The 288,358-nt window shown below is 40.3% G+C and overlaps 2 protein-coding genes across 2 annotated transcripts; one reads left to right on the top strand and one right to left on the bottom strand.

The window, feature by feature from the left end:
• Positions 1-11,733: 11,733 nt before the first annotated feature.
• Positions 11,734-12,093, bottom strand: LOC132607835 (uncharacterized mitochondrial protein AtMg00860-like). The gene has a single exon (XM_060321911.1). It carries the CDS (start codon positions 12,091-12,093, stop codon positions 11,734-11,736), a length of 360 nt encoding a protein of 119 aa, XP_060177894.1.
• Positions 12,094-194,465: 182,372 nt separating this feature from the next.
• LOC132607834 (uncharacterized) lies at positions 194,466-195,116 on the top strand. Its single transcript, XM_060321909.1, has one exon. The coding sequence runs from the start codon at positions 194,466-194,468 to the stop codon at positions 195,114-195,116; it is 651 nt and encodes a 216-aa protein (XP_060177892.1).
• Positions 195,117-288,358: the final 93,242 nt, after the last annotated feature.

Below are 288,358 nucleotides of genomic sequence, written 5' to 3'. Positions count from 1 at the left end.
CATGAACAGAATTACCCGACCCATGATTTAGAATTAGACGCAGTGGTCCATGCATTAAAGATATGGCGACATTATTTATATGGTGTCCATGTGGATGTTTATACAGATCATAAGAGCCTTCAGTATATCTTCAAGCAGCAAGAGTTGAATTTGCGGCAACGACGATGGTTGGAGTTGCTAAAGGATTACGATGTTGATATCTTGTATCACCCCGGAAAGACTAACGTTGTGGCTGACGCTCTTAGCCGCAGATCGATGGGAAGTCTAAGTGATGTACGACCAGAAAAGAAAGAGATGGCCCATGAGCTTCAACAGTTAGCGAGCCTAGGAGTCCGAGTAGTGGACTCAGGTAGCAGCGGAGCTACTATTCAGAATTCAGCAGTTTCATCGCTAGTAGCGGAAGTAAAAGAGTGACAATATGAGGATCCCATGCTAATGCAGTACAGAGATACACTCCCTCAGAAGGAGGAGTCATCATTTGATATTTCGGGAGACGGAGTTCTCCGATGTCGAGGCAGGTTATGTGTTCCCGATGTGGTAGGCCTACGTCACCAAATATTGAGGGAAGCTCATTGTTCCTGTTACTACGTACACCCCGGAGCGACGAAAATGTATCATGATCATAAATATATATACTGGTGGAATGGAATGAAGAAAGATATAGCGGAATTCGTAGCTCAGTGAAATAATTTCCAACAAGTGAAGATTGAACACCAAAAGCCGGGTGGATTATTGCAAGCTATAGAAATCCCAACTTGGAAGTGGGAAGTGATTAATATGGATTTCATTACAAGGTTACCCCGTTCTCGACGTAAGTATGATTCCATATGGGTGATTGTGGATAAACTCACAAAGTCAGCTCATTTCTTACAGGTCAGGACGACCTATGTGGCAGAAGATTATGCGAAGCTTTATCTTAAAGAGATAGTTAAACTCCATGGCGTTCCAGTATCTATTATCTCCGATAAAGGGACCCAGTTTACAGCTAAGTTTTGGAGATCGTTCCAAGAGGGTCTAGGGACCCAAGTGCGCCTAAGCACGGCATTTCACCCACAGAACGATGGGCAAGCTGAACCCATTATTCAGACTCTCGAGGATATGTTACGAGCATGTATGATAGACCTTGGAGGAAATTGCGACGACCATTTGCCACTCATTGAGTTTGCTTACAATAACAATTATCATTCTAGCATTCAAATGGCACCGTATGAGGCTTTATATGGGCGAAAGTGTAGATCCCAGATTGTGTGGTTTGAAACTGGAGAGGCCAAGTTGATAGGGCCAGATTTGGTCCAGCAAGCTATAGAGAAAGTCAAGCTCATACAAGATCGGTTGTTAGCGGCTCAAAGTCGCCAGAAGTCATATGCGGATAATCGTCAAAGGGACTTAGAGTTCCAAGTTAAGGATTGGGTATTCTTGAAAGTGTCGCCAATGAAAGGGGTTATGAGATTTGGCAAAAAGGGGAAGCTCAGTCCCCGGTATATTGGACCATATGAGATTGTGCACAAAATAGGCAAAGTGGCCTATGAGTTAGATCTACCTCCGGAATTGGAGCCAGTCCATCCAGTATGTCATGTCTCGATGCTTCAAAAATGTGTTGGAGATCCCACCAGAATCGTCCCAGTCAATGATGTGCAAGTGACAGAGAAATTGACTTATGAAGAGGTACCCATTGCCATATTAGATAGGCAAGTACGAAGGCTTAGGAACAAGGAAGTGGCCTCAATTAAAGTTCTGTGGAGGAATAGCAATCGAGAGGAGATGACATGGGAAGCAGAAGAAAGTATGCGATCTAAATACCCACATTTATTTCAGCCCGTGGAAGAAGCCCAAGATGAGACGTCAAGATCATAAGGTATGTATATTTCCTTTTATGCTTTTGGGTCATGTGTGGCCAAGAATTTTTATGTTGTTACGTTGTGGCCCTGTGTGGCATCAATTTTATGGGTCGTTGTGGCAGGATGGTAGCGCCATATTATAAGGGGAACTCCGGCGAAATTTTTGTAGAATTCCCCGAGACTTTAACATTCGAGGACGAATGTTCCTAAGGGGGGAAGAATGTTGCACCACGGGAAATTTCTCATTGGTACGCAAGTAAACGAACTAGTGATGTGTGCGAGTTGTGCGAGTGTATAATGTTTCATGAGCAATGTGCGTATATGGACGAGAATGATTAGAATGAAAAGTCGAGAAATGTGAAAAGTTGAAAGTTGGCAAAACTGCCCAGTGGTCGTAAAGTGCAAAATACGGACCGTAAAATGAAATACGGTCCGTAAACTGGCAGTCGTAAATTGCCATGCAAGGTTTCAACTTCCTGCCCAGTTGAGAGGTGGTAAAATACGACCTGGTGGGCGGACCGTAAAGTGATTTACGGCCCGTAAACCATGGTCGTAAATCACCATGCATGCAGCCAAAGTTTCTGGTTCTACTTAAGGTTAAACACGACCACGAGGGACGGTCCGTAAACTGGAATACGGACCGTAAACCTCCATGGACGACCACTTTACACCTTTGCACAGAATTTCAATTCATTAAATATGAGGACCAAGACTTGTTTTATTTCATTTCTACATTAGACCACTTCTCTCTAGAATCTTCTCTCTACATTTATTTCATAAGTTTTCAAAGATTATAAGTCACCAACAACATAAACAAGTGAAGCAAGTGTAAGCAAGCCATTAAATACCATTCAAGTCAAGAAATGCAAATGGAGAAAAACTAGGGTTTTGCTCAAAGTGGAGTATTATTAACCAAAGCTTGTTCCTACAACTTCTAAGGTAAGATTCACGATTTTTACATGATGTTTAAGATGCTACGAATGTCCTACAACCTCGATACGTGCTACGAATGTACTACGCACCCCATTTGACGAGTAAGAATAAGACAGAGATGTTGCGAAAACGATGATGTTAGTGATGATGATGATGATAATAATGATGCTAAAGGTGCCTACGGGCTATTATATTCACATGTTCCTATGAAGGGCTATAATTACACCCCGAGCTTATAATGCCGGGTAGAATATATGTATATGGATGTATATATATATATGTATGTATATGATTACGTAACGCGCGCACACATCTGCAGATGGTACAGATAACCCTGAAGCCTTGGTAGGGCCTGGTAGAAATAACATTGAGCCGTGGTTGGCCAAGTATGTATGAAACAACGAACCTTATGGTCGGGTACGCTATGTATGTATATAAGTGTATGGCTATGTATATAATATGAATATGAATGTGAAAAGACTATGAATATAAATGCGAATAGGGGCATGTATACGAATACGAGCACTATTATGAAATACGCATGAGAAATGGAAAGTTCCTGTGAAAGGCAGGTAAGTGTCATGATGATAATATTATTGTCTTCCCTCCTATGCCACTTCATATATTGTCTATGATGCTTCTATATTGATGTTGATTATGTTTTACATACTCAGTACATTCTTCGTACTGACGTCCTTTTATTTGTGGACGCTGCATCATGCCCGGAGGTGCACAGGGAGACAGACTTGCTCCATAGCAGCTTATTCAGAGATTACATAGCGGAGCTCCACTTTCTTCGGAGCCATAGCTTTGGGTACTTATTCTTTTGTGTATATAATTATGGGCATAGCGGGGTCCTATCCCGCTCATGTGATGTGTTATACTCTTCCTAGAAGCTCGTAGTCATGTCTATATGGTTAGACATGTCCGGCCTTGTCGGCCTATGTTTTGTGTATCATTTTGTCGGCCACGTTGGCCCAGGTATATTGATGTGACATAGATGCCTATGGTGATATAAATGTACTGTTGTCCAATTGGGACTCGTTGACGACTGAATGGAAATGTATGTATAATTATGTGGCTCACCTAGATGTAAGTATAAGAGTAAGCTGAGAGGGTGCTCGTCGAGGCCCCGAGTCGGGTTGTGACAGGGTGATTCGGGTCAGGCGAGGCCACCCGTGCCACGATGTTCCCAGTGTGGGAAATCGCATTGGGGTCAATGCCGATCAGGTTCATATGTTTGCTATTCATGTGGCCGACCAGGCCATATCGTGCGTGCTTGCCCCTCAGTACATGGTAGAGGTAAGACCCAGCCATCAGGGTCGGTAGCCGAATCTTCAGCATATGTACGCCCTACGGGGCTAGGTTCACATGCGCCAGTCGGCCATGGTAGAGGCAGAGGCAGAGCTCCCAGTTCTAGCGGTCCTCAGCACCGTATTTATGCTTTGGCTGGACGCCAAGATCTTGAGTCTTCTCTTGACGTGGTCACAGGTATATTATCGGTATTCTCTCATGATATATATGCTTTGATTGATCCGGGCTCCACATTGTCCTATGTTACTCCATATATTGCGGGTCAATTTAAAGTCGAGCCGAAGTGGATCAAACCTTTTGAGGTGTCTACACCCGTGGGTGAATCGGCAATAGCTAGCCGATTATATAGAAATTGTGTGATTGTGATTAGTGATCGTCGTACCATGATTGACTTGCATGAGCTAGAAATGGTAGATTTTGATGTCATTATGGGCATGGATTGGTTGGCTTCTTGCTATGCCAATGTTGATTGTAGAATGAAAATGGTTCGTTTCCAATTTCTGGGAGAACCAGTCTTAGAATGGAAAGGGAGTACGGCGTCACCAAAGGGTAGGTTTATTTCCTATCTAAAGGCAAGGCAAATGATCACAAAAGGTTGTATTTATCATCTAGTGCGAGTTCAAGATATAGAAGCTGAATCGCCAACTCTTCAGTCGGTTCCCGTAGTAAATGAATTTCCGGATGTGTTCTCGGAAGAGCTTCCAGGCCTTCCTCCCGAGCGGGAGATTGACTTTGCTATTGATGTGTTGCCAGGCACTAAGCCTATATCTATTCCCCCATATATAATGGCACCCGTAGAACTGAAAGAATTGAAAGAGCAATTGAAAGACTTGCTTGAGAAAGGCTTTATTAAGCCTAGTTCGTCCCCGTGGGGAGCACCCGTATTGTTTGTCCGAAAGAAAGATGGCTCTTTGAGAATGTGCATTGATTATAGGCAATTGAATAAGGTGACGATTAAGAATAAATATCCTCTCCCAAGGATTGATGATTTATTTGATCAATTGCAAGGTGCCAAATGGTTTTCAAAAATCGATTTGAGGTCCGGGTATCATCAAGTGAGAGTTAGAGAGAAAGATATCCCTAAGACAGCCTTCAGAACAAGATATGGTCATTTTGAATTCCGGGTAATGTCATTTTGGCTGAGGAACGCGCCGGCAGTATTTATGGATTTGATGAATAATGTGTTGAGGACCTTCCTAAATTTATTTGTGATCGTGTTTATCGACGTCATCTTGGTGTATTCTAGATCCGAGGCAGAACATGCGGATCATTTGCGTACTGTCCTTGGAGTCTTTCGAACTCGAGAGTTGTTTGCAAAGTTTTCCAAATGTGAGTTTTGGTTGAATTCGGTGGCATTTTTAGGGCATATTGTTGCAGCCGATGGTATTCGAGTGGATAGTCAAAAGATTCAGGCCGTGAAGACTTGGCTAAGGCCCACGACTCCTACGGAGGTTCGTAGCTTTCTAGGCTTGGCAGATTATTACAGGAGGTTTGTTGAAAGTTTTTCCTCTATTTCTGCCCCACTCACAAAGTTGACCCAGAAATCAGCTAAGTTTCAATGGACAGATGCTTGCGAACGTAGTTTCCAAAAGTTCAAGGATAGATTGACTTCTGCCCCAGTCCTGACGCTTCCAGAGGGATTGGAAGGATATGTTGTTTATTGCGATGCTTCAGGTGTTGGGCTAGGTTGTGTATTGATGCAACATGGTAAGGTGATTGCGTACGCTTCAAGGCAATTGCGGAACCATGAGAAGAATTATCCAACCCACGACTTAGAATTTGTCGCGGTGGTTCATGCATTAAAGATATGGAGACATTATTTATATGGCGTCCATGTGGACATTTATACAGATCATAAGAGTCTTCAGTACATCTTCAAGCAGAAGGAGTTGCTAAAGGATTACGATGTTAATATCTTGTATCACCCGGGAAAGGCAAACGTTGTGGCTGACGCCCTTAGCCGCAGATCTATGGGAAGTCTAAGTGAAGTGCAACAAGAAAAGAGAGAAATGACTCGTGAGCTCCAGTAGTTAGCTAGCCTAGGAGTCCGAGTGATGGAATTAGGTAGTCGGGGAACCACTATTCAGAATTCAACAGTTTCGTCGCTAGTAGCGGAAGTGAAAGCGCGACAATACGAGGATGCCATGCTAGAGCAGTACAGAGATACACTCCCTCAGAAAGAGGATTCATCGTTTGATATTTCCGGGGACGGAGTCCTCCGATGCTGAGGCAGATTATGTGTTCCCGAGGTGGCAGGTTTACGCCACCAGATATTGAGGGAAGCTCATTGCTCCCGTTATTCTGTTCACCCCGGAGCGACGAAAATGTATCATAATCTTAAGTCCATATACTGGTGGAATGGAATGAAGAAAGATATAGCGGAATTCGTAGCTCAATGTCTAAATTGTCAACAAGTGAAAATCCAGCACCAAAAGCCGGGTGGATTGTTGCAAGTTATAGAAATCCCAACTTGGAAATAGGAAGTGATTAATTTGGACTTCATTTCAGGTTTACCCCGTTCTCGGCGTAAGTATGATTCCATATGGGTGATTGTGGATAGACTCACAAAGTCAGCTCATTTCTTACCGGTCAGAACGACTTATGTGGCAGAAGATTATGCAAGGCTTTACCTTAAAGAGATAGTGAGACTCCATGGCGTTCCGGTATCTATTATCTCCGATAGAGGGACTTAGTTTACGGCTAACTTTTGGAAGTATTTCCAAGAGGGTCTAGGGACCCAGGTGCGCCTTAGCCCGGCCTTTCATCCGCAGAAAGATGGGCAAGCTGATCGCACCATTCAGACTCTTGAGGATATGTTACGGGCATGCATGATAGATTTTGGAGGAAACTGGGATGGCCATTTGCCACTCATTGAGTTTGCTTACAATAACAGTTATCATTCTAGTATTAGAATGGCACCGTACGAAGCTTTATATGGGCGAAAGTGTAGATCCCCAATTGGGTGGTTTGAAATAGGGGAGACTAAATTGATAGGGCCAGACCTGGTCCAGCAAGCTATAGAGAAAGTCAAGCTCATACAAGATCGGTTGTTAGCAGCCCAAAGTCGTCAAAAGTCCTATGCGGATAATCGTCGAAGAGACTTGGAGTTCAAAGTGAAGGATTTGGTATTCTTGAATGTGTCGCCTATGAAGGGTGTAATGAGATTTGGCAAAAAGGGGAAGCTTAGTCCCCGGTATATTGGGCCATATGAGATTGTAAGAAAGATAGGCAAAGTGGCCTATGAGTTAGACCTACCTCCAGAATTGGAGTCAGTCCATCTAATATTTCATGTCTCGATGCTTCAAAAATGTGTTGGAGATCCCACTAGGATCGTCCCAGTAAATGATGTTCAAGTGACAGAAAAGCTATCTTCCGAAGAGGTACCCATTGCCATATTAGATAGGCAAGTACGGAGGCTTAGAAACAAAGAAGTGGTCTCGGTTAAGGTTCTATGGAGAAGCAGTAAACGATAAGAGATGACGTGGGAAGCAGAAGAGAGTATGCGATCCAGATACCCGCATTTATTTCAGCCCTTGGAAGAAGTCCAAGATGAGACGTCGAGATCATAAGGTATGCATGTTTTCCTTTTATGCTTTTTGGGTCGTGTGTGGCCAAATTTTTATGCTATTGTGTTGTGGCCCTGTGAGGCATCGATATTGTGGGTTGTTGTGGCTGGATGGTAGTACCATATTATAGGGGAAACTCTTGCGAAATTTTTATAGAATTCCCGAAGGCTTTAATATTCGAGGACGAATGTTCTTAAGGGTGGAAGAGTGTTACACCTCGGAAAATCATCCGTTGGTACGCAAGTGAATGACCTAGTGATGAGCACTCGTGGAGCACGAACGCATAAAACTTTTTGCTGAGTGTATGATGTTTCCAGGAGTAAGAGATAACATTTGATGACCCTAAATAAGATTCCAAAGGAAATCGCAATAAGAGAGAGGTTATGCTCCATAATGAATAATTATCGGTTTTGGATATGTGAAAAGTTGCAAGTTTGCATTCTGGCCAGTGGTCGTAAAATGAAATACGGACCGTAAAGTGGTATGCGGTCCGTAAATTTCCATGTCGTATTGTGGCTTCCAAAACTTCAAACTTTCTTCCAAATGATCAATGGTTAAATACGACCTGGAATACGGACCGTAAAGTGGTTTACGGCCCGTAAACCATGATCGTAAATCACCATGTCCCATCCTGAGTTTCTAGTTCTGTTATGATTAAATAAGACCATGAAGGACGGTCCGTAAACTAGAATACGGACCGTAAACCATGTTTACGACCACTGTGCACTTCAAATAGAATTTTTAAGTCATTAAATAAGAGGACCAAGGCTTATTTCATTTCACTTCTACATCACACCCCTTCTCTCTAAAACATCTCTATACATTTATTCCACAAGTTTTCAAGGGTTTTTAGTGATCGACAACACAAAATAAGTGAATCAAGTGTAAGCAAACCCATTAAAGATCATTCAAGTCAAGAAATCCAAATGGAAAAAAACTAGGGTTTTTGTTCAAGTAGGTATTTCGACTAAGGCTTGTTCCTACAATATCTAAGGTAAGATTTATGGTATTTATATGTTGTTTAAGGTATTTGGAAGTTGAAATGCTTGGATTTTAGAAGCGTATAGCAAAATGGGTCATGAAAGATAAATAGTGACATTTTGAGAAATAGTTTGAATTGAATCATGATTGTTGTTGTGTTGTGACATGAATGGGTTATAAATGACGTTAAGATCATGAAATAGGGATTGTATGTTAATCAACGAAATCGTGTGTTATGGTATTGAATATGGAAAATTGGAATTGAATTGAGAATATGGATAATGTAGATGACTAAAGGCTATTGTTATGATATTGTAAATGTATTGTTGACGTTTGGGAATTGAACTACGATATGGAGGAATGTTGTATAAATAAAGGAGATGCTGTCTGATTTTCCCTAGCTTTAGCCATATATGCTAGTTGTCAATTCTAATGATAGTATGACCTTGATGAAGGTATAAACGCAAGCGTGGAAGGGAACGTGCAAGTGTTATATAGTCAAACGAAAAGGTATGTAAGGCTAACCCTTCTTTCATAAGGCATGGTTCTTTGGCCAAACGTCTAAATCTCCTATAAGACTATGATTCCCTTCAAACGATTTGATTCTCCGAGCTAGTAAACTCCCGATGCTCGATGTGCTACAATTGTACTAAGTTCCTCGTATGACGAGTAAGCCTATAAGGTAGATGTAATGATAATTCCAATGATAGTAATGATGATGAGAATAAAATGATGTTAAAGATGCTTATGAGCTATTATATGTATGTGTGCCTATGAAGGGCTATAATAAGACCCCGAGGTTATGACGACGGGTAAGAATATATGTATATGAATATGTATAGAGTATGTATATGATTATGAAACGCGCGCGCACTTCTGCAGAAGGTACGGATAACCCTGATGCCTTGGTAGGGCCAGGTATGTATGACCTTGAGCCTTGGTTGGCCAAGTATGTATGAAACACCGAACCTTTATGGTCAGGCACGCTATGGCTATATATATATATATATATATATGTGTGTGTGTGTGTGTGTGTTTGTGTGTGTGTGTGTGTGTGTGTGTGTGTGTGTATGACATCAATATGAGTATGAATATGTTATAAAAATGAATGTGAAGGTAAATAAATACAGATATGCATGTATGTACATGGATACGCAATAGAAATGGAATGTCCTTGTGGAAAGCAAGTAAGTGCTATGACGACGATATTATTATCTCCAATGTTATGCTATTTCATATGTTGACTCTTAAACTTTCATATTGATATTGATCATGCTTTACATACTCAGTACATTCTTCATACTGACATCCTTTTGTTTGTGGACGCTGCGTCGTGCTCGCAGGTGCACAGGAAGACAGGCTTGATCCATAGCTATATTTTCAGGGACTACATAGCGGAGCTCCATTTCGTTCGGAGCTATAGCTTTTGGGTACTTATTCTTTTGTGTACATAATTGTGGGCATAGCGGGGTCCTGTCCCACTTATGTGATAGGTTATACTCTTCTTAGAGGCTTGTAGACATGTCTGTATATGGATAGATATGTCTGGCCTTGTCGGCCTATATTTTGTATATCTTTTGATAGCCTTGTCGGCTTATATACATTTGATGTGGCATAGATGTCAATGATGATTTAAAGATGTTGTCGTCTAATGGGACTAGCGTGATTAATAAGAAAGAGATGTATGTTTAATCGTATGGCTCACCTAGATGTAAGTATATGTGTAAGCCAAGGGTGCCCTGGTGGGCTAGCACCGGGTGCTCGTTGCGGCCCTCTAGACGGGTCGTGACACTCACCTAGATGTAAATGTGAAAGTATGATAATAGGTGCCCGGGTGGGTTAGCACCGGGTGCCCGTCGCGGCCCTCTAGTTGGGTCTTGACAGGTCATCTCTTGGTCTTCTAGGCTTTCCCAAGCTACTTCCCAAACATTGTAAGCTTTGGCCATCTTCTATCCGAACTCTTCTAAGGCGCCTTGCTTCATGAACATGGCTTGCATCTTTTGGAGCTCCCTTGCTTGACTCCTAGTGAATGGACTTGAGCTAGGTGGGGTCATATCATCCTCCCTTTCATAGAGAAGATTCGTCCTCGAATCTAAAGGCTCACCAACAACCCTATAGGGAAAGATCACTTGCATTGAAATCATTATGAACATGATACTCACTGGGCAAGTCGATCTTGTAGGCATTATCATTTATCTTTTTAAGGACTTTGTAGGGACCATCTCCTCTTGGGGTCAACTTCCCATTCCTCAATGGAGGAAATCTTTTGTTCCGAAAATGAACCCAAACCTAATCATTAGGTTGAAATTATATCTTCTTACTCCTACGGTTTTGCCTCTTTGCTACCTAGGTGTTGATTTTGTCAATGTTCTCCTTTACCTTGGCATGGATTTTCATCATTTCGGCCGCCCTTTGTTTTGCATCTTGGGGCCGAGTCTCGGACTTGGCTTGTTTGCATTCCAAAAATTGACCACATAGTTTTTCAACATCATGTCGCATCTTGGGCCAATGGAATTGCTCACTCAAAATGTCAAGTGTCTTAGCCACTCCAAAATGGCCCATCATTTCACCACTATGTGCTTCCTTGATGAACAACTCCCTCCATGAGCTCATTGGAACACAAACTCTACCATCCTTGAATAGGAACCCATCAACAAGTTGGAATCTATCAACCCTCCTCCCTTGGGTCAACTCCTCACAAGTTGCCTTAAATTCGGGATCTTGAGAATAGAATCCCTTAAGGCTTTCAAAACCCATCATTCTAGAAGTCATTGTATTGAGCGAGACATAACTTCTAGATAAAGCATCCGCCACCACATTATATTTACCCTTTTTGTGATGGATCACATAAGGGAAAGCTTCAATCAATTCTACCCACTTGGCATGTCTTTTGTTGAGCTTGGATTGACCCTTCAAATGTTTCAAGGATTCATGATCCAAACGAATCAAAAATTCTTTGTGCCACAAATAATGTTGCCAATGGGTCAAAACCCTCACAAGTGCATACAACTCCTTATCATAGGTTGAGTAGTTCAAAGACGCCCTTTTAAGATTCTCACTAAAGTAGGCCAACGGTTTGCCGTCTTGCATCAAGACACCACCTACTTCAAAGCATCACACTCTACTTCAAAGGTCATCTCAAAATTTGGCAATTGTAACAAGGGTGTCGAACTCAATAAAGACTTCAATTCTTGGAATACCTTTTCTTTCTCATCCCCCCACACAAAAGGAACCTCCTTTTTAATCAATTCGGTCATTGTGGAAGCAATTGTACTAAAGCCCTTCACAAATATTCTATAGAAACTTGCCAACCCATGGAAACTCCTCACATCGGTTGCATTTTTGGGAGTTGGCCAAGTTATAATGGATTCCACCTTTTCTTCATCAACCTCAACACCATGGACACTCACCACAAAACCTAAGAACACCACTTTGTCAACCCCAAAAGCACACTTCTTCATGTTAGGAAACAACTCCTCATGCAACAAGACACCAAACACTAGCCTTAAATAGCCCACATGTTATTCCATAGATTTGTTATACACAAGAATATCATCAAAGTAGACAACCACAAAGTTATTGATAAAGGGTTTCAACACATGGTTCATTAGGCGCATGAATGTGCTAGGTGCATTGGTTAGGCCAAATGGCATAACAAACCATTCATAGAGGCCAAACTCGGTCTTGAAAGCCATTTTCCATTCATCACCCGGATTCATACAAATTTGGTGATAGCCGCTCCTAAGATCAATCTTGGAAAAGACACTTGAGCCACAAAGCTCATCAAACATGTCATCAAGTCTAGGGATAGGATGTCGATACTTTACCGTGATTTTGTTGATAGCTCTACAATTAATGCACGTCCTCCAAGTGCCATCTTTCTTTGGGACAAGAATTATCGGTACGGCACAAGGACTAAGACTCTGATTGACTATACCCTTGTTGAGTAGATCCTCAACTTGCCTTTGCAATTCCTTTGTTTCCTCTAGATCGCTCCTATATACTAGCTTGTTCGGGATTTGAGAACCCGGTAACAAAATCAATTTGGTGCTCAATACCTCTCAAGGGAGGTAAGCCATCGGGCATTTCTTCCGGGAACAACGCTTCATATTCCCGCAAAAGAGAAGATTTACTACTAGGCAAAGTGCTAGTAGCTTGGTTAGCATTTAAGAGAAGGTCCTTGTTGGCAAGACCCAACATGAAGTATCTCCATCAACCCCCTTTAAGTAATTACTTGGTTTGGCCAACAAATATTTCTTGGAACGATCTTGAGATGTTCCCTCCCCACTTATGACCAACAAGGTATCCCTCTCACTTTTCTCCTTCTCTTCCTTTTGATAATTCTCCCGAAGCTCCCTCATAACTCTATAATCCTCACTCACTTAGTAAGGGGTTATTGGATTAAGAATGTACTTCTTCCCCTTGACCACAAATGAGTATTTTTTTGTTCTCCCACTATGTTGGGCATCAATATCAAATTGCCAAGGTCTTCCAAGAAATAGATGGCAAGCTTGCACGGGTACCACATCACACAAAATCTCATCTTGGTACTTGCCAATGCTAAATTTTATGATGGCTTGCTTGTTGACCCTCATCTCAGCATATTCATTGAACTATTGGAGTTTATAAGTACTAGTGTGCTTGCGGGTGGGGAATTTCATACTTTCAACCGAAAATTGGCTAACGGCATTCGTGCAACTACCACCATCAATAATCAAGGAACACACCTTATCCACAATTTTACACCTTGCATAGAACAAATTCTCCCTTTGGTCACTCTCTTCCCCAGCTAGAGCCCCAATAGCTCTTCTAGCCTCAATAGCCTGATTCAAGACTTCTTCATACCTTATCTCAACCTCTTCATCGGAATCACCATCACACTCACTTCTTTCTCCCTCGTTATCATTACTTTTCCCGCTCTCATATTTATCTTCGGTCTGGTACCCATCTCTCACAATGGTGATAGTCCTTCGATTGGGACACTCACTTGCATAGTGCCCTCTTCCTTGGCACGTAAAGCATTGGATGATTATAGTTGGGTTTAGAGTTGTTACCTCCTTTAACCTTATCATCACCCTTAGCTTTGTAGTTTAACATGGCTTGAGGTGTTGGTCTTAGGCTTTTCCTAACTGGAAGTTTTCCATTTATTTGTGCCTTTGCTCCAAGTTGAAGATGACTTGCCTTTATCTTTATAAGATTTCTCCTCCTTTAGATCCGCTTCAACCTTGGATGCATCATAGAATGCCTCTTCTAGACAATTGTAAGTCTTAAGCCTCATGGGTTTAGCAATGTCACTATTCAAGTAGGCTACGAACCTTATAATAGTGCACTTCTCTTGTTCTTCAAGCTTGGCTTTCATCCGCAAGTCCTCAAACTCATCAAAGCACTCTTCCACGCTTTTCAACCCTTGTTTTAACAAATACACCCTTTTGATTACATCTTGACGATATATGGGTGGAAGCCACCTTGTTTCCATGAGCTCAATGAAGTCGTTCCAAGTTGGACGATCATAGATGTTTTGTTGAGCCCTTTGTAACTTCTTAGATTCCCAGCACGTGGAAGCGTATCCCTCAAATTGACCGAGGGCATACTTTATTTTTAAGGCCTCAGACACATTGTTAGTGAGGAGGATGTGTTCATTTGTAGCTTCCACTCAAAGAAGTTTTCCGTGTTACTACCTCGTTGGAAAGTAGGGAGGTTGACCTTGATTGTGTTCAAAGTCCGGTCATGGTCTTGCCATCTCCCTCGATCTTCATACCCTCGAGCCCTTCCTTGGTCGACATGACCTTGGAACCTAGCATCATGGCCCAAAAATCTCTCAAAGCCTCCTCTTCCCCCCCTTCCCTAGTTATTCATCCCTCCACGCCTTCCTCCTTGTCGGTTCTCATCCCACTACCTATCTTGTGGGTAATCATCATACTCTTCTTCATTCATGGGGTATTGGTATTGGTTTTGGTTAAGAAAGGGATCTTGTGTTTGGGCTTGGGGCGGAGCTTGGGGTGCTTGTTGTAAGATTACTTGAGGGATTTCATCATTCGGATTGTTTTGGTAAACATGGGGATAGGTTTATCGATGGGTGTTTTGGAATGTGAATGTTTGGGGTGGAAGGTTGATTGTTTGGGGTGGTGGAACTCTTTGGGTGGAGGTTATTGTGGCGGTCGGGTCGCACAAGGTATGTGTTTGTCCCGGGGTAATGGTTGGTGTGGTATCTTGTGTTCTATTCCCATCACCTTCATTCCTAGAACGGGGAGTACCCATTCTACTCGAACCATCCGCTTGAACTTTCTCAATACTCACCATCCGCTCATCCATAGCATCTATCTTAGCTTCTAATTTGGATTCCATCGCCGCCATTCTTTGGAGAATCAATTCTACTCCCTCCATGTTAGGGGAGTCATGCGTATTTTAAACTGACATTTAAACCTGCAAAACTAACACACAATGTTGGCAATAAAAGCCTCACTTCACTCGTATTCAACTTTCAAATCTTACCACACTCCCGTGCGCCTTCGAAGTTGTTGATGAATCACTTAACCAATCGAATTCACACGGTTGTTTATACTTTATGGTAGCGTGGATTCTTGTTAAGATGAAGGAAGGATGACTCAAAGCAAACGAACAAGAGTCAATAAAGTTTCAACGAAATAAAACGAAGAAAAGCTTGAACGAAATTAGCACGAAAGAAATGCGGACACAGGAACTAGTAAACACAAGTAGGAACAACTACCAAATGGTTACTAGTTGAGAGACACAAGAAAATGAAAATGGAATGCTAAATGGAAAATAAATAAAATTTCGGGCCCGGGTAGGTGATAACTTGAAAACGCGGCCGTGAAGCCGCAATTGATCTATGGTATCAATTTGAAACAACTAAATTTTTTAAATTTCTATATATATATATATATATATATTGCTCCCTACCAAAGGATTAGGGACACAATCAAACAAGCACTCCTTAGAAAAATTTGAAATTTAAATGAATTAGAAGTGAAAGAAATCGAAGTTGAATCAAGAAACGATCACCTTAGAATTGTTGTGGAAGATAGTGTTATACGACCACTTTCACGACCAATATCACCTTTCACTACCAACTTTCACCGATCGTGTAATATTATACGGTCCGTATAAAATGTTCGTATCGACAGATCAAATTGAACAGAAACTCTCCAAAACAACTCCTATTTCACGACCAAGTTTCACCGGTCGTATAAAATTATACGGTCCGTATTCGAAGGACCAAATTGTAACAGCAACTCTCCAAATCCGCTCCTATTTCACGAACAATTTTCACTGGCCGTATAAAATTATACAGTCATATTCGAAGGACCAAATTGTAACAGAAACTCTCCAATCGGCTCCCTATTTCACGACCAAGTTTCACGGGCCGTATAAAATTATACAGTCCGTATAACTTGCTGACAATAGCTTCAGTGAAATTCGACTGTACCTCATTTGGCTCGAGAATTGTGCTAGATTTCCTGAATTTGCTGACTTCTTGGGACCCACTGAACCTTGTATTGACCCTTCTTGGCTAGAAAAACAACTTTTCAACTTTTGACTTGGATTCCTTGGATCTTACATTCCTTTTTATCTTCTTCTTCACCAAGAACAAGGATGAATAATGAAGAACACCTAAAAACCCAATGTGGTCCAAATCAACTCATTTTTGTCCCAATTTTCAGATCTAAGCCCCTTTTCACCTACACAACAAAGCCCAATATCAACCGAAGCTCAATTTTGCCAAAATCAACTAAACCCACTTTTGATTTTTCAAAGCTTCAAAGCTCAACAATAGTGATTGACTCCAAACCTAACCAAATGAACTCAAATCTTGGGTTTAGGGGTTTTGGATATCAACAAACTCAAATAAAACTACAAATTTTGTGAACCAAGGAGTGAAGAATGTAAAAACAATCTTCTAAACTAGCTCTTGATACCAAATGATAAGATTCTACCTAGGAAACTTCAAAAACATAAAAAACAAGAAAATGGGAAATAGGAATGGGGAAGATTAGGAATGGAAGAAAGATAGTTGGATAACTACTAGACCAATTGATAAGAAACCTATAGGAAAATTTAGGTGTGTGAAACCTAAACCCTCCTAATGAGATTTCCACCAATGAACCTTAGCAATTTGGAATTCAAGAATTACCCAATTTGGAAGACCACAAATGAGAAACTCTATATGATTCCAATGGAAATAAACAATTCACTTTGCAACTAAGAGTCACACTTAGAATTATGCAACCAAACAAACTATATTATGGTTAATAACCTAACAAACTATTACTCTCAAGTTCTTCAAAATTCAAGCTAAAAACTGAAAATAAGACAAGTCTTCCTTTTATAGTCTAGGGCTTTACCCCCAAACATAGGTCTTCATTCATCCAATGGTCATAACTTGCAAATGTGGCCTCCAATTTGAACCCTTGGCCTAGAATTATGTTCTTGGCCAAGATTTGCATTCAACGGCCACAGTTTGCAAAAACATCCACCTTTAACATCTAGCCACTTTGAGAGGAGGTCATCTTTTGGTCTTCTAGGCCTTCCCAAGCTACTTCCCAAACATTGTAAGCTTTGGTCGTCTTCTCTCCAAACTCTTCGAAGGTTCCTTTCTTCATGAACATGGCTTGCATCTCTTGGAGCTCCCTTGCTTTACTCCTAGTGAATGGCCTTGAGCTAGGAAGGGATATACCTCAAGTTGCCTCCATGTCCATAGTGTGTAGCATGAGACTCTTCATAACTCTTGTGCTCTCCATATGATACGAATCGATTTGGGGAAACATCAAATCAATCACAAAAATGTGAAATTAAAAATAACAAGAAATTGGGAATGAGAATTGAAGAAAGGGGATGAGAAAAGAGGATAAAAGAAAGACTCAATTAGGATGAATTTATGGGCAACCTTGGATATATTAAATCCAACACCTCTCAATCTAATTCAATCATAAAAGAACATATACTATTTGAAATCAAGGAAAGAGTGATTCAAATGAATCCACAAATGAACAACTCTTCATGAAATCACTGGAATTAAAGGTTCAAAGACCAACAATGGAATTCACCATTAAATCTACTAAACTAAGCTAAACCTTAGCTAAACAAACTATGATAATCCTATCATCACTCAAATATTTATCATAAAAAATCTAAGTAATGAAATGAAAGACAAGTTATATATACAAGCTACGTAAAGAAGACTAATAGGCAATTACAAAGCTACCCTTAATGAAGTAAGGGCCTTGTTTGGCTAGTCATCTTAGTGTAGTCTTCAATTGAAGAACTAGTCTTCAATGGCCAAACACGCCCCCTCCTTTCATAGATGGCCCTCTAATCAACCTTGTGTAAATGGCCTTCTTGCAAGCATACCTTCCTTGCAAAAATATCAAACTCCAAATCTTGTCCAAGTTTGCAAGTGTAGCCAATTTGCAAAAATGTCCCTGTTTGCACGTTTGTCCACTTTGCGCATTTGGTCCCCTTTCTAGTAGCTTCTTCTTCAATAAACTCCCAAGCCACATTCCATACATCATAAGCCATCTTGTGGGGCTTGTAGGAGCCTCCAAAGGCCTCAAACGACTTTCTCATCTTCCATGTAGCTTGTAAACCTTGAAGTCTCATGTCTCGTCCTTGAATGTACGTCTTAAAATGAAGTGTGCTAAGTAGGATGATATCACCATAGGACTCGTCATCAAACTCCCCTATTCATTCATCATCTTCATAAGACCCATGAGAATCACTCGCCTCATAATCACCCCCGGAGTAGTAAGGTTCTTTGTTATGATCATGTAGACCATCATACGACCCACGAACACCATCATCTTCACTATCATTGTAAGCATAGTGTTGCTCACCTTCATTGCCATGAGTCATATCTTCTCACTTATAGCCCGTCGCTATTGTGTTCATACCCTCCATTGCTAGAGGTAGGGGTGTTAAATGGGTGGGTTGGGCTGAAATTGGCCCAATAAAAATGGGCTGAGGTAATAAATGGGTTGGGCTAACATTGACCCAAAAGTTATTTGGGCTGAATTGAGTTGGGCTGAAATAAACTAAAAATAGGCTGGGTTATGACTCGCCCAACTTGACCTAGTTTTTTTGAAGGGTCTATTTTCTAGAAAAATATGTTTTTGGAAAATATTTTCTAGAAATACATTTTTTGCGAAAAAAAATTTCCTGAAAATTATTTTTACGGATTTTTCGTAGAAAATATTTTTTAAGAAAACAATTTTCATGGTAAATATTTTGCGAGAAAAACATTTTTCGTGAAAAATATTTCCCTTCATATTGAACACACCAAAAACTTATAAGATACATGATACAAGAAAAGTGTATATATTAAACAAATAAACTAAATCTCAAGCAATAAACCCAAATTTAAGTAAATCTTAAAAATGGGCTAGAATTGGGCTAGTATTGGGCTAAGTTGGAGATCACTTTAAAATGGGCTATGTTGGGTTGGGCTGAAATCAGCCCAATATAAAATTATCTTGAGCCCAACCCATAAAAGTTTGGGCGGGTCATCACCTATTGGGCCAAATTTGACACCCCTAGCTAGAGGTATAACTCTGCAATTCGTCACCACAAGATCCTGAAGCTATGGATGACATCCTTATCTCTCCTTCTCCTTATGACTCCTCTTCTTATACCTACAAAACGAGCAAACAAGATTAGTAGTAACGTTCCTCACATCACTCGTATTTGCACTCAAGCTTACCTCTCAACCTAAAGCTTCTTCCAAAGTTGGCCAAGAACCGCTTATCCAAATCAATTCACAAGGTTGCTAATCTTTGTGGAAAAATAGATTCTTGTTAATTGAAAGATGGACGACTCGATTAAATGAAAGGACTTGAGCCAAGAAGTATCAACGACATTAAAACGAGAAAAGCTTTAAAAGAATTGGCATGAAAAAAAGACGGACTCAAGAACTAGCATACACAAGTAGGACAAGTACTAAATGCACACTATTTGAAAGACACAAAAAAATGAAATGCTAAAATCGGGAAATAAATAAAATTTCGGGCTCGAGTAGGTGATAACTTGAAAACGCGGCCGTGAAGCCCCAATTGATTGATACCTACTTTTTTTTGCCCCCTACCAAAGGATTAGGGACACAAACCAACAAGCAATCCCAATGAAAATTTTGAAATTGAAATGAATTAAGTACAAGATTTGAGGCTTGGGAAATCAAATAAATGAATTAGAAGTGATCACCTGGAACTGTTGTTAATCTTGAGTTTTACGGTCACAGTACCCAAGAAATACGGTCCGTAATTTCAATTATGGTCCGTAAAATTTAATTACGACTTGAGGCAGAAAGTTCACTTGAGCCCTTATAATTTTACGGTTGGACAATTACAGTCCGTAAGTTAGATTACGTTCCATAAAAATTGATCCCTCCAATTTCCAGAAGCTTCAAATTCGAAGCTCAACTTTTACACCTAGTGAATTACGGTCCGTAATTTTCAATATGTGTCAAATTCCAGTAGCTTCAATTTGACCCTCAAACTTGTATGACTTCTATTTAACGTCCCCAATTACGGTCCGTAATTTGCAATATTCCCAACTTCAGTGAAATTCGACTGTGCCTTGTTTGGATCGGGAATTATGCTAGATTTTCTGAATTTGTTGACTTCTTAGGACCCACTCAACTTAGGACTTTCCCTTTGTGGCCCAACAAATAACTTTTCTTCTTGACTTTGAAATTTTTGGATTAAACCTTCCTTTGAGTCTTCTTCTCAAGATGAAGATATGAATGTCTTCAAGAACATGAAGAACTTTCAAATTTCCAATGTACCCCCAAATCAACTCGTTTTTCTTCCAATTCCGGATCTAAGCCCCTTTTTATTAGGAGAACAAAGCCCACTAACTAGTTAGCCTCAATTTCAACTCAATCACCAAACCCACTTTTTAGTTCTTCAAGGTCAACAATGGTGATTGACTCAAAATTTAATCATCTTGTGCCTTGGACTCTTAACTTCTTCCGGCCTTGAATCACCCAAGCTTGTAATTGTAGCCACTTTAAGAGGAAAGCCTTTGGCCTTGGACTCTTGACTTCTTCTCCCATGCTATCTCCCATATCTTGAAGGTCCTCCAATGACTCCATTTAAATGCTCCCAAAGCTTTATCCTCCATGAATCCGCTTCCAACACAAATCCTTGGAGAAGTTTAAGTTGTTGAGCCATTTGTGCCATTTAGGATCATATCACATCTTCTTGCTTATTACTTTCTTTACTTTATTAGGCTTCATCCTGTAATCGCTTGATATCACAGTACTTATCTGCTAGCCCCATAGCCATCAAACTTCCTTGAGGATGTCTTTCATGTCCTTATCTCCCTCTTTTTCCTTAATACATTAACATATACTACAACTTAGTCATAAGGACCGGTAACTGTTCATTTGAGCTTCCTCGCACATTCGGCTAACATTTTACTAACTAATGTAAACATCATAAAGGGAAATATTTTGGGCTGCATATCCATTGCAACATTTATAAGGGTTTCTTAGTAGCCATATTTTTCTTCCCTTCGATTAGTAACCATTTTTTCATCTTTAGGTGTAGCGAAATTACTTCTTTCCCCTTACAGGGTTAACTTACCCAGAAACAGAATTCCATGAACTCTTTTTCTAAGGATTTTTCTTTCAATTCTACTTCAATTTATTAACCCAAATTAAGTCACACGTCGGAAGATGATGATGCAAGCCCACTTGCCTCAAGGCCATTTACAAGGAGCCAAGCCCGGGAACTACAACACTTGCAAAGCCTATTCATGAAGCGGGAGGCTCTTGAGTATATTTTTGATGAGCACCTTGGATCTCTAGTCCATTTTTTGATGAAGATTGCTTGGGGAGAAGAAGAGGAAATGGAAGTCACCACATTGGCTAAAAGATGAAGAGTTGGCTATTCATGCAAAGGAGATTTCAAGATTTTGAAGAAAAAAGAATAGCCAAACAAGGCCCTTGTCTCATTAAGGGTGTTTATGTCATTTTGCTATCTTTTATTTCTAGCATAGTATAAATAGTTCTCTTGTTCATCATGGAAGACCTAGATTATTTTGATGAGATATATTGAAACTTGTAAACTCTAGAATTGAGTGTTTGAGACCTTGTTGAAGCTTTTGGTTGTTTGAATTGTTGAGAAGGTGGTTAATTGGGAAATCAATCCCTTTTGGTCTCCTTAAGAGTTTGGTGTTTTTGAGTAATCTAATTGAAGGTATTAACCTTTTTATGGTTATGATTGTCTTTTAGTCTTATTCAATTGTGTCAATCTATTCTAGCCTTAATTTCTTGTCTTTCCTTTTTATTATTATATCAATTGGTATCAGAGCTTGGATTAGATTTGTTCTATCAAATCTAGCCTAGGGTTTGTTACTGTAAAAAAAAATACAAAATCCTAGAAAACCCCAATTTTTTTTGTTTGTTTTGTTGTTTTGTTATTAGATTCTGGTTCGTTAGTACGTTAGGGTTTCAAATATGAAGTTTTGAGTCATTCCAAGTGGTTTTGAGATTTTTACCATTGTTGAGTTGAAGAACTTGAAGTGGGTCTTGTTGATTTGGGTGAAATTAGGACTTTAAACTTTTTGGGCTTTGTTCTACAAGTCTTGGGGAGTCTAAATCTGAAAATTGAAGGAAAAACAAGTTGATTTGAAGGTAGTTGAAAATTTGAAATTTTTGGTGTTCTTAATGACCTTCAAATCTTCATAAGGAAGAAGACTCTCCAAAGGGGCATTTAATCCAAAGTTTTCAAGTCAAGATTTGGTGAAAAGTGTTTTTCTACACGAACATCATCAGATCCAAGAAATTCGGTCCAAATTTCGAGAAGATCGAGTTCAACATGAAAATCACTGATGCTGTGAACATTGCAAATTGCGGACCGCAATCTGGGGTCGTAAACTTGGATCTTCAAAATTGGCATGATTGCAGTAGCTCACTGGAATTTTACAACCTCATTAAATATAGACCGTAAACTCAAAATACGGACCGTAAACCACAATACGGACCGTATTCCCCAACCGTATAAAAGTACCAAGGATTGGAGCATTCAACCTAGGAAAGACATCATTAAATACGGACCGTAAAACAAAATACAACCCGTATCTTGTGGGTCGTAAAAGTCGAGGTACGAAGGTAAACATTCTGTTTTGGAGCATCACTAAATACGGACCGTATTTTGTCAAGCTTAAATCGTATACCCAAGGTATCTTCTCAAGTCCAAATTTCATTTCATCCCACTTTCATTTCTCAAAAATTTCTTGGTCCTTAGTTGTTGGTCTAGTGTCCCTAGTCCTTTGGTAGGGAACAAAAAAAAAAGTATAGAAATTTTAAAATTTTCATTATTTCAAATTGATACCTTGGATCAATTGGGACTTCAAGACCACATTTTCAAGTTATCGCCTACCGGGTCCAAAATTTGATTTATTTCCCAATTTTAGCATTTCATTTTCTTTGGTCTCTGACTAGTAGCCATCTAGTAGTTGTTCCTACCTGTGTTTACTAGTTCTTGTGTTCGCATTTCTTTCGTGCTTTTCTTCGTTTGTGTTTCGTTGTTATTTTCTTGGGTCAAGTCCGTTTGTTTTAATTGAGTCGTCCATCCTTCTTGAGTCTACAAGAATCTATTCCGACCAAAAGTAGCATTTGAATCCTTTGAGACCAACTGACTTGAACAAGCTTACAACCTTGAGCCGAAGCAATTTGTATGGCAATCCACAAGGTACAGTTGAGTGATTGTGAGTTGTTTTTATACTAACCTAACGCGTTTGTTTGTTTTGTTGAGTGTCACTCCATAGGTACTATATCGGACGAGGATGGAACACTAGGTCCCACCAGGGAACTTACTCTCATGGATCTCATGCGAGAGTTGCAAAGTCTAAAAGGCACAATGGGAAATTTGGGTGGTCAAATGGAAAACTTGGGAAGTCGGGTGGAGGCCATGGAAAGTAGTAGTCGAGAGGTGTCCCATTCACCTCGGGTGGTATACCAAGGTGGTTCGAGTAGAGTTAATCAAAGTCCTTCACACACGATCAGACACGGAACCTTTCACCAAATGTATAACTCCACTCCCCAAACCAGTCCTCAAACCACACCTAAAAATGTAACAATCCACAATCCCATTATTACCCACCCAAATAACATTCTGATAGGTCCACGAAATGATCCATTACCACAAGAACCACCTATAAATGAACCACACCACCAACCAAATGATCCACATCCAAATGACCCTTTACCAATCCACAACCTTTCACTTAACCAACAAAACTAGGATAATGTCACGACCTAGCCCCGTGGGCCATGACTAGTGCCCTAGCTGGACACCCATATGTATACCTGTTAGATCTAATCATACTGACACTATACACAACATGGGAATCGACATAGACCTAAAGGTTCTCAACGTCACATATCAAGATAATTTGTCCCTTGCAGAGTCTCAACCAATCACAACGAAATCAAATACGCAAGCCGACGAGGCTGCCACTATATATCATTATAATACGCAAGCCGGCAAGGCTGCCACCACATGTCAATATACTACGCAAGCCGACATGGCTGCCACTACGTGTCGATAACATATGCAAGTCGGCAAGGCTGCTACAACCAACAGAAACATCCACAACGACTATATAGACACAGCTGATCATAATCTAGTTACAACCCACACACATGTCTACAGACCTCTAAGAGTACTAACAGTGAAATATGACGGGGCAGGGCCCCGTCGTACCCCTGGACAACCATATATAAATACATCAGAAGATCTATACCAAAGGTCTAGGCCCCGGAACAACGGAGCTCTCCAAGACAGCTAACTGAAAATCCTAAGCTGGGGATCACCGAATCGAGCGTCTGTACCTGCGAGCATGAAACGCAGCCCCCTGAAGAAAGGGGGTCAGTACGGAATATGTACTGAGTATATAAAACATAAGAACATCAAGTACAGATGAATCCTGAAAACCAGTCTCAATAATTGAATGCATCTATGGCTAACATCTGAGAATATCTACGTAACTCTATATGACTGAAACTGACTCTACGGCGTATGTTAGGCATAGATTATAATATAACTGATAGTGTTGTGGAACGTACAGCCGATCCATATATAATATAATAGTGCCGAGAAACGTACGGCCCGATCCACAAATATAATATGTTAGTGTTGAGGAACGTACGGCCCGATCCATAAATATAATATGTTAGTGCCGAGGAACGTACGGCCCAATCCATAAATATAATATGTTAGTGCCGAGGAACGTACGGCCCGATCCATATATAATATGTTAGTGCCGAGGAATGTACGGCCCGATCCATATATAATATGTTAGTGCCGAGGAACGTACGGCCCGATCCATAAATATAATATGCTAGTGCCGAGGAACGTACGGCCCGATCCATATATAATATAATATATATAAATGCATGTAAAACTCGAAAAAGGATACTCTGAACCCCTCTGGTGACATAAGAAGCTAATATGAAAAGTCTCTGGGAGTTATGGACTTAAAACATAGGAGGCCAACGATACAAATATCTCTACACTCTCTAAGAACAGAGTCTATGGAACTTGCTTGCTCACTGTGTTCGTTCATATGATAAGGATCATGCCAAAAAGAAAGAAAGGATAACTTTACATACCTTTAGCGCTTATTTAAATGTCCAACGTCTACTTCTCGAGCTCGTAGGTCTAAAATTAAGATAACATAAGCCACAATTAGATCATCCACATCACTTACTAACCAATCCAAGTACGAATGAAACTTAACGAAATTCGGGCAACATTTCCCCTGAAAACTTAACAATCCTCGAGATTCCAATTTAGCCAAACATCAATCAAAATACCAACAACAACAACACCAACAATTTCATATCAAACTAGAATTAAATCCATTCTTAAATCACTTCCAAAACAGCCCAATATACATTTGTATACCAATGCTTGTATACACTTCTTTATTTTCGTATATCTATAGTATAACAACAAACAAAACAACAACAACAACTACAGCCAATCCCACGATATTCCAGCCCACAAAATAATTCATAACAACCACCAAACAGCCCCAAAATATTGTCACAAAACAGCCACGAAAATCATATAAAAACAGCCCGGTATACGCTTTGTATATGATATCTTCATACACTTTATTCTCCCAAATTCAAGAACATCAACTTGTCAACAACATGAACAATTATTATACATCATAACTCAGCTAATTCCATCCATTTAATCCAACTAAACAGCCCCGATCCATAAATCTCAACAAAACAACAAACGAGTTTATAACGCTATTTTCTCCGTTCTAATCCGTTAAAACTCTAAATAAACAGTTTAATAACATAAAAGGAATCTTATACATAATTTAGCAGCTGCTCAACCACGAAAATATCCTCCCCCAGGATCAATATTTAGCTTGAAACGATGATGAAACTCGTACTACACTTTATCCTTCACGAGCCTCGGGATTCGGGGCCTCGAACTTGATCGATTCTCCACTTTCTCTCTCTAACTCTCCTCTCTCTCTCTCTCTCTCAAATATTATGGATTTTTATAGTGTAAAAATGAGGCTAAAGGCTGAAAATTTCCCTTAAATAGCAAGGGAAATGGGCCTGACCCGACTTGGAATCGGGTTGGGCCCATTTCACTGCCCAGCTTGACCGTTCTGCCTTACAACATCCATATCTCTTTATACCGATGTCACATACAGGCCCACGACCTATGGTTGGAAAGATAATTCAATTATCTACAACTTTCATTTTAGGAGCTTTTCCAAATTCACAAATCATGATGGGGTTATGGTCTCCCGAAGTCAGATCACCCGAATACGTAACTTAAAAACATCTTTTTAGAGGGCTTACACTTGGATTAGACTCAAGGGTCCTTCTTGAGTTGTGTTTAACTTCACATATATTGTCCATATAACTTATCATATGTCCTTTATGAAAGTCCCATCATGTGGGCCCCACCTCAACTTACGGTTACGAGGGCTATAGATCTTTTAACATATTATTCCAATCATATTGTACGAATTCCAAATATCATACTCATGCTACTACAGTAGAATTTCATTCTTTATACTTCTGATATTTCCTCCCCCTCGAGCTCACATTAAGCCGTCTGTAGCCTTAGTAACACGAAATTTTCTGGGGTGTAACAGATAATCCTTCAAATCATGAGGATGAGATAAAAGAGGCGATGCATGAACGGTATGGGAACCAAGGGATGGGCCAATGGGGCCAAGCACAAGGTGACCGGGGTAGAGGTGGAATACATGGCCATCAACCTCACATGGGTAGGTGAGGCGGGTACCAAGACCCTAAAGTGTACCAAGGGCGAGAGCGCCAAGGCTATGATTTTGATAAAGAATATGAGGAACTTTATGGCCATGGGGGAGGACGGGACACGCATCTCCATTCTATTATGATGACCCTCCCAACTCTCAAGGGATCTTGTGATCTCGATGCATTTCTTGAATGGGTTAAGCAATGTGATAGGATATTCAAGACAAATGAGATCTCCGAAGTGAAAAAGGCTACCTACGCCATTGCTCAATTTGAGTGTTATGCTTCAACATGGTGGGAAATTCAATCGAGGGCTCGTAGAATTGTTCAATTACTAATTCCACCCACTTGGGGTGATCTTAAAGAAATCATGCGGAGCAAGTATGTCACCGAGTGCTACAAACAAGAACAACTCAAGAAGGTGTACACCTTGAGACAAGACAAGAGAAGTGTGGAAAAATACTTCCATGAATTCCAACTTGTCAAGATGAGGATTTATTTCCAAGAAGAAGAGGTGCATGAAATGTCTCGGTTCCGGGCCGGGTTGAATGGTGAAATCACCTCCCAAATGAGGCTTCATAATTATAGGAATATTCAAGAAACTCTTGAAGAGGCTATTGAAGGCGAAAATGGTCTTACAGATGACAAAACCAACAAATCTAGGGGCTATGTGAGCTCATGGAACAACAACAAGGAAAGGGGAACTTCTTCCTCTTTCTCCAATTGGCAAAAGAACAAAGGTTCCATGCAAGACACCAAAAAGCCATTTGAAAAGAGTGCTCAAGTTGAGAAGCCAAGTGACAAGCAACCTCAAAAGTTTGCTGCAAAAGAAGGATGTACGAAAACTACTATTTGATTCTTTAAGTGTCATGGCTTCGGTCATAGAGCGAGTGAGTGTCCAAATCGGAGGGCATTCTATGTGAGAGAAACCTATAGTGATGATGAGGGAGAGTGTGAAGATGGTGCTAAAGAATTTTATCATGATAATGAGGGACAAGATAGTGAAGGGGATGGTGTTAAGGGTTATGATAAGCATATTGTACCTCTCTATGTGGTGCGAAGGACCATGATAAGCAAAGCAATGGATAACCCAAGTCAACGGGAAACTCTCATCCACTTCAAGTGCATCATTAACCAAAACACTAGCATCATGATCATTGATAGTGGGAGTTGTGACAATGTTGCTAGTACCACCCTTGTTGATTTCTCGAAAATTCCCACCACCCGACATGAAAATCCTTACAAACTTCAATAGCTCAATGAATGTGGCGAATTGAAGGTGACTCGGCAAGCAATCATCAAATTCACGGTTGGGAAGTATCATAATCAGGTGTTATGTGATGTTGTGCCCATGCAAGCGTGTCTTCTTCTACTTGGCCAACCATGGCAATTTGATAGGTCCGTCAACCATAGTGGGAGGACTAACCAATACACCCTTGTCCACAATGGTGTCAAATATGTCTTGAATCCCATGACACCCTCCCAAGTGGGTGAAATCTATAACAAAATGATGGAATTAAAGGAGAGGGGTTATAGTGCATTACAAAAGAAGAATGTGGGGGAAGAGGGTGTAGAAGAGAGTAGTTATCAAGGGGAGAGTGGAAAGAAATGAGGGCTTAGAGGAAAGGCTAAGGTGTCTCTTTTGGCCAATTGTGGGGAAATTAGGGAGGAATTGGGGAATTAGGGAGGAATTTTGGCCAATCAACAAGATAACGGTAAAGTATCGCCATCCCATACCTCATTTTGATGACATGCTTAATGAGTTGAATGGTTCATGCATATTCTCTAAGATAGATCTAAGGAGCGGGTATCATCAAATCCGAATGAATCCCGGAGATGAGTAGAAAACCACATTCAAGACCAAGTTTGGTCTATATGAATGGTTGGTGATGCCTTTTGGCCTCACTAATGCTCCTAGTACTTTCATGCGTTTGATGAATCATGTGATGAAACCTTTTATTGGCAAATTCGTGGTTGTTTACTTTGATGATATTTTGGTGTATAGTAAAACCATGGATGAGCTTGTTGTTCATTTGAAATGTGTATTTGAAGTGCTTAGACAAGAACAACTTTATGCCAATGTTGATAAATGTTCCTTTTGTGTGGATGAAGTTGTTTCCATGAATTTTATGATGGGATTGCCTAGCACAAAAATGGGAAGAGATAGCATCTTTGTTGTTGTTGATTGTTTTTAGAAAATGGCCCATTTCATTGCTTGCCATAAAGTTGATGATGCTCCCCATATTGCTTCCTTGTTTGTTGAAAATGTGGTTAAATTGCATGGCATTCCCAAGACAATTGTGAGCGATAGGGATCCCAAATTCCTTAGCCACTTTTGAAAAGAATTATGGGGTAGGCTTGGAATGAAGTTGCGGTTTTCCACCTCTTGCCACCCACAAACCTATGGCCAAACCGAAGTTGTCAATAGGACTTTAGGTTCTATGCTTCGAGCCATGGTAAAAGGGAAGTTGGCCTCTTGGGAAGACCAATTGCCTTTAGTAGAATTTGCATATAATAGAGTTATTCATAGCACTATTGGCATGTCACCCTTTGAGGTGTTGTATGGTTTTAACCCCCTTGGATCTAACGCCTTTGTCTCAAGATGTGGTATTGAGTATAGATGGTAACAAGAGAGCCGAAGCTATGAAGAAGATCCATGAAAAGAAAAGGCTCCAACTTGAAAAAAAGAATCAAAAAGTGGCGAAGAGGGAAAACAAAGGGAGAAAAAGGGTGGTCCTTGAACCGAGAGATTGGGTGTGGGTGGACTTCCGAAAAGAAAGGTTCCCAAACAAGAGGAAGACAAAGTTAATGCCACGTGGAGATGGTCCCTATGAAGTGTTACACCTCGGAACTTTGGGTTGGTAAGTAATGAAGGGACCAACGTAAATTGTCAGAGAAGTTAAAGGCAAGGGAGAAAAAGTTCGTTAAATGAAACTTCACCGCAGTCCTGCGAAAAGGGGGTTCGACGGTCGTCCCTTGTACCGTCGAACAAGTCGACGCCCCATCGATGGCGCCGTAAAACTGAGATGGAACGAAGACCCCTCGACGAACAGGTCGACGCTCGGTCGATCAGTTCGATTAACTATCCTTCTCACCGTCGAATGAGGAGAAATGACAGATTGTGCACTTGATATTTGACGATATCAACGGTCAGATTGACGTCCCGTCGATCCAATCGACGCTCCGTCGATCGGACCGTACATCACGGACGGGACTGATTTCATGAATTAATATAAGACCCCTCCATTTTTATTTCATTTCATCTTCTACTCTCCTCTCTCTAAGAACTCTCTAGAACATTCTCCACCATTATTCCATAAGAAACCAAAGGAAATCCATGGTCAACTACACCAAATACATGAAATCAAGTTTATGAAACCCATTAAAAGTTCATCTAAGCCAAGTAAACTCAAGAAGAGTGAGTTAGGGTTTTGGTGCAAGAAAAGAAGTTCCACTCAAAGGTTGTTCATCCATCATCTAAGGGGAGTTTTATGACCCTTTTATATGGTTTGAGTGGTTGAAAGTTGAAACACTTGAATTGTGGAAAGACCTAGAAATTGGGTCATGAATGTGTGAATAGTGATTAGTGTGAATTATGAATGTAGGTACGATGTGATTGTGAAAGTGTTACAAGTGACATTTAGACCATGAAATAAGTATTATATGTGAGAAAACGCGATAACGAGTTATATCATAATTGTGGAGAAATTTAAGAGAAAGGGTGAATTGCGGTAAAAGTAGATAAATGATGATTGTTGATGCTATATTGTGGATGTTGTTATTAACGTTGGGAGTTGATATAGAACTTGGGAAAAGTAGTATAAACAAAGGAAGTGCTGCCTAATTTTCCCTAGAAATAGTGAAATGTTCTTATAGCCGAGTAACTAATGTTAATGCGATTCCTTTCGAAGGTTGAAACACGAGCATCGAAGGAGGACGAGCAAGTGATAGCTTAGTTAAACGACAAAGGTATTTTAGGCTAGTCCCTTCCTTCTATGGCATGAATCCTATAATGTAACTTTCTTTCTTCTCCATGAATCCCTTAAGTTCCGAAAAAATATGAGTTGATATCCCTAATTTGCTACACAAGGTAATGAGTTAGAGTACAGGAGTTCTAAATGTTCATAATATGATGTAATTATTGCTTACACTCACCTCATATACTATTCCCTTCAAGGTGAGGCAGGATGTTAATGAGTGCCCATAATGGAATCGGGGATCACGACCTTACGTCACCCCGATAAAGTAAAGTTGTTCTTAAGCCTTATGCATGTATTATGATAAGTATGTTACGATAAGCATATTATGATGAGCATGTATGATGATGATATAACACCGCGCCTATTTGGCCGGGCAGTCACCGCTAAGGCGGGCAGCTATACTATACACCATGACCAACTGGCATGGGCAGACACCACTAGTGGGCGGCAAGAGATGATACCCCGGACGCGGGAGGCCTGGACGCAGGCTGATGCTAATGATTATCACACCGATCCGATACGGACGGGCAGTTGATATAATTATGCCTATATGATATGATGATGACTATGAGTAAGCCAGCATGACTAGCTCCTTTTCCATTTGACAATCAGATACATATGTTCCTTATTGATGTTTCCTTTACTTCGTTGATGTGATATTATTGCTTATGCCTCTCATACTCAGTACAATGTTCATACTGACGACCCTTTTCTTTGGACGCTGTGTTCATGCCCACAGGTAGACAGGGAGGTGATCTTGCCCTAGATTCGTAGGAGCTGTCAGCTGTTGAGAGCACTCCATTATCCCGGAGGTGCTTATGGTTATTCCTTTTTTGTATATGTATATTTTGGGCACGACGGGGTCCTGTCCCGTCCATATGTCTAGTACTCTAGTAGAGGCTCGTAGATACGTAGTATGGGTGTTATGGTCTCTTGAGGTTGCTACTACATGTATATATATATATATATATATATATATATATATATATATGTGAGTATATTTTATTTCAATGACCAAAAGGCTTGTGCATATAAAAGTGTTTATATTTTCAAAGGAAAGATGATTTTTTTGTAACCTGAGTATAATATTGATAAGAGCATTAGATGAGGGTGATAGGTAGTAGAATGAGGGGTGCTCGGTGGTTAGCCCCGGGTACTCGTCGCGGCCCCTGGTCGGGTCGTGACATCAAGTCCTTGAGAGGCTTAACGATAATGCCTACAAAATTGATCTCCCTCCGGAATATCAAGTTCACAACACCTTCAACATTTGTGACCCATCTCCCATGGTAATGGAAAGTGATGAGCCATCAAATTTGAAGACAAATTCTCTTCATGATGAGGAGAATGATGCAAGCCCACTTGCCTCAAGGACATTTACAAGGAGCCAAGACCTGGAACTACAACACTTGCAAAGCCTATTCATGAAGTCAAAGGCTCTTGAGTATATTTTTGATGGGCACCTTGGATCCTAAGTCCATTTGTGATATGATCCTAAAGGGCATGATTGATGCTCATGGCTCAAGGGCATGAAAGAGGATGTTGGAGACACTTGTGAACCCACGTAAGAGAGCAAATGATGTTTGGAACAGTTGCAAATTGGCTATGCATCGCAAAGTTGCTAGATGCGGAAAATGGATAAAAGTGCAACTATGGGGGTAAGATTGCAATTGGAGGTCATACTTGCAAGTTATGAAGTTAGAATGGCAGTTGGAGGTTATAATTGCAAGTTATGAGACTTTGGATGCAATTGAAGACCTATGTAGGTATTTTTGCAAAAGAGCCACTTTAGGGCCTTTTGATGTAATAGGCTTTAGTACAAATAGTTGTTTTCATCCATTTGGGAGACTTAGCTTGCATATTGATGACAAACTCAAATTGAGAGAATTTAAGTATAGTTTGTTTGGGTATTGTTCAAGTGTGATTTCCAAGTTGTGAATTGAATTGCTTATCCATTGAATTTATCTAGATTGCACATTTGTGGATTCAAATTGAGTCTCTTCTTTGAATTCAAATTACTTTCTTTGGTTGAAATCAAATTAGGAGGGTTTAGGTTTCATATACCTAAGTTTTCCTATTGATTTCATTACCAATTGGGTCTAGTATCTATCCTTCAATCTTCTCATCCCCAATTTCCCATATCCCTTTTATTTCCTTTTGTTTTTGTTTAATTCTTAGAATTTCCCAAGGTTGATTGTTATCATATGGTATCAGAGCGTAGGCTAAGAGATTGTTCCTACAATTTCTAAGCCAAGGCTAAAAATTTTGAAAATCCTCGAAAAAAAAATCTGAAAATAAAAAAAATCAAAAATTACCATTGTGGTTGTTTGAGTTTGTTGTGGTGGAAAACATCTGGAAATGAAATTTGAAGTCATTTGTGTGAGGATTGATGTTTCCACCATTAGAGGTTCAACAAAGCTTGAAGAACTCAAAGTGGGTCTTGTTGATTTGGATTGAAATTGACTTCAATAGGCATTCGGCTTTGTTCTCCTATCAAAGAGGAACCTCTACCCGAAGGTTGAAGGAAAAACGAGTTGGAATTAAGGTACTTGGAATTTTGAATGTTCTTCATATTATTGAGGACATTCATATATTCATCTTGAGGAAGAATGCCAAAAAGGAAGGTTTGATCTATAATTTTCCAAGTCCAAGTGCAAAAGGTGTTAAAACAGTCCAAAAGGGTAATTACTAGGTTTCTGTGGGCTCAAGGAAGTCAATAAGGTCAGGAATCCGACCTAAGATCCAAGAAATTCGAGTACGAGACGTCATTAGGGGAATTAGTATACGGTCCATTGTGCGGACCGTATAAAATTCTACGGGACGTTAAATTGCAATGCAAAATCCAGCCAAAAAAGTTGCTTACTGTGATGCGTTGACGGTACAATTGTACGGTCGTATAAATTTCTACGGATCGTCAAATCTCAGCGTCAAAATCAGGCTAGAAAAGTTGCTTACTGTGACGCGACGGTATAATTATGCAGACCGTATAATTTCCTGCGAGCGTCAAATTTCCACCGCAGAAAGTACAAAATTTTCAGAATTTTGACAATACACTTCTACGGTCCGTCAAAATTTATACGAACCATTTAAAACCTGATTCCCAGCCGTATAATTTCCCGGGTACGAGGTAAGCTTTCATCTCGTTTCTTTGATTTTTCCAAGCCTCAAATCTTGTTCTTAAATCAATTCATTTCTCAAAAATTTCTTGAGCCTTGATTGTCAGTGATTGTGTCCCTATTCCTTAGGTAGGGAACAAAACAAAAGGTATAGAAATTTTAAAATTTTCGTTAGTTCAAATTGATACATTGGATCAATTGAGGCTTCAAGACCCCATTTTCAAGTTATCACCTGCCCGGGCCCGAAATTTTATTATTTTCTCCGATTTTAGCATTCAATTTTCTTGTGTCTCTCAACTAGTAGCCATTTAGTAGTTATTCCTACTTGTGTTTACTAGTTCTTGTGTCCGCATTTTTTCCGTGCTAATTTCATTCAAGCTTTTCTTCGTTTTATTTCGTTGAAATTTTATTGGCTCTAAAAAAGAATCCATTCTACCACAAACGATAAGAAACTGTGTGAATTTGATTGGTCAAGCGATTCATCAATAACTTCGAAAGAGCACGAAGTGTGGTAAGGTTGGGAGTTCAATACCAGTGACGTGAGGCTTTTACTACTAACGTTGTTTGCTAGTTTTGCAGGTTATGTCTAATCAAGGAGATCGTACTCATGAGTGTTACACCCCATAAAATTTCGCGTTACTAAGGCTGCAGACGGCTTAATGTGAGCTCTAGGAGGAGCAAATATTACAAGTATAAAGGATGAATTTCTACTGTATTAGCATGAGTATGATATTTGGAATTCGTACAGTATGAGTGGAATGATACGTTAAAAGATATATAGCCCTCGTAACCGTAAGCTAAGGTGGGGCCCACATGATGGGTTTTTATAAAGGACATATGACAAGTAATATGGACAATATATGTGAAGTTAAACACAACTCAAGAAGGACCCTTGAGTCAAATCCAAGTGTAAGCCCTCCAAAAAGATGTTTTTAAGTTAAGTTTTCGGGTGATCTGATTTCGGGAGGCCATAACCCCATCATTATTTGGGAATTTCGGAAAACTCAAAAAATGACATTTGTAGATAATTGAAATACCATTCAAATCATAGGTTGTGGGACATCATGTGACATAGGGATAAAAAGTTAAGAACGTTAATACAGAAAGGTCAAGCTGGCAGTGGGCTCAGCCCAACCTGACTCAAGGTCGGTGGGAACCGACCCAAGACCCATATATAAGGGCTAAATTAAGAAAAATTCATTCATTTACACATCAAGCAGTCCACAAACTTTTACAGAGATAGAGAGGAGAGTTAGAGAGAGAAAATGGAGAATCGAGCAAGTTCGAGGTCCCGAATCCCGAGGCTCGTGAAGGGTAAAGTATAGAACAAGTTGTTGCCGTCGTTTTAAGCTAAAAGTTGAACTTGGGGGATGTTGATTTCGTGGTGGCTGCTCATATAAGGTAATTTTAAGATGTTAATGATGTTCTTACAATGATCATTGATAGATTTGACGGGTTACAACAGAGAAAATGACATTCAAAGTTCGGTTATCACTTTTTGATATCAAATAACTTGGGAGCTGTTTTGGTATGATTAAATGGATATAATTAGTTGGATATTGATATAAAATGATTGTTTATATTATTGTTGATGTTGTTCTTAAGTTGATGTTCTTGAATTTGGGAGAATAAAGTGTATGAAGATATGGTATACAAAGCGTATACTGGGCTATTTTGGTATATATCTTTGGGAGTTGATGCTTTGAGTTTAAAGGGGCTTATATGAGAGGGTTCTTGTTGTTGGTGGTTGCTGATTATGTTGGTAAATTTAATTGGAATTAGAGGGAAGCGAAGATTACAGGGAAAATGCTGCCCGAATTTACGGAAGTTAATTACGAGCTTAGAGGAGTATATGAACCTCTTTCAAGTTGTCTATGGTTTTATTTACCTTGATTGTAGATTGGCCAGTGTTTGGAAGCATAAGTTAAGATAATCACATAACCGACAAGGTATGTAAGGCAAACCTTTCTTCCCTTGGCATGATTCTTGGTTTTATTCATTCTATATGTAGTCCATATGATTCCATTCTTAGACGAGTAAGGTCTATATGTTTCTTGTGATGGCTTATTGATATTGTATTCCTATTGTATTCCAAAAGGAACACCCATAAGGTGCCAAGTTGACTTGTGTATATGGTTTTACTAACAATTTCGAGGAAATGAGTTTTATACTAAAGGAAACATAAAGTTTGAATTTCAAAACCACTCCGAAGGGGGTGCGAGATTTTACTACTTCATTTCATTTACGATTTATGTTTCATTCCGTAGTATCATCCCTTTGTATTGACATGATCATTATTCTTTGGGTAGGGAAATAAGATGAAATTGAGTAGAATATAAGTAGTAACAATTTCATAACAATTCTACCCTCAAACCTAGAAGTATGTCCTCCTAAGTCCAGTGAGATACAAATTTGATAACTTCTTATGAATGACTAAGGCTAATAACTAGATTGTGATGACTTGATTAGTGACTTATGATATGAATTGAAATTGATATTTGTGGATTGAGTTTATGTTGATATGATGGTGCTATTAAGCCAGAAGTGGCTGCCCGAAAGGGCCATCATTATTAAGCCAGAAGCAGCTGCCCGAAGGGGCCATCATTATTATGCCGGAAGCGGCCATCCGAAGGGACTATTGTAAAACTAGTCGGAAGCGGCTGTCCGAAGGGACCATTCTGTTAACATGTCGGAAGCGGCATGTGTGTTGGATTGCATTATTTAGTTAAAGATTGTTTGGAGACTTCGTATGCACATTTATGTTTCTTCCAGCGAAGGCTGCAGATATTGAGTTAGATTGTGACTTCTTCTCTCCTAAGTCAAATTATGATTATGAGTTGTTACCACCTTACATACTCAGTACATTGTCCGTACTAACGTCCTTTTGCCTGGGGACGCCGCGTTCATGCCCGCAACCCCAGATTGTTTGGCAGGTTAAGTGTATAGCTAGGATGCTTGGCCGTCAGCTGGGATTGGCAAGTTCCACCTCATTTTGGAGCTGTGCTGAGTCATGTATAGATATGTATGATTATGGGTATGTCAGGGACTTGTCCTGACTCATAATGGTCAGTTTACTTCTTAGAGACTTCTGCAGACAATGTCATGTGGTATGGTTGTCGAGATGTCAACAAAGTTATGTCAGTTGAGTCATTTGTCGATTTTAAAAGAATATGTATTTTAGATGATTTCAATTGGTTTAAATTACTTATTTGATTGAAAGTTTTCATAATCATTATAAAGATAATGATTTCTATTTGGAAATGTTTTAAGTTCTTTAAAGTTTTTGAAATGACAGGTTTTGATAGAGCGAATGTCAAGGGTTCTCTCGACTCTGATGAGAGTCGGGTGCCTATCATGCCCTGCCACTGTTAGGGTGTGAAAATGAGGGGGAAGAACCATCATACTTGGTGAGTTCTATGAACATGATCATTAGTCAATTGTCAATATTAACGGCGAATGTCGGTAGATTGACGGCGATGATAGATAGTTTGGAGGCTAAGGTGGTGCAAGTTGAATCCTCAAGTAGAGTGGGAACTCCCCACTCTCATGTTGAAGGGGAATTGGGTAAGAACACGGAAACAACCCCGACTCTTACACCCGGACAAGCACATGCCTTGTGCCATCTCTCCACTACTTCTTCGCCTACCCAAAGAGCTCCACAAAACCAACCACCCACCTTCTAAAACACCAACCGGTAAACCTATCCCCAAATGTACCAAACAACCCAAAAGGAGTCAATACTAAAAAGAACCACACAAAACATTCCCCAAGCACCTCAACAAAACCAATAACAAGATCCCTTCCAAAACCCATTGTTTGATGAGGAGGTTAAGGAGATTCAACAAGAAAGGTGGTGGGACGAACCCCGTAATGGAGGAAAGCGAAGTCCAATGGCTAACATGGGTAGAGGAAGATATGGTGGCTTTGGGAGATTTCAAGGCCATGATACAAGATTCCAAGGTCATGAAGACCGAGGAAGATGGAATGGACATGAGGAGCATGGAGATAATGATTAAAATTTGAATACCATTAAGGTGACACTCCTTAAGTTCAAAGGAAGTAGTGATCTCGAGGAGTTCCTTGAATGGAAGTTGCAAAGTGAGAGGATATTCCTCACCAACAATGTGTCTAAAGCTTTGAAGGCAAGGTATTCCATCACCCAATTTGAGGGATATGCATCAACTTTATGGGAATCCAAGAAGCGGGATAGAGCTCAACACCAAATTTTCGACTTTCCTACTTGGGAAGAGTTGATTGAGCTCATGGAAGCAAGGTACCTACCAGCTACATACTATCAAGAAGTGCTTAAAAAGGTATACATGTTGAAGCAAGGCTCCAAGAGTGTTGAGGAGTAATTTGATGAGTTCAAAAACTAGAGGATGAAGTCCAAGATTGAGGAGCATTTGAATTACACTCTCATAAGATTTGTAGCCAACTTAAATCGGGAGATTTTGTCACGACCCAATAAGAGGGCCATGACAGGTACCCGGTACTAGCTACCGTGCACCTCTTATCATACTATCTATCACTCAACCTGTGCAATCATAGTCTCCAACAGACTTATAGTGAAATGGTCACTAAATACCTTCACAAAACATGCATATATACATAAGCTCTCGAGGTGTCAAAATTGTTGCACAAAAATGTACACTAAGGTGATCATGAGATAGCTATTACCCACACAAATGTATCTATGAGCCTTTAGCTGGAATACTGAACAATAGGACGGGACAGGACCACGCCATGCCCCAAAACATGTACAAAAAAGAATGTACCGATATGCGGCAACTCCGGAGTAGTGGAGTGCTTCTGCAAAGCTGCTGACAAGGCTCCTAGGGATCTGTACCGTCTCCCCGTCTACCTGTGGGCATGGACACAGCGTCCGGAACAAAGGAAGTCAGTACGAGTAATATACCGAGTATGTAAGGCATGAACAGTAATGTAATAAGACATATGGAATATAACATGAGATAGGGGAATAACTTGTACATCTGGATGCCTCTTAGGGTGAATACCATGCATGCTTAGCTTTCTTTGAAACACATTTCTTGTTCATGTATACATAAAATAAAACATATCATATTCCTGAGGAACGTCGACTCCGATTCATATAACCACATATACCCCGCCCGCGTCCGGGATGATATCATATTACACCAACTGATCAGGTGGCCATGCGTCTATAGCGCCTCGCCCTTTTTACCATATTCCCCATATACATATACATATATCATATTCATATAAGAAGCATGCATGAGAGCCCAAAGAAAATTGTGCCTCTATCGGAGTGACGTAAGGTCGGTAACCTCCGATTACATTATTCCATAATCATGATCGTCATGTCTCACCTTGAAGGAACAATTATTATAAGGTGAAACAATCAATGAAGAATAACATCAAGAGAAACATAGAATAAGATCATAAATCTCAAAAGGCGTCAATTCATATACTTTGGAAGCCTTAAAAGAATAGTCATCATCCATCAATAAAATTTAGAAATCTCAACATTCTTATATCGTCATTGAAATCGTACACTTGGAACCTTTAAACACGGAATAATCATCATCATCATCATAATCATCGTAGGAAAATATTCTCATCTTTGACATCATCATTATCATTGTGAAAACAGGTTCATCGTTGTTATCATAAGAGCTTACGGAGCCATAAATATCTAATTTAGAAAATACAAACATTTTGGAAAACATTTATGAACTATTAGGGAAGGGATTATTCCTTGGAGTCATAAACATTTAACTTTTGAAAACAAGGAAGATATGGAAATATTTATGAAGTCATAAAATAGGAATCATGCCTTTGAAAGAAAGGGACAAGCCTTAACATACGTGCTCGACCTCCTATTAGCTACACTTATGTTATGTCCCGTATTTTCGTACAACGGGAAATCAAGAAATAAATAAGACTTGTGTGTGTGGAGGACATATTTTGATTTTGGTGAGTATGACTATGTTGGTGATGGAATTATTAATGTCAAGACCTCGGGGAAGGCCGAGGGTGAATTTGGAATTTTGGAAATTAATTTCGGGAAGTACAAAACGGGACTTTTAATGAATCGGGCCAAGAAAATTGAATACAAAAAATTGAGGCCCAAATCATGGGGAGTGGACGGCCAAGTGAGGCCCAAGCCCACTTTTAAAGAGTCATGTGCTATGCACATGACTCCTATTTTGGATATATATCATGCCAACCTTTAGAAATTATCAAGAATCAAGATCAAATCAAAAAAAAAAAAAAAGGGGCACTAGGCATAGCTCTCGGCCGAAGGAGAAAAAAAAAAAAAAAAAAAACCTCTTGGCTTTTGTTTCTAATCCAAATACTTAGCCTCTTTAGAATAATTGATGGGTTCGAGGTGCTCTTCGTGGTGGTACAATTAGTTTGACGAGAGGACGACGTTTGCGGCGAATCGGAATTTAAAGAAAGAGGTAAGATTTCAATGTTTTTATGTTATGAAATGGATACATATGTGTTAGTGATTGAATTGGCATAAATATTTTGGAATGGTGTTGTGTTTGTGCATGGCGTGTGTGTGCAAAGAGAGTGTGTTTGGCCGTGGGTTTTATAAGGTTTAAGGCATAGGAATTTGATCTTATTTAGCTTGAATGATGTGTTGTTGTGGTCATTATGTTGTAAAGGATTGATTAAGGAATTGAGTTGGTGTTAGAAAATAATTTCGAACGTTATCGGAAAGTGTATACATTTGGTATATTTGTGTATATCATAGTATATTTATGATACTAAAGACCTTAAATAAGACTTATGGTTGATGATGACGAATTCGGAATGAAACGACGCAAGTTAGAACGTTCGTCGTAACTTTTGGTGTTTTGAATAAAAAAAAAAATTGGAAAGTAGTGAACCTTGGGGATGTTTGTATATGGTTTGGAACTTGTTTGTTATGTAGTGGAATAATCTTGAATGAATGAATACAATAATGTGGATATGAGTTGAAATTGCGAAGTTTGGAAATAGGATTACCAACTTATGAAATAAGGTGCAATTGTGAAGTTAATGTGTTTGATTGTGATTCGTATTGTGTAATGATGTTTGGGCTGTTGATGTTGTTATATTTTGAGCCGAGCTAAGTCTCGGGGGTGTTAGATTTATAGGGGAAGTGCTGCCGAAATTTCGGTAGCCAAATATAGCCCAAAGACTAAAATGTTAATTCTCATGAATAGTAACTGGTAAAAGTGACCATTTGCAGTTTCTGGACGAAACGGGAATTGCGATTTGAGGAGCGTAAGGCGCCAACCAGGTATGTAAAGCCTACCTATCATTCTTTTGGCATGTCCTAGTCCTACTAGGTTAATATCGGAATCTCGGGAATAACCCTGCTCTTGGAAATCGAAGTTCAAGTTCGAGCACTATTCACTCAGCGCGATTGAACCCCTTTTGTCACATTTAGTGGAAAGAATGTTCGTACTTCCATAACTTGTACTGTTGTGTCCGAAACTCTTCGAAGCTTTTGTAGATGGCTCTATGGAGCCGAAAGTCTGTGATTTGTGTCCGCCGCCTCAATTTGACTCGAGGTGGGCCCACGAGCCCCGAGGCTCCCCTTATTCGGTTTGTTTGGTCCGTTTGTGTCTGTTATGATCTGCGACCGTCTGTTTATGACCCAAGGATGCGTTTGAAATTTCCTATGCCATTAATGTACGTTTTGTACTCTGAATGATGTAAGATCTTCGGAAAATGACTTATGAACAGTTGTTCTTGCGAATTTGACAGTTTGGAACCTCGTATCTTTTATACGCATACTTTGATCAATCTGATTCCTACTCCGAGCCTTCTGGCGTCAGTATATTCTTATACGTAAACTATATGTGAGTCCGACAAATTATTTTTGGTATGCATATGGTTTCTGCACTACTCTGTTCGTGCTGTCTGCTATGACTTCGTTCGTCGGTACCCGGGCCGACTTTGTGATCGTGCGCGTTACTATACTTTCGGGAGTTATGATGTGTTACGGTTTCCGAGGCCTCGCCATAGGGCCGGTTACCGTTTATGGAGTTATGATGTGATATGGCATTTGATATGTTCTGATGATATGATGTGTGTGTGATATGATGTGTCTGGAGACTGTACGGAGATTTGAAAACTTCTGGAGTTATGATGTGTTGTGGCACCAGCGTCGGGGGGTGACCACGTTCCTAAACCCTATACATGATTTGATCTGCATTTGTACGTTCGCCTCCCGCACAGGTTTGCTTTGTTTGCGATGTCGGTGTGTTTGTTCTTTCTGACTCCAGCTGTGTTTGTGATTTCTGTACCTTCTGCTTTACATACTCAGTACTTCTCCCGTACTGACCCCCGTTTCTTCGGGGGCTGTGTTTCATGCCCGCAGGTACAGAAGCTCGTTTGGGTGGTCCTCCAGTTTAGGCTACTCATTCTGCTGTGTTGGAGAGCTCCCCTTTGATCCGGAGCCAACCTTTGGTACATATCTTTTGGTTGTGTCTGTATTCTGTATATTTGGATGCGTGGGTACGGCGGGGCCCTATCCCGTCCTATGTTCTTATGTTCTGTTTTGTCTAGAGGCCTGTAGTCTGATTTGTGGGTCGTGGGTCCGGTGTGTTTGCATGTGAGTCTGTTTTACGATCCTAAGCGGCCCGTACGCTACTATGGCCAAGTCGGCCTCTGAGTTTGTATGTATGTGCATGCATTTGGGGGCGATGTGCATTCCGCCACCCTTCTGATGTGTGTGTTTGAAATTTGGCGATGTACATTCCGCCTCCTTTCTGATTTGTGATTTGTCTGATCTGTACGGGCGACTGCTTAGGATAAGTGTTCGATAGATGTCTGATTGCGTTGTTGAGTTCGAATAACGTACGTTGAGTTTGGACGAGTCTGATTACGATGGTTTGGGTGTGAGTTCGTTTGGGGTGTCCCAGAAGGACACCAGTCGCGGCCCACGGGGCTGGGTCGTGACAAAAGTGGTATCAGAGCGGTTTGTCCTCGGAATGTCTACAGGCCGTGTCTAGTAGAGTCTTGTTTATCGATGTGTTGTGCACCACATCTATAAACAGGAAGCTACAGGACATCTAGGATGTTGTGTTGCCCTTTCTTTGGAATCTTAGATCGTGCGATAGAGCTGTGTTGTTAGGGTCATTCTGATCTGACCCGTTGTTGTGTTTGCAGTGATGCCTCCGAAGAAGGCAACGGCGGCCCAGAAGGGCAAGGCGAAGGTGGGAGAGACCAGTCAGGCACAACGGGCTACTCGGGCTCGTGTTTATGATTTGCCTGAGGTTACACCTCATTCTGAGGGGTCTGCTACACCCCCATTAGTACAGCCTGGAGCGGGACCTTCAGCAGCTCCAGAGGTCCGTGTACCCGCTCCTGAGACTCCAGCTTCTCAGCCAGGGGCGGAGGATAGGACCCTGAGGGAGGCTGTACAGTTGTTGACCACGATTGTAGCCGGACAGGCTCGCAGACGCGGGCGGAGGGACGATGATGATGAGGACAGGCGGGACAGCCTGAGAGTTCGGGAGCTCTTGTTATGCGGCCCTCCAGAGTTTTTCGGGTCTAAGCCCGACGAGGACCCCCATGACTTCATTCGGGGGATGCGGCGTGCATTAGACTTGGTCAGGGCGTCAGAGACCGAGTCGGTTGAGCTAGCTTCGCATAGACTTCGGGATGTTGCCGCGCATTGGTATGAGACTTGGAAGCTATCCCGGGGTGAGGGTGCTCCTCCAGCCATGTGGGATCAGTTTGTGACTGCTTTCACCCGCCACTTCCTGCCCCCAGAGTTACGACGGGAGCGAGCTGATCGGTTTTTGCATCTGCAGCAGAGGGGTCGGAGCGTCCGTGAATATAATTTGGAGTTTGATTCCCTGGCCCGGTATGCCCCGGCCGTGGTGGCAGATATGACAGATCGGATGCATAGATATGTTATGGGGCTGGATCGTTACTTGATTGACGGGTGTATGGCGGTGTCATTGCAGACAGATATGGACATTGCCCGTCTACAGGCCTACGCCCAGGGGATGGAGAACCGGCACCGAGCAGATCGTCCCAGCCGAGAGTATGATGGGAGACGGCCCAAGAGGGCCAGATCAGCGGGGTATTCTGGAGATTCCCGGAGCGGGCAACCTCAGTATCAGTCCAGCGGGTACTTTCCTCCGTTAGGCCGGGACGCTCAGTCTGCGGGTAAGAGGTTTGATGGAGCGGGACCGTCCAGGGCAGACCAGAGTTCCAGAGCCCCAGGTCCTCAGGCGAGTAGGGGTCCCAGTCAGTCTAGACCCCCCATACCCCAGTGTTCGTATTGTGGAAGATCGCACCCAGGTGAGTGCTTTAGGGCCACGGGGGCCTGTTTTGCTTGCGGCCGCCAGGGCCATATCATGCGGGATTGTTCGTGGGCAGGCGGTTCCGGTAGCGCAGCACCGCCGATGAGATCTGTTGCGGGTTCGTCATCTACCCCTTCGGCCACGCGCTCGACAGGGCGAGGTATGCCAGCACCAGCGGGCCGCGGTAGAGGCCGTGGTGGGGGTTCAGATTCTAGCGGTCCCTCGAACCGCATCTACGCTTTGACTGGTCATCGGGACCCAGAGGCACCCCCAGACACAGACCCAGGTATACTACTAACCTTTTTGTTTAACAAATATGTGCGATTGTAGGTTTGTACCTCAGTATTATGCGATATTCTTTTGTGTGTGTCAGAAAAGGTAGGGTAAGAATCCGAATTAATGAAAATATCCGAGACAGTTATCTGTATATGTGGGAGGAAAATATATAGGATTTGGAAGGCTAGAATGATAGACCACTCAGCCAAAAAAAAAAAAAAAAAAAAAAAAAAAAAAAGCTAACGACCTCTTTGGGACAGAGTGGGACCCGCTACGAAAAATTTCCGAAAAATTTGCTAAGACCCCGTTTGGCCTAAAATTACGTGACAAAGGTCGTGCGAGGCAATTGGCGAAATTATATCAGCCCTAACGCGTCAAAATGAGTAAAAGTTTCAGGGTTAAGCGTGCTCAAGCCAGAGCAATTCTGGGATGGGTGACCCCCTGGGAAGTAATGCAAAGTTTTGCACAAGTGTAAGTATGATTAAGGTAAATGAAAATTTGGAGTAACCAAAAGGTAAATAGACTGGGTGTGGAATAATTAGTGCCCTTTCGAGAGTCGCGCGGAACGAGGCAGACTAAATGGGCAAAAAGGAAAGGGTACAACACCTCGTGGGAAATTGAACAAATTTGAATAACAGTCAGAGATGTTCGCCAGTAAGGTGTGGGTAAACGTGTGTATGTGTATATGTATGTGTATGTGTGTGTGTATGATTTTCATTCAGGGCCATGAGGGCTAAGAGCCGAGCCCGGAAACTAATGTTGTGATAAATAAAAGATAAGCAGTGTGAGTAGTTGGGATTTTTGAAGGAGTCGATACGTAAGACGCAAGACGAATTGTGTGACGACTTGGTGAGTGAGTTTGCAAATAAAGGAAAATTCTCATAAATTCTTGGAGCCTTAATATGAATGATTTAATCCCAAATTGACATTCTATCCATAGTGCTTCTGCACTTCCGATGCCGATGAGGCTCTACGTAGTACGCCTCTATATTTTTGAGTTCGACTACGTTCCTGTTCGATGAACCTTTTGTGCGTCTGATTCTGAATCCGTTTCTGTCTGGCACACCTCTGTGGGTCAGACTCTGGACATAAATCCGTCTGATATGCTTCGGTGCGTTTGATTTTGACCGCGTGTGTGTTCGATACACTTCGGTTTGACTGGTCACGACTTTGTATGAAACAATCCTTTATATTTGATTCTGATTTCGGATCTGTCCGATATGAGTTCGTACGTCTGACTTTGATTGTGAATTTGTTTGTTATACCTTCGTGTGTTTGATTCTGCTTACGAATTCGTCTGATACGCCTTTGTATGTCTGACCCTGATCTCAGATTGGGTTGACCCACTTTTGTACCTCTGACTTCGACTACGAATCCATCCGCCATAGTTGAGTATGTCTGCCTCCGATTATGAATCCGTCCGGTTTTGGTTCTGAATCCGTTTGGCATGAAGTGTCTGATATGAAGAAAAGTGAGATTACGACGATGTGGTAAGGAAACTAAGGAGTGTGAAAAGAAGATGATATTGACGATGATGTCTGGAAAGCGTCCGTCCCTTACAAGAATATAGTGCAGAGTTCGGTGATTTCGTAGAGTATGAGAAAATGCATTATGGAGGTATTTGAGTCAGTGATGTGAAAAATCTACCCTAGTATTAGTAAAGAAGACATGTCGGAGAAATCAATAAAGGACAACTATCAAGAGAACCCTCCCGGAGTAGTACGACACCCATGAGCTCGATTCAACATTCGAGGACGAATGTTCTTAAGGGGGGGAGAATGTTATGTCCCGTATTTTCGTACAACGGGAAATCAAGAAATAAATAAGACTTGTGTATGTGGAGGACATATTTTGATTTTGGTGAGTATGACTATGTTGGTGATGGAATTATTAATGTCAAGACCTCGGGGAAGGCCGAGGGTGAATTTGGAATTTTGGAAATTAATTTCGGGAAGTACAAAACGGGACTTTTAATGAATCGGGCCAAGAAAATTGAATACAAAAAATTGAGGCCCAAATCATGGGGAGTGGACGGCCAAGTGAGGCCCAAGCCCACTTTTAAAGAGTCATGTGCTATGCACATGACTCCTATTTTGGATATATATCATGCCAACCTTTAGAAATTATCAAGAATCAAGATCAAATCAAAAAAAAAAAAAAGAGAAGGGGCACTAGGCATAGCTCTCGGCCGAAGGAGAAAGAAAAAAAAAAAAACCTCTTGGCTTTTGTTTCTAATCCAAATACTTAGCCTCTTTAGAATAATTGATGGGTTCGAGGTGCTCTTCGTGGTGGTACAATTAGTTTGACGAGAGGACGACGTTTGCGGCGAATCGGAATTTAAAGAAAGAGGTAAGATTTCAATGTTTTTATGTTATGAAATGGATACATATGTGTTAGTGATTGAATTGGCATAAAGATTTTGGAATGGTGTTGTGTTTGTGCATGGCGTGTGTGTGCAAAGAGAGTGTGTTTGGCCGTGGGTTTTATAAGGTTTAAGGCATAGGAATTTGATCTTATTTAGCTTGAATGATGTGTTGTTGTGGTCATTATGTTGTAAAGGATTGATTAAGGAATTGAGTTGGTGTTAGAAAATAATTTCGAACGTTATCGGAAAGTGTATACATTTGGTATATTTGTGTATATCATAGTATATTTATGATACTAAAGACCTTAAATAAGACTTATGGTTGATGATGACGAATTCGGAATGAAACGACGCAAGTTAGAACGTTCGTCGTAACTTTTGGTGTTTTGAATAAAAAAAAAATTGGAAAGTAGTGAACCTTGGGGATGTTTGTATATGGTTTGGAACTTTATTGTTATGTAGTGGAATAATCTTGAATGAATGAATACAATAATGTGGATATGAGTTGAAATTGCGAAGTTTGGAAATAGGATTACCAACTTATGAAATAAGGTGCAATTGTGAAGTTAATGTGTTTGATTGTGATTCGTATTGTGTAATGATGTTTGGGCTGTTGATGTTGTTATATTTTGAGCCGACCTAAGTCTCGGGGGTGTTAGATTTATAGGGGAAGTGCTGCCGAAATTTCGGTAGCCAAATATAGCCCAAAGACTAAAATGTTAATTCTCATGAATAGTAACTGGTAAAAGTGACCATTTGCAGTTTCTGGACGAAACGGGAATTGCGATTTGAGGAGCGTAAGGCGCCAACCAGGTATGTAAAGCCTACCTATCATTCTTTTGGCATGTCCTAGTCCTACTAGGTTAATATCGGAATCTCGGGAATAACCCTGCTCTTGGAAATCGAAGTTCAAGTTCGAGCACTATTCACTCAGCGCGATTGAACCCCTTTTGTCACATTTAGTGGAAAGAATGTTCGTACTTCCATAACTTGTACTGTTGTGTCCGAAACTCTTCGAAGCTTTTGTAGATGGCTCTATGGAGCCGAAAGTCTGTGATTTGTGTCCGCCGCCTCAATTTGACTCGAGGTGGGCCCATGAGCCCCGAGGCTCCCCTTATTCGGTTTGTTTGGTCCGTTTGTGTCTGTTATCATCTGCGACCGTCTGTTTATGACCCAAGGATGCGTTTGAAATTTCCTATGCCATTAATGTACGTTTTGTACTCTGAATGATGTAAGATCTTCGGAAAATGACTTATGAACAGTTGTTCTTGCGAATTTGACAGTTTGGAACCTCGTATCTTTTATACGCATACTTTGATCAATCCGATTCCTACTCCGAGCCTTCTGGCGTCAGTATATTCTTATACGTAAACTATATGTGAGTCCGACAAATTATTTTTGGTATGCATATGGTTTCTGCACTACTCTGTTCGTGCTGCCTGCTATGACTTCGTTCGTCGGTACCCGGGCCGACTTTGTGATCGTGCGCGTTACTATACTTTCGGGAGTTATGATGTGTTACGGTTTCCGAGGCCTCGCCATAGGGCCGGTTACCGTTTATGGAGTTATGATGTGATATGGCATTTGATATGTTCTGATGATATGATGTGTGTGTGATATGATGTGTCTGGAGACTGTACGGAGATTTGAAAACTTCTGGAGTTATGATGTGTTGTGGCACCAGCGTCGGGGGGTGACCACGTTCCTAAACCCTATACATGATTTGATTTGCATTTGTACGTTCGCCTCCCGCACAGGTTTGCTTTGTTTGCGATGTCGGTGTGTTTGTTCTTTCTGACTCCAGCTGTGTTTGTGATTTCTGTACCTTCTGCTTTACATACTCAGTACTTCTCCCGTACTGACCCCCGTTTCTTCGGGGGCTGTGTTTCATGCCCGCACGTACAGAAGCTCGTTTGGGTGGTCCTCCAGTTTAGGCTACTCATTCTGCTGTGTTGGAGAGCTCCCCTTTGATCCGGAGCCAACCTTTGGTACATATCTTTTGGTTGTGTCTGTATTCTGTATATTTGGATGCGTGGGTACGGCGGGGCCCTGTCCCGTCCTATGTTCTTATGTTCTGTTTTGTCTAGAGGCCTGTAGTCAGATTTGTGGGTCGTGGGTCCGGTGTGTTTGCATGTGAGTCTGTTTTACGATCCTAAGCGGCCCGTACGCTACTATGGCCAAGTCGGCCTCTGAGTTTGTATGTATGTGCATGCATTTGGGGGCGATGTGCATTCCGCCACCCTTCTGATGTGTGTGTTTGAAATTTGGCGATGTACATTCCGCCTCCTTTCTGATTTGTGATTTGTCTGATCTGTACGGGCGACTGCTTAGGATAAGTGTTCGATAGATGTCTGATTGCGTTGTTGAGTTCGAATAACGTACGTTGAGTTTGGACGAGTCTGATTACGATGGTTTGGGTGTGAGTTCGTTTGGGGTGTCCCAAAAGGACACCAGTCGCGGCCCACGGGGCTGGGTCGTGACAACTTATGCGTCCGAGCTCGTAAATCTACATTCGATAGGATTCACACTAATGTTAGACTCATTATCGTACACTTGTCCTAGTGTTAAAACTAAACTATTTTATATTCTGCCAAATATTGGGCAGCATCTCCCCTATTTATATGCCTAGCCCAAATTCTTAATCCAACAACCAACAACAACAATAACAATACCAACATCCATAACATCATTTCCCATACCAAAGTATTTTATCGACAGGATATTACTAGATTCTGGATTGAATACTTTTGCCTTTAAGGCTTCCTTGTACCGTGGTTTTCTAATTATTTTGTGATGCTGAGACTTCGTATCCACACAACTAGCTCACGGTGGCTCCTTCACCCATCTTTCCCCTTAGTCTAATCTACTTCGAATACCATCACGCTCGATCCTTCTTTGCTTCTTTATTTCTGAACTCCTCATTACACTCTTAGCTTGAGTTTACACGTAATTTCTCCCTTGGTGTGCTCCTTTTCAATCTCTACTTGGTCATGCACATAACTGACTGGCCATGCTTATTGTCAATTGTCCTTTCATTTAATCAGCCTATTAGTGTAATGCCCCTTTGAGGTGGTCTCTTGTTCCTTTCTCCAGATTCTCATCTGTTGACAAGGCCTACTTTTAATCCCATACTCACTTGTCTCTACCTTCCCCCTTAGGCTGTTGGTCCATTATCCTATATTTATCGTCCCATTAGTCCTTCTTTTTCTTGCAAGTGCATACTTTCAGCAAATCCATAGTTGTGACTATTTGCCTTCGAAATTTATCTGGGTGGTTGCACATATTTGTGATGAGTCACATATTCTCGTAGACGTACAAATCCTGCATAGGCCTAAACCTCCATCAAATTGACCTTCATGGTTTCTTTACTATATATTGTTTTTTTTTACCAGGATCACTTTTCCCTGTCATTCACTTTGCTACATAACCACTCGATCTTCAGACAAGTCTTTTGGAAATTATAATTTTATCCCTTCCATTCCTTTATTTCAACAAGAAGTTACAACTCCTATCTAATCAAACTAACACCTTGTTTTTCCTTTTATCGTACGCCTTATTCCTTTCTCAATGACTTCGCTCACATGACAATAACTCTAAAAATATTTCAGAATACCATTGGCTTCTTTTTCTTTTCTTCTCTTTTCCCTCAGAACACCATCTTTTGATAAACTGGAACTTAAGGTTCAACGTCAATCCCTCTACACTTTTTTACGATCAGCTCACACTGCCATAGGAGTATTGTACTCTGCTATCCCAACGTACTAATAACGGGGTAACATGCGGTCCTTTTAAATTCTTTATATGGATATCGTGTAAACTTGCTCCTTACACATAAGATACCTTATTCAACCAATGGTCCCATAATTCTCGTCATAACTTAATGAGCCACACCGTTCATATAGCGTGATTCAAAACTTCAACCTCTTCCTAACCCCTTGTTACCTCCTCCCTTAGTGTTAGAAACTCCACAGGGTTTAATTTACTTCCTCCCTCAGTTTGTTGAGTCACTGCTCTAGTAGACCTTCCTCCTATTTGGCTCGTTTATGCCCTTCCTTCTTTGTTTCCAATACTTCCTTCTCTCTTCTCTCTCGGCTTTTCGCTACACACATCACTTATACCGAGAATTAACAACTCATGTTATATAATCATTCGAGTAAATTTCTGGAGATATATATATATATATCTTAAACTATATCACAGAGCACAATTGCGGTTACAAGATTAACCAGTTGTCAGGCAAAGAACTTCTGTAAACACATCTCTCTTGATTCCTTTCTTCGAGGTATCACCGCAGTCAACAAGTCTAGCTCATAGGGGCAAAGCCTAGCCTAATAATCTGATTTGGTGTTACGTGCATCGGTTTATACATATATATAAAGTTCATTCCATAATTCGATCTTCCAAAACATAAAAGGGCTAACCAAATTCTTCTAACTTGCAACGTTTTCTGGAATGCTTATCTCTTTAATTCCCCTTGGTATGTGAGACTTCTTCCTACCGCCAAACACATCATTTTCCCTTCTCATGTTCCTTATTTCATCCTAACCTATTCATCATTCCCTTATCTTAGTAAATACTTGCTACGTTTATCCCGCATTTACTACTAGCTTCGTCCTTGATAACTCTTTGCTGGGCCTTTTCTTTCTTCTCGCTACAGTTCCCACAATTTCCCTTAGACTCCCGGAGGAATTTTGGCCGAATTTCCTTTATAAACATAACAATCCCAAACCTGCACGCTCTTTCTAGATTTTCATTATTATTATTATTATTATTATTATTATTATTATTATTATTATTATTATTATTTTTCTATACATTACGTCAATCAGCTCCCTTCGTAGAGGTTTACTGACTCATAAATCATAATTCTGGCTATCACTAGGTCACCAACAGGCATAGACATCTCAAATAGTTTGATTTGGCTCCGTTTTCAACCTAATACGTTCAGCAATGTACGATTAGAACCTGAATCAATCGATGCATGTACATTATAAGAGAATACCGACAATATACCTGGGATAATGTTAGTGGATAACTCAAGATCCTGTCGCCAAGCTAGCACATAGGTATGGTGCTGGGGTCCACTCGAACTGGGTGCTCCTCTTTGATCTCTATCACAGCCTACTGATATCTGCAGTCTTTTCCTCGGAGGGCGTACCAATGATGAAGGGCCAACTGCTATTCCCGTGGCCAAACCCTCCCTCTGCCATGTCGAAATGGGCAATCAAGCAGAAAATGACCTAGCCGAGCACAGGCATAACAAACATTCGGACCCAAGCGGCACGACACCGTATGTAGGTTACGGCACTGAGGGCATCGTGGTCCAGGTGGTCTCAGCTAACTGAATTTACCTCTATACTGGGAATCCAAAACTTTAGAGCCCACACTTGATCCGAGGTAAATGGGTCTATCAAACCTGGGTCTAGGAAACTGTAGAGGTACACTTGTTATTGAACGAGCTGGGTACCTACAGAACTGCTGTCTTGACGTACCTCTGAACATTTGGTCAAACCTTGAAGACCTGGTCCTCCTCCTGTGACCTCTATCACCAGGACCCACACCCTACCGCTGAGCATGAGCGGCTACTAATTGAGTTAGCAAAAGATAACCTGTCTCATCTCCTGGCTTGAAGCATCAGGTGGGGGAACTGGGGTACTGGAGCTGGAGTGAAGACCCCTTCTTGCTCCCCTAATATAGGCGGAGTGTGAGCAGTACGAGAGGGAGCCTCATTATGCGATTCACCCTCTTCACTATTGACCGGTGCCTCCCGTTCAGTCCGCCATTCTACTGCCATCTTGCCCTTCTAGGCGGTTGTTTCTTTCCTCTTCTCAAGCATCGCTGAAAACGTAACACTCGATTAGGAAGAAGGAAATCATCTTATTATAGCTCTATCGCATGATCTATGAATGAGAAAGACAGTCATTGTTCCTAAATGCCTCGCAGCCTCTTGTTTATAAGTGCGGCGCACATCACACCCATAAACAAGACTCTACTAGACACGACTCGTAGACACACCCTTGGACAGAACTACTCTGATACCACTTTTTTAACGACCCAATAAGAGGGCCATGATAGGTACCCGGTACTAGCTACCGAGCACCCTTTATCATACTATCCATCACGCAACCTGTGCAATCATAGTCTCCAACAGACTTATGGTGAAATGGCCACTAAATACCTTCACAAACATAAGCTCTCGAGGTGTCAAAATTACAGTACAAAAATGTACACTAAGGTGATCATGAGACATCTATTACCCACACATATGTATCTACGAGCTTTTAACTGGAATAATGAACATTAGGCCGGGACAGGACCCCGCCATGCCCCAAAATTTGTACACAAAAGAATGTACTAGCATGCGGTAACTCCGGAGTAGTGGAGTGCTTCTGCAAAGCTGATGACAAGGCTCATAGGGATTTATACAGTCTCCCCGTCTATCTGTGGGCACGGACACAGCATCCGCAAGAAAGGACGTCAGTACGAGTAATGTACCGAGTATGTAAGGCATGAATAGTAATGTAATAAGACATATGGAATATAACATGAGATAGGGGAATAACCTGTACATCTGGATTCCTCTTAGGGTGAACACCATGCATGCTTAGCTTTCTTTGAAAAACATTTCTTGTTCATGTATACATAAAATAGAACATATCATATTGTCGAGGAACGTCAGCTCCGATTCATATAACCACTTATACCCCGCGTCCAGGCATCCTGCATCCGGGAAGATATCATATTACACCAACTAATCAGGTGGCCATGCGTCTATAGCGCCTCGCCTTTTTTACCATATTCCCCATATACATATACATATATCATATTCATATATCATATAAGCAGCATGCATGAGAGCCCAAAGAAAACTGTGCCTCTATCGGAGTGTCGTAAGGTCGGTAACCTCTGATTACATTATGGAATAATCATGATCGTCATGTCTCACCTTGAAGGAACAATTATTATAAGGTGAAACTATCAATGAAGAATAACATCAAGAGAAACATAGAATAAGATTATAAATCTCAAAAGTCGTCAATTCATATACTTTGGAATCCTTAAAAAGAATAGTCATCATCCATGAATAAAATTGAGAAATAGAATTGAGAAATCTCAATATCCTTATATCGTCATTGTAATCGTAAACTTGGAACCTTTAAACAAGGAATCGTCATTATCATAATCATCGTAGGAAAATATTCTCATCTTTGACATCATAATTATCATTGTGAAACAGGTTCATCATTGTTATCATAAGAGCTTACGGAGCCATAAATCTCTGATTTAGAACATACGAACATTTTGGAAAGCATTTATGAATTATTAGGAAAAGGGATTATGCCTTCGAGTCATAAACATCTAACTTTTGAAAACAAGGAAGATATGGAAATATTTATGAAGTCATAACATAGGAATCATGCCTTTGAAAGAAAGAGACGAGCCTTAACATACCTGCTCGACCTCCTATTAGCTACGCTTATACGTACGAGCTCATAAATCTACATTTGAGATGATTCACACTAATGTTAGACTCATTATCGTACACTTGTCCTAGTGTTCAAACTAAACTATGTTATATTCTGCCAAAAATCGAGCAGCATCTCCCCTGTTTATATGCCTCGCCCGAATTCTTAATCCAACAACCAAAAACAACAATAACAATACCGACATCCATAACATCATTTCCCATACCAAAGTATTATATAAAATAGCCCACACACTATTTTCCAACTTCCATAACTACTCAACTCACTATACAATCATTTTTCCGCTCTATTTTCGTGAATAAGCCAGTATTTACATAAATAGGAAGAGATCCATACCTTTCTCCCTTTAATGTTGCCTTATCTTCACTTTTTCCACCCTAAGTTTAGGCCACAGCATGCCGCTATATGATTCTGCAACAATAGCTATACGCTATCCGGACTGGAATTTAGAAATTATGCCTGGTTTGGGCTAAAAAGTTTGCTTAGGGGGGGGGGGGGTTGGGGAGAAGTCTCCAGATTTTTGGAGAAGTCTTGTGGTGTTTGATGAAGAAAATGAGGGATAAGACCCTTTAAATAGTTGTCTAGGTTCCGCCTGGACCGACTTAAAATTCCTTCAGCGCGTTCGCTCTGGCTTAGTTTTTCTGCCTGCCTTCGTTCAGTAAAAAGGTCATAAATCTTGATCCTTATATCTTGTGAGGACCCACGACCTATGGTTGGAAAGATCTTTCCTTCAAAGCCTCGAAAGCTTAATGTCCTTAGTTCACTTGTTTTCCAATCCTTCTATAACCTGTTACGTGAACTCGAACTCTTATAATTGTAAAAGGATCACCTATGATCCGGCATCATCTAGACAATAACTCCGATGTCTGCAATTGAATAGCTAATACCGAACGAATCTTAACGTACAGAAACTACGAGTTGTAACAGATTTCCAAACCCATGAGGCTACAAACTTATAATAGCTTAGAGGAAGCTTTTCATGATGCTTCCAAGGTTGAAGCGGATTTGAAAGACGAAAACGCTTACAAAGCCAAGAGCACTCCATCCTCATCTTGGAACCAAGGGAAAGAGAAGTGGAAGATGTCCACTTGGGAGAATCCTAGGATCACTACTCCCACCCCTCAAGCTATGTTTGACTACAAAGCTGGAGGAGACGACCAAGCCAAAAGAGGTAATAATGCTAAACCCAACTTCCCTCGGCCATCTACCATTCAAATGCCAAGGTAGAGGACATATTGCAAGTGAATGTCCCAATAGGAGAGCAATTATGGTCTTACGAGTTGGGTACCAAACTGATGAGGAAGATGAGGGCAGGGTTGGTGTTGATAATGAGGGAGAAAAAAAGTGAGAATGATGGAGGCACCGAAAGTGATGAAGGGGAAAAGATGGAGGAAAGATTGAATTTTTCTATTGTAGTTAGAAGAGCCATGGGAGCACTAGCTAGAGAAGAGGTTAACCAAAGGGAGAATTTGTTTCATACTAGGTGCAAGATAATGGACAAGGTGTGTTCCTTGATCATTGATGGTGGGAGTTGTACCAATGCCGTAAGACAATTTTTGGTTGAGACCATGAAATTCCCTACAAAAAAAACACCTTAACCCCTACAAGCTCCAATGGTTCAATGAATGTGGTGAAATGAGGGTAACCAAGCAAGCTGTTATCAAATTTAGCATTTGTAGGTATCAAGATGAACTCTTATGTGATGTGATGCCAATGCAAGTACGTCACCTCTTGCTTGGTAGGCCTTGGAAATTTGAAAGGGATGCTCAACATAGTGGAAGATCCAGCAAGTATTCATTTGTGTTGGATGGTAAGAAATTCACCCTTGCTCCTTTGACTCCCTATGAGGTTAGTGAAGACTATAGAATCATGAAGGAACTCCGTGAGGGGATTAAAAAAGGGGATACGAAGGGTAGTGAAAAGGATACCTTGGTTGCTCAAGGAGAACAAGGTTCAACTCAAGAGAAAGGAAAAAGGTGTATGGTTTCCCAACCAAACTTTTTGTTGAAGGGCATGATGGGTGGAAAGGTGATATGTGGTGATGTGAGGGGATTATCACCAACTCCTACTAACCCTTCTAACGATTCTACTTCTTCTAGTTGTCTTGTTTCGTTCGTAGGTACTCATGAAGATGATCATCCCAGGGAGACAATACCCGAAGATCGGAAAGTCCCTTTGGAAAGAGATATACTTCCAACCTCCTCCGAAGAGGAAATTCAATGCAAGGAACTTGAACTCCAAGGTAACAAAGCTATTTCTTATACTCTAACGAACGTGGAGGTCCATTTTGTGCTTAATCGACAATTGAGTGAGGATAGAGTTTTGTATTGTTTGAAGCACCTTGGATCTTTGATAATTAAAAGAGGAAGTCCTTGTTGAGAGTGCCCTCACACTAGTTGATCCTTATGATGACCAGATTGAATCTTTTTGCAAGACCAATTCGTGTCCACCTAGTGTTGGCACTTGTGCTTCTATTGTTCCTTTGGAGAGTGGTTTGTTTGCTTTCATTTCCAACTTTTAATTCCACATTATCTCTTTAAGGATAATCTACATAATGAATTTGTGAAAAATTACTTAAGGCATGTCTATGTCTATGACCCCGGTGTTTCATGTTATTTTCATGCTTTGACATTGAAAGCACTTTTGGATAGGATTAGTGCAATGAATATAATTCTAGGTTTGGATAATTTTGCTCTAAATATTGCACTTAGTCCTAAGGGAGGTCACCCTTACTTAATGTCTACTAGACCCCTTGTCTCTTATCTTAGATCCATGGGTGTCTTAGTTTTCTCATTGCTTATGATGGTTATTGATGTGTGGGTGTACTACAAGTTTTTCCGTCTTTGGAATGAAAGTATGATTATTGATTTGTGTGCTAACCCTCATGCCTTGAGGACTATGTTTTCGTCTATTTTCCCTTGGTTTTTCAAAGGTTCGGATTCAAGGAAGAATCATTTTCAAGAAGGGGAGGATGATATGATCCTAAAGGGCATGATTGATGCTAATGGCTCAAAGGCATGGAAGAGGATGTTGGAGACATTTGTGGACCCACGTAAGAGAGAAAATGATGTTTGGAAGATATCTTGGCATTGGAAGAGTTGCAAAGTGGTTATGCGTCACAAAGTGGCTAGATGCGCAAAATGGCTAAAAGTGCAACTATGGGGCTAAGATTGCGATTGGAGGTCATACTTGCAAGTTATGAGGTTAGAACGGAAATTGGAGGTTATAATTGCAAGTTAAGAGACTTTGGATGCAATTGAAGACCCATGTAGGTATTTTTGCAAAAGAGCCACTTTAGGGCCTTTTGATGCCATAGGCTTTAGTATGTTTTCATCCATTTGGAAGACTTAGTTTGCATATTGATGATAAACTCAAATTGAGGGAATTTTAGTATAGTTTGTTTGGTTATTGTTCAAGTGTGATTTCCAAGTTGTGAATTGAATTGCTTATCCATTGAATTCATCTAGATTGCTCATTTGTGGATTCAAATTGAGTCTCTTCTTTGAATTTAAATTACTTAGGTTCTTTGGTTGAAATCCAATTGGGAGGGTTTAGGTTTCATATACCTAAGTTGCCTATAGATTTCAATACCAATTCGGTCTAGTATCTATCCTTCTATCTTCTAATCCCCGATTTCCCATATCCCTTTTATTTCCTTTTGTTTTTGTTTAATTCTTAGAGTTTCCTTAGGTTGATTGTTATCATTTTGTTGATGAACATTGCTTGGGGAGAAGAAGGGGAAATAAAAGTCACCACATGGCTAGAAGATGAAGAGTTGGCTATTCTTGCAAAGGAGACTTCAAGATTTTGAAGAAAGAAGAATAGCCAAACAAGGCCCTTGTCTCATTAAGGGTGTTTATGTCATTTTGCTATCTTTTATTTCTAGCATAGTATAAATAGTTCTCTTCTTCATCATGGAAGACCTAGATTATTTTGATGAGAGATATTGAAACTTGTAAACTCTAGAATTGAGTGTTTGAAAGCTTGGTGAAGCTTTTGGTTGTTTGAATTGTTGAGAAGGTGGTTAATTGGGAAATCAATCCCTTTTGGTCTCCTTAAGAGTTTGGTGTTTTTGAGTAATCTAATTGAAGGTCTTAACCTTTTTATGGTTATGGTTGTCTTTTAGCCTTATGCAATTGTGTTAATCTATTCTATCCTTAATTTCTTTTCATTCCTTTTTATTATTATATCAGATTAACTAACACACGAACAACACTTTCATTCCAAAATGACTTATTCACTCCATTTGTAATTTCAAGTTAAGACGTATGTGCTTTTGATCGTCTATTACCCATCCTTACCACACGTTTATATTTCTCTCCGTGTCAATCTATGCTCCTTATAACTTTTGCCTATATAATCTCACACAACTTTGTAGATAATAAACAATCATATTCTTGTCGGTTTATAACTCATCGAGTGACGTATGGGATCTTTTAGCCCTTTCTCTCTGTATTTAATCTTGCTAGGCTCAGAAGTAATATAATTACGTTCGTAAGGACCTTGCAACCACAAATCGTATTGTTATGTATATGAAATTTCATATCCCTTATAATCTACTCTTTTCTGAGTCCATCATTTATACTTAAGCCCTAGCTTATAAACCGTTCGCATCTTACCGATTTCTCCTAACATTCGTTACTTATAACTACTAAGTGAACTTAACTGTTACACCTCGGAAAGTCCTCCGTGGTTGCACAAGTGAATGGACTAGCGAGGAGTATGAGTGTCCAATATTTCCATGAGTAAGAAATAACATTTGATGGCCTTAAGCAAGATTTCAAAGGCAATTGCTATAAGAGATAGGTCATGCTCCACAATGACTAATTATAGGTTCTGAAGACGCGAAAGTTGCAGATTTGCACTTTGGCCCAGTCGATCGTAAAGTGAAATACGGGCCGTAAACTGCCATGTAGTATTTCAACTTCCAAATCTTTGACTTTCTGTCAAGTGCTTGAATGGTTAAATACGACTTGGAATACGGACCGTAAACTGAGTCGTAAATCACCATGCCCTCAGACTGCCTTTCTGGTTCTGTTATGCTTTAATACACCCATGAAATACGGACCGTAAACTGGAATACGGCCCGTAAACTGGGTTTACGACAACTGTGCACTTTCGACGAACTGTTCATTTCAGATCAGATTTTGGGTTATTAAAAAGGGGACCAAGTTTATTATTTCATTTCCACATCTCACCCCTTCTCTATAAAACATCTCTCTACATTTACTCCATTAGAATTCAAGGATTACTAGTGATCAACAACATAAACCAAGTGAATCAAGTGTAAGAGAACCCATTGAAGATCATCCAAGTCAAGAAATCCCAATGGAGATGAACTAGGGTTTTTGCTCAAGTGGAGTATTATCAACTAAGGCTTGTGTCACGACCCGACTAGGGGCCGTCACGAGTACCCGGCACTTGTACCGAGCACCCCTTATCTTGTCTCATATCCTTATTACTAAGTGGGCTGTATGACCTATACCATTTTTTTTTCTGTTACTTAACATTAACAATTGTAGCATAGTTATGAACATAGGCGAACAACCTTTACTAACACATTATACATCGACTAGGACTGCTAAAAGTACAAAACATTTAACTGTACACATCTGTCTACGAGCCTCTAGACATAATACACATATACACAAGAAGGGCCGAGCACTGTCACGCCCGAATATATATATATACACAAAATAGTACCAATAAACAGTGGCTCCGGAATGACTGGAGCACTCTCTGTGAACCGCTGGTGAAGCTTCTAAGAACCGGACCCGTCTACCTGCTTACCTGCGCGGCATGAAACGTAGCGTCCACAAGAAGGGACGTCAGTACGAATAGTGTACCGAGTATGTAAGGCATGAAAATAGTAAAGAGAGGAATATAAATTGCAACCAATACATAATGAAATCATAGGACATATAGAGCGATAATAGAGTAACCTGTACATGTATGTGCCACTCAGGGCAGATGCCATGCATGCTAAGCTGTCTTTAAAGAAACATTTCGTGTTCATATATGAAAATAAAACATAATATATATTGCCGAGGCGTCGGCAACCGATCCATTTAACCATGAATGTGTGTAAATATCCCGCGTCCGGGATGATATCAAGTCAAATACGGCTACATGTACCGTGTGTAACCCCGCGTCTATAGCGCTCTGCCCTGCTCCCTTCTTCCCCGTGTACATATACATATATACATATATACCATAGCATGCAAGCGAGCTCAAAAAGAAGCTATAACGTTATCGGAGTGACGTAAGGTCGGTAGCCTCCGATTACATTATGAAATCGTCATGGTCGTCAGGTCTCACCTTGAGGGAACAACAATTATAAGGCGAGACTATCCATAAAGGATAACATCATGAGAGAACATAGAACAGGATCATAAGGTATCGTTTCATGTACTTTGGAATCTTTAATCATGGAATCATCATTGTCGTATTCATCATATGAACATTTTCTTCCCTGACATCATCCATGTCATTGTAGAACATACTCATCGTAATTGACAAAAAAAGTTACTTTGCCACAGACTTTGTTTTGGGAAAATGCGGGCGTTTGGAAAACTTTTTGAGCTATTGGGGAGACGATCATACCTTAGGGTCAATAGATTAGTTAAACAACTATTGATTAGTAGTCAGAATATTAATCTAAAAGTTTCCCTTGATTATAGTACGGAAATAAGCTAAATGGAACAATAGGAGGGAATTTAGGAATAGTGGGCCCATCTCGAGTCAAATGAGGCGGCGTACTAAATTTTTATATGTTATATGTCATGGCGTTACTTATCGGGGTTTTAGGGTAATCGAGTCCTCTTTATGCAAGTTCTAGAGGGCTAGGAAGGTTTTTTCAACATTTTGCAAAATTTCAAGTTCAATTCTACTGAAGGAAAAAGGAGAAACTTTAGGTGCGGAATTCTGGGGAATAGAGTTGTCCCCGAGGCTCGTGTCCAACTTAATACGTCTAAGACATGCCATAGAATGAAGGGTGAAGCCTTACATACCTCTTTCCGCTCCTTTGGCTATCCCGAATTCAACTCGCAAATCCGCCAAAATCTACAAATTGGTCAAGTTTACCAAACATGATTAGTGCCTTTCGAATTGAATTCTTAAAATGATACTTGGCTACCGAAATTTCGGCAGCACTTCCCCTGTAAAATACTCCATCCCACCAAGTTCAACTTGGCCGATTTCAATCAACAACAATCCGGGAATTCAACCCGGCCAAACTAACAACACAATATCAACACAATACTAAAAATTTTCGTATTCATTCCAAGTTACATTATAACAACTCAATCAATATACTACTTCCTTCAAAACCTTCCAACTCCAATAAGAACATTAACAACATTATAATTCATATACCAACAACACCATACTAACAACATTATCTTCCATACATGCAAGAACATAGTATTCAATTTTAAATACTCCAACCGCAAGTCTCCAACTTCTTCAACTTCACAAGATTATTATGCATTCATTAACAACATAGTATCCGCAACACAACGACAACCAAAACTCTAAATAAAATTGGCTCATCTTCTTTCACCACTTAACACATATATACGGCTATACATATAATATACACTATACGGCCACCATCCTACATACACCACTACAACCTTTCCAAAATCATCCAACTTTCATTATCCACATAACATTCACAACAATATCAACCAAATACTAAACAAAATAATTACAACATAATTTCTACACACACACATATATCACACGGCCACACACACCCACCTCCATATTCTTCCCAATTTCACTTATTTTTGTACACTACAACATGCAAAATCTTCCATAACATATAAGAAAGATTTAAACCTTACCCTTTCTTCAATTCTTCACTTGGCTATATATGTTGGTAGCTTGAAAGAATATAAGTTTTTCTTGCTCCAACAACAACTCCACCTTGTTAAGGACCCTTTAATTAGTAGAATACAATTTTTGGAGGAATTTTTCAAGGTTTCTTATGGAGTTTTTTCTATGGCCGAAATGGCCCTAGGAGTTTTCTCCTTCTTTCTTTGTTCTTCAAGTTCTTGAAAATTCTAGAGAGGTTTATGAAGATAAGATGACTTTGTCATCTTTTTATTTAACTTATTTAAACGCCATGTGGGCTTAAGCCCACTAAGAAGTGGACGGCCACTTGGCCCAAATGGTCAAGCCCACACAATTTTTTTTTTGTTCTTGCCACTTATGAAAAAAAAAATATTTTCCAAATTCCAAATTTACCCTTTGTCTTCTTCCATAATTCCGCGAGGCATATTGTGAATTTCCCTTTATGTCCTCGACCTTTCTTAATAATTCCACTTCTAAATTCTTCATAAGCCATTCATATGCTTAACAAAATAAAAATATGGCCTTGCTTGTTGTCCTCCCGCGATTGTCTTGAATTATCCGATTGCACAAAAACGCGGGATATAACATCCTCCCCCCCTTTTAAACATTCGTCCTCGAATGTTAAAGTGGCCTCATAGTGTATTATGATATTTCGGGGAGGTCTCCTTCCTAGATACCTCACATGTCGCTTAGCATACCCGTTGTGGGAGCTTAAGTTTCCCTTCTCTGTCGTAGCTCAATTAAGTTAGCTCCGAACACTGGCCCTACATTAATAAGCCCCTTTTGTTGGAACTTGAATCGTCATAGTTCGTTTCAGGTCTAACATGTTCTCCCCCCCCCCCCCTTTATTAAGAGGGCCTACGCACGCCTATGCCCTTTAAGCAATCGTTGTCTTCTGCGATCTTTTACAGTTGTAATTCCCTCTACATAGGGTTTGTCACGTTGATCCCCTTGTTAGATATGTTTCCGTATTTCACCGCATTAGGCCGTTCTAGCCTTGTGGGTGCGGCATCGGTCTTACCCGGTGACATCCATACTCATACCCTTTATTACGTCCTTTGAATTTCATTCAGCTAGCACATCCTATGCATCGCGACACTGCTTGTTAGGGTTCTACAGTCACAGATAAGATGTCATGTTCGTATATACCTTTCCACTATTTTCCTTTTCTTTACAATCACTTCCAAGCACTAATCAACTTTCTTTAATCCTGAAGCTCTGTCATGCTTTCTCCTCTTCTACTAGTCTAGTCCGTCTCAGCTTACATGACTTCTGTAGGGTTTCTAATCACTCCACACACTCTAATTTACATTGGGCTACCTAATTTCACATTCGTCTCCTGTTCCCACATTTATGAAATTTTCAGCATTTTTTCCCAGGGGTTCACCCATCTTGCTATTGCTCTCATCCTAGCACACTTAACCTTGAAACTTTGGTGCATTTTAGTACGTGAATGCTGGTATAATTATATCGACTGCCCCGCACTACCTATATCACCTAATATGGGACAAGTTGGGGTCTTAGAAGTTTTCAAAACGTCCGCGTAACACATCTTTTCTTTTAATTACAATTCTAACCTCCGCAGTCCCCAGTATTCGTCCTTTTTCCTATGTATATGGCTAATTTTTGTCCTAAATCTCCACATTCCCAGTAGTGGCGAAAACACCTTAGTCACAACAGGCATAGACATCCCAGCTCGTTTGATTTAGCTCGGGTTTCCCCTCCCTAATATGTTCAGCGATTTAGGGTGCGATATCTGACACGTAGAACCTGGATCAATCGATACTTGTACATTATAGAAAAATACTGATAATATACCTGGAACGACATCAGGGGATGGCTCAGGATCCTGTCGGCCAGCTAGTGCATAGGTATGATGCTGGGGTCCACTCGAACTGTGTGTTCCTTCTCGGCCTCTTTCGCTGCCTACTGCTATTTGGGACCTTTGCATTGGAGGGTGCGCCAATGATTGTGAGTTGCATGTTACCTCCGTGGGCTGAACCCTCCCTCTGTCACGGCGAAATGGGCAGTCGCGCATATAATGACCTGAGTTAGCACAAGTATAACAAAAACCCAAACCCGCGCGACACGGCCCTGCATGGAATCTACGGCACTGAGGGCAGCGTGATACGGGTGGTCTCCGCTGATTAAGCTCACCGCCACACTGGGAACCCAAAACTCCATAGCCCTGACCTGATCCGGCGGGCTGAGTTTGGTCTCTGTCGTACCTCCGTGGGCAATCACGCATCAAATGGTCAGCCCGACCATAGACAAAACAGGCACCTGTATCTAAGTAACACTGCCCAGAGTGTGGCCTGCCACATCGCGCACACCGCGGTGGGGGTAGCCCCGTGCTACTAACGTTGGCTCTATGCCGGGGCCCCGAAACTCGAGCACTCTGATCTTGTCCTGAATACCCCGACTGCTGTGGTGTCTGCCTCCTTCTATACTCACTTCTCGTTCCGGAAGGTCTAGCCCTTTTTCTGCGATCCTTATTACCAGAATCTATGCCTTGTTGTTGGGCTTGAGTAGCTACTATCTGAGTTAGCAGAAGGATGGCCCATCTCATCTCCTGAAGTGAAGCATTAGGTGGGGGAGCGGGGAGTGCTGAAACTGGAACAGAAATCCCTTCTTGCTCCCCTAATGTCTGCGGAGTGCGATCAGCCCGAGAGGTAGCCTTACTATGAGATTCGCCTTCTTCAATATTTACCGGTGACTCCCATTCAGTCCGCCTTTCCGCTACCGTCTTGCCCTTCTCGGCGGCTGTCGCTTTCATCTTCGCAGGTATCGCTGAAAATATAACACCGGATTAGGCAGAAGGAAAAACCCTTACTATAGCTCTATCGCACGATCTAGAATACAAAGAAGGTCATATTTCCTAAATGCCCCGCAGCCTCCTGCCTATAAGTGTGGCGCGCTACACACCCATAAACAAGACTCTACTGGACACGGCTCGTAGACAAACCCCTAGGACCGAACTTCTCTGATACCACTTCTGTCACGACCCGACTAGGGGCCGTGACGAGTACCCGGTACTTGTACCGAGCACCCCTTATCTTGTCTCATATCCTTATTACTAAGTGGGCCGTATGAACTATACCATTTTTTTTTTCTGTTACTTAACATTAACAATTGTAGCATAGTTATGAACATAGGCGAACAACCTTTACTAACACATTATACATCGACTAGGACTGCTAAAAGTACAAAACATTTAACTGTACACATCTGTCTACGAGCCTCTAGACATAATACACATATACACAAGAAGGGCCGAGCACTGTCACGCCCGAATATATATATATACACAAAATAGTACCAATAAACAGTGGCTCCGGAATGACTGGAGCACTCTCTGTGAACCGCTGGTGAAGCTTCTAAGAACCGGACCCGTCTACCTGCTTACCTGCGCGGCATGAAACGCAGCGTCCACAAGAAGGGACGTCAGTACGAATAGTGTACCGAGTATGTAAGGCATGAAAATAGTAAAGAGAGGAATATAAATTGCAACCAATACATAATGAAATCATAGGACATATAGAGCGATAATAGAGTAACCTGTACATGTATGTGCCACCCAGGGCAGATGCCATGCATGCTAATCTGTCTTTAAAGAAACATTTCGTGTTCATATATGAAAATAAAACATAATATATATTGCCGAGGCGTCGGCAGCCGATCCATTTAACCATGAATGTGTGTAAATATCCCGCTTCCGGGATGATATCAAGTCAAATACGGCTACATGTACCGTGTGTAACCCCGCGTCTATAGCGCTCTGCCCTGCTCCCTTCTTCCCCGTGTACATATACATATATACATATATACCATAGCATGCAAGCGAGCTCAAAAAGAAGCTATAACGTTATCGGAGTGACGTAAGGTCGGTAGCCTCCGATTACATTATGAAATCGTCATGGTCGTCAGGTCTCACCTTGAGGGAACAACAATTATAAGGCGAGACTATCCATAAAGGATAACATCATGAGAGAACATAGAACAAGATCATAAGGTATCGTTTCATGTACTTTGGAATCTTTAATCATGGAATCATCATTGTCGTATTCATCATATGAACATTTTCTTCCCTGACATCATCCATGTCATTGTAGAACATACTCATCGTAATTGACAAAAAAACTTACTTTGCCACAGACTTTGTTTTGGGAAAATGCGGGCGTTTGGAAAACTTTTTGAGCTATTGGGGAGAAGATCATACCTTAGGGTCAATAGATTAGTTAAACAACTATTGTTTAGTAGTCGGAATAGTAATCTAAAAGTTTCCCTTGATTATAGTACGGAAATAAGCTAAATGGAACAATAGGAGGGAATTTAGGAATAGTGGGCCCACCTCGAGTCAAATGAGGCGGCGTACTAAATTTTTATATGTTATATGTCATGGCGTTACTTATCGGGATTTTAGGGTAATCGAGTCCTCTTTATGCAAGTTCTAGGGCTAGGAAGGTTTTTTCAACATTTTGCAAAATTTCTAGTTCAATTCTACTGAAGGAAAAAGGAGAAACTTTAGGTGCGGAATTCCGGGGAATAGAGTTGTCCCCGAGGCTCGTGTCCAACTTAATATGTCTAAGACATGCCATAGAAGGAAGGGTGAAGCCTTACATACCTCTTTCCGTTCCTTTGGCTACCCCGAATTCAACTCGCAAATCCGCCAAAATATACAAATTGGTCAAGTTTACCAAACATGATTAGTGCCTTTAGAATTGAATTCTTAAAATGATACTTGGCTACCGAAATTTCGGCAGGACTTCCCCTGTAAAATACTCCATCCCACCAAGTTCAACTTGGCTAATTTCAATCAACAACAATCCGGGAATTCAACCCGGCCAAACTAACAACACAATATCAACACAATACTAAAAATTTCCGTATTCATTCCAAGTTACATTATAACAACTCAATCAATATACTACTTCCTTCAAAACCTTCCAACTCCAATAAGAACATTAACAACATTATAATTCATATACCAACAACACCATACTAACAACATTATCTTCCATACATGCAAGAACATAGTATTCAATTTTAAATACTCCAACCGCATGTCTCCAACTTCTTCAACTTCACAAGATTATTATGCATTCATTAACAACACAGTATCCACAACACAACGACAACCAAAACTCTAAATAAAATTGGCTCATCTTCTTTCACCACTTAACACATATATACGGCTATACATATAATATACACTATACGGTCACCATCCTACATACACCACTACAACCTTTCCAAAATCATCCAACTTTCATTATCCACATAACATTCACAACAATATCAACCAAATACTAAACAAAATAATTACAACATAATTTCTACACACACACATATATCACACGGCCACACACACCCACCTCCATATTCTTCCCAATTTCACTTATTTTTGTACACTACAACATGCAAAATCTTCCATAACATATAAGAAAGATTTAAACCTTACCCTTTCTTCAATTCTTCACTTGGCTATATATGTTGGTAGCTTGAAAGAATATAAGTTTTTCTTGCTCTAACAACAACTCCACCTTGTTAAGGACCCTTTAATTAGTAGAATACAATTTTTGGAGGAATTTTTCAAGGTTTCTTATGGAGTTTTTTCTATGGCCGAAATGGCCCTAGGAGTTTTCTCCTTCTTTCTTTGTTCTTCAAGTTCTTGAAAATTCTAGAGAGGTTTATGAAGATAAGATGACTTTGTCATCTTTTTATTTAACTTATTTAAACGTCATGTGGGCTTAAGCCCACTAAGAAGTGGACGGCCACTTGGCCCAAATGGTCAAGCCCACACAATTTTGTTTTTTGTTCTTGCCACTAATGAAAAAAAAATTATTTTCCAAATTCTAAATTTACCCTTTGTCTTCTTCCATAATTCCGCGAGGCATATTGTGAATTTTCCTTTATGTCCTCGACCTTTCTTAATAATTCCACTTCTAAATTCTTCATAAGCCATTCATATGCTTAACAAAATAAAAATATGGCCTTGCTTGTTGTCCTCCCGCGATTGTCTTGAATTATCCGATTGCACAAAAACGCGGGATATAACAGCTTGTTCCTACGACATCTAAGGTACGATTTATGATGTTTCTATGTTGTTTAAGGTATTTGAGAGTTAAAATACTTAGATTGTAGACGGGTATAGAAAAATGGGTCGTGGATGTGGAATAGTGCCATTTTAAGAAATAGCTTGAATTGAGTTATGATTCTTGATGTATTGTGATGTAAATATGTTATAAATGACGTTGAGAACATGATATGAGCAATGTATGTGAATGGACATCGTCGTGTGTTATGGCCATGGATATGGATGATTGAAAGTAAGTCTAGAAATGTGGATAATGTGGATGAATGATGACTATCGTTATAGTATTGTGAATGTGTTATTGACGCTTGGGAGTTGATATATGCTATGGAGGAATGTCGTATAAATAAGGGGGATGCTGTCCGATTTTCTTTAGTTTTATTCATATATGCTAGCTATCGATTTTAATGATAGTATGACTTTAATGAAGGTAGAGACACGAGTGTTGGAGGAGAACGTAGAAGTGTAAAATATTTCAACGGAAAGGTATGTAAGGCTAACCCTTCTTTCATAAGGCATGGTTCTTTAGCCAAACGTCTGAATCTTCCATAAGTCTATGATGTCTTTCAAATGATTTGATTGTCCGAGATAGTAAGCTCACGATTCTTAATACGCCACGATTGTACTAATTTCCTCGTATGACGAGTAGGCCCATTAAGGTAGATAAGATGAATGACGATAATAGTGATAATGATACTGATGACGACTACGATGCTAATAGCGATGACGATAACGATGACGATGATGATAATGATGATAATAGTAAAGATGCTTATGAGCTAATATGTATGTGTGCCTATGTATGTCTATTATGAAACCCCGAGCTTACATAGCCGGGTAGAATATACAGATGAATATAAAGATGAATATATATATATATATATATATATATATATATATATATATATATATATATATATATATATATGACGATACGCGCGCACCACTGCAGTTGGGTATGGATAACACTGAGCCTTGGTAGGTCCAGGTATGTGTACCACTGAGCCTTGGTTGGCTAGGTATGTATGATCGCCGAGCCTAGCTATGGTCGGGTACGTGAAACACCGAGCCTTCGTGGTCAGGTACACTATGTAAATGAGATATGTAAGATATGAATATGTGTGTGCTATGGTAGATATATGATATAGATATGAGTATGAATACGAATATGATATGATTACGAAATAGAATATGTATACGATATGGATGTGAATAAGTATGAGTAAATGAGTACGGATATGAATATGGATTCGGATACGGATGTATGTACCCAATCACGCAAGTGAAATGGAAAGATCCTATGTAGGGCAACTAAGCGCCCATGATGATGACATTACTATCTCCTATCTTATGTTGTTTCTTATATTGCACATTATGCTTCTATATTGATATTGATCATGCTTTACATTCTTCGTACTGACGTCCTTTTGTTTGTGGACGCTGCGTCATGCCCGCAGGTGCACAGGGAGACAGGCTTGATCCATAGTCACATTCTCAGAGACTACATAACAGAGCTTCATTTCATTCGGAGCCATAGCTTTTGGGTACTTATTCTTTTGTGTACATAATTATGGGCATAGCGGGGTCCTGTCCCGCTTATGTGATATGTTATACTCTCCTTCGAGGCTCGTAGACATGTGTATATGGTTAGATATGTCTAGCCTTGTCGGCCTATATTTTGTATATCATTTTGATAGCCTTGTCGTCTCATGTACATTGATGTGGCATAGACGCCAGTGATGATATAAAGGCATTGTTGTCCAATGGGACTAGCATGATGAATGAACAGAATTACGTGTTTAATTATGTAGCTCACCTAGATTTAAGAGTAAGTGTAAGCCAAGAAGTGCCCAGGTGGGCTAGCACCGGGAGCTCGTCGCGGCCCTCGAGACGGGTCGTGACAAAAGTGGTATCAGAGCAGTCTTGGTTATGGGTGTGTTGCGCGCCACACTTATAATCAAGAAGCTGCAGACATTTTAGGAATAAATGACCTTCTTTCTTCATAAGAATCGTGCGATAGAGCTATGATATAAGAAATTCTTGTTCCTTAATTGTGTGTTGTCTATTTCAGAAATGCCTGTAAAGATTAAGGCTACAGCAGTCAAAAAGGGCAAGACGGTGGCAGAAAAGCGGGCTGAAAAAGCACCGCCACCGGTAGTAGAGGAACCCAACCGTTGCAGTACTTGAGAAGAAAGCCAAAATTCTGCTCCTCCCGTTCAGTACCTATATTAGAGGAGCGTGAGGGAGCCTCAGTCCCAACTCCAGCACCTCCCCCGGATGCTTCAGGTCAAGATATGAAACAGGCCATACATCTGCTTACTCAGTTGGTTGCTGCTCAGACTCAGCGGCAAAGTACAGGGCAAGGTGATACGGCTGTTAGTGCAAGGGCCCGTGACTTCATTACTTTGAACCCTCTGAAATTCTTTGGATCAAAGCCGGAGGAGGACCCTCAAGATTTTATTGATGGTATGTTGAGTACGCTTCTATTGATACATGCTTCGGACACCGAATCGGTGGAGTTAGCGTCGTATAGATTGAGAGATGTCTCGATCCAATGGTATACGGTTTGGATGGCTTCACGGGGAGTCAACGCACCTCCCCCGGTATGGCAAGAGTTTGTTGATGCTTTCCTCCGACACTATATGCCTCCAGAAGTTCGGTGAGCTAGAGTCGATAAGTTCTTATATTTGAAGCAAGGTGGCATGAGTGCTCTAGAGTATAGTCTCCGCTTCAATTCTTTGGCTAGGTATGCTTCGGCCATGGTAGCAGATATGGGCGACCGGGTACACCGATTTGTGAAGGTCCTAGGGCCACATTTGATGGATAGGTGCTTGACTGCGTCCCTTCAGGACAATATGGATATTGCACGCATTCAGGCTCATGCTCAGAATTTAGAAGAAAGTCTGCAACAACAAAGAAGTGAGCGCGAGCATGATAGGGTACATGGCAAGAGGGCCAGATCTTCAGGTCCGACGAGCGAGTTCAGAGGTGTGCACAGGCAGCAGTTTTCCAGGCATTCAGGCTATTCTATGACCAGCGCAGCTTCACAGTTTTTAGGCCAGAGATTCAATAGGTCTACTCATTCCAGGCCGAGTCAAAGTTTTTCGGGGTCTCAGCTCAGAGGTGATTTGAGTCAGGCAAGGCCACCCGTACCACAATGTTCTCAGTGTGGGAAGTTGCATTGGGATCATAGGGTTGCTATTCATGTGGCCGACCAGGCCATATTATACGTGATTGCCCTTCGATTCATACTAGAGGTAGGGCCCAGCCTTCAGGGTCGGTAGCCGGATCTTCATCTTCTATGCGCCCTATGGGGCTAGGTTCACATGCGCCAGTCGGCCATGGTAGAGGCTGAGGGAGAGTCCCCAGTTCTAGCGGTCCTCAGCACCGTATTTATGCTTTGGCTGGATGCCAAAATCTTGAGTCTTCTCCTGACGTGGTCACAGGTATATTATCGGTACTCTCTCATAATGTATATGCTTTAATTGATCCGGGCTCCACATTTTCATATGCTACTCCATATATTGCGGGTCGATTTAGAGTCGAACTAGAGTCGATCAAACCTTTTGACGTGTCTACACCCGTGGGTGAATCGGTAATAGCTAGCCGAGTATATAGAAATTGTGTAATTGTGATCATCGTACCATGATCGACTTGCATAAGTTAGAAATGGTGGATTTTGATGTTATTATGGGCATGGATTGGTTGGCTTCTTGCTACGCGAATGTTGATTGTAGAATGAAAATGGTTCGTTTCCAATTTCCGAAAGAACCAGTTTTAGAATGGAAAGGAAATACGTCGTCACAAAAAGGTACGTTTATTTCCTATCTAATGGCAAGGAAAATGATCATAAAAGGGTGTATGTACCATCTAGTCCGGGTTCAAGATGTAGAAGCTAAATCGCCAACTCTTCAATCAGATTCCGTAGTAAATGAATTTCCGGATGTGTTCCTGGAAGAGCTTCCAGGCCTTCCTCCCGAGTGGGAGATTGATTTTGTCATTGATGTGTTGCCAGGCACTAAGCCTATATCTATTCCTCCTTATAGAATGGCTCCCGCAGAATTGAAAGGGTTGAAGGAGCAATTGAAAGACTTGCTTGAGAAAGGCTTTATTAGGCCTAGTTCATCCCCGTGGGGAGCACCCGTATTGTTTGTCCGAAACAAAGATGGCTCCTTGAGAATGTGCATTGATTATCGGCAATTGAACAAGGTGACGATTAAGAACAAATATCCTCTCCCGAGGATTGATGACTTATTTGATCAATTGCAAGGTGCCAAATGGTTTTTGAAGATTAATTTGAGGTCCGGGTATCATCAAGTGAGAGTTAGGGAGAAAGATATCCCTAAGACAGCCTTCAGAACAAGATATGGTCATTTTGAGTTCCGAGTAATGTCATTTGGGCTAACTAATGCGCCGGCAGTATTTATGGATTTGATGAATAATTTGTTCAAACCTGTCCTGGATTTATTTGTGATCGTATTTATCGACTATATCTTGGTGTATTCTAGATCCAAGGTAGAGCATGCGGATCATTTGCGTAGTGTCCTTGGAGTTCTTCGAACTCGAGAGTTGTTTGCAAAATTCTCCAAGTGTGAGTTTTGGCTGAACTCAATGACATTTCTGGGGCATATTGTTGCTGCCGAGGGTATTCGAGTGGACAGTCAAAAGATTAAGGCCGTGAAGACTTGGCCAAGGCCCATGACTCCTACGGAGGTTCGTAGCTTTCTGGGCTTAGCAGGCTATTACAGGAGATTCGTTAAGGGTTTTCTTCTATTTCTGCACCACTTACAAAGTTGACCCAGAAATCAGCAAAGTTTCAATGGACAGACGCTTGTGAACATAGCTTCCAAGAGTTGAAAGGTAGATTGAATTCCGCCCCAGTCTTGACACTTCCAGAGGGTTTGGAAGGATATGTTGTTTATTACGATGCTTCAGGAATTGGGCTAGGCTGTGTATTGATGCAACATGGTAAGGTGATTGCGTATGCTTCAAGGCAATTACGGAAACACGAGCAGAATTATCCAACCCATGATCTAGAATTGGTCGCAGTGGTCCATGCGTTAAAGATATGGAGACATTATTTATATGGTGTCCATGTGGATATTTATACAGATCATAAGAGTCTTCATTACATCTTCAAGCAGAAAGAGTTGAATTTGTGGCAACGACGATGGTTGGAATTGCTAAAAGTTTATGATGTCGATATCTTGTATCACCCCGGAAAGGAAAATGTTGTGGCTGATGCTCTTAGCCGTAGATCGATAGGAAGTTTATGTGATGTACGACCTGAGAAGAGAGAAATGGCTCGTGAGCTCCAGCAGCTAGCTGTCACGACCCAACCCCGTGGGTTGTGACTAGTACCCGATCTGGGCACCCAAACACATATATCCAATGCTATCTCAACTGTTATCAAACACATTCAAGTATAAAGCAGAAGCCGTCAAGGCTATACTTCAAATTTAGATAATTTCCAGAAAATTTTTGGCAGAGTTTCCTTTGTTTTACAGACTATCCAAAATAACCCTGCGCACAGAAAATACCAACAAAGGCCACACCGGCCAACAAAGCAACATATAAACATATGCGGACCGGCCGCCGCGGCGAATGGGGTCGCCCCAAACACAACATATACACACATCCGTACAGAAAGACCCTAACCCACAAACATATCTACAGGCTTCTAACAGACTTACAGAGTCTTATGACGGGACAGGGCCCCGCCGTACCCGGAGTTGCCATTCATACAGAATATACAGAAGACAGAAGGTATATAACAAAAGTACACGCTCCGGACCAAAGGAGCTCTTCAAAATAGCAGTATCTGAGCCCTAGACTGGCGGCGTATCTTCAGGTGCGTCTGTACTTGCGGGCATGTAGCGCAGCCCCCGAAGAACCGGGGGTCAGTACGAAAAATGTACCGAGTATGTAAAGCAGAAACATAACAAACATAATCATAGCATGAACCGAAAGCACAGAAGTATAACGGACAGAACCATAAATCAAACGGATGGACAGAATTATGGTCCAGACGGACGGACAGAATCACAATCCATACGGACAGGAGGAATCAGAATCCATATCAGACAGACAAAATCAGAATCCAATCAGACAGACAGAATCATAATAGGGCACAGGAACGTGGTCGCCACTCCTGCCTCTGGCGCCACAACATATCATATTTCAGAAGATTTCATATCTTCGAACATCTCCGTCACATAACACATCATATCATAACCACGGTAACCCCGGGGACAGATCACACGCCGGGAAACCGGACACATCATACTTCGTAACATATACACGGTAACCGGGAACGACATATATCACAGTACCCCAGAACCGGACACATCATACTTCAGAATTCATACATGGGACCCGGCCCCCGACAAGGGACTCGGCGGCCCATCCGCACGATATAAACCGGCCCGGGATCCGATGAAAGGAAGCATTGAGACATCCACGAACAGATTAATGAGAATCCACATACATACAGATCGTTATACCGACTCAATCAAACTTAAGTAGGCCAAACGGCGAGTCAAATCAGGGTATTCGGATAGCGTTCATAATATGCGCCTATATCCTGCTTGGGAAGGCACGACGGATTATTACCAGAATCAGATTTTCAGATGTCAAAGCCATTTTGTAAAATTTATATAAAAAGTAGTCATATCATGATCAGAATAATAGTCCAGATGTTGTCTGAGAAAGTCGGACAGAAACAAAGTAGTTAAAGTTATATAGAAAGTATCGGGCCTTGACGGCCCACCTCGGGCCAACCCGAGGAGACGTACGTAAATTACAGATAGTAGACCTTATGAGGTCGTCCATAATCATTTGGAAGTATTCCGACTCCGTTTAGGAAGGTTGCATACTTAAAGCTCACTTTGAAGACAAGTTATAAGGAAAATGATTCAATCTCACTAAAGGAATTGGGGCGGATTTCCATCTCGAATTCCGAGGAACGGAGTCGTATCTAAGGCTCGCGGCCGAGCCTATTATGTTCAAAACATGCCTAAGAATTAAGGGGTAAGCTTTACATACCTTGATTGCGGCTTATGCTCGCTTAGCTTCACTTCCAATTTCGTCCAAAATCTACAAATGGTCATGTTTACCAATTGTCAAATTCAAGCCTTTAAGAATCCAAATTTTATTACTTGCCTACCGAAATTTCGGCAGCATTTCCCCTATACATATAGCCTCCCCGAGATTCAACTCGGCTCAACACAACCAACAACAACCCAACAACAACATCAACAACATCAACAATTTTCATAATTCACAATATACGCAATTAGTCTACTTTACGACATAATGCAATAATCCTCATTTCGACTACACACTTCCAAATCAATACCAACATATGCCGTAAAACAGCCCGCACATTATTTTCCAAATTTTCCCAACCAACCAATTCGCGATATAACTATTTAATAATTTCGCAAAGAGGTCAAAATTAACACTAACAACATCAATAACAACATCCTCCACATTCTACAAGTTAAATACATTTGTTTTCATCCAAAAGTTTCTTCAAACCCCGTTCTACAATTTAGCCATACCAACAAACGAATTTATCACGTTATTTCTTCGTTCTAATCCGTTAAAACTCTAAATAAACTTGTTAACAATAAAAAAAAAAAAAAGCCTTATTCATACCTTAAGTGCACAGCCACCACGTCCACCCTCTTATTTTTAGTTGATTTTTAGCTCAAATCGAAGGCAACGCGACGTAGAACACTTTTCTCTTCATGGGCTTCGGGATTCGGGGCTCCGATTTTGGTCAAAAATTGATTTTTTTTTCTCTAGGCTCTCCTCTCTCTTTTTCTCTAGAGTTTTCCAGGTTTCTTGATCTGAAAATGAGGGAGAGAAACTGATTTTTTTCTATTGAAAGCGTGGGTAATGGGCCTGACCCGAATTGGAATCGGGTTGGGCCCATTTCACTGCCCAGCTTGACCTTTCGACCTTAAAACGTGCATATCTCCTTGTACCGACGTCGCCTGGGAGCCCACGACCTACCGTTGGAAAGCTATTTCAATTATCTACAAGCTTTATTTCTGGGCGTTTTCCCAAATTCGAAACTTATAATGCCGTTTTTGCCCCTCCAAGTCAGGTCATCCGAAAACGTTCTTTATAAAATATTCGTTTGGAGGGCTTCCACTTTGATTTGGCCCCAGGGCCCTTCACGGGTTGTGTTTAACTTTACATATACGATTCATATAACTTTTCACATGTCCCAAAAAAATCTTGATGTGTGGGCCCCACCTCAGCTTACAAATAATTCGACGTTCGAAAATGCAGGATATAACATTCTCCCCCCCCCCCCCCCCCCCTTTAGAACATTCGTCCTCGAATGTTCGATTGACCTTAGGGGGTCTCGTGACACTTCGGGGAGGTTCCTTTCTTTGCTTCAAAATTCCTTTCAACGTTACGATTGCCATCAACATCTTTCACCTCTTGTCACACTTCTCGGTTCCTTACAACGTTATCATAATTTCACGTTACATCAAACAGGTTCATAACTAGAGCCAGACGCACAAAAGCATATCGGACAGATCCATAATCAGAGAGAGATGTACTGCACTATGTCGGACAGATTCGTAGTCGGAGTCAGACGTATAGAATTATATCAGACAGATCCACGATCAGAGTTAGACGTACAGAGATGTACCAGACAGATTCGTAATCAGAATAAAACGTACAGAGGTGTATCAGACAGATTCGTATCCAGAGTCAATCATACAGAGGCATATCAGACAGAAGCGTAATCGGATCTAGAAGTACAGAGGCGTAATAGGCAGAACCTCTGTCACGACCCAACCCCGTAGGCCGTGACTAGTGCCCGTGCTGGACACCCAAACGTACCCAATAACCCAAACCAGCATACAAGCAGAATATTTAAATATAAAAATCAATTGGCGCTGTTAGATATCGCAGATGAACAGATATGGCACGTGGAAGCCGATAAGGCCATCACAGATCGTAACAATTCAAAACATATACAGAACCCACATTTATGTCTACAGACCTCTACAGAACATGACAGAATCATAAAACGGGACAGGGCCCCGTCGTACCCCTGAATAATATACATATATACAATAGCAGAAGACTGTACCAAAATATAGGCTCTGGATAAAAGAGCGCTCCAAAATAGCAGAATAAGATCCTAAGCGGGCGGATCAGCAAACCTGTCGTCTGTACCTGCGCGGCATGAAAACGCAGCCCCCGAAGAAAGGGGGTCAGTACGGAATGTGTACCGAGTATGTAAAGCATGGAGTACAGAAAATAAAACCATAACTGGGGCAATAGTACAGAAATAAATATATAATCCAAAATTTCCAAGTCGCTATTTCCAGATCACAAATCGTGTATACAGATTTCGGATGTCAGATAATGCGGGCCCGAAATATCGGGTCATATAAGCTGGAGTCACGTGTCAGAAGAAGTACAGACCCAGAATGTTAAAATGTTTGTTTTTCAGACACGGATCTTGTATACCGGCATCATAGGTCAGAGCAGATATAGGAAGTGATTAGCTTACCAACATATCAGAGTCATGCATAGGGCACAGGAACGTGGTCGCCACTCCTTCCTTTGGCGTCACCACATATCATATCTCAGAAGATTTCATATCTCCGAACATCTCCGTCACATAACACATCATATCATAACCACGGTAACCCCGGGGACATATCACACGCCGGGGAACCGGACACATCATACTTCGTATCATATACAACAATCACAATAAATTACAATATGTCACAACTAAACTTCTTTCCAACATAATGCAATAGCTTTCATTCCGACTTCGCATTTTCAAATCAATACCAACATGGTCATATTCATTACTAATCAAGATCATTACAATATAATTCGGAAACATTTCATATCATTTCCACAATATATTCACAAGATATACAAAATATACAACTTTCCACCAAAGCCATAATTCATTCAAAACATCTAATCTTAACATACTTATTCATAACATGTTTCCATCTTCTAATTTTCATCAACAACCATCCCAACTTGCACCTTAACAACTTCATTTCCATAATATCATAAAATTATACTAAGATGACCTATCCTTCTACATTCCATTTCTATACCAACTTAAACCATTTAACCATCATTTGCATTATAATGATCACAACAACACAACTAACATATTAAACAAAATTAATTCATTTCCATTTCAACTTCCACATACCACACGGCCATACCCTATATTTCCAACTTCAACCAATTTCATTCAACTTTCATTTCCAATACAAATTCCACCATAACCACAACTAGATTACAACATGAAATTCAACTCACATTGTCTATACATTAACACACACACATGGCCACATGTTCATATGCATACCCACTTTGCAAACTTCCATATTTCTATGATTTCTACTCATTTCCACATATTACAACATAAACAAACCTTCATAACATATAAAAGGAGATGAAATCTTACCTTTCTTCACAACTTCTCCCCTTAACTAAGGTTGGGATTTTATTCCAAAGAGTGATTCTCTCCTTCCAACAATCATACCATGTTGAAGAGGGCCTTCAAATTAGTGGAAATACATGAAGAAATAATTTTTTTGGACAAGATTTATGATCTTCCTTTTTCTCCTTCTTTGGCCGAAATTGGGGTGGTCTTTTTGTTCTTCAAGTTTCTTGAATTTTCTATGGGTTGAAGACTTAGTCATCTTTTATAAATTGGTCAAATGAATTAATTTTAAATGGGCTTGGGCCATTCATCTTATGGCCGGCCACCCTATGCTCTTGGGCCTCTCTTTCTAATTTTTTTTTTAGCCCAATTGCTTATGAGCCACATTTTATAATTCACGAAACTAATTTCCGAAATTTCAATTTTTGCCCTTAGCCTCCTTCGATATTTCCGCGTCAATATTTTTCATACATAAGACATATATATTGAATAAAAATCAAATATAGCCTTATTTCTTACAAATCAAATTTATTTCGAATTTTCCGAGTATGCCAACATACGGGATATAACATCCTCCCCCCCTTTAGAACATTCATCCTCGAATGTTCAGCTAACCTTTCGGGGAGGTCTTTTCCCTCCCTTCAGAGTGTTCCAAATGTTACAATTACTATTCCCCTTTATGTACTTGCTTCCTTTTTATTCCCAAACATGGTTGTACTAGAATTTTTCCAGCCTTAGCTAGTGGTGGAACTGGTATCATTCTACTTTGTAATATCTGTACCACGTCTTTCGCTTGTCTCCTAAATTTCGTTCAGTCAATGTCTTCCGTATATCGCAACACTAACTACCGGGGCCCACCTGCCGATCGATACAGTCATAAATGGGGTGTCATATACATACATATACATTTACTACCATTTCTCTTACAAATCATTCCCCAAACGCTTATTCAAACTTACTCTCATCTCAAAGTTACGTTGCTCGGTCCTCTTTCCCATCGGCCTATTCTACCTTAATATACCCGACCTCTCTAAGGTTTCTAGTCGCTCCGCATATTCTAATTTCCTTTGGATCATCCTAACTCCCTATTTGGCTCTTATATCTACATTTATGAAAATTTCAGTACACTTCCCAGAGGGTCACCCATCCCAGAATTTCTCTGGCTCTAGCACGCTTAACCCCGGAACTTTAGTGAATTTTGCTACATTAGTGCTGATATAATCGCGTTCACTACCCCGCACGAGCTTTGTCACCTAATTTGAGGCAGGTCGGGGTCCTAACAATTTTTGAAAGGTTCTCGCAGTGGGTCCCACTCTGATACAGAGAGGGCCCTTTATTTTCCTGATGATGTAACTACTGCGTTAGCCTTTTTGATTTTCAACATTCACATTTTATCTGCGTATACAATTACTTTAGACAGTTCTATCGATTTGGGCCTTATCTCCGTTTTACTAGCAATCGGGGAAAAAATATATGATAAAGCAGAATCTGGATCAACCAATGCATATATATATTTCAGAAAAAGATTAACAGTATACCAGTAACCATGTCTGGTGACGCCTCTGGGTCCTGTCGGTGAGCCAAAGCATATACGCGGTTCGAAGGACCGCTGAAACTGGGAGCTCCGCCACGACCTCTGCCGCGGCCCGTTGGTGTCGACATACCCTGCCCCGTAGGGCGTATGGCTGAACCAGTGAGCTGGGCTGAACCACCCCTATACGGACACTCCCTCATCGTATGGCCTTGACGGCCACAAGTAAAACAGGCGCCAGTGGCACGATGACACTCACCAGGGTGACGCCTCCTACAATGAGGACACCGAGGTATGGATGGCCCCATCTGACTGAAACTCCCATTTACTCGCGAACTCGAAGCCATGGAGTTCTGGCTTGCTCCTGAGTACCCTGGGCTATCAAATCTCCGGCCTGTAAACTGTGGAGGTGCGCTCTGTGCCGGCTGGGAAGACTATCTGCTAGCCTACTGCTGCTGTTGCTGCTGGGGCTGCCTGCCCCGAAAGTCCCCAGAATACCCAGCTGATCTGGCCCTCTTGGGCCGTCTCCGATCCTGGCTCCTATCGGGCTGCTGTCCCCTATGCCGGTCCTCCATACCCTGGGCGTGTGCTTGTATACGGGAAATATCCATACCGGACTGAGCGGCCAACACCAAACAACTGTCGACCAAATAATCGTCCAGTCCCACGATATACCGGTGCATCCTATCAGTCATAGTAGCTACCATAGCAGGTGCATACCTAGCCAATGAGTCAAACTCCAGGCTATACTCCCGGACACTCCTACCATTCTGTCTCAATAGCAAATATCTGTCGGCCCTAGCCCGCCGTAGCTCCTGAGGCAGAAAATGGCTAAGAAAAGCCTCAGAAAACTCATCCTAGACTGCTGGGGGAGCGCCGTCGCCTCTGGCCAACTCCCAAGACTCGTACCAATTAGCTGCTACATCATACAACCGGTACGAAGCCAACTCGACTGACTCTGTCGCAGAAGCCTTAATCAAGTATAACGTGCGCCGCATCTTCCTGATAAACTCCTCGGGATCCTCCTCGGGCTTTGTCCCGAAGAACTCTGGAGGACCACAGGTCAGGAACTCACGAGCTCTCGAACTATCACGTCTGTCTGCCCGATCCCCTCTCAATCCGTGGCCCTGAACCTGTCCCGCCACAAGTCTGGTCAGCAACTGGACCGCCTCTCTCATAGCCTGATCCTCAGTCCCTGACCGTGGGGCTGGAGGCTCAGGTACTGGAATCTCGGGAGCTGGCGGTGAAGCCGCCCCCCGATCTGCAGCTGCTGCTGCTCCAATCTCCTCTAAGTGTGGCGGTGTAGAAGAGCCCTCTGTCTGGGGAAAAATCTCAGGAGCAATATGTGCATGGGCCCTAGTAGTCCTCTGGGCCCGACTAGTCTCTCCCACAGCTGCTGACTTGGCCTTTTGGGCCGCGGTCGCCTTTTTGGGAGGCATAACTGCAATTATAACATTTCGTTAGGGAGGAGTCAGCCTGATAACACAGCTCTATCGCACGATCTAAGACAGAAAGAAGGGTAGTATCCTAAATGCCCTGTTGCCTCCTGTTTATAGGTGTGGTGCACAACACACCGATAAACAAGACTCTACTAGACACGGTCTGTAGACATTCCGAGGACGGACCGCTCTGATACCATTTCTGTCACGACCCAACCCCGTAGGCCGTGACTAGTGCCCGTGCTGGACACCCAAACGTACCCAATAACCCAAACCAGCATACAAGTAGAATATTTAAATATAAAAATCAATTGGCGCTGCTAGATATCGCAGATGAACAGATATGGCACGTGGAAGCCGATAAGGCCATCACAGATCGTAACAATTCAAAACATATACAGAACCCACATGTATGTCTACAGACCTCTACAGAACATAACAGAATCATAAGACGGGACAGGGCCCCGTCGTACCCCTGAATAATATACATATATACAATAGCAGAAGACTGTACCAAAATATAGGCTCTGGATAAAAGAGCGCTCCAAAATAGCAGAATAAGATCCTAAGCGGGCGGATCAACAAACCTGTCGTCTGTACTTGCGCGGCATGAAAACGCAGCCCCCGAAGAAAGGGGGTCAGTACGGAATGTGTACCGAGTATGTAAAGCATGGAGTACAGAAAATAAAACCATAACTGGGGCAATAGTACAGAAATAAATATATAATCCAAAATTTCCAAGGCGCTATTTCCATATCACAAATCGTGTATACAGATTTCGGATGTCAGATAATGCGGGCCCGAAATATCGGGTCATATAAGCTGGAGTCACGTGTCAGAAGAAGTACAGACCCAGAATGTTAAAATGTTTGTTTTTCAGACACGGATCTTGTATACCGGCATCATAGGTCAGAGGAGATATAGGAAGTGATTAGCTTACCAACATATCAGAGTCATGCATTGGGCACAGGAACGTGGTCGCCACTCCTTCCTTTGGTGTCACCACATATCATATCTCAGAAGATTTCATATCTCCGAACATCTCCGTCACATAACACATCATATCATAACCACGGTAACCCCGGGGACATATCACACGCCGGGGAACCGGACACATCATACTTCGTATCATATATACGGTAACCGAGGACGGACATATACCACAGTACCCCGGAACCGGACACATCATACTTCGGAATTCATGTATGGAACCCGGCCCCTGACAAGGGACTCGGCGACCCATCCGCAGGATACATACCGGCCCGGGATCCGGTGAAAGGGAACATAGCACATGCACGAGCAGAATAGTGAGTAACTAAATGCACATAAATCGAGACTCGATAGAATGATCGAACGTGCCATTAGAATGTTCATAGCAGGTTATTTAAACAAAATGCTTATATCAGAACATTTATGTCAAAGTACTTGTGTCGAAATACTCATATCAGAATACTTATGTCAAATTACTCGTATCGGAGTTAGTATGTGAAAGTTACGGACATTTCAAAGCAAATCCATACGACAGATCAATTCGAAGGAATCGAACGGTAGTTATAATGTACGTATACCTTTAGGATAGCACGATAGATTGTGTCGAAACAAAACCTCTGGAATTATTTTTGCATATCAAAATATATTATAAGACTCATCCTAATAATCAGACGTACTATCAGAACATTCGTAACAAATTACTCAAACAAAATACTCGTATCCGCATACTTATGTCGGAATGCTTATATCGAAGTACTTATATCAAAAAGGGCATATCGCGTGTCAAATCGTAATGATGTAGTCGGACAGGATCATGGTAAGCGTATGTCGGATATCATAATGAGTTACGGGAAAATAATCCTTCTTGGGTCGTTTTCATATTCCAAAATAGTTTACAAGGCTCAAGGGAATCATTAAAACAATTTTCCTTTAGTAGTTAGAAAGATAGTTGAAACGTTTCATTTTATATTGTTCGAAATTAAGGCAACAGTACAACAAGAGGCAACGCGGGAATAGTGGGAAACTGACTGCAACACAAAATTTCATACTTTTACAGAGACTCAATAAAGTATTTAGAATAAGTATCATTAGTAGTTAAAATGTTTCCTTTTAAAATCGCTTGAAGTCAAGTTACAAATTGCAATAAGGGTGGAATCGGAAATAGTGGGCCCACCTCGGGCCAACCGAGGTGGCCAACACAAATTATGTGTAAGAAACTTTATGGAGTCGCTTATGAGGGTTTTAAGGTAATCGGATTTTGTTTACACAAGTTCTAGGTATTTCGAAAATTTTCCTAGCCAATTGCAACATAATTAGTTCAATTCCACTAAATGGAAAAAGGGGCAAATTTAGTCGCGGATTCCGAAGAGTAGAGTAGTCCCCGAGGTCCAAATTCAAACCTAATACATCTAGGACATGTCAAGAGAAGGAAAGGTGGAGCTTTACATACCTTTCTTGCCTTTTTACGCTCGCCAAACCTCAAACATCGTTTCGTCCGAAACCTACAAATGGTCACATTTACCTAATGTTACTATAAGGCTTTTGGCATCCAATCTTGAATTAGTACTTGTCTACCGAAATTTCGGCAGCACCTCCCCTATAAATACGACACCCCGAGAATTCAACTCGGCCAACATAATTCAACAACAACCCAACAACAACACCAACAACAACAACAATCACAATAAATTACAATATGCCACAACTAAACTTCTTTCCAACATAATACAATAGCTTTCATTCCGACTTCGCATTTTCAAATCAATACCAACATGATCATATTCATTACTAATCAAGATCATTACAATATAATTCGGAAACATTTCATATCATTTCCACAATATATTCACAAGATATACAAAATATACAACTTTCCACCAAAGCCATAATTCATTCAAAACATCTAATCTTAACATACTTATTCATAACATGTTTCCATCTTCTAATTTTCATCAACAACCATCCCAACTTGCACCTTAACAACTTCATTTCCATAATATCATAAAATTATACTAAGATGACCTATCCTTCTACATTCCATTTCTATACCAACTTAAACCATTTAACCATCATTTGCATTATAATGATCACAACAACACAACTAACATATTAAACAAAATTAATTCATTTCCATTTCAACTTCCACATACCACACGGCCATACCCTATATTTCCAACTTCAACCAATTTCATTCAACTTTCATTTCCAATAAAAATTCCACCATAACCACAACTAGATTACAACATGAAATTCAACTCACATTGTCTATACATTAACACACACACACGGCCACATGTCCATATGCATACCCACTTTGCAAACTTCCATATTTCTATGATTTCTACTCATTTCCACATATTACAACATAAACAAACCTTCATAACATATAAAAGGAGATGAAATCTTACCTTTCTTCACAACTTCTCCCCTTAACTAAGGTTGGGATTTTATTCCAAAGAGTGATTCTCTCCTTCCAACAATCATACCATGTTGAAGAGGGCCTTCAAATTAGTGGAAATACATGAAGAAATAATTTTTTTGGACAAGATTTATGATCTTCCTTTTTCTCCTTCTTTGGCCGAAATTGGGGTGGTCTTTTTGTTCTTCAAGTTTCTTGAATTTTCTATGGGTTGAAGACTTAGTCATCTTTTATAAATTGGTCAAATGAATTAATTTTAAATGGGCTTGGGCCATTCATCTTATGGCCGGCCACCCTATGCTCTTGGGCCTCTCCTTCTAATTTTTTTTTGAGCCCAATTGCTTATGAGCCAAATTTTATAATTCACGAAACTAATTTTCGAAATTTCAATTTTTTCCCTTAGCCTCCCTCGATATTTCCGCGTCAATATTTTTCATACACAAGACATATATATTGAATAAAAATCAAATATAGCCTTATTGCTTACAAATCAAATTTATTTCGAATTTTCCGAGTATGCCAACATACGGGATATAACAACCTCATCAAAGTCAGAGGTGCAAAAGTATAACAGATAGAGTTTTGATTAAAATCAGATCACTCCTATTAAGGCTCCAGTGATTTACGAAAATTTCCCTTTTGTCGACATTTCATTGTTCACCCTGACAATTATACCACGGATTATCTCGTCGAAATCTGTTCACTCATTCACAAACTTGTTCGTCAGATTGTCGTACAAGTCCGCTTACGTGTTGCTTATCGATTCTTTCGAAAGTTTTGCTTAATCACATCTCTTATCCTTCATCTTTCCTACTAGCCATGCTCATTTTCTTGTTCAGATATCGTCACACTAGACTAAGTTGTAAGGTAATTGGGGTTTTTCTATTCTTTGACAACATTCGTGTCCTCACCTCCACTTCGTTTCGCGTATTCGGTTTAGTAAAACCTTTCGTCTATCACAACATCAGTCGCCGGGACTCGGCTCTTGATCCATATGATCACCAAATGAAAATCATACACATACCTATACATTTACTAATATCTTATTTGCGAACGTCTCCGACCGTTATTCAAATTCGCTCAATTTCCCGAGCGGTATTACGCTTCTTCCTTTCGCCCATTCAGTCTGCCTCGGTCTGCGCGACTCCTGTAAGGGCACTAGCCATTCCACACCTTCTCTTTTCCTTTAGGTTACCCCAAATTTCCATTTATATACCATACTTATACTTGTGATTTTTTTTTTTGTATCCTTCCCAGGGGTTCACCCATCCCAGAATTGCTATGGCCTTAGCACGCTTAACCTCAAAACTTTCATGCGTTCTGATGCGTTAGGGCTAGTATAATTGCGTCGACACCGCACGACCTTTGTCACATAATTCAGGGCAGATCGGGGTCTTAATAAATTTTCGGAAAATTCTCAGAGTGGGTCCCACCCCGGGCTAAACCATACAATTACCATATCGCCCTTCTGAATTTTCAATGTCTATCAGGTTACCAATTACCTTGCTCTTATTAATACCCAGAAGAAGAAAATCACGTAATATGATAAAGTATAGACCCATTCATACACATATCCCTCAAGAAAAGATCACTAACATACCTGGGTGTGCGCTTAAAGACGCTCCTGGGTCCTGCCGGCCGGTCAAAGAAAATACGCGGTTCGAAGGACCGCTGTAACCAAAACCTGCGCCTCGACCTCTGCCACGACTCGCTGGTGCTGGTGCTCCCCGCCCTGTGGGGCGTATGGCTGCCGAAGGAGAAGACGAGCCAGCAACTGACCCGGTAAGCTGGGCTGAACCACCAGGACCACCCTTATACGGACACTCTCTCATCGTATGGCCTTGTTGGCCACAAGAAAAGCAGGCACCAGTGGCACGATAACACTCACCAGGGTGACGCCTCCTGCAATAAGGGCACCGAGGTATGGATGGCCCCATCTGACTGAAACTCCTATTTACTTGCGAACTCGAAGCCATGGAGTTCTGTCCCGAGAACTGTGGGGGTGTACTGTATACTGGCTGGGACGAATACCTGTTACCCTGCCGCTGAGAACACTCACTCTGAAATCCCCCTGAGTACCCGGCCGATCTGGCTCTCTTAGGCCGGCTCCCGTCATGGCCCCTATCAGGCCGACGTTCCCTACGCCGGTCCTCCATGCCCTGGGCGTGCGCCTGCACCCGGGCAATATGCATCCCTGGCTGAGAAGCCACCGCCAGGCAACCATCGATCAAATAAGGGTCTAGCCCCATCACATACCGGTGCACCCTATCGACCATCTCGGCTACTATAGCGGGTGCATACCTAGCCAACGAGTCGAACTCTAGGCTATACTCTCGAACACTCCTACCGTTCTGTTTCAGATGCAAGAATCGATCAACCCTGGATCTCCATAGCTCCGGAGGTAGAAAATGATCAAGAAAGGCCTTAGTAAACTCGGCCCATACTGCTGGGGCAGCATCGTCACCCCTGGATAGCTGCCAGGACTCATACCAGTTCGCCGCTACCTCATATAACCGATACGAGGCCAATTCAACGGACTCAGTCGGCGACGCCTTAATCAACCGTATCGTGCTCTCCATCTTTCTAATAAACTCCTGGGGGTCCTCTTCGGGTTTTGTCCCGGAGAATTCTGGAGGATTACATGTCAAGAACTCACGAGCCCTGGAGCTTTCGTATCTGTCCGCACGACCACCCCCAAACCCATGCCTGCGAACCTGCTCTGTCATCAGTGTGGTCAATAACTGAACCACATCTCGCATGGCCCTGTCCTCCGCCCCTGACTGGGGGGCTGGAGGTACAGGTACTGGTGCTGCTGGAGCTGGCGGTGGAGCCACCCCCTGTGCTGCAGCTGTGGCTGCTCTAAATCCCTCCGGTACTGGTAGCGTAACAGAACTAGCCGTCGAAGGCACAACATTTGGCTCAATCTGGGCACGAGCCCTAGTAGTCACCTGAGCTCGGCTGGCCTCACCTGCCGCTGTAGACTTGCCCTTCTGGGCGGCTGTTGCCTTCTTCGGAGGCATCGCTGAAAACATAACAAATCGTCAGGAGGGGATCATCCTACTAATACAGTTCTATCGCACGATCTAAGATCCAAAGAAGGGTAACATCCTAGATGTCCTGTAGCCTCCTGTTTATAGATGTGGTGCACAACACACCGATAAACAAGACTCTACTAGACACGGCCTGTAGACATTTCGAGGACTAACCGCTCTGATACCACTTCTGTCACGACCCAACCCCGTGGGCCATGAATAGTACCCGATCTGGGCACCCAAACACATATATCCAATGCTATCTCAACTGTTATCAAACGCATTCAAGTATAAAGCAGAAGCCGTCAAGGCTATATTTCAAATTTAGATAATTTCCAGAAAAATTTTGGCAGAGTTTCCTTTGTTTTACAGACTATCCAAAATAACCCTGCGCACAGAAAATACCAACAAAGGCCACACCGGCCAACAAAGCAACATATAAACATATGCGGACCGGCCGCCGCGGCGAATGGGGTCGCCCCAAACACGACATATACACACATCCGTACAGAAAGACCCTAACCCACAAACATATCTACAGGCCTCTAACAGACTTACAGAGTCATATGACGGGACAGGGCCCCGCCGTACCCGGAGTTGCCATACATACAGAATATACAGAAGACAAAAGGTATATACCAAAAGTACACGCTCCGGACCAAAGGAGCTCTTCAAAATAGCAGTATCTGAGCCCTACACTGGCGGCGTATCTTCAGGTGCGTCTGTACCTGCGGGCATGTAGCGCAGCCCCCGAAGAACCGGGGGTCAGTACGAAAAATGTACCGAGTATGTAAAGCAGAAACATAACAAACATAATCATAGCATGAACCGGAAGCACAGAAGTATAACGGACAGAACCATAAATCAAACGGATAGACAGAATTATGGTCCAGACGGACGGGCAGAATCACAATCCATACGGACAGGCGGAATCAGAATCCATATCAGACAGACAAAATCAGAATCCAATCAGACAGACAGAATCATAATAGGGCACAGGAACGTGGTCGCCACTCCTGCCTCTGGCGCCACAACATATCATATTTCAGAAGATTTCATATCTTCGAACATCTCCGTCACATAACACATCATATCATAACCACGGTAACCCCGGGGACAGATCACACGCCGGGAAACCGGACACATCATACTTCGTAACATATACACGGTAACCGGGAACGACATATACCACAGTACCCCGGAACCGGACACATCATACTTCGGAATTCATACATGGGACCCGGCCCCCGACAAGGGACTCGGCGGCCCATCCGCACGATATAAACCGGCCCGGGATCCGGTGAAAGGAAGCATTGAGACATCCACGAACAGATTAATGAGAATCCACATACATACAGATCGTTATACCGACTCAATCAAACTGAAGTAGGCCAAATGGCGAGTCAAATCAGGGTATTCGGATAGCGTTCATAATATGCGCCTATATCCTGCTTGGGAAGGCACGACGGATTATTACCAGAATAAGATTTTCAGATGTCAAAGCCATTTTGTAAAATTTATATAAAAAGTAGTCATATCATGATCAGAATAATAGTCCAGATGTTGTCTGAGAAAGTCGGACAGAAACAAAGTAGTTAAAGTTATACAGAAAGTATCGGGCCTTGAGGGCCCACCTCGGGCCAACCCGAGGAGACGTACGTAAATTACAGATAGTAGACCTTATGAGGTCGTCCATAATCATTTGGAAGTATTCCGACTCCGTTTAGGAAGGTTGCATACTTAAAGCTCACTTTAAAGACAAGTTATAAGGAAAATGATTCAATCTCACTGAAGGAATTGGGGCGGATTTCCATCTCGAATTCCGAGGAACGGAGTCGTATCTAAGGCTCGCGGCCGAGCCTATTATGTTCAAAACATGCCTAAGAATGAAGGGGTAAGCTTTACATACCTCGATTGCGCCTTATGCTCGCTTAGCTTCACTTCCAATTTCGTCCAAAATCTACAAATGGTCATGTTTACCAATTGTCAAATTCAAGCCTTTAAGAATCCAAATTTTATTACTTGCCTACCGAAATTTCGGCAGCATTTCCCCTATACATGTAGCCTCCCCGAGATTCAACTCGGCTCAACACAACCAACAACAACCCAACAACAACATCAACAACATCAACAATTTTCATAATTCACAATATACGCAATTAGTCTACTTTACGACATAATGCAATAATCCTCATTTCGACTTCACACTTCCAAATCAATACCAACATATGCCGTAAAACAGCCCGCACATTATTTTCCAAATTTTCCCAACCAACCAATTCACGATATAACTATTTAATAATTTCGCAAAGAGGTCAAAATTAACACTAACAACATCAATAACAACATCCTCCACATTCTACAAGTTAAATACATTTGTTTTCATCCAAAATTTTCTTCAAACCCCGTTCTACAATTTAGCCTTACCAACAAACGAATTTATCACGTTATTTCTTCGTTCTAATCCGTTAAAACTCTAAATAAACTTGTTAACAATAAAAAAAAAAACCTTATTCATACCTTAAGTGCACAGCCACCACGTCCACCCTCTTATTTTTAGTTGATTTTTAGCTCAAATCGAAGGCAACGCGACGTAGAACACTTTTCTCTTTATGGGCTTCGGGATTCGGGGCTCCGATTTTGGTCAAAAATTGATTTTTTTTCTCTAGGCTCTCCTCTCTCTTTTTGTCTAGAGTTTTCCAGGTTTCTTGATCTGAAAATGAGGGAGAGAAACTGATTTTTTTCTATTAAAAGCGTGGGTAATGGGCCTGACCCGAATTGGAATCGGGTTGGGCCCATTTCCCTGCCCAGCTTGACCTTTCGACCTTAAAACGTCCATATCTCCTTGTAACGACGTCGCCTGGGAGCCCACGACCTACCGTTGGAAAGCTATTTCAATTATCTACAACTGTTATTTCTGGGCGTGTTCCCAAATTCCAAACTTATAATGCCGTTTTTGCCCCTCCATGTAGGTCATCCGAAAACGTTTTTTTAAAAATATTCGTTTGGAGGGCTTCTACTTTGATTTGGCCCCAGGGCCCTTCACGGGTTGTGTTTAACTTTACATATACGATTCATATAACTTTTCACATGTCCCAAAAAAATCTTGATGTGTGGGCCCCACCTCAGCTTACAAATAATTCGACGTTCGAAAATGCAGGATATAACACTAGCTAGCCTACGAGTTCGAGTAGTGGACTCAGGTAGCGAGGGAACTACTATTCATAATTCAGCATCCTCGTTGCTAGTAGCGGAAGTGAAAGAGTGGCAATACGAAGACTCCATTCTAATACAGTACAGAGACACACACCCTCAGAAAGAGGAGTCATCATTTGATGTTTAGAAGATGGAGTTCTTAGATGTAGAGGTAGATTATGTGTTCCCGATGTGGCAGGTTTCCGCCACCAGATATTGAGAGAGGCTCATTGTTCCCGTTATTCTGTTCACCCCAGAGAGACGAAAATGTATCATGACCTTAAGTCTATATATTGGTGGAATTGAATGAAGAAAGATATAGCGGAATTCGTAGCTCAATGTCCAAATTGTCAACAAGTGAAAATCGAGCATCAAAAGCGGGGTGGATTGTTGCAAGCTATAGAAATACCAACTTGGAAATGGGAAGTGATTAACATGGATTTCATTAGAGTCTTACCCCGTTCTCGACGCAAGTATGACTCTATATGGGTGATTGTGAATAGACTCACAAAGTCAGCTCACTTCTTACTAGTCAGAACGACGTATGTGGCAGAAGATTATGCAAGGCTCTATGTTAAAGAGATAGTGAGACTCCATGGTGTTCCAGCATCTATTATCTCTGATAGAGGGACTCAGTTTACAGCTAATTTCTGGAAGTCTTTCCAAGAGGGTTTAGGGACCCAAGTGAGCCTTAGCACGGCATTTCATCCGCAAACCGATGGGCAAGCTGAACGCACCATTCAGACTCTTGAAGATATGTTGCGAGCATGTATGCTAGATTTCGGAGGTAATTGGGATGATCATTTGCCAGTCATTGAATTTGCTTACAATAATATTTACCATTCTAGCATTCAAATGACACCGTATTAAGCTTTATATGGGCGAAAGTGTAGATCCCCAATTGGGTGGTTTGAAGCAGGAGAGGCTAGATTGATAGGACCAGACTTGGTCCAGCAAGCCATAGAAAATGTCAAGCTCATACAAGATCGGTTGTTAGCAGCCAAAAGTCGTCAAAAGTCCTATGCTGATAATCGTCAAAGAGACTTAGAGTTTCAAGTGAAAGTTTGGGTATTCTTGAAAGTGTCACCGATGAAAGGTGTAATGAGATTTGTCAAAAAGGGGAAGCTTAGTCCCCGGTATATTGGGCCTTATGAGATTGTGCGCAAAGTAGGCAAAGTGGCCTATGAATTAGATCTACCTCCGGATTTGGAGTCAGTTCATCCAGTTTTCCATATCTCGATGCTTCGAAAATGTGTTGGAGACCCTACTAGGATCGTGCCAATATATGACGTGCAAGTGACAGGAAAATTGACTTATGAAAAGGTACCTATTGCCATACTAGATAGGCAAGTACGGAGGCTTAGAAACAAAGAAGTGGACTCAGTTAAGGTTTTATGGAGAAGCAGTAAATGAGAGGAAATGACATGGGACGCGGAAGAGAGTATGCGATCCAGACACCCGCATTTATTCTAGTTCTGTTATGCTTTAATACGCCCATGAAATACGAACTGTAAATTGGAATACGGCCCGTAAACTGGGTTTACGACCACTGTGCACTTTCGACGAACTGTTCATTTCAGATCAGATTTTGGGTTATTAAAAAGGGGACCAAGTTTATTATTTCATTTCCACATCTCACCCCTTCTCTCTAAAAAATCTCTCTACATTTACTCCATAAGAATTCAAGGATTACTAGTGATCAACAGCATAAACCAAGTGAATCAAGTGTAAGAGAACCCATTAAAGATCATCCAAGTCAAGAAATCCCAATGGAGATGAACTAGGGTTTTTGCTCAAGTGGAGTATTATCAACCAAGGCTTGTTACTACGACATCTAAGGTAATATTTATGATGTTTCTATGTTGTTTAAGGTATTTGAGAGTTAAAATACTTAGATTGTAGATGGGTATAGAAAAATGGGTCATGGATGTGGAATAGTGCCATTTTAAGAAATAGCTCGAATTGAGTTATGATTCTTGATGTTTTGTGATGTAAATATGTTATAAATGATGTTGAGAACATGAGATGAGCAATGTATCTAAATGGACGTCGTCGTGTGTTATGGCCATGGATATGGATGATTGAAAGTAAGTCTAGAAATGTGGAGAATGTGGATGAATGATGACTATCGTTATAGTATTGTGAATGTGTTATTGACGCTTGGGAGTTGATATATGCTATGGAGGAATGTCGTATAAATAAGGGGGATGCTGTCCGATTTTCTCTAGTTTTATTCATATAAGTTAGCTATCGATTCTAATGATAGTATGACTTTAATGAAGGTAGAGACACGAGCGTTGGAGGAGAACGTGCAAGTGTAAAATAGTTCAACGGAAAGGTATGTAAGGCTAACCCTTCTTTCATAAGGCATGGTTCTTTAGCCAATCGTCTAAATCTTCCATAAGTCTATGATGTCTTTCAAATGATTTGATTGTCCGAGCTAGTAAGCTCACGATTCTTAATACGCTGCGATTGTACTAAGTTCCTCGTATGACGAGTAGGCCCGTTAAGGTAGATAAGATGAATGATGATAATAGTGATAATGATATTGATGACGACTACAATGGTAATAGCGATGACGATAACGATGACGATGATGATAATGATGATAATAGTAAAGATGCTTATCAGCTAATATGTATGTGTGCCTATGTATGGATATTATGAAACCCCGAGCTTACATGGCCGGGTAGAATATACAGATGAATATAAAGATGAATATATATATATATATATATATATATATATATATATATATATATATATATATATATATATATATATATATACGTATATGACGACCGCGCGCACCACTGTAGTTTGGTATGGATAACACTGAGCCTTGGTAGGTCCAGGTATGTGTAACATTGAGCCTTGGTTGGCCAGGTATGTATGATCACCGAGCCTATGGTCGGGTACGTGTAACACCGAGCCTTCGTGGTCGAGTACACTATGTAAATGAGAAATGTAAGATATGAATATGTGTATGCTATGGTAAATATATGATATAGATATGAGTATGAATACGAATATGATATTATTACGAAATAGAATATGTATACGATATGGATGTGAATAAGTATGTGTAAATGAGTACGGAAATGAATATGGATTCGGATACGGATGTATGTACCCAATCACGCAAGCGAAATGGAAAGATCCTATGTAGGGCAAGTAAGCGCCCATGATGATGACATTACTATCTCCTCTCTTATGCTGTTTCTTATATTACACATTATGCTTCTATATTGATATTGATCATGCTTTACATACTCAGTACATTCTTCGTACTGACGTCCTTTTGTTTGTGGACACTGCGTCATGCCCGCAGGTGCACAGGGAGACAGGCTTGATCCATAGTCACATTCTCAGAGACTACAAAACAGAACTCCATTTCATTTGGAGCCATAGCTTTTGGGTAATTATTCTTTTGTGTACATAATTATGGGCATAGCGGGGTCCTGTCCCGCTTATGTGATATGTTATACTCTCCTTAGAGGCTCGTAGACATGTGTATATGGTTAGATATGTCTGGCCTTATCGGCCTATATTTTGTATATCATTTTGATAGCCTTGTCGGCTCATGTACATTGATGTGGCATAGACGCCAGTGATGATATAAAGGCATTGTTGTCCAATGGGACTAGCATGATGAATGAACAGAATTACGTGTTTAATTATGTGGCTCACCTGGATGTACGAGTAATCGTAAGCCAAGGGGTTCCCGGGTGGGCTAGCACCGGGCGCTCGTCGCGGCCCTCGAGACGGGTCGTGACATTAACCGTCCGATTAAAACATACATATCCTTCCCATGACCCTTCTTATAAAGAAACATGGCTTCTATCTAAACATAGTGCTACCTTATTAATCAAACACCCCTAACGTTACCAATCCGTCATAACAAAAACACGGCATTAACTATAGTTCAACTGGAAATCCCATCTAAGTCTCTTCTCTTAACATTACTCTTTTTTCCTTTAATGAATCCTTTTAGCTCTACTGGAAATACTTTAGGCGTTATCATTACAACATAACATATAACATTTCAACACCATGCTCGTAGGTATGTAGACATTTTATCAAAATAGTAGATATACCTGCCATCATCGTTCACCCTCTTATTGTACCAGCACTTGAGGCTTTCCCTCTGCCCCTACCATGATTCCTTCAATCTATCCTAAGATATCTCTGAACTTGGTGCCACTGACTTCCGCCCCATAAGCAACTCCGATCACTCTGACGACAAGGCTCGATATGTGCTCGTCCCCACTGACTATAGTTTGGCCTCACTTGACCTACATCATCCTGGTCCTGGGATCCCGATACATATGAACCTTGCTATAGCCCTACCTCGGAGCCCTAATCTGGCACAAACTGCTCTGGTTTAGGCTGGGGAATTTGTCTAGCCTACTGCCCCTCCATCTGCGGCATGTTGCCTCTCAGGGATCCTATGAACTTACCCACTATTCTGACCCTCTTGGTCTAACCACTATCCTCATCTATGTCATGTTCTGTAGAAATTAGGGAGTCCTAATTAACTGACTCCCAAGATTGCGGACTTCTCAATCCCTCACAGGACCCTATATCCTCGAATTTTCTATCATGGTATGGGGTTCGAGAATCAACCAATTGTGTCAGAATCTTCATTCCCTTCCTTACCTCCTGTTCATCTGGGGCCACAGTTTGAATTGGTGATACTGGAGCTCTTCCTAGCTCCTCTAATACCACCGGGGTCGAGGACACCCGTAGCGATGACTCATCTCGAATCTCAAATGAATCTGTCTCGATTGAGGGCATAATCTCAAATGGGTTCTCCTCCATGGAGCAACTAACTTCCATTCCTTTCATCCTCTTAGCCCTCGGATCATCTCTAGTCTTTTTAGAAAAAGTCATCTCCCGACTATAGAACAAACAAAGGTTGGGGTTAAGAATATCATTCCTTATGACTCAGTTCTATCGCACGATTTAGAACATGAAGGGAAGGTAACCATCCTAAATGCCCTATAGCCTCCCAATTGTAAGTGTGGCTTGCAACACACCCATAAGTGAAACTCTACTAGACACGACTTTGCAGAGTCCCTAGGACAGACCTGCCCTAATACCAAGTTTGTCACTACCCAAATCGAAGGGCCACGACTGACAACCGATGCCCAACTCGACCGAGCGCCAACATTCATTCCATCTCTTTAAACTATTAAACTCAACGTAAGCCGATAAGGTCGTATTAACATTTATCCTTTAAGAAGCATAACTCTAGACATAATAAATAGCCAAAAAAAGAATATACATATATATACGGGCCAACAAGGCTGTCATGATAGACAAACGACATCATATGCATACTATACACAGGACACTATCTGCAAAGCCTCTAACATGGAACACTATTCTCATACATATGTCTGGAAGAGGCCCCTGACATACCCAACATACAAAATGATATATACATGTATCCTGACTCGATAAGGCTCTGGATGAAAGTGGAGCTCACCAATCCAAGCTGATATCCAGGGATAGCATGTAAGAGGTTCTCAATCCCTCTACCTGCACCTGCATGGCACAAAAAAATGTGTCCCCAGGCAAAGACATGTCAGTACGAATAATGTACTGAATATGTAAGGTTGAAATGAAACATAACAATAAGAGATCCTTACTGAGAGGGATATAAGGATCAACTTGTACCTTTGAACTACCTCTGTGGGCCATGAACATGCATACTTATACTTACATACTTATTAGACACATATGAGTATATGATGCCATTTCTTTCCCATAACGCCTCTGTGGGCATAATCATCATCGTGTAACCAACTAATCAGGTAGTGGTGCGTATATAACGCCATTTCCTTCCCCATAACCCATATAGATATCGTATATGTGTATATAATGCCTTTATTATAGTACACATATATATATAATACATGAAGACTCTTATGGACCATTAGAACATCTTTCGGAGTGCCTTGTAGTCGGTATCCCCCCGAATACATTATGGACATTAACATCATTATCATATGCCTCAAAAGGGACTTAGGAATCATATCTAGACATGCTTTGAACACATTACTTACGAATGAAAAACATGGACATTCTTAGCTTTCAAGAGTAGAGCCAAATTATGGAATGACATTACGTTTACATTTCGTTCATTTGGATCATGCCAAAAGAAAGAGAGTTGTTCTTAACATACCTCAATCTCATCGTTCCCATGATATTTCCGATGCTGTCCACAATACAACTTATTCTATATAAGCACAACAAGGTCAATGGTTAATAACGTTAAGAGACTTAGCCGAATCTTTATGTTAGTAACTTATCTATATAAATTTGGGCAGCATCTCCCCTATAACATTGACTTCCTCCAACTCCATATATCAACAACAACATCCAGAGCAACACAACAATTATAAACACCAACAATAAGGCATAATATATCAACAACAAGTCATTAACATCTCACAACGAGTGTCAAGCTCGGATTGGAACCCGTAAGTGTATTCATTTGGTTTTCCAACTTTACACCTCACAAAAATAAGAAGGAAACAACCCACAATTTCAGCTCTCTCAACTAGCATGTTTATGTGCTAGTTATGTTCTTTACACTCATTTACTTCATTCAACACCAAATTAACCTTAACAACAAGCAACAGGGTGTTAAAAAACATGTTAAAATTACCTTTGGCAGTAGACTAACTCAACTCACAATGACCCTCAAGCACACCACAACATCATAGGAGCTATTCTTCGTAGTCTTCAACACTTTGATGGAACATTTGTGTTGAATCCCTTGGGTTTGGCTCTTGAACCATGGATAGGTGTTAGAGAAGTCTTAAGAGAGTAGGGTCTGAGTTTGGTCGAACATGACCCAAAAATGAGGTCTACAACGCGTTTATAGCCTCTAATGTCGGCCACTGCCATAATGGGTCCCAAAAAGGGACAGCCTAGGCAGTCTCGTGAAAACACAAATATCTCTCTACTCTAAATTCGCATCGACAAATGATTTAATGCGTCAGAAAATAGACTTGTAGAAATTTAATTTGGTGGGTGGATCACCCTAAAACTCTAAGTATATTGACAAAAACGCTCAGTGACATTAGATCGAAATTTCAGCAAAATTATGAACGTAACTTGTGATAACTTTCGCCGACTTTTATTTTACAACTTGCTTGGAATTTCAATCACTGATGCTAGGAATATTGCAAATTACGGATCGTAATTGGAGTCATAAAATTGGATCTTGAAATTGAGAGGACTACAGTAGCTCACTGGAATTTGGCAACATGATTCAATATGGACCGTAATTCAAATTACGGACCGTATTTGGCTGAGTCTAAGAGGAGGTTTCTGGAAATTGAAGGGTCCTAATATACGGACCGTATAACAAAAAACGGCCCGTATCTTGTGGGTCGTATAAGGCAAGGTACGAAGGTGAACATTCTGTTTTGGAGCATCACTAAATACAAGTACGAAATACGGACCATAACATAAAATACGGATCGTATTTTGTCAAGCTTTAATTGTATTTTCAAGGTACATTTTCAAGTCCAAATCTCATTTCATCCCACTTCCATTTCTCAAAAAATTCTCGATCCTTAGTGTTGGTTTTGTGTCCCTATTCCTGTGGTAGGAGAAAAAAAAAATAGAGTTTAGAAATTTTAAAATTTTCATTATTTCAAATTGATACCTTGGATCAATTGGGGCTTCAAGACTGCATTTTCAACTTATCACCTACCCGGGCTTGAAATTTTATTTATTTTCCGATTTTAGCATTCCATTTTCTTGTGTCTCTCAACTAGTAGCCATTTAGTAGTTGTTCCTACTTGTGTTACGAGTTCTTGTATCCGCATTTCTTTCGTGCTAATTTCTTTCGTGCTTTTCTTCAATTTTTGCCTCGTTGTTAATTTCTTGGTTCATGTCCGTTAGATTGAATTGAGTCGTCTGTCTTTCTTAGTCTAACAAGAATCTATTCCGACCAAGAGTTGCATTTGAACCCTTGTGACTAATCGACATTAACAAGCACACAATCTTTGGCAGAAGTAAATGGTGAGGCAATCAAAGGTGCGCATATTTCAGCGATTGTGAGTTAATTTTTACTAACCTAACATGTTTGCTTGTTTTGTTAAGTTTGTTTACTAGGTCCCATGGTGAATGAGGAGGACACTCTGCCTCCCACCCGAGAAGTAATACTTAATGAATTGGCTTCAATGTTAGCCGAGATAAACAGACAAATAGGAAGCATATCTAGTTGAATTGGTAGTGCGGAAGGAGAGATGGGGGCTTTAAAAGTGATGCAAGCCGAGTTGCCTCAAGGATATTTAAGGACCGTCTCGTGGAGTCAAAGTTTGGATAATAGCATGGGAGGACGGATTGGAGATGGAAGAGCATTAAAGTGGTCAAACGAGCAAGGAAGGCTATGTTTGCAAGAGGTCACATTCGCAAATTCAAGATTTCCATCTCAACAAGACTAGTCAAACAAGGCTCTTTCCTCATTAATGGAATTTATGTAATAAAAGGGTTTTCTTTTATTTAGTTAGTATAAATAGGTAGTCGTTTATTTCATTATGGGCTTTTGATGAATTGATGAAAATGTTAGTATGTTTGTGTTGTCTCTAGACAGAGAAACAATTCAGAGTCTTATGGATTTAAGCTCTTGTTGATTTGATATTTGTTGAGAGGTTGGTTGCAAGGGAATCTAATTCCCTTGAGGTCTTCCTAAGAATTTGGTGCTTGTTAATGTTAATTAATTGAGGTCTTTAGGTTTTAATATACCTTTAGTTTGCTTTTAATTCTATTTTCTTGTGTCAATCTATCTATCCTTTTACTTTCCTTGTTATTTTATTACTTCGGCGTATCTGTGCTTGTGTAAAAAAGGAAGCATGAGGGCATCATCATATTCTTCTCAAGACCATTATCAAGGAACAACAAGTGGGACATCTTGACCATTCACCTACTTTGTCACCCGGGACCGGTCACCACTTGTATAACCCTACTCCCCAAAACAATCCTCAGGACACCACTCGCTATAATACCGACCCCACCCCACCAAACAAAATTCCAATATGCCAACGAAATAATTCCCCTCCACATCCAAATGGCCCACCACCACATGAACCATTGCCACCCCAAAACCTCCTAAATATCCAATAACCAAATCAGGATGATCCAATATATGATGATGACGAGGTAGATAATGTCATTCTTGAGCACAATGCCAATCAAGTGTGGGGGCGACGAGGAGCCTATCAAGGGAGAGATGGAAGGAATGGTCAACATCCTTAAATGGGAAGGCATGGAGGTTATCAAGTCCGTGATGATCATCAAGATCGAGATGTTCGTCGAGATCGTGTATTCTATGGTGATGACTATGAAAGAGGACCTTATGGGAATCATGGAAACTATAGGAACAATGGGGGTCGGGACACGAGTCTCAACTTCATTAAAGTGTCTCTTCCAAGCTTCAAAGGGGATTACTATTGGGCGTATAAGAGGGGAGATCCAATCACTACTTGGGATGCAGTGAAAGAGAACTTGAGAGGCCATTATCCCAAACCACATGGAAGGGGATATAGGAGCAAAACCACTTCCCAAGAGAAGAATCCAAAAGGGAGGAAGAAAAGTGATTCTTGTGAGATGCCACAAATTGAACATATTCCTTCATCTATAGAAACCCCAAGTGAGATTTGGGCGGCATTGAAAAGGAACTGGTTGAAAGGAGGAACAGTAGACAACACCATTACTTCACTAGGTCAAATGAACTTCCCTTTGGTGGCTCAAGCCAAGGAAGATCCCTAACATAAAAATCAAGGTAAAATAACTTATCCTAATACTCCTACTTCATTGATTGATCTTAATGTCAATTCGAGTATAAAAGTTAGTTTACCTTGCATTGCGCCTATTGAATCTTTCCCATGTCTTGATAATGACATTGTTGAAAGTGTCCCTACACTAGTTGATCCTATTGATGACCGAATTGATCCTTTTTGCCAGGTTGATTTATGTCCACGTAGTAGTGACACTTGTGATTTGAATGGACTAGCATTATCATTTGAAAGTGCTCAAACACTAGTTGATCCTTTTGATGACCAAATGGATTCTTGTTGCAAGTTCGATTTGTGTCCACCTAGTGTTGACACTTATGAATTGAATGGTAGTACATTGTCATGTGGTAATTATGTTAGTAAATCTTTTGAGCTTGACATTCTACCAACTAGTGTTGAACTTTGTTGATCAACTTGATTGTCGTGATAATTGACCACTTGAGGATCCTTGTTATGTGTTTAATGTACCTCTCGTTAGTGATGATGTTGGTATAGTTGGTCATTTGAAAGAATATGACACCTCACCTTTGTTTGTTTCATGTCAAAATGAGTCTCTTGATCTTGCTTTAGTGTCATGTGATAAGACTCAAATTTGTGGTAGTGATGTGTGTCATGTAGATAGTCATGTGAGTGAAAATGCATTGAAAGATGACATTGGTTCTTATGACAGTGAAAAGACATGCATTGACTCCTCATTGTTCATGGATTATTCTCTTGTAAAGGATAATGTCTTAGTTGAGGATAACAACACTATTGAAAGTAAAGTGCCTAGTGGAATGTATTGTAATGTTGAAAGCGTAGCCACTTTTGGGGACTACATGGTGTTTGAAAATCCACTATAAAATGATGACACTCTTCCCTATGATGGAGATCTTCCCTTGGGAAATGATAGTACACTTATGGGGAAAGAGTACTTTGAAAAGGAAGGTGATACTTGTTTTTACATTGCTAATTCTTCCTTGTGTGTTCCGAATCTTAGTAGCAAGCTTGATCTTGTTATTGAACTTAATAGTGAAGCTACATTTGAGGACACCATAAATGAAATTGTTTTGCGTGACACATTTCTTTACTACCTATTTGCATATCATGACACTCATGATTGTGTTGGGGATGCATCTTATGTTGCATGGGGTCTTATTGGGGTGTGTAGTTGTTGCCTTGACCATAATATGTGGATATCCTTTCCCTTTGACCCCAGAGAAGTCTTACATTTGTGTGATTGGTCTAGTTTGATACATATAGGATCATTTGTGCTTCATGTTTATGAGAACCAATGTGACATTGCTTACTTGTTATTTTGACACCATTGGTCCTTTTATGATATCCTCATCTCATGATCTTTGGGATAGCCAATTGGTTAGTACCCCATGTGAGGGCTTGTTTCTCATAAAAGTGGTCGATACTTGGCTATATCACAATTTGTGCATCCTTGGCATGTTGCTAGATTGGTTCATTCTTACACTAACCCTCATGCTTTGAGGAGTTTGTTTTTATTTGTCTCCCTGATGGTTTTGCAAGGTTTAGATTTGAGGATGAATCCTTTTCAAGAAGGGGAGAATGATACAAGCCCAACTCCATCAAATAAGATGACCTTCAGGATATGGGAGATAGCTTTGAGGGATGACTTCAAGACCATCACATTCAAGATATAGAAAATAACTTGGGAGGCTATTTATGACAAGAGGCTATTTGGACAATGAGGCTATGCATGCAAAAGAAGCTAGTAGCCTTTTCAAGGTTCACTTCCAAGGAAGACATCCAAACAAGGCCCTTATGATAATAATCGACCTAGGGAAACTCTAAAAATTCAACAAAAACAAAAGGAAATAAAAAGGATACGGGAAATTGGGGATAAGAAGATAGAAGGATAGATACTAGACCCAATTGGTAAGGAAATCTATAGGCAAACTATATGAAACCTAAATCCTCCTAATTGGATTTCAACCAAAGAACCTAAGTAATTTGAATTCAAAGTAGAAGACTCAATTTGAATCCACAAATGAGCAATCTAGATGAATTCAATGGATAAGAAATTCGATTCGCAACTTAGAAATCACACTTGAACAATAACCAAACAAACTATCTAATAACTACTCAATATTTCAGTTCACACAATATTCAAGCTAAGTCTTCCAAATGGATGAAAACAACTATTTATACAAATGCCTATTACATCAAAATGCCCTAAAGGGGCTCTTTTGCAAAAATACCCACATGGGTCTTCAATTGCATCCAAAGTCTCATAACTTGCAAGTATGACCTCCAATTGCAATCTTAGCCCCATAGTTGCACTTTTAGCCTTTTGTGCATCTAGCCACTTTGCAACGCATAGCCACTTTGTAATTCTTCCAATGCCAAGCTATCTTCCAAACATCATTTTCTCTCTTACGTGGGTCTACAAATGTCTCCAACGTCCTCTTCCATGACCTTGAGCCATTAGTATCAAACATGCCCTTTAGGATCATATCATCCTCCCCTTCTTGAAAAGGATTCATCCTCGAATCCGAACCTTGCAAAAACCAAGGGAAGATAGATGAAAACATAGTCCTCAAGGCATGAGGGTTAGCACGCAAAGCAATAATTAGACTTTCATTCCACACATCAATAACCATCATAAGCAATGAGAAAACTAAGACGCCCATGGGTCTAAGATAAGAGACAAGGGGTCTAGTAGACATGAAGTAAGGGTAACCTCCCTTAGGACTAAGTACAATATTTAGAGCAATATTATCCAAACTTAGAATTCTATTCATTGCACTAATCCTATCCAAAAGTGTTCTCAATGTCAAAGCATGAAAATAGCATGAAACACCGGGGTCATAGACATAGACATGCCTCAAGTCACTTTGCACAAATCTATTATTTAGATTATCCTTAAAGAGAGAATGTGGGACTAAAAGTTGGAAATGAAAGCAAACAAATCCACTCTCAAAAGGAACAATAGAAGGACAAGTGCCAACACTAGGTGGACACAAATTGGTCTTACAAAAATACTTAATTCGGTCATCATAAGGATCAAATAGTGTGAGGGCACTCTCAACAAGGACATAATCATTAATTAGCAAAGATTCAAGGTGCTTCAAACAATACAAAACTCTATCCTTACTAGATTGTCGATTAAGCACAAAATGTTCCTCCACATTCGTTAGAGTATAAGGAATAGCTTTGTTACCTTGGAGTTCAAGTGGATGTCTTTTGTTACCTTGGAGTTCAAGTTCCTTGCATTGACTTTCCTCTTCAGATGAGGTTTGAAGTACTTCTCTTTTCAAAGGGATTTGGTGATCTTCGAGTATTGTCTCCTTGGGATGATTATCTTCACGAGTACCTACAAAGGAAACAAGACAACTAGAAGAAGTAGAATGGTTAGAAGGGTTAGTAGGAGTTGGTGACAACTCCCTCACATCAGTACATATAACCTCTCCACCCAACATGCCTTTCGAACAAATGGTTGGTTTCACAACCATACACCTTTTTCCCTTTCTCTTGAGTTGAACCTTATTCTCCTTAAGAAACCAAGGTCTCCTTTTTACTAACCTCCGTGTCCCCCTTTTGAACCCTCTCACAGAGTTCCTTCATGATTCTATAGTCTTCACTAACCTCATAGGGAGTCAAAGGAGCAAGGGTGAATTTCTTTCCATCCAACACAAATGAATACTTGTTGGATATCCCACTATGTTGAGGATCCCTTTCAAATTTCCAAGGCATACCAAGCAAGAGGTGACATACTTGCATTGGCACCACATCACATAAGAGTTCATCTTGATACCTACAAACGCTAAATTTGATAACGACTTGCTTGGTTACCCTCATTTCACCATATTCATTGAACCATTAGAGCTTGTAGAGGCTAGGATGTTTTCTTGTAGGTAATTTCATGGTCTCAACCAAAAATTGGCTTACGGCATTGGTACAACTCCCACCATCAATGATCAACGAACACACCTTGTCTTCTCTAGCTAGTGCCCCCATGGCTCTTCTAACTACAATAGAAAAATTCAATCTTTCCTCCATCTTTTCCCCTTCATCACTTTCGGTGCCTCCTTCATTCTCACTTTTTTTCTCCCTCATTATCAACACCAACCCTGCCCTCATCTTCCTCATCAGTTTGGTACCCAACTCGTAAGACCATAATTGCTCTCCTATTGGGACATTCACTTGCAATATGTCCTCTATATTGGCATTTGAAACATTGAATGGTAGATGGACGAGGGAAGTTGGATTTAGAATTGTTACCTCCTTTGGCTTGGTAGTCTCCTTTAGCCTTGTAGTCAAACTTAGCTTGAGGAGTGGGAGTACTGATTTTATGCTTCTCCCAAGTGGACTTCTTCCACTTCTCTTTCCCTTGGTTCCAAGTTGAAGATGGAGTGTTCTTGGCCTTCTAAGACTTTTCATCTTTCAAATCCGCTTCAACCTTGGAAGAATCATGAAAATATTCCTCTAAGCTATTATACGTTTGTAGCCTCATGGGTTTGGAAATCTCCCAATTTATGTTGGCTACAAATCTTATGAGAGTGTAATTCAAGTGCTCCTCAATCTTGGACTTCATCCTCAAGTTTTTGAATTCATCAAAGTACTCGTCAACGCTCTTGGAGCCTTGATTCAACATGTATACCTTCTTGAGAACCTTTTGATAGTATGTAGGAAGTAGAAACCTCGCTTCCATGAGCTCAATCAACTCATCCCAAGTAATACTGTCGAAAATTTGGTGTTCAGCTCTATCCCGCTTCTTGGATTATCACCAAGTTGATGCATATCCCTCAAATTGGGTGAGGGTATACCTTGCCTTCAAAGCTTCCGACACATTGTTGGTGAGGAATATCCTCTCACTTTGGAACTTCCACTGAAGGAACTCTTCCGGGTCACTACTTCCTTTGAATCTAGGAAGTGTCACCTTGATGGTATTCAATTTTCGATCATTATCCCCACGTGCCTTATTTCCTTTCCACCTCCCTCGGCCTTCTTGATCTTGAAACCTCGCTTCATGGCCTTGGATCCTTGCAAAACCTCCTTGCCTTTCTCTACCCTGATTGTTCATATCCCCACGCCTTCCTCCTTACCTTGGTTCATCCCACCACCTCTCTCGGGCAATTTATTCCGCTTCTTCATCATAAAGAGGGTTTTGGAATTGGGTTTGGAATAGGTCTTGGGGTGGTTGTTGGGGAACATGTGGTACATTATGTGGGGTTCTTTGGGGTGCGGGTTCATTTTGGGATGTTCGGAATAGTTGGGGATAGGCTTGTCGATTTGTGTTTTGGAAGGTGGGTGGTCGTTGTCGTGGTGCTTTTGGGTTAGGTGAGGAAGTGGTAGGTGGGAAGCACAAGGCTTGTACTTGCCCGGGTGTAATAGTTGGAGTAGTTTTCGTGTTCTTGCCCAAATCCCCTTCAACTTGAGAATGGGGACTGCCCACTCTACTTGAGGACTCAACTTGCACCACCTTCTCCTCAAAACCATCTATCCTCGCCGTCAATCCACCCACATTCGCCGTTAATGTCGACAATTGACTAATGATCATGTTCATTGAACTCACCAAATATGATGGTTCATCCCCTTCATGAGTACGGTCTCCTTGATTAGACAGTATGACCCGCAAAACTAGCAAACATTGTTAGTAATAAAAGACTCACCGCACTCGTATTGAACTTTCACTACTTACCACACTCCGTGCTCTCTCGAATTTGTTTATGAATCGCTCGTCCACTCAAATACACACGTTGCTTATCCTTTGTGGCAGAATGGATTCTTGTTTAGATGAATGACGGACGACTCAAAGCAAAACGGACGAGAGCCAATGAAGTTTCAACGAAATTAAAATGAAGAAAAGGTTGAAAGAGATTAGGACGAAAGAAATTTTGGCACGAGACTAGTAAACACAAGTAGGAACAACTACCAAATGGCTACTAGTTGCGAGACACAAGAAAATGGAATGCTAAAACTAGAAAATAAATAAAATTTTGGGCCCGGGTAGGTGATAACTTGAAAACCCGGCCGTGAAGCCCTAATTGATCGAAGGTATCAATTTGAAACAACCAGATTTTTAAAGTTCTATACTCTTTTTTTTGTTCCCTACTAAAGGATTAGGGACACAAACAAACAAGCAATCCCACGGATTTTTTTTTGAAATTGAAATGAATTAGAAGTGAAAGAAATTGAATTAGGATCGATTCAAACCTCAGTTGGGAAGTACCCCACGTACATCAAAGTACGTCTAAGCTTGGATAATGTACGTCCAATACTTTAATGTATGGGCTGGTTTTGACCCCGTACTTTGCTTGTGAAACTTTTGTAACTTTCTGGAAAAATATAGTAATGTACGCCTAAGGGGCCAGAAAGAATACGCCCCATATTCTTAAGGACGTGAGGACTGTATGCCCACACAATGCAAAGAATGAGCTTCAATCTTCGGGAAATGTACGCCCTCTTCTACGAGGAATGTACGGGACGTAATTATATGTACGCCCAAGTGCCTAGGCCGTACTTCTTCCGTATTTCCACCTTAGCTTACTAGAAAATTTGAACAATGTACGCCCTCTAAGTATTGGACGTTCTTGTCGCGACCCAAACCGATGGGCCATGACTAGTGCCCGAGTTGGACACTCGTATACGAACCTGTTAGATATAATGAGACTGATACTAAGGACAATGTGGAAATATGTAAAAACATGTTGTAGACTCATAATGCCATATATCAGAATGAACCTGTCTCCTAAGGAGTCACAGTCACCCAAACATAACAAAATACGCAAGCCGACAAGGCTGCCAATATACACGGGAATATCCAAAACGAACTACATCTGTATAGCTGCCCAAACCATATACATAACCCACACATGTCTACAGACCTCTAAGAGTATAACAAAGCCTATATCAAAGGATCTGTACCAAAATGACTCAAGCTCCGAAATAATAGAGCTCTCCAAGCAGCTGAGCAAAAGTCCTAGACCGGAGGATCACCGAACTGAGTGTCTTTACCTGCGGGCATGAAACGCAGCCCCCAAAGAAAGGGGGTCAGTACGAAAAATGTACTGAGTATGTAAATCATGAAGTACAATAAAGAAGATCATGACTGAGTAAAAGATGAAAGGAGGCAAGTATGACAATCAAGGATACCAAGGCATCTGTGCCTTATGAGATGAGAGTCATGCATATATATAATATACCGTACCCAGCCCTTTAGTGAGGGACTCGGTGAAATAATCATATATATACTGTACCCGGCCCTTTAGTGAGGGACTCGGTGAAATAATCATATATATACCGTACTCGGCCCTCTAGTGAGGGACTCGGTGAAATAATCATATATATACCGTACCCGGACCTCTAGTGAGAGACTTGGTGAAATAAAGCCATAACAATGTGCATGAATAGAATATTATGAGCAATCATGTACAAACTGAATCATCGTTTGAGACTTGATAGAATAATTAGAATGAACCAACACTTGAGAATCAAGACAACTGTCATGTCAAGTACCACTGAGAACTAGAGTTCATTGGAGTCATGTATGTATGTCATTCGCTCACTTTATGTAATTCATGCCAAAGAGAAGGAAGGGATAACTTTACATACATTAAAGCTTATCTATTCGCTCAACTTCTACTTCTCGAACTCGCAAATCTACAATCAAGGGAATTCATACTATCGTTAGGCTCGTTACCAAATACTTATCCGAAGCCTTCAAATAAATCTTCCTAAAAATCTGCCAAAATTTCGGCAGCATCTGCTCTGTTTATATGCCTAGCCCAGAATCCCAACTCAGCAACCAACAACAACAACAAAAATACCAACATTAATCATAATATTTCCAATACCAAAATACTTCATAATCATCCCACATGGTGTTTGTCCCATATTTCCAACACAGAATTATCTTAAAACTATTTAACAACTCCAACTCCATAAACACACCAAGATTAACGTTAATAACAAGAGATTCATACCTTTCTCTCGATAATATCGCTATATCTTCAGTTCTCCACCTTGAGCTTAAGCCACAACGCACCGCTATATGATATTGTAGTCGTAACTATACGCTATCTAGACCGGAATTCGGGAATTATATTTGATCCGGGCTAAAATTTGGTGTTGAGAAGTTGTGCGAGGTTTCTAGAATTTTTGGGGTGTTTTGGATGAAGAGGGGGGGGGGGGGGTAAGTCCCCCTTATATAGAGTTCCAGAATCTGCCCAAACCGACCTAAAATTTGGTCAGTGCGTTCGCGGTGCCTTCTGGCGCATTCGCGCTAGCTTAATTTTCTGCCTGCGTGTTCGTTCAGTAAAAAGGTCATAACTTTTGATTCCTATATCGTGTGAGGTCCCACGACCTACGGTTGGAAAGCTAATTCAATTATCTACAACTTTCAGTGTTGGTGTAACTCCAAATTCCAAACCTATCATGGCATTTTGGCCTCCTCAAGTCGGATCATCCGAAACCGTATCCTTAAATCCCAACATGTCGGCCCCACCTTAGCTTACGGTTACGGGGGCTTTTCATCAAGTAACGTATGAACTAGTTTACACTATACGATCTCAAAATGTCATATATATATATATATATATATATATATATATATATATATATATATATATACACACACATATATATTTATATATATATATATATATATATATATATATAAATATATATTCTTATGCTCAGATCATATAATCTTCATCCCTGGCCCGGGCCTGAAATTTAGTCAGTGCGTTCGTGCCTTGTGGTGGTGCGTGCGCGCTGAGTTGGCCGCTTGCGCGTTCGCACCACTCCCCGGCTCATTCACGTAGGCTATTTTCCTGGCCTGCCATCCCAACTTGTAACATCCACATCTCCTTACCCCAATGTCCTATTGAGGAGCAGTTTATTGTGTTGGAAACTAGACTTTATGAACCTCACTCTGGGCTTTTGCATTGTCTCAAAAATCGTCATGTTCCAAAAGATATCCTTCCAAATACTTCTCATACATCATCGTAAGCCCTTATAACCATAATATAGGCGCATATCACTTCAGATCGCAATTAAAACAACTAACACCTAACGAACCTCAACGTCCAAAATAATGAGGTGTAACATCCTCCCCCCCTTTGGAAACATTCGTCCTCGAATGTTGTAGTTTACAACCTATAACACCTCCGTTGGTTCGTTGCCTTCCTTTTAGAATCCGATCACTGTACCTTTATGCTGTATATTGATCAATTTCTTCTTGTTCACTCTTAACTCCTTCCTTGGACTCATCTATGCACTTGTTCACTCTTAACTCCTTCCTTGGACTCATCTACGCACTCCATCACCTCTTTGTTCTTATATGCCTAATCAAGTATCAGCTCGTATCCCACTATCATTCTGTTTCCCTTATCATAGTCTTGGCTTGCCATGCCAAACCGCTCGTCGTCTTGCAAGTACTCCTTTTTTCCTATTCCTTATTTCCCTATTAGTAGGCAGCTCCCTTGCTCAAATGTGGCGCCCTTTTGCGTTTACTCCTTCGGTGCCGTCTCGGATTTTTCCTTCTTGTATCCGTTGATTTTGGATGCACACTGTATTAACTTTTTGTAGTTCATCAGTTAGGCTCTCTAATCCTTTACATCCTCATCACAGCCGCTCTCACACTGATACCCCAAATTGTTATAGCCCGCATTTTGTACGTTCGGATAATTCAAGATAATTGTGAGAAGTTAAGGGCAAGGCTATATCTTGATCTTGTTTAATTCATAAGTTGTTTACGAATATTATTTATGAATATTATTGGCATGGAAATATTTAGAAAGGCTAAGGGTAAAAAGGGAAATTCACAAGGTGGCACATGGTAATATTGTGGAGGGCTAGGGGCAAAATGGGAATTTCACAAAAGAATTCAAGAAAATTCTTGAATGGACCATTTTGGCCATGTGGCCGTCCAAGTTAAGGTGGGCTTGGCCCACATGGATGAATTATGTAGGCATATATATATGACTTATTAGTCATATTTCTCACACAAACTCTAGAACCTTGGAAAGAGAAAAAAAAAAAAAAAAGAGAAGGGTTTCGGCCATGGCTCCCAAAAATTGACCAAGAAAAATTATTTCTTCTAGTATTCCAAGCAATTGGAAGGTTCTCTTTAACATGGAATGGTTCTTGGAGCAATAAAACTATTTAATTGTGCAAGTTCACAACCTTAGCCAAGCCAAGAAGTTGAGTGAGAAAGGTATGTGTTCAATCCTCTTTTACATGTGCTATGGATGATTTGTATATGTTATAGCATGAAGAAATGGATGAAATTCATGGAACTAGATATGTTGGGGTGAAGCCGTGTGGATGTTGTATGGTATTGAAGTGACGAATTGATTTTACTTAGTATTTTAATTGTTGTTGTGGTAGATTCTATGATGAAAAATGAGGATTTAATGGTTGGAAATGAAGTTGTAATCGTTTGTCGATTATGGAAGAAGTTAATGTGACATTAGTATGGTTCCTTATAATGATAAGAATAGAGTTGCTAATGTGTAGGTTGTAAATATAATTCATGAATTTGAAAGTGAGACATGTGTTTGGAAGATTGTATGTTGGGTTGTTGTGATTGAATTTGAAAGAAGGAAATGTGTAGCTATTGTTTTTGTTGAATTTGGAAGGCTTCGGGTGAAGTAGTTTGTTGAATGGGTTGTTTTGAATATTATGTGAATTGTTTGAAGTATTCTTGAATCATGTTGGAATAATTTCGGATTAATATTTGAATGTAGGATCATTGGTGTTAGCTTGAATATATGTGATTAAATTGGATATAAATGAAATGTCGTGAAATATGTGACAAGAGTTGTTAATGTTAGAATATACTTTGGGATTGGTTGTTGAAGTTGTTAGTATGATTGTTGGTAATGTTGTTAATAATTTGGCCGAGTTGAATTCTCAGATTGTTGATTATTGATTTGGCCGAGTTGGATTCTCGGGGATGGTGTATTTACAGGGGAAATGCTGCCGAAATTTCTGTAGACAAAGTGTTAGTTCAGGATAAGGTTCTTGGACATCTACATCTAATGTTTGCTATTCACTAATATTGTTAAAGATTTTGGAAAGGCCAAGACTTAAGTTTGGATTAGCTAAGGAAGCAGACAAGGTATGTAAGGCTTACCCTTTCTTTCTTTTGGCATGATCTTTGTGAAACCAACATGACAAAGTATATGTATGATTTCAAAGAAATTCCTATTCTTAGAGCCATTAGGATGGCTAATATTCTTGACTTCTATAAGCTATTTCATATGATTTTGATGCGTATCTATGATGTCCGAAGATCTATTTGGTGTGTTTCCGAATGGCATTCTAAAGATAGTTGATATGACTAAAGTTTTGATTTTCAAATGCTAGCATGTTCGATTATTCCATTGAGTCTTTGATATATTTTGATACGTACATATGGTTCCAAAAGCTCTATTTGATTTGATCCGTAATGATATCCGAACGGTACTTGATATGATTGTTGCTTTGATTTTCCAAAAATGTCTTTTGAAACGTTCATAGAAGGTTTTGTACTTCAAACGCTCATAATTTTCTTATACTAAGTCGGATTGACCCGGAACTTGTTTCTGAGCCATCAGATGTCGATAAGTGTACGCATCTATCGAGTCTTGATTTATGTGCGTATGGTTTTGCACTATTATGTTCGTGCAAGCCTCTGTATGTCCTTCACTGCGCCCCGGGCCAGGTTCTGTTATCGTGCGCCTCCTCTGCATTGTTCACCGTGTCCCTCATTGGAGAGTCAGGCTTTGTTATATGTATATCTGTATATGATGATATGACGATTTGGGATGGTGGCCAGGATGGCTATTCACCACGTCTCTCCCTAAAGGGTCGGGATCTGTTATATGCATATGTGATATATGATGTCTGCATATATGACGACTCCGTTCACCGCGTCCCTCACTAAAGGGCCGGGATCTGTTATATGTATATATGATGCATGATCTCGGTATATATGATGACTTCATTCACCGCGTCCCTCACTAGAGGGCCGGGATCTGTTATATGTGTATATGATATATGATGTCAGCATACATGATGACTCCGTCCACCGTGCCTCTCACTAGAGGGCCGGGATCTGTTATATGCATATGTATATGATGACATATGATGTCGGCACGCATGATCTGTGTTTGGAAAGTAAGTATTTTGGTACTCTAGATGATTTACTCACTTTCTGTACCTCTTCTGACATATGACATCGGTATGCATGATTTGCGTTCGGAAAACAAGCACCTTGGTATTCTGGTTAATGTACTTACTTTTTGTACCGCTCTTCCGATTATGATTCCGTTTTCTGTATTTCATGCTTTACATACTCAGTACATATTCCGTACTGACCCCCTTTCTTTGGGGGCTGCGTTTCATGCCACGCAGGTACACCCAGATGAGTTGAAGCTATTATAGAAGATGTTCCAGCGAAGATGGCAAGCTCCATTTTCTCCTGGAGTGTTGCCAAGTCAGAGTATATGTGCTATGATTTCTGATTGGTTTTAGAGACTTTGCAGACAGAGTCGTGGGTATAGGATGTCAGTCTTGTAAGCGGCTCCATCAGCCGATATGTCATTCTGTGTTATGTGATAAATTCTATATGATTACAGATTTTGTTTGATTTGAGAACAACGAGAAAGAATATTTCTGAAATCTTTACTATGCGTTTCATCCTTATTTGATAAAAAATTCCAAAGGAATTATGTATTGTCACGACCCGACTAGGGGGCCGCGACGAGCACCCGGTGCTAGCCCACTCGGGCACCCTCTTAGCTTACTCTTATGCTTACATCTAGGTGAGCCACGTAATTAGACATACATTTCCATTCATTCATCAACTAGTCCCATTGGACGACAACATCTTTAATCATCATAGGCATCTGTGCCACCACAATGTACATGGGCCGACGAGGCCAACAAAATGACATACAAAATATAGGCCGACAAGGCTGGACATATCTAACCATATACACGTGACTACGAGCCTCTAAGAAGAGTATAACATATCACATGAGTGGGACAGGACCCCGCTATGCCCATGATTACATACACAAAAGAATAAGTACCCAAAAGCTATGGCTCCGAAAGAAATGGAGCTCTGCTATGCAATCTCTAAATAAGCAGCTATGGATCAAGTCTGTCTCCCTGTGCACCTGCGGGCATGACGCAACGTCCACAACAAAAGGACGTCAGTATAAAGAATGTACTGAGTATGTAAAGCATGATCAACATCGATATAAAAGCATAATGAACAACATATGAAATAGCATTGGAGGGGAGACAATAATATCATCGTCATAGTGCTTACCTGCGTTTCGTAGGACTTTCCATTTTTCATTCGTATTAGTACACCTACGTCATCATCCGTATTCCATAATAGTACTCGTACCATACTTGTGCTCATATTCGTATACATGTCCTTATTCGTATTCTTATACATAGTCTTATCACATTCATATTCATATTATATACATAGTCATTTCATATACATAGCATTTACATAGCATACCCGACCTCTTAGGATCGGTGTTTCATACATACTTGGCCAACCAAGGCTCAAGGTTACTCATACCTGGCCGTACCAAGGCTTCAGGGTTATCCGTACCATCTGCAGAGGTGTGCGCGCGTTTCGTAATCGTATACATACTTTATACATATTCATATACATATATCCTACCCGGCGTTATAAGCTCGGGGTGTCATTATAGCCCTTCACAGGCACATGTAAGTATAATAGCCCGTAGGCACCTTTAGAATCATTATTATTATCATCGTCATCACTATCATTATCATTTTCGCTACATCTATATCTTATGGTTACTCGTCATATAGGGTGCGTAGTACAATCGTAGCACATATCGAGGATCGTGAGCTTATGAGCTCAGAGTGTCAATCATTTGAATACAACAAACTCATGTAGAGGATTTAAGAGTTTGGCCAAGGAACCATGCCTTATGAAAGAAGGGTTAGCCTTACATACCTTTTCGTCGGACTATTCTACACTTGCACGTTTCCTTCCAATGCCAGCGTCTATACCTTCATTAATATCATAACAATGGCCATTAGTCATTCACATTATCCACATTATCTAGATTCCTTAATTTGCCTCTAATTCACCCATATTTATGGTCATAACATCCAACTTCGTCCATTCATCTAAAGTGTCTAGTTCATGATCTTAGTACCATTTATAATACATTCATATCACAACACAACAACATTCATGATTCAATTCAAACTATTCCTCAAAATGTCACTATTCATCATTCATGACCTACTTGACCATATTTTCTACAATCCATGTATTTCAACTCTTCAATACCTTAAACATCATGTAAAAATCCTGAATCTTACCTTAGAAGTTATAGGAACAAGCTTTGGTTGATAATACTCCACTTTGAGCAAAACCCTAGTTTTTCTCCATTTGGATTTCTTGACCTAGATGATCTTTGATGATGTTCTTACTCCTGATTCACCTTGTTTTATGTTGTTGATCCTCAAATATCCTTGAAAACTTGTATAATAAATGTAGAGAGAGGTTTTAGAGAGAAGTGGTGTAATGTGGAAATGAAATAAAACAAGGCTTGGTTCCCTTATTTAATGAATTGCAAAATCTGTGTTGAAGTGAACAGTGGTCGTAAACTGAGTTTACGACCCGTCCTCCAGTTTAGGGACCGTCCATCATGGGCGTATTTAACCATATCAGGACCAGAAACTTTAAGTTGCAACCATGGTGATTTACGACCATGGTTTACGGTCCGTAAACCAGGTCGTATTCTACCATTTCCTCGACTGGCAGAAAGTTGAAGTCTTTCATGCCAGTTTACGACCTTCCAGTTTACGGCCGTATACCATTTTACGGTCCGTATTTGCACTTTACGACCACTGGGCAGATTTCAAAACTGCAATTTTTCATATTTCATAGACTTCTCATTTTAATCATCCATATCCATGCACATGCATTGCTCACCTCACCTTGCCTTATCTTAGCCAACTTTCTCGTCTTACGTCGGATTCCTTTGAAATCTCGCCTCAGGTCATCAAACGTCGTTTCTTGCTCATGGACATCATGCACCCATACCTATCACTAGTTCATTCACTTGCGTACCAACTGAGAATTTTTCGAGGAGTAACATGTATGTAATAAGAGTCAGAGGGTTCGCTCGGCTCCGAATATGGGGTCGGGTGCCCATCACACCCTAGTAAAGTTAGGGTGTGACAAAGTGGTATCAGAGCAAGTTTGTCCTCGGGGTTGTCTGCAAAGTCGTGTCCAGTAGAGTCCTGTTTATGGGTGTGAAGCCGGCCACATCTATAAACAAAAGGTTGTAGGGCATCTAGGGATTGTTGACCTTCTTTCTGTCTTAGGATCGTGCGATAGAGCCAAGTCATAGGAAAATGAAATTTCTTATATAAGTCTTACATACGACGGAAGGAGGTAAGTAATGATATGGAAAGTTATAGAAGCAAGCATTGACATGTTTGTTCTGTTACTTAAAATTGGAAGCTCTGGGTGGCTGGAATATGTCGTATGACTATATGCCCTGTGAGGCATTGTTGGTATTTGCTGTGTGTGGATTCTGAATAGTAAGAACTGTAAAAGAAGATTTTGCCAGAATTGTTCAAAAATCAAGTATACTTGTGTCGGGAAATGTGAGGGAAAGAAGTAAAGAAAAATTTGTAGTAAGAACTCAAAGATGTTGTGAACCAAGAAGTTAAGTGAACTCGGATCATAAGTTACCATAAGGGTAACTGAACCGCGAAGGATGATAAATGGTAAAGAAACATTACGTACATACGTCTTTGGATAAATATTTGGAATGAAAGATTAAAAGGGATAGTGATAAAGACATAAAGAAACAGGGGGCGAAGAAAAGAGAACACCAAAGGCCGATGGACATTTATAGCATGGTAAGCGAGGCTGCAACATTGTAGATAAAATAAGAGTAAGGAACAGCCTGTGGCCATATCTGATCGTCAAGTGAAGATTGCGCGCCAAAGACATGGCTTCTGTTAAGGTGTGATGACGAAACAATAACAGAGGAGAGATGATTTGGGAAGGACAAGGATAATGAGTTGGCATAGCGGATTAGAAAACCCATGACACGGCATGAGGACTCATGTAAAGACCAAGGAGTTCGATTATAAAGGAAATAGGGTAAAAGATAAGGAATGAGCATGAAGAAAAAGACAACTATGAGAAGGAACCCCCCCCCCCCCCCCCCCGAAGTATTATGACACCCCATAAGATAAGTTGAACATTCGAGGACGAATGTTCTAAAGGGGGGGAGGATGTTATAGCCCGCATTTTGTACGTTCGGATAATTCAAGATAATTGTGAGAAGTTAAGGGCAAGGCTATATCTTGATCTTGTTTAATTCATAAGTTGTTTACGAATATTATTTATGAATATTATTGGCATGGAAATATTTAGAAAGGCTAAGGGTAAAAAGGGAAATTCACAAGGTGGCACATGGTAATATTGTGGAGGGCTAGGGGCAAAATGGGAATTTCACAAAAGAATTCAAGAAAATTCTTGAATGGACCATTTTGGCCATGTGGCCGTCCAAGTTAAGGTGGGCTTGGCCCACATGGATGAATTATGTAGGCATATATATATATGACTTATTAGTCATATTTCTCACACAAACTCTAGAACCTTGGAAAGAGAAAAAAAAAAAAAAAGAGAAGGGTTTCGGCCATGGCTCCCAAAAATTGACCAAGAAAAATTATTTCTTCTAGTATTCCAAGCAATTGGAAGGTTCTCTTTAACATGGAATGGTTCTTGGAGCAATAAAACTATTTAATTGTGCAAGTTCACAACCTTAGCCAAGCCAAGAAGTTGAGTGAGAAAGGTATGTGTTCAATCCTCTTTTACATGTGCTATGGATGATTTGTATATGTTATAGCATGAAGAAATGGATGAAATTCATGGAACTAGATATGTTGGGGTGAAGCCGTGTGGATGTTGTATGGTATTGAAGTGACGAATTGATTTTACTTAGTATTTTAATTGTTGTTGTGGTAGATTCTATGATGAAAAATGAGGATTTAATGGTTGGAAATGAAGTTGTAATCGTTTGTCGATTATGGAAGAAGTTAATGTGACATTAGTATGGTTCCTTATAATGATAAGAATAGAGTTGCTAATGTGTAGGTTGTAAATATAATTCATGAATTTGAAAGTGAGACATGTGTTTGGAAGATTGTATGTTGGGTTGTTGTGATTGAATTTGAAAGAAGGAAATGTGTCGCTATTGTTTTTGTTGAATTTGGAAGGCTTCGGGTGAAGTAGTTTGTTGAATGGGTTGTTTTGAATATTATGTGAATTGTTTGAAGTATTCTTGAATCATGTTGGAATAATTTCGGATTAATATTTGAATGTAGGATCATTGGTGTTAGCTTGAATATATGTGATTAAATTGGATATAAATGAAATGCCGTGAAATATGTGACAAGAGTTGTTAATGTTAGAATATACTTTGGGATTGGTTGTTGAAGTTGTTAGTATGATTGTTGGTAATGTTGTTAATAATTTGGCCGAGTTGAATTCTCAGATTGTTGATTATTGATTTGGCCGAGTTGGATTCTCGGGGATGGTGTATTTACAGGGGAAATGCTGCCGAAATTTTTGTAGACAAAGTGTTAGTTCAGGATAAGGTTCTTGGACATCTACATCTAATGTTTGCTATTCACTAATATTGTTATATATTTTGGAAAGGCCAAGACTTAAGTTTGGATTAGCTAAGGAAGCAGACAAGGTATGTAAGGCTTACCCTTTCTTTCTTTTGGCATGATCTTTGTGAAACCAACATGACAAAGTATATGTATGATTTAAAAGAAATTCCTATTCTTAGAGCCATTAGGATGGCTAATATTCTTGACTTCCATAATCTATTTCATATGATTTTGATGCGTATCTATGATGTCCGAACATCTATTTGGTATGTTTCCAAATGGCATTCCAAAGATAGTTGATATGACTAAAGTTTTGATTTTCAAATGCTAGCATGTTCGATTATTCCATTGAGTCTTTGATATATTTTGATACATACATATGGTTCCAAAAGCTCTATTTGATTTGATCCGTAACGATATCCGAACGGTACTTGATATGATTGTTGCTTTGATTTTCCAAAAATGGCTTCTGAAACGTTCATAGAAGGTTCTGTACTTCAAACGCTCATAACTTTCTTATACTAAGTCGGATTGACCCGGAACTTGTTTCTGAGTCATCAGATGTCGGTAAGTGTACGTATCTATCGAGTCTTGATTTATGTGCATATGGTTTCGCACTATTCTGTCCGTGCAAGCCTCAGTATGTCCTTCACTGCTCCCCGGGCCAGGTTCTGTTATCGTGCGCCTCCTCTGCATTGTTCACCGTGTCCCTCATTGGAGAGCCGGGCTCTGTTATATGTATGTTTGTATATGATGATATGACGATTTGGGATGGTGGCCAGGATGGCTATTCACCGCGTCTCTCCCTAAAGGGCCGGGATCTGTTATATGCATCTGTGATATATGATGTCTGCATATATGACGACTCCGTTCACCGCGTCCCTCACTAAAGGGCCGGGATCTGTTATATGCATATATGACACATGATGTCGGTATATATGATGACTTCATTCACCGCGTCCCTCACTAGAGGGCCGAGATCTGTTATATGTGTATATGATATATGATGTCAGCATACATGATGACTCCATCCACCGCGCCCCTCATTAGAGGGCCGGGATCTGTTATATGCATATGTATATGATGACATATGATGTCGGCACGCATGATCTGTGTTTGGAAAGTAAGTATTTTGGTACTCTGGATGATTTACTCACTTTCTGTACCTCTTATGACATATGACATCGGTATGCATGATTTGCGTTCGGAAAACAAGCACCTTGGTATTCTGGTTAATGTACTTACTTTTTGTACCGCTCTTCCGATTATGATTCCGTTTTCTGTATTTCATGCTTTACATACTCAGTACATATTCCGTACTGACCCCCTTTCTTTGGGGGCTGCGTTTCATGCCACGCAGGTACACCCAGATGAGTTGAAGCTATTATAGAAGATGTTCCAGCGAAGATGGAAAGCTCCATTTTCTCCTAGAGTGTTGCCAAGTTAAAGTATATGTGCTATGATTTCTGATTGGTGTTAGAGACTTTGCAGACAGAGTCGTGGGTATAGGATGTCATTCTTGTAAGCGGCTCCATCAGCCGATATGTCATTCTGTGTTATGTGATAAATTCTATATGATTGCAGATTTTGTTTGATTTGAGAACAACGAGAAAGAACATTTCTGAAAGCTTTACTATGCATTTCATCCTTATTTGATTTAAAAGTCCAAAGGAATTATGTATGTAATAAGAGTCAGAGGGTTCGCTCGGCTCCGAATATGGGGTCGGGTGCCCATCACACCCTAGTAAATTTAGGGTGTGACAAATATTTGCTCAATATCTCTTTAGGGCTAGTAAATAAAACGGTTATGTTCCTCGAGCTATCCTTCCCAACTCCCTTCCGAAATCAATCATAAAAAATTTCCACAATGCGTATGTACATAATGTTTCCTCACTGTTTTCATTATTCTCCGATGCATATCAATTGGAACAACCTATGATCCTAGTTCAACTAATTTCATAGCTCACCACATCTTTGAATTTCTACCAAAACATTTCCCCTAATTTCCTTTCCTCAACCTCGCGATACAATTCCAGAAGCATAGGGCTATAGAAATTCTTACTTCATTATGACTTTCTTGTAACGTAAATATATTTATCCACTTCATTACGACTTTCTTGCAACGTAAATATATTTATCCTCGATTTCTTTGTACCGGCGATTACCTCGTCAGTCATTATTCCCATTTAGATTTTTAGCGTGCCCTTCCTCCTATTGCAGTCGGGCACAATTTCATGTTGATGGTTCCGATAATTACAATAGTATATGCTCTCCTATTTAGTGTAATTAGTGATCCGAGAGGTGCTTCCTAGTATCCGGTGATATGGCCGAACGACGCTCTTCCTTCCTTTGAAAATCGCCAAACTGTCAACCATTGCTCCTTTTGCTACCATTGTCATCTCTTCCCTGTCGTCCTTCCCATTATCCTATGTGAAATTATTTTGGATACCTTCCTTATTATTTTTATTACTCTTTAGAATCCGCCGGGCCTAGAAATATCACATCTCACGTCCGCATGAAGTATTTCTTGATCCATCGTAGTTTCTTTCCCTTTTTTTTTCTTGTAGTTTTCTTATCTTTAATTCATTTCTAGTCCCTCTTAATACCTTCTTGATCTGCCATTAGGTCCAGAATCTTGGCCTCTTTAAGCTACATCCTTCTTTCTTTGGACTTTTGACAATGCTACACCTCCTTTCAGAATTAGATCTGCTCTTCCCCCTTTTTAAGGGCGTTCTTATACACTAATAACTCCCGAGTACCGGTAGTCATTGGCCAACCCTAATGAACTTCCAACTTGGTTGGTCCCTCATAATACCGGAGTTCTCTCATTGTATAGCTTGACTTATTTTTCTTTCTACTAGTCGAGGGTTTTGCATTTTAACGAAGCGCTTACGCATTACAGATCCACTCTCGCTGCCTTCTTTAAGGACTTTCTACTTCCATATTTTATGACTAAACATTTCCCCAATCAACGGGTTAATGGGAACATTGGAATTTATCAAAACATTTTACAGATTGTTTGGTCACAGTTTGCTCTTTTTATCCCTCATCTTTTTCCATAACTATTATCACTGAAATTCTTCTTACTCTAAGTTTTCGGTTTCACTTTGCGTCTACAATATATCATTGAGAGTTAATCTGCTACACTCTTCCACCTCCACTATCAATCCTTTTATGCAGTTAGCTCACTTATCCGAAATTTTCCTTGACTACTTATTTGCGTCCGACCTATGCGTTGTAGTTCTTCCAGTGTTCTGCCACTTCTTGTTCATATCATGAAATCCCTGCATTATACTTTCTTCTCTCCACCCTGAAGTCCAGGAAATATTCCTTTAAACGCGCAAATCCGTTCTATTCTTTAACCATCTTTAAGAAGGCTTCTTCGTGTTTGAGGTAACCATGTCAATATCACTACACATTTATCCCTTTATATACCTCTCGAGAGCTGGAAATCCCTTAGCATCGTTGCAATGCCTGATCGTTCTTTCTCTTACTTTCCATTCCTATTGGTGATTACTATCCTTTACTCCCACTTATCGAAGTCTATTCTCTGACCCCACACATTCCTCTTTTGTTTCCTACTACCACACTTTATCCCTTTCGCATGCCTACCTTCGAATCTCATTCAAATAGTCCCTTGCCTTGCCCACCGTCCCTCGTGGAAACTTCACTCTCCCTCGTTCCTTACACTTAAGACATTCTAACCTTTTTACTTTCTATATACTCACTTTTTTCCTTTTCCTGGCGTTATGGTATTAGGACTTTCCAATTCTAACATGTAGTGAAAATAGCATCAAGTTATCTTGTAGCATTTGTTACTTGAACTTCTCTACCCTGTTCGATTAATGGCTTCAGTATATAGCAACGCCGATTGCTGGGACACACATACCAATTTGGCACGGTCACATATGGGATATCATACCTATGCAATGTGGCTACTAACCCCTCGCTTACAAAGTATCTCTAAATACTATTCGAACTCATCATAATTCTAGAGCTGTGATGCACCTTCTTTCTCGCCACCGATCTAGTCCGCTTTGTCCTTCGCGACCTCTTAAAGTTTCCAATCACTCCGCATACTCCAATTTCCCTTAGGCTACTCTAGCTTCTCATCTGTCCCTTATCTTTGAATTTGTAAGACTTTTAGTACACTTCCCAGGGGGGTCACCCATCCTAGTATTACTCTCACCCCAGCACGCTTAACCTTGGAGTGCTAATGGGATCTGGTGCGTTAGTGCTGGTATGATCGCATCCACCCTATTGCGTGACCTTTATCACATAACCTAGAACAAGCTGAAACTCTAACGGATTCCGATAAATTCTCGTAATGCATCTCCCTCCAGATTAAAAGGATTTCTTACTCTTTCGACGAAGCAAATACTATTTTAGCCTTTGGAACTTCCGATGACAAGCCATCAATCAGCATATACAACAGCTTTTCATTCATAAATGTTAAGATTCCTTGTAGCGGTAAAACTTCTTAGCCGCAGTTATCTATAAGTACTTTGGTTATCGGTCCCTTCAAAACTTCCATTTGTCAACTATCAATGGTATCCTGCAATAGTTGTATGCACATAAAAAGTTTCAATAAAAGACTTATATACCAGTAGCTGGCCTGCCCTCCTCTCGGTCTGGAGGGCTGTAGAGTGAAGTGTCCTTCTTATCGTGCTTGTACCATTCTGTTAGCCATCTTATCATGGCGATTGTTTGTATGGTTCTATGTCATATACCCTCGCAATTGATATAACTAGCGGCTTGAAATTTCACAAGGGTTCATTGTCACCAGCTCGTTTCGACCAGCGCAATATCCTTGAATCCTTTTCTTGCGATCTTATCTCTGTCTGCTTTCATGGCTTCCCCTTGCATTTCCTTAGCTCATATTGCTTCATAACTCCCTATTACCTTTCGATCGCCCTATTGTCAGGTGTCATAATTCCTCCAATACTTTAGTCAATCCTTGTGCTCGTACTCAAGCTTACTTGTCCCCCTCCCCCCCCCCCCCCCCCCCCCCCCCCCCCCCTCTTAAAGGTTTTACCTTATAGTGTTGTATTTCATTGCCATTCTCGATTGAAATTTATGGGTATACTCGAAGTAGTGATGTGCCCAACTATCTGTCCAGCCGCATTAGTACTTTTGATTCCAATAACTGATGCCCGATGTCCACTTATGCGGTCATCTTTATTTTATCATCCCATATCAACGTGTCCTATACTTTCCCTTTAATCAATCCATAGCAATCATAGATGTATAATCTTTGTTATCTCTTAAATCCTTGGTTCTCGTCCTTAAATTTTAGGAAAATTTTGACAGTGTTTCCCCTATACTTCTTACTATCCAAATCTTGCACGCAGCCCAGAAAATACAGGCAATGTCTCATAAGGCCAAATATACACATGCGTAACACACCTTAGCATCACAGGGCTCTCAATATCGAACAGAAATGCAAAGACGACGAAACTTACCTCATGTGTCAGTGTCACGACCCAACCCCGTAGGCCGTGACTCGTGCCCGAATTGGGCACTCATATTATATGTTAACTATAGTCATTTACAATTAGCATGTTCTGATCTCATTTGTGTGTAAAAAGATAGGGAGTTATTTAGATTTGTCAAGTTCTGTATGCCTTAGTCATCCATCTCCCGAGGAGTTGCACTTATCAAACAACAAGATTTATATATATTCCTAAGCAAGCCGACAAGGCTGCCACGATATACAAAATACCAAACATACACACATATGCAAGCCGACAAGGCTGCCATTACGACTGGGTACGCCCCAAACTTAAGTCAAAACATAAAACGCATCAACAACTGTAAACAGACCCACACCGATGTCCACAGACTTCTAAGAGTAACGACCGTATTATGTGGCGGGACAGGGCCCCGCCGTACCCAAATAAACACATACGAACACAACATAAGGAGGTTATACCACAAGCTAGCTCCGGAACAAAGGAGCAGTCCAAAATAGCTGAAAGATGATCTAAGCTGGCGGATCTCCAAAGCGAGCGTCTATACCTGCGGGCATGAACGCAGCCCCCCGAAGGAAGGGGGTCAGTACGGAATATGTACTGAATATGTAAAGCTTGAAACATAGTATAGACTTATATTGAGACACGGTACATAGGATGCATTGCAACAACAGAATTTCATAAAACTTGCCTTTGAACATATTTCATCTGTATCATTCTCATATCATTGCTATTATAGAGTTTTGTAGTCAAAGCTGCATAATCATTCTGTATAAAACATACATGACGTGTCCCGGCCCTTTTTATGAGGGACTCGGTAATTTAAAATCATAGCATCATAACATAAACATAGACGTGTCCCGGCCCTTTCCTGAGGGACTCGGTAATAAGGAATATGCCCTCCTGGCCACCATCATCTCCATATCATCATATCATCATATCATCACATCATCATATCATCATCATATATATATACATAACGTGTCCCGGCCCTCTAGTGAGGGGCTCGGTGATTAATATAATAAATGTGCGCACGAAAACGTACCCTGGCCCGGGACTCAGTGAAGGATATAGCGGTAAGCACGAGCAGAATAATAAGCAACCACATATATGCAAATCATCTTTTTAGACTCAAGGGATAAGCAACTAACCCGCTCTAAGTGTCAAAATAATGTTCACCTTCAGTTCATTTCAAGTCTCATAACAAACTATTACAAGAAACATTTTAGACTTCATGTACATATGTCACTTTAATATGGTATAGCTTTTGGAAGTCAAGTATGTCTTTAGTTGTGCAATTCTTTAAGTATAGGAACTTTCATGCATCGTTCATTAGTCAATCATACTGTAGGTACATGACAATAACATTAGTGAAATATAGATTCATAAGCCATACATGAAACTAAAGAGTAGAATTTACCCCAAAATTCATATCGTTTCATTCTTACGTCTAGGACATGCCAAAAGAAAGAAGGAATAGGCTTTACATACCGTTTGCGTTTAGTTGTATTCTAAGTTGTACTTGCTGCCCAACAATACTTATCCTATATCAAGATGTGAAGAACTACAATTAGTCTACAAGGGCATTCAACACGTATTGTGACATTCACAACTCCTTTCTAACAATTAAACGACGTTTCGTTCGCATTTAACCCAACTAGCGTTACAAGCTAACATGGCTAGTCGTTCTTTCATATATTGATCAAAACCTGTTTAAGCATGACTTAGGGAACTTGGGCAGTCCCTACACCACCCAAAACAGTCTCATACACACGGCAACCCAACACACACATCATTTCCATTCTTACTTAGCAATTTTCCAGTTTTAACTTGCAACAACACAACACTTTTCATGACTTTACTTTCATGAAATCTTGGAACTGTTTTAGCATCATCTTCACTCTTACAACAGCCCACAATCAGTTCAGTTTTAACTTGAATCATGGCATTTTACATTCACTACACGTTTGCAACAAAAACTAACATTCAACACACACAATTTCACTTCTAATCCCTAAAACTGTCCACGGTTTTTGGACTGCCCTTACCCCTCAACATAATTCGTTTCTTGAACACCTTAATTTACATATTCAACATGCATACAATACACTACAATGTCCACAACAACAACAATCAAATTATAGCCCAAAACAGTCCATGAATTCGTCCAAAACAGCCCCCTACCCGGTTTCATCACAACTACTCCAACTTCATGATTTTCATTCGTTTATCCAACTACAATGCATTCAATTCATTTCCAATACATATTCAACAAGATTAAGCATGACTTCATCAGAATCTTCAACACATGATTCATTTTAAATTCGAGCAAAAACAGTCCAATAGCCAACATGCAACATCACAACCAAACTCCCACAATCTTTGTTCATTTACATATGTTGATACATATTCAATTCACTAACAATACATGCACAATGAAATCAGTCATAAACTCACCTCACACACGGCTCACTCTCTACTTCAACTACAACCACAATCCAACAACAACATGCATGAACTATACATTCAAATCATCATGCAACACAAGAACAACAAACATTCTTACCTTTCAATCTTGACACTTCAATCGGCTAGCCTTCACTTTCACTACTTGAATTTTAACACTTGTTCTTGCTATATCAATGGATGCTACATGTTAACACACCTTCCATGGAGTTGGATTGCTTAGGAAAAACTGAATTATGATAGCTCCTCTGTTACCTGAATATCGTCTGTAGGGAACACCCTGGAAGGATCGCCTATATACTTCCGAAGCATGGACACATGGAAGACCGGATGTACTGCTGCCAAATCCGCTGGCAGGTCTAACTCGTAAGCAACTTGGCCTACCTTACGAATGACCTGATAAGGTCCAATGTACCTTGGGCTCAACTTCCCTTTCTTGCCGAACCTCATAACACCCTTCATGGGTGACACTTTCAAGAACACCCAATCGCCAACCTGAAATTCCAAGTGTCAACGTCGATTATCCGCATACGCCTTCTGCCGACTCTGAGCTGCCAGTAATCTTTCCTGAATAAGTTTCACCTTATCGACAGCCTGCTGAACCATATCTGGGCCTATCAGCTTAGCCTCGCCAACATCCAACCAGCCTATAGGGGATCTGCATTTCCTGCCATACAGGGCTTCGTACGGCGCCATCTGAATGCTAGAGTGGTAACTGTTATTGTAAGCAAACTCGATAAGCGGCAAGTGATCCTCCCAGCTGCCTTTGAAATCAATAACACAAGCTCTCAACATATCTTGTAGCGTCTGGATGGTACGCTCAGCCTGCCCGTCAGTCTGAGGATGAAATGCGGTGTTGAGACTCACCTGTGTCCCCAATCCCTCCTGGAAGGATCTCCAGAAGTTAGCTGTAAACTGGGCCCCTCTATCTGAGATAATAGCTGTGGGAACTCCATGAAGTCTCACTATCTCCTTAAGATACAATCGGGCATAATCCTCAGCTGAGTACGTAGTCCTGACTGGAAGGAAGTGGGCTGATTTTGTCAGTCTATCAACAATAACCCAGACAGAGTCATTCTTCCGTGGAGTGCGAGGGAAACCTGTGACGAAGTCCATATTAATTACTTCCCATTTCCAGGTTGGAATTTCCATCTCCTGCAATATCCCTCCGGGCTTCTGGTGCTCTATCTTAACCTGCTGACAATTTGGACACTGGGCCACAAATTCTGCTATGTCCTTTTTCATGCCGTTCCACCAGTACAAACACCTAAGATCATGATACATTTTTGTCGATCCCGGGTGAATAGAATAACGAGCATAGTGTGCTTCCCCCATTACCTGCTGCCGCAACCCTGCAACCTCAGGTACACATAATCTGTCTCTGTATCGTAGTACTCCATCGGCTGACATCTTAAATGGGGTCTCATCCTTCTGAAGTGCTGTATCTCTATAATGTACCAGAACAGGATCCTCATATTGCCGTCTCTTTACCTCTTCTACAATAGAGGACTCAGCAACACCTCGTACAATAATGCTACCATTATCGGCATCAGCCAAACGAACTCCAAGACTAGCTAGCTGATGGATCTCACGAACTATCTCCTTCTTTTCTGGTTGTACGCCGGCCAAACAAGCCATAGATTTACGGCTGAGTGCATCTGCTACCACATTAGCCTTTCCTGGGTGATATAGAATATCAACATCATAATCCTTCAGCAACTCTAACCATCTCCTCTGTCGCAAATTCAGTTCCTTCTGCTTAAAAATATACTGGAGACTCTTATGATCTGTATAAATATCAACATGCACGCCATACAGATAATGTCTCCATATCATCAAAGCATGTATCACTGCTGCCAACTCCAGGTCATGTGTAGGATAATTTCTCTCATGTTTCCTGAGTTGTCGGGAGGCATAGGCTATAACTCTGCCGTGCTGCATCAACACGCAACCCAACCCAACACCGGAAGCATCACAATAAACAACATAGCCATTTGGCCCCTCAGGAAGAGTTAGAACAGGAGCTGTAGTCAACTTATCTTTCAATAATTGAAAACTCCGTTCACAAGCATCGGTCCACTGGAATTTGGCTGCCTTCTGTGTTAGCCTTGTTAAAAGCGCTGAAATAGAGGCAAACTTTTCTACAAATCTCCTGTAATACCCTGCCAGCCCCAGAAAACTACGTACCTCAGTAGGCGTCGTAGGTCTAGGCCAAGTTTTGACGGCCTCAATTTTCTGCGAATCTACCCGAATACCATCTGCTCAAACAATATGCCCCAGAAATGCTACAGAAGTCAACCAGAATTCACATTTAGAGAACTAAGCATATAACTTCTGGAGCTGGAGTACCCTGAGTACTGTCCTCAAATGCTCTGCATGCTCTTCTTCCGATCGTGAATAGATCAGAATATCATCAATGAATACAATCACGAACAAGTCAAGGAATGGCTTAAACACCCTGTTCATCAAGTCCATGAACACTGCTGGAGCATTGGTCAGCCCAAAAGACATCACTCTAAACTCGTAATGTCCATATCGAGTCCTGAATGCAGTCTTCGGAATATCTGTCTCCCTTACCCGCACCTGGTGATAACCTGACCGCAAGTCTATCTTTGAGAAGCATTTAGCACCCTGCAACTGATCAAATAAATCATCCATCCTGGGGAGGGGATATCTGTTCTTTATCGTGATTTTGTTCAGCTGCCTATAATTAATGCACATTCGCAGCGACCCATCTTTCTTCCGTACAAATAATACTGGTGCTCCCCAAGGTGATGTACTGGGCCTGATGAAACCCTTTTCCAGCAAATCTCTCAGTTGCTCCTTCAATTCTTTCAACTCTGCAGGTGCCATTCTGTAAGGAGGAATAGATATAGGTTGAGTGTCTGGCAATACATCTATAGTGAACTCTATCTCACGTTCAGGAGGAAGGCCTGGAAGTTCATCTGGAAATACACCTGGAAATTCATTAACCACCGGGACAGATTGTAGAGTCGGTGATTCTGCTTTCAAGTCATGCACACGAACCAGGTGATAAATATAGCCTTTTCTAACCATCTTCCTTGCCTTGAGGTATGAAATAAACTTACCCCTAGGCGATGCTGTGTTCCCCCTCCACTCTATAATTGGTTCCCCTGGAAACTGAAACCGAACTAATTTGCCTCGGCAATCAACGTTAGCATAGCAGGAAGCTAACCAATCCATCCCCATAATAACATCGAACTCAGTCATAGCTAACTCTATCAAATCTGCCCTGGTACAGCGATTACATATGACTACCAAACAATCTTTATATACTAGCTCTCCCAAGACAAAATCCCCTACTGGTGTAGCTACCTCAAATGGTTCTATAGGTTCAGATTTTATCCCAATTTTACTAGCAACAAAAGGGGAAATATATGATAATGTGGAACCGGGGTCTATCAATGCATATACATCTCGGGAGACAATCGATAATGTACCTGTGACCACATTTGGCGACGCTTCCTGATCCTATCTGCTGGCTAAAGCATATAAGCGGTTGGAAGGACCGCCAGAACTAGAAGCCCCTCCACGGCCTCTGCCACGGCCTGCTGGTGTCGGAATACCTTGCCCCATAGGGCGCATAGCAACTGAAGAAGAAGAAGAACCCGCAACTGATCCCGTAGGCTGAGCTGGCCCACCTGCCCCACCCCCAAATCGACATTCCCTCATAGTATGGCCCTGACGGCCGCAACAAAAGCAAGCACCAGTAATAAGACGGCATTCCCCTGGATGGCGTCTGCCACATCGAGGACATGGGGGTACAGGTGGTCTCATCTGGCCCGAATTCCTGTGCGTCTGGAACCCTGAAGTCATGGAGCTTTGACCAGCTCCCGAATACCCCGTGCTATCAAACCTTCTACCAGTAAATCGTGAAGGTGCACTCCGTGCCGGCTGGGAAGGATATCGACTATACTGTTGTTGGGGCTGCCCGCCCCGAAAGTCACCAGAATGATACCCAGCTGATCTAGCTCTCTTATGTTGACCCCTGTCCTGCTCCCTATCAAATCAACGCCCTCTCTGTCGACCCTCAACTCCCTGGGCATATGCCTGCACTCGAGCGATATTTATACCGGGCTGAGATGCCATTGCCATGCAGCTATCAATCAAATAATTATCCAAGCCCATTACATAACGATGCACTCTATCTGTCATGTCAGCTACCATAGCGGGCGCGTACCTAGCCAGCGAATCAAACTAGATGCTATTGTCCCGAACACTTCTACCATTCTGCCTCAGGTGTATAAATCTGTCAACTCTGGCTCGCCTCATCTCTGGAGGTAGAAAATGACCCAGAAAAGCCTCTACGAACTCGTCCCATACTGCTGGTGGAGCATCCTCACCCCTGGACAACTCCCAGGACTCATACCAATTAACTGCCACATCCCGCAACTGATAGGAAGACAATTCGACCGACTCAGTCTCGGAAGATTTAGTCACCCGCAACGTACGCAGCATCTGTCGAATAAACTCCTGTGGATCCTCTGCGGGCTTTGACCCATAGAACTCTGGGGGTTTACAAGTCAGAAAATCGCGAACCCTCAAACTGTCGCGTCTATCCGCATCATCACCTCCTAACCTACGTCTGCGAGCCTGTCCCGATACCAACCTAGTCAATAACTGTACTGCTTCACGCATAGCCCTATCCTCCGCCCCTGGCTGGGGAGCTGGAGGCTCGGTTGCTGGAGCCGCAGGAGCTGGTGGTAAGTCTGTCTCCTGACCTGCAGCTGCTGCTGCCCTAGGCTCCTCTGATAGTGATGGTGTAGCGGAGCTCGCTGACTGAATTCTAATCCCAGGCACATATTGGGAATAAGCTCTAGTGACTCTCCGGGTCCCACTAGTCTCCCCAACTACCGCTTTGCCCTTCTGGGCGGCTGTCGCCTTCTTTGGAGGCATCGCTAAAAACATAGCAATCTGTTAGGGAAACATTTATCCTGATAATACAGCTCTATCGCACGATCTAGAATGAGAAGAAAAGATGACATCCTAAATGTCCTGTAGCTTCCTGTTTATAAACGTGGTGCACAACACATCGATAAACAAGACTCTACTAGACACAGTCTGTGGACACTCCGAGGATTTAACCGCTCTGATACCACTTTTGTCACGACCCAACCCCGTAGGCCGTGACTCGTGCCCGAATTGGGCACTCATATTATATGTTAACTATAGTCATTTACAATTAGCATGTTCTGATCTCATTTGTGTATAAAAAGATAGGGAGTTATTTAGATTTGTCAAGTTCGGTATGCCTTAGTCATCCATCTCCCGAGGAGTTGCACTTATCAAACAACAACATTTATATATATTCCTAAGCAAGCCGACAAGGCTGCCACGATATACAAAATACCAAACATACACACATATGCAAGCCGACAAGGCTGCCATTACGACTGGGTACGCCCCAAACTTAAGTCAAAACATAAAACGCATCAACAACTGTAAACAGACCCACACCGATGTCCACAAACTTCTAAGAGTAACGACCGTATTATGTGACGGGACAGGGCCCCGCCGTACCCAAATAAACACATACGGACACAACATAAGGAGGTTATACCACAAGCTAGCTCCGGAACAAAGGAGCAGTCCAAAATAGCTGAAAGATGATCTAAGCTGGCGGATCTCCAAAGCGAGCGTCTGTACCTGCGGGCATGAACGCAGCCCCCCGAAGGAAGGGGGTCAGTACGGAATATGTACTGAATATGTAAAGCTTGAAACATAGTATAGACTTATATTGAGACACGGTACATAGGATGCATTGCAACAACAGAATTTCATAAAACTTGCCTTTGAACATATTTCATCTGTATCATTCTCATATCATTGCTATTATAGAGTTTTGTAGTCAAAGCTGCATAATCATTCTGTATAAAACATACATGACGTGTCCCGGCCCTTTTTATGAGGGACTCGGTAATTTAAAATCATAGCATCATAACATAAACATAGACGTGTCCCGGCCCTTTCCTGAGGGACTCGGTAATAAGGAATATGCCCTCCTGGCCACCATCATCTCCATATCATCATATCATCATATCATCATATCATCACATCATCATATCATCATCATATATATATACATAACGTGTCCCGGCCCTCTAGTGAGGGGCTCGGTGATTAATATAATAAATGTGCGCACGAAAACGTACCCTGGCCCGGGACTCAGTGAAGGATATAGCGGTAAGCACGAGCAGAATAATAAGCAACCACATATATGCAAATCATCTTTTTAGACTCAAGGGATAAGCAACTAACCCGCTCTAAGTGTCAAAATAATGTTCACCTTCAGTTCATTTCAAGTCTCATAACAAACTATTACAAGAAACGTTTTAGACGTCATGTACATATGTCACTTTAATATGGTATAGCTTTTGGAAGTCAAGTATGTCTTTAGTTGTGCAATTCTTTAAGTATAGGAACTTTCATGCATCGTTCATTAGTCACTCATACTGTAGGTACATGACAATAACATTAGTGAAATATAGATTCATAAGCCATACATGAAACTAGAGAGTAGAATTTACCCCAAAATTCATATCGTTTCATTCTTACGTCTAGGACATGCCAAAAGAAAGAAGGAATAGTCTTTACATACCGTTTGCGTTTAGTTGTATTCTAACTTGTACTTGCTGCCCAACAATACTTATCCTATATCAAGATGTGAAGAACTACAATTAGTCTACAAGGGCATTCAACACGTATTGTGACATTCACAACTCCTTTCTAACAATTAAACGACGTTTCGTTCGCATTTAACCCAACTAGCGTTACAAGCTAACATGGCTAGTCGTTCTTTCATATATTGATCAAAACTTGTTTAAGCATGACTTAGGGAACTTGGGCAGTCCCTACACCACCCAAAACAGTCTCATACACACGGCAACCCAACACACACATCATTTCCATTCTTACTTAGCAATTTTCCAGTTTTAACTTGCAACAACACAACACTTTTCATGACTTTACTTTCATGAAATCTTGGAACTGTTTTAGCATCATCTTCACTCTTACAACAGCCCACAATCAGTTCAGTTTTAACTTGAATCATGGCATTTTACATTCACTACACGTTTGCAACAAAAACCAACATTCAACACACACAATTTCACTTCTAATCCCTAAAACTGTCCACGGTTTTTGGACTGCCCTTACCCCTCAACATAATTCGTTTCTTGAACACCTTAATTTACATATTCAACATGCATACAATACACTACAATGTCCACAACAACAACAATCAAATTATAGCCCAAAACAGTCCATGAATTCGTCCAAAACAGCGCCCTACCCGGTTTCATCACAACTACTCCAACTTCATGATTTTCATTCGTTTATCCAACTACAATGCATTCAATTCATTTCCAATACATATTCAACAAGATTAAGCATGACTTCATCAGAATCTTCAACACATGATTCATTTTAAATTCGAGCAAAAACAGTCCAATAGCCAACATGCAACATCACAACCAAACTCCCACAATCTTTGTTCATTTACATATGTTGATACATATTCAATTCACTAACAATACATGCACAATGAAATCAGTCATAAACTCACCTCACACACGGCTCACTCTCTACTTCAACTACAACCACAATCCAACAACAACATGCATGAACTATACATTCAAATCATCATGCAACACAAGAACAACAAACATTCTTACCTTTCAATCTTGACACTTCAATCGGCTAGCCTTCACTTTCACTACTTGAATTTTAACACTTGTTCTTGCTATATCAATGGATGCTACATGTTAACACACCTTCCATGGAGTTGGATTGCTTAGGAAAAACTGAATTATTTTGGAGAAGTTGGCACCTTCACTCTCGGCTAGCTCTAGCCGAGAGACTCTCTCTCTCTATCACTATATTTCTTGACTTGTTGATGTTGGAATGAGTTTGTTAGTGCTATGGAATCAGATTTTTGTTTTGTCTATGTTCCCTCCATGACTTGGCCATGTGCCTTACATTATTTTGGGTCAATAACCATTGACTATTCCACTCAAGCTACACGGCTAGCTTTGTCCATTTAATGGACTGATTTTTGGTCTTTCCAATCCCACTTATTAATCCAATTATGGTTAGTTTAATACCAATTTTCCATTACTAGTTTAATGCCACACGAGAATTGTGAATAAATTGTGACTCGACGCGAAACCGGAAGTTAAAATCTCTACTTCATATCTTAAGATAGTCTTGCCTTTAACTCGTCGCGCTTATTTTAAAACGTCCCGACGTATGAAAATACGGGACATAACATCCTCCCCCCCTTTAGAACATTCGTCCTCGAATGTTGATTTTTATCCCGTTAGGTTCTATAAGGGTTTTGGGAAGGGTTTCCTCTTTTGCTAACATATAAATTGAGCAGACAATTTAACACAATCAAGTAAAGGAGTTTAAATTACCTGCAAATATGGAAAACAAGTGAGGATATTTCTTTTTCATCTCCTCTTCAGCCTGCCAAGTCACCTCCTCCCTATTATTGTTCCGCCACAACACTTTAACCGACGCCACATCTTTTGTTCGTAACCTCCTGATTTGTCGATCAAGTATGGCAATAGGTTGCTCTTCGTATGATAGCTCCTCTGTTACCTGAATATCGTCTGTAGGGAACACCCTGGAAGGATCGCCTATATACTTCCGAAGCATGGACACATAGAAGACCGGATGTACTGCTGCCAAATCCGCTGGCAGGTCTAACTCGTAAGCAACTTGGCCTACCTTACGAATGACCTGATAAGGTCCAATGTACCTTGGGCTCAACTTCCCTTTCTTGCCGAACCTCATAACACCCTTCATGGGTAACACTTTCAAGAACACCCAATCGCCAACCTGAAATTCCAAGTGTCGACGTCGATTATCCGCATACGCCTTCTGCCGACTCTGAGCTGCCAGTAATCTTTCCTGAATAAGTTTCACCTTATCGACAGCCTGCTGAACCATATCTGGGCCTATCAGCTTAGCCTCGCCAACATCCAACCAGCCTATAGGGGATCTGCATTTCCTGCCATACAGGGCTTCGTACGGCGCTATCTGAATGCTAGAGTGGTAACTGTTATTGTAAGCAAACTCGATAAGCGGCAAGTGATCCTCCCAGCTGCCTTTGAAATCAATAACACAAGCTCTCAACATATCTTGTAGCGTCTGGATGGTACGCTCAGCCTGCCCGTCAGTCTGAGGATGAATTGCGGTGTTGAGACTCACCTGTGTCCCCAATCCCTCCTGGAAGGATCTCCAGAAGTTAGCTGTAAACTGGGCCCCTCTATCTGAGATAATAGCTGTGGGAACTCCATGAAGTCTCACTATCTCCTTAAGATACAATCGGGCATAATCCTCAGCTGAGTACGTAGTCCTGACTGGAAGGAAGTGGGCTGATTTTGTCAGTCTATCAACAATAACCCAGACAGATTCATTCTTCCGTGGAGTGCGAGGGAAACCTGTGACGAAGTCCATATTAATTACTTCCCATTTCCAGGTTGGAATTTCCATCTCCTGCAATATCCCTCCGGGCTTCTGGTGCTCTATCTTGACCTGCTGACAATTTGGACACTGGGCCACAAATTCTGCTATGTCCTTTTTCATGCCGTTCCACCAGTACAAACACCTAAGATCATGATACATTTTTGTCGATCCCGGGTGAATAGAATAACGAGCATAGTGTGCTTCCCCCATTACCTGCTGCCGCAACCCTGCAACCTCAGGTACACATAATCTGTCTCTGTATCGTAGTACTCCATCGGCTGACATCTTAAATGGGGTCTCATCCTTCTGAAGTGCTGTATCTCTATAATGTACCAGAACAGGATCCTCATATTGCCGTCTCTTTACCTCTTCTACAATAGAGGACTCAGCAACACCTCGTACAATAATGCTACCATTATCAGCATCAGCCAAACGAACTCCAAGACTAGCTAGCTGATGGATCTCACGAACTATCTCCTTCTTTTCTGGTTGTACGCCGGCCAAACAAGCCATAGATTTACGGCTGAGTGCATCTACTACCACATTAGCCTTTCCTGGGTGATATAGAATATCAACATCATAATCCTTCAGCAACTCTAACCATCTCCTCTGTCGCAAATTCAGTTCCTTCTGCTTAAAAATATACTGGAGACTCTTATGATCTGTATAAATATCAACATGCACGCCATACAGATAATGTCTCCATATCTTCAAAGCATGTATCACTGCTGCCAACTCCAGGTCATGTGTAGGATAATTTCTCTCATGTTTCCTGAGTTGTCGGGAGGCATAGGCTATAACTCTGCCGTGCTGCATCAACACGCAACCCAACCCAACACCGGAAGCATCACAATAAACAACATAGCCATCTGGCCCCTTAGGAAGAGTTAGAACAGGAGCTGTAGTCAACTTATCTTTCAATAATTGAAAACTCCGTTCACAAGCATCGGTCCACTGGAATTTGGCTGCCTTCTGTGTTAGCCTTGTTAAAGGCGCTGAAATAGAGGCAAACTTTTCTACAAATCTCCTGTAATACCCTGCCAGCCCCAGAAAACTACGTACCTCAGTAGGCGTCGTAGGTCTAGGCCAAGTTTTGACGGCCTCAATTTTCTGCGAATCTACCCGAATACCATCTGCTCAAACAATATGCCCCAAAAATGCTACAGAAGTCAACCAGAATTCACATTTAGAGAACTAAGCATATAACTTCTGGAGCTGGAGTACCCTGAGTACTGTCCTCAAATGCTCTGCATGCTTTTCTTCCGATCGTGAATAGATCAGAATATCATCAATGAATACAATCACGAACAAGTCAAGGAATGGCTTAAACACCCTGTTCATCAAGTCCATGAACACTGCTGGAGCATTGGTCAGCCCAAAAGACATCACTCTAAACTCGTAATGTCCATATCGAGTCCTGAATGCAGTCTTCGGAATATCTGTCTCCCTTACCCGCACCTGGTGATAACCTGACCGCAAGTCTATCTTTGAGAAGCATTTAGCACCCTGCAACTGATCAAATAAATCATCAATCCTGGGGAGGGGATATCTGTTCTTTATCGTGATTTTGTTCAGCTGCCTATAATCAATGCACATTCGCAGCGACCCATCTTTCTTCCGTACAAATAATACTGGTGCTCCCCAAGGTGATGTACTGGGCCTGATGAAACCCTTTTCCAGCAAATCTCTCAGTTGCTCCTTCAATTCTTTCAACTCTGCAGGTGCCATTCTGTAAGGAGGAATAGATATAGGTTGAGTGTCTGGCAATACATCTATAGTGAACTCTATCTCACGTTCAGGAGGAAGGCTTGGAAGTTCATCTGGAAATACACCTGGAAATTCATTAACCACCGGGACAGATTGTAGAGTCGGTGATTCTGCTTTCAAGTCATGCACACGAACCAGGTGATAAATATAGCCTTTTCTAACCATCTTCCTTGCCTTGAGGTATGAAATAAACTTACCCCTAGGCGATGCTGTGTTCCCCCTCCACTCTATAATTGGTTCCCCTAGAAACTGAAACCGAACTAATTTGCCTCGGCAATCAACGTTAGCATAGCAGGAAGCTAACCAATCCATCCCCATAATAACATCGAACTCAGTCATAGCTAACTCTATCAAATCTGCCCTGGTACAGCGATTACATATGACTACCAAACAATCTTTATATACTAGCTCTGCCAAGACAAAATCCCCTACTGGTGTAGCTATCTCAAATGGTTCTATAGGTTCAGATTTTATCCCAATTTTACTAGCAACAAAAGGGGAAATATATGATAATGTGGAACCGGGGTCTATCAATGCATATACATCTCGGGAGACAATCGATAATGTACCTGTGACCACATTTGGCGACGCTTCCTGATCCTGTCTGCTGGCTAAAGCATATAAGCGGTTGGAAGGACCGCCAGAACTAGAAGCCCCTCCACGGCCTCTGCCACGGCCTGCTGGTGTCGGAATACCTTGCCCCATAGGGCGCATAGCAACTGAAGAAGAAGAAGAACCCGCAACTGATCCCGTAGGCTGAGCTGGCCCACCTGCCCCACCCCCAAATCGACATTCCCTCATAGTATGGCCCTGACGGCCGCAAGAAAAGCAAGCACCAGTAATAAGACGGCATTCCCCTGGATGGCGTCTGCCACATCGAGGACATGGGGGTACAGGTGGTCTCATCTGGCCCGAATTCCTGTGCGTCTGGAACCCTGAAGTCATGGAGCTTTGACCAGCTCCCGAATACCCCGTGCTATCAAACCTTCTACCAGTAAATCGTGAAGGTGCACTCCGTGCCGGCTGGGAAGGATATCGACTATACTGCTGTTGGGGCTGCCCGCCCCGAAAGTCACCAGAATGATACCCAGCTGATCTAGCTCTCTTATGTTGACTCCTGTCCTGCTCCCTATCAAATCGATGCCCTCTCTGTCGACCCTCAACTCCCTGGGCATATGCCTGCACTCGAGCGATATTTATACCGGGCTGAGATGCCATTGCCATGCAGCTATCAATCAAATAATTATCCAAGCCCATTACATAACGATGCACCCTATCTGTCATGTCAGCTACCATAGCGGGCGCGTACCTAGCCAGCGAATCAAACTCGATGCTATAGTCCCGAACACTTCTACCATTCTGCCTCAGGTGTATAAATCTGTCAACTCTGGCTCGCCTCATCTCTGGAGGCAGAAAATGACCCAGAAAAGCCTCTACGAACTCGTCCCATACTGTTGGTGGAGCATCCTCACCCCTGGACAACTCCCAGGACTCATACCAATTAACTGCCACATCCCGCAACTGATAGGAAGCCAATTCGACCGACTCAGTCTCGGAAGATTTAGTCACCCGCAACGTACGCAGCATCTGTCGAATAAACTCCTGTGGATCCTCTGCGGGCTTTGACCCATAGAACTCTGGGGGTTTACAAGTCAGAAAATCGCGAACCCTCAAACTGTCGCGTCTATCCGCATCATCACCTCCTAACCCACGTCTGCGAGCCTGTCCCGATACCAACCTAGTCAATAACTGTACTGCTTCACGCATAGCCCTATCCTCCGCCCCTGGCTGGGGAGCTGGAGGCTCGGTTGCTGGAGCCGCAGGAGCTGGTGGTAAGTCTGTCTCCTGACCTGCAGCTGCTGCTGCCCTAGCCTCCTCTGATAGTGATGGTGTAGCGGAGCTCGCTGACTGAATTCTAATCCCAGGCACATATTGGGAATAAGCTCTAGTGACTCTCCGGGTCCCACTAGTCTCCCCAACTACCGCTTTGCCCTTCTGGGCGGTTGTCGCCTTCTTTGGAGGCATCGCTGAAAACATAGCAATCTGTTAGGGAAAAATTTATCCTGATAATACAGCTCTATCGCACGATCTAGAATGAGAAGAAAAGATGACATCCTAAAGGTCCTGTAGCTTCCTGTTTATAAACGTGGTGCACAACACATCGATAAACAAGACTCTACTAGACACAGTCTGTGGACACTCCGAGGATTTAACCGCTCTGATACCACTTTTGTCACGACCCAACCCCATAGGCCGTGACTCGTGCCCGAATTGGGCACTCATATTATATGTTAACTATAGTCATTTACAATTAGCATGTTCTGATCTCATTTGTGTATAAAAAGATAGGGAGTTATTTAGATTTGTCAAGTTCGGTATGCCTTAGTCATCCATCTCCCGAGGAGTTGCACTTATCAAACAACAACATTTATATATATTCCTAAGCCGACAAGGCTGCCACGATATACAAAATACCAAACATACACACATATGCAAGCCGACAAGGCTGCCATTACGACTGGGTACGCCCCAAACTTAAGTCAAAACATAAAACGCATCAACAACTGTAAACAGACCCACACCGATGTCCACAGACTTCTAAGAGTAACGACCGTATTATGTGACGGGACAGGGCCCCGCCGTACCCAAATAAACACATACGGACACAACATAAGGAGGTTATACCACAAGCTAGCTCCGGAACAAAGGAGCAGTCCAAAATAGCTGAAAGATGATCTAAGCTGGCGGATCTCCAAAGCGAGCGTCTATACCTGCGGGCATGAACGCAGCCCCCCGAAGGAAGGGGGTCAGTACGGAATATGTACTGAATATGTAAAGCTTGAAACATAGTATAGACTTATATTGAGACACGGTACATAGGATGCATTGCAACAACAGAATTTCATAAAACTTGCCTTTGAACATATTTCATCTGTATCATTCTCATATCATTGCTATTATAGAGTTTTGTAGTCAAAGCTGCATAATCATTCTGTATAAAACATACATGACGTGTCCCGGCCCTTTTTATGAGGGACTCGGTAATTTAAAATCATAGCATCATAACATAAACATAGACGTGTCCCGGCCCTTTCCTGAGGGACTCGGTAATAAGGAATATGCCCTCCTGGCCACCATCATCTCCATATCATCATATCATCATATCATCATATCATCACATCATCATATCATCATCATATATATATACATAACGTGTCCCGGCCCTCTAGTGAGGGGCTCGGTGATTAATATAATAAATGTGCGCACGAAAACGTACCCTGGCCCGGGACTCAGTGAAGGATATAGCGGTAAGCACGAGCAGAATAATAAGCAACCACATATATGCAAATCATCTTTTTAGACTCAAGGGATAAGCAACTAACCCGCTCTAAGTGTCAAAATAATGTTCACCTTCAGTTCATTTCAAGTCTCATAACAAACTATTACAAGAAACGTTTTAGACTTCATGTACATATGTCACTTTAATATGGTATAGCTTTTGGAAGTCAAGTATGTCTTTAGTTGTGCAATTCTTTAAGTATAGGAACTTTCATGCATCGTTCATTAGTCACTCATACTGTAGGTACATGACAATAACATTAGTGAAATATAGATTCATAAGCCAAAATTCATATCGTTTCATTCTTACGTCTAGGACATGCCAAAAGAAAGAAGGAATAGGCTTTACATACCTTTTGCGTTTAGTTGTATTCTAACTTGTACTTGCTGCCCAACAATACTTATCCTATATCAAGATGTGAAGAACTACAATTAGTCTACAAGGGCATTCAACACGTATTGTGACATTCACAACTCCTTTCTAACAATTAAACGACGTTTCGTTCGCATTTAACCCAACTAGCGTTACAAGCTAACATGGCTAGTCGTTCTTTCATATATTGATCAAAACCTGTTTAAGCATGACTTAGGGAACTTGGGCAGTCCCTACACCACCCAAAACAGTCTCATACACACGGCAACCCAACACACACATCATTTCCATTCTTACTTAGCAATTTTCCAGTTTTAACTTGCAACAACACAACACTTTTCATGACTTTACTTTCATGAAATCTTGGAACTGTTTTAGCATCATCTTCACTCTTACAACAGCCCACAATCAGTTCAGTTTTAACTTGAATCATGGCATTTTACATTCACTACACGTTTGCAACAAAAACCAACATTCAACACACACAATTTCACTTCTAATCCCTAAAACTGTCCACGGTTTTTGGACTGCCCTTACCCCTCAACATAATTCGTTTCTTGAACACCTTAATTTACATATTCAACATGCATACAATACACTACAATGTCCACAACAACAACAATCAAATTATAGCCCAAAACAGTCCATGAATTCGTCCAAAACAGCCCCCTACCCGGTTTCATCACAACTACTCCAACTTCATGATTTTCATTCGTTTATCCAACTACAATGCATTCAATTCATTTCCAATACATATTCAACAAGATTAAGCATGACTTCATCAGAATCTTCAACACATGATTCATTTTAAATTCGAGCAAAAACAGTCCAATAGCCAACATGCAACATCACAATCAAACTCCCACAATCTTTGTTCATTTACATATGTTGATACATATTCAATTCACTAACAATACATGCACAATGAAATCAGTCATAAACTCACCTCACACACGGCTCACTCTCTACTTCAACTACAACCACAATCCAACAACAACATGCATGAACTATACATTCAAATCATCATGCAACACAAGAACAACAAACATTCTTACCTTTCAATCTTGACACTTCAATCGGCTAGCCTTCACTTTCACTACTTGAATTTTAACACTTGTTCTTGCTATATCAATGGATGCTACATGTTAACACACCTTCCATGGAGTTGGATTGCTTAGGAAAAACTGAATTTTTTTGGAGAAGTTGGCACCTTCACTCTCGGCTAGCTCTAGCCGAGAGACTCTCTCTCTCTATCACTATATTTCTTGACTTGTTGATGTTGGAATGAGTTTGTTAGTGCTATGGAATCAGATTTTTGTTTTGTCTATGTTCCCTCCATGACTTGGCCATGTGCTTTACATTATTTTGGGTTAATAACCATTGACTATTCCACTCAAGCTACACGGCTAGCTTTGTCCATTTAATGGACTGATTTTTGGTCTTTCCAATCCCACTTATTAATCCAATTATGGTTAGTTTAATACCAATTTTCCATTACTAGTTTAATGCCACACGAGAATTGTGAATAAATTGTGACTCGATGCGAAACCGGAAGTTAAAATCTCTACTTCATATCTTAAGATAGTCTTGCCTTTAACTCGTCGCGCTTATTTTAAAACGTCCCGACGTATGAAAATACGGGACATAACAGTCAGAATTCAGGATATACTTGAACTTTTATTAATTGTCCTTGTATATTTCCCTGGTCACTTTCTCTTCCATTCATAGGCTATACATTTCAATAATACTTGCAACATTCTTACCATATCTGACTTATAATCCCTTTTACCATTACTTGCCTCTGTAGTTATTCCTTCAACTTTTGTCGTCTCTGTAATCCCCATGTCGTCATCCTCTTCCTTTGTCAACACCATTCTTCCGCTGAAATTAAGGGTTAGTACAAGGAATTTCATTTCCTATGACTTGGCTCTCATCGCACGATCTAAGATGGAAAGAAAGATAACATCCTAAATGTCCTGTAGCTTCCTGTTTATAGATGTTGTGCACAACACACCGATAAACAAGACTCTACTAGACACGGTCTGTAAACACTCCGAGGATGAACTGCTCTGATACCACTTTTGTCGCGACCTAAACTGATGGGCCATGACTAGTGCCCGAGTTGGACACTCATATACGAAACTGTTAGATATAATCAGACTGATACTAAGGACAATGCGGAAATATGTAAAAACATGTTGTAGACTCATAATGCCATATATCAGAAAGAACCTGTCTCCTGAGGAGTCAAAGTCACCCAAACATAACAAAATACGCAAGCCGACAAGGCTGCCAATATACACGGGAATATCCAAAACGAACTACATCTGTATAGCTGACCAAACCATATACATAACCCACACATGTCTACAAATCTCTAAGAGTATAACAAAGCCTATATCAAAGGATCTGTACCAAAATGACTCAAGCTCCGGAACAATAGAGCTCTCCAAGCAGCTGAGCAGAAGTCCTAGACCGGAGGATCACCGAACTGAGTGTTTGTACCTACGAGCATGAAACGCAGCCCCTGAAGAAAGGGGGTCTCTATGGAAAATGTACTGAGTATGTAAAGCATGAAGTACAATAAGGAAGATCATGACTGAGTAAAAGATGATAGGAGGAAAGTATGACAATCAAGGATACCAATGCATCTGTCCCTTATGAGATGAGAGTCATGCATATATATAATATACCGTACCCGACCCATTATGGGACTCAGTGAATGAAGTCATATATATACCATACCCGACCCTTTAGTGAGAGACTCGGTGAAATAATCATATACATACCGTACCCGGCCCTCTAGTGAGGGACTCGGTGAAGTAATCATATATATACCGTACCCCGCCCTCTAGTGAGGGACTCGGTGAAATAATCATATATATACCGTACCCGACCCTCTAGTGAGGGACTCGGTGAAATAAGGCCATAACAATGTGCATGAATAGAATATTATGAGCAATCATGTACAAACTGAATCATCGTTTGAGACTTGATAGAATAATTAGAATGAACCAACACTTGAGAATCCAGACAACTGTCATGTCAAGTACCACTGAGAACTAGAGTTCATTGGAGTCATGTATGTACGTCGTTGGCTCACTTTATGTAATTCATGCCAAAGAGAAGGAAAGGATAACTTTACATACCTTGAAGCTTATTTATTCGCTCAACTCCTACTTCTCGAACTCCCAAATCTACAATCAAGGGAATTCATACTATCGTTAGGCTCGTTACCAAATGCTTATCCTAAGCCTACAAATAAATCTTCCTAAAAATCTGCCAAAATTTCAGCAGCATCTTCTCTGTTTATATGCCTAGCCCAAAATCCCAACTCAGCAACCAACAACAACAACAACAAAAATACCAACATTAATCATAATATTTCTAATACCAAAATACTTCATAATCATCCCACACGGTGTTTTGTCCCATATTTCCACCACAGAATTATCTTAAAACTATTTAACAACTCTACCTCCACGAATAAACCAAGATTAACGTTAATAACAAGAGATTCATACCTTTCTATCGATAATATCGCTATATCTTCACTTCTCCACCTTGATCTTAAGCCACAACGCACCGCTATATGATATTGTAGTCGTAACTATACGCTGTCTGGACCGGAATTCGGGAATTATATTTGATCTGAGCTAAAATTTGGTGTTGAGAAGTTGTAGGAGGTTTCTAGAATTTTTGGGTGTTTTGAATGAAAAAGGGGGGGGGGGGGGTAAGCCCTCCTTATATAGAGTTCCAGAATCTTCCCAAACCGACCTAAAATTTGGTCAGCGCGTTCGCAGTGCCTTCTGGCGCGTTTGCGCTCGCTTAATTTTCTGCCTGCGCGTTCGTTCAGTAAAAAGGTCATAACTTTTGATCCCGACATCGTGTGAGAGCCCACGATCTACGGTTGGAAAGCTAATTCAATTATCTACAACTTTCAATTTTGGTGTAACTACAAATTCCAAACTTATCATAGCGTTTTGGCCTCCTCAAGTCGGATCATCCGAAACCGTATCCTTAAATCATCCTTTTAGGGGGCTTATGCCCACATTTGGCTTAAGAGTCCTTCTTAAGACTTGCTCGACTCCCTATGTACTATGCTTGTAAGTTTTCATATGTCCTTTATAAAACCCCGACATGTGGGCGCCACCTTAGCTTACGGTTACGGGGGCTTTTCATTGTTATATCCCGTATTTTCGTGTATTCGGGAAAATTCGAAATAATTTTGATTTGAAAGGAATAAGGTCATATGTTGATTTGAATTAATATATGTGTGTGTTGTTCATGAAAAAGTATTGATGTGGAAGTGCGTAGGAAGGCCAAGGGAAAAATTGGAATTTTGGGAATTAGTTTCGGGAATTACAAAATAAGAATTTTGACCAATTGGGCTTGGAAAAATTTTAACCAAATTAAGGCCCAAAGCCAAGGGTGGCTGGCCATATAGGGTGGTCCAAGCCCATGGGAATTAATTAAATTCCCATGTGATTAATTGGCTTAAATAGAGTGGAAGATTCAAGAAAAACAAAGAGAAAGAATAGAAGGAGAAAAACAAGAGAACAAGAAAGAGCAAGTGAGGAGGGGTTTCGGCCAGCCCCTCCCATTTTACCCCCCTAAAATCTTGCTTCCAAAATTGTTTTCTTGTGGTATTTATACTAAATTGAGAGTCCTCTACAACTTGGTGCAATTGTTTGGGAGAATAGAGCACTTGCTTCTTCAATATGACAACATGTTTGAGTAAAGAAGATTGGAGAGAAAGGTAAGAATTTATCCCTATTTATTGTGTTATGAAGTCTTGTTTGTGTTGTAGTATGTAGAAATGAGTAGAAACTATGGAAATATGGAAGTTTAACAAGTGGGTATATATATATATGCATGTAGCCGTGTGTACATGTATGTGTATACCTATAATGTGTTGAATTTTTGTTGTATTTTAGTTGTGGTTATGGTGGAATGTACATTGGAAATGAAAGTTGAATAAATTTGGTTGAAGTTGAAAAATAGGTGTTTGGCCGTGTGGTATGGTGTTGGTAGGATGCCAATGAATTAATTTTGTTTAATGTGGTAGTTGTGTTGTTGTGATGCTTGCAATGTAAATGAAGATAAAATAATATAAGTTTGCATTGAAATGGAATGTAGAAGCTTATGTCGTTTTAGTACGATTTTATGACATTATGAAAATGAAGTTGTTAGGGTACAAATTATGATGATCGTTGATGGGTTTGGAAGATGGAAACATGTTATGAATATGTATGCCAAAGATTAGAAGTTTTGGATGAATTATGACTTTGGCGGAAAGTTTGTATATTATGTATATCGTGTGTATAATTTGAGGAAACGATATGAAATTCTGCTAAATTATGTTGTGATGCTCTAGATTGATGATGAATGTGAAACCATTGAGATTAGTTTTTAATTTAAGGTTGAAGTGAAGGTTATGACATTGTGTTGGAAAGATAGCTAGTTGTGTTATATTGTGTTTAGTGTGATTGTTGTTGGGTTGTTGTTGATTGTTTTGGCCGAGTTAAATTCTCGGGGGTGCTATATGTAAAGGGGAGGTGCTGCCGAAATTTCGGTAGACAAATATGAGTTAAGTTGAATTCATAGAATCTATAACTCACAATTGGTAAATATGACCATTTGCAGATTTTTGACGAAACGGGAAGTGTGTTTGGAAAGGCGTAAGGAGCTTGAAAGGTATGTAAAGCTACCCCGATTCTTCTTTTGGCATGTCCTAGGTGTACTAGGATTGGATTTGCACCTCGGAAGACATTCTGCCCATCTGAATCCGCATTTGAAAATACTCCTTTTTCGTTCAATAGAATTGAACCCCTTAAGCATGCTTTATTGAAAAATTATGCAAGCTTCTCCAAACTGCCTAGAAAGCTATGGAATACCCCTAAGTCCTCTGTAGGTGACCCCATAAGTTTAATATACGTAATTTGAGCCCGCCGCTTTGTTTGTCCCGAGGTTGGCCCACTATTTTCGATTTTACCCTTATGGTAATTTGTGACTTGATTTCAAGCGATTTTCAAGGAAACGTCCTAACTACTTTTCCAACTACTAATGATACTTATCTTAAACACTTTATTGAGTCTATGTAAAGGTACGATATGTTGGGTTGCATTTAGTCTCCCACTATTCCCGCTTAGCTTCTATTTGTACTATTGCCTTATTTTCGAACAATATAAAATGAAACGTTTTAACTATCCTTTCAACTACTAAAGGAAATTGTTTTAGTGATTCCCTCGAGTTTGGTAAGCTATTTTGGAATATGAAAATGATTTCAGGAGGATTATTCTTCCGCAACTCATTATGACGTATGACATACACTTACTATGATTCCGTCCGACTTCATTGATTTTGATTTGTCATTCGATATGCCTCACTGAGTCTCTGGAAATCGATGATATTTTTATTGCATTTAGTTTCTCACTACTCCATTCGTGGATGCCTCAATGTTTCCCACACTGAGCCCGGGCCAGGCTATGTTGTCAAGCGTATTCCACTGCATTGTTCGTCGTGCCTCGATGTGAGGGGGCAGGTATATATGTACATGGGTTTTGGAGTATGCTGTGCCATGTACACACATTCTGATATGATATGATCTGATATGGCCATCTGATACGATATGTTATGTGACGGGGTTATCCCTTACTCTGTTCCTTATGTATGGTGGCACCAGCGTCAGGGGGTGGCCACGTTCTATTTGCTGAGCCCCTTGGCAGGGGCCGGATATGATGTGATATATGTTTCTGTACACATTCCTCATGTTTTGAAAATATGCATTTGATACTTCGGATGTCACACTCACTTCTCTGTAAGTTCTGTTTCGGTTAAAATCTTATTCCGCAATGGGACCAGGTACGACATATGTTTTCAACAAATACTATTTATGCTTTATGATCAGTATTTTGCTAATCTGGATATTCTATCCATTTTCTGTACCCTCTACTTTGATTATGACTTGGTTTACTACGTTCTGTGCTTTACATACTCAGTACATATTTTGTACTGACACCCTTTCTTCGGGGGCTGCGTTTTCATGCCGCGCAGGTACAGAAGACAAATTTGCTGACCGCCTGCCTAGGACATCTATTCTGCTATATTGGGAGCGCTCTTTGTTTAGGGCCGGTATATTGGTACAGTCTGCCGCTATATTATATATATGTATGCGATTCAGGGGTATGACGGGGCCCTGTCCCGTCTTATGATTCTGTTATGATCTGTAGAGGTCTGTAGACATACTTGTGTGGGTTCTGCATTTGTTTGGGTATGATATGATCTGTGACAGCCTCACCGGCTTCCAAGTACTGTGTCGGTTCATTTATGATCACTACTAACGCCAAGTGACTTTTATATTTGAAAATATTCTATCGTTTGCTAATTTGGGTTATTGGGTACGTTTGGGTGTCCAGCACGGACACTAGTCGCGGCCTACGGAGTTGGGTCGTGACAAAAGTGGTATCAGAGCGGTTCGTCCTCGGAGTGTCTACAGACCGTGTCTAGTAGAGTCTTGGTTATCGGTGTGTTGTGCACCACATCTATAAACAGGAGGCTACAGGACATTTAGGGTGTTACCTTTCTTTGATTCTTAGATCGTGCGATAGAGCCAGCTGTAGGAAATGAGTTTCTTTCTTTACTAACCCTTGATTGCAGCTGGAGAACGGTATCGACGTAAGACAGCGACTGCTGATATTGGAAGCTACACATTACTCCGGTAAGCAATGGTATGAAAGACGTATGCTGGGTAAGGTATTCTGAAGTACGATTAAAACATAAAGTCGAACATTAAAAAGAGAAACAAACATGGAAAGTGTAGCAGGTGCAGTTCGAGTTGGGCATGTGAGGTAAGCCTCAGCATTCTGATACTTTTTATTTGGAATTGCTAGCCCCGTGTGGTTGTGATGCGACGTGATATGATATGGATATACGTATATGTGTTGGCCCTGTGAGGCATGGTTGGTATTTCCTGTGTACAGGTTTTGGAATAGTAAGAAATACAGAGGAACCTCTGCCCAAATTTTTCTAGAAATACGGAAAGGGAAATGAGATATAAATTTTTAACCTGTCTTGAAGGTCGATACCGATAGGATAAATCTATTATGGTGGATTAAAATTTTAAGGGGTACCCTCCATGTCATTTGTAAGAAGCATTACCCTTATCGGGAAAATTTTATCTCGAGAAAGCATATACGAGTAGCGAATTCGTAATTTAATTGGAGGGACCAGAAATATGTTCTAACCCCATTTTGTTTTAGCATAGCCCACGTGAAGGGAAAAAATATGTGGAAGGGCAAAAATGTCCAACGATCAAGTTTCCTCTAATTGAAAGAATACAAAGCGTATGACAAGCAGGCGGGAATTGAGTGGTTTGCCCACGGCTCATATATATAAATATGGAGGTAATTATGTGAATTAAGTTCTAAAAGATTCCGTGAAGTTCGTCGGACTTTAACTTTCTCGTGCTAATGATCGTAAAATGCCTTGCAGTAGCATTTTATCAGTTTCCATCGACTAATTGGAGATGGAATTTGTGGGATACAAATTTAAACTCATGGGCTGTCTAGAATTATATATATACGTGGAGGTAAGTATTGAAGACGTACAAGGGGCGACACAGCAACCATATAGTCAGAAAAGTAAAAGAATTCTCGCTAGGTCAGGGCGGGACCCGCTACGAGAAAGTTTTGAAAAGGCTGTTAGGACCCCGATTTGTCTTAAATTACGTGACAAAGGCTGTGCGGGGCAATCGGTGTGATTATACCGGTCTTAACGTGCCTAAATTCATTAAAGTTGTAAGGTTAAGCGTGCTAGGGCCAGAGCAATTCTGGGATGGGTGACCCCCTGGGAAATGTACAAAATTTTTGCAAAACTAGATATGAGAAACAAATAGGAAATTCTGGGTAACCAAAAGGGAATTAGGATATGTGGAATGGCTAGAAACTTTATAGGGGTCACACGAGCTGAGACGGATTGGATTGCTAAAAAGAAAGAAAAAACAGCGCAGCTCTGAAATTAGAGTAAATTTGAATAAATGATTGGAGATGTATTGTAAAAGAAATGGCAGTGATATATATACGTATGTGTAGGCCCCCCCAATTTATGATGATGTTGATTGATTGGTGAACCCTAATCGCCAGTGTTGTCATATACGAAAAACATTAACTGGAGAAGATGTACGAGAAAAGGGGAAAGGTGTGGTACCAATGTTACGAAATAGATTGATACTTATTTTGCTACCGGTTGAGATTGGAAGATCCAAATGTCAGGAGAAGTGAACCGTGAGAAACGTAATTAAGCGGAGCCTCTGAAAGAATCGACGGGCAAAGCACGAAGTTAATTGCGAAAGCAAACTAAAATGGAATAGTACAGGCAAAGAAAGACTTACGGCATGAAATGATGAATTATGTGAATATCAAATAATTCGATTGTCGAGAAAATAGGACGACAGGTAAGGAATGGGTATGAAGAAAGTATGTGGTTACTATGAGATAAGCAACTACCTTAATTATATCACTTGAGTGCCAACTACCGAGTAAGATTGTGTACTATGTAATTATGATTTTGTTAAGGTTTCGTACGAAGATAATCAAGTTGTAGGTTAGAAAGAAAAGATTCGAATATGGTGTAAGTATAACCCCAAGGAGGGGGAGCGAATGAAAGTAAAATAAATTAAGCATGAACGAAAACAACTAACATACAGAAGATTGAAGAGATACAGGACTGGTCTAGACCTTCGACATCGACTGAAATATGTAGTTTTTTGGAAATGGTCAGATTATGGCCTATGTCCCTCGGCAGCTCAGACCGCACGAGGAAAAATTATTTCGCCCATGATCTGGAATTAGCTACGGTGATTCATGCTTTAAAAATATGGCGGTATTACTTACGTGGGGTGCGGGTTGATATTTATACAAATCCTAAGGGCTGCCAGTATACGTTTTAAGAAAAAGGGAGCCAAATTCGCGGCAGAGAAGATGGTTCAATTATTGAAAGATTATGATGTTAATATTTTGTGCCACCCTAGAAAAGCTAAAGCCGTGACAGACGCACTTAGTCGTGAGTCTACGGACGGCTTGACCGGCGTACATTCAGAAATAAAAAAAAATTGGTCTGCAAATGCTCATTAGTCAGCTAGCCTTGGAGTCCGTTTGGTTGGTTCTGTAGATATTGAAATTTTTGTCCGAGAAGTTACCGAATCATCGATTACGGGAAAGGTAAAACAGCGTCAGTTTGAGGATTCTATTCGGGTATAGTACAGAGATACGACCTTTGACAAGGAAAAGACTCAGTTCGAGGTTTTACCTGATGGGTATGATTATGCAGAGGCAGATTATGTGTGCCCGACATCGTAAGACCCGTTGACCAGTGCCCAAATTGCCAGCGAGTTAAAATTGGGTATCAGAAACCGGGTGGACTGTTTCAGGAAATGAAAATTCCGACATGGAAGTGGGAGGTAATTAGTATGGATCTCATTACGGGTTTGCCTCGTGCTCCACGGAAGTATGATTTCCATATGTGGTATGGTTGATAAACTGACGAAAGTCAGCCCATTTTCTCCCCGTCAGAACCACTTATTCGGTTGGGGATTATGCCAGACTATATGTATTAAAGGAATAGTGAGACTCCACGGAGCTCCTATATCTATTGTCACTGACAGAGATACTCAGTTTATGACTAATTTCTGGAGATTTGTTTCAGGAAGGATTAGGGGCTCAGGTAAGTCCAAGCATAGTATTCCATCCTCAGAGTAACGGACAGGCCGAGCACACTATACAGACGCTAGAAGATATGTTGCGAGCCTGTATTATTGATTTCAGAGGTAGCCGAGACGATCATCTGCCGTTGATCGAGTTTGCTTATAATAACCGCTACCATTCTAGCTTAATACGAGGCTTTGTATGGTAGAAAACGCAGGTCACCCATCGGCTAGTTTGATATTGGCGAAACAAAATTAATAGGCCCAGATATGATCCAATAGACAGTTGATAAGGTGAAACTTATCCGAGAGAGACAATTAGCAGCTTAGAGTCGACATAAGTCATATTTTGATAAACGGCGTAGACCGTTGGAATCCCAGGTTAGTGATTGGGTATTTTTGAAGTATCGCCTATGAAAGGCATAATGCGATTCGGTAAAAAGATTAAGTTCAATCCGCGATATATCTGACCTTATCAGATTGTTCGAAGAATTGAGAATGTCGTTTACGGGCTAGACCTACCATCTGATTTGGAAGCGGTACATCTGGTACTTCATGTATCCATGCTCCGCAAATGTGTCGGTAATCCTCCCAGAATATTTCCACCAAAAGATATTCAAGTGACGGAAGAGTTGTCTGATGAAGAACAAACTGTAATTAGTCTGGAATGCCCGGTGAAGAGACTACGCACTAAAGATATACCCCCTATTAAGGTCTTGTGGCAAAACAGTAATGGGGAAGCAACGACCTTGGAAGTAGAGGATGGAATGAAGAAGAAGTGTCCTCACTTATTTTTTTTTATGCCCACCGGTAATCTGAAGTCCTTACTCGATTATATTCAATAACGAAGGTGTGTCAATTGTGTTGACCATAAAAAGGAACTCCCCGAAGTATTTACAAACCCTAAGAGACTAATCTAACATTCGAGGACGAATGTTCTAAAGGGGGGGAGGATGTTATATCCCGTATTTTCGTGTATTCGGGAAAATTCGAAATAATTTTGATTTGAAAGGAATAAGGTCATATGTTGATTTGAATTAATATATGTGTGTGTTGTTCATGAAAAAGTATTGATGTGGAAGTGCGGAGGAAGGCCAAGGGAAAAATTGGAATTTTGGGAATTAGTTTCGAGAATTACAAAATAAGAATTTTGACCAATTGGGCTTGGAATTTTTTTTACTAAATTAAGGCCCAAAGCCAAGGGTGGCCGGCCATATAGGGTGGTCCAAGCCCATGGGAATTAATTAAATTCCCATGTGATTAATTGGCTTAAATAGAGTGGAAGATTCAAGAAAAACAAAGAGAAAGAATAGAAGGAGAAAAACAAGAGAACAAGAAAGAGCAAGTGAGGAAGGGTTTCGGCCAGCCCCTCCCATTTTACCCCCCTAAAATCTTGCTTCCAAAATTGTTTTCTTGTGGTATTTATACTAAATTGAGTGTCCTCTACAACTTGGTGCAATTGTTTGGGAGAATAGAGCACTTGTTTCTTCAATATGACAACATGTTTGAGTAAAGAAGATTGGAGAGAAAGGTAAGAATTCATCCCTATTTATTGTGTTATGAAGTCTTGTTTGTGTTGTAGTATGTAGAAATGAGTAGAAACTATGGAAATATGGAAGTTTACCAAGTGGGTATATATATATATGCATGTAGCCGTGTGTACATGTATGTGTATACCTATAATGTGTTGAATTTTTGTTGTATTTTAGTTGTGGTTATGGTGGAATGCACATTGGAAATGAAAATTGAATAAATTTGGTTGAAGTTGAAAAATAGGTGTTTGGCCGTGTGGTATGGTGTTGGTAGGATGCCAAAGAATTAATTTTGTTTAAATGAAGATAAAATGATATAAGTTTTCATTGAAATGGAATGTAGAAGCTTATGTCGTTTTAGTACGATTTTATGACATTATGAAAATGAAGTTGTTAGGGTACAAATTATGATGATCATTGATGGGTTTGGAAGATGGAAACATGTTATGAATATGTATGCCAAAGATTAGAAGTTTTGGATGACTTATGACTTTGGCGGAAAGTTTGTATATTATGTATATCGTGTGTATAATTTGAGGAAACGATATGAAATGCTTCTAAATTATGTTGTGATGCTCTAGATTGATGATGAATGTGAAACCATTGAGATTAGTTTTGAATTTAAGGTTGAAGTGAAGGTTATGACATTGTGTTGGAAAGATAGCTAGTTGTGTTATATTGTGTTTAGTGTGATTGTTGTTGTTGTTGATGTTGTTGTTGGGTTGTTGTTGATTGTTTTGGCCGAGTTAAATTCTCGGGGGTGCTATATGTATAGGGGAGGTGCTGCCGAAATTTCGGTAGACAAATATGAGTTAAGTTGAATTCGTAGAATCTATAACTCACAATTGGTAAATATGACCATTTGCAGATTTTTGACGAAACGGGAAGTGAGCTTGGAAAGGCGTAAGGAGCTTGAAAGGTATATAAAGCTACCCCGATTCTTCTTTTGGCATGTCCTAGGTGTACTAGGATTGGATTTGCACCTCGGAAGACATTCTGCCCATCTGAATCCGCATTTGAAAATACTCTTTTTTCGTTCAATAGAATTGAACCCCTTAAGCATGCTTTATTGAAAAATTATGCAAGCTTCTCCAAACTGCCTAGAAAGCTATGGAATACCCCTAAGTCCTCTGTAGGTGACCCCATAAGCTTAATATACGTAATTTGAGCCCGCCGCTTTGTTTGTCCCGAGGTGGGCCCACTATTTTCGATTTTACCCTTATGGTAATTTGTGACTTGATTTCAAGCGATTTTCAAGGAAACGTCCTAACTACTTTTCCAACTACTAATGATACTTATCTTAAACACTTTATTGAGTCTATGTAAAGGTACGATATGTTTGGTTGCATTTAGTCTCCCACTATTCCCGCTTAGCTTCTATTTGTACTATTGCCTTATTTTCGAACAATATAAAATGAAACGTTTTAACTATCCTTTCAACTACTAAAGGAAATTGTTTTAGTGATTCCCTCGAGTTTGGTAAGCTATTTTGGAATATGAAAATGATTTCAGGAGGGTTATTCTTCCGCAACTCATTATGACATATGACATACACTTACTATGATTCCGTCCGACTTCATTGATTTGATTTGTCATTCGATATGCCTCACTGAGTCTCTGGAAATCGATGATATTTTTATTGCATTTAGTTTCTCACTACTCCATTCATGGATGCCTCAATATTTCCCACACTGAGCCCGGGCCAGGATATGTTGTCAGGCGTATTCCACTGCATTGTTCGCCGTGCCTCGATGTGAGGGGGCAGGTATATATGTACATGGGTTTTGGAGTATGTTGTGCCATGTACACACATTCTGATATGATATGATCTGATATGGCCATCTGATATGATATGTTATGTGACGAGGTTATCCCCTACTCTGTTCCTTATATATGGTGGCACCAGCGTCGGGGGGTGGCCACGTTCTGTTTGCTGAGCCCCTTGGCAGGGGCCGGATATGATGTGATATATGTTTCTGTACACACTCCTCATGTTTTGAAAATATGCATTTGATACTTCGGATGTCACACTCACTTCTCTGTAAGTTCTGTTTCGGTTAAAATCTTGTTCCGCAATGGGACCAGGTATGACATATGTTTTCAACAAATACTATTTATGCTTTATGATCAGTATTTTGCTAATCTGGATATTCTGTCCATTTTCTGTACCTTCTACTTTGATTATGACTTGGTTTACTACGTTCTGTGCTTTACATACTCAGTACATATTTCGTACTGACCCCCTTTCTTCGGGGGCTGCGTTTTCATGCCGCGCAGGTACAGAAGACAAATTTGCTGACCGCCTGCCTAGGACATCTATTCTGCTATATTGGGAGCGCTCTTTGTTCAGGGCCGGTATATTGGTACAGTCTGCCGCTATATTATATATATGTATGCGATTCAGGGGTATGACGGGGCCCTGTCCCGTCTTATGATTCTGTTATGATCTGTAGAGGTCTGTAGACATACTTGTGTGGGTTCTGCATATGTTTGGGTATGATATGATCTGTGACAACCTCACCGGCTTCCAAGTACTGTGTCGGTTCATTTATGATCACTACTAACGCCAAGTGACTTTTATATTTGAAAATATTCTATCGTTTGCTAATTTGGGTTATTGGGTACGTTTGGGTGTCCAGCACGGACACTAGTCGCGGCCTACGGAGTTAGGTCGTGACATTCATCAAGCAACGTTTGACCTAATTTACACCATACGATCTCCAAATGTCATATATATATATTTATGCTCAGATCATATATTCTTCATCCCTGGCGCGGGCCTAAAATTTGCTCAGTGCGTTCGCGTCCTGTGGTGGTGCGTTCGCGCTGAGTTGGCCGTTGGCCTCTTGCGCGTTCGCAACACTCCCCGGCTCATTCGCGCAGTCTATTTTCCTGGCATGCCATCCCAACTTGTAACGTCCATATCTCCTTACCCTAATGTCCTATTGAGGAGCGGTTTGTTGTGTTGGAAACTGGATTTTATGAACCTCACTCTCGGCTTTGGCATTGTCTCAAAACTCGTCATGTTTCAAAAAATATCCTTCCCAATACTTCTCAGACATGATCGTAAGCCCTTATAACCATAATATAGGCGCATATCACTTCAGATCGCAATTAAAAAAATTAACACCTAACGAACCTTAACGTCCAAAACAATGAGGTGTAACAGTTCTTAGGTGTACGCCCAACCTACTTGGACATCATTTACTTTAGGTATTTCATTTTGCACGATTCTTTCTTGGATTTTGGGCCTAATCTCTTGGATCTGATGACGTTTTGGGCACACACAACCTAGGACTTGCCCTTTTTGGCCCAACAAACAAACTTTCTTCATGACTTGGAAATTTTTTGGATCAACCTTTCTTTTGGGTCTTCTTCTCAAGATCATATCTTCAAGAACATGAAGAACATTCAAAATTCCAAGTACCTTAATTCCTACTCCTTTTGCTCCAATTTTCAGATCTAAACTCCTTATTACTTGGCGAACAAAGCCCAATATTGAATTTTCCTCAATTTCTTCTCAATCACTAAACTCACTTTTGAGTTATTCAAGCTTGGATGAACCTTCAATGGTGGAATCTTCAAACCTCAGCCAATTCACCTCAAACTTCGTATCTAGATGTTTTCCACCTTGATAAACTCAAATCCAACCTCAAAACCTTCAAATCACACCACAACTTCAATTTTTTTTTTTTTTTTTTGGGTTTTCAAATTTTGAGCCTAGGATTAGAAATTGTAGAAACAATCTCTTAGCCTATGCTCTGATACCAAATGATAACAATTGACCTAGGGAAACTCTATGAATTAGACAAAATCAAAAGTAAATAAAAAGGATATGGGAAATTGGGGATGAGAAGATAGAAGGATAGATACTAGACCCAATTGGTAAGGAATCTCCTAATTGGATTTCAACCACAGAACCTAAGTAATTTGAATTCAAAGAAGAAGACTCAATTTGAATCCGTCTGTCGTCTCCACGGCTTTCCCTTTTTCGGGCCCCGAAAAAGGCATTTCCCCTTAGACGACTAATATGACGGTGCTTGCTTTGTGCACCGGCACAGCAGAATTCGAAAGGCCCCGGTTGTTATATAAGATTCCATTCAATCTAACAGGCGCTCCCAATGAAGCTAAACTTGCCTATGGTGTGCAAACCTCTTTCATGGAGGGGCATCGTCCACTCTCGAGATTCATATTGATCAATAGATCTCCGCGTCCCCTCCATGGAGAACAACAAAAGGGGATTCATCATCCTTTCTGAATCGAGACCCGGCCCGGCTCGCGTCGTTCCAACAACCGGCGGGGACGCTCTTTCGTTTACAAGGGACACAATTTCACATGAGTACTGGCCACTTCCCTAGCGGTCCTGCCACCACGCCGCAGAACGATTCTGGGCAGGCCGCAATAAGTCGCTAGTCGAAGGTTTAGAGCTCCTGCACCCATTGATTTTGCACCTTCTAAGGCCAAAAACTTGACTTTACTAAACAAGCGAGAAAGGGTCTAGGGGCCTAAGAGAAGGAAGATAGATCACCAAGGCTGATTTTTAGCGGTGAGGCCATTGGACCAATAAACAATAAGCGCAAGTAGCTTGAAATCAAAAAGGGTGAAATCACCTCATCGTCGGTAGGAACCCAGAGGCTTCAGGATAAACTAGATATGTTGCGAGAGAAACTGGAGATTTTCCTATGGCTTGGACGAAATTTTGGAAGAGAAAGTCAAGAAAGTGAGCAATCTAGATGAATTCAATGGATAAGAAATTCAATTCGCAACTTAGAAATCACACTTGAACAATAACCAAACAAACTATCTAATAACTACTCAATATTTGAGTTCACACAATATTCAAGCTAAGTCTTCCAAATGGATGAAAACAACTATTTATACAAATGCCTATTACATCAAAAGGCCCTAAAGGGGCTCTTTTGCAAAAATACCCACATGGGTCTTCAATTGCATCCAAAGTCTCATAACTTGCAAGTATGACCTCCAATTGCAATCTTAGCCCCATAGTTTCACTTTTAGCCATTTTGCGCATCTAGCCACTTTGCGACGCGTATCCACTTTGCAATTCTTCCAATGCCAAGCTATCTTCCAAACATCATTTGCTCTCTTACATGGGTCCACAAGTGTCTCCAACGTCCTCTTCCATGCCCTTGGGCCATTAGCATCAAACATGCCCTTTAGGATCATATCACCTTACTTCATTAAGGGTATAATTATAATAAATGCAAGCCTTTTCAAGTTTCATTTCTAAGGAAGACATCCAAACAAGGCCCTTACTTCATTAAGGGTACAATTGTAATAGATCTAGTTGTCTTCCTTATTTTCTTAGTATAAATAGTAGGCTAAACATTTCAATACTTAGCTTTGATGAATTATGAATATTTTGAGGGATATAGGGTTATCTCTGGAGAGAGAAACTTGTGAGAGGCCTTTGGTAGGTTCTTGTTGATTATTGTTTGTTGTGAGGTTAGTTTCTTGGGAATTCAATTCTCTTGAGGTCAACTTAAGAATTCGGTGTTTCTTTTGATGATAATTTAGAGGTCTTAGTTTTACATAACTTTGGTTCCTAAATTGAATCTTAAGTTGTGTCAAATTATCTATCTTTTCTTTTCCCTTTGTTTATCGTCTTAATTTCTTATTTCCGCATATCCATTCTTGTATCATTTGGGAAGCAATCTCTCCATTTAACCCAGCTCGAAACCAAGTCATAGCATTCAATCTATCATCTTCAAAGTCTATTCTCACTTTCACAAGTTGGACCTCATCATAGTATTCTTCCACACTTTTTTTGCCTTGCTTCAAAGTGTATACCTTCTTGAGTTCCTCTTGCTTGTATCGTTCGGTAACATATTTATGCTTCACGATATCCTTTAGCTCCTCCCAAGTGGGTGTCTGAGCAAGACCATGCAATCTTCTCGCTTCTACTTAGGTTTCCCACCATGTGAAAGCAAATCCTTCGAATTGAACAATGGCATAAGATACCATTTTCACCTCGGACATGTCATTCGTCAAGAAGATCCAATCACAATGCATCACCCAATCAAGAAACACCTCAGGATCACTTTCTCCTCTGAAGGTTGGAAGAGACACTTTAATGGATTAGAGACTTGCGTCCCGACCCCCATTGTTCCCAGAGTTTCCATGATTCCCATAAGGTTCTCCTTCATAGTCATCACCATAGAATTCACGACCTTGACATACATCCCGATATTGGTGATCATCACGGTCTTGGTAACCTCCTTGCCTTCCCATGTGAGGAGGTGGACCATTCCTACCATGTCTCCCTCGTTAGGCTCCTTATGCTTGCCCCTGTTGCCCCAAGCTTGATTGGCATTTCGCTCTCGAATAACATTTTCTATTTCATCATCATCAAGCGGTGGGTTATCCTGATTTGGTTGTTGGACATTTGGGTAGTTTTGGGTGGCAATGGCTCAGGTGGTGGTTGGTCATTTGGAAGTGGAGGTGGAGGTTGGTTATTTCGTTGGTGTATTAGAATGTTGTTTGGTGGAGTGAGGATGGTATTTTAGAGGGTGGTGTTTTGTGGGTTATGTTGGGGAGTAGGGTTATACAATCGGTGAATGGTTCTGGGGGACAAGGTAGGTGAAGCGTCTCGAGGCACGCAACTTGTGTCACCTTGATATCGAACTCCCAGTGAGAAGGATACCGCCTTAAATACGCTTCAATTGTCTCTACCCTACTTCCCAAGTTTTCCATCCAACCACTTATATCAGATAACATCCTGATATGACCCCACCTAGCTCAAGGCCATTCACTAGGAGCCAAGCAATGGAGCTTCAAGACCTTCAAGCTCTATTCATGAAGAAAGAATCATTTGAGGGGCTAGAAGAGAAGATCTCAAGAGTCTACAACATTTGGAATGTGGCTTGGGAAGATTTGGAGAAGACATCTCAAAGTGGCTAAAAGTGCAATAGGGACATTTTTGCAAAATCTGGGCGTTTGATGCAAATCTCGACCAAGAATGCAATTCATGGTCGAGAGTACAATTGGAGGCCACATTTGCAAGTCTTAGTCATTTAGATGGTTGAAGACCCATGTTGGGGCTAGCTTTACAAAGAGCCACTTTTGGGCCTTTGTTGTAAAGCCCTAGACTATAAATAGGAGACTTGTCTCATGTTCATTCCCTTAGCTTGAATATTGATGAAATTGAGTGTATAAGATTGTTAAGTAGTTTTTAGCTAATACAGATTATTTGGCTTAATTAACCAAGTGTGATTTCTTAGTTGTGCCTTGAATTACTTTCCATTGAATTTGCCTAGGATTGCTCATTTGTGGATTCAAGTTGAGTCAATTCTTGAAATTCAAATTGCTTAGGTTTTTAGGATTTCGATTCGAATTGAAAGGGGTTGGGTTTCATATACCCAACCTTATTCATAGAATCCATCCTAAGGGTCTAGTATTTCATATCTACCCTTCTCCCATCTCTATTCTTCACTCCCCCTTTATTTTGATTTTTTTGTTCTTTAGGTTTTCTAGAGTTTCTGTCACGACTCAACTAGAGGGCTATGACGGGCACTCGGTGCTAACACACCGAGCACCTCTAAACATACATCTCTTAAACATTTCTGGGTGGACCATAAAGATAGCTCCTGGATATCATGACCTGTAAAGACATATATCACAATATAATGGCACATCTATATATAATCTTCAACATTTATGTCCATCATCACCAGCCGACAAAGCTACTAAAATGTTATACAATGATATGGACCGGTAGGGTTATGAAATGTCTAACTATACACACATGTCTACAAGCCTCTACATAGAATACAAGTGACCATAAGGACCAATACCAATAGACTGCAGCTCCGAAGTAAGTGGAGTGCTCTTGAGAATCCGCTGATAAATCACCTACGAGTAAAATCCGTGTACATATCTACCTGCGGGCATGAATGCAGCGACCACAAGAAAGGACGTCAGTACGAACAATGTACTGAGTATGTAAGGCACGAATAACAACATAATAAGAGCAAACGGACGAGAGCCAATAAATTTCAACAAAATAAAACGAAGAAAAGCTTGAAAGAATGCACAAAAGAAATGCAGACACAAGAACTAGTAAACACAAGTAGGAACAACTACTAAATGGCTACTAGTTGTGAGACACAAGAAAATGGAGTCCTAAAAACGGGAAATAATTAAAATTTCGGGCCTGGGTAGGTGATAACTTGAAAATGGGGTCTTGAAGCCTCAATTGAACCAATGTATCAATTTGAAATAACTAAATTTTTGAAATTTCTATACTATTTTTTTTGTTCCCTACCTAAGGAATAGGGACACAATCACTTAAATATAAATGCTCAAGAAATTTTTGAGAAAAGAACCATCAAGTGCAACCGTAAAACAGGAACAGAAACTCAGACTTTGTGATACGATCCGGCTTGTCGAAGACACGGATTCAAACAACCAAAACGCGAAAAATAAAATAATAAGGAAGTTAAGGGATGAGAAGTGAAGAATTTTAGATGAGAAGAGAAAGGATAGGAGCAAGACCCAATTAGTAAAGGAACTATAGGCAAACTTAGGTGAATGAAACCTAAACCCTCCTAATCGATTCCTACTAATGAACCTACACTATTTGATTGTCAACTAAGAGTAATCCAATTGAATCCACAAATGAACAACTCTAGCGAAAATCAATGGAAAAGGGTTTCATAACCAACAATGGAATCCACCATAATTAACTATCACTAATCACTAGATTAGCACTACACTAAACTACCAAATAAACTAACTAAATTACCAAATAAACTATCACTCAATTTAGAGTATTCATCTCAATTCAACATAATCTCACTAAATGAAATGTCTAAGTCTAGTATTTATACTTCTAGACTAAAGAAGACTAAGTTATTACAAAAATGCCATTAATGAGGCAAGGGCCATGTTTGGCTAGTTGGGATATTGACTTGGAAGTCGAAATGTCTCTTCCTTGCACAAATAGCCAACTCCTGATCTTATCCAAGTTTGCAAGTGTAGCCAATTTCCAAAAATGCCCTTGTTTGCACGTTTGGCCACTTTGCATTTATACCCTTCTTGCACATTTGGTCCCCTTTCTAGTAGCTTCTTCTTCAATCAACCCCCAAGACACCTTCAATTCATCATAAGCCATCTTGTGTGGCTTGTAGGAGCCTCCAAAGGCCTTCAATGCCATCCTTATCATCCATGCCGCTTGTAGATCTTGAAGTTCCATAACTTGGCTTTGGATGTAAGTCTTTAAATGAAGTGTGTCATGTAGGATCATATCATCCTCTCCTTCTTCAAAAGGATTCGTCCTCGAATCCGAACCTAGCAAAACCCAAAGGACGACACACGAAAACATACTCCTCAAGGATTGAGGGTTAGCACACAAAATCATAATCACATGTTCATGCCAAGGATGAATAAATTTGTGGTACAACCACACATCAATGACAATCATGATTAACATTTGCACACATGAGGTACTAAAAAGTTGATCCCTCCAAGGTTCATGACATAAGGGTAAAGTAATAAAGCCAATGGATGAAAAATATGAAGCATGTAATACTACATTGGCTTTATTTGACATGAAGCACCATGAAAATTCAATTTTCAAGCAAGGACTCTTCCAAGATAGTGTCCCTAAATCACACGAGCTATTACTCGGATCAAATGGGTAGATTACCCACCTAGTATGGTCAAGGACACAATCATTTACCCTTTAAGAGTCTCCGTCAACATAAGATGCACCCAAAACATACACATGAGCGTCATCAAATGCAAACAAGTAGTAAAAAAAGGTATTGCGTAAAACAACTTCCTCTTCTATGTCATCCTCAAGTGTAACATCACTACTAGAATCTAGAACAAGATCATCCATTAGGCTACTATGAAGTTGAGCATGAAAGGAAGAATTTGCAATTTCTAAACAAGGTCCACCTTTGTTTTGTACACTTTCCTTCCCCCACAAATGGATCACACCTCCTCCAAGGAAGATCTCCATCACGGGAAAGAGTGTCATCATTCCATAGTAGGTTACATATCACATTATAGTCTCCAAAGGAAACCAAATGCTCAACATTACCAGACACCCCACTGGGTTCATCATTCCCAATAGTCATGTCAATATCAAATAACGCATTATCTATAAAGAGAGAAGAATCAATGAACAATGAAGGATCAAAGCATGCAATCTCACTCTCAAAAAGACAAAGGTTATTCTTCAAAGCATTTTCAATCTCATGACTATATACTTGACACATAACACCTTTAGAATCTTGAGTTTCAATATCTTGAGTCTCAACAAATGACAACAAATCAAGGTCGTGAGACTCATCTTCATAAGTGTCAAACACGGGTGGTGTGTCATATTCACATTCAATATCAACTTGGCTAACTTCATCACTAAATTGAGATTCATTAAGAACATCACGACATTTCTCAATTAGTGGACTATCGATACAAGCAAGTTGACCAAAACAATCGTCATCCACACTAGTTGGACACAAATCGACCTTACTAGGAGGTTCAATTCGGTCATCGCTAGGATCAACTAGTGGGTGTCCTAACAACTCACATGACAATGTACTAACAGGTATATCAAGAGGATCAACACTAGGTTGACACAACTTGAACTCAAAAAAAGAGTCAAGATAGTCATCAATAGGATCAACTAGTGTTGGATCACCCATATCAAATTCATTGTCAATTGTCACAATAGCGCTAAGCCCATCACAAGGTAAAGACTCATTAAGCTCAATTAAGGACAAGCTATCATTTACACTCACTTTAACAACATGGTCAATCACATCATTTGTGGTATTAAGATTAGCTATTTTACCTTGTAGTTCGCACACAACATCTCCTTTACCTCGGATTTCAACTTTGGAGTCCATGTGCTCCTTCGGGAAGCCTTTAACTACCTCAAGAAGTTTCAAAGTTTGAGGCTCAACATTCGTTTTGCTTCCAAGAATACCTGCACTATTTTTCAAACAACTAGAGAAGAAATAAATGTTACAAGAATTAGAATGGGGTTGTGACAATTCCCTCACATCACTCCTCACAACCTCTCCTTTTTCCGCTCTAGAGTTGTCACTTTTCACTCCCTGACTTCTCTCAATCTTTTCTCTCTCAATTTCGTGGGAGTTAGGACAAGTGTCAAGTACTTCCATGGAAGGGTTAAGAATGTGCTTGGTGTCTTTTTTCTTTCCATATGGATTGACAAAGAGACACCTCCAAAATTCCTTTAAGGCACTCCAAGTCTCAATCGGGTTCCCCTTCCTTTCTCATGCTCCCAATGCTTTATAAGAATCCCTTTGAGGGTGCTAGAAGCTAGCTCCGCTTTCTCTTTTTCCAAGTAGTGGTAACATTAAAAAATCTCATCCAACATGTGTTCCGATTCGAAGTAACCTTCTTCATTAGCTTTTGGACACAAGGTTGGCCACTCCACGTTGGAATTTTGCAAATTTACAACGAATAGGTTCTCTCTTTCTTGCACAAGTTGAGCCATGTACGCCTCGATACTACAAGGAGGCGATGCCAAATTCCCTAACTTAAACATTGTACCTACAAAAACTAGCAAACACGTTAGTAGTAAAAATTCCTCACTTGAATTGATTTGGCTTCCAAGAAGAATCAACTCGGTCATCGCAAGGATCAACTAGTGGGTGAGTTATCATTTCACATGACAATGTACTAACATGAAAATCATAGGAATCAACACTAGATGGACACAACTTCAACTCAACAGAAGAGTCAAGATAGTCATCAATAGGATCAACTAGTGTTGGATCACCCATATCAAACACATTGTCAATTGTCACAATATCACTAATCTCATCACAGGGCAAATACTCATTAAGCTCAATTAAGGACACAAGCTATCATTTACACTCACTTCAACAACATGATCAATCACATCATTTATGGTGTTAAGCCTCCTTTACCTTAGGTTTCAATTTAGAGCTCGTTTGCTCCTTCTATAAGCTCTCAACCGCCTCAAGAACCTTCAAAGGTTGAGGGTCATCATTAGGTTTGCTTCCGGGAATACCTGCACTATCATTAAGACCACTAGAGAAGAAAGAAAAGTCACAAGGGTTAGATAAAGGTTGTGACAACTCCCCCACATCCTCTCCTTTTCTCTCTCTAGAGTTGTCCCTTTTCACTCCCTTAATCCTCACAATCTTTTCTCTCACGGTTTGTTGGGCCTTGTGGACTTGTTCTTGCATTTGGAGAAGTAGCTCCATCATTTCCTTGAGGTTTTCTTTTGCCCCTTTTATATTATCTCCTATGCACTTGAAGTCTTCTCTTATCTCCTTCGACCCACCACTTGTGCTTGTTTCTTCTTTGGGTTCATTCCACGTTTGAGATCTTGCATTCCCTCTACTTCTTTCAACTAGCAACATTCCCCTCCTAGCATCCACACCATAACCATGAGAACATGTCACATTCGTTCTATGATAAGAAGCATGGTTCATTGTATTTCTTGAAGTAAGAAATGTATACGCTCTTCTCTTCCTCAGACTACTCCTACTTGGACCAATCCACACACTTATACCATTTTGTTTTGAATAGGCAATATTACAAGACGATGAATGTGAATATCTACTGGAAGACCCCTCATAAGAATTATATGCAATCCTATTATCTTCACAAACATATACACCATGAAGTGCATAGCCACTAGGATCATCATCACCACATTCTTCCAATTCTTGCAAATTCCTACCAATTGGTTCATATCGAAAGTGTGAGGAAAAAGCATACCTCAATTCCGCCCCATGTCCATGGTGTGTAGGATGAGACTCTTCATGCTCATATCCAACATAGGACTCTTCGTCATACTCATCTACTCCTTCTTCTTCATAAGCATCATGAGGTATTGCCTCACAATTTTCCTCGGAGTAGTATTCTTCACCCTTATACGGGTTGTGATCATATCGGCCATATTCTTCATTTGATCTATGAGCACCATCACCATCATAATCATTGTAAGAATAGTAATGCCCACTATCATGGTCAAGCCTATCGTCAACTCCCTCATAGCCTCCGTCACCCTCATAATCACACTTTCACGCCCCGAACCATGGCCTGGGCGAAACACGGCACTCGGTGCCTTACTGAATGTGACCGAGCGAACCACATGGCTTGCTGAATCATCATGAGGAATAACATGAGCGGAATATAATGTGAATGCATGATGAGCCTTTACAAAATGAAATATTTCATAATACTTAATCAAAATACTTGTTTAAACATGAGTGCGGAAATAACATGAACGAGCCAAAATGCCTATACGACTCTGAAAGTGTGACATGACATAACTGACTTGTCTAGTTTATGAAACCTCTAACACAAGTCTGAACATGGAAAGCATACTCGCTGAGTCATTAAATAAAGAGTTGACTAAATCCCGAATGAGATAGGGCTCACCAATAAGCTGATACGAATGTTGTCCTGCTAAGCAGATGTGTCGTCCTATAAATCAGTACCTGCATCGTGAAATGCAGGATCCCGGGCAAATAAAAGGGGACGTCAGCACATTGAATGTACTGGTATGTAAAGCAACTGAATGAAATAACATGGGACATAAAGTAATAAAGATAAGAACTGAACGTGAAACGAAAACCTAGTTATGAGCATGAACATGAATACATATATATAATATAAAGCATGAGTAAAATAGGGTAGGTAGGGAGAGCATTTCATAACCGACAATATAATATCACTACGTGGGTATGTGGAGTCTGGTACCTCGCCGGACCAGCAGAGCCCCCATACCTTGCCAGGGTATAAGGTGGTAACGTTCCTGATGGATCCATTCAGTTTAAAATTAAGGAATCGTCCTAACTGGGCAGAGCGATCCTTGTCCTACGATTGCTACGTAGTTTCAGGCTATTTGAGCCTTCTCGGTAATTCGTGCAACACCCAAAAACATAAACATGATATAATTGGCTAAGAAGCCCATAATTTTCGTAAATTAACTTGTAAATGACTTGTAATCATGATTTCACGAAATAACTTGTAAACGTGGTTTCATGAAATAACTTGTATTTAGCATGTATGTATCTTGAATCATGGCATGAAGGTAATTATATAATACAATTGCATGAAAACTTGTAGACATGTAGGATATTCATGAAATAAGCATTTTTATTTAAAAACATGCATGCAAGAACCCATGGAATACAAGATATGGGTTTTCATGGATTACGGACAGGTTCTCAATAATCATAATGAAATATCAAGAACACAATGAAGAATTTATAACAATTTAATACATAGTATAAGGTGGGGCATGGACCTAGGGTTGTCACGAATGTGGTTAAAAACCCAAGTTTTCGTAAAGCTTCATACTTTATGGAAGAAAAAGCGTGGGGAAGAACAATTATGTTCCCACACGTAGATAGCAACTCTACATACATGGTAATGCTCCAAACTTGAATTAAAGATTTTAACTTTGAAGAAGATTTCCAAAATCTTGAGTTCTTGAACCTTGAGATGGATTTTCCTGAAAACCCTAGTTTAGGAATGATGATTTTTTGTTTAGATTACAAGGATATGTATTAGAATTGACTTGGAATGATTAGAATAGGCTTACCTTGGTTTTCTTGATGATGGGAGAGAATAGAAGGCCGTTCTAGGGCTTGGGGTGTGAAGAATGAAGTGAAAAAGCCTTAAAACGAAGTTTTAAAATTGCTGTCGAACCCATTTTACGCCCTATTTTACGTCCCGTAAAAGCTGTATGGACCTTAGATCCCACCGTAAATCAATTAAAGTTATTTGGGCTTTCTGGACCAGTTTTACGGCCTAAATCTACGGCCCGTATAATATTTACGGCCCGTAGATTCCACCGTAAATCGACAGAACACTGTTTTAGTAAAATGGGTATAACTTTTTGTACAGATGTCTGTTTAACCTCCACAATATACCGTTGGAAAGGTATTTAAAAGATCTACAACTTTCAAGAAGAAAATGTTCCCAAATGCCTTACAGATGTTTTCGTACATTCATTTTAATTGAGATATGGTGCAAACTCACTTGAAAACACGCTCCGTAGGGTAGCTTCCGACTTTACTTTGCTCAAGGAATCTTCCCATGTATTGATTGAGTTTCAAACACCATTTATACACTACTCAAATTGGGTTCATTATACCCCCATCTTACGAGTCAAATCTTTGCCCGAATGCATGAGTTGTTACAATATCTCCCCCTTGGGATCATTCGTCCTCCAATGATGGGTCATGGTCAAGAATATGGCTGGACATGGCTTGAATACATGAACATGAAAGAAACATGACATAAAACATAAGAGCTTTACATAGTTACGTGGGAACATGGTCATGGATCATGAGAACTGAATACGTGATTACATGGAAACATGTACATGGGGAACATGAAACTGAGTAGCACCTACAAGAATGAGAATCATGAAACATTTGTCCTCGATTTATAACTTGTGGTTAAGAATCTCTATTAACTCTGGAATCTAAAAAATTTATGGCAGGACTTCAAGCTTCATAATTCAAACCCTTACGACATTTGTCAAATGCCTGCCACCTAACTAAAGTACCAACACATAACTCACACGGTATCTTAATACGCATGATGTGACATAACGTGATTACTGAATCTTGAATGTAGCTAACATAAATACTGTGCTGGCTTGAACAAACGGATATTGGCTGAATGATTACATGATTACTATACATGAGGTTTGGAAGAAAATCCGTAGGCACGAATGACATGAGTACTGGAAATACGTACGAACATGACATGATTACCTGGGTGTGAGACGCATGACGTGGGACATAAATACATGAAGACTAGATGACATGAATACATGAGTGCTAAACTGTCATGAGATACGAATACGTGTAAAAATGGATATCGTAACATGGGATCTAAATGTCAAAAACATGATTGTTACAACATGAGAGTTGAATACTAATTAGCGCAGGTAGGATATGGATACTTAGGGACTTAATTATAGATGTTCATATGTCACCATGATAATATGAGATAGGAGTATGACTCAGGCTTTGAATGTAAGCGCAACTCGGTGTGAATGTGACAGACTCGAGTCATATAACAAGAATATGATACTAACATAGGTATTCATAAATCTCTAGCATAGGCATGACATGAATACGTCAAATCTGAGTAGAATACTCCTGAGATAAGTACCACAGGGTACATGGAAAGATATCTATTTGAATATAGGAATGCACCTTACTTCTGATTATCTTGTTAGCTGTTAATCATGATTTGAATACCTTAGCTCATCTTGCTCATTCTCGTGAGCGAATTACAGATGAATGAGAGAAAAGGAATTATTGGTACTATTCACGTGAGATACTTTGCTTTAGAGAACAGACGTGACATGGTGCATTGTACATGCAAGACGTAACGTGGAACATGCGTACATGGGAACGTGATTCATATGGCATGAAACGTGAATAGCATGACATGGGGCATGGGACCATGAGCAACCTGATACATTATAGATGCATATCATGACATCTGGACCTGATTTCATGAGTATTGAGCTAATAATAAGACATAAGTGTTATTTGCGTGGGATACAATTGTAGGCTCACTCTTAGGTCAGAGACATAAGGCATGGATAAAATATTACCTTTAGCATTTATATATACCGAAAGAATAGGACATGGTTCAACATAGCTTACTCTTATCACCGTGAGTAAACACCCTTGTTATAAATAAGGCTCGTGAAATAATGGATTATAGGCATGTATAATTCGTTCCTCGAGCATCTAAGACATGAGTAGAAAGTCACTTTGAACATAAAAATGGCATAGGTACTTCGGAAAAGATAAGGGAATCCTTTGTGCTAAGCTACAAGATGGTTTAAAACATTAGCCAAATAAACATAAGCACGAATTACATAGAATCACAGGTAGGACATCCATCTTGGTTCATCTTCATTATTATCTAACAAAATCATTGTTACGATACCGCTATAAGTGGGATGCATAGCGAAATGGATTGGGGCACGAGTATGTGGTAACATGGAGAACATAATCATAGGAGTCAAGATCATCATCAGATTTGAAAAGCACTTAGATGCTAGAACATGAACATGAGTATAAAAGCATGATAGATACGTGAGACCTGAATGTGGGTTTTTTTTTTTAGACATGAGCACATCTGATGTGCGAAACATGAAAGGACATTCTCTTGCATAGCTTACTATCGTATGAAGTCTTAATTCTTGTATCTTAAATGTGGAGTGTCAATCTCTAATATGGGCATAATATGGGTACGAAAGGCACGAGTAGATTACGTCTGGGCATTAGTACCACATAGTACATGAATTAGTCTGGAATTGAAACCGTTATACCCTTAAAACCTTCTATTCGATCTAGAACTTTATCTTATAACATAATTACCTACGCACCTTATCTTGGCTACATGAAATTGTGACCTCTGACATAATCTCCTTAACACCTATCAACTTACAAAACACATAATCTATATCGACACCTTATCGCACGATCTCCCCCTTAGTTCAAAAGCTAACGTTTAAAGCCTGTGGAACTCTCGAGTTAGCGATAAGTTGTCATCTAATGGTTCTGCTAATTTCCTCTAAAATACTGACGACTCATTTCCTCTACTTACTTCAAGCAAGTCTTACTTACTGCGAAAACTGGATTACTTAAATGAACGGGTTTCTAATGTACATAACTAGCATACTAGCTTTGTCAGTCTTGGGGAAAACTCTTTTCTGATAACTTTTAAAGGCTCTTCTTCCGTAGCTTGCTCTCTTACTGCTTAGATGATTTTCTTCTTTCACCAATTTCTATACCTCAAATTTAACTTAAACCTTTTGGGTTCTAATACGCCTTCGGTGTATTCATATAGTTATCCACTTAGTAGTGCTAACTTGACTAAGTAACTCAAATCGTACTTCTACTAACTCTGCTGAAAATTTCTAATTCACTGTATCTATTCAAACTTACTCACTATGCTTCTATTAACCACTTGCTAGCATCATATTCTCTAATTCGTCTCTGAGTACTAAAGTGAAGCATAAGGTTATTTCTAACTTTTCCTCCTTATCTGACTCTATTCTGGGGTTGTATACTATCTTTCTGAACTATAGACATGGATCACACTTAGGGAAATTTTATCTGCCTTAAATTCTCAAATGAGAAATTAGAACAACTAATCCCAAACTCTCTATACAAGTTCAAAATTATATTACACTACACATATCGGGGATAAATACTTAATCACATAACCTAAGAGGGAATTGTCATATCTTTTATCTCATAGTAATATGTGCTTCTTGTAGTAACTCACTAACATCATACTCTCTAGGTCTGACCTGAATAAGCTTAAATAATTTAAAACTATCCCTAAAAATTCAATATCGTCTGCTCGTGGTTTTTCTTATCGCACTCAGTCCCTTCTTAGTCATATACATAGTTCATACGGCTATATATATATATATATATATATATATATATATATATATATATATATCCTTGAAAAAGTTGAGACTTTCTAGTATTACAAGCAGTTGGCTCTTAGGCTATTTTCTGCTTAAAACTACCGTGGACAATTTATGCCTGCTGCAGTTAACTTCCTAACATGTTACCTTGTAGGGTCTTAAATCTGAACTATCAACTGCACAATAACCACATAAGACATAATAGATCTAGGGCATAATATCTCATATGTGACAAGGGGGGAAAATTATTGGCATACCTATGACACATATGACGGCACGTCGGAGTCCTGGCGATCTACCATATCATGATAACGTGCTTGATCCCCACTTAATCCTAATACTTCATCCCTATCAGTGCCTTGGTCTTCTAGTGCCCGAGTACTACGGGCTGCGAACGATGTTGTTGAATTGGCTATGCCTGGTTTGGGGTAACGAATTGCACCACCACCCTTAGTTTTACTATTGTACTTGACTGAAGGGCATTCTCTTTGCATGTGGCCTTGGAGACCACAATTATAACACACATCTGAACCCATCCTACACACTCCTACATGTCTTTTTCCACACCTACTGCAAATGGGGTGCAAAAAACCTTTGTTATCTTGTTTCACTTGTGGGCAATCTTTCAGATAGTGACCCTGCCGGCCACACCCAAAAAATCTATGGGTGCCATAGTGGTACACCTCTTGATGTCTCTTATTACACTTGCAACAAATAGGATTATGAAAACCCCTCTTCCTCACATTAGTCTGAGCTGGGACATTAGTGGTACTTGAAGCAGGTTCTGATGACTTACAGTCTCAGAATTGAAAAATTAGAACTCTTGGAGTCTGAGAGTTCGTCTCTGGGGTCGCATCAATGGTATCCCTCGGGCCCGAAGTTGCCTTTCTCTTAGTAGACATTTTCTGAAAGAATGCAATGCACACGAGTTAGAATAACTCCTGATAACTCTATCTGAAAGCAACATATCGATAATGAGTAGTTACACATCTTCCTCATCCACTGAGATAAGGTGTATTTGGTAGAATGGGGAACAACACACTAGTCAGAGTGATTTCTTGTCACGACCCAACCGGAGGGCCGCGACGGGCACCCGGTGCTAGCCCACCCGAGCACCCCTTAGCGTACCTTTACACTTACATCCAGGTGAGGCAAATATTAAATCATACATTTCGATTCATCAATCAAACTAATCCCATTGGACAACAATACCTTTATATCATCATTGGCATCTATGACCATATCAATGTATATAAGCCGACGAGGCTAGCAAAATGGTGTACAAAATATAGGCCGACAAGGCCAAACACGTTTAACCATATACACATGTCTACGAGCCTCTAAGGAGAGTATGTCACATCATATAGGCGGGACAGGACCCCGCAATGCCCATAAATATGTACACAAAATAATAAGTACCAAAATGCTATAGCTCTGAATGAAGTGGAGCTCCGCTATGCAGTCCCTGAGAAAAATATAGCTATGGATAAAGCCTGTCTCCCTGGTCACCTGCAGGCATGACGCAACGTCCACAAACAAAAGGACGTCAGTACGATGAATGTACTCAGTATGTAAAGCATGATCAATATCAATATGGAAGCATAATAAGAAACATAAGGAATAGAATAAGATGGGAGACAGTAATATCGTCGTCATAATCACTTACTTGCCTTTCATAGGAACTTTCCATTTCTAGTAGGTGATTGTGTACATACATCCGTATCCGTATCCATATTCATATTCGTACACATATTCTTATTCATATTTGTATCATGTCTGTATTCATAATCATATCTATATCATATACATATCCATATCATAAACATATCCATATCATATAAATATCATTTACATAGCATACCCGACCACGAAGGTTCAGTGTTTCACGTACCCGACCATGGTTAGGCTCGGTGATCATACATACCTGGCTAACCAAGGCTCAGTGTCACGCATACCTGGCCCTACCAAGGCTCAGTGTTATCCGTACCCAACTGCAGTGGTGCACGGGCATAGTCATAGACATATATATATACACCTATATATTCTACTCGGCCATATAAGCTCGAGGTTTTATAATAGCCATAAATAGGCACACATACATATAAGCTCATAGGCATCCTTAGCATTATCACTACTATCGTCGTCATCATTATCGTTGTCACTATTATCGTCGTCATCATTATCATCATTACCATGATCGTCATTCATTACGTCTATCCTTATAGGATTATTCGTCATATGAGGAATTCAGTACAATCGTAATACATAGCAAGGATTATAAGCTCTGTTGCTTTTGGAGATAGAGTCATTTGGAGGACATCATAGACTTATGGAAGATTTAGATGATTGGACAAAGAACCATGCCTTAGGAAAGAAGGTATTAGCCTTACATACCTTTCCGTTCAACTATTTTACCACTTGCACGTTCTCCTCAAACGCTCACGTTTCTACCTTCATTAAAGCCATACTATCATTAGAAATCGATAGCTAGCATACATAACTAAAGCTAGAGAAAATTGGACAGCATCTCCTTTGTTTATACGACATTCCACCATATCGTATATCAACTCCCAAACGTCAATAATACATTCACAATATCATAACAATGGTCTTTATTCATCCACATTATCTATATTTCTCAATTCGCTTCCAATCACCCCTATCCATGGTCATAACAAACGACTACGTTCATTAATATACATTGCCTATCCCGTGTTCTTAACATCATTAATAACATATCAATATCACAACACATCAAGAATCATGACTCAATTCAATCTATTACTCAAAATGGAAATATTCCACATTCATGACCCATTTTTCTATATCCCTCTACAGTCCAAGTATTTCAACTTTGAAATACCTTAAACAACATGGAATTACCATAAATCCTACATTAGATGTTGTAGGAACAAGTTTTGGGTGGAAATACTTCACTTGAGTCAACACCCTAGTTCATCTTCAATGAGGTTTCTTGACTTGGATGATCTTTAATGGGTTTCTTACACTTGATTCACTTAGTTTATGTTGTTGATCCCTAATATCTCTTGAATTCTTGTAGAATAAATGTAGAGAGATGTTTTAGAGAGAATGGGTGTGATAGGAAAATGAAATGAAATGAAACTTGGATCCGTTATTTAATAAACCAAATCTGTCCCGACCAGTTCTACGGACCAACATACGGTCCATATAAATTATACTGACCGTATGTTTGGCCATAGAATTGGTCCAGAGAATGGTGACAATTTGGGCTGATTATACGGTCCAACATACGGTCCGTATGTTTTATAGTGATCCGAAGTTCGTTTTCGTCGACTCGTTTGATCTCCAATCCTTATGGAACCTTCTTAGCACTTGTTTATCACCTCATTTACAATCTAAGGGACGTTATAACTCTTCTCCAAAGCATCACTAAATTCTCGTTAACTTGTTACTCGTAATTCCTTTTCGATATCTATCGTAAGCCTTGCCTTCACTTGGCAGACTTTCTCCCCCTATCTCAAACATCTTTGAAATCTTAATTAGGGTCATCGAATGTCATTTCTTACTTATCAAAATACCGTATAATTCGTGCTCTTCGTTAGTCTGTTCACTGTGCATCAACGGAAAAACAATCCGAGGTGTAACATTCTCCCCCCCCCCCCCCTAAGAACATTCATCCTCGAATGTTAAGTCGTCGGGGATTCTATAAAAATTTCGCCAGAGTTTTCCCTATAATATGGCACTACCATCCTGTCAAAACATCCCATAATATCAATGCCTCACGGGGCTACAACATAATAGCAATAGAATTTTGGCCACACACGACCTAAAAGCATAAATGGAAAGCATACATACCTTATGATCTTGATATCTCATCTTGGATTTCTTCTAAGGGCTGAAATAGATGCGGGTACTTGGATCGCATAATTTCTTTCGCTTCCCATGTCATCTCTTCTCGTTTATTGCTTCTCCATAAAACCTTAACTAAGGCCACTTCTTTGTTTCTAAGCCTCTGTACTTGCCTATCTAGTATGGCAATGGGTACCTCTTCATAAGTCAACTTCTCTGTCACTTGAACATCATTTACTGGCACGATCCTAGTAATATCTCAAACACATTTACGAAGCATCGAGACATGGAAAACTGGATGAACTGACTCCAAATCAGGAGGTAAATCTAACTCATAGGACACTTTGCCTATTTTGCGTACAATCTCATAAGGCCCAATGTATCGGGGACTAAGTTTTCCCTTTTTGCCAAATCTCATTACACCCTTCATTGGTGACACTTTAAAGAATACCCAATCTTTCACTTGGAACTCTAAGTCCCTTCGACGATTATTCGCATAGGACTTTTGACGACTTTGAGCTGCTAATAACCGATCTTGTATGAGCTTAACTTTCTCTATGGCTTGCTGGACCAAGTCTGGCCCTATCAATTTTGTCTCTCCTATCTCGAACCACCCAATTGGAGATCTACACTTTCGCCCATACAAAGACTCATACGGTGCCATTTGAATGCTAGAATGATAACTATTATTATAAGCAAATTCAATGAGTGGCAAGTGATCATCCCAATTTCCTCCGAAATCTATCATACATGCCCGTAACATATCATCAAGAGTCTGAATGGTGCGTTCAGCTTGTCCATCGGTCTGCGGGTGAAATGTCGTGCTAAGGCTCACTTGGGTCCCTAAACGCTCTTGGAAGGACCTCCAAAATTTAGCTGTAAACTGAGTCCCCCTATTAGAGATAATAGATACTGGGACACCATGGAGTGGCACTATCTCTTTAACATAAACCTTTGCATAATCTTCCGCTACATATGTCGTTTTGGCCGGTAAGAAATGAGCTGACTTCGTGAGTCTGTCCACAATCACCAATATAGAATAATACTTACGTCGAGAACGGGGTAAGCCTGTAATGAAGTCCATGTTAATTGCTTCCCACTTCCAAGTTGGAATTTCTATAGCTTGTAGCAATCCGCCCGACTTTTGGTGCTCGATTTTCACTTGTTGACAGTTGGGACATTGAGCTACGAATTCCGCTATATCTTTTTTCATCCCATTCCACCAATATATAGATTTAAGATCATGGTACATTTTTGTCGCTCCAGGGTGAACAGACTAACGGGAACAATGAGCTTCTCTCAATATTTGGTGGCGTAAACTTGCCACATCAGGAACACATAATCTGCCTTGGCATCATATAACTCCGTCTTCTGAAATCTCAAAAGATGACTCCTCCTTTTGAGGGAGTGTATCTCTGTAATGCATTAGCGTGGAATCTTCGTATTGTCGCTCTTTCACTTCTGCTACTAGCAACGAGACTGCTGAATTTTGAATGGTAGTTCCCCTGCTGCCTGAGTCCACCACTCGAACTCCTAGGCTAGCTAACTGCTGGAGCTCACGAGCCATTTCTCCCCTCTCTGGTCGTAGCTCACACAAACTCCCCATCGATCTACGACTAAGAGCATCAACCACAACATTTGCCTTTCCGGGGTGATATAGGATATCAACATCATAATCCTTTTGCAATTACAACCATCGTCATTGCTGCAAATTTAACTCTTTCTGCTTGAAGATATACTGAAGACTCTTATGATCTGTATAAATATCTACATAGACACCATATAAATAATGTCTCCATATCTTTAATGCATGAACCACTGCAGCCAATTCTAGATCAGGGGTTGGATAATTTTTCTCATGTCTCCGTAATTGCCTTGAGGCATACACAATCACCTTACCATGTTGCATCAACACACAACCTAGCCCAACGCCTGAAGCATCACAATAAACAACATATCCTTCCAATCCCGCTGTGTTATATCCCGCATTTTTGCATATTCGGACAAATTCGAAATAATTTTGACTTGTAAGAAATAAGGCCATAATTTGATTTTTATTTAATATATGGGTGTTGTTCATGAAATGTTGATGTGGAAACATGGAGGAAGGTCAAGGGCAAAATGGGAAATTTTAAAAACTAGTTTCGCGAATTTCAAAATAAGACCCGCAACAAATTGGGCTTAAATGAAATGAAAAAAAAAAGGAAAACAAAGAGGCCCATATTAGTAGTGGCCGGCCATGGAGGAAAATATAGGGCCCAAGCCCATAAAAATTTTAAAATCCATGTGATAAATAAATAGAAGGGTCCATCACTTAGTCATTATCCTTAGAACTTTCAAGACAAAAATTTTGAGTGCAAGAGCCAAGGGGTATTCGGCCAACCAAAAGTTTTTTTTTTTTTTTTTTGAAACCTTCCAAACATTGATCCAAAATTTCTTCCTTCTTGAATTCCCACTAAGTTCAAGACCCCCTTCAACGTGGTATAATTTTTGAGGCAAGAAAGTACTTTTTTTTGGCAAGTGGAAATTCTTGAAAAGGTAAAGATTCTACTCTTTTTATCTTGGAAGAAATTTATATATATGTTGTAGTATGTGGAAATGAATGTAGAGTATGAAAATTGTGGGTTATGGGTATGTGTGTGTGTGGCCGAATATTGTTGTGGATGGAGAGGGATGAACAAAATTTTATTTATTATGTTAATTGTGTTGTGGGGGCCTTGTGATGCAAATGGAAGAATACTAGTTCAAGTTGGCATGAAAATTGGTTGTTAAGTTGTTGTAGGAAATTTTGTGATTTTATTATAGATTTATGTAATTATCGAAATGGAAATTGTTAAGGTGCAAATTGTAGTTGTTGTTGATGAAATTGGAAGATGAAAAATGTGTTGTGAATGTTGTGTCGAAGGTTGGAGGTTTCGGGTGAATTATAGTTTTGGTGGGATATTTTTGTATATTTTGTAGAATTGTATGAAATGCTGTTGAATTGCACTTGAATGATCTTGAATTAGTAGTGAATATGTAAGTGTCGATATCGGCTTGAAAATTCGTAGTTGAATTGAATGTTGATGAATTATGTTGTAAGGAAGGTTACTAATGTTGGAATGTGTTTTGAATTGATTATCGATGTTATTGGCATGGTTGTTGGTATTGTTGGTATGGTTGTTGATGAATTTGACCGAGTTAAATTCTCGGTGATGTTGCCAAAATTTCTGTAGACAAGTACTAGTTAAAACTGAATTTCTAAGTATTTGTAACTAATGTTTAGTAATTCATAATATTATTGTAGATATTGGAGAGCCTGAGACATGAGTCGGGATTTGTTTGGCGAGTGATCGAGATTTATTAGTGAGCGATCGAGGTATGTAAAGCCTACCGTTCCTTCTATTTGCCATGATCCTTTTTGGAAGAAACAAAAATGTATATGTATGCTTAAAAAGAAAATCCTACTCTTAGATGCCACTAGGATGGCTAACATTTTTGACCTCCGTAAGCTATACCATATGGTTCGATACGCATTTATGATGTTTGAAGATTCTAGTTGATATGTTTCCGAACAATGTTCGAAAAATATTTGATATGGCTAAAGCTTTGGATACATATATTTTGATACGTACATATGATCTTAAAGGCTCCATTTGATTTGCTCCTTAGTAATGGTTGAAAGCTCCCCTAATACAAATGTTACTTGAATTTCCAAAAAGTGCTTCTGAAACGCTTTTAGAAAGTTCTGTACTTCAAAAGTTCGTAACTTTCGTATATTAACTCTGATTGACCCGAAACTGATTTCTGAGCCTTCGGATGTCGTAAAAATATTTGTTCATCAAGTTTTGAAGCTTATTTATTTATATGCATATGGTTTCCGCACTACTCCGCTCGTGCCTACTACTATGATATCGTTCGCCGGTTCCCGGGCCGATTCTGTGATCGTGCGCACTATGGTATATTCGGCAGTATGATGTGTTATGGTTCCCGAGACCTCGCCATAGGGCCGGGTACCGCTTATATACGGCATCATGATGTGATATGGCATATGATATGTTCTGGTGTTGTGATATGTTATGATGATACGATATGTTCGGGGATTGTACGGAGATGTGAAACCTTCTGGAGTATGATGTGTTTTGGCGCCAGCGTCGGAGTGGCGGGCCACATTCCTGAGCCCTATGCATGATTTATATATATGTATATATTTTCAGCACAGGTTTTGATATACTAATTCTGTATCCACATTCTGTACTCCTCACTTCGGTTATGATTCGGATTTCTGTATTTCATGCTTTGCATACTCAGTACATATTTTGTACTGACCCCCTTTCCTCGGGGGATGCGTTGCATGCCCGCAGGTACGGACGTTCGTTTTGGTGATCCTCCAGTATAGGATACATATTCTGCCACTTGGATTACTCCTTTTGATCCGGAGCTCATATTTTTGGTACATATCTTCTGTTATACATATTTTGTATATATATGACTATTTGGGTACGGCGGGGCCCTGTCCCATCATATGTTCTGTCATGATTTGTAGAGGCCTGTAGTCATATATGTGGGTCATGGGTCATGTTTGTTCGTTTGTGATTATGATTTGCGTCTTAATGCGGCCCCGTTTGCTATTATGGCCAAAACGGCCCATTTTCTTGTATATGTGTGTATATCTGGGCGATGTCCATTCCGCCAGCCTACAGGATTTGATATGATGTTTCTGTACGGGTGACCGCTTAAGATGATATTTGTTTCAGTATCTGTTTAAAATAACGTATGTTAAGTTTGAATAAATCTTTGATATGTCGATCTGGTACGTAAGTCTGTTTAGGTGTCCAAATAGGGCACCAGTCGCGGCCCACGGGCCTGGGTCGTGACACTCTGGAAGTGTCAGGACTGGGGCAGAAGTCAATCTATCTTTTAACTCTTGGAAGATACATTCACAAGCATCTGTCCATTGGAACTTTGCTGATTTCTGGGTCAACTTTGTGAGTGGTACAAAAATAGAAGAAAAACCCTCAAAAAATCTACTGTAATAACCTGCTAAGCCCAGAAATCTACGAACCTCAGTAGGAGTTGTGGGCCTTGTCCAAGTCTTCATGGTCTCAAAATTTTGGCTATCTACCCGAATACCATCGGCTGCAACAATGTGCCCCAGAAAGGTCACTAAGTTCAACCAAAACTCGCACTTAGAAAATTTGGCGAATACTTCTCGAGTTTGAAGAACTCTAAAGACAGTACGCAAATGTTCCGCATATTCTACCTCGGATCTAGAATACACCAAGATATCGTCGATGAATACAATCATAAATAGATCTAGGAAGGGCCTAAACACGTTGTTCATCAAATCTATAAATACTGTCGGTGCATTAGTTAGCCCAAATGACATTACCCGGAACTCAAAATGGCCATATCTTGTTCTGAAGGCTGTCTTACTGATATCTTTCTCCCTAACACTCACTTGATGATACCCGGACCTCAAATCGACCTTTGAAAACCATTTGGCACCTTGCAATTGATCAAATAAGTCACCAATCCTCGGGAGAGGATATTTATTCTTAATCGTCTCCTTATTCAATTGCCGATAATCGATGCACATTCTCAAGGAGCCATCTTTCTTTCGGACAAACAATATGGGTGCTCCCCACGGGGATGAACTAGGCCTAATAAAGCCTTTCTCAAGCAAGTCTATCAATTGCTCCTTCAACTCTTTCAATTCTGCGGGAGCCATTCTATAAGGAGGAATAGATATAGGCTTAGTGTCTGGCAACACATCAATAGCAAAATCAATCTCCCACTCAGGAGGGAGGCCTGGAAGCTCTTCCGGGAACACATCCGGAAATTCATTCACTACGGGGACTGACTGAAGAGTCGGCGGTTCAACTTCTACATCTTAAACTCGAACTAGATGATAAATACATCCTTTTGTGATCATTTTCCTTGCCTTTAGATAGGAAATAAATCTACCTTTTGGTGACGCAGTATTCCCTTTCCATTCTAAAACTGGTTCTCCCGGAAATTTGAAGCGAACCATTTTCATTCTACAATCAACATTGGCATAGCAAGAAGCCAACCAATCCATGCCCATAATGACATCAAAGTCTACCATTTTTAACTCATGCAAGTCAATCATAGTACGACGGTCACAAACCATAACTATACAGTTTCTATATACTCGGCTAACTATTACCGATTCACCAACGGGTGTAGACACCTAAAAAGGTTTGATCGACTCCGGTTCGACTCTAAATCGTCCCGCAATATACGGAGTAACATATGAAAATGTGGAGCCCGGATCAATCAAAGCATATACGTCATTAGAAAATACCGATAATATACTTGTGACCACATCAGGAGAAGACTCAAGATCTTGGCGTCCAGCCAAAGCATAAATACGGTGCTGAGGGCCGCTAGAACTGGGGACTCTCCCTCTGCCTCTACCATGGCCGACTGGCGCATGTGAACCTGGCCCCATAAGGCGTACAGATGATGAAGATCCAGCTACTGACTCTGAAGGTTGGGTCCTACCTCTACCATGAATCGAGGGGCAATCACGCATAATATGGCCCGGTGGGCTAAATGAATAGCAAACCTCTGAACCCGATTAACACTGACCGCAATGTAACTTCCCACACTGGGAACATCGCGGTATGGGCGACCTCGCCTGACCCGAATCACCTCTGAACTGAGACCCCGAAAAACTCTGACTCGGCCTGGAACGAGTAGATCTATCAAATCTCTAGCCTGAAAACCATGGAGGCGCACTAGTCATAGGAAGGCCTGAATGCCTAGAAAACTGCTGTCTGTGCCCACCTCTGAACTCACTCATCTGACCCGAAGATCTGGTCCTCTTGCTATGTCCCCTATCATGCTCACGTTCACTTCTTTGCTGTTGTAGACTTTCTTCCAAATTTTGAGCATGGGCCTGAATGCGTAAAATATCCATATTGTCCTGAAGGGACGCAGTCAAGTACCTATCCATCAATTGTGGCCCTAGGCCTTTCACAAATCGGTGTACTCAGTCACCCATATCCGCTACCATGGCCGAAGTATACCTGGCCAAAGAATTGTAGCGGAGACTATACTCTAGAGCACTCATGTTTCCTTGCCTCAAATTCAAGAATTTATCGGCTCTAGCTCGTCAAACCTCTGGAGGCAAATAATGTCGGAGGAAAGCATCAACAAACTCTTGCCATACCAAGGTGTATTGGCTCCCCGTGACACCATCCAAACCGTGTACCAATGAAGTGCAACATCCCTCAATCTATAAGACGCTAACTCCACCGATTCGGTGTCTGAAGCATGCATCAAACGAAGCGTCCTCAACATTCCAACAATAAAATTCTGAGGGTCCTCATCCGGCTTTGATCCAAAGAATTCCGGAGGGTTCAAGCTAATGAACTCATGGGCCCTTGCACTAACAGCCCTATCACGTTGCCCTGTACTTTGCTGCTGAGTCTGACCAGCAACCAATTGAGTAAGTAAACAAATGGCCTCTTTTAAACCTTGGCCTGAAGCATCGGGTGGAGGAGCCGGAGGGTTCAAGCTAATGAAGTCACAGGCTCCCTCACGCTCCTCTGAAATAGGCACTGATTGGGAGGACTGAGATTGAGCCGCATTCTGGGACTCACATTCCTCTACAACTGTTGGTGGTGCTCTTTCAGCCCGCTTTTCTGCCGCTGTCTTGCCCTTTTGGGCTGCTGTAGCCTTTCTCTTTACAGGCATCTCGGAAATACACAATACACGGTTAAGGAGAAGGAAGTTCATATATCATAGCTTTATCGCACGATGTTATGAAGAAAGAAGGTCAATCATTCCTAAAATGCCCGCAGCCTCTTGTTTATAAGTGTGGCGCGCAATACACCCATAACCAAGACTCTACTGGACACGGCTCGTAGACACACACTAGGACAGAACTGCTTTGATAACACTTTTGTCACGAACCAACCGGAGGGCCGCGACGGGCACCCGGTGCTAGCCCACCCGGGCACCCCCTTGCGTAACTTTACACTTACATCCTGGTGAGCCACATATTAAAACATACATTTCTATTCATCAATCGAACTAATCCCATTAGACAACAATACATTTATATCATCATTGGCATCTATACCCATATCAATGTATATAAGCTGAAGAGGCTAACAAAATGGTGTACAAAATATAGGCCGACAAAGCCAAACACGTCTAACCATATACACATGTCTACGAGCCTCTAAGGAGAGTATGTCACATCATATAGGCGGGACAGGACCCCGCTGTGCCCATAAATATGTACACAAAAGAATAAGTACCAAAAAGCTATAGCTCCGAATAAAGAGGAGCTCCGTTATGCAGTCCCTGAGAAAAATATAGCTATGGATCAAGCCTGTCTCCCTGGTCACCAGCGGGCATGACGCAGCGTCCACAAACAAAAGGACGTCAGTACGATGAATGTACTGAGTATGTAAAGCATGGTCAATATCAATATGGAAGCATAATAAGCAACATATGGAATAGCATATGATGGGAGATAGTAATATCGTCGTCATAATCACTTACTTGCCTTTCATAAGAACTTTCCATTTATAGTGCGTGATTGTGTACATACATCCGTATCCGTATTCATATCCGTACACATATTCTTATTCGTATTTGTATCATGTCCATATTCATACACATATCTATATCATATACATATCTATATCATACACATATCCATATTCTAAACATATCCATATCATATATATATCATTTACATAGCATACCCGACCACGAAGGTTCGGTGTTTCACGTACCCGACCATGGTTAGGCTCTGTGATCATACATACCTGCCAACCAAGGCTCAGTGTCACGCATACCTGGCCCTACCAAGGCTCAGTGTTATCCATACCCAACTGCAGTGGTGCGCGCGCATAGTCATATACATATATATATATATATATATATATACACCTATATATTCTACCTGGCTATATAAGCTCGCGGTTTTATAATAGCCATACATGCACACATACATATAAGCTCATAGGCATCCTTAGCATTGTCACTACTATCGTCGTCATCATTATCGTTGTCACTATTATCTTTGTCATCATTATCATCATTACCATGATCGTCATTCATTACGTCTATCCTTATAGGATTATTCGTCATATGAGGAATTCAGTACAATCGTAATACATAGCAAGGATTATAAGCTCTGTAGCTTTTGGACATAGAGTCATTTGGAGGACATCATAGACTTATAGAAGATTTAGATGATTGGCCAAAGAACCATGCCTTATGAAAGAAGGGATTAGCCTTACATACCTTTCCGTTCAACTATTTTACCACTTGCACGTTCTCCTCCAAAACTCACGTTTCTACCTTCATTAAAGCCATACTATCATTAGAAATCGATAGCTAGCATACATGACTAAAGCTACAGAAAATTGGATAGCATATCCTTTGTTTATACGACATTCCTCCATATCGTATATCAACTCCCAACCGTCAATAATACATTCACAATATCATAACAATGGTCTTTATTCATCCACATTATCTATATTTCTCAATTAGCTTCCAATCACCCCTATCCATTGTCATAACACACGACTACGTTCAGTCATATACATTGCCTATCCTGTCTTCTTAACATCATTTATAACATATCAATATCACAACACATCAAGAATCATGACTCAATTCAAGCTATTACTCAAAATGGCACTATTCCACATTCATGACCCATTTTTTTATATCCCTCTACAATCCAAGTATTTCAACTTTCTAATACCTTAAACAACATGGAATTACCATAAATCTTACCTTAGATGTTGTAGGAATAAGATTTGGGTGGAAATACTTCACTTGAGCCAAAACCTTAGTTCATCTTCAATGAGGTTTCTTGACTTGGATGATCTTTAATGGGTTTCTTACACTTGATTCACTTAGTTTATGTTGTTGATCTCTAATATCTCTTGAATTTTTGTGGAATAAATGTAGAGAGATGTTTTAGAGAGAAGGGGTGTGATAGGAAAATGAAATGAAATGAAACTTGGATCCCTTATTTAATGAACCAAATCTGTCCCGACCAGTTCTACGGACCAAAATACGGTCCGTATAAATTATACTGACCGTATATCTGGCCGTAGAATTGGTCCAGAGAATGGTGACAATCTGGGCCGATTATACGGTCCAACATACGGTCCGTATGTTTTATAAGGCCAGTATGTTTGGCCGTATAATCCCCAGCGATCCGAAGTTCGTTTTCGTCGACTCGTTTGATCTCCAATCCTTATGGAACCTTCTTAGCACTGGTTTATCACCTCATTTACAATCTAAGGGACGTTATAACTCTTCTCCAAAGTATCACTAAATCCTCGTTAACTTATTACTCGTAATTCCTTTTCGATATCTATCGTAAGCCTTGCATTCTCTTGGCAAACTTTCTCCCCCTATCTCAAACATCTTTGAAATCTTAATTAGGGTCATCGAATGTCATTTCTTACTTATCGAAATACCGTATACTTCATGCTCTTCGTTAGTCTATTCACTGTGCATCACTGGAAAACAAAATTCGAGGTGTAACATTTCTAAGAACTTAGCTCTATTGCACGATCTAGACTTGAAATCAGTGAGACAATCTTAGATGTCTTGGTGGTCAACTATTTATATGTGTGGCGTGCACACACATATAAAAGTGATTCCACTGGACACGGTTTCATAGACTCCCTAAGACACTTGAACCTAGGGCTCTGATACCAAGCTTTGTCACGCCCCGAACCACGGCCTGGGCGAAACATGGCACTCGGTGCCTTACTGCATGTGACCGAGCAAACCACATGGCTTGCTGAATCATCATGAGGCATAACATGAGCGGAATATAATGTGAATGCATGATGAGCCTTTACAAAATGCAATAAGTCATAATACTTAATCAAAATACTTGTTTAAACATGAGTGCGGAAATACCATGAATGAGCCAAAATGGCTATACGACTCCAAAAGTGTGACATGACATAACTAACTTGTCTAGTCTATGAAACCTCTAACACAAGTCTGAACATGGAAAACATACTCGCTGGGAGAAGGCCCCCAGCATACCTTAGATGTATAGCTAATCATTAAATAAAGAGTTGACTAAACCCCGAATGAGATAAGGCTCACCAATAAGCTGATACGAATGTTTTCCTACTGAGCAGATGTGTCATCCTGTAAATCAGTACGTGCATCGTGAAATGCAGGCCCCCGGGCAAATAAAAGGGACGTCAACACATTGAATGTACTGGTATGTAAAACAGCTGAATGAAATAACATGAGACATAAAGTAATTAAGATAAGAACTGAACGTGAAACTGAAACCTGGTTATGAGCAAGAACATGAATACATATATATAATATAAAGCATGAGTAAAACAGGGTAGGTAGGGAGAGCATTTCATAACCGACAATATAATATCACCACATGGGTATATGGAGTCTGGTGCCGCGCCAGACTAGCAGAGCCCCCATACCTTGCCAGGGTATAAGGCGGTAACGTGCCTGATGGATCCATTCAGTGTAAAACTAAGGAATCGTCCTAACTGGGCGGAGCGATCCTTGTCCTACGGTGGCTACGTAGTTTCAGGCTATCTGAGCCTTCTCGGTAATTCGTCCAACTCCCAAAAATATAAACATGATATAATTGGCTAAGAAGCCTATGATTTTTGTAAATTAACTTGTAAATGACTTGTAATCATGATTTCACGAAATAACTTGTAAACGTGGTTTCATGAAATAACTTGTATTTATCATGTATGTATCTTGAATCATGGCATGAAGGTAATTATATAATACAATTGCATGAAAACTTGTAGACATGTAGGATATTCATGAAATAAGCATTTTTATTTAAAAACATGCATGCAAGAACCCATGGAATACAAGATATGGGTTTTCATGGATTACGGACAGGTTCTCAATAATCATAATGAAATATCAAGAACACAATGAAGAATTTATAACAATTTAATACATAGTATAAGGTGGGGCATGGACCTAGGGTTGTCATGAACGTGGTTAAAAACCCTAGTTTTCGTAAAGCTTCATACTTTATGGAAGAAGAAGCGTGGGGAAGAACAATGATGTTCGCACACGTAGATTGCGACTCTACATACCTGGTAATGCTCCAAACTTGAATTAAAGATTTTAACTTTGAAGAAGATTTCCAAAATCTTGAGGTCTTGAACCTTGAGATGGGTTTTCTTGAAAACCCTAGTTTAGGAATGATGATTTCTTGTTTAGATTACAAGGATATGTATTAGAATTGACTTGGAATGATTAGAATAGGCTTACCTTGGTGTTCTTGATGATGGGAGAGAATAGAAGGTCATTCTAGGGCTTGGGGGTGTGAAGAATAAAGTGAAAAAGCCTTAAACTGAAGTTTTAAAATTGCTGTCGAACCCATTTTATGCCCTATTTTACGTCCCGTAAAAGTTTTACGGACCATAGATCCCACTCAATTACAGTGATTTGGTCTTTCTGGACCAGTTTTACGGCCCAAATCTACGGCCCGTATAATTTTTACGGCCCGTAGATTCCACCGTAAATCGACATAACAATGTTTTCGTAAAACGGGCATAACATTTTGTACAGATGTCTGTTTGATCTCCATAATATACCGTTGGAAAGGTATTGTAAAGATCTACAACTTTCACGAAGGAAGTTTTCCCAAATTCCTTACATATTATTCCGTATACTCATTTTAATTTAGATATGGTGCAAACTCACTTGAAAACACGCTCCGTAGGGTAGCTTCCGACTTTACATTGCTCAAGGACTCTTCCCATGTCTTGATTGGGTTTCAAAAACCATTTATACACTACTCAAATTGGGTTCATTATACCCGAACTTAAGAGTCAAATCTTAGCATGAATGCACGAGGTGTTACACATACCCTCCATTGCTAGAGGCATAACCTTCAAAATCATCTCCAAAAGACTCGAAAGCTACGAATGACATCCTTATCTCTCCTTCTCCTTATGTCTCCTCTTCGTGTGCGTACAAAACGAGCAAAGAATATTAGTAGCAAAAGTTCCTCACATCACTCGTATTTGCACTGAAGCTTACCTCTCAACTTAAAGTTTCTTTCAAAGTTTGCCAAGAACCCTTTTAATCCAAATCAATTAACAAGATTGCTAACCTGTGTGGAGGAATAGATTCTTGTTAATCGAAAGACGGACGACTCGATAAAGCAAAAGGACTTGAGCCAAGAAAATTCAACGATATCAAAACGAGAAAAGCTTGAAAAGAATTGGCACGAAAGAAATTAAGGGCTCAAGAACTAGTTAACAACTAAGTAAGGATCAATTTCTAGTTGTTAATTAGTTAGAAGAATCAAATAAATGAAGTTATGAAAGAAACAAACTATTTTGGCCACTTAGAAAAAATTTTGAATTTTTTTTTATCAGGTGTTGGCAGTGCGTAGCGGGCCCGACACGCAAAATTTCGTCTATGAATATTTCATTTATTTATTTATTTATTCTTGGAAAAATCATAAAATTAGACTAAGTATTTCTGATTTTTCTTTTCTGTTTTTTTTTCTTTTCTTTTCTTTTGGATACTTACTTGGGCCCACAAACACATTTTCACAACTTTGGATGAATCTCTTTGGATCAAACTCCTCTTTTACTTTTTCTTCACTTTGAAGATATGAAGATGCTCAAGAACATAAAGAACACCCAAAATCCAACTCACCTCCAAACCAACTTATTTTTCCACAAAATTTCAAATCTAGACTCCCTTTCAGCTAGAGAACAAAGCCCAATAAGAATTAACCTTCAATTTAACCTCAATCACCAAGACCCATTTGGAGTTCTTCAAAAAGCTTGAAGGTCTTCAATGGTGATTTTTCAAAACACCTCCATATGCCTCCAAACTTTGTATCCAACTAGATTTGAAGCCAATAAGCTCAAATTTAGCATTAACAGCACTCAATTCCAACTCAAAATCGAAGAACACCCATTTTTCCCAAGTTATTCAAGAGCTTCAAAACCCTAACAATGGTGAAATGTGTTACACCTCGGAAATTTCCCCGTGAACGTACAGTGAAAAGTTGCAGGTTTGCACTTTGACCTAGTTGGTCGTAAAGTGGAATGCGGCCCGTAAAGTGATTTACGGACCATAAACTGCTATCGTCCTCCAACCTTTCAAAAATTTCAACTTTCTGTCAAATGCTTCAAATGGTTAAAAACGACTTGGAATACGGACCGTAAATCGAAATACGGCCCGTAAACTGTGTCGTAAATTACCATGATCTCCAGCATGCCTTTCTGGTTTTGATATGCTTAAATACGGTCGCGAAAGACGGGCCGTAAACCAGAATACGGCCCGTAAAGTGGGTTTACGACCACTGTGTATCCTGACTACTGTTCATAAAAAAAAATCAGATTTTGTGATTAATATAAGGGACCCTTTTTATTCATTTTCATTTCATTTCTCATCTACACCACTCAAGAACTCTCTAGAAAATTCTCCAAACACTCAACTATAAGAATAACAAGGAAATCAATGATCTATAACATTAAATCCATGAAACAAGGTGTGTGAAACTCAAGTGAAGTTCATCCAAACCAAGAAGTTCCAAGAAAGGTGAAGTAGGGTTTTGGTGCAAAAGGAAGGATTCCACTCTAGGCTTGTTCCACCATCATCTAAGGTAAGTTTCATGATTTCATCATATTGTTTAAGGTATTGGAAAGCTAAGATGCTTGAATGGTAGGAAAACATAGAAGATGGGTCTTAAAATGGATAAATAGTGTCACAATTGAATGGTAGTTGAAGGGAATCATAAATGTTGATGTGCTATGATTATGAATATGTTGAAAAGGATGCTTAGACCATGAAATAAGTATTATATAGGAGGAAACGCGATAATGAGTTATACGTATAAATGTAGAAAAATTATAGAGAAATGGTGGATTGTGGTTAGTGCGTGTAAATGATGATTGTTGATTTCAATATTGTGAACGTTGTTGTGAGCGTTTGGGAGTTAAAATAGAATATGTAAAAAGTAGTCTAAACAAAGGAAGTGCCGCCCAATTTTCCTAGAAGTGCCGCACGTTTTTATAGTCGATTAACTAACGTTAGTACGAATCCTCTTTTGAAGGTAGAGGCGTGACATTGAAGGAGGATAAATGAACGTTAGATTGCTTAAACGAGAAAGGTATGTGAGGCTAGTCCCTTCTTTCTAATGGCATGAATCCTATAGTGTAACTACTTTCTTATCCACGAGCCCATGTCTATAATTAGCTACACAAGGTAATGAGTTAAAGTACAAAAAGTCTAATGATGTTATTCATCGCTTACACTCACCTTATACGTTAATTCCTTCAAGGTGAGGCAGAATGTCCATGGTTGTTCCATAATGCAATTGGGGGATCACGACCTTACGTCACCCCGATAGAGTATAGTTGATCTTGAGCCTTATGCATGTACTATGATAAGATAAGCATACCATGATGAGCACATTATGATGATGATGATATAACACCGCGCCTAGTTGGCCGGGCAGTCACCGCTAAGGCGGGCAGCTATATGTATGCACCATGGCCAGATGGCATGGGCAGACACCACTAGTGGGCGGCATGAGATGATACCCCGGACGCGGGAGGCCTGGATGTAGGCTAATGTTATCGATTATCACACCGATCCGATATGGACGGGCAGCTTACACATTTTGCATATATGATATGATGATGAGTATGACTAAGATAGCATGCATGACTTATTTTCTTTATACTTGATAGTCAGATTCAAATGTTCCATATTGATATCATTCCCATTATCATTGTTTATGCCTCTCATACTCAGTACAATATTCGTACTGACGTCCGTTTTCTTTGGACGTTGTGTTCATGCCCACAGGTAGACAGGGAGGAGAGCTCGACCCAGACTCATAGTAGCTGTCAGCTGATTTGAGAAGCACTCCATTGTTCCGGAGATGCTTATGATTACTCTTTTATGTATATAGTCATGTATATGTATTTTGGGCATGACGGGGTCTTGTCCCGTCCTTGTGTTCAGTACTCCAGTAGAGGCTCGTAGATGCGCAGTGTGGGTTAGATGGTCTCATGAGATGCTTTCATGTACATGTATATATTATTTTGATGGCCGAAAGGCTTATGTATATAAAAGTATTTTCGTGTTCTCAAAATGAAAAGATGATTTTCTTATGTCCTAAATATAAATCGATAAAAGACCATTAAATGAGTAAGATGAGTAGCAGAACGAGTGGTGCTCGGTGGCTAGCCCCGGGTACCCGTCACGGCCCCTAGATGGGTCATGACAAAATGCTCCAATCTTCACCAAACCACTCTAAACTTCAGATTTAGAGATTTTAAGCCTAGGATTAGAAATTGTAGGAACAATCTCTTAACCTATGCTCTGATACTAAATGATATAAACCAACCTAGGAAACTCTAGAAAAACGGAAGAACAAGAAAATCAAAGTAAAGGGTGGATGAAGAAATAGAAATGGGAGAGGGTAGATGGATAGATACTTGACCCAAGCGCAAGAAATCTATGGACAAGAAAGAGTATATTAAACCCTAACCCTTCCAATCCGATTATCAAACACTAGAACCTAAGTAATTTGAATCAACAAACGACTCAAATGAATCCACAAATGAGCAACATTGAATTTGATGAAAATAAACAATTCACTTTACAACTAAGAATCACACTTAGAATTATGCAACCGAACAATCTATATTAAACTAAAGCTATCAACTAAACAATCTCTCATAAGAGTTCTTCATTCAACATAATCTAATCAAATCAAATGGAAGACAAGCTATATACACAAGCTAAGCAAAGAAGACTAATAGGCAATTACAATGCTACCCTTAATGAAGTAATGGGCCTTGTTTGGCTAGTCATCTTAGTGTAGTCTTCAATTCAAGGATTGGCCTTCAATGACCAAACACGTCCCTTACTGCATAGATGACCCTCTAATCAACCTTGTATGTATGTCCTCCTTGCAAGCATACCTTTCTTGCACCAAGTAGCCACTTGCACAAATATCCCTTTGCGCAAATAGCACCTCAAGCTCTAAATCTTCCAACCAAGCAATCTCCCAAACCTTGTAGGATTCCACCTCTATGAAGGTCGTAGAGACTTGGCTCTCATCAATGATCATCATCAAGTGTGTAGTGCGGAAATGCACACTTGAGGACCTTTGAAACACTCCAAATGTGGTGAATAAGCTCCAATGAAGATCATAGACTCTAAGTTGAGCTTCACCACGAATCATAGGCTCCAAAAATGCACCTGAGCCCATGAGAATCATATCATCCTCCCCTTCTTTAAAAGGATTCATCCTCGAATATGAACCTAGCAAAAACCAAGGGAAGACAACAACAAAAAAGATCCTCAAAGCATGAGGGTTAGTGTAAGCACAAACAAATCGACCAACATGCCAAGGATGCACAAACTTGTGGTATAGCCACTCATCAATAACCAACGTGAAGAAAGACTCCACATATGGGGCACTAAGAAGTTGACCCTTCCAAAGTTCATCATAGGCAAATAGGTAATAAAGAAAGGTGTCACACAAAACAACTTCTTCAACTGAAGTGACCTCAAGTATAGACTCATTATGGGGTTCAAGCACAAGTTCAAGTAAGCCACTACTATTTGGAACACTCATGGAAGAAGTGACTGTTTGCAAACATGTTTCACCTTCTTTTTCAAAACATCCTTCCTGAACTATCATGTCATTTCCCTTCAAAGGAAGGTTTCCATCGCAAGGGGAAGAGTTATATAACCTATTCCAAGCTAGAAGTAGCATCTGCCCCCATCCCTTAGGTTAGGAGATCTAGCATAGTCCTTCCAAGAAGTGTGCTCTTGTTCATGTAATTCACTCCAATGAAGATCATAGACTCTAAGTTGAGCTCTACCACGAATCATAGGCTCTATAAATGCGCTCAATCCAAAGAGAATGATGTCATAAGGTGTGTTCACTAATCATTGATGGTGGGAGTTGTACGAATGCCTTTAGCCAATTTTTGGTTGAAAGTATGAAGTTCCCCACCCGCAAGCACACTTGTCCCTACAAACTCCAATGGTTTGATGAATGTGGAGAGATGAGGGTTAGCAAGCAAGCCATTATCAAATTTAGCATTGGCACTACCAAGATGAGATTTTGTGTGATGCAGTGCCAATGCAAGCTTGCCATCTACCGCTTGGAAGGCCTTGGCAATTTGATGTTAATGCCCAACATAGTGGGAGAACTAACAAATACTCATTTGTGGTCAAAGGGAAGAAGTACATTCTTAATCCACTAAGCCCTTACCAAGTGAGTGAGGACTGTAGAGTGATGAGGGAGCTTTGGGAGAAGTATCAAAAAGAAGAAAAGGAGAAGGGTGAAAGGGAGACCTTGTTGGTCATAGGTGGAGAGGGGACGTCTCAAGATGGTTCCAAGAAATGTTTGTTGGCCAAACCAAGCAATTGCTTAAAAGGGGTTGATGAGAGACGCTTCTTGGTGTGTCTTGTCAACAAACACCTTCTCCTAAATGCTAACCAAGCTACTAGCACTTTGCCTAGTAGTATATCTTCTCTTTTGCAGGAATATGAAGCATTGTTCCTGGAAGAAATGCCCGATGGCTTACCTCCCTTGAGAGGTATTGAGCACCAAATTAATTTTGTACCAGATTCTCAAATCCTGAACAAGCCGGCATATAGGAGCAATCTAGAGGAAACAAAGGAATTGCAAAGGCAAGTTGAGGAGCTATTCAAGAAGGGTCTAATCAAGGAGAGCCTTAGTCCATGTGCCGTACTGGTGATTCTTGTCCCAAAGAAATATGGCACTTAGACGTTGTGCATTGATTGTAGAGCCATCAACAAAATCACGGTTAAGTATCGACATCCTATCCCTAGACTTGATTACATGTTGGATGAGCTTTGTGGCTCAAGTATGTTTTCTAAAATTGATCTTAGGAGTGGCTATCACCAAATTCATATGAATCCAATTGATGAATGGAAAACGGCCTTCAAGTCCAAGTTTGGCCTCTATGAGTGGCTTGTTATGCCATTCGGCCTAACTAATACACCTAGCACTTTCATGCGCTTAATGAACCATGTTTTAAAACCCTTTATCAATAGATTTTGTTGTCTATATTAATGACATTCTTGTGTATAGCAAATCTATGGAAGAATATGTGAGCCACTTGAGGCAAGTGTTTGATGTCTTGTTGATTGAAAAGTTATTTGCTAATGTCAAGAAGTGTGCTTTTGGGGTTAATAAAGTGGTGTTCTTGGGTTTTGTGGTGAGTGTTAACGGTGTTGAGGTTGATGAAGAGAAGGTGGAGTCCATTAGAACTTGGCCAACTCCCAAAAATGCAACCGATGTAAGGAGTTTCCATGGGTTGGCAAGTTTCTATAGAATATTTGTCAAGGGCTTTAGTACAATTGCCTGACCAATGACCGAATTGATAAAAAAAGATGTTCCTTTTGTGTGGGGAGATGAGCAAGAAAAGGCAATCCAAGAATTGAAGTCTATGTTGAGTTCAACACCTTTGTTGCAATTGCCGAATTTTGAAAAGACATTTGAAGTAGAGTGTGATGCTTCCGGAGTTGGCATAGGTGGTGTCTTGATGCAAGAAGGAAAACCATTGGCTTATTTTAGTGAGAAGCTTAAGGGGGGAAGGGGGGGGGGGGGGGGGGGGGGGGGGGGGTCATTGAACTACTAAACCTATGACAAAGAGTTGAATGCACTTGTGAGGGTCTTAACCCATTTGCAACACTACTTGTGGCACAAAGAGTTTGTGTGTTATATCCCGTATTTTGCGTATTCGGGAAATTCAAGATAATTGCGATTTATAAGAACTAAGGCCGTATTTTGATTGTAATTTAATATATATGTAAGTTTTTCATGGACAAATGTTGATGCGGTAGTATGGAGGGAGACCAAGGGTAAAATTTTAATTTTGGAAATTAGCTTCGTGAATTACCGAGTGTGATCCCTCACTAGTTTGGGCTAAAAAAAAAGAATAATAGAGGCCCAATTCAAGTGGTGTGGCCGGCCATGGCATAGGAAATAATGGCCCAAGCCCATATATTAATTAAATTCAAGGCCATCAAATAAATAAAGGGGCATTCCTCACATTCACTAGAAGCTTCAAGAAAACAAAAGCAAGAGCAAAGAAAAGAAAGCATTTCGGCCACAAGGAGAAAAAGAAAAAAAAAATTCCAAGCCTTTCAACTTTGATCCAAAAAATTTAAATTTTCTTGTATTCCTACGAAGCTCAAAATCCTCTTCAACGTGGTACAATTAGTTAAGCGAGAAAACAACGTTTGCGGCAAGTTGAAGTTTGAAGAAAAAGGTAAGAATTCTATTCTTTTATGTTATAGAAAAGGTGTATATGTTGTAATGATTGGAATTAGATGAGAATTTTGGAATTGTGATGTGTGTGTGCATGGCCGTGTGGGTGTGCAAGTGTGAGTGTGGCCGTGTGGTATAGTGTAGAGAAGGGAAGGTGAATTAAATTCCATTTAATTTGTTAGTTGTGTTGTTGTGATGTTTATGATGTAAATAAGGGTTTAGTGAACCGAGTCGGCATTAAAAATTGGTTGTATGTTGTTATGAGAAATTATATGTTTGAATATAGTTTTTACGTAACTATGGAAGTAGAATTCAAAAATGTGGAATATGGTTGTCGTTAATGAACTTGGAAGAGAACAATGCGATTTTGTTGTTTCGTTGCATTTGTAGTAGTTTCGGATGGAATATGGAATTGGCGGGATGGTTTGAATTCTTGAATAATCTTAAGTTAGTTAATGAATATGGAAAATGTTGATATTAGTTTGATAGTGTTGTTATATCCCGCATTTTTGTATAGTCGGATAATTCAAGACAATCGCGGGAAGACAACAAGCCAGGCCATATTTTTATCTTGTTAAGCATGAGAGTTGTTTATGAAAATTTTCAAGTGGGAATATTAAGAAAGGTCAAGGGCATAAAGGGAAATTCGCAATATGACTCGTGGAATTATGAAGGAAGACGAAGGGCAAATTTGGAAATTGGAAAAATTAAAAATTTGTCATGAAGCACAACAAAAAAAAAGGGGAGTGGGCTTGATTTTTTTTGGGCCAAGGTTGGCTATCCATCCTTCTTGATGGGCCAAGCCCATATGAGAATTAATGAATGGGTTAAAAGATGACCATTAAGTCATCTTTTCCTCATAACTCCCTAGAACATTCCAGAACAAAAAAAAAAAAAAAAGGGAGCAAAACTCCATAGATGTCTCGGCCAAGGGCAAGAATTGCCAAGTGAATTGACAAAAAAATTCCTTCAAAAATCATTTTCTACTAATTTAAGGGCCCTTAACAAGGTGGAGTGTTAATTGGAACAAGAAGATTTCATATTCTTGCAAGTTACAATTCTAGTCAAGTGGGGAGTCAAGAAGGAAGGTGAGAATCAATTTATTTTATGTGTTATAGGTGATTATGTATGTTGTAGTATGTAAAGGTTGATGAAATTCATGGAAATCTGGAAAACATGTTGTGGCCGTGAGTGTGTGGTGTGTATATGTGGCCGTGTATACATGATGTTTAGCCGTGTATATTGTGTGGAAATAAAGAGTCAATTCTACTTAGTAATTGGTTGTTGTTAAGTGGATTCTATGTTTCTAATAAAGGCGTAATGACCTTAGTGAAGTTGATGTAGTTGGAAAATTGCTTTAGAGATTATGTAAATTGAAAATAATGTTCTTGCAAGTATGGAAGATAATGAGACTAGTGTGATGTTGTTGGTGTATGAACTATTAGGTTGTTATTGTTTTATTGAAGTTGGAAGGTTTTGAAGGAAATTGTATATTGATTGAATTGTTAGAATGTACTTGGGTTGGTTATCGAAATTGTTAGTATGGTTGTTGGCATTGTTGTTAATAATTTGGCCGGGTTGAATTCCCGGGATTGTTGTTGATTGGAATTGGCCAAGTTGAACTTGGTGGGATGGAGTATTTACAGGGGAAATGCTGCCGGAATTTCGGTAGCCAAGTATTATCTTAAGATTCCAATTCTAAATGCTCTAACCAAAGTTTGGTAAATATGACCAATTTGTAGATTGTGGCGGATTTGCAACTTGAATTTGGAATAGCATAAGGAGCGGAAAGAGGTATGTAAGGCTTCACCCTTCCTTTTATGGCATGTCTTAGACGTAATATGTTGGATATGAACCTCGGGGAAAACTCTATTTTCCGGAATCCGCACCTAAAGTTTCCCCTCTTTCATTCAGTAGAATTGAATTAGAAAGTGTGCAAAACGTTGGAAAAAACTTTCCAAACCTCTAGAACTTGCATAAATAGGACCCGACTACCTTGAAACCCTCACAAGTAACGCCATGACATGTAATATATGTAAATTGTGCACGCTACCTCACTCGGCCCGAGGTGAGCCCATTGTTCCCGGATTTTCCTCATTGTTCCGTTTGACTTATTTTGAAGCAGAATTCAAAGGAAACTTTTGACCCTTGTCCCGATTATCAAACGATAAGTACCGTACCATTCTAATGGAAATATGTCTATGATAACCAACCGGAGACGGACATATACCACAGTACCCCGGAACCGGACACATCATACTTCGAAATTCATACATGGGACCCGACCCCCGACAACGGACTCGGCGGCCCATCCGCACGATATAAACCGGCCCGGGATCCGGTGAAAGGAAGCATTGAGACATCCACGAACAGATTAATGAGAAACCACACACCTACAGACTCAATCAAACTGAAGTATACCAAGCGGCGAGTCAAATCAGAGTATTCGGATTGTATTCATAAGATGCGCCTATATCCTACTTGGGAAGGCACGACAGATTATTACCAGAATCAGATTTCCAGATGTCAAAACCATTTTGTAAGATTTATATTAAAAGTAGTCATATCGTGATCAGAATAATAGTCCAGATGTTACTTGTGAAAATCGGACAGAAATGAGACAATTTAGATCATACAATAGGTATCGGGGCTCCGTGGGCCCACCTCGGACCAACTCGAGGTGACATACGTAAATTACTGATAATAGACCTTATGAGGTCATCCATAATCATATAGAAGTATTCCGACTCCGTTTAGGAAAGTTTTATACAAAATTTCACTTTAGGGACAAGTTATAAGAAAAATGATTCAATCTTACTGAAGGAATTGGAGCGGATTTCGATCTCGAATTCCGAGGAACGGAGTCGTATTTAAGGTTCGCGGTCGAGCCTATCATGTTCAGAACATGCCTAAGAATAAAGGGGAAGGCTTTACATACCTCGATTGCGCCTTACGCTCGCTTGGCTTCGATTCCAATTTCGTCCAGAATCTAGAAATGGTCACGTTTACCAATTGTCAAATTTAAGCTTCTCAATAATCCAAACTTATTACATCCTTGCCTACCGAAATTTTGGCAGCATTTCCCCTATATATATATCATCCCCGAGACTTAGCTCGGCTTAGTTTATCAACACAGCAACCCAGAAACAACATCAATGACAACAACAAGCATTAAAACACATAATATGGCATAACTAGCCATCTTTCCGACATAACACAATATTTTTCATTCTGACCTTACACTTCCAAACCAATCTTATTATTTTCATATTCATCACTTATCAAGATCACTACAACATGATTCGGAGGCATATCATATCGTTTTCACCAAATATACATAAGGTATACACGATATACAAGTTTCCTACCAAAACCATAATTCACCTACAACTTCCAATTTTTTTAAAAACATGTTCATGACACGTTCATACCTTCCAACTTCATCAATGACAATCATAACTTGCCTCTTACTACTTTCATTTCCACATTTACATAAACCATAATAAAGTTAAATAATTTCCTTCAACAACTTAATAACCATTCTTCCATAACAACAAAAACGATTATTCTTTCATTCACTTCACAATTAACACAATTAACATGCTAACAAAATTTAGTTCACCTTCCAACCTCAACACACACCACACGGCCACATACTATATTCTCCAACTTCCATTAATTCATTCAACTTTCATTTCTAATACAATTCCCACATTAACAACAACTAGATTTCAACATAAATTCAAGTCACCATTAACATGCAATGCAAGCATATATATGGCCAACATGCATACAACCCCAACACACAAAATTTTTATGCTTTTCATTCATTTACACACACTACATCATACATACATCTCCCATAACATAACAAAAGCATAAAATTCTTACCTTTCCTTCAAGTTCTTCACTTGATACAAAAATCACTTTCTTGCCAAGATACTTATACCACCTTGTAGAGGACCTTGCACTTAGTAGTATTACACCAAAATTACAATTTTTGGGTTCAAGATTGAAGGGCTAGAATTTTTTTCTTTTTCTTTCCTTTGTTTCTCTCTTAGCCGGCCCTCTTTCTTTTTTTTGTTCTTGGGTTTTCTTTGTTTCTCTTGAATGTTCTAAGGATATGGATGCATATATAATATCACATGGAAATTAATTCCATGGGCTTGGGTCAATGGTGCATGGCCGGTTGGGCTCCCTTGGATTTGGGCCTCACTTTCTTTTTTTTTTTTTTAGTCCATTTGTTGGCTAAATAATTGTAATTCATGGAACAAGTTTCCAAAATTCCGATTTTTGCCCTTGGCATCCTTTCGTAATTCCACACCAATGCATTCATAGCCGACACATTCATACCAAGTAAAGTCCAAGTATGGCCTTATTCATTACAAATCAAGTTATCTCAAAATTATTTTGATTATGCAAAAATGTCGGATGTAACAGTCATATACCCCTATTTATACTAGAAATATAAAGAAGACAACTAAGCTATTACACTTCTACCCTTAATGAAGTAAGGGTCTTGCTTGGGTGTCTTTTTTGGTAATGGAACTTGAAATTGCTAGCCTTTAAGTAATAGTCTCGTTGCAAGCATGGCTACTTTCAATACTCTTCTCCAATCCATCCTCCCATGCTATCATAAATACTTGGAATCCCTGGGAAGGCTCTAGAGTGTACTCAAGTACGTTCCTCCTCATGAACAGCTCTTGCATGACTTGAAGTTCCCTTGCTTGGATCCTTGTGAAAGGCCTTGATGCAACTTGGATTGTATCATTATGGCTTATAAGGCCTAACTTGGAACTACATCATAACAAAGTTAGGCCTTATAAGGCCTAACTTTTGCAAAACCTTGCCTCAATAAAATTAAAGACCAACGCTTTTGAAGGGCAATCTGTGCAAAAAATGATAAACATCTTCTTGATTTCCCTTCAAGCCTGTCAATTTTTAATTAAGATATGTATCCATGGATGCTATCAACTGGCCAAATGAATTTTTACAGGAAATGAGATAATAAGAAGGAAAAATAAAGTTAGAAGTGTTAGATTGAATTAAGAGTAAAATGCTAAAAACGTTCTAAACTTTTAGGTAGGCAGTTTTTCTTTTCAACTAAATTTTGTAACACTAATCCTTTTTAAAATTTTAAGTTTAACAAATCTATACCTTCCCTTAATTTTCATTAACATCTAATTAGCATCAATTATAAAACAATAATTTAACTCTTCATATATGTGTTTTCCTCTACTTTTTTCATTTTGTTTCTTTCCTTTTAATTCCATCCACCAGTTTACACAGGATGGTGAACCCACTCCTCCTCTCCTTTAGCCCTTCTCGGACGTCCTACTTCAAATTATTCTTCCTTTCAATTGTCTCCTTCCCGTTCCTTCGTTTGCTTAGTCTCTTTATCTAATAATTAATAACTCATTTATTTCTTGTAGTTATTTTTATTTTTTCATTTATTTATTTTTAACAACCACATGTTTTCATGATTTAATAGTAAAAAATAAGAGACAAGAATACATACTGGACAATTTGGGATGTTCATTAGTTCTAACAGTTGAATGTATCGAATGTCTATGGAATATTCGTCCCTCTTGAAATTTGAAAGTCGATTTTTTTTTTTCTGAAACTCAAGTCCAATCCCACAAGTAAAGGTGTTGGGCGCAAAAAGTGTTTGAAGAGCTGCTCAAGAACTCGTTGTTACTTTCTTTTCTTGAGGCCTTTTATATTTTGGAATATATGTTAAAAAGTTATTTGTATGTTTTTTGAAGATAACTTTTATAGACATGTTTTTTTGTCATTTTAAAACCCAACCAAAACTAGCAATGGTTGAAATTCAAACAAAATGTGGGAACCTTTTAGTTAAATAACTAAATAATCTAAAGATTACACCCCTTCAAATAAATTTAGATTTTTTAAAGTATTATATTTAAATAAATAAGAGGGGTATTTAGGTAATTTAATTTTTAAGTTAAGGAGTTCCTGCTTTTAATATAACTAGTTTCTCGGCACGTACGTTGCACGTGTATGCCGAGGCATGTCATAGATACTTTTGTTTGAAACTATGAACTAACATAATAAAAAATTATTAATTAAATATATGCGTTTATACCAAATCTAAACACAATATTATGTAATGGTAAAAACTTAAATTATTCTATACAACAATTACCAAACAAGGTTTACAAGTCATGTTTACAAATCTCTATCCTACACCAAACCCTAGCCGCCGACCACCAGAAAAACTTTCAAACATCGGCTTTATGGCCAACCCTACAGGTGGACGGCTTCCTACTGGGGCTGCTCTGCCTGGTGGAACCAATTCTATTTCTCACAATCACTTTCCACCTCTTATTCCTTCCATTCCTAAACCTAATAAATCTGTTGAGCCTATACATTTGCCTACTGATAAACCATCGACTTCAACTGTGGCGGTCACTGCTGTGCCATCAATCCCCAAGGTCACAGAATCACAACCTACAAGTTTTGTTAATTTACTAAAACTTATTGAACACAATCTTGATACCTAAGTGGTACCATCCAAGCCTGTAGTTCACATTAATGGAGAACCTCATATGACATGGAAATCTTCCTAGGTTAAAAATCTTATCATTAAAGAGAATTTACAATATGCTATGTTGGGCAAGTTCTCATATGACATAATTGACATTAAAGCTTTAAGAGATGTTTTCCTAGATCAATGTTCAATTAAGGTCCTGTTACAATTGGGTTGATAGAGGAAAGACTTATTTTAATACAATTGAATTTGCTTGAAGTGTCGCGACCCAACTAGCGGTCCATGATGGGTACCCAGAGCTAACTACCGAGGACCACTCATCATGCTAGCCATCATACCCAGCCTGAACATACGCTACCTCGACACTAGCTTATCATGAAACTAACTTCGAATATCTCTCCAAACAAAAATGTACATAAGCCCACGGGGCTACAAAATGATATACAAAATATACATTGAAGAAGTGACATAACATCTACTACCCACACATGAGTACCTACGAGCCTCTAACTGGAATACTGAAATCATAAGGACTGGATAGGACCCCGCCATGCCCAAATATATACACAAAAGAATATAACAATAGGTTGCACCTCCGAAGTAGTGGGGTGCTCCTGTACAACTACTGATAAGGCTCCTAGGTGTCCGGTCCATCTCCCTATCTACCTGTGGGCATGAGCACAGCGTCCATAAAATAAATTGGGGTCAGTACAAACATTGTACTGAGTATGTAAGGCATGTACAATAACATAATCAAGAAATAAGATAGCATAAGAGGAAAAGATAACTTGTAACTGATCGCCTCTTAAGGCGCAGTCATGCATGCTAACCTTTATAATAACAACATCATATAAAGTATGCATATGTAAACTGCCCGACCATATAGGTACGGTGTAATCACTATTAGCCCGCGTCCGGGGTAAACATCTCAAGCCGCCCACTAGTGGTGTCTGCCCGGCAAACTAGGCACGGTGTAATCAGCATCATAGCTGCCCACTACGCTCTTTGTAGTGGTGTCTGCCCGGCCAATTAGGCACGGTGTAATCATACATATATATGACGTAAAGTGTTACACCCCGAAAAATTTCGCGTTACTAACATTGTGGACGACTTAATGTGAGCTCAAGGAGGAGCAAATATTACAAGTATAAAGGATGGAATTCTACTGTATTAGCATGAGTATGATATTTGGAATTCGTACAATATGATTGGAATGATACGTTAAAATATATATAGCCCTCGTAACCGTAAACTGATGTGGGGCCCACATGATGGGGTTTTTATAAAGGACATATGACAAGTTATATGGACAATATATGTGGATTCAAACACAACTCAAGAAGGACCCTTGAGCCAAATCCATGTGTAAGCCCTCCAAAAAGATGTTTTTAAGTTACGTTTTCGGGGGACCTGACTTCGGGAGGCCATAACCCCATCATTATTTGGGCATTTGGGAAAACTCCAAAAATTAAAGTTTTAGATAATCGAAATACCTTTCCAACCATAGGTAGTGGCCCTTCACACGACATAGGGATAAATAGTTATAGACGTTTTAAAACAGAAAGGTCAAGCTGGGCAGTGGGCTCGGCCCAACCCGACTCAAGGTCGGTGGGAACCGACCCAAGACCCATATATAAGGGAAAAATTCATAAAAATTCATTCATTTACACATCAAGCAGTCCACAAACTTTTAGATAGAGAGATAAAGCGGAGAGTTAGAGAGAGAAAGTGGAGAATTGAGCAAGTTCAAGGTCCCGAATCTCGAGGCTCGTGAAGGGTAAAGTATAAAAGAAGTTGTTGCCATCGTTTTAAGCTAAAAGTTGAATTTGGGGGATGTTGGTTTCGTGGTGGCAGCTCATATAAGGTATTTTTAAGATGTTAATGATGTTCTTACTGTGATCATTGATAGATTTGACGAGTTACAACAGAGAAAATGACGTTGAAAGTTCGGTTATTATTTTTGGATATCAAATAACTTGGGGGCCGTTTTGATATGATTAAATGGATAGAATTAGTTGGATATTTCTATAAAATGATTGTTGATATTGTTGTTGATAAGTTGTTGTTCTTGAATTTGGGAGAATAAAGTGTATGAAGATATCATATACAAAGCGTATACCGGGCTGTTTGGTGTATATCTTTGGGAGTTGATGCTTTGAGTTTAAAGAGGCTTATATGATATGGTTCTTGTTGTTGTTGGTTGCTGATTGTGTTGTTAAATTGAATTGGAATTAGAGGGAAGCGAAGATTATAGGGAAAATGCTGCCCGCATTTATGGAAGTTAATTACTAGCTTAGAGAAGTATATGAACCGCTTTCAAGTTGTCTACGGTTTCCTTTACCTTGATTGTAGATTGGCCAGTTTTTGGAAGCATAAGTTAAGCTAATCACGTAAGCGACAAGGTATGTTAAGGCTATTCCTTCTTTTATTTTGGCATGATCCTTATTGTTATTATTCTATATGTACTCCATATGATTCCATTCTTAGACGAGTAAGGTCTAAATGTTTCTTGTGATGGCTTATTGATATTGCACTCCTATTCTGTCCCGAAGGGAACACCCATAAGGTGTCAAGTTGAGTTGTGTATATGGTTTTACTAATGATTTCGAGGAAATGAGTTTTATACTAAATGAAACATAAAATTTGATTTTCAAAACCACTGCGAAGGGGGTGCGAGATTTTACTACTTCATTTCATTTATGATTTCTATTTACATTCCCTAGTATCATCTCTTTGTATTGATATGATCATTTATTCTTTGGGTAGGGAAATAAGATGAAATTGAGTAGAATATAAGTAGTAAGAATTTCATAACAATTCTACCCTCAAACCTGGAAGTATGTCCTCCTAAGTCTAGTGAGATACAAATTTGATAACTTCTTATGAAAGACTAAGGCTAATAACTAGATTGTGATGAATTGATTAGTGACTTATGATATGAATTGAAATTGATATTTATGGATTGAGTTTGTATTGATATGAAGGTGATATTTAGCCGGAAGCGGCTACCTGAAGGGGCCACCCTAGCTAAGTCGGAAGCGGCTGCCCGAAGGGGGCCATCATTATTATGCCAGAAGCGACCGTCCGAAGGGACTATTGTGATACTAGCCAGGAGTGGCTGTCCGAAGGGACAATTCTGTTAACATGTCTGAAGCGGCATGTGTGTTGGATTGCATTATTTCCTTAAAGATTGTTTTGAGACTTCGTGTGCACATTTATGTTTCTTCCGGCGAAGGCTGCAGGTATTGAGTTAGATTGTGATTTCTTCTCTCCTAAGTTAAATTATGATTATGATTTGTTACCACCTTACATACTCAGTACATTGTCTGTACTGACGTCCTTTTGCCTGGGGACGCTGCGTTCATGCCCGCAGCCCCAGATTGTTTGGCAGGTTTAGTGTATAGCTAGGATGCTTGGATGTCAGCTGGGATTGGCAAGCTCCACCTCATTCTGGAGCTGTGCTAAGTCATGTATAGATATGTATGATTATGGGTATGTTAGGTCCCTGTCCTGACTCATAATGTTCTGCTTACTTCTTAGAGACTTCTGCAGACAATGTCCTATGGTATGGTTGTCGAGATGTCGACAAAGTGATTTCAGTTGAATCAATTGTGGATTTTAAAAGAGTATGTATTTTAGATGATTTCAATTGGTTTAAAGTACTTATTTGATTGCATGTTTTCATAAGCGTTATAAAGATAATGATTTCTATTTGAAGAAGTTTTACATTCTTAAAAGTTTTTGAAATGATAGGTTTTGATAGAGCGAATGTCTAAGGGTTCGCTCGACTCTGATGAGAGTCGGGTGCCCGCCATGCCCTACCACTGTTAGGGTGTGACATAAACCATGCATAAGAGCTCAAGTAAAGTTGTACTCTATCGGAGTGACGTAAGGTCGAGAACCTCCAATTACATTATGGAATAATCATCATTCCTATGTCTCACCTTGAAGGAGCTAATATCATGAGGTGAGGCAACAACAAGAAATAACATCAATGAATTCATAAAGATAATTATCAATCTCATAATAGCATCATTATCATCATCATTATCATGGAACATATCTCATCTCTATCTTATAAGAAGCTGTTAAGAATCTTTAACTTTCATCTGTTGGAGCGTAAAAAGGTCATGGAATATATGGAAGGTAGAAATATAGGTGTCATGCCTTAACGAAAGAAAGGGACTAACCTTAAATACCTTTGCGTCTCCTTAATGACTAAGCGTTCTCCTTCACAGCTCACAACTCTACATTTAAGAGAATCCATACTACATTAAATCGTTTGAATCATACTTAAGTCTAATCTAAAGCGACTAAAAGCTAACGAAATTTGGGCAGCATTTCCTTTGTTGCATCAACCTCCTCCGTATTAAAAACAACTCCCAAACATCAATAACAACACCCATAATATCATAATCGATAAACTTCTTTACATTAACAATATTCAATTCTCAAAACACCCTTTCAAGGTCATCCATAGCCATAACTATGACATAACACCATATTCATTCCCAAATAATACTTCTTTAATGACATTATCATTATTCATAACAAGATTATACTCATGGCATATCAAGAACTATGATTCAAGTCAAGTTACTATTCAAGATGTCATTATTTCCACATTTGGGCTCCATATTCAACTTTCTTCTCTAATCCAAGTCTTTCGACCACTGAATACTTGTAACAACATGAAATAGGTGTAAAACTCACCTTTTATTATGTAGGAATGATCTTTGGATGAAGATACTCCACTTGAGAAAACCCCAACTTCAATTCTAAAAGAAACCTTGACTTGTATCAACCTTAGTGGGCATCCAAACACTTGATTCTCTTGATTCTTGGTGTTTAATCATTGATTTCTCTTAGATATGGGTTAATATTGTGTATGTAATGTTCTAGAGGTTTTGAAAGTGATGGAGAAGATGAGAAATGAGAAAAATGAACTTGAGGTGTAACACTCTCCCCCCCCCCCCCCCCCCCCCCCTAAAATCATTCGTCCTGGAATGTTAAGTTCTCGGGAATTCAACCAAAATTTTGCCAGAGTTTCCCCTGTAATATGGCACTACCATCCTTTCACAGCAACCCACAATAACATCGCCTCATAGGGCTACAACAACAATGGCAAGAAAACATGGCCATACATGACCAAAAGCGTTAAAAGAAAGCATTACGTAACTTAGGACAATGATGCCTCATCTTGAATCTCCTCCGGGGGTGGAAACAAATGCGGATATCTGGAATTCATATCTTCTTCCCTTCCTAAGTCATTTCTTCTCTGTTATTTCTTCTCCACAAGACCTTAACTAAGGCTACCTCCTTGTTTCTGAGTTTTCCCACTTGCCTATCTATTATTGCAATGGGTACTTCATCATAAGTCAACTTCTCAGTAATTTGGACATCATCTACCGGCATGATTCTGGAAGGATCCCCAACAAATTTACGGAGCATTGATATATGAAAAACTGGATGGACTGATTCAAGCTCTAGAGGTAGATATAGTTCATAAGCCACTTGGCCCACCTTGCACACAATCTTATAAGGTCTAATATATCGAGGACTAAGCTTGCCCTTCTTGCCGAATCTCATTACACCTTTCATCGGCGACCACTTCAGGAATACCCAATCATTAACTTGGAATTCTAGGCTTCTTCGACGATTGTCCGCATAAGATTTTGGGTGACTCTGGGCCTGTCACGACCCAACTAGGGGCCGTGACGAGTACCCGATACTTGTACCGAGCACCCCCTTATCTCGCATCATATTCTTATTACTAAGTGGGCCATATGAAGTATACCATACATTTTTTTTTGTTACTCGACATTAACATTAACAGCATAATCATAAACGTACGCTTTTAAACTTTACTAGCACCTTACACAGTGACGAAGGCCCTCAAAAGTACAAAACATCTAACTGTACATGTCTGTCTACGAGCCTCTAAACATAATACATAGCATCACAAAAAGGACCGGATACTGCCGAGTCCGGACATGTACACAAAAGTAGTACCAATAAGTTGGAGCCCCGAAAGAACTGGAGCACTCTCAATATACCGCTGGTGGAGCTCCTAAGGATCAAGTCTGCCAACCTGCTTACCTGTGCGGCATGAAATGCAGCGTCCGCAAGAAGGGACGTCAGTACGAATGATGTACCGAGTATGTAAGGCATGCATAGTAAAATAAGATCATACTAGAAAGCATAAAACATAGCATAGAGAAGGAGGGATATAATCTGTACCTCTGTTTGCCTCTTAAGGCAGATACTTATGCAATTTAACTTTACCTCTAGAAATAACATATAGTCATCTCAAGTACACTGCCCGACCGCGTAGGTACGGTGTAATACTGCCCGACCCCATAGGTACGGTGTAGTGCTGCCCGACCATAGAGGTACGGTGTAACTTTATCTGAGCATACCATGGGGTAAAGGAATAAGCTGTTCATCTGAATGCCCCTTAGGGCGGATGCCATGCATGCTAGCTTTAAAAATAATATGTAAAAATCTGTAAGTAAACTGCCCGACCATATAGGTGCGGTGTAATGCTGCCCGTCCCAATAGGAACGGTGTATATACTGCCCGTCCATGTAGGAACGGTGTGTGAGCCCGCGTCCGGGGTATAAGCTGCCCACTATAGTGGTGTGTATATCTGCCCGGCCGCCCGTTGGACGGCACGGTGTCATAAAATAACTCATACATAAGTATAAATCATGCATGAGAGCCCAAGTGAAAGCTACAACTCTATCGGAGTGACATAAGGTCGGAAACCTCCGATTGCGTTATGGAATAATCATCATGACTTTGGCTCGCCTTGAAGGGACTAGTATTATAAGGCGAGACTATCAACGAAGAATAGCGTTAAGGGAAAACATAGGACAAGGTCATCAACATCATAAATCACTCACTTGAAGTCTTTAGAAACTCGGGTCATAACCAAGAAGTAGCATTAAAGATCAATAACTAGCTTGACACTTTCACCCTCGTATTGAGTCCTTAGCTCAAGACTCTTAGTCGTGGAATCACTCTTGTCATACTCATCATAGATATACTCTCTTCCTTAACATCATCGTTATCATTATTATCATAGAAATACTATCCTTAGAAAAGTTGTAACACTTATCGGGTAATAATTGAACAGTAGGGAAGAATCCGGGAACAATAGGCCCACCTCGGGTCAAATGAGGCGGCGTACTAAATTTTCATATATTACATGTCATGGCGTTACTTGTGAGGGTTTTAAAGTAATCGGGTCCTCTTTATGCAAGTTCTAGAGGTTTAGGAAGGTTTTTCAACATTTTGCACAACTTCTAGTTCAATTCGATTGAATGAAAAAGGGGAAACTTTAGGTGCGGGTTCCGGAGAATAGGGTTATCCCCGAGGCTCGTATCCAACTTATTACGTCTAAGACATGCCATAGAAGGAAGGATGAAGCCTTACATACCTCTTTCCGCCCCTTTTGCTACTCCAAATTCAAGTCGCAAATCCGCCAAAATCTACAAATTGGTCACATTTACTAAACTTTGGTTAGAGCATTTGGAATTGGAATCTTAAAGTAACATTTGTCTACCGAAATTTCGGCAGCACTTCCCCTGTAAATACTCCATCCCACCAAGTTCAACTTGGCCAATATCAATCATCAACAATCCTGGGAATTCAACCCAGCCAAATTATCAATAACAAAGCCAACAACCATACTAACAATTTCGATAACCGACCCAAAGTACATTCTAACAATTCAATCAATATACAATTCCCTTCAAGACCTTCCAACTTTAATAAAACAATAACGACCTAATAGTTCATACACCAACAACATCATACTAGTCTCATTATCTTCCATGCATTCAAGAACAATATTTTCAATTTACATAATCTCTAAAGCAAGTCTCCAACTACCATAATTTCTCTAAGATCATTAAGCTTTTCATTAGCAATCTAGAATCCACAATCAATACAATTTCACTCCTTAACCATTAAATCCTTATTTTACATCATGGAACTTACCATAACAACAATTACAATACTAAGTAAAATTAATTCACCACACCTTTCCACAACCTACACCATTCGGCCAACACACCCCATATACATATTTTCATGAATCTCCATATTTTCTATACTTTATAACAATAACCAACACACAACATAACACAACACATACACACTCACGGCTTGGCTATGAAAGTCACGACCACACACACACACCTTCATAACACATACATTTCATCCATCTTTATACTCTACAACACACTTAAGCATCTATAATATATAAGAAAAAGCTCAAATCTTACCTCTTTTACTTTGAATCTTCACTTGGCTACACTTGCAAACTTGCCAAGATTTGTGTTTCCCTTGCTCCAAAGAACTCTTCACTAGGTTAAGAACCCTTCAAGGAATTGTTTAGCTAGGAGAGGTAAATTGTTGATGAAAAAAATTCCCAAAGTTCTTATTGCTCTTGCTATGGCCGAAATGGCCTAGGAGTTTCTCTCCTCTTCCTTTTATTCTTTGCCTTCTCTTGAACTTTCTAGAGAATTAATGAAATAAGATGACTTAGTCATCTTTTAAATTGTTTCATTAAATTCATATGTAGGCTTAAGCCCACCACCATGTTGGACGGCCAAGCATGGCCCAACACCACAAGCCCACTTTTTTTTTTGTTATATTTTTGTACTTCATGAAAAATTAATTTTTTTTTCCAAATTCCAAATTTTCCCTTCGTCTTCCTCCATGTTCTCCACGAATCATATTGCGAATTTCCCTTTATGCCCTTGACCTTTCTTAATATTCCCACTCCCAAATTCTTCATAGCAACTCATATGCTTAACAAAATAAAAGTAAGGCCTTGCTTGTCATCTTCCCGCAATTACCTTGAATTACCCGATTGTACAAAAATGCGGGATATAACAGGGCCGTCAACAATCAGTCTCTGATAAGCTTGATCTTTTCCACCGCTTGCTGAATCAACTTTGGACCTATTAATTGTGTTTTTCCGATTTCAAACCATCCAATGGGCGATCTACACTTCTTTCCATATAAAGCCTCATGTGGGGCCATCTGGATGCTGGAATGATTACTATTATTATATGCAAATTCGATAAGTGGAAAATGTTCATCCCAACTACCTCCGAAGTCAAATACACATGCCCACAACATATCTTTCAAGGTCTGAATAGTGCGTTCAGCTTGTCCATCCGTCTGTGGATGAAATGATGTGCTGAGTCTCACTTGAGTTCCCAAACCTTCTTGAAAGGATTTCCAAAATTTAGCAGTAAATTGTCCTCCTCTATTTGTGATAATAGGTACTGGAACACCATGAAGTCACACTATCTCTTTAAGATATAATCTTGCATAATCTTCTACTGAATATATATTCCTGATTGGAAGAAAATGAGCTGATTTCTTGAGTCTATCAACAATTACCCATATGGAGTCATACTTACGCCGAGAATGAGGTAAGCCTACAATAAAATCCATGTTGATCATCTCCCATTTCCAGGTTGGAATTTCCATAGCTTGCAACAGTCCTCCTGGTTTTTTATGCTCAATTTTCACTTGTTGGCAATTTGGGCATTGAGCTACAAACTCTGCTATATCCTTCTTCATTCCACCCCACCAATACATTGACTTAAGATCATGCTATATCTTTGTCGCTCCTAGATGAATGGAATAACGGGAGTAATGAGCTTCTTCCAAAATCTGGTGGCGTAATCCAGCAACATCTGGGACACATAGTCTGCCTCTATACCTGATGATCCCATCTACAGAAATCTCAAATGGTGACTTTTTCTTTTGGGGAAGTGTATCTCTGTAATGAGTCATATTGACACTTCTTCACTTCCATATCTAAGGATGAAACAACTAGGTTGTGAATATCAATTCTTGCATCGCCTGAATCTAATAAGCGGACTCCTAGGCCAGCTAGTTGGTGGAGCTCACGGATTAATTCTTTCTTCTCCGGCTGAACATCACATAGAATGCCCATAGATTTACGGCTGAGAGCATCGGCCACCATATTTGCTTTTCTGGGATGATATAAAATACTCACATCATAGTCTTTCGATAGCTCTAACCATCGCCTCTGTCAAAGATTCAACTCCTTATGTTTAAAGATGTATTGGAGACTCTTATAATCTGTGTAAATATCAATGTGAACACCATACAAATAATGTCTCCACATCTTCAGTGCATGAATAACCGCAGCTAATTCAAGGTCATGGGTTGGATAATTCTTCTCATGTTTTCGCAACTACCTGGAAGCATAGGCAATAACCTTACCATGTTGCATCAATACATAGCCCAACCCAACACCAGAGGCATCACAATAAACAACATAGCCTTCTGATCCTTCTGGAAGTGTCAAAACTGGGACTAAAGTCAATCTATCTTTCAATTCCTAGAAACTACGCTCACAAGCATTGGTCTATTGAAATTTTGCTGATTTCTGAGTTAGCTTCGCCAAGGGTGCCGAAATAGAAGAAAATCTTTCCACAAATCTTCTATAATAACCTGCTAATCCCAAAAATCTACGGACCTCTGTAGGTGTCGTAGGCCTTGACCAAATCTTCACGGCCTCGATTTTATGAATATCCACTCGGATATTGTCAGTTGACATAATATGGCCCAAAAAAGTCACAGAATTTAGCTAGAACTCACATTTTGAAAATTTGACATTCAATTCTCGAGTCCGAAGAATTCCAAGGACAGTACGTAGATGATATGTGTGCACTGTTTCTAACCAAGAATACACCAAAATGTAATCGATGAACACGAGCCCAAATAGATCTAGAAAAGGCCTGAATACATTATTCATCAAATTCATGAACACTGCCGGAGCGTTAGTCAACCCAAATGACATTACCTGATATTCATAATGCCCATATCTAGTTCTGAAAGTTGTTTTCAGAATGTCTTCTTCCTTGACTCTCGCCTGGTGATATCCTGATCTTAGATCTATCTTTAAAAACCACTTAGCGCCCTGCAATTAATCAAACAAATCGTCAATCCTCGAAAGTGGATATTTATTCTTAATTGTCACCTTGTTCAGTTGCCTATAGTCAATGCACATTCGTATGGAACCATCATTCTCTCTCAAGAATAGGACAGGTGCTCCCTATGGCGATGAACTGGGTCTAATAAATCCCTTCTCAAGCAAATCCTTCAGTTGTGCCTTTAACTCTTTCAATTCTGCTGGAGCCATTCTATAAGGAGAAATAGATATAGGTTCGGTGTCCGGCTGCACATCAATGGTAAATCAATTTCCCGTTCCGGTGAAAGGCTTGGAAGTTCATCTAAAAATACGTTCGAAAACGCATTTACTACCGGGATAGATTGAAGAGTCGGCGACTTTGCTTCAGTGTCATGAACCCGTACCAAATGGTAAATATAGCCTTTTGCAATCAACTTCCTCGCTTTGAGATAGGAAATAAACCTACCCCTTGGAGACGTTGTATTACCTTTCCATTCAAGCGCTGGTTCTCCTAGAAATTAGAATCGAACCATCTTCGTTCTGCAATCAACATCAGCATAAAGAGAAGCCAGCCAATCCATGCCCATAATCACATCAAAATAGTGCGTTCAGCTTGTCCATCCGTCTGTGGATGAAATGATGTGCTGAGTCTCACTTGAGTTCCCAAACCTTCTTGAAAGAATTTCCAAAATTTAGCAGTAAATTGTGCTCCTCTATTTGTGATAATAGGTACTGGAACACCATGAAGTCACACTATCTCTTTAAGATATAATCCTGCATAATCTTCTACTGAATATATAGTCCTGATTGGAAGAAAATGAGCTGATTTCTTGAGTCTATCAACAATTACCCATATGGAGTCATACTTACGCCGAGAATGAGGTAAGCCTACAATAAAATCCATGTTGATCACCTCCCATTTCCAGGTTGGAATTTCCATAGCTTGCAACAGTCCTCCTGGTTTTTTATGCTCAATTTTCACTTGTTGGTTATTTGGGCATTGAGCTACAAACTCTGCTATATCCTTCTTCCTTCCACCCCACCAATACATTAACTTAAGATCATGCTATATCTTTGTCGCTCCTAGATGAACGGAATAACGGGAGTAATGAGCTTCTTCCAAAATCTAGTGGCGTAATCCAGCAACATCTGGGACACATAGTCTGCCTCGATACCTGATGATCCCATCTACAGAAATCTCAAATGGTGACTTTTTCTTTTGGGGAAGTGTATCTCTGTAATGAGTCATATTGACACTTCTTCACTTCCATATCTAAGGATGAAACAACTAGGTTGTGAATATCAATTCTTGCATCGCCTGAATCTAATAAGCGGACTCCTAGGCCAGCTATTTGGTGGAGCTCACGGATTAATTCATTCTTCTCTGGCTGAACATCACATAGAATGCCCATAGATTTACGGCTGAGAGCATCGGCCACCATATTTGCTTTTCTGGGATGATATAAAATACTCACATCATAGCCTTTCAATAGCTCTAACCATCGCCTCTGTCAAAGATTCAACTCCTTATGTTTAAAGATGTATTGGAGACTCTTATAATCTGTGTAAATATCAATGTGAACACCATACAAATAATGTCTCCACATCTTCAGTGCATGAATAACCGCAGCTAATTCAAGGTCATGGGTCGGATAATTCTTCTCATGTTTTCGCAACTTCCTGGAAGCATAGGCAATAACCTTACCATGTTGCATCAATACATAGCCCAACCCAACACCAGAGGCATCACAATAAACAACATAGCCTTCTGATCCTTCTGGAAGTGTCAAAACTGGGACTAAAGTCAATCTATCTTTCAATTTCTGGAAACTACGCTCACAAGCATTGGTCTATTGAAATTTTGCTGATTTCTGAGTTAGCTTCGTCAAGGGTGCCGAAATAGAAGAAAATCTTTCCATAAATATTCTATAATAACCTGCTAATCCCAAAAATCTACAGACCTCTGTAGGTGTCGTAGGCCTTGACCAAATCTTCACGGCCTCGATTTTATGAATATCCACCCGGATATTGTCAGTTGACATAATATGGCCCAAAAAAGTCACAGAATTTAGCCAGAACTCACATTTTGAAAATTTGACATACAATTCTCGAGTCCGAAGAATTCCAAGGACAGTACGTAGATGATCTATGTGCACTGTTTCTAACCAAGAATACACCAAAATGTAATCGATGAACACGATCCCAAATAGATCTAGAAAAGGCCTGAATACATTATTCATCAAATTCATAAACACTGCCGGAGCGTTAGACAACCCAAATGACATTACCTGATATTCATAATGCCCATATCTAGTTCTGAAAGTTGTTTTCAGAATGTCTTCTTCCTTGACTCTCGCCTGGTGATATCCTGATCTTAGATCTATCTTTAAAAACCACTTAGCGCCATGCAATTGATCAAACAAATCGTAAATCCTCGAAAGTGCATATTTATTCTTAATTGTCACCTTGTTCAGTTGCCTATAGTCAATGCACATTCGTATGGAACCATCTTTCTCTCTCACGAATAGGACAGGTGCTCCCTATGGCGATGAACTGGGTCTAATAAATCCCTTCTCAAGCAAATCCTTCAGTTGTGCCTTTAACTCTTTCAATTCTGCTGGAGCCATTCTATAAGGAGAAATAGATATAGGTTCGGTGTCCAGCAGCACATCAATGGTAAAATCAATTTCCCGTTCCGGTGAAAGGCCTGGAAGTTCATCTAAAAATACGTTCGAAAACTCTTTTACTACCGGGATAGATTGAAGGGTCGGGGATTTTGCTTCAGTGTCATGAACCCGTACCAAATGGTAAATATAGCCATTTGCAATCATCTTCCTCGCTTTGAGATAGGAAATAAACCTACCCCTTGGAGACGTTGTATTACCTTTCCATTCAAGCGCTGGTTCTCCTAGAAATTAGAATCGAACCATCTTCGTTCTGCAATCAACATCAGCATAAAGAGAAGCCAGCCAATCTATGCCCATAATAACATCAAAATAGTGCGTTCAGCTTGTCCATCCGTCTGTGGATGAAATGATGTGCTGAGTCTCACTTGAGTTCCCAAACCTTCTTGAAAGAATTTCCAAAATTTAGCAGTAAATTGTGCTCCTCCATTTGTGATAATAGGTACTGGAACACCATGAAGTCACACTATCTCTTTAAGATATAATCTTGCATAATCTTCTGCTGAATATATAGTCCTGATTGGAAGAAAATGAGCTGATTTCTTGAGTCTATCAACAATTACCTATATGCATTCATACTTACGCCTAGAATGAGGTAAGCCTACAATAAAATCCATGTTGATCACCTCCCATTTCCAGGTTGGAATTTCCATAGCTTGCAACAGTCCGCCTTGTTTTTTATGCTCAATTTTCACTTGTTGGCAATTTGGGCATTGAGCTACAAACTCTGCTATATCCTTCTTCATTCCACCCCACCAATACATTGACTTAAGATCATGCTATATCTTTGTCGCTCCTAGATGAATGGAATAACGGGAGTAATGAGCTTCTTCCAAAATCTGGTGGCGTAATCCAGCAACATCTGGGACACATAGTCTGCCTCGATACCTGATGATCCCATCTACAAAAATCTCAAATGGTGACTTTTTCCCATTGACACTTCTTCACTTCTATATCTAAGGATGAAACAACTAGGTTGTGAATATAAATTCTTGCATCGCCTGAATCTAATAAGCGGACTCCTAGGCCAGCTAGTTGGTGGAGCTCACGGATTAATTCTTTCTTCTCCGGCTGAACATCACATAGAATGCCCATAGATTTACGACTGAGAGCATCGGCCACCATATTTGCTTTTCTGGGATGATATAAAATACTCACATCATAGTCTTTTAATAGCTCTAACCATCGCCTCTGTCAAAGATTCAACTCCTTATGTTTAAAGATGTATTGGAGACTCTTATAATCTGTGTAAATATCAATGTGAACACCATACAAATAATGTCTCCACATCTTCAGTGCATGAATAACCGCAGCTAATTCAAGGTCATGGGTCGGATAATTCTTCTCATGTTTTCGCAACTACCTGGAAGCATAGGCAATAGCCTTACCATGTTGCAACAATACATAGCCCAAACCCAACACCAGAGGCATCACAATAAACAACATAGCCTTCTGATCCTTCTGGAAGTGTCAAAACGGGATTAAAGTCAATCTATCTTTCAATTCCTGTAAACTGCGCTCACAAGCTTTGGTCTATTGAAATTTTGCTGATTTCTCAGTTAGCTTCGTCAAGGGTGCCGAAATAGAAGAAAATATTTCGACAAATCTTCTATAATAACTTGCTAATCCCAAAAATCTACGGACCTCTGTAGGTGTCGTAGGCCTTGACCAAATATTCACGGCCTCGATTTTATGAATATCCACTCGGATACTGTCAGTTGACATAATATGGCCCAAAAAAGTCACAGAATTTAGCCAGAACTCACATTTTGAAAATTTGACATTCAATTCTCGAGTCCGAAGAATTCCAAGGACAGTACGTAGATGATCTGTGTGCACTGTTTCTAACCAAGAATACACCAAAATGTAATCGATGAACACGATCCCAAATAGATCTAGAAAAGGCCTGAATACATTATTCATCAAATTCATAAACACTGCCGGAGCGTTAGTCAACCCAAATGACATTACCTGATATTCATAATGCCCATATCTAGTTCTGAAAGCTGTTTTCAGAATGTCTTCTTCCTTGACTCTCGCCTGGTGATATCCTGATCTTAGATCTATCTTTAAAAAACACTTAGCGCCCTGCAATTGATCAAAAAAATCGTCAATCCTCGAAAGTGGATATCTATTCTTAATTGTCACCTTGTTCAGTTGCCTATAGTCAATGCACATTCGTATGGAACTATCTTTCTCTCTCATGAATAGGACAGGTGCTCCCTATGGCGATGAACTGGGTCTAATAAATCCCTTCTCAAGCAAATCCTTCAGTTGTGCCTTTAACTCTTTCAATTCTGCTGGAGCCATTCTATAAGGAGAAATAGATATAGGTTTGGTGTCCGGCAGCACATCAATGGTAAAATCAATTTCCCGTTCCGGTGAAAGGCCTGGAAGTTCATCTAAAAATACGTTCGAAAACGCATTTACTACCGGGACAGATTGAAGAGTCGGCGACTTTGCTTCAGTGTCATGAACCCGTACCAAATGGTAAATATAGCCTTTTGCAATCATCTTCCTCGCTTTGAGATAGGAAATAAACCTACCCCTTGGAGACGTTGTATTACCTTTCCATTCAAGCGCTGGTTCTCCTAGAAATTAGAATCGAACCATCTTCGTTCTGCAATCAACATCAGCATAAAGAGAAGCCAGCCAATCCATGCCCATAATCACATCAAAATCTAACATTTCCAACTCAAACAAATCAGCTGTAGTTTGACGATCGCATACCACAATCACACAACTTCTATATACCTGTCTATCTATTACCGGGTCACCAATAGGAGTAGACACCTCAAAAGGTTCAATTGACTCGGGTTTCGCCCCAATATGATCAGCGATATATGGAGTAATATACGACAAGGTAGAACCGGGATCAATCAGTGCATAAACATCATGAGAGAATACTGATAGGATACCTGTGACAATGTCACGGGAGGACTAAAGATCCTGTCGTTCGGCTAATGCATATATACGGGGCTGAGGGCCACTTGAACTAGGTGCTACCCCTTTGCCCCTGCCACGACCTGCTAAAAACTGGGGAGTCTGCCCTATGAGGCACACGGATGATGAAGAACCGGCTACTGATCCTGCAGGCTGGACCCCGACTCTACCACTCATCGATGGACAGTCACGCATCATATGCCCAATCTGACCACAGGCATAACAAGCATTTGATCCTCGACGATAATGACTTGAATGTGTGGACTGGCTGCATCGCAGTACCGGTGGTCTCCTCTGACTAAAATCAGCTCCAAACTTGGAACCCGAAACTCTCGAACTCTGACCCGGACCAGGATAAATGAGGCGGTCAAATCTCCTGCCCACAAATCGAGGAGGTGCAATAGCTATAGACTGGCCTGAATATCTAAAGTATTGTTGCTGCTGACCTCCTCTATACTCACTACTAGCATTAGCAGATCTGGCCCTCTTACTCTGCCCTCTATCCATATCACGCTCACCCCTTTGCGGCTGTTGTTGCTCTTCCAGATTTTGAGTGTGAGCCTGAATATAAGAGATATCCATCCCCTCCTAGAGTGAAGCTGTCAGGCACTCCTTTATCAAATGTGGCCCTAAGCCACACACAAATCGATGTACTCGGTCTCCCATATCGGCCACCATAGTCGAAGCATACCGGGCTAATTAAAGCGGAGACTATACTTCCTAGTACTCATATTCCCTTGCTTTAGATTCATGACCCTGTCAGCTTAGGCCCTTCGAACCTCGGGTGGAAAATAGTGGCAAATCAAAGCATCTATGAATTCCTACCAAACCGGGGGAGGTGCATTTTCCTTTCTTGAAGGTATCCAATTATTATACCATAAAACCGCTACATCCCACAATCTATAGGAGGCAAACTCCACTGACTCAGTATCAGAAGCATATATTATTCTCTACGTCCTCAACATCTCGTCTATAAAACCGTACGGGTCTTCATCCGGCTTTGACTCAAAAAATTCTGGAGGATTCAAACTCATAAAATCACGGGCCCTTGCACTAGCCGCTCTGTCACTTGGACCCGCATTCGGCGGCTGAGCTTGAGCAGCAACTAGTTGGGTCAATAACTGAATAGCCTCAGATATCTGCTAGCCCGAAGCACCCGACGGAGGAACTGGAGGCATTGGGGTTAGAGCTGAGGCCCCTTCACGCTCCTCTAAAGCAAGCGGAGTGTGAGAGGTATGAGATGGAGCTTGGTCAATCTGCCTTCCTGTCGCAGTCTTGGCCTTCTGGGCTGCTGTTGCTTTCCTCTGTACTGGCATCGCTGAAATATTAACACACAATTAGGGAAAAAGAAAATCTTGTAACATAGCTCTATCACACGATCTATAAAGAAGAAGGACGGTCATTGTTCCTAAGTGTGGCGCGCTTCACACCCATAAACAAGACTCTACTGGCCACGGTGATACGAATTGAATTGGGGAAGAACCATTCTTAGACGAGTAAGGTTTAAATGTTTCTTATGATGGCTTATTGATATTGTACTCATATTCTGTTCCGAAGGGAACACCCAGAAGGTGTCAAGTTGAGTTGTGTATATGGTTTTACTAATGATTTCGAGGAAATGAGTTTTATACTAAATGAAACATAAAATTTGATTTTCAAAACCACTCTGAAGGGGGTGCGAGATTTTACTTCTTCATTTCATTTACGATTTCTGTTTACATTCCATAGTATCATCTCTTTGTATTTATATGATCATTTATTCTTTGGGTAGGGCAGTAAGATGAAATTGCGTAGAATATAAGTAGTAAGAATTTCATAACAATTCTACCCTCAAACCTGGAAGTATGTCCTCCTAAGTCTAGTGAGATACAAATTTGATAACTTCTTATGAAAGACTAAGGCTAATAACTAGATTGTGATGAATTGATTAGTGACTTATGATATGAATTGAAATTGATATTTATGGATTGAGTTTGTATTGATATGATGGTGATATTAAGCCAGAAGCGGCTGCCTGAAGGGGCCACCCTAGCTAAGCCGGAAGCGGCTGCCCGAAGGGGGCCATCATTATTATGCCGGAAGCGACCGTCCGAAGGGACTATTGTGATACTAGCCGGGAGTGGCTGTCCGAATGGACAATTCTGTTAACATGTCTGAAGCGGCATGTGTGTTGGATTGCATTATTTCCTTAAAGATTGTTTTGAGACTTCGTGTGCACATTTATGTTTCTTCCTGCGAAGGCTGTAGGTATTGAGTTAGATTGTGATTTCTTCTCTCCTAAGTTAAATTATGATTATGATTTGTTACCACCTTACATAATCAGTACATTGTCTGTACTGACGTCTTTTTGCCTGGGGACGCTGCGTTCATGCCCGCAGCCCCAGATTGTTTGGCAGGTTAAGTGTATAGCTAGGATGCTTGGATGTCAGCTGGGATTGGCAAGCTCGACCTCATTCTGGAGCTGTGCTAAGTCATGTATAGATATGTATGATTATGGGTATGTAAGGTCCCTATCCTGACTCATAATGTTCTGTTTACTTCTTAGAGACTTCTGCAGACAGTGTCCTATGGTATGTTTGTTGAGATGTCGACAAAGTGATGTCAGTTGAGTCAATTGTGGATTTGAAAAGAGTATGTATTTTAGATGATTTCAATTGGTTTAAAGTACTTATTTGATTGCAAGTTTTCATAATCGTTATAAAGATAATGATTTCTATTTGGAAAAGTTTTACATTCTTAAAAGTTTTTGAAATGACAGGTTTTGATAGAGCGAATGTCTAAGGGTTCGCTCGACTCTGATGAGAGTCGGGTGCCCGCCATGCCCTACCACTGTTAGGGTGTGACATAAAGCATGCATAAGAGCTCAAGTAAAGGTTGTACTCTGTCGGAGTGACGTAAGGTCGGGAACCTCCGATTACATTATGGAATAATCATCATCACTATGTCTCACCTAGAAGGAGCTAATATCATGAGGTGAGGCAACAACAAGAAATAAATCAATGAAATCATAAAGATAAGATTATTAAGTTCATAATAGCATCATTATCATCATCATTATCATGGAACATATCTCATCTCTATCTCATAAGAAGCTCTTAAGAATCTTTAACTTTCATCTGTTGGAGCATAAAAAGGTCATGGAATATATGGAAGGTAGAAATATAGGAGTCATGCCTTAAATAAAGAAAGGGACTAGCCTTACATACCTTTGTGTCTCCTTAACGACTAAGCGTTCTCCTTCCAAGCTCACAATTCTACATTTAAGAGAATCCGTACTACATTAAATCGTTTGAATCATACTTAAGTCTAATCTAAATCGACTAAAAGCTAACGAAAATTGGGAAACATTTCCTTTGTTGCATCAACTTCCTCCATATGAAAAACAACTCCCAAACATCAATAACAACACCCATAATATCATAATCGATAAACTTCTTTACGTTAACATTATTCAATTCCCAAAACACCCTTTCAAGGTCATCCATAGCCATAGCTATGACATAACACCATATTCATTCCAAAATAATACTTCTTTAATGACATTAGCATTATTCATAACAAGATTATACTCATGGCATATCAAGAACTATGATTCAAGTCAAGTTACTATTCAAGATGTCATTATTTCCACATTTGGGCTCCATATTCAACTTTCTTCTCAAATCCAAGTCTTTCAATCACTCAATATTTTTAACAACATGAAATATATGTAAAACTCACCTTTGATTATGTAGGAATGATCTTTGGATGAATATACTCCACTTGAGAAAACCCCAACTTCAATTCCAAAAGAAACCTTGACTTGTATCAACCCTAGTGAGCATCCACACACTTGATTCTGTTGATTCTTGGTGTTTAATCTTTGATTTTTGTTGGATATGGGTTAATATGGTGTATGGAATATTCTGGAGGTTTTGAGAGTGATGGAGAAGATGAAAAATGAACTTCGGTCCTTCTTATATAAAATTTTAAATGCTGCCCGTCGGGATTTATGCAGACACTTATACGGTCCGTATAACTTATATCGTCCGTATAAGTTACCGTATAATACTTCCAGTGGAAGAACCCTCTCTGGACAGGTTATACGGTCCCTTATACAGACTGTATAATTTATACGGATCATATAATTTATACGGACCGTATAAGTGGCCGTATAACTCACTTTTTTTCGGAATTGTGCTCGTTGATTCATTTGACTTCCAATCCTCGTAGAACCTTCGTGGCACTTGTATAATACTTCATTAACCATCTAAGGAGCCTTATAGCTTCTCCTCAAGACATTACGAAATCAACGTTAGCTCGGTTGTTACAAAACCCTTTCGAACACAACTTATACTTCACTTTCTTCGACGAACTTTCTTCTCTTACCTCAAGTGTCTTTGGAATCTTAATTAGAATCATTAAGTATCCCTTCTTACTTGTAGGGACATCATATACACCTTAACTTGCGTTATTATATTCACCGCACAACGACATGAAATTTTTGAGTTGTAACAAGAAGACTATATTAAAATACTGTCAATTCCTGTTTATTACATCAAAATCAATTCGAGGTATCACTTTATGAGGCCTCCGATCTAGAATCCTTGGTTTAAGCCTAATGAGGAGACTTCAATTGCAGTGGCATGAATTAGATTTCCTGAATTACCTCCAAACTTCTTTGCAAAAGTGTTACACCCCGTACTTTCATGTTAGAATGTGTCGTAAGTGAATCAATATGAGCCAGAGAGGTTAAGGACCACTACAAAGATAATGGTGGGATAAAACAAGGGTAAAGGAAGTATCGTGAGGGTTAGAGGTTAAACGTATGAAGGATGTTATAACCCGTACTTTCGAGGGAAAACTAGGAGTTCTTAATATGCTAAGGAGGTCGTGTTTTAAGGTATTAATCGTATAACATTCGTATGTTAGATTTTGAAGTCAAGCAAGTTGTAAAATAAAAGTCGAAAAAAGTTATCGCAAGTTACGTTCATAATTTCACTGAAATTTGTGTCTAATGTCACTGAGATTTTCTGTCACACGCCAATCTTGGTGAGGTGTGATTGGCACCCGACACCTACTTAAGGCCGAGCGAACCAACTATGACTCGTATCACCTATGTCCCGAAAGACGAACAAGGCCAACAAGGCCAACCTGTGAACATGGTGATATCATATATAACAAACACTGGGCCATCTAGGCCAAGGTACATTTCAATAACCAACAGACCAAAGGCATACATATGTATAAGTACAAGGGCCTACGAGGCCAACATTACAACTGACATGATATGACTCACTATGTGCATGACTCTGTCTGGAAAGCCTATAAGAATACATAATTGTAATATATAAGTTGGGACAGGGCCCCGACGTACCCATAACATGAAATACATATACGACATACTGACTCAGCAATGCTCCAGAAAGAAGTGGAGCTCACTAATCCAAGCTGATACTCGGCAAACCTCATCGGTGCAATCCTCCTGTCAACCTGTCTGAATCTGCGGGCACGAACGCAGCATCCCTAGGCAAAGGGATGTCAGTACGAAATAATGTACCGAGTAAGTAAGGTTGAATAAAACATAATAATAACAATATCATACTGTACAATAAGACGGATAAGAATGAACCTGTGAACCTTTGACTTACCACTAAGGACTGAAACCTGTGTGATACTATAACCTCTTACGCACGATCATCTGCATCTTTATTTATCTATAACATTATTGTACTGGTGAGAATCTAGTGCATATGCCCCTCTACGACACTCGTATACATAACCACATCTGGATGATTGTGCACCTATGCGTATCATAGTCCGTCCATAGGGCATACAACCTTTCTGAATACAATGAACGCGATGCAAATTTAATAAAATGCATGTATATATATGCCTTTACCTATTCGCTCCGTCGAGCATCATATCATATCGGCCCCTTCGGATATCATAATCGTCATATACCAGCTGATCAAGTGATTTGCGTATATAACGTCATAGTCCTTCCCATGCCTATAATATCATGATGCATAAGTATATAAATATGTATGTATAGATGATGCATGACAAGACTTATGAAACTCAGAACTCCCGGAGTGACTTTCTAGTTTTTACCTTCCTACCTTGTTAAGAACATCTTCTTATTATCATACGCCCCATTCGGGACTTAGAATCCTTATGAAAATGTATACAAAATATGAAACCTTATATATATATATATATATATATATATATATATATATATATATATATATATATATATATATATATATATATATATATATATATATATGTGTGTGTGAGAAACAAAGGCACTTCTAGGAACAGAGTCACTATGAGGAACATTTGGTTATATTTTGTTTCCATATAGACCATGCCAAAAGAATGAAGGAAATGTTATCCTTAACATACCTCGTGTCTCCAATACGGACTCAATATCGAATTCGCCTCAATTAGCCGTTCAACCAAAACAATGACAATACCTCCGTTAACTCAATGAATAATATACGAGGTATATCAATGATAACTAGTCTCTAAAAAGAGTCGGTTAGTATTTCCCCTATTTCATAACCATCCCCAACTCAATAAATAACATCAACAACATCAACAACAACCTCTATTTTCCTTCTTCTAACTTCCAAGCACAAACAACACAATTATAAACTCAAATCAACCCATACATTCGTATACCAATACTTGCATACACTTCTTTATTTTCATATATACATAGCACAACAACAAATATAACTACAACCAATTAAATGGAATTCCTTGTCGGCTCTCTGTAAAATACTCGTTTGGCCGAGGGCTTCCAAACGCATCTTAAGCTAAATCGGTGCTGACAAATAACCAACCCGCAATGAATAGGGAAGGTATAGTAATGCTATGAATGACCCAGTATCGAATACTGGTAATAATATCAGCAAACGAACGTTCTCCTGTGATTCCAGACATGCTGAGCTCCACATATTCTTGTACAGTCAAAGAAGATCGATTCCGTAAAAGATAAGATCAGTAAATGACAATTGACTGAAATTGCATCTTTGTGAGATCGTCAATATTGTACCGAGGGCGTCTTTAGAGTATACCGAATCAGTATAGCTATCCGTCTTCTGACACAGCAACGCAATTTGAATTAGTATCAAAAGTAAGTACTAAATAATTTATTTTTTCCTTTACTTGTTGATGTAAAATCATCTTCCATTCAATAGAAAATTCTTTCAATTCAACGAAAGAGATTCTTTCAAGCCTACAAAACAAATTATAACAATCACCAAACAGCAAACACGATAACAACAACAACAACAACTTATCCGATTTTTGCCATTAATTCTGTAGTTCTCATCTCACAATTTAACTATGACCTGGAAGAACATTAAATATATCTAGTAGAGAAGAATTATTACCTTATATTCCAAGAAATAATCTTCTTCTACCTTACTTCATTACGAAGTAATCTCTCATTTGCTATCATCCGGAGAAACCAATGTTAGAATCATATAACTGGTGAGGACATATTTATATGATCCTAAAGGGCATGATTGATGCTAATGTCTCAAGGGCAAGGAAAAGGATGTTGGAGACACTTGTGGACACACGTAAGAGAGCAAATGATGTTTGTAAGATAGCTTGGCATTGGAAGAGTTGCAAAGTGGCTATGCGTCGCAAAGTGGCTAGATGCGCAAAATGGCTAAAAGTGCAACTATGGGGCTAGGATTGCAATTGGAGTTCATACTTGCAAGTTATGAGGTTAGAATGACAATTGGAGGTCATAATTGCAAGTTATGAGACTTTGGATGCAATTGAAGACCCACGTGGGTATTTTTGCAAAAGAGCCACTTTAGGGCCTTTTGATGTAATAGCTATTAGTATAAATAGTTGCTTTCATCCATTTGGAGGACTTAGCTTGCATATTGATGATAAACTTAAATTGAGAGATTTTAATATAGTTTGTTTGGTTATTGTTCAAGTGTGATTTCCAAGTTGTAAAGTAAATTGTTTTTTCATTGATTTCATGAAGGGTTGTTCATTTGTGGATTCAATTGAATTTCCCTTGCTTTGATTTCAAATAGTATAGGTTCTTTGAATTGAATCAAATTGAGAGGGTCTAGGTTACATATACTTAGGTTTGCTCATAGTTTCATTATTCATTGGGTCTTGCTTTTATCCTCTATTTCTCATCCCCAATTTCTTGTTATCTTTAATTCCGCATTTTTGTGATTGATTTGGTGTTTCCCCCAAATCGACTAAATGATACGAATCGATTTGGGGATGAAGCCAAATCAATTCAAATGCAGAAAATGGAAGAGAATATAGATAAATACTTGACCCGAATGGGGGGAATGCTGTAGAAAAATCTAGGTATATGAAACCTAAACCCTTTTAATTTGAATTCAACAACCCAAAATAAACAAAGCAATATGAATTCAAGGCAAGGTATTCGGATGAAATCCACAAATGAACAATTTTCATGAAATCATTGGAAATAAACGGTTCAAAGACCAACAATGGAATCCACCATTAAATCTACTAAACTAAGCTAAACCCTAGCTAAATAAACTATGATAATCCTATCATCACTCAAATATTCATCATCCAAAATGTACCTAAATGAAATTTCTAAGTCTAGTATTTATACTCCTAGAATAAAGAAGACTAAGTTATTATAAAAACTATCACTGATGAGGCAAGGGCCTTGTTTGGCTAGTTTTCTTAGTCTAGTCTTCAATTCAAGGATTGGCCTTCGATGGCCAAACACGCCCCTCCTTGCATAGATGACCCCCTACTCAACCTTGCACAAATGACCTTCTTGCAAGCATAACCCTTCTTGCACAAATTAGCCACTTGCACAAATAGCCCTTTGTGCAAATACCCCTCCAAGCTATCTTCCAAGTCTTGCGGGCAAGGAGCTCGAGCTCTAAATCTCCCACACCCAAGAAATCTCCCAAACCTTGTAGGATTCCAACCCTATGAAGCTCGTAGAGACTTGGCTCTCGTCCTTGATCCTCATCAAGTGTGTAGTGTGGAAATACACACTTGAAGCCCTTTGAAACTCTCCGAATGTGGTAAATAAACTCCAATGAAGATCATAGACTCTAAGTTGAGCTCCACCACAAATCGTAGGCTCCAAAAATGAATTCGAGCCTATGAGAATTATATCATCCTCCCCTTCTTTAAAAGGATTCGTCCTCGAATCCGAACCTAGCAAAAACCAAGGGAAGACAACAACAAGCAAGATCCTCAAAGCATGAGGGTTAGTGTTAGCACAAACAAATCGACCAACATGCCAAGGATGCACAAACTTGTGGTATAGCCACTCATCAATAACCAACGTGAAGAAATACTCCACATATGGGGCACCAAGAAGTTGACCCCTCCAAAGTTCATCATAGGCAAATAGGTAATAAAGAAAGGTGTCACACAAAACAACTTCTTCAACTGAAGCGACTTCAAGTATAGACTCATTATGGGGTTCAAGCACAATTTCAAGTAAGCCACTACTATTTGGAACACTCATGGAAGAAGTGACTATCTCAAACAAGTTTCACCTTCCCGAACTATCATGTAATTTCCCTTCAAGGGAAGGTTTCCATCGCAAGGGGAAGAGTTATCTAACCTATGCCAAGCTAGAAATAGCATCTCCCCCCATCCCTCAGGTTAGGAGATCTAGCATAGTCCTTCCAAGAAGTGTGCTCTTGTTCATGTAATTCACTTGCCTTCTTTAAAGAGCACTCTTCACTTTCGTAAGCCATTCTCAAATTCGATGTTGGTCCATCAAGTGAGTCACAAACCCTCAAGGAGGACTTTTCGTCATCGGCCGTGGTGTCAACAACTTGAACCACCCCATGCTTGTCATCAAGACCAGGCCCATTATCATCCCATAGTGGGTTACTAAATACCTTGTAGTCTCCAAAGGACACTGCATTTGCAACATTACCAAACATCCCACTAGGTACATGACTATTCACATGATCAATTTCATCAATATCGTCACTAAATGGAGGCTCATTAAGCACGTCAGAAAGTTCCTCAAATAGTGGATTATCATGCCAAGCAAATTGATCAAAACAAGTATCCACACTAGTTGGACACAAATCGATCTTGCTAGAAGAATCAATTCGGTCATCGCTAGGATCAACTAGTGGGTGTCCTAACATCTCGTATGACAATGTACTAACACGCATGTCAAGAGAATCAACACTAGATGGACCCAAATTGAGTTTACAAGAAGAATCAAGATGGTCATCAATAGGATCAACTAGTGTTGGATCACCCATATCAACTACATTGTCAACAATCAATGAAAACTCAGTAAGATTATCACAAGGTAAATGTCACGACCCAACCCCGTGGGCCGCGACTGGCACCCTAGCTGGGTACCCGTACATACCTACCTGATCGAATTTCGTATCGTACAGATTTGTTTTTTTCAAACGGGTATTACAGAAGTAGGCCGGTACAAATACGGCACGCGCGCGACCATATATATATATACCTGAACATACAGACATTTACAGATAAGCCGATAAGGCTAACATACAGACGAAACCCGTAACCCACACATCTATCTACAGGCCTCTACAGACATACAGAATCATATGACGGGACAGGGCCCCGCCGTACCCAGAATATCCATACATACAGAGTGTACAGAAAACAGAAGATATATACCAAAAATATACGCTCCAGATCAAAGGAGCTCCTCAAAACAGCTGGATCAGAAACCTATACTGGCGGCGTATCACCTGGCGCGTCTATACCTGCGGGCATGTAACGCAGCCCCCGAAGAACGGGGGTCAGTACGAAAAATGTACCGAGTATGTAAAGCAGAAATATAACAGATATAAGCATAGTCCGAACCGGAATCACAGAAATATAACGGACAGAACCATAAATCAGACTGACGGACAGAGTCATGATCCAGACAGACATACAGAATAGTGTTCCATACAAATAAACAGAATTATGGTTCGGACAGACAGACGGAATCATAATACGGACAGACGAGCAGAATCAGAATCCATACGGACATACAGAATCAGAAGCCATACGGACATACAGAATCAGAAGCCATACGGACATACAGACATAGTCGTAATTCAGACGGACAGACAGAAGTATGTCGGACAGAATTATGCATGCAGAGTAGTACAGAGTCATACAGAATCATACAGAGGCATGTGCTTATACAACTACAGATGGCACACGCATACATTCATACAGATCCCGGCCCTGTCTGGGGGCGCGGTAACAGAACCCGGCCCTCTTAGTACGGGACGCGGTGGACAGACAGAATCAGATCAGATCATATGCCATCCTGGCCGCCATCCCCATACACAGATCATAATATCATACAGACATACAGATCCCGGCCCGCACGCCGAGGGACGCGGTGAACAATGCAGAGAAATATGCACGATAACAGAACCTGGCCCGGGTCGCAGTGAAAGAATGCATTGAGACAGACACGAACCAATAAATGAGAAACTACTTACATACAGACTCAACATACAGACTCAATCAAACTGAAGGGTGCCAAACGGCGAGCCAAAATCAGAATATCCGGATAGTATGCATAGTACGCGCCTATATCCTAGTTGGGAAGGCACGACAGATTATTTTCAGAATTGGATTCTCAGATGTTCAGAAATCATGTTTTATAAATTACACAAAAATAGCCATATCATACACAAAATAATAGTCCAGAAGTTTTTAGAGAAAATCGGACCAAAACGGAAGTATTTAAAATGTTACAGAAGATATCGGGCCTTGTGGGCCCGCCTCGGACCAACTCGAGGCTACATAGGTAAATTATTGCTAATAGACCTTATGAGGTCATCCATAGCCATTTGGAAGTGTTCCGACTCTGTTTAAGGAAGTTTTGTACAAAACTTCACTTTAAAGGCAATTTGTAAGAAAATAGCTTCAATTGAATTGAAGGAATTGGAGCGGTTTTCCGTCTCGAATTCCGGGGAACGGAGTCGTACTTAAGGCTCGCGGCCGAGCCTACCACATCTAGAACATGCCTAGGAACATAGGGGAATGCTTCACATACCTCGATAGCGCCTTACGCTCGCTTGGCGTCAATCCCAATTTCGTCAAAAATCTAGAAATGGTCAAGTTTACCATTTGTTAGTTTCAAACTTTTCAATAATCCAACTTAACACATACTTGCCTACCGAAATTTCGGCAGCATTTCCTCTGTATATAAGACATCCCCGAGACTTAGCTCGGCTCAATTCATCAACACAACAACCCAGAATGACATCAAAACAACAATAGACATTAAAACATACACTATGGCATCACTAGCCATCTTTCGACATAATGAAACATCTTTCGTTTCAAACTTACATTTCCAAACCAAACTTATCATTTTCATATTCATCATCCATCAAAATCATCACAACATACGTCGGATGCGTATCATACCATTTCCACACAATATACACAAGATATGCAAAACATACCAACTTTCCATTAAGCCACTACTTATCCAATTTTTCCTAACTTTCAACATACAAGTTAATTATACATTTCCATCTTCCAAATTCATCAACAATAATCATAATTTGCCTCTTGATACTTTCATTTCCATTTTTACATAAACCATAACAAAGTTGCATACTTTCCTACAACAACTTGATAACCATTTTTCCAAGACAACAAGGATTGTTATCGTTCCATTCACTTCACCATAACACACTTAACATACAAACAAGATCAAATTCATACTCCATCAACACATAACCATACCACACGGCCACCTCCTACATTCTTCGATTTTCACTAATTCATTCCACTTTCATTTCTAATACAATTTCCACCACACTACAACTAAATTACAACATGAATTCAAATCATCCAAGACATGTAATACATGTACATGTATTCGGCCAACAAGCATACTTTTCAACACACAAAATTTCCATGTTTTTCAATCATTCACACATACTACAACATACATATACCTTCCATAACATAACAAAAGCAAAAAATCCTTACCTTTCTTCAAGTTCTTCACTTTGCACTAAACTTGTCCTCTTGCCAAACTAATTGTACCAAGTTGTAGAGGACTTTGCACTTAGTAGTATTCCCACAAGAATTGAATTTTAAACTCAAGGATTAGGCTCCAAGAATTTTCTTTCTTTTCTTTCTTTTTCTCCTCTCAAACCCGAAATGGTCTTGTTCTCTATTTCTTGATTTTTCTTGCTTTCTTGAACCTTCTATGGATATGTATAACCATATATAATATTACCTAATTAAAATCATGGACTTGGGCCCCTTTTTTTTACATAGCATAGCTGGTTGGGCCTTCCCTTTTGGGCCTTATTTTATTAATTTTGTTGAGCCCAAATTGGTGGTTACATCTTGTAATTCATAAGGCAAGTTTCCAAAATTCCAATTTTGCCCTTGGCCACCTTTCGTAATTCCACACCATTGAATTCATGACCTACACATTCATACCAAGTAAGGTCCAATTGTGGCCTTATTCATCACAAGTCAATTTATCTTGAATTTTTCGAATAAGCGAAAAATGTCGGATGTAACATCCTCCCCCCCTTTAAAAACATTCGTCCTCGAATGTTAAATCGACCTTATGGGGCGTCATACTACTTCGGGAGGATTCTCTTTATAGTTGTCCTTTGTTGACCTTCCGACATGGCTTCTTCACCAACATTATGGGGTAATTTTTCACATCACTGATTCAAATGCCTTCATAATATATTTTCTCATACCCCACATAATCATCGAACTATAAGCTATATTCTTGTAATAGACGAACGCTTTCCAGACATCATAGTCAATATCATTTCTTGTTACACTGCTGAGTTCCCTACCACATTATCGTAATCCCTCTTCATACCAGACACTTCATACCAGTAGATTCAGAACTAGGACCGGACGCGTAGAAGAATATCAGACAGATTCGTAATCGGAGGCAGACGTACTAAACCATGGCGGACAGATTCGTAGTCGAAGTCAGATGTACAGAAGTATGTCAGACAAATCTGAGATCGGAGTTAGACGTACAGAGAGGTATTAGACAGATTCGAAATCAGAATCAGACGTACAGAAATGTATCATACAGAGTCGTAATTAAAATCAGACATACGGAGATGTATCAGACAAACGCGTGATCAAGATCAGACGTACAGAGGCATATCAGACGGATTCATATCCAGAGTCAGACATACAGAGGTGTGTTAGGAAGATTCACAATCAGAGTTAATCATACAGAGGTATGTCAACCAGAAACATATTCAGAATCGGATGTGCAAAGATTTATCAGATGGGAACATAATCGAGTTCAGAAGTACAGAAGCGTAATAGGCGGAGCCTTGTCAGAATCGGAAGTGTAGAAGTATAACAGATAGAATCTGAATTAGAGTCAGATCACTCCTATTAAGGCTCCAGTGATTTATAAAAATTTTCCTTCACTGGAAACTTGTTTGCCAAGTTGTCGTACAAATCGTCTTACGTGTCGCTTATCGACTCTTTCAGAGATTCCGCTTATTCACACTTCTTATCTTTCATCTTTCCTACCATCCATACTCATTTTCTTGTTCAGACATCGTCATACCAGACTAAATTGTAATGTAATCGGGGCTTTTCTACCCCTTGACAACATTCAGGTCGTCGTCCCTGCTTCGCTTCATGTATTCGGCTTAGTAAAACCTTTAGTCTATCACAATTTTAGTTGCCGGGACTCGGCTCGTGATCCATATGGGTACCAGACAAAAATCATACACACACACATACACACATACATATATCTTTACTAATATCTTACTGGCGAACGACTCTGACGGTTACTCGAATCCGCTCAATTTCCCGAGCGGTATTGCACCTTTTCATTTCTGCCCATTTAGTCCGCATCAGTCTGCGCGACTTCTGTAAGGGCACTAATTACTCCACACATTCTCTTTTCCTTTAGATTACCCCAAATTTCCATTTATACTTATCATACTTACACTTGTGAAAAATTTTGTGTCACTTCCCAGGGGGTCACCCATCCCAGAATTGCTCTGGCTTGAGCACGCTTAACTCCGAAACTTTCATGCATTTTGACGCGTTAGGGCTAATATAATTTCGTCAATTGCCCCGCAGGACCTTTGTCACTTAATTTTAGGGCAAATTGGGGTCTTAGCAAATTTTCGGAAAATTCTCGTAGCGGGTCCCACCCCGGCTAAGTCGTACCATTACCCTGTTGCCTTTCTGAATCTTCAATATTCACTTTCATACACATATACATATGATTACAGACAGCCCACAGATTTAAGTCTTCATCCCAAAAATTCCGTCTCCAAATAGTCGGTGAAATCTGATAAAATATTACCGTAAGATGCTCTCCAACCACCAACAGAAGAAAACTAAATTCCAACGAGTATCGCGGAACCTTTTTGTACTCAATCTACATATTTACCTCCATATTCCTGGAAATATTTGGGCAGAGTTTCCTCTGTATTTCTTACTATCCGAAACCTGTACACCAGAAATACCAACCATGCCGCACAGGGCCAACACATATATACACACATACATATCATATCATATCGTATCGCAGCCACACGGGGCTGATAACTTCAAATAAGAATTATTACGTCGTCGACACTTACCACACGTGCCCAACTCAAACGGCGTCGGAGGCACTTTCCTGTTCACTTTTCTGTTCGATCTTTACCTTTATATTTCTGCCACACATCAAACAACTTCTCTGACACACAGCTTTCATATTATTGCTTACCTGAGTACTGTGCGGCCTCCAATATCATCAGCCATAGTCTTCTGTCGATGCCATCCTTTGGCTGAAATTAAAAGTTAGTCGATAGGAGTTCATTTCCTACAGCTGGCTCTATCGCATGATCTAAGATTCAAAGAAGGGTAACATCCTAAATGCCCTGTAGCCTCCTGTTTATAGATGTGGTGCACAACACATCGATAAACAAGACTCTACTAGACACGGCCTGTAGACATTCCGAGGACTAACCGCTCTGATACCACTTTTGTCACAACCCAACCCCGTGGGCCGCGACTGGCACCCTAGCTGGGTACCCGTACATACCTACCTGATCGAATTTCGTATCGTACAGATTTGTTTTTTTCAAACGGGTATTACAGAAGTAGGCCGGTACAAATACGGCACGCGCGCGACCATATATATATATACCTGAACATACAGACATTTACAGATAAGCCGATAAGGCTAACATACAGACGAAACCCGTAACCCACACATCTATCTACAGGCCTCTACAGACATACAGAATCATATGACGGGACAGGGCCCCGCCGTACCCAGAATATCCATACATACAGAGTGTACAGAAAACAGAAGATATATACCAAAAATATACGCTCCAGATCAAAGGAGCTCCTCAAAACAGCTGGATCAGAAACCTATACTGGCGGCGTATCACCTGGCGCGTCTATACCTGCGGGCATGTAACGCAGCCCCCGAAGAACGGGGGTCAGTACGAAAAATGTACCGAGTATGTAAAGCAGAAATATAACAGATATAAGCATAGTCCGAACCGGAATCACAGAAATATAACGGACAGAACCATAAATCAGACTGACGGACAGAGTCATGATCCAGACAGACATACAGAATAGTGTTCCATACAAATAAACAGAATTATGGTTCGGACAGACAGACGGAATCATAATACGGACAGACGAGCAGAATCAGAATCCATACGGACATACAGAATCAGAAGCCATACGGACATACAGAATCAGAAGCCATACGGACATACAGACATAGTCGTAATTCAGACGGACAGACAGAAGTATGTCGGACAGAATTATGCATGCAGAGTAGTACAGAGTCATACAGAATCATACAGAGGCATGTGCTTATACAACTACAGATGGCACACGCATACATTCATACAGATCCCGGCCCTGTCTGGGGGCGCGGTAACAGAACCCGGCCCTCTTAGTACGGGACGCGGTGGACAGACAGAATCAGATCAGATCATATGCCATCCTGGCCGCCATCCCCATACACAGATCATAATATCATACAGACATACAGATCCCGGCCCGCACGCCGAGGGACGCGGTGAACAATGCAGAGAAATATGCACGATAACAGAACCTGGCCCGGGTCGCAGTGAAAGAATGCATTGAGACAGACACGAACCAATAAATGAGAAACTACTTACATACAGACTCAACATACAGACTCAATCAAACTGAAGGGTGCCAAACGGCGAGCCAAAATCAGAATATCCGGATAGTATGCATAGTACGCGCCTATATCCTAGTTGGGAAGGCACGACAGATTATTATCAGAATTGGATTCTCAGATGTTCAGAAATCATGTTTTATAAATTACACAAAAATAGCCATATCATACACAAAATAATAGTCTAGAAGTTTTTAGAGAAAATCGGACCAAAACGGAAGTATTTAAAATTTTACAGAAGATATCGGGCCTTGTGGGCCCGCCTCGGACCAACTCGAGGCTACATAGGTAAATTATTGCTAATAGACCTTATGAGGTCATCCATAGTCATTTGGAAGTGTTCCGACTCCGTTTAAGGAAGTTTTGTACAAAAATTCACTTTAAAGGCAATTTGTAAGAAAATAGCTTCAATTGAATTGAAGGAATTGGAGCGGTTTACCGTCTCGAATTCCGGGGAACGCAGTCGTACTTAAGGCTCGCGGCCGAGCCTACCACATCTAGAACATGCCTAGGAACATAGGGGAATGCTTCACATACCTCGATAGCACCTTACGCTCGCTTGGCGTCAATCCCAATTTCGTCAAAAATCTAGAAATGGTCAAGTTTACCATTTGTTAGTTTCAAACTTTTCAATAATCCAACTTAACACATACTTGCCTACCGAAATTTCGGCAGCATTTCCTCTGTATATAAGACATCCCCGAGACTTAGCTCGGCTAAATTCATCAACACAACAACCCAGAATGACATCAAAACAACAATAGACATTAAAACATACACTATGGCATCCCTAGCCATCTTTCGACATAACGAAACATCTTTCGTTTCAAACTTACATTTCCAAACCAAACTTATCATTTTCATATTCATCAACCATCAAAATCATCACAACATACGTCGGAGGCGTATCATACAATTTCCACACAATATAGACAAGATATGCAAAACATACCAACTTTCCATTAAGCCACTACTTATCCAATTTTTCCTAACTTTCAACATACAAGTTAATTATACATTTCCATCTTCCAAATTCATCAACAATAATCATAATTTGCCTCTTGATACTTTCATTTCCATTTTTACATAAACCATAACAAAGTTGCATACTTTCCTACAACAACTTGATAACCATTTTTCCAAGACAACAAGGATTATTATCGTTCCATTCACTTCACCATAACACACTTAACATACAAACAAGATCAAATTCATACTCCATCAACACATAACCATACCACACGGCCACCTCCTACATTCTTCGATTTTCACTAATTCATTCCACTTTCATTTCTAATACAATTTCCACCACACTACAACTAAATTACAACATGAATTCAAATCATCCAAGACATGTAATACATGTACATGTATTCGGCCAACAAGAATACTTTTCAACACACAAAATTTCCATGTTTTTCATTCATTCACACATACTACAACATACATATACCTTCCATAACATAACAAAAGCAAAAAATCCTTACCTTTCTTCAAGTTCTTCACTTTGCACTAAACTTGTCCTCTTGCCAAACTAATTGTACCAAGTTTTAGAGGACTTTGCACTTAGTAGTATTCCCACAAGAATTGAATTTTAAACTCAAGGATTAGGCTCCAAGAATTTTCTTTCTTTTCTTTCTTTTTCTCCTCTCAAACCCAAAATGGTCTTGTTCTCTATTTCTTGATTTTTCTTGCTTTCTTGAACCTTCTATGGATATGTATAACCATATATAATATTACCTAATTAAAATCATGGACTTGGGCCCCTTCTTTTTACATAGCATGGCTGGTTGGGCCTTCCCTTTTGGGCCTTGTTTTATTAATTTTGTTGAGCCCAAATTGGTGGTTACATCTTGTAATTCATAAGGCATGTTTCCAAAATTCCAATTTTGCCCTTGGCCACCTTTCGTAATTCCACACCATTGAATTCATGACCTACACATTCATACCAAGTAAGGTCCAATTGTGGCCTTATTCATCACAAGTCAATTTATCTTGAATTTTTCGAATAAGCGAAAAATGTCGGATGTAACAGTAAAGGTCCATTAATCTCACATAAAAACAAGTTTTCACTCACACTCGCCCCAACAACATGATCAGTCATATCATACGAAGAGTTAAGATTAGCTATGTTACTTTGAAGTTCACATACTACATAGTCTTTACCTCAGATTTCAACATTGGAGGCTATTTACTCCTTCAGGAAGCCTTCAACTACCTCATGGACTTTCCGTGTTTGAGGCTCATCATTCGTTTTGCTTTCAAGAATACCTGCACCATTATCAAAGCAATTAGAAAAGAAAGAAAAGTTACAAGTGTTAGAATGGGGTTGTGACAACTCCCTCACATCACTCCTCACAACCTCCCTTTTTCCACTCTAGAGTTGCCATTTTTCACTCCCTCACTCCTCTCAATCTTTGCTCTCTCAATTTCATGGGAGTTGGAAAAGTGTCAAGTCTTCCTTGGGAAGGGTTAGGGAAACCCTCCACACTCTTTTCTTTCGCCTCATAAGGATTGTCTTTCTTCTTCATGTGTTGCTCCTTGAGTAAGTCTTTGATACAAATAGATTTGGGGATGAAGCCAAGCCAATTTAAATGCGAAAAAATTAAAGGATCGAAAGAAAGGGGATGAGAAAAGAGGATAAATACTTGACCCGAATGGGGGGAATCCTATAGACAAATCAAGGTATATGAAACCTAAACTGTTACACCCTAGAAAATTTCATGTTACTAAGGCTGCAGACGGTTTAAGGTGAGCTCAAGGAGGAGCAAATATTACAAGTATAAAGGATGAAATTCTGCTATATTAGCATGAGGATAGCCTGAGTATGATATTAAGAATTCGTACAATATGATTGGAATGATACGTCAAAAGATATATAGCCCTCGTAACCATAAGATGCGGTGGGGCCCACATGATGGGTTTTTTATAATGGACATATGACAAGTTATATGGACAATATACGTGAAGTCAAACACAACTCAAGAAGGTCCCTTGAGCCAAATCCAAGTGTAAGCCCTCCAAAAAGATGTTTTTAAGTTACGTTTTCGGGTGATCTGACTTCAGGAGGCCATAACCCCATCACTATTTGGGCATTTGGGAAAACTCCAAATATGAAAGTTGTAGATAATTGAACTATATTTCCAACCATAGGTGGTGGGAATTTATTCGACATCGGAATCAAGAGATATGACTGTTTTATTGGACAAAGGCGTTAGCCACTAGTAGAGAGCCTGACACGTAGTGGACACGTGGCAGTACCACTCCACCGCCCATGGTCACAATAAATAGGCAACACGCATGTCATAAACTGCATGATAATATGATATAAGGTTCAGCAAGCTTATGGAAGGTTAGAGAGAGAGGGAGGAGAGGTTACAGAGAGAAAGTGAGGGATTGATCAAGTTCGAGGCTCCAAATCCCGAGGCTCGTGAAGAGTGAAGTGAAGAAAAAGTTGTTGTCGTCATTTTTAACCAAAATTTGTCTTTGGATGGTGTTGATTTCGTGGTTATGGACTACGTAAGGTATGGTTAAGTTGTCTATGATGTTGCTTACATGTTTATTGATAGATTAGGCGGATTAGAATGTTGGAAATGTTGATGTAATTGTCGTATATGTTGTATTAAGGCGTTAGGGCTTAGGTGTTGATTTGGATGGATTCTTTGGTGGATTTAGTTAGATTATTGTGGATAATTGTTGGGTATTGTTATTAATATTGATATTGACGATTTGTTAGCTGAATTAGGGTATTGGGATTGTTCACAATAGAAAGGAAATGCTATCTAAATGTCGATAAAATATCAATTAGTTATGAACTAAGTTATAAAGTATGGTATGAGTTGATAGTCTGTATATTTGGTATTGATAATAGATTGGTGATGATCGAGGCTCGAATAATGGTTAGCTAGAAAGCGGCAAAGGTAGGTAAGGAAAACCTTTCTTCCTTTGGCGTGATTCTTGTTTTTATTCATTCTATATGTACTCCATATGATTCCATTCTTAGACGAATAAGGTCTAAATGTTTCTTCTGATTGCATATTGATATTGTACTCCTAATCTATTTGGAAGGGAACACCCATAAGATGGCAAGTTGAGTTGTGTATAAGGTTTTACCAATGATTTCGAGGAAATGAGTTTTATACTAAAGGAAACATAAAGTTTGATTTTCAAAACCACTCCGAAGGGGGTGCAAGGTTTTACTATTTCATTGCATTTACGATTTATGTTTACATTTCATAGTATCATCCCTTTTTTTGATATGACCATTTATTCTTTGGGTAGGGCAATAAGATGAAATTGAGTAGAATATAAGTAGTAAGAATTTCATAAAAATTCTACCCTCAAACCTGGAGGTATGTCCTCCTAAGTCTAGTAAGATACAAATTTGATAACTTCTTATGAAAGACTAAGGTTAACAACTGGTTCGTGATTAATTAATTAGGGACTTATTATATGAATTGAAATTGATATTTGTGGATTGAGTTTATGTTGATATGATGGTGATATTAAGCCGGAAGCGGCTGCCTGAAGGGGGCCATCATTATTATGCCAGAAGTGACCGTCCGAAGGGACTATTGTGATACTAGCCGGGATTGGCTGTCCGAAAAGACCATTTTGTTAACATGTCGGAAGGGGCATGTGTGTTAGATTGCATTATTTCCTTAAAGATTGTTTTGAGACTTCGTGTGCACATTTATGTTTCTTCCTGTGAAGGCTACATGTATTGAGTTAGCTTATGAATTCTTCTCTACTAAGTCAAATTAGGATTATGACTTGTCACCACCTTACATACTCAGTAAATTGTCCGCACTGACGTCCTTTTGCCTGGGGATGCTGCGTTCATGCCCGCAGCCCAAGATTGTCTGGCACGTTAAGTCTATAACTAGGATGCTTGGACGTCAGCTGGGATTAGCAAGTTCCATCTCATTCTGGAGCTGTGTTGAGTCATGTATAGATATGTATGATTATAGGTATGTCAAGGCCCTGTCCTGACTCATAATGTTCAGTTTACTTCTTAGAGTCTTCTGCAGACAGTGTCCTGTGGTATGTTTGTCGAGATGTCGACAAAGTGATGTCAGTTGAGTCATTTGTGGATTTTAAAAGAGTATGTAGTTTAGATTATTTCAATTGGTTTTAAGTACTTATTTGGTTGAAAGTTTTCATAATCATTATAAAGATAATTATTTCTATTTGGAAATGTTTTTTGGTCTTAAAAGTTTTTGAAATGTCAAGTTTTGATAGAGCGAATGTCTGAGGATTCGCTCGGCTCTGATCAGAGTCGGGTGCCCTACCATTGTTAGGGTGTGACAAAGTGGTATCAGATCAGTTCGTTCTAGGGGTTATCTTCAAAGTCATGTCAGGTAGAGTCTTGTTCATGGGTGTTTTGTCGACCACACTAGTGAATAGAAGGCTACAGGGCATCTAGGATGGTTTCCCGTCATCCAGATCACAGATTGTGCTATAGAGCTATGTTATAGGCCTTGAATCCTTGCCGCTAACTTTAAGATTTGAATTTTGATTAAGGGATTTTAAAGTGCAGCTATGATTGCGAAATTGGAATTGTTCGTAAGAAAGGTAAGTTCGCTAATGATTAATGATTGCTATTTGAGGTAAGTGCTGCAGGTTAAGGATTGCAGTAAGAAAGGTATGTTTTTTATCGATTGAGAATGCCATTGTGAAGAGCATTTGTACAGGTATGTATAGGGTGTTGTAATATGATTGTGGCCCTATGAGGCATGTTGATATATTTTGATTGTTGCCCTGTGAGGCTTGTTGGTTAGCTGTGCACCGGTGGGTAGTAAAAATTATAGAGGAGGTTCTGCCAAAATTTTGTTAAAATTGATTGTGATCAGTATATCTTTGTGTGCTATGATCAGTAAGATATACAAGTGTAAACTGAAGAATCAAAGGCTAATAATGTTATAAATCAACTGAAATGAGGGTTATAAGATGGGTTCAGAATGAGTTTGAGAGTTAGGTTGAAATTACTCGAGGATATAGAAGTGAGTCGAGGGTTAAGTTAAGTTCTCTCAGGGATTAGAAGTAAGGTTGATGAACTAAGAATAATATAATTCGAATAATGTGATAAGATTATGTGAAGAGACTTAAGAAGGGAAGCAATGATAAGTAAGGAGTCATTCGAGAGGCGAGTTGGTATAAAAAGTAAGTAAGCTTAAATGAGTAAAGAATGAAACAAGGAAGAGAAAGAGACATGATTATATCTGTTTGAGGAAAGGGAATAATGTTTCCCTCATAGAAATCAATATAACTGAAAGCATCAATGAGGTTAAAGGAAGTTGAAGCTTATAGAGGAAAGATAAGTATCGAAAAGGACCTTTGGAATTATGAAGGGTTGCGTGATATTAGTAAGTGTTGGAATTGGATACGAGTATTAGTCTTTATTTAACATTCGAGGACGAATGTTTCTAAGAGGGGAAGGACGATACACTCCAGAAAATTTCGCGTTACTAAGGCTGCAGACGGCTTAATGTGAGCTCAAGGAGGAGCAAATATTACAAGTATAAAGGACGAAATTCTGCTGTATTAGCATGAGGATAGCATGAGTATGATATTTGGAATTCGCACAATATGATTGGAATGATACGTCAAAAGATATATAGCCCTCATAACCTGTCACGACCCAGCCCCGTGGGCCGCGACTGGTGCCCTATTTGGACACCCAAACTGACTTACGTACCAGATCGACATATCAAAGATTTATTCAGACTTAACATACGTTATTTCAAACAGATACTAAGAACAAATGTCATCTTAAGCGGCTGCCCGTACAGAAATATCATGTCAAATCCGGTAGGCTGGGGGAATACACATCGCCCAGATATACAAACATATGGGCCGTTTTAGCCATAACAGCAATCGGGACCGCTTAAGGCACAGATCATAAACAGAAATGAACAAACATGACCCATGACCCACATATATGACTACAGGCCTTTACAAAACATAACAGAACCATATGACGGGATAGGGCCCCGCCATACCCCAGATAGTCATACATATATACAGAGACATATACAATGAAAGGTCTTTACCAAAAGTATGGGCTCCGAGTCAAATGAGCACTCCAACGTAGCAGAATGTATCCTACACTAGCGGGTTACCAGAACTAACGTCTGTACCTGCGGGCAAACGCAGCCCCCGAAGAAAGGGGGTCTGTACGAAATATGTACTGAGTATGTAAAACATGAAGTACAGTAATCCAAATCCGAACTGAAATAGTGAGTATGGAAAGCGGTTACAGAATCAGTATATCAAACCTGTTTTTAAAAACATAAATAATGCAAATAAAATCATGCATAAGGCTCAGGAACGTGGTCGCCACTCCGACACTGGCGCCACAACACATCATACTCTAGAAGGTTTCAAATCTCCGTACAATCCCCGAACATATCATATCATCATATCATATCAAAACATCAGAACATATCATATGCCATATCACATCATAACGCCGTATATATATAAGCGGTACCCGGCCCTATGGCGAGGTCTCGGGAACCGCAACACATTATACCGCCGAATATACATAGTGCGCACGATCACAAAACCGGCCCGGGATCCGGCGAACGATATCATAGTAGTAGTAGGCACGAGCAGAGTAGTGCGGAAACTATATGCATATAAATAAATAAATTTCGAAACTCGATGAACAAATATATTTACGGCATCCGAAGGCTCAGATATCAGTTTTGGGTCAATCGGAGTTAGTATACGAAAGTTACAAACTTTTGAAGTACAGAACTTTGTAAAAGCATTTCAGAAGCTCTTTTCGGAAATTCAAGTGACATTCATATTAGGGGAACTTTCAACCATTACTATGGAGCAAATCAAATGGAGCCTTTAAGATCATATGTACGCATCAAAATATATGTATCCAAAGCTTTTGCCATATCAAATATTTTTCGGACATCATTATGGATCACATATTCATACTAAGAAACTTGCGGATAACATTACGGATCAAATCAAATGGGGACTTTAAGACCATATTTTCATATCGAAATATTAGTCAAAAGGCTTTAGTCTTCTCGTTTTTCTTTCGAACAACATTCGGAACATAACAAATAGAATCTTTGAACATCATAAAATAAGTATCCAGTCATATGGAATAGCTTATGGAGGTCAAAGATGTTAGCCATCCTAATGACTCTAAGAATAGGATTTTCTTTAGGAGCATACTTATACGTTATTTGTTCATTCCAAAAAGGTCATGCCAAAAGAAAGAAAGGTAGGCTTTACATACCTCAATCGCTCGCTAACAAATCCCCATCACTCGCTAGAAAAATCCCGACTCAAGTCTCGGGTTCTCCAAGATCTACAATAGCGTTATTAATTACCAAACATTAGCTACAAGTACTTAGAAATCCAAATTCTAACTAGTACTTGTCTACAGAAATTTCGGCAGCATCTCCCCTGTAAATTCAACAACCCTGAGAATTTAACTCGGCCAAATTCATCAACAACCACACCAACGATACCAACAACCATACCAATAACATCAAAAACCAATTTAAAATGCATTCCAACATTAGTAGCCTTCTTTTCTACATATTCATCATTATTCAATTTAACTACGAATTTTCAAGCCGATATCGACACTTACATATTCACTACTAATTCAAGATCATTCAAATACAATTCAAAAGCATTTCATACCATTTTATAAAATATACAACAATCTCGCCAAAAACTATAATTCACCCGAAACCTCCAACCTTCAACACAACCTTCACAACACATTTTTTTATCTTCCAATTTCATCAACAACAACAACAATTTGCACCTTAACAATTCCATTACCATAATTACATAAAACCATAATAAAATCACACAATTTTCCTACAACAACTTACAACTAATTTTCAAGTCAATCTTGAACCATTATTCTTCCATATACATCACAAGGCCACCACAACACAATTAACATAACAAATAAAATTTTGTTCATCCCTCTCCATCAACAACAATACTCGGCCACACACACACATACCCATAACACACAATTTCATACTTTTCATTCATTTCCATATACTACAATATATATATATATATATATATATATATATATATATATATATATATATATATATATATATATATATATATATATATATATATATACATAAATCTCCCAAGACAAAAGGATAGAATCTTTACCTTTCAAGAATTTCCACTTGCCACAAAAGAGTACTTTCTTGCCTCTAAAAGTTGTGTCACGTTGAAGAGGGTTTCGGGCTTAGTAGGAATTCAAAAAGAGATGAATTTTTGAACCAAGGATTTGAGCTCCAAGATTTATTTTTTCTTTCTCTTTTCAATTCAGCCGAATGGCCATCCCCTCACTTGCTCTCTTCTTTTGTTTTGTTTCTTGAGTGTTTTAGAATGAGCAAATGGTGGCCCTTATCTATTTTTATTACTTGGGTTAATTAGTCACATGGGCTTGGGCCTATATTTTCCTCTCATGGCCGGCCACTACTAATATGGGCCTCTTTCTTTTCCGTTTTTTTTTCTAGCCCAATTCATTTATGGGGCTTATTTTGTAGTTCCCGAAACTAATTTCCAAAATTCCCAATTTTGCCCTTGTCCTTCCTCCATATTTCCACATCAACACTTCATGAACAACACATATATATTGAATAAAAATCAAATATGGCCTTATTTCTTACAAGTCAAAATTATTTCGAATTTTCTGAATATGCAAAAATACGGGATATAACATCCTCCCCCCCTTTAGAACATTCGTCCTCGAATGTTAAATTAGCCTTATAGGTCTTACAAGCATCTTGGGGGTGGTTCTTTATATGGACAGCACATATAAATCATTCATTAATCAATATAACCAGTTACGGAATTCAGATTACCTGTAGGCATAGGAAACAAGTGAGGGTACTTCTTCTTCATCTCGTCCTCCGCTTCCCAGGTCATTTCTTCTCTGTTATTGTTTCGCCACAAGACCTTAACAGAAAGTACATCTTTGGTGCGCAGTCTCCTCACCTGATGATCTAAAATAGCTACAGGCTGTTCTTCATAGGACAGTTCCTCTGTTACCTGGACATCCTCTATAGGAAATACTCTGGATGGATCGCCAATACATTTACGGAACATTGATACATGGAATACCGGACGTACTGCCTCCAGATCAGATGGTGAGTCTAACTCGTAGGCGACCTCGCCTATTTTTCGAACAATCTGATAAGGCCCAATGTACCGCGGACTGAGCTTTCCTTTTCTGCCGAATCTCATCACACCTTTCATAGGTGACACTTTCAGAAATACCCAGTCACCAATCTGGAACTCTAAAGGTCGACGTCGTTTATCTGCATATGATTTCTGTCGACTCTGGGCTGCTAATAACCGTTCCCGAATGAGTTTCATCTTATCGACTGCTTGCTGGATCATATCGGGACCAATTAATTTAGTTTCACCCACGTCGACCCAACCAATCAGAGATCTGCATTTCCTACCATATAGGGCCTGTTACGGTGCCATCTGGATACTGGAATGATAGCTGTTATTATAAGAAAATTTGATAAATGGCAAATGATCATCCCAGCTACCTCTGATATCAATAACACAGGCCCGTAGTATATCTTCCAGCGTCTGAATAGTACGCTCGTCCTGTCTGTCGGACTGAGGATGGAATGCTGTGCCAAGACTCACCTGAGTCCCCAATCCTTCCTGAAATGACCTCCAGAAATTTGCTGTAAACTGGGCACCCCTGTCGGTTATAATAGATATAGGAACTCCTGTGAAGCCTCACCATCTCTTCAATATACAATCTGGCATAATCCTCGGTCGAATAAGTAGTCCTGACCGGAAGAAAATGGGCTGATTTTGTCAGTCTATCAACAATAACCCAAATAGAATCATACCTGCGTGGAGTGCGCGGTAAACCTGTAATGAAATCCATATTAATTATTTCCTATTTCCAAGCTGGGATTTCCATTTACTGTAACAATCCACCAGGCTTTTGATGCTCGATCTTAACTTGCTGGCAATTTGGGCACTGAGCAACGAACTCTGCAATATCTCTTTTCATACCATCCCACCAATATAAACATCTGAGATCATGGTACATTTTAGTGGATCCAGGATGAACAGAATACCGAGCATAATGTGCCTCTCCCATGATCTGTCAGTTACATCCGGCATTTTTGCATATTCGAAAAATTTGAGATAACTTGACTTGTAATGAATGAGGCCATATTTGGACCTTACTTGGTATGAATGTGTCGGCTATGAATACCTTCGTGTGGAATTACGAAAGGAGACCAAGGGAAAAATTGGAATTTTGGAAATTAGTTTCGTAAATTACAAAATAAGAATTTTTGATGAATTGGGCTAAAAAAAAAATATTAAAAATGAAGCCCAACAAAGGGAGCCCAACTGGCCACACTTCATGGCCCAAGTCCATGGAATATTATTCCATGTGACAAATTAATAAAAAGGGATAAGTATATACATGGATCAATGTTCATCTTTTGGAACATTCAAGAAAAACCAAGAAGAGAGAAAAAGAAGAAGAGGTCACGGCCTAAGAGAAAGAGAAAGAGAAAAAGAAAAGAAAAATTCTTGGAGCTCAAATCCTTGATTCAAAAATCCATCTCTTTTGGAATTATTACTAAGTTCAAGATTCTCTACAAACTGGTACAATTATTTTGGCAAGAAACTATCTTTGGTAGCAAGGAGAATTTGTTGGGAAAAAGGTAAGAATCTTATGTTCTTTTCATGTTGTGACGCCATGTTTATGTTGTGGAATGTAGGAATGAGTAGAAACTATGGAAATATGGAAGTTTGTATGGTATTGGTATGTATGCATATGTAGCCGTGTGTGTGCATGATTGTGTAGTTGAGGTGTGTTGAATTTTGTATTGTATCCTAGTTATGGTTATGATGGAATTTATATTGGAAATGAAAGTTGAATGAATTTGACGGAAGTTGGAAATATGGAATGTGGCCGTGTGGTATTGTGTTGATAGTGGAAGATGAATTAAATTTCTTTAGTATGATAATTGTGTTATTGTGAAGTGAATGAAAGAATAATGGTTCTTGTTCTCATGGAAAAAATAGTTGTTAAGTTGTTGTAGGAAATTATGCAAATTTATTGTAGCTTATGTAAATGTGGAAATGAAAGTAGAAAGATGCAAATTATGATTATTATTGATGAAGTTGGAAGATAGAAATATGTCATGAACATGTTTGTTAAAGATTAGGAGTTGTGGGTGAATTATGCCTTTGGTAGGAAGCTTGTATATTGTGTATACCTTATGAATATTTTGTGGAAATGATATAATATGCCTCCGAATCATGTTGTAATGATCTTGACGAGTGATGAATATGAAAATGGTAAGATTGATTTGGAAGTGTAAGGTCGGAATGAAAGATATTGTGTTATGTCGGAAAGATGGCTAGTTATGCCATATTGTGTATTTTGTAGTACTTGTGTTGTTGTTAATGTTGTTGTTGGATTGTTGGGTTGCTGTGTTGATATATTAAGCCGAGGTAAGTCTCGGGGATGTTATATGTATAGGGGAAATGCTGCCGAAATTTCGGTAGGCAATTATGTGATTAAGTATGGAATCCTAAAGGCTTGAATTGACAATTGGCAAACTTGACCATTTGTAGATTCTGGGCGAAATTGGAAGTGAAGCTAAGCGCGCGTAAGGCGCAACTGAGGTATGTAAAGCCTTCCCCTTCGTTCTTAGGCATGTTCTAAACATAATAGGCTCGGCCGCGAGCCTTAGATACGTCTCCGTTCCTCGGAATTCGAGATTGAAATCCGCCCCAATTCCTTCAGTAAGATTGAATCCATTTCCTTATAACTTGTCTTTAAAGTGAACTTTAAGTATGCAACTTTCCTAAACGGAGTCGGAATACTTCCAAATGATTATGGACGACCTCATAAAGTCTATTATCTGTAATTTACGTACACCGCCTCGGGTTGGTCCCAGGTGGGCCCACAAAGCCCGATACTTTCTGTATAACTTTAATTACCTTGTTTCTGCCCGATTTTCTCAGACAACATCTGACTAATATTCTATCTGTTATATGACAAGCGTTATGACTATTTTCATAAATCTGACAAAATGTTTTTGACATCTGGAAATCTGATTCTGGTAATAATCTGTCGTGCCATCCCAAGTGATATATAGGCGCGTATTTTGAATACTGTCCGAATACTTTGATTTGACCTGCCGTTTGGCCTATTTCAGTTCCATTGAGTCTGTATGATGATCTGTATGTATGTGGTTTCTCATTAATCTGTTTGTGGATGCCTCAACGCTTCCTTCACTGCGCCCGGGCTAGGTTCTGTTATCGTGCATATTCCTCTGCATTGTTCACCGTGTCCCTCGGTGTGCGGGCCGGGATCTGTTTATATCTGTATGATATTATGATTTGTGTATAGGGATGGCGGCCAGGATGGCATATGATCTGATTCTGTCTGTCTACCGCGTCCCGTACTAAGAGGGCCGGGTTCTGTTACCGCATCCCTCATGAGAGGGCCGGGATTTGTATGTATGTATGTATATGCTATCAGCATTTATATAAGCACATGACTCTGTATGACTCTGCATGCATGATTCTGTCCGTCCGTTTGGATCATACTTCTGTCTGTCCGTATGGATTATGATTCTGTCTGTTCGTCTGGACTATGATTCTGTCCGTCCGTCTGGACTATGATTCTGTCTGTCCGTCTGGGTTATGATTATGTCCGGTACATTTCTGTCTGTCCGTTCGGATTATGATTCTGTCCGGTATACTTCCGTCTGCCTGTCTGAATTATGACTCTGTCCGGTATACCTCTGTCTGTCCGTTGGATTATGATTCCGTTAGCTATACTTCTGTGCTTCTGATTCAGACTATGATTATGTTGCTATATTTTCGCTTTACATACTCGGTACATTTTTCGTACTGACCCCCGGTTCTTCGGGGGCTGCGTTACATGCCCGCAGGTACAGACGCACCTGGTGATACGCCGCCAGTCTAGGGCACAGATTCTGCTATTTTGGAGAGCTCCTTTGATCCGGAGCGTTTACTTTTGGTATATATCTTCTGACATCTGTATATTCTGTACGTATGGAAATTCTGGGTACGGCGGGGCCCTGTCCCGTCATATGATTCTGTATGTCTGTTAGAGGCCTGTAGATATGTATGTGGGTTACAGGTTTCTATGATTCGGGTAGGTACGTACGATTTTGTGACTCTGTCCGTTATGTTGGCCTCATCGGCTTATATGTAATTTCAGTATGTTCGGGTATGTGTATGTTATAGCGCGCGCTGCATTTGTATTGGCTGGAATTTGTGAACACCTATTACGAATTCTCTGTCTGGTTCGCCAACTCTGTTAGGTAGGTACGTATGGGTACCCAGTTAGGGTGCCAGTCGCGGCCCACGGGGTTGGGTCGTGACACTGTCGCCGTAGTCCTGCAACGTCAGGCACACATAACCTGCCACTATATAGCAATACCCCGTCAGGTGACATCTTGAATTGGGTCCTTTCTTTATTAAGGGTCACATCTCTGTACTGTACCAAAATAGGATCCTCGAACTGACGTCGTTTTACTTCTTCTATAATAGACGATTCAGCAACTTCTCGGACAGAACCCCAATATTTCCAGAATCGGCCAAACGGACTCCAAGGCTGGCTAACTGATGAATTTCACGGATTAACTCTTTCTTCTCTGGCCGCACGTCGGTCAAACTGCCCATAGATTTGCGGCTAAGTGCATCAGCTACAATGTTGGCTTTTCCAGGATGATACAAAATGTCAACGTCATAGTCTTTCAGTAACTCTAGCCACCTTCTCTGCCGCAAGTTCAACTCTTTTTGCTTAAAAATATACTGAAGGCTTTTGTGGTCCGTATAGATATCAGCATGGACCCCATATAAGTAATGCCGCCATATCTTCAAACCATGAATCACTGCGGCTAATTCCAGATCATGGGTGGGATAATTTCTCTCGTGCTGTCTGTGCTGCCGGGAAGCATAAGCTATAACTCGACCATGCTGCATTAATACACACCCTAACCCAATGCCAGAACCATCACAATAAATGACATACCCGTCTGACCCCTCTGGAAGAGTTAGAACTGGAGCTGCGTTCACAAGCATCGGTCCACTGAAATTTTGCTGCCTTCTGAGTTAGCTTTGCTAATGGTGCCGCAATAGAAGCAAAATTCTTTACAGCTTCGATCTTATGTGTGTCAATTGTTTCCATTTATACTTACTTTACTTTCACCCGCTCCCCCCTTTGGGGTTGTACTTATACCATATCCATGCCTTTTCTTTATAATCTATAACTTGATTATCTTCGTACGAGACCTTAAAAAAATCACGAGGCGATGAGAACTCTCGATTATATAGTACGAAATCTTATCTGATGGCTGGCACTCAAGTAATGTAATTAATGTAGCAATTTATTCGAAGCCACGTTCCATTTATTACGATCAGTAATTAGCTAGTGCTTATAGTCGTTTCAAATTCTCCATTAGGTAGCACTTATATTCTAATGATAAATGTCCCAAACTTTCTTATAACACTATCTTTATCCCCACGAATATCGTCTGTTTCTTCTGATAAATTCACAATACATCAGTTGTTTCGCAAATCCACAATTCTTGTCCTGTAAAAATTTCACTATTACCGAGGTGAAGTCGCATATACGCAGTACTCTTTTATGCCTCGTACTCTTTCTCTCTTGTTGTATATCAAATGCTAACTTCTAACTTACCCGAAATCATGTCGAATTTGTCTTAATAGTGGTCTTGTCTTATTATCGTTTCGTCGCAGTACATCTTTAAGTCCATTACTATATGTTTCCCCTTTTTATTCTATACTCATACTCAATTAATTACGTCCGTCTTGGGTACTTCCTTTAGTATTTCTTTCATTCCTCCAGTCTATGTCCATCTTTTATTTCGTGCACGAGGAATCTCATGCTATTCCCGTATCCTTCAGAAAATACAACTTCTACGTAAGTCCTTTCTCATTTTCAAATCATGTTCTGTTTATCTCTTTTTATTCTTATCACACCAGTCATTTCTAGTATTTGTTCTGTCTTGTTGCTCGCCTTTTCCTAGATCATCTTTAGTACTTTACCAACAACACATGAAATATATGATCCTAGACAACCCACAAGTTTAAGTTTTTATTCCACAAATTCCATCTCCAATTAGTCGATGAGAACTGATAAAATGTTACTATAAGGTATTCTCCAACCACCAGCAGAAGAAAACTAGAGTCCGACAAGCACCATAGAACTTCTTAGTACTTAATTCACATAGTTTACTTCCATATTTATTTTTTTGAGTCATGAGCGAATCATTTAATTCCCAACTGGTTGTCATACGCTTTGTATTCTTCCAATAAGGTGAAACTTAATCGTAGGACATTTTTGCCCTTCAACATAGGCTTTTTCTAAAGCAAAATGTGGTTGGAACGTATTCTGGTCCGTTTAAATGAATTGCGAATTCGAAGCTCGTATATGCTTTCTCGAAATAAAATTTCCCAAATAAGGATAATGCTTCTTACGAATGACATGGAGGGTATCTCTTAAGCTTTAATCCAACATAATAGATTTACCCTATCGGTATCGACATTCAAGACATATCAAGAAATTATATCTCATTTTCCTTTATATGTTTCTGGAAAAATTTGGGTAGAGGTTCCTCTGTACTTCTTACTATCCCAAAACCTGCACGCAGGAAATACCAACAATGCCTCACAGGGCCAACATATATACGTATATATCATATCGTATCACAGACACACAAGGCTAACAATTTTAAGTAAAAGTATGAAGATGTCGAGACTTACCTCACATGTCCAACTCAACTGCACCAGTTACACTTTCCTGTTTACTTTCCCTGTCAATCTTCAACTTTATATTTCAATCGTACTTCAAATACCTTACCCGGCATACATTTTTCATACCATTGCTTACCTGTGTACTGTGTAGCTTCCAATATCATCAATCACTTTCTTCTGTCGATGCCGTTATTCAGCTGAAATCAAGGGTTAGTAAAAGGAATTTCATTTCCTATGGTTGGGCTCTATCGCACGGTGTAAGATCGAAAGAAAGGTAACACCCTAAATGTCCTGTAGGCTCCTGTTTATAGATGTGGTGCACAACACACTGATAAACAAGACTCTACTAGACACGGCCGGTAGACATTCCGAGGACAAACCGCTCTGATACCACTTCTGTCACGACCCAGCCTCGTGGGCCGCGACTGCGCCCTATTTGGACACCCAAACTGACTTACGTACCAGATCGACATATCAAAGATTTATTCAGACTTAACATACGTTATTTCAAACAGATACTAAGAACAAATGTCATCTTAAGCGGCTGCCCGTACAGAAATATCATGTCAAATCCGGTAGGCTGGTGGAATACACATAGCCCAGATATACAAACATATACAAACATATGGGCCGTTTTGGCCATAACAGCAACCGGGACCGCTTAAGGCACAGATCATGAACAGAAACGAACAAACATAACCCATGACCCACATATATGACTACAACCCTCTACAAAACATAACAGAAACATATGACGGGAGAGGGCCCCGCCGTACCCCAGATAGTCATACATATATACAGAGACATATACAATGAAAGGTCTTTACCAAAAGTATGGGATCCGAGTCAAAGGAGCACTCCAAAGTAGCAGAATGTATCCTACACTGGCGGGTCACCAGAACAAACGTCTGTACCTGCGGGCATGAAACGCAGCCCCCGAAGAAAAGGGGTCAGTACGAAATATGTACTAAGTATGTAAAGCATGAAGTACAGTAATCCAAATCTGAACTGAAATAGGGAGTATGGAAAGCGGTTACAGAATCAGTATATCAAACCTGTTTTTAAAAACATAAATAATGCATATAAAATCATGCATAAGGCTTAGGAACTTGTCGCCACTCCGACACTGGCGCCACAGCACATCATACTCCAGAAGGTTTCAAATCTCCGTACAATCCCCGAACATATCATATCATCATATCATATCAAAACATCAGAACATATCATATGCCATATCACATCATAACGCCGTATATATATAAGCGGTACCCGGCCCTATGGCGAGGTCTCGGGAACAGTAACACATCATACCGCCGAATATACATAGTGCGCACGATAACAAAACCGGCCCGGGATCCGGCGAACGATATCATAGTAGTAGGCACGAGCAGAGTAGTGTGGAAACTATATGCATATAAATAAATAAATTTCGAAACTCGATGAACAAATATATTTACGGCATCCGAAGGCTCAGAAATCGGTTTCGGGTCAACCAGAGTTAGTATACGAAAGTTACAAACTTTTGAAGTACAGAACTTTCTAAAAGCATTTCAGAAGCTCTTTTCGGAAATTCAAGTGACATTCATATTAGGGGAACTTTCAACCATTACTATGGAGCAACTCAAATGGAGCCTTTAAGATCATATGTACGTATCAAAATATAGGTATCCAAAGCTTTAGCCATATCAAATATTTTTCGGACATCATTATGGATCACATATTCATACTAGGAAACTTGCGGATAACATTATGGATCAAATCAAATGGGGACTTTAAGACCATATTTTCATATCGAAATATTCGTCAAAGGCTTTAGTCTTCTCGTTTTTCTTTCGAACAACATTCAGAACATAACAAATAGAATCTTTGAACATCATAAAATATGTATCCAGTCATATGGAATAGCTTATGGAGGTCAAAGATGTTAGCCATCCTAATGGCTCTAAGAATAGGATTTTCCTTAGGAGCATACTTATATGTTATTTGTTCATTCCAAAAAGGTCATGCCAAAAGAAAGAAAGGTAGGCTTTACATACCTCAATCGCTCGCTAACAAATCCCGATCACTCGCTAGACAAATCCCGACTTAAGTCTCGGGTTCTCCAAGATCTACAATAGCGTTATTAATTACCAAACATTAGCTACAAGTACTTAGAAATCCAAATTCTAACTAGTACTTGTCTACAGTAATTTCGGCAGCATCTCCCCTGTAAATTCAACAACTCCGAGAATTTAACTCGGCCAAATTCATCAACAACCACACCAACGATACCAATAACAACAAAAACCAATTTAAAACGCATTCCAACATTAGTAGCCTTCTTTTCTACATATTCATCATTAGTCAATTCAACTACGAATTTTCAAGCTGATATCGACACTTACATATTCACTACTAATTCAAGATCATTCAAATACAATTCAAAAGCATTTCATACCATTTTATAAAATATACAACAATCTCGGCAAAAACTATAATTCACCAGAACCTCTAACCTTCAACACAACCTTCACAACACATTTTTTTATCTTCCAATTTCATCAACAACAACAACAATTTGCAACTTAACAATTCCATTCCCATAATTACATAAAACCATAATAAAATCACACAATTTTCCTACAACTAATTTTCATGTCGATCTTGAACCATTATTCTTCCATTTACATCACAAGGCCACCACAACACAATTAACATAATAAATAAAATTTTGTTCATCCCTCTCCATCAACAACAATACTCGGCCACACACACACATACCCATAACACACAATTTCATACTTTTCATTCATTTCCATATACTACAATATATATATATACATAAATCTCCCAAGACAAAAGGATAGAATCTTTACCTTTCAAGAATTTCCACTTGCCACAAAAGAGTACTTTCTTGCCTCTAAGATTGTATCACGTTGAAGAGGGTTTCGGGCTTAGTAGGAATTCAAAAAGAGATGAATTTTGAACCAACGATTTGAGCTCCAAGATTTTTTTTTTCTTTCTCTTTTCAATTCGGCCGAATGGCCATCCCCTCACTTGCTCTCTTCTTTTGTTTTGTTTCTTGAGTGTTCTAGAATGAGCAAATGGTGGCCCTTATCTATTTTTATTACTTGGGTTAATTAGTCACATGGGCTTGGGCCTATATTTTCCTCTCATGGCCGGCCACTACTAATATGGGCCTCTTTGTTTTCCTTTTTTTTTCTAGCCCAATTCATTTATGGGGATTATTTTGTAGTTCCCGAAACTAATTTCCAAAATTCCCAATTTTGCCCTTGGCCTTCCTCCATATTTCCACATCAACACTTCATGAACAACACATATATATTGAATAAAAATCAAATATAGCCTTATTTCTTACAAGTAAAAATTATTTTGAATTTTGCGAATATGCGAAAATACGGGATATAACATAACCATAAGATAAAGTGGGGCCTACATGATGGGGGTTTTATACAGGACACATGAAAGGTTATTTGGACATTATACGTGAAGTCAAATACAACTCTAGAAGGTCCCTTGAGACAAATCCATGTGTAAGCCCTCCAAAAAGATGTTTTTAAGTTACGTTTTTAGGTGATCTGACTTCAGGAGGCCATACCCCCATCACTATTTAGGAATTTGGGAAAACTCCAAATATGAAAGTTGTAGATAATTGAATTAGCTTTCCAACCATAGATGGTGGGAATTTATTCAATAATGGAATCAAGAGATATAATTGTTTTATTGGACAAAGGCGCTAGTCGCGAGTAGAGAGCCTGACACGTGGTGGACACGTGGCAGGACTACTCCACCGCCCTTGGTCACAATAAATAGGCTACACAGTTGTTATAAACAGCATGATATTATGATGTAAGGTTCAGCAAGCTTATGGAAGGCTAGAGAGAGAGGGAGGAGAGGCTACAGAGAGAAAGTGAGGGTTTGATCAAGTTTGAGGCCCCAAATCCCGAGGCTCGTGAAGAGTGAAGAGAAGAACAAGTTGTTGTCATCATTTTTAACAAAAAATAGGCTTTGGATGGTGTTGATTTCGTGGTTATGGACTACATAAGGTATGTTTAAGTTGTCTATGATGTTACTTACATGTTTATTGATAGATTTCGCAGATTAGAATGTTGGAAATGTTGATATAATTGTCGTATATGTTGTATTAAGGCGTTGGGGCTTAGGTGTTGATTTGGATGGATTATTTGGTGGATTTAGTTAGATTATTGTGGATAATTGTTGGGTATTGTTGTTTATATTGATATTGATGGTTTGTTAGCTAAATTAGGGTATTGGGATTGTTCAGAATAGAAAGGAAATGTTGTCTAAATATCGATAAAATATCAATTAGTTAAGAACTAAGTTATAAAGTATGGTATGAGTTGAAAGTCTATATATTTGGTATTGATAGCAAATTGGTGATGATCGAGGCTTGAATAATGGTTAGCTGGAAATCGGCAAAGGTATGTAAGGCAAATCTTTCTTCCTTTGGCGTGATTCTTGTTGTTATTCATTCTATATGTACTCCATATGATTCCATTCTTAGACGAGTAAGGTCTAAATGTTTCTCGTGATGGCTTATTGATATTGTACTCCTAATCTGTTCGGAAGGGAGCACCCATAAGGTGCCAAGTTGAGTTATGTATAAGGTTTTACCAATGATTTCGAGGAAATGAGTTTTATACTAAAGGAAACATAATGTTTGATTGTCAAAACCACTCCGAAGGGGGAGCGAGATTTTACTACTTCATTTCATTTACGATTTATGTTTACATTCCATAGTATTATCCCTTTGTGTTGGTATGACCATTTATTCTTTGGGTAGGGCAATAAGATGAAATTGAGTAGAATATAAGTAGTAAGAATTTCATAACAATTCTACCTTCAAACCTGGAAGTATGTCCTCCTAAGTCTAGTGAGATACAAATTTGATAACTTCTTATGAAACACTAAGGTTAATAACTACATTGTGATTAATTTAATTAATGACTTATGATATGAATTGAAATTGATATTGGTGGATTGAGTTTGTGTTGATATGATGGTGATATTATGCCGGAAGCGGCTGCCCGAAAGGGGCCATCATTAATAAGCCGGAAGCAACCGTCCGAAGGGACTATTGTGATACTAGCAGGGAGTGGCTGTCCAAAGGGACCATTCTATTAACATGTCGGAAGCGGCATGTGTGTTGGATTGCATTATTTCCTTAAAGATTGTTTTGAGACTTCGTGTGCACATTTATGTTTCTTCCAGCGAAGGCTGCAGGTATTGAGTTAGATTGTGATTTCTTCTCTCCTAAGTCAAATTATGATTATGCCGGCAGCCCCAGATTGTTTGGCAGGTTAAGTTTATAGCTAGAATGCTTGGACGTCAGCTGGGATTGGCAAGTTCCTCCTCATTCTGGAGTAGTACTTATTTGATTGAAAGTTTTCATAATCGTTATAAAGATAATGATTTCTATTTGGAAATGTTTTATGTTCTTCAAAGCTTTTGAAATGACAGGTTTGGATAGAGCGAATGTCTGAGGATTCGCTCGACTCTGATGAGAGTCAGGTGCCTGTCATGCCCTACCATTGATAGGGTGTGACAAAGTGGTATCAGAGTAGTTCGTTATAGGGGTTGTCTTCAAAGTCGTGTCAGGTAGAATCTTGTTCATGGGTGTGTTGTCGATAACACTTATGACCAGAAGGCAACAAGGAAACTAGGATAGTTTCGACAACCCTAGGACAGAACTGCTCTGATACCACTTCTGTCACGACCCAATTGACGAGCCATGACGGGAGTCTGACCTCTGACAGACAAACACCCTTATGCTCATATCTGAATCATACTGAACATCAAAGGCCTATAAATGGCACAACTAATCTCATAAAGAGGGAAACATCAGAACTCTATACGATCTGCATATATATACACAACATACAGAAGAACTGTGCAAGCCAGCTAGGCTGTAACATATACTGTACACGAAAGAATAGAAGTCGACAAGGCTACATCATCTTACTACTATATACAACTGTCTACAGACCTCTACCGGGATAAAAACTGTAGAAGGGATGGGACAGGGCCCCGTCATACCCATATTCATACACATCTAAAAAGGGCATACCAAAACTTACTGCAGCTCCGGATCGAATGGAGCGTACTGACCACTGATAGATCTAGAGGTCCTACTGAGCTTGACCACTTGTCTATCTCCCTGTACCTGCGGGCATGAACGCAGCCCCCCGAGCAATGCGGAGTCAGTACGGATAATGTACTGAGCATGTAAAGCATAAGAGCAACATCATATATACACACACATGGGAAATCATGGGTAAGATCTAAATTCATAAGCTGAAATGACTGACTGTATGTACTTGTATAAACTAGTATCTGCATAAATCTATATATCTAATAATGCCTCTGTGAGCGCATAATATGGATGCTCATGCCTACCAATGAAGGTCATACATCTGTATATAGATGCGTATATAACGCCTGATATATGCGCGTATATAACACCTGTCTCTTTTCTCATATCATATCGGACTCCTTGCGGCTATCATCATATACATTGTTGCGATACTTGCAACTTCATTCTCATATCGTCATCATAGTGCACCAACTGATCATGTGGTAATGCGTATATAACGCCTGCTCCTTGCCATACCCCATATACATATAATACTTGCGTATATAACGCCTTCTGGTCACGGGTCAGCACACACATATATATAAATGAATGTAATGCATGAATAACTGTGTTACACCTCGGAAAAGTCCCCGTACATGTGCAAGGTATAGAACGACAAGGGTATGAGTGTGGGGTGTTTTACTAAGCAAGGGGTGATGATTCGTGAATTTTTGGAAATGGAAAAGTTGTAGAATTTCATGCAGCCCAGTGGTCGTATAGTGATTTACGGTCCGTAAAGTGATTTACGGACCGTAAACCACCATCGTCCTCCAGCCTCTCAAATTCCAACTTTCTGTTAAAGTGTGGGAATGCTTAAATACGACTTGGAATACGGCCCGTAAACTGGTTTACGGACCGTAAACCTCGATCGTAAACTGCAATATTCTTCAGCCAACTTCTCTGTTTTGGACATGCTTAAATACGACCAGGGAGGATGGCTCGTAAACTGTGGTTTACGACCACTGTTCACCCCAACTGGAATTCATTAAAGATCAACTTTGAGTTATTAAAAGGGACCAAAGCCTCATTTTATTTAATTTTCATCCATACAACCTTCTAGAACACTCTAGAAGCTCTCCAAATATTCATCCACAATATTCAAGAGATCAAAGGGAAACCAAGATCATCAACATCTAATTCATGAAAGCAAGTGTATGAGACTCTATTGGAAGTCATCTTCTTCAAGAAATCTCAAAAGGGTTGAAATAGTGTTTTGGTATAAAAAGAGTATTGTTGCTCAAGGCTTGTTCCACCATCATCCAAGGTATGTTTCATGACTATACCATATGGTTCAAGGTATGGGAAGGATTAGATACTTGAAATGTATAAGAACATAGAAAATGGGCCTTGCATGGGTGAATAGTGGCATAATTGAATAGTAGTTGAATGGAGTCATGAATGTTGAAAAGCTACGGTTGTGAATATGTTATAAATAACGTCTAGACCATGAAATAAGTATTATATACGAGAAAACGTGATAACGAGCTATGACCATGGATGTGGAAAAATTGGAGGAAAACGGTAGATTTCTCTTAAAGTGTATAAGTGATGATTGTTGAAAGTAATATTGTGAGTGTCGTTACGAATGTATGAGAGTTGAAATGAAACATGGGAAAAGTATTAGAAATGAAGGAAGTGCTATCCAATTTTCCTTAGAAATAGTAGTCCGTTCTTATAATTACTTAGCTAACGACGACATGAATTCTCTTGAAGGTATATACGAGTGCATTAAGGGAGAACGAGCAAGCAATAAGAATTGTAAACGTCGAAGGTATGTGAGGCTATTCCCTTTATTTCAAAGGCATGATCCCTAGGTTACAATTTCATAAATGCTCCCATCTTTTCCTTGCTATCAAAGGTTAAATAGTCTAAGATTCCGAAGCATGATTTCCTTCTTGATATTCCATAAATGTTTTCCTAAGTACTCCTATTTTCCAAAAAAAAAAAGGTTGTGATTATGTGAGTTCTTATGGTAACGACGAAGGATATGCTTTTTATGACAACGATGAAGTCAAATGTGAGAATATCATTTTGATGATTATGATGAGAACGATCTTATGTTTAAAGGTTTCAAGTTTATGATTTCAATGAAGATATGAGAATGTCGAGCTATTTAATGATTTCTCAATTTATTCATGGATGGTGACTTTATTTCTAAATCTTCCAAAGTATATGAATGGATGCCTTATGAAGTTCATGATTTTATTCTATGCTTTCTTTTAATGCTATTCTTCATTGATAGTCTCGCCTTATAATAATTGTTCCCTCAAGGTGAGACAAAGCGACGATGATTACTCCATAACATAATCGGAGGCTTTCGACCTTACGTCACTCCGACGTACTTACAGCTTTTCCTTGGGCTCTCATGCATGCTAAGTATATGGTATAAGTATATGATATGTATATGTATTCAGGGGATATGGGGAAGGTGAGGCGCTATAGACGCATAGCCACCTGGTTAGCTGGCATATCATGATTTCATCCCAGACGCGGGATATATGGGTTATGGATCGGGTCGTATGTTCCTCGGCACTAAATTATTATATTTATGGATCGGGTCGTACGTTCCTCGGCACTAACATTTGATGACATATGGATCGGGCTGCGCGTTTCGCAACAATTAACTATATGATGCTTTATGAGTATGCATGCATGGATCCGCCTTAAGAGGCAAGCAGTTATCGATTATCTCCTTGTACTTACTTTAATTTCTTATTCTTACTTTATTTCTTGATGTATGCCTTACATACTCAGTATAATGCTCGTACTGACATCCTTTTCTTTGGATGCTGTGTTCATGCCCACAGGTAGGCGGAAAAGCGGTCCAGACTGATAGGAGTCACTAGCCGAGCTGAAGAGCACTCCATCTTCCGGAGGTGCTAATTGGTTGTTCCTTTTGTGTATATATTTGTATGTCACTCAATAGAGGCTCGTAGATGCTCGATGTGGGTTGTGTGGTTCCACAACGTGGGTAGTACGCATGTGTATAAGTATATTGAAATATGTTTTTGTATCAACGCGTTATATTTTTGTAATGAAAAGCAAATCCTCTTTTTAAAGTTAACCGGAAACAGATGAATGATTGTTAAATGGGTTAGGTAAATGATAGCACGAGCGGTGCTCGGTCGTTAGCCCCGGGTACCTGTCGCGGCCCCTAGCCGGGTCGTGACAGAAGTGGTATCAAAGCAGTTCGTAAGTGCGAGGACTTCGACATAAGGAGGTGGCTTAAATTAGAGTTTGGTGGCAAAAACAATAATCGGGAAGAAATTCTAGGGAAGCCAAAGTGAATGCGGAAGCCAAGTATCCGCACCAAGTCGAATCTCCAGGAAAAGTTCATGATGGTATGTATGCTTACTTTTGACTTCTGGGATGTGTGTGACCATGGACATGTTGGTATTGTGTTATAGCCCTGTGAGACGATGATATTATGGGTTATTGTGACAAGTTGGTGGTTCCATACGATAAAGGAAACTCCGGCAAAATTTTCTTAGAATCCCCTCTGATTTAACATTCGAGGACGAATGTTCCAAAAGGGGGGAAGAATGTTACACCTCGGAAAAATCCCCGTACATGTGCAAGGAATAGAAAGACAAGGGTATGAGTGTGGGGTGTTTCACTAAGCAAGGGGTGATGATTCGTGAATTTTTGGAAATGGAAAAGTTGTAGAATTTCATGCAGCTCAGTGGTCGTATAGTGATTTACGGCCCGTAAAGTGATTTACGGACCGTAAACCACCATCGTCCTCCAGCCTCTCAAATTCCAACTTTCTGTTAAAGTGTGGGAATGCTTAAATACGACTTGGAATACGGCCCATAAACTGGTTTACGGACCGTAAACCTCGATCGTAAACTGCAATATTCTTCAGCCAACTTCTCTGTTTTGGACATGCTTAAATACGACCAGGGAGGACGGCTCGTAAACCAGGTTATGGCTCGTAAACTGTGGTTTACGACCACTGTTCACCCCGACTAGAATTCATTAAAGATCAACTTTGAGTTATTAAAAGGGACCAAAGCCTCATTTTATTTCATTTTTCATCCATACAACCTTCAAGAACACATTAGAAGGTCTCCAAATATTCATCCACAAAATTCAAGAGATCAAAGGGAAACCAAGATCATCAACATCCAATTCATGAAATCAAGTGTATGAGACTCTATTGGAAGTCATCTTCTTCAAGAAATCTCAAAAGGGTTGAAATAGGGTTTTGGTATAAAAAGAGTATTGTTGCTCAAGGCTTGTTCCACCATCATCCAAGGTATGTTTCATGACTATACCATATGGTTCAAGGTATGGGAAGGCTTAGATACTTGAAATGTATAAGAACATAGAAAATGGGCCTTGCATGGGTGAATAGTGGCACAATTGAATAGTAGTTGAATGGAGTCATGAATGTTGATAAGCTACGGTTGTGAATATGATATAAATAACGTCTAGACCATTAAATAAGTATTATATACGAGAAAACGTGATAACGAGCTATGACTATGCATGTGGAGAAATTGGAGGAAAACGGTAGATTTTTCTTAAAGTGTATAAGTGATGATTGTTGAAAGTAATATTGTGAGTGTCGTTACGAATGTATGAGAGTTGAAATGAAACATGGGAAAAGTATTAGAAATGAAGGAAGTGCTATCCAATTTTCCTTAGAAATAGTAGTCCGTTCTTATAATTACTTAGCTAACGACGACATGAATTCTCTTGAAGGTATATACGAGTGAATTAAGGGAGAACGAGCAAGTAATAAGAATTGTAAACGTCGAAGGTATGTGAGGCTATTCCCTTTCTTTCAAAGGCATGATCCCTAGCTTACGATTTCATAAATGCTCCCATCTTTTCCTTGCTATCGAAGGTTAAATAGTCTAAGATTCCGAAGCATGATTTCCTTCTTGATATTCCATAAATGTTTTCCTAAGTACTCCTATTTTCCAAAAAAAACAAAGGTTGTGATTATGTGAGTTCTTATGGTAACGACGAAGGATATGTTTTTCAATGACAACGATGAAGTCAAATGTGAGAATATCATTTTGATGACTATGATGAGAACGATCTTATGTTTAAAGGTTTCAAGTTTATGATTTCAATGACGATATGAGAATGTCGAGCTATTTAATGATTTCTCAATTTATTCATGGATGGTGACTTTATTTCTAAATCTTCCAAAGTATATGAATGGATGCCTTATGAAGTTCATGATTTTATTCTATGCTTTCTTTTAATGCTATTCTTCATTGATAGTCTTGCCTTATAATAATTGTTCCCTCAAGGTGAGACAAAGCGACGATGATTACTCCATAACATAATCGGAGGCTTTCGACCTTATGTCACTCCGACGTACTTACAGCTTTTCCTTGGGCTCTCATGCATGCTAAGTATATGGTATAAGTATATGATATGTATATGTATTCAGGGGATATGGGGAAGGTGAGGCGCTATAGACGCATAGCCACCTGGTCAGCTGGCATATCATGATTTCATCCCGGACGCGGGATATATGGGTTATGGATCGGGCTGTACGTTCCTCGGCACTAACTTATTATATTTATGGATCGGGCCATACGTTCCTCTGCACTAACATATGATGACATATGGATCGGGCTGCGCGTTCCGCAGCAATTTACTATATGATGCTTTATGAGTAAGCATGCATGGATCCGCCTTAAGAGGCAAGCAGTTATCGATTATCTCCTTGTACTTACTTTAATTTCTTATTCTTACTTTATTTCTTGATGTATGCCTTACATACTCAGTACAATGCTCGTACTGACATCCTTTTCTTTGGATGATGTGTTCATGCCCACAGGTAGGCGGGAAAGCGGTCCAGACTGATAGGAGTCACTAGCCGAGCTGAAGAGCACTCCATCTTCCAGAGGTGCTAATTGGTTGTTCCTTTTGTGTATATATTTGTATGTCACTCAATAGAGGCTCGTAGATGCTCGATGTGGGTTGTGTGGTTCCACAATGTGGGTAGTACGCATGTGTATAAGTATATTGAAATATGTTTTTGTATCAACGCGTTATAATTTTGTAATGAAAAGCAAATCCTCTTTTTAAAGTTAACCGGAAACAGATGAATGATTGTTAAATGGGTTAGGTAAATGATAGCACGAGCGGTGCTCGGTGGTTAGCCCCGGGTACCCGTCGCGGCCCCTAGCCGGGTCGTGACAAACTGCATACATAAAACTGAACCCATAAACAGAAGGAATAATCATAAAGGGGTGCATAAATGTCAAAAACTGGAATACTCCTAATGCCTCTATAAGTAGAGTAATATGGACTCGCTTACTTGCTTATTGGATCATATCATAGGATCATGCTAAAAGAAGGAAAGAGTAGCCTTAATATACCTCGACGTATATCAAATCGACAACCTCCTACTTCTCGACTTGTAAATCTACAATTAAGATAACATAGACCTTTATTATACTAGGTACTTCACTTGCTATTCTCCTTTAAATGCATAGAGAGCTTAATGAATCATGAACAACATTTCTCCCATAAGCTTAACAACTCTTCAACTTCTCATTCACTTTAATACTAACCATAACAACAATAACAACACTTATATATCAAAATATATTCAAATCCATCCCCAAATCATCTCTTAAAACAACCCTAAGTCACTATTTTGTCCTTCATCAACATACCACTTTCACAACTACCCGAAAATTCTAATGCTAGACAAGTGGCAACGGAAAAAAAGCTCTCAACGTAAACCCTAGCTCCATGCAAAACCCTAATTTTTAAACCATTACCGGCGGCAGTATGGCCATCGTGGCCACTGGTCAGTCATTTCTGATGGCTGGCCAGACCTCTACATCTATTCCTACACCTACTATAACCATGAAAGACTCCCATAATGAACCTATAATACCTAATATGGATTATAGACATATACTTCAGCCACCAAACCCTAATCCCATACAAGATGGTACGTCGAAACTTTCTGTTAAAAAGGTAGAATATCGCAATGGTATTCCTGTATTGCGATGGACTGAGAAGGAGGTGGATCAGATGGAGCAATTGGAAGATTTGAAACATGCAGTTGTTGGAAAATTTTCATATGGATGGCCATCATTGGAGGAACTCAGATCTATCATCCCTGTTCAATGTGGGATGAAAGGGAAGTGCACCATTGGCTTGTTTTGTGATAGACATGTGCTTATTAGACTTTCGACAAAGGAGGACTTTGTTACTCTTTGTTCAAAAGGTGTGTATTACTTACAATCTAGAGATGGATATTCGTACCAAATGAGGCCTTTGATATATGATTCTAAGTTTAAAGTTGATCAAGAAACATCAAAGGTTATTTTGTGGATCTCCTTTCCATACTTGCTGCCTACTTTCTTTGTCAAGGAGGCCTTATTTTCACTTGCATCTGCTGCTGGTATTCCTCTTCATGAGGATCTTGCCATTATTAATCGCACAAGACCAAGTTGTGCAAGAGTCAAAGTGCTTATAGACCTACTGTCAGATCTACCTGATTTTGTTAATATGGAAATTGAAGATGAGGATTCTAAGGAGGTTAGAGTTGAAAAAGTGAAGATACAATGTGATTATCTTCGAAAATATTGTAAGGAATGTAAGTTACAATAATGAGGCTGAATGCAGGAGACTTTATCTAGAACTAGCACTATTTGATGATAATAAGGATAAGGATGCTGAGCATGTAGTGAATGAGATTGAGAAAGTGGAAAATGAGTCTATTAAGAAAGGGAAGGCTATTGTGATAGATTAGGTCAAACATGCTGAGGTAGCAAATGGTAAATTACTTGATGCACATCATCAAAGGAATCATTCTTTTCAGAACAGGAGGAGATTTAATGCTAGGAGATTGGCCAGTGCGAAATTACTTGGTGATCCTGGGAATGGGAATGTTGTTAAAGATAATAGGGATTTCTCGAGTGCCAAGCAGGATAATTCAGATTCAAAGTTGTCACAGATCACCCCAACTGAGATTAAAGATACAAATGTGAGAGTCCAAAACAAGTTTGAGGTGTTACAAAACCAGAATAATGGAGATGATCTTCATGCAGAAGTGGTAAATAATAGTGCAGATGAAGGCCAGGAGCAGGTGTTAATTATCTCTGAAGATCAGAATCAACAGTTATTGGTAATGAAGGATGATTCAGAACAGATAGCAAATGTTAAAGTGCAGAACAAGTTGGAGAATTCACAAGATCAAATGGTCTCAACTGATTATGATAAAATTGCAAAAGTGGAGCTTATCAGTGGTGAAGGGCATGAAGATATAGCTAAGTCTCTTCAGATGTTGGTTCAAGGAAAAGACATGCAATCTGATGATCTGGAGGCTCAGCCAAAAATGTAACTGATACTTTGAAAGTTATGGATGATCAGGCTGATTCAACTCAATGTGAACAAAAGGAGATAGAGAAAAATAAGGTGCTGGATAAGAATGAGGTTGTTGTCATTGGATCAGATATGATTCCTGATAACAACAGTGTTGATAGCACAAAAGAGTGCTTAGCTAATTTCTCTATATCTGATAACATGCTTGAGAATGATAGCAAAATGCAATCTACTTTGGAGTTGGAATAGGTCACTCAACTGTTATCAACAAATGTAAGCATGAATATTGAGAGTGGTGGTGATATGAACATACAGGTTGATGAAGAGAGGGTGACTGAAGAGATTTCTAATGAGGAGGTACACAATTCTAGTTGTAACTTGCAGTTGGTTGGCTATTATCCTGAAAAAGTTGCAGATGCAGAACAAAGGAATTTAGCTTTGGCCATTTTTCCTGATGTCAAGGATGTTCAGCCTCTGAGTGTTGCTGTAAGGGTATCACCTAATAAGGCTTTGCATGATGTAGTTTCTCATAAGCTACAGGATGAAAAAGATAAGTTGACTTTGGTCAAAAATAAGAAAGAAGATGCTGATGGTGCTGCTATTGATATGAATCTTCATCGGATGTGTATAGAAGCAGGAATATCTCCAAAATCACAAAGCAAAGGGCAAAGAAAAGGAAGAAAGCAAAATTCTTCTGATGTTCCACAAACAGTGAGGTACTCAACAAGGAATAACTCTAAGAAATCTGTTAAATCCTTATTTTGGAACATAAGATCAGTAAAGTCACAACAAGCATTTCATAGAGTTCAAATGTTAAATAATCATCACAAGTTCTTTTTTGTGGCTCTGATGGAACCTTTTCAGCATCAGAGACAGATTCAGAAAAATAGAAGGAGACTTGGAATGCCTTATGCAAATTTCAACTGTAATGGTAAAATTTGGTTTTGTATGCAACACAATGTAGATGTTGAGGATCTTTTGGATACTGAACAATCCATTGCTGTTAAGCTGAAGTTTCAAGAATTGAATAGAGATATGGTGGTTATAATGGTCTATGCTAAATGTTCAGAAGTGGAGAGATTGATGTTATGGGAGAATTTATACTTCTTGGCTAGTAACATGACATCTCCTTGGCTGATTGGTGGAGATTTCAATGTTATATTGAATGAAGAAGAAAAAATAGGAGGATTACCAGTATTGCCACAAGAATATGAAGATTTTGCCTTTTGTCTGAATTCTTGTGAGTTGCATGAGATGCCTTTCAAAGGGAGTCCTTTCACTTGGTGGAATGGTAGGGCTGCCAATGACAGCATTTTTAAGAGATTGGATAGGATTGTGCATAATGATACATTTCAGAATTGGTTTGGACAGCTAGAAGTAGAACATTTGTCAAGGACTGGTTTTGATCATGCACCATTACTTGTATCTTGTAGAGATCAAGTGGAGAATTTTATCAAACCATTAAGATTTCTCAAATTCTGGGTGGAGCATGATACTTTTCTTGACCTTATTAAGCAGCAATGGGAAGCAGACTTATCTGATGATGTTTTTCTGTCCTTTAAACTCAAGATGAAGAAACTGAAAGTTGCTTTAAGTACATGGAGTAGGGCTACTTTTGGGGAAATGTTTAAACAACTAGTCATCAGGGAGGATATAGTTAAGATTAAAGAGCATTTGTTTGAGGAGAACCCATCTGAAGAAAATAGAATGGACATGCAAAGGGCCCAAGCAGAACTTAAACTGTATCTTCACTATGAGGAAGAATTCTGGAGGCAAAAAGCTGGGATGGACTGTTTCTCAGAAGGTGATAAAAATACAACATATTTCCATAGTCTGGTAAAAGGAAGAAGGAAAAGAATCATGATTAAGAGGATTAAAGATGCTACTGGAAATTGGCTAGAGGATGCTGATAAAGTTGCTGGTGAAGCTGTTAATTTTTTTCATAAGCAATTTACTCATGAGGAGGTTAGTGAAGATTCTCCAATTCTTAATCATGTTCCTGAACAGATTAGAGAGGAGGATAATATGTTACTTGCTGAACAACCTACTATGGAGGAAGTACAGAAGGCAGTGTTTGAATTAAATGGGGACAGTACCTGTGGCCCTGATGGCTTTTCTGGGATCTTTTATCAGAAGTGTTGGGAGGTGATCAAGGCTGATGTATTTAGTGTTGTTAAAGCTTTCTTTGAAGGACAGACTCTTCCCAAGTCAATCACTCACACTAATCTAGTTTTGCTGCCAAAGAAGAATGTTGTTGAGTCTTTCTCTGATATGAGACCTATAAATCTTAGCAACTTTATCAATAAGGTCATATCAAGAGTAGTTCATGATAGAGTGGATAAGTTACTCACAAGGGTGATTTCTCCAAATCAGTCAGGTTCTGTTAAGGGCAGGAATATAATTGAGAATGTATTGTTGACACAAGAAATTGTAACTCATATAAGGAAGAGAGGAAAACTAGCAGATGTGGTAATTAAGTTGGATATGACAAAAGCATATGACAGGGTCTCATGGTTATATCTCTGTAAAGTGATGAAGAAGATAGGATTCTCTACAGTTTTCATTGATCTTGTATGGAGGTTGTTGGCAAATAATTGGTATTCTGTACTACTAAATGGTCAGGTACATGGTTTATTTCACTATAAAAGAGGTATCAAGCAGGGGGATCCACTCTCTCCTGCTCTTTTCATTATAGCTGCAGAAGTTCTTTCAAGAGCATTAAACTCTTTGTTTGATCAGCCTGGTTTTGTTGGTTATGGGATGCCAAAGTAGAGTGCTGAGCTGAATCATCTGGCATATGCAGATGATACAATCATCTTTTCTGCAGCAGACAACTACTCTTTACAGATGATTATGGATACTCTTCAGGAATATGAGAAAATATCTGGACAACTGATTAAAAAGAGGAAAAGTTCCTTTTATATGTTCAGCAAAGTTTCAGATGAGTTAAATCAGCAGGTTGCAGCAGTAACAGGATTTGTGAGAGGACAATTTCCTTTTACATATCTTGGAGTACCTATTACTCATGCCAGAAAAAGGAAAGTAGATATACTGAGTTACTGAAGAAAGTCAAAGACAAGTTGCAAACTTGGAAAGGCAAGTTACTGTCTTATGGGGGAAAAGCAGTCTTGATTACAAGTGTCCTTCAAAGTATCCCAATTCATGTTCTATCTGCTATAAGGCCTCCTAAATGTGTTATAAAAGAACTACACAGGATCTTTTAAAGGTTCTTTTGGAATAATAAGGAGGAAGGAAGATGCAGACACTCGTCATCTTGGCTTAACATGTGCCTTCCTAAACATGAAGGAGGTTTGGGTTTCAGGTCTATTTATGACATGTCCAAAGCCTTATGTGCTAAACTCTGGTGGAAGTTTAGAACCACTAGTTCTTTTTGGGCTAATTTCATGTGGAACAAATGCTGTAAGAAGCAAATTCTTCAGGTGGTTCAATGGAAGGGAGGTTCACAAGTCTGGAAGATGATGTTGGAAGCAAGGGAAAGTATTGAGCAGGAAATCTGGTGGGATCCAAAGATTGGAAGTTCAAACATCAGGTTTGACAATTGGACTAAGTTAGGTGCTCTCAGCTATGTGGTTCCCCAGTCTTGGCAAATCAATGATCATGCTGAAGATGTTTCTGAGCTTATTTCAAATGGAAGATGGGATATCAACAAACTCATGCAGCTGTTTCCTGAAGACATAGTGTAGCATATAATATAGGAAATTGATATTAAGTATGCATCAAATGAATGGGACAGACCTTGGTGGATGATGACAAGTACATGAGGGTTTACAGTAAGTAGTGCATGGGAGCTGTTGAGACAAAAAGCTAATGTAACAGTGCCATTTCAGAATATGTGGATCAAAGGTGTGCCTTTTAAAATTTCATTCTTCATGTGGAGATTATGGAAGTTTAAAGTGCTAATTGATGAAGTGGTGGCAAGTATTGGCATTCCTATCGTCTCAAAGTGTTGTTGCTGTCATACTGCTCAGATTGAGACCATTAACCATATGTTTCTGTGTGGAGATTTGGCTACTAAAGTATGGAGATTCTTTAATTGTCACGACCCAGCCCCGTGGGCCGCGACTGGCACCCTACCTGGGTACCCAGACCGAATCGGACATTCATTATCAAATCCAAACTTAATTCAGAATTTTACGAAATCATATCAAACCTAATTTATATCAAAAATATGTCTTAAGCGGTCACACCAAATCAAAATGCCATATCAAATACAAACTGAGCGGCGGAATAGACATCGCCCGTCAAAAGTGCAAACATAAGTATAAGGGCCATTTGGGGCCAGCATAACAAACAGACCGCTTTAAGACCAGAAAACGAAAACAAACCAACATATACAGGACCCTCACCCCACATATATGACTACAGGCCTCTACGAACTCAAAACAAAGACATATGGCGAGACAGGGCCCCGCCGTACCCAAATAGTCAAATGTACAGAATATATACAAAGCAAAAGGAGTCTGTACCAAAAGTGGACTCCGGATCAAAGAGGAGTACTCCGGAATAGCAAAGGGTGAAGCCTACTGCGGAGGGTCACCAATGTCTGTACCTGCGGGCATAAAACGCAGCCCCCGAAGAAGGGGGTCAGTACGAAATATGTACTGAGTATGTAAAGCACGGAGTACAGAGATATGGATCAGAACTGACAGCGAATCAGATAGCAAAATGGAATACAAATCGGTATGTCAAAATCTGTATCAAAATCATATACGTATATATAATGCAAACGAAATCATGCAAACGCTTAGGAATGTGGTCGCCACTCTGACGCTGGCGCCACACACAGCATAACACCAGAAGGTTTCAAATCTCCGTACATCCCCGAACACAAACATAATCATAGGTGAGCGTATCGCATCACGAGCCATATCACAGCATAACTCCAAACGGAACCCGGCCCTATGGCGAAGCCTCGGGAACCGTAACACAGCACACGGCCGAATTATTATAAGGCGCACGAATCATAACCGGCCCGGGAACCGGTGAACGAAGTCATAATAAGGCACGAGCGGAGTCGTGAGCAAACAAATGCAAATCATACTTCAAAATAGTCTTTCAAAACATAATAGTTTTACAAATCGTTCCATAGCACAAAATAAGCGAATACTTAGTCGATACAAAGATCCGTTTCACAAAAGTTTCCAAAATGGTACGTATGGCTCGAAACGTAACTTATCATATCATAATATTCGAAATATATCTCATAAGAGGGGATTCCAAAATCGAAAGTACCATATCAAACTTTATTCACAAAGATAGCCCAACAAGGCAAATAGGGCGTATCGGGGTTAGCGGGCCCACCTCAAGTCAAATTGAGGTGGCGAACATATTTTCTTAACATTTATAGTCCAAAGGGTCATGCATAATCATTTCTAAATTACCCGACCACATTTCGATAGGTTTCGGACGAGTGGTGGCATTCTAGCCAAAATAGAGCCCTTAGGCTTCAATTGAATTGAATGAATAGTAACTTTTCTGTGGATCGGGTTTCGAGGAGCAGAAATGCTCCGGAAGTTCTCATATTCGCCTATCATACTAAGATATGCCAAACGAAGGAGTGGGTAGCTTTACATACCTTACAGACGTCGTATGCTCTCCCAAAAGTCAAGTCCCGTTTCGTCCGAAATCTTCAAATGGTCAAAGTTACCAATTGAGATTCTTAGGCTTAAAAATGCCTTTAACTTCATTTTTGCCTATCGAAATTTCGGCAGCATTTCCCCTATAAATCTAACATCTCCGAGACTTAGCTCGGCTCAAAATACAACAACAACAACAGCCCACACATCAACAAACAACACAAATCATAATCAAACCACTCTACCTTCAAAGTCCTACCTTATTACCTAAGTTGGCAACTTTTCATTCAAACTTCCAAAACTCCAAATCTATATCCACATCATTATATTCATTTACTCATTCGCGATTATTCAAACACATCCCAAACATATTCCAAACCATACACGAAATTACCCCAAAATCCATTACTTTCCATAATTCTTCAAAACATCGAAAGTTCACGACGAATATTCTAACTCGCGTCGTTTCATTCCGAATTCATTAACATCATTATAAATTCATATTTAAAGTCTTTAGCACTATAAATATACAATGATATACATAATGATACCGAAGGTATATACTTTCCCATAAAGTTCCGAAATCGTTTCCCAACACCAATTCAATTCGTTAAACATTCATTTACATTATAAAGGTCACAACGACGCAACTAACGAACTAAACAAGATCAATTCTCATTTCTTTCTCCTTCTTAGGGCACACGGCCACAACACTCTATACACACACACCCATGGTTTCCTACACACATCAAAACTACGGGATTCTCGTCTATTCTCAATCCTTATCACATTCATACAAATTCCATAACATTAAAGTAGCAAAATTCTTACCTTTTCTTGAATTTCTGACTTGCCGCAAACGTGCGCCTTTAGCCAAACTAATTGTACCCCGTCGGAGAGCGTCTTGAGTACTCTACCAATATGGGAAGGGCACGGTTTTTGCATCAATAACAAAGGCTAAGGAATTTTTTTTTTTTTTTTGGAAATGGGGTTCTCGGCCGAGAGCAATGTAGTGCTCAAAGTTGAGTTACAATTTGTTCTTGATAAATACAAAGGAAACATTGATATATATCCATTACTAAGGGTCATTTGCATGACACATGACATTTAAAAATGGGTTTGGGCCAAGCCAATATGGCCGGCCACCCCAAAGACTTGGGCCTCAATTCTTGTTTCAATTTTTCTTGGCCCAATTCATTAAAAGTCCCGTTTTGTAATTCCCGAAACTAATTTCTGAAACTCCAAATTTATTCTCGGCCTTCCCCGAGGTCTTAACATTAATAATTCCATAAACAACATAGTCATATTCACTAAAATCAAATTATGTCCTTATAACACACAAGTCGTAATTATTTCTCGATTTCCAATTATACGAAAACACGGGACATAACATTCTCCCCACCTTAAGAACATTCGTCCCCGAATGTTAAATTAATCTTATAAGGTCTTATGATCAAGGCAGGAGTGTCCCTTTTTAATAATGACATAAATAATTCATTTTATCAATCAACACAACAAACTAAAAAAAAAAAATTAGATTTCCTGTGGACGTCGGGAACAAGTGAGGGTATCTCCTTTTCATCTCGTCCTCCGCCTCCCAAGTCATCTCCTCCCGATTATTGTTGCGCCACAGGACTTTGACGGAGGGCACTTCTTTAGTGCGTAGTCTTCGCACCTGTCGATCCAGAATAGATACAGGCTGCTCGTCATAAGATAACTGCTCCGTCACCTGAATGTCATCAACTGGGAATATCCTGGAAGGATCACCAATACATTTCCGCAACATAGACACATGAAACACCGGGTGTACGGCTTCCAAGTCGGATGGTAAGTCTAGCTCATAGGCGACCTCGCCTATCTTTTGAACGATCTGATACGGCCCAATGTACAGGGGGATCAATTTACCCTTTCTACCGAATCTCATGACACCCTTCATGGGCGACACCTTCAGGAATACCCAGTCGCCAATCTGGAACTCTAACGGTCGACGTCGTCTATCTGCATAAGCTTTCTGTCGACTCTGAGCAGCCAATAACCGTTCTCGAATAAGCTTTACTTTATCTACGGCTTCCTGGATCACATCTGGCCCAATCAGCTTAGTCTCGCCCACGTCAAACCAACGAATAGGAGATCTGCATTTCCTGCCATACAGGGCTTCATACGGTGCCATCTGGATGCTGGAGTGATAACTGTTATTATAGGCAAACTCAATAAGCGGCAAATGATCATCCCAGCTGCCCCTGAAATCAATAACGCAGGCCCGCAACATATCTTCGAGCGTCTGAATAGTGCGCTCGGCCTGCCCGTCGGACTGAGGGTGAAAAGCTGTACTGAGACTCACCTGAGTCCCTAATCCCTCCTGAAATGACCTCCAGAAATTTGCTGTAAACTGGGTACCTCGGTCAGTAATAATAGATATAGGGACTCCGTGAAGTCTGACTATCTCTCTGATATACAATCTGGCATAGTCCTCAGCCGAATAAGTAGTCCGAACCGGAAGGAAATGGGATGATTTCGTCAGCCTGTCAACGATAACCCAGATAGAGTCGTACCTGCGTGGAGTGCGCGGTAACCCAACAACGAAATCCATATTAATCATCTCCCATTTCCAGGCTGGAATTTCCATCTCCTGTAATAAACCACCGGGCTTCTGATGCTCGATCTTAACTTGCTGGCAGTTCGGGCACTGACTAACAAACTCAGCAATATTTTTCTTCATGCCGTCCCACCAATACAAACACCTGAGATCACGATACATCTTAGTGGAACCAGGATGAACAGAATACCGTGCATTATGTGCCTCGCCCATAATCTGCCGTCGTAAGCCCGCAATGTCCGGTACACAGAATCTGCCGTCATACAATAATACTCCTTCAGGCGAGATCTCAAACTGAGTCTTTGCTCTATTAAGGGCCACATCTCTATACTGAATCAAAAGAGGATCCTCAAACTGGCGCTGCTTTACCTCCTGAATAATAGATGACTCAGCAACTGGACGAACAGAAATCCCAGAATCTCCAGAATCCGCCAAACGAACTCCGAGGCTGGCCAGCTGACGAATGTCACGAACCAAATATTTCTTACCCGACGGTACATCAGCCAAGCTGCCCATAGACTTGCGGCTAAGTGCATCCGCTACCACATTGGCTTTCCCCGGATGGTACAGAATATCAACGTCGTAATCCTTTAGTAGCTCAAGCCATCTCCGCTGCCGCAGATTTAGTTCCTTCTGCCTAAAAATATACTGGAGACTCTTATGGTCCGTATAGATATCAACATGGACCCCATATAGATAGTGCCGCCAAATCTTCAAAGCATGAATCACCGCGGCCAACTCAAGATCATGAGTGGGATAGTTCTTCTCGTGCGGTTTGAGCTGCCGGGAAGCATAGGCTATGACTCGACCGTGCTGCGTCAATACACATCCTATCCCAATACCAGAGGCGTCACAATAGACAACATACCCGTCAGATCCCTCTGGAAGAGCCAAAACTGGTGCTGTAATCAATCTCTCCTTCAGCATCTGAAAGCTGCGCTCGCATGCATCTGTCCACTGGAATTTTGCTGCTTTCTGGGTAAGCCTCGTCAGTGGTGCTGCAATAGAATAAAAATCCTCCACGAACCTGCGATAATACCCAGCCAATCCCAGAAAACTGCGCACCTCTGTCGGAGTAGTAGGCCTGGGCCAATTCTGCACAGCCTCAATCTTCTGCGTGTCGACCCGAATACCGTCTGCGCCGACAATATGGCCCAAGAATGCCACAGAAGTCAACCAGAACTCACACTTAGAGAATTTAGCATATAACTTCTGCTAACGGAGAATGCCAAGTACCGTCCTCAAATGATCTGAATGCTCCTCGGCTGATCGCGAGTAAATCAAGATATCATCAATAAACACAATAACAAACATATCCAGAAAAAGCCGAAATACCCGGTTCATCAGATCCATAAATACTGCTAGAGCATTAGTCAGCCCGAAAGACATAACTCTGAACTCATAATGCCCGTATCGGGTCCTGAAAGCAGTCTTCGGGATATCTGACTCCCGTACTCGCACCTGGTGATAACCTGAGCGCAGATCTATCTTCGAAAAATATTTAGCACCCTGCAGCTGATCAAACAAGTCATCAATCCGGGGGAGGGGATATTTATTCTTAATAGTCACCTTATTTAGCTGCCGGTAGTCGATACACATCCGCAGTGACCCATCTTTCTTTCTGACAAACAATACCGGCGCTCCCCAGGGTGATGTACTGGGTCTGATAAAGCCCTTATCCAACAAATCTTTCAGCTGCTCTTTCAACTCCTTCAGCTCAGCTGGTGCCATCCTGTACGGAGGAATAGATATAGGCTGCGTATCCGGCATCAGCTCTATAGTGAAATCAATCTCCCGCTCAGGCGGAAGGCCAGGGAGCTCGTCAGGAAATACATCTGGAAACTCACTGACGACCGGAACAGACTGAAGGGTAGGTACCTCCGCGGCAGTATCATGCACACGTACCAAATGATAGATATAACCCTTCTGGATCATCTTCTTAGCCATGAGGTATGAAATAAACTTACCCCTTGGCGATCCAGTAGACCCGAACCACTCTGTAACTGGTTCCCCTGGAAACTGAAAACGGACTACCTTTTGCTAGCAGTCGACATTAGCATAACAGGAAGACAACCAGTCCATACCCATAATAACTTCAAACTCAAGCATGTCTAACTCTATCAAATCAGCCTTAGTGCTACGATCATAAATGGTCAAAGAACAATCTCTATAGATCTGTCTTGCTATAACAAAATCCCCAACTGGCATAGCTACCTCAAATGGCTCTATAGGCTCAGACACTATCCCAATTTTACTAGCAACAAGCGGGGAGATATATGATAAAGTAGAGCCAGGGTCAATCAATGCATATACAGATCTGGAGAAAACCAGCAATGTACCTGTGACGACGTTTGGCGAAGCCTCCTGATCCTGGCGGCTGGCCAAAGCATATATGCGGTTCGAGGGACCGCTAGAACCTGAAGCGCCACCGCGGCCTCGACCGCGTCCTGCCGGTGCTGAAATACCTCGCCCTCCAGGGCGTGCAACAGATGGAACAGATGAAGAACTGGCGGCTGACCCCGCCTGCTGAGCAGCACTACCAGAACCGCTAGCCAATGGACAGTCTCTCATAAAGTGGCCCTGACCGCCACACGAAAAGCAAGCTCCAGTCGCACGGTAACACTCCTCGGGATGAGATTTCCCGCAATGAGGACAACGGGGTCTGGGTGGTCTGGCCTGGCTGGGACCCCTGGGTACCTGTGAACCTGCCACTCTGGAGCTCTGACCGGCCCCAGACGGTCCTGTACTATCGAATCTCCGGCTGCCTGACTGAGTAATCCGGCCGGACGAAGGAAAATGCCTATCTGACTGCTGCTGCTGAGGCTGTCCGCCTCGAGAATCTCCAGAATAACCTGCGGACCTAGCCCTCTTGGGCGGCCTCCTATCTCGATCTCTGCCAGCAGGATCAGACCTGCGACGGTCCTCCATACCCATCGCATAGGCCTGAAGTCGGGCAATGTCCATGTCTGCCTGCAATGACACTGCCATACAGCTATCAACCAAATACCGGTCCAATCCCATAACATATCTGTGCATCCGATCGGACATATCTGCTACCACGGCCGGTGCATATCGGGCCAGAGAATCAAACTCAAGGTTATACTCGCGAACACTCCGACCCCTCTGCTGCAGACGTAAGAATCGATCAGCCCGTGCCCGCCGTAACTCTGGGGGCAAAAAGTGGCGGGTGAATGCTGTCACAAACTGATCCCAAGTGGCTGGAGGGGCACCCTCTCCTCTAGACAGCTCCCAGGTCTCGTACCAGTGGGTAGCCACATCTCGAAGCCTGTGCGAAGCCAGCTCAACCGACTCGGTATCTGACGCCCTGACCAGGTCCAGTGAGCGTCGCATCCCCCGAATAAAGTCATGGGGGTCCTCGTCGGGCTTAGACCCGAAGAACTCTGGAGGGCCACATAACAAAAACTCCCGAACTCTCAAAGGTCCTGCTCCAAGCTGTACTAGTGGGGGTGTAGCAGACCCCTCAGAATGAGGCACATCCTCAGGCAAAACATAAACACGAGCCCGGGTAGCTCGTTGTGCCTGGCTAGTCTCTCCCATCCTCGCTTTGCCCTTCTGGGCCGCCGTTGCCTTCTTCGGAGGCATCACTGCAAACACAAAGGCGAGTCAGATCAAAATCATCCTAATAGCACAACTCTATCGCACGATCTAAGATTCCAAAGAAAGTAACATCCTAAATGCCCTGTAGCTTCCTGTTTATAGATGCGGTGCACAACACATCGATAAACAAGACTCTACGAGACACGGCCTGTAGACATTCCGAGGACAAACCGCTCTGATACCACTTTCGTCACGACCCAGCCCCGTGGGCCGCGACTGGCACCGTACCTGGGTACCCAGACCGAATCAGACATTCATTATCAAATCCAAACTTATTTCAGAATTTTACGAAATCATATCAAACGTAATTTATATCAAAAATATGTCTTAAGCGGTCACACCAAATCAAAATGCCATATCAAATACAAACTGAGCGGCGGAATAGACATCGCCGGTCAAAAGTACAAACATAAGCATAAGGGCCATTTGGGGCCAGCATAACAAACAGACCGCTTTAAGACCAGAAAACGAAAACAAACCAACATATACAGGACCCTCACCCCACATATATGACTACAGGCCTCTACGAACTCAAAACAAAGACATATGGCGAGACAGGGCCCCGCCGTACCCAAATAGTCAAATGTACAGAATATATACAAAGCAAAAGGAGTCTGTACCAAAAGTGGACTCCGGATCAAAGAGGAGTACTCCGGAATAGCAAAGGGTGAAGCCTACTGCGGAGGGTCACCAATGTCTGTACCTGCGGGCATAAAACGCAGCCCCCGAAGAAGGGGGTCAGTACGAAATATGTACTGAGTATGTAAAGCACGGAGTACAGAGATATGGATCAGAACTGACAGCGAATCAGATAACAAAATGGAATACAAATCGGTATGTCAAAATCCGTATCAAAATCATATTCGTATATATAATGCAAACGAAATCATGCAAACGCTTAGGAACGTGGTCGCCACTCCGACGCTGGCGCCACACCCAGCATAACACCAGAAGGTTTCAAATCTCCGTACATCCCCGAACACAAACATAATCATAGGTGAGAGTATCGCATCACGAGCCATATCACAGCATAACTCCAAACGGAACCCGGCCCTATGGCGAAGCTTCGGGAACCGTAACACAGCATACGGCCGAATTATTATAAGGCGCACGAATCATAACCGGCCCGGGAACCGGTGAACGAAGTCATAATAAGGCACGAGCGGAGTCGTGAGCAAACAAATGCAAATCATACTTCAAAATAGTCTTTCAAAACATAATAGTTTTACAAATCGTTCCATAGCACAAAATAAGCGAATACTTAGTCGATACAAAGATCCGTTTCACAAAAGTTTCCAAAATGGTACGTATGGCTCGAAACGTAACTTATCATATCATAATATTCCAAATATATCTCATAAGAGGGGATTCCAAAATCGAAAGTACCATATCAAACTTTATTCACAAAGATAGCCCAACAAGGCAAATAGGGCGTATCGGGGTTAGCGGGCCCACCTCGAGTCAAATTGAGGTGGCGAACATATTTTCTTAACATTTATAGGCCAAAGGGTCATGCATAATCATTTCTAAATTACCCGACCACATTTCGATAGGTTTCGGACGAGTGGTGGCATTCTAGCCAAAATAGAGCCCTTAGGCTTCAATTGAATTGAATGAATAGTAACTTTTCTGTGGATCGGGTTTCGAGGAGCAGAAATGCTCCGGAAGTTCTCATATTCGCCTATCATACTAAGATATGCCAAACGAAGGAGTGGGTAGCTTTACATACCTTACAGACGTCGTATGCTCTCCCAAAAGTCAAGTCCCGTTTCGTCTGAAATCTGCAAATGGTCAAAGTTACCAATTGAGATTCTTAGGCTTAAAAATGCCTTTAACTTCATTTTTGCCTAACGAAATTTCGGCAGCATTTCCCCGATAAATCTAACATCTCCGAGACTTAGCTCGGCTCAAAATACAACAACAACAACAGCCCACACATCAACAAACAACACAAATCATAATCAAACCACTCTGCCTTCAAAGTCCTACCTTATTACCTAAGTTGGCAACTTTTCATTCAAACTTCCAAAACTCCAAATCTATATCCACATCATTATATTCATTTACTCATTCGAGATTATTCAAACACATCCCAAACATATTCCAAACCATACACGAAATTACCCCAAAATCCATTACTTTCCATAATTCTTCAAAACATCGAAACTTCACGACGAATATTCTAACTCGCGTCGTTTCATTCCGAATTCATTAACATCATTATAAATTCATATTTAAAGTCTTTAGCACTATAAATATACAATGATATACATAATGATACCGAAGGTATATACTTTCCCATAAAGTTCCGAAATCGTTTCCCAACACCAATTCAATTCGTTAAACATTCATTTACGTTATAAAGGTCACAACGACGCAACTAACGAACTAAACAAGATCAATTCACATTTCTTTCTCCTTCTTAGGGCACACGGCCACAACACTCTATACACACACACCCATGGTTTCCTACACACATCAAAACTACGGGATTCTCGTCTATTCTCAATCCTTATCACATTCATACAAATTCCATAACATTAAAGTAGCAAAATTCTTACCTTTTCTTGAATTTCCGACTTGCCGCAAACGTGCACCTTTCGCCAAACTAATTGTACCCCGTCGGAGAGCGTCTTGAGTACTCTACCAATATGGGAAGGGCATGGTTTTTGGATCAATAACAAAGGCTAAGGAATTTTTTTTTTTTTTGGAAATGGGGTTCTCGGCCGAGAGCAATGTAGTGCTCAAAGTTGAGTTACAATTTGTTCTTGATAAATACAAAGGAAACATTGATATATATCCATTACTAAGGGTCATGTGCATGACACATGACATTTAAAAATGGGTTTGGGCCAAGCCAATATGGCCGGCCACCCCAAAGACTTGGGCCTCAATTCTTGTTTCAATTTTTCTTGGCCCAATTCATTAAAAGTCCCGTTTTGTAATTCCCGAAACTAATTTCCGAAACTCCAAATTTATTCTCGGCCTTCCCCGAGGTCTTAACATTAATAATTCCATAAACAACATAGTCATATTCACTAAAATCAAATTATGTCCTTATAACACACAAGTCGTAATTATTTCTCGATTTCCAATTATACGAAAACACGGGACATAACATTCTCCCCCCCTTAAGAACATTCGTCCCCGAATATTAAATTAATCTTATAAGGTTTTATGATCAAGGCAGGAGTGTCCCTTTTTAATAATGACATACATAATTCATTTTATCAATCAACACAACAAACTAAAAAAAAAAATTTAGATTACCTGTGGACGTCGGGAACAAGTGAGGGTATCTCCTTTTCATCTCGTCCTCCGCCTCCCAAGTTATCTCCTCCCGATTATTGTTGCGCCACAGGACTTTGACGGAGGGCACTTCTTTAGTGCGTAGTCTCCGCACCTGTCGATCCAGAATAGATACAGGCTGCTCGTCATAAGATAACTGCTCCGTCACCTGAATGTCATCAACTGGGAATATCCTGGAAGGATCACCAATACATTTCCGCAACATAGACACATGAAACACCGGGTGTACGGCTTCCAAGTCGGATGGTAAGTCTAGCTCATAGGCGACCTCGGCTATCTTTTGAACGATCTGATACGGCCCAATGTACCGGGGGCTCAACTTACCCTTTCTACCGAATCTCATGACACCCTTCATGGGCGACACCTTCAGGAATACCCAGTCGCCAATCTGGAACTCTAACGGTCGACGTCGTCTATCTGCATAAGCTTTCTGTCGACTCTGAGCAGCCAATAACCGTTCTCGAATAAGCTTTACTTTATCTACGGCTTCCTGGATCACATCTGGCCCAATCAGCTTAGTCTCGCCCACGTCAAACCAACCAATAGGAGATCTGCATTTCCTGCCATACAGGGCTTCATACGGTGCCATCTGGATGCTGGAGTGATAACTGTTATTATAGGCAAACTCAATAAGCGGCAAATGATCATCCCAGCTGCCCCTGAAATCAATAACGCAGGCCCGCAACATATCTTCGAGCGCTCGGCCTGCCCGTCGGACTGAGGGTGAAAAGCTGTACTGAGACTCACCTGAGTCCCTAATCCCTCCTGAAATGACCTCCAGAAATTTGCTGTAAACTGGGTACCTCGGTCAGTAATAATAGATATAGGGACTCCGTGAAGTCTGACTATCTCTCTGATATACAATCTGGCATAGTCCTCAGCCGAATAAGTAGTCCGAACCGGAAGGGAATGGGCTGATTTCTTCAGCCTGTCAACGATAACCCAGATAGAGTCGTACCTGCGTGGAGTGCGCGGTAACCCAACAACGAAATCCATATTAATCATCTCCCATTTCCAGGCTGGAATTTCCATCTCCTGTAATAAACCACCGGGCTTCTGATGCTCGATCTTAACTTGCTGGCAGTTCGGGCACTGACTAACAAACTCAGCAATATCTTTCTTCATGCCATCCCACCAATACAAACACCTGAGATCACGATACATCTTAGTGGAACCAGGATGAACAGAATATCGTGCATTATGTGCCTCGCCCATAATCTGCCGTCGTAAGCCCGCAATGTCCGGTACACAGAATCTGCCGTCATACAATAATACTCCTTCAGGCGAGATCTCAAACTGAGTCTTTGCTCTATTAAGGGCCACATCTCTCTACTGAATCAAAAAAGGATCTTCAAACTGGCGCTGCTTTACCTCCTGAATAATAGATGACTCAGCAACTGGACGAACAGAAATCCCAGAATCTCCAGAATCTGCCAAACGAACTCCGAGGCTGGCCAGCTGACGAATGTCACGAACCAAATATTTCTTACCCGACGGTACATCAGCCAAGCTGCCCATAGACTTGCGGCTGAGTGCATCCGCTACCACATTGGCTTTCCCCGGATGGTACAGAATATCAACGTCGTAATCCTTTAGTAGCTCAAGCCATCTCCGCTGCCGCAGATTTAGTTCCTTCTGCCTAAAAATATACTGGAGACTCTTATGGTCCGTATAGATATCAACATGGACCCCATATAGATAGTGCCGCCAAATCTTCAAAGCATGAATCACCGCGGCCAACTCAAGATCATGAGTGGGATAGTTCTTCTCGTGCGGTTTGAGCTGCCGGGAAGCATAGGCTATGACTCGACCGTGCTGCATCAATACACATCCTATCCCAATACCAGAGGCGTCACAATAGACAACATACCCGTCAGATCCCTCTGGAAGAGCCAAAACCGGTGCTGTAATCAATCTCTCCTTCAGCATCTGAAAGCTGCGCTCGCAGGCATCTGTCCACTGGAATTTTGCTGCTTTCTGGGTAAGCCTCGTCAGTGGTGCTGCAATAGAAGAAAAATCCTCCACGAACCTGCGATAATACCCAGCCAATCCCAGAAAACTGCGCACCTCTGTCGGAGTAGTAGGCCTGGGCCAATTCTGCACAGCCTCAATCTTCTGCGTGTCGACCCGAATACCGTCTGCGCCGACAATATGGCCCAAGAATGCCACAGAAGTCAACCAGAACTCACACTTAGAGAATTTAGCATATAACTTCTGCTGACGGAGAATGCCAAGTACCGTCCTCAAATGATCTGAATGCTCCTCGGCTGATCGCGAGTAAATCAAGATATCATCAATAAACACAATAACAAACATATCCAGAAAAGGCCGAAATACCCGGTTCATCAGATCCATCAATACTGTTGGAGCATTATTCAGCCCGAAAGACATAACTCTGAACTCATAATGCCAGTATCGGGTCCTGAAAGCAGTCTTCGGGATATCTGACTCCCGTACTCGCACCTGGTGATAACCTGAGCGCAGATCTATCTTCGAAAAATATTTAGCACCCTGCAGCTGATCAAACAAGTCATCAATCCGGGGGAGGGGATATTTATTCTTAATAGTCACCTTATTTAGCTGCCGGTAGTCGATACACATCCGCAGTGACCCGTCTTTCTTTCTGACAAACAATACCGGCGCTTCCCAGGGTGATGTACTGGGTCTGATAAAGCCCTTATCCAACAAATCTTTCAGCTGCTCTTTCAACTCCTTCAGCTCAGCTGGTGCTATCCTGTACGGAGGAATAGATATAGGCTGCGTATTCGGCATCAGCTCTATAGTGAAATCAATCTCCCGCTCAGGCGGAAGGCCAGGGAGCTCGTCAGGAAATACATCTGGAAACTCACTGACGACCGGAACAGACTGAAGGGTAGGTACCTCCGCGGCAGTATCATGCACACGTACCAAATGATAGATATAACCCTTCTGGATCATCTTCTTAGCCTTGAGGTATGAAATAAACTTACCCCTCGCCGATGCAGTAGACCCGAACCACTCTATAACTGGTTCCCCTGGAAACTGAAAACGGACTACCTTTTGCTAGCAGTCGACATTAGCATAACAGGAAGACAACCAGTCCATACCCATAATAACGTCAAACTCAAGCATGTCTAACTCTATCAAATCAGCCTTAGTGCTACGATCATAAATGGTCACAGAACAATCTCTATAGATCTATCTTGCTATAACAAAATCCCCAACTGGCGTAGCTACCTCAAATGGCTCTATAGGCTCAGACACTATCCCAATTTTACTAGCAACAAGCGGGGAGATATATGATAAAGTAGAGCCAGGGTCAATCAATGCATATACAGATCTGGAGAAAACCAGCAATGTACCTGTGACGACGTTTGGCGAAGCCTCCTGATCCTGGCGGCTGGCCAAAGCATATATGCGGTTCGAGGGACCGCTAGAACCTGAAGCGCCACCGCGACCTCGACCGCGTCCTGCCGGTGCTGAAATACCTCACCCTCCAGGGCGTGCAACAGATGTAACAGATGAAGAACTGGCGGCTGACCCCGCCTGCTGAGCAGCACTACCAGAACCGCTAGCCAATGGAAAGTCTCTCATAAAGTGGCCCTGACCGCCACACGAAAAGCAAGCTCCAGTCGCTCGGTAACACTCCCTGGGATGAGACTTCCCGCAATGAGGACAACGGGGTCTGGGTGGTCTGGCCTGGCTGGGACCCCTGGGTACCTGTGAACCTGCCACTCTGGAGCTCTGACCGGCCCCAGACGGTCCTGTACTATCGAATCTCCGGCTGCCTGACTGAGTAATCCGGCCGGACGAAGGAAAATGCCTATCTGACTGCTGTTGCTGAGGCTGTCCGCCTCGAGAATCTCCAGAATAACCAGCGAACCTAGCCCTCTTGGGCGGCCTCCTATCTCGATCTCTGCCAGCAGGATCAGACCTGCGACGGTCCTCCATACCCATCGCATAGGCCTGAAGTCGGGCAATGTCCATGTCTGCCTGCAATGACACTGCCATACAGCTATCAACCAAATACCGGTCCAATCCCATAACATATCTGTGCATCCGATCGGACATATCTGCTACCACGGCCGGTGCATATCGGGCCAGAGAATCAAACTCAAGGTTATACTCGCGAACACTCCGACCCCTCTGCTGCAGACGTAAGAATCGATCAGCCCGTGCTCGCCGTAACTCTGGGGGCAAAACGTGGCGGGTGAATGCTGTCACAAACTGATCCCAAGTGGCTGGAGGGGCACCCTCTCCTCTAGACAGCTCCCAGGTCTCGTACCAGTGGGTAGCCACATCTCGAAGCCTGTGCGAAGCCAGCTCAACCGACTCGGTCTCTGAGGCCCTAACCAAGTCCAGTGAGCATCGCATCCCCCGAATAAAGTCATGGGGGTCCTCGTCGGGCTTAGGCCCGAAGAACTCTGGAGGGCCACATAACAAAAACTCCCGAACTCTCAATGGTCCTGCTCCAGGCTGTACTAGTGGGGGTGTAGCAGACCCCTCGGAATGAGGCACATCCTCAGGCAAATCATAAACACGAGCCCGGGTAGCTCGCTGTGTCTGGCTAGTCTCTCCCATCCTCGCTTTGCCCTTCTGGGCCGCCGTTGCCTTCTTCGGAGGCATCACTGCAAACACAAAGGCGAGTCAGATCAAAATCATCCTAATAGCACAGCTCTATCGCACGATCTAAGATTCCAAAGAAAGTAACATCCTAAATGCCCTGTAGCTTCTTGTTTATAGATGTGGTGCACAACACATCGATAAACAAGACTCTACGAGACACGACCTGTAGACATTCCGAGGACAAACCGCTCTGATACCACTTTTGTCACGACCCAGCCCCGTGGGCCGCGACTGGCACCCTACCTGGGTACCCAGACCGAATCGGACATTCATTATCAAATCCAAACTTATTTCAGAATTTTACGAAATCATATCAAACGTAATTTATATCAAAAATATGTCTTAAGCGGTCACACCAAATCAAAATGCCATATCAAATACAAACTAAGCGGCGGAATAGACATCGCCAGTCAAAAGTACAAACATAAGCATAAGGGCCATTT

This window comes from Lycium barbarum, chromosome 8, assembly GCF_019175385.1.
Source record: "Lycium barbarum isolate Lr01 chromosome 8, ASM1917538v2, whole genome shotgun sequence".
NCBI lineage: Eukaryota > Viridiplantae > Streptophyta > Magnoliopsida > Solanales > Solanaceae > Lycium > Lycium barbarum.
Note: the sequence above shows the minus strand (reverse complement) of the source record. Positions and strands in the feature narration are given on the sequence as shown.

Coding starts and splice junctions, on each gene's coding strand:
- LOC132607835 (XM_060321911.1), bottom strand. CDS start 12,093: ATGAAGAAGTGTGCTTTTGGGGTTGACAAAGTGGTGTTCTTAGGTTTT.
- LOC132607834 (XM_060321909.1), top strand. CDS start 194,466: ATGCAAGCTTGCCATCTACCGCTTGGAAGGCCTTGGCAATTTGATGTT.